Below are 243,793 nucleotides of genomic sequence, written 5' to 3'. Positions count from 1 at the left end.
TGTAAGGTCTACACCTGTTATATTTGGCGCATGTGACTAATAGATTTGATGAAACACTTAATTAGACAACTAACTACATGAGATGAGACTAGAGAGCACTAGTATATGCAAAATAACTTAAGATATTTGAATGGGGATGAATTACACTATAGACCACATAACTTGCTCTTATTTTATATATTTAAAGAATGTTGACTCTCTTTCACAGAGTGATTAGATTAATAAATATCTGCCCCACCTCACAGATGCAGAACAAGAACAAGAAACATCCATTTATCATGCTGTTTTATACTGGCTGGGGTAAAGAAACATGTTCAAAGGTGAGTTGAATGACTCAGGGATTTTCATGAATTGGAGGTTTCTGTCCAATTGCATCATGGCATTATAACATATAAATGTGTGTGAGTTTGTGTGTGTGTGTGAGCAAGCGAGAGAGAGATTTTCCAGTATCTGTATTAAAGGCTTTTTCAACAGACCTTTTGGTGGGCAGGGCCTCTTTAGTGTTTACTCAAAAAGGGAGGAGTGAGAGAGGCTTTGTAGACGAGGAAAATACGAGAGTAAAGCGAAAGGAGTAGCAACGAAGACCATAGGTAATTCAGGTCCAAGTGAAAAGTTGAGCAGAGTATTTGAGCAAATAAGAGATTCTTTCAAACACTTGACATCATGAGCTCTGAAACCCTTGAGAAAACAGTAACAGTGAAGGCAGAGGGAGCCACCCCATGGAAGAAGGTGAAACACGCACACACAATTCTCGGACATGATTAGTGAACTGTATGGTGTGGGTGACCTCCAATCTCTGACCTGTCTGGTGTGTCCCAGTGTCAACATGGAGATCGACACATCCACAGAGACGACGTGAGACAAATCTGGAAGGATTGCAAGGAAGAGAGCTTCTGGTATAGAGGTATTGACCAAGGGTGCTGAACTTTTTAATCCAAGCAATTACACATTCACTGCAAAAAGCTTGTTATTTCTCAAAGAAACTCCATTGATGCTAGACCCTCTGTGGCTTGCTCGCCATTTCCAGGTAGGTAGTGCGTATTTGTAAACAGCAAACCCATTAGTAGGAGTCATATAAGTTAGTGGCCCTTTAATCAGGCCCCTTTCCCTGGCTATGGCATGTTTTCAAATTCTACCGTCTGCCTCCAAATCCTGTCCCAGAGCTAAAAAATTGCCCCATCTGAGTATGCCGTTGGCGATTGATGATGGGCCTCTATTCAAAGCGTTACTTCGGAAGAGGACTTTAAACCTTTTTTTAATGCTTTGTTCTTTGACCATCGGTCACCAGAGGGGTTAATGAGCTCCATTACAGAAGCTCAGTGAAAAGGCATGATATAAATAAAGCTGAAAATGAAACCCACTACGTTAGAAAACAAGTGTTTCCGTGTCACACTACTGCACATTCTAACTAAGTGGTGTAAACAGGAAAAAACAGGACTCCCTTTGATTTTAACAATATCTTCGCACCACAGGAACAAGTTGATTTGTCCTCAGTGTGGGGTTATTGTAGTGCAGGTTTGATTGATTCCGGCTGCTGTAAATTGGTACAACTACTAACCTCTGTTCTCATGTTCCTCTCAGCTCTTCCCCTCTCTCTGGGAAGCATGGCTGTCACTGGGGGGCTCATCTACAAAGGTAAGACACTCACATAACATTAGTCATAGCTTAAATCAAGGTTCAGGTTTAACATCATAAACAAACATGCACTGAATAATTGTATAATATTTTGTTGCAGGAGTTTGGAGTGCATCAAAGAGACTTGGCCCATTCCCAAAACTAGCAGGTGAGCTGTGAGCCCATAAGTGAAAGTAGAGGGTTCTGTCCAGCAGGTTTTATTATGTGTGTTTCCCATACTTGTGTTTGGGGAAACCTGGTTTCTATGGTGACTTAGTTACACATCTGTCTCAGTACTGATGGGACTATTGGACTCAGTTGCTGCTCCCTACTCAGTGGCAAATGCGCAGCTGCTAGATAAACACTGATTCATAAAAAGGGGATAGACTCCTTTGGACATTCCAAAAGTGGCAACTAGACAACCTATATTACAGAGTTTTAACATGTTTATGACCAATGATCTTGTCCCTTCAGCGGCTGGTGTCCTTGGTTATGCAGTGGGGAAGGCTTCGTATGTTACAACCTGCAGAAATAAGTTCCAGAGATTTGGGCCCGTCTTTGGTCCAGAATCTGAATATGGTTTTGGACCCGGCCCATTTGGAGGGCGTGGTTCTGGCCCAGGACACAGGTGAGTAGAGCTGAGGACTTTGTCACTTCTGTTGCCCATGGTAGTCTTTTTTTCTGAAGGGATTATGTAACAGGGAGATATATACCAGCTATGTGGCTTAAACCTTATCATGCCAGTGGGTTATCTTTTAGGTTCAAGTTAAGGCACTAGCATAAGAATTGTATTTATTGCATGTTGGTGTGAGTGATACTAAAGCTTAATCTCTCGTGGACAGACACACGTAACATAGCATCTAATGTAATCACTTAAGATTTTAGTTATGGGTTTCCGAGATTATACTAAAGCGGTTGGCGAGTTAACATTAACAGGTTTCTCTGCCTCTTTTAGATACTGCCACCACGTGTGTGAAGAGTGTAAGCAACAGCAAGCCCCTGCTGCACCAATAGAGGGTGTGCAAAGCTAAAACACGCACACTGTCTACACCCAAAGTTTGTGTACTCAATTCTAATGATCCTTGTCTGTTCTCCCCCAAGTATGTTTTACAAACCTTGGAGTCCAATTCAGGCGATGCATTGCAAATGGACATGAACTAATGATTTTGTAAAAGTTCTACCAAAAATAAAGATTGCGTTTTTACCTGAGTTAAATACCTTGATGATTTGTGTTGTTGAGGTTTGTGTGTATTCAGGATGACAACATGTAGCAGTCACTGCCGAGGGACAGCCATCACAGCATTGTTCAAAAGATCTGAGATGGCTGTGCCATATTCTTTTTATTATGAAAGTTAACACCCCTCCAATTCATACTCCAGCAGAGACAGAACGATCAGAGGCCCTTGGGGCATGTTATTTAATGTATTGGTGCGCGGTTTGCATGAGACTCTGGGTCATAAGTAGTCTATGAGAGAAAATCACTTGGGCCAACTTCTACTTTGGCATGCATGTGGTTGTAAGTCAGTCAGTCAACCAAACAAAGCTAGCATACAGTATAAAGTCCCCCAACTGTAGACCCGTGGGTGATTTGACTTGGCCCCTCAAGTTTTTAGAGCAAAAAATACATATTTGATTATTATTTTGGGGGGCTTAAGACTAAAAACACCAGCAAATCAGCTCTAAGGGAATTACATTTTGGAAATCAGTTCCAAAGTATTCTCACGCATAGTGATACAGTAGTTGTGATTTTATACAAATGTAAGCTAGGTTTGCAATTAGTATGTTTTAGTCAGTTTGGGGTTCTTACAGTCTGCAAGCAAATTACTTGTGATTATGTTCCGGCCCCCTGACCATCATCTCAAGAAAAAATAATAATAATTGGCCCGGGGCTGAATCTAGTTGATGATCCCTGGTATAGAGCATAAATGAGAGATGACTACAGCCGGCACACCGAAACCAATTTGGCTATGATTTAATAATCAACACAGTTGTTTGACAAAACATAAACAGAAGGAAAGAGATACGTGTTACACAGTGCTATTTTTTTTATGTCTGCGCCACACCTTGCTGAAAAGTCAACAGACCAGAGAATCTGGGTAAGCTTGGTCCTGGAGGACATCTCAGTCAACGGAGCCTTTGTTTTATGTTACTTTTGACACCGCTGGGAAAAAACAAGGGGACCTATCCATTATTACTGAGACAACACCCTGCCAAACTAAACCTTCAGATGTCCACCTGTGCTAAGATGGTCTTCAAAGAGGCCCTCAACATTCTGCTTTTACATCATATAGCATTATAATCTGATCTGCCACCCTCAACGCAATAATCTGATGCCAGATACGGTCCAGATAACACCAAATGGACATATTCAATTATATTCATTTAGGACTTACAGATAAACCTTCAAAATAGTATGAGCTCACTGGTAATACTGAACATTCACATTTGAATAAGACCCAGTTACAATGCTAAAATGACAGGATGGAAACATAGCAGCGAAGGCTGCTGATAGGAGGATGGCTCATAATAATGGCTGGAAATGAAGTATAACGGCTGGAATGGAGACGTGTTTGATACCATTCGATTGACTCCATTCCAGCCATTATTATGAGCAGTCCTCCCCTCAGCAGCCTCCACTGATACACAAGCTATTGGTAAGCTTGTTGGCTGCATTCAACTGCATTGGACAATTCTAGAAAGCTCCTATTCATGTTAACCTTTTGACAATATATGATTTTGTATTTATCACTTCGGAAACATCAAACGTGTTTTTCAGATTTCTATAGCATGATTGCATAAAAAGCAGAGGTCTTGTGTATACTACATGTGCCCTCTTGCCTTCTCCTCCTGGTGCAGCAGCTGATCACTGGCTCCTGAAGCAGACTCTTCACTCGTCCCATGCATCTCCATATTGGTTCTTTTTCACTGTGGAGACAAAATAACCATACAGAGAATCAGACATACAGTCCCAGTCAAAACATTTGGACACCTACTCATTCCAGAGTTTCTTTATTTTTACTATTTTCTACATTGTATAATAGTGAAGACATCAAAACTACGAAATAACACATACGGAATCATGTAGTAACCAAAAAAAGTTACATCAAAATGTTATATTTGAGATTCTTCAAAGTAGCCACCCTTTGCCTTGATGACAGCTTTGCACGCACTCGGGATTTAAAAAAAATTGATTTATATATTTTTTGATTTAACTACACAAGTCAGTTAAGAACAAATTCTTATTTACAATGACGGCCTACACCGGCCAAACACGGACGATGCTGGGCCAATTGAGCACCACCCTATGGGACTCCCAATCACAGCCGGTTGTGATACAGCATGGAATCGAACCAGGGTGTCAGTAGTGATGCCTCAAGCACTGAGATGCAGTGCCTTAAACCGCTGCGCCACTAGGGAGCCATTATCTTAACCAGCTTCATGAGGTAGTCACCTGGAATGCATTTCAATGAACAGGTGTGCTTTGTTAAAAGTTAGTGTAATTTTTTTCCTTCATAATGTGTTTGAGGAAATCAGTTATGTTGTGACAAGGTAGGGGTAGAAACAGAAGATAACCCTATTTGGTAAAAGACCAAGTCCATATTATGGCAAGAACAGCTCAAACAAGCAAAGAGAAGTGACAGTCCATCATTACTTTAAAGACATGGTCAGTCAATGCAGAAAATGTCAAGAATTTTAAAAGTTCTTCAAGTGCAGTCGCAAAAACCATCAAGCGCTATGATGAAACTGGCTCATGAGGACCGCCACAGGAAAGGAAGAACCAGAGTTACCTCAGCTGCTGAGGATAAGTTCGTGAGAGTTACCAGCCTCAGAAATGGCAGCCCAAATAAATGCTTCACAGAGTTCAAGTAACAGACATCTCAACATCAACTGTTCAGAGGAGACTGCGTGAATCAGGCCTTCATGGTCAAATTGCTGCAAAGAAACCACTACTAAAGGACACCAATAAGGAGTGACTTGCTTGAACCAAGAAACACGAGCAATGGGCATTAGGCTGGTGGAAATCTGTCCTTCAGTCTGATGAGTCCAAATTTGAGATTTTTGGTTCCAACTGCAGTGTCTTTGTGAGACACAGAGTAGGTGAACCGATGATCTCCGCATGTGTGGTTCCCACCTTGAAGCATGGAGGAGGAGGTGTGATGGTGTGGGAGTGCTTTGCTGTTGACACTGTCTGGGATTTATTTAGAATTCAAGGCACACAACCAGCATGGCTACCACAGCATTCTGTAGCAATACGCCATCCCATCTGGTTTGCACTTTGTGTGACTATCATTTGTTTTTCAACAGGACAATGACCCAACACACCTCCAGGCTGTGTAAGGGCTATTTGACCAAGGAGGAGTGCTGCATCAGATGACCTGGCCTCCACAATCACCCGACCTCAACCCATCTGAGATGGTTTGGGATGAGTTGGACCGCAGAGTAAAGGCAAAGCAGCCAACAAGGGCTCAGCATATGTGGAAACTCCTTCAAGACTGTTGGAAAAGCATTCCAAGTGCAGCAAGTTGAGAGAACGCCAAGCGTGTGCAAAGCTGTCATCAAGGCAAAGGGTGGCTACTTTGAAGAATCTCAAATATAAAAATTATTTTTTATTTATTTAACACTGTTTGGTTTACTACATGATTCCATATGTGTTAGTTTTGATGTCTTCACTATTATTCTACAATGTAGAAAATAGTAAAAATAAAGAAAAACCCTGGAATGAGTAGGTGTGACAAAACTTTTGACTGGTACTGTATGTCTATGCAATGTAGTTCACTAATGAACCCGGAATATTGTGTTTGTTTAATTCAACAATTATAAAAGGCTACATTTAAAAAAACATTTATTTAACTAGGCAAGTCAGTTAAGAAAAAATCTTATTTACAATGACTACCCCGGCCAAACCTGGGCGACGCTGTGCCAATTGTGCGCCGCCCTATGGGACTCCCAATCACGGCTGGATGTGAGGCAGCCTGCATGGCTAATTATTGCTACAAACTAAAAAGCAAATGTTAGCGTATCTTAGCATGTTCCTTGATACAGACCCCCTGCTCTCGCCAAATACACTGATGTCCAAGTATGTGAGCACTGTTGTTGACACTGAATAATCATACCCCCATTGTAAGCACCATATGTAAATAGTCCCAATAACAACAGATCTCTGTGGGGCATGAATCACCATCTCTCTTCAGAACAGGTGTTTCAGCCGGGGACTTGAGCAGAATGTCTGCCTTTTGGGTCAGGGTAACCTCGTAGTTCTCACGGTTTCTGCTTCGTAGGTCCTCGTACAGGGTTGGTCTCTTTTTGGGAGTCTCATCATCCAAGTAAGGAGGGACTAAAAAGGCAGTGAGGGGAGGAAACCTTTCAGAGAAAACTGCTATTCAAGGCGTCCGGCCAGGGCCAATACAAAATCTGTAGAATTCCAACCACAGCTGATTCAAAAGTGAGATAATGTTCTCAAATGCTCTCTTTACTTCAACTAAATAACATTCATCTTGAAGACAATTCTGAGAATAAAACAAGGATGAGTGAGAGAGTATTATCCATGTCTGTAATAACAACATGCAAATCCTGATGTCCGTACCTGGTTGGTTGACATCAGCTGCAGCTCCTGTGGGGTCAGACTCACTGAGGGGAGGGCTCAACAGAGCACTCTGATCACTATAGGAGAAGTCACTAGGGTAGCTGAAGGAGTCTGCTTGGGTGCGAGGTTCCGCCACTGACTGGGAGGCTTGTTCAAAAAAAGCCTGGTTAGGATCTCCCAACTCTGATGGGTTCTGAGGAGCAAACCTGGTTCCAATGAAAATGTAACTTGGTAAGATGTCAAAACAATAACCAGTTACCACAATGGGGAAAGGAGATTAGATGCAATACTAACTGTTGAGGGATATGACGTTGTCCTTGTCTTAGGGCTTCACCCAATGGGGAATTCTCCAGATTTTTGAACTTCTCCTGACATATCTTTGTGTAGGAGATCTTCCCGCCAATGTATCCAAACAGACCAGCAACTGAAAATAGACACCACGCACACAAAAGTGAATATTCCCATAGACATGACACTGGTACATATACATACACATTTTGAATTCCAGCAGGACACTGAAAAGCCTCATATTAAGCCTTCACTTACTAGCTACTTTAGGCAGGGAACCAAATCGTGGTGAGGGTGCAAGGACTCCTGAAAGGGAGAGATTGACTTTACTTTCTAACCCAATGAAAGGCATTAGAGGCTGATATTTGAATTACAATCTCACTGGACTGAGCATTAAACGTACCTTTCATAACGAGTGCTTGAGCTACAGACACTGCCACAGCAGTTAATGGAAGGGCTGTGAATACATAATGTCATTAGTGCATACAGAATCTATACATCCTTATAACTCTTTATTTCAACAATGCATGCTCATAACACTTCAGTAGCTACAAACTTGAGTAAATGAGAAATCAGAGGGAAACAGAAGGGGTAAACCTGGGGTGTAATCAGTGGTTAAATTAGGATTTGGAAGGTCTGTAGTTGGTGGGCTCAGCTGAGGGGATGATATAATGTACTAGCCTAAATATATACTGACAAAAAGCACATCACAGTCTTCACTATTATTCTACAATGTTTAAAATAGTAAAAATAAAGAAAAACTCTTGAATAAATAGGTGTTCGAAAACATTTGACCAGTACAGTACACAGTGGCAAGAAAAGGTATGGGAACCATTTGGAAATACCTGGATTTCTGCATAAATTGGTCATCAAATTTGATCTGATCTTCATCTAGGTCACAACAATAGACAAACAGTCTGCTTAAACTAATAACACACAAACAATTCTATGTCTTCATGTCTTTATTGAACACACCGTGTAAACATTCACAATGCAGGGTGGAGAAAGTATGTGAACTCCTGGATTTAATAACTGGTTGACCCTCCTTTGGCAGCAATAACGTCAACCAAATGTTTTCTGTAGTTGCAGATCAGACCTGCACAACGGTCAGGAGGAATTTTGGACCGTTCCTCTTTACAAAACTGTTTCAGTTCAGCAATATTCTTGGGATGTCTGGTGTGAACTGCTTTCGAGGTCATGCCACAGCATCTCAATCGGGTCAGGACTCTGACTGGGCCCCTACAGAAGGCATATTTTCTTCTGTTGAAGCCATTCTGTTGTTGATTTACTTGTGTTTTGGCTCGTTGTCCTGTTGCATCACCCAACTTCTGTTTAGCTTCAATAGGTGGAGAGAAAGCATAACATTCTCCTGCAAAATGTCTTGATAAACTTAGTAATTAATTTTTCCGTCAATGATAGCAAGCTGAGGCTGATGCTCCCTCCACCATACTTTGGGATGAGGTTTTGATGTTGGTGTTCTGTGCCTTTTTTTCTCCACATAGTGGTGTGTGTTCCTTCCAAACAACTCAACTTACAAGCATTTCGCTACACTCGCATTAACATCTGCTAACCATGTGTATGTGACAAATAAAATTTGATTTGATTTGAACTGTAGTTTCATCTGTCCACAGAATATTTTGCCAGTAGCGCTGTGGAACATCCAGGTGCACTTTTGCAAACTTCAGACGTGGAGCAATGTTTTTTTTTGGACAGCAGTGGCTTCTTCCGTGTTGTCCTCCCATGAACATAGAACACCAAAAGAATTATGTATCGTAGACTCATCAACAGAGACGTCAGCATGTTTGAGATATTTCTGTAAGTCTAGGATTCTTTGCAGGATGGCCACTCCTAGGGAGAGTAGCAAGAGTGCTGAATTTTCTCCATTTATAGACAATTTGTCTTGCCGTGGACTGATGAACATCAAGGCTTTTATAGATACTTTTGTAACCCTTTCGAGCTTTATGCAAGTCAAAAATGCTTAATCTTGGGTCTGAGATCTCTTTTGTTCAAGGCATGGTTCACATCAGGCAATGCTTCTTGTGAAGATCAAACTCAAATTTTGTGAGTGTTTTTTATGGGGCAAAGCAGCTCTAACCAGTATCTCATCTCATTGATTGGACTCCAGGTTAGCTGGAGTCCAATTAGCTTTTGGAGACATCATTAGCCTAGGGGTTCACATACTTTTTCCAACCTACACTGTGAATGTTTAAATGTGGCATTCAACATAGACAAGAAAAATACAATCATGTGTGTGTTATTAGTTTAAGCACACTATGTTTGTCTATTTTTGTGACTTAGATAAAAATCTGATCAAATTTGATGACCAACTTATGCAGAAATCCAGGTAATTCCAAAGGGTTCACATACTTTTCTTGCCACTGTGTATGTGTGTGTATATATATATATATATATTAGGAGGTAGTTAGAGTAGTAGAATGAACAACATGCAATTTCAAAATCTGGTTGTGCAACAGCTGTTTTTCTCTTATGTCAGTCAATGACAGTCACTGAATTAGCCATTTCAGCTAACACTTTTTTATTGCTAGATTAGTATAAACTTGTAATCATGGCAGAATACATACAACATTCAATGTTCAGCCTTATTGTCCACAAACTTTACGTTCCCAGGGGCCCTGCCCTCCAGTGGGCCCCCATTGATTTTGTCATTCTCACTCTGATATCAGATTAACATGGCATAAATCATGACAAAATGTGTAGAATTGCAAGAAATGTTCTTTATAAACCAAGTCTCTCTCTCCTATCCGTCAAGAGGGGGACCACCAAAACGTTTTGCTCGCCAAAAGGCTAGGGCCAGCACTGTCCCTATGCACATAATGCCATTGGCACCCGGAAAGCGTATAAACCATGTTGCTGCTAAAAACTCCGGTTCTAAAACAGTGCATTTTACTCATTACTTGGATTTGAGAAAAAAGTGTAGCCTAGTAACACTAGAAAACTCAGTGATCCTCTTTTAACAGTGGCCATCAAGACTACTTTAAAAGGTGTTTCTCCCGCAACTGCAATAAGAATGTTGTAGGCTACAATGACTGGGCAGGCACATTTCTCTCCCTGTAAGGCACTTGTAATTTGAAAGCGCCTCAAGAGGAATATTATTTTCTCGCATAGAATGTGACATGCTGAACAATTAAACAGGTAAACTATTACGTTTATTTTTTTTTGCCATTGCTTACATGTGCTGTTGGCTGTGGAAAATTAAATCTGGACAAAAATGTTTCATTAGATAATTCAAATAACAAAAAGGTACCTGGTCTTAGCTCCACCTGGCTCTCATTTGGATCACAGGTGTTGTGTCGGACTCGGACCAATTTAACCCCTGGGTGTAATCATTAGCCCCCCAAAAATTGACACTAAAACAAGAGTTTCTATTGGAGAAATTCCGCTAAGTCCCTCCCCGTTCCTTTCTGTTTAAGAAATGTTTTGCAACATAATCAGCGTAATGAATACACCCCAGATATGCGTCACAAATGCGTGGTCTGGTAAACATGTCATACCGTGTCCACCAATTGCATATATGTTTTGTTTTGCCGGATGTCTAGCCAACATTTTCCATACTTGACGCACATGTGCTTCGCTTTTCAAATCGCTAAACGCTAGCTTGTTGGAGTCTGTGTGTACTTCCGTTTGCACCACCACACCGCACAAGTTGAAATATTGAACACACCTGTCTAGTGCTACACCCTTAACATTAGCGCTGAAAAATTGCATAATTTTCTAGTGATGACCTATATGCTGAGTGGTTTGAAAAACAAATTAAAATAACCATGGTTTTCTACATTTTTGTGTAGGCAACGGGCACAATGTAAAACTACAAAATAGCTTTCTCGTTTCAAACTTAGACTCATAACAGTATCTTGGTTCTGGTCTAATACTTCTAGAAAGTTGACCCGTTCACATCGTGACGCATTTCATTACGCCCTACTGTACGTCATCTTCACGTCTTGCCCAGCTACTGAACCGAGAAGTGTAGTGTTTGTAATGCAAGATGGAGAGCCTGTCTTGTCAGAGATCATTTATTTTGGGAGATTGCAAAATGACCTTTTCATTCAAGACAGGATAAATATATTGTCTCAGATGATAAATGTTTTCTTTAGTTACTTTTTCCTCAACTTGTTTATCTAATGAAGTCAAGCTAGCTTGCAGAGCAGATAGCTAAAAGCTAGGCTAGGTTGAACATAGCATTGTAGCTACCAACCTCTCCACCTAACATATCATAAATGTAATTACCATCAACCTTATAATGGAAGGCAACAGTCATAATATAATTAGCTTAACAGCAAATGTGTATTATTTAACATTACTATTCAAATAGTACTCACTTATTGTTATGGGTAACTGTTTACAAGTTACTAACTATACCATTAAGCCATCACCGAAAACCACATTTATCTTCTCTGTTTTAACTCCCTGCTCTTTGGCAGACTGGCTGAGCTGAAGACGAAGCAAAGTCAGAAAACAATTAAGTATGCAGTGTCTGTCTCGCGACGGAGCCTTCAACCGCAAGAGGGCGTTGCGCATTCATTCCGTTGTGGACGTCTCCATTGAAATGTATGACATCCGAGTATTTATGGGTAATTTGAACGAGTTGAGGCGTTAACGATTCTGCATGGTCAATACGACATCTGCAGTGGCTGTACAACATTTACTGCGAGGCTGCCTCCGCAGAAGTATGAGCATTCATACTTATTTTAGCCACACTCGCTACGTTCAGGCTCTGCCCTGCCCAACACAGGCCCGATTGCTTCTGCCAAATTTAAGGCTCGGCCCTGCCCAAAAGCCGAAATTATTATGGACTTCCTCCGTTAGTAAATCCATTAACTGTTCCTTCCTGTCACACGATCGCTGCGCTTAGCAACTTGTTACGGAGTCGATAGGTAAATTGACTAGCCGGACTGTTCCCCGGACTCCAGTCGTAGGGATTTGTACAATGCACAAACAAGGCTATTGAACCTGACATTGGTGTCTGTCTTTATTCCTTTATCCAACATATCGTACAGAAACATGGTATCAGAAGTGGCTCGGAAAACACACGTTTGTTATTTTTGTAGCTAAATACAGTATAGGCGCAGTTACGTTCCAAATGCGAACACACGCCGTTTCCTACTCACAACACGGATCAACTCGTTGTTAGCTGGCTAGCAAGCATCACTACCTACTTCGATGACTGAAGGCAAAGAAATCTCATATTCCATTGCTATGGCAGCGAACCAGAGATATTAGAGAAAGGAATCCCACTGGACCATGAATGGAAGAACGCATAACGCCCCACAGACTGTTGACCAATCACGTTCATGTTGTCATGCTGCGTCACACGGTCGCTAAACTAATCGTCATATAATCCCTTCTCAAAATCGGTATTAGTTGAGAAATGTCTATTTTCCTCGAAAGTACGTAATGTCACAATTCCAAAACTATACAATAAAACAGATCCCAGATGAATTATTTCACATCTTGCGAAAATGTGTAATGTTCTATTTCTTGTTTAAGAAATGCATGGTAGATGTTGGATTTTTGAGATAGCGCCTAATTGACTCCCATTCCCTCCTTGAAGGAGAGCTCTGTGTCACAGAATCACCCTGCGTGCACCGCGCGGTCCATTGACGTGCATGGACGACAAACACGATGGGCGTTAATACTATTAAAACAGAGATGACCATATCCTTAAAAAGTATATTCCAATGGAGATGACCATATCCTTAAAAAGTATATTCCAATGGAGATGACCATATCCTTAAAAAGTATCTCTGGCTCTGCTCAATGAACAAAGACAAGAGAGAGCCATTAGCTACTTTTGGTCACTCTAAACTCCGACAAAACTCAAGCAAATGTTTGGGGGAAATAATCTCTTCCGTTTTATATATACAGAAGCACCTTGTGCTCGGACCGATGAAAGGCCACTAAAATGTGCAGTTGTGTCACACACTACATTTTCTCAACATAAGGGAGCATGCAATTGGCATGCTGGCTACAGGAACTGTCCCCCAGAGCTTTTGCCAAAGATGTCATGTTCATTTCTGAATCAAATACAATTTTATTGGTCACATACACATGGTTAGCAGATGTTAATGTGAGTGTAGCGAAATGCTTGTGCTTCTAGTTCCGACAGGGAAGTAATATCTAACAAGTAATCTAACAATTCCACAACAACTACCGTATACACACAAATGTAAAAAGGATGGAATAAGAATACGTACATATAATTATATGGATGAGAGATGGCCGAGCGGCATAGGCAAGATGCAATAGATGGTATAAAATACAGTATATACATATGAGTAATGTAATATGTAAACATTAAAGTGCTATTATTTAAAGTGACTAGTGATCCATTTATTAAAGTGGCCAATGATTTCAAATCTGTATGTAGCCAGCAGCCTCTCTGTGCTAGTGATGGCTATTTAACAATCTGATGGTCTTGAGATAGAAGCTGTTTTTCAGTCTCTCTGTCCCAGCTTTGACGCACCTGTACGGACGTAGCCTTCTGGATGATAGCGGGGTGAACAGGCAGTGGCTCGGGTGGTTGATGTCCTTGATGATCTTTTTGTCCTTCCTGGGACATCGGGTGCTGTAGGTGTCCTGGAGGGCAGGTAGTTTGCCCCCGGTGATGCGTTGTGCAGACTGCACCAACCTTTAGAGAGCCCTGCGGTTGGGGGTGGTGCAGTTGCCGTGATACAGCCTGACAGGATTCTCTCAATTGTGCACCTGTAAAAGTTAGTGAGGGTTTTAGGTGATAAGCCAAATTTCTTCAGCTTCCTGAGGTTGAAGAGGTGCTGTTGCGCATTTTTCACCACACTGTCTGTGTGGGTGGACCATTTCAGTTTGTCCGTGATGTGTACGCTGAGGAACTTGAAGCTTTCCACCTTCTCCACTGTGGTCCTGTGGATGGGGAGGGTGCGCCCTCTACTGTTTCCTGAAGTCTATGATCATCTCCTTTGTTTTGTTGACGGTGAGTGAGAGGGGGTTTTCCTGACACCACACTCCGAGAGCCCTCACCTCCTCCCTGTAGGCTGTCTCGTTGTTGTTGGTAATCAAGCCCACTACTGTTGTGTCGTCTGCAAACTTCATGAGTGAGTTGGAGTCGTGCATGGCCACACAGTCATGGGTGAACAGGGAGTACAGGAGGGGGCTGAGCATGCACCAATGTTGAGGATCAGCGAAGTGGAGAGGTTGTTTCCAGTCAGTCAGGAAGTCAGGAAGTCTAGGACCCAATTGCACAGGGCGGGGTTGAGACCCAGGGCCTCAAGCTTAATGATGAGCTTGGAGGGTACTATGGTGTTGAATGCTGAGCTGTAGTTAATGAACAGCATTCTTACATAGGTATTCCTTTTGTCCAGTAGGGATAGGGCAGTGTGCAGGCGATTGCATTGTCTTTGGACATGTTGGGGCTGTTGGCAAACTGAAGTGGGTCTAGGGTGGCAGGTAAGGTGAAGGTGATATGATCCTTGACTAGTCTCTCAAAGCACTTCATGATGACAGAAGTGAGTGCTATGGGGTGATAGTCATTTAGTTCAGTTACCTTTGCCTTCTTGGGTACAGGAACAATGGTGGCCATCTTGAAGCATGTGGGGACAGCAGACTGAGATAGGGAGCGATTGTATATGTCCGTAAACACACCAGCCAGCTGGTCTGCACATGCTCTGAGGAAATGCAGTCTGAACCAGCAGCCTTGCAAGGGTTAACACGTTTAAATGTCTTACTCACATTGGCCACGGAGTAGTCCTTGGTAGCAGGCCGCGTCAGTGGGACTGTATTATCCTCAAAGCGGGCAAAGAATGTGTTTAGTTTGTCTGGAAGCAAGACGGTGTCCGTGACGTGGCTGGTTTTCTTTTTGTAGTCCGTAATTGTCTGTAGACCCTACCACATATGTCTTGTGACTGAGCCGTTGAATTATGACTCCACTTTGTTCCTAAACTGACATTTCGCTTGTTTGATTGCCTTGGAAGGAATAACTACACTGTTTATATTCTGCCATATCCCCAGACAACTTTCCATAGTTGAATGCAGTGGTTTGCGCTTTCAGTTTTGCGCAAATGCCGCCATCTATCCACGGTTTCTGGTTAGGGTAGGTTTTCATAGTCACAGTGGATACAACATTTCAATGCACTTCCTTATAAACTCACTCACCAAGTCAGCGTATAAATCAATGTTATTCTCAGAGGCTTCCCGGAACATTTTCCAGTCCGCATGATCAAAACAATCTTGAAGCATAGATTCCGATTGAGCAGACCAGTGTTTAATGGTTCTAGTTGCAGGTATATCCTGTTTGAGTTTCTGCCTATAGGACATTAGGAGCAAAATGGAGTCGTGGTCAGATTTGTCGAAGGGAGGTCCTTGTATGCATTGCGGAGGTCAGTGTATTGCTCGCACGAGTGCTACAGTTAATGTGCTGATAGAATTTAGGTAGCCTTGTTCTCAAATTAGCTTTGTTAAAATCCCCAGCTACAATACATGCAGCCTCAGGATATATGGTTTGCAGTTTACATAGATTCCAGCGAAGTTCCTTGAGGGCTGTGGAGACATCTGCTTGAGGGGGTGTAATACACGGCCGTAACTAACATTATTTTGGGAGATAATGTGGTCGGCATTTGATTGTAAGGAATTCTAGGTGAGGTGAACAAAAGGAGCTGAGTTCCTGTATGTTGTTCTGAGTCATTAATCATGAAGCACACCCCCGCCCTTCTTACCAGAGAGATGTTTCTGTCGGCGCGAGACATGAAGAAACCAGTTGGCTGTACCGACTCCGACAACATATCCCGAGAGAGTCATGGTTCCGTGAAACAAAGAATGTTACAATCTCTGATGTCTCTGGAAGGCAACCCTAGCCCTAATTACATCCACCATCTACCTCTCCTGCGGTGACATTGTTTTGGGTCAGCCTCCGGGATGAGATCCAATGTCCTGGGTGGTGGTCCGAACAAAGGATCCGCTTCGGGAAAGTCGTATTCCAGGACCTCTACATCCGCCACCCACTTGGGAGCCAGGTCCACCCATGGCTGTACCCATGCCCAGTCATGTGAAATTGATAGATTAGGGCCTAATTAATTCAATTGGCTGATTTCCTTATGTAGCCGATGTGAAATGGCTAGCTAGTTAGCGGTGGTGCGCGCTAGTGGCGTTTCAATCGGTGACGTCACTTGCTCTGAGACCTTGAAGTGGTGGTTCCCCTTGCTCTGCAAGGGCCGAGGCTTTTGTGGAGCGATGGGTAACGATGCTTCGAGAGTGACTGTTGACGTGTGCAGAGCGTCCCTGGTTCGCGACCAAGTCGGGGCGAGGGGACGGACGTAAAGTCAAAAAACGGTTACACTTATATGAACTGTAACTCAGCAAAACCTTAGAAATTGTGCCATGTTGCGTTTATATTTTTTATATTTGACGTTTTAAGCACTTCTGACACCATGTTATGATCTTAAAGCCAAAATAGGCTTGATCCAAGAATGTGGTAGGAGGCTGAGTATGGAGGGTGTGACACAATTGCGGAGCCTCCGGAGGCATACAGAGTCCATATTGAGTGCCGTACCACATCGCTGTGTGCCTCCAAAATTGTTTAAAAATGTCACGGGCTCTGTATAGCTCTGCATTTACATGATTGGTTGACGGTAAGTGGGGGTGCGAGTTACTGAATAAACAACAACTTTCTTCACAACAGCTCTGCGCTGCTCCGCGAAGCATGAATGCCTTGACTTCTGCAGAGGCCGTAAATGCAGCTCAGCTTCAGAACGTTAGTGATCAATTCAGTGATACCTAGCCTTAACCCCATTTATAATGTCGGGGACTGTCGAGTCAGGTAGCAGAACTCTATTACGGATCCCTCTGCATCGTTACAACATTTGTGACGCAATGCAGTACGCAGCTGATTTGGCCTCTACAAGCATCCGGAGGCACCGCGGTTGTGTCAAATGCTTGGTATGGACCTTCCATATCGCATTGCCAGAGCAAGCATAAATGGGCTTTCATGCTTCCAGAAACATATTGCAAGCAATGCGTGATAATTTTTAGACAGAGCGTCACGCTCTTAAAACTCCCTGTACAGAAGACGCCTTCGTCCAATGACTTACGTGTAATGAAACAGAGTCATGATTAGGGCTTGGGAATAGGGTGCTATTTGGAACACATCCTTATGTTGTAGCATGACTTACATCTGTACCAAAAGCTCTCTTGGTTGCATTCCCGAAACACTCTCTTCTCCTCCTCCGTGGGAATGTAGGGTGCCCCAACTTGACTCTGTTATAGAGGGTACAGAAATGTAGCAATTGTAATTAGCTAGATAACATATACATAACAGATTAAACTCAACTCTGTCGTGTTCTACTTTTCCACTGCACTACATACGCCAGTCGTCTACTGTAGTGAGTGGAGTGGTTGAAATGCTAACTAAATACTTTGCATCGCGTAGTAGCGTTATCGACGATAGTATTACTACAGTACTACTTGATTAACTTGCTAATTACTCATGTTTGAGTTAGCGACTAGAAAGTGCTGTTGTAGCTAGCTTGGGAAAACTGTTTGTTTGGTAAGCCATTTTACTTTAACTAGCAAGCTAATCCGCAGAAAGCTAACTAGCGGTTAGCTAGCTACTGTTAGCTTGTTACTGTACCTGAGCCCCTTGTTGTTGTTGATCAGTGAATCCCATTGACGTTTGTGACATGACTAGAAAAGAAATTGAGGTACGGAGAAAAATGTGCTACACCATTGTTTCGAGGTTATGTGCATGTGTAACAGGGGAAACTTCAAAAATGACCTCCAAGCTTTCTGCCTCAAAGCAGGGAAGCTGTTGAAATCAGAAGGCGATTGCCTTACGCAAAACCTGAGTGTAGACGTCACACGTAAAGAAGCGTGCCCAGTCTTCTTCTTTGAGGAGGTTTAACGGTGGTTGACATCCAATAAATGTTGCATTACTGCCACTTACTAGACTGGAGTATACTTCCCTTATGCATTGCTTGAAAATAAATAAATAAATAATTCAAATAAATAAACAAATACTCTACCATCTGACACTACTCACTCACCACCCAACTCCACTATTTAACTATATATAGTCCTATCTCAGGCCAACAGCCTGAAATGACTTGTTGGCCTATCCCTCTATACTGGTACAGATCTACTACTCACACCACTCCTCTCAGGATCCCTCCCCCTTGACCCATCTTCCTCTACTTTCTTCACTGCCTCACCATACTACAACATCTGTGCTACTCTAACCCTGGAAACCTCCACCTCCCTCTCTCACACTGGACATTTCTGATCCCCAGCCCCATGGGCACCCGTTTAATTAACACATACCACTACTTTCCCCAATGTTACACATTCCTTTGTCTCATGCCCTTCTGCACACTTCTAACACCTAGGAACCTCCTCCTACACACTGCTTCCACATGCCCATAAGCTTGACACCTGTAACAACGTAATGTATTCGGCACAAAAGTTCCTAGAGTATATAAGATATCCTGTAACATCACTTTGTCCAGCAACGGCTCAACATCAAAACACAAAAGAACACACAACAACTCTTACGCCATCCTGTCTAAGTCGCAACAAACGATGTGCATGACAAACACTGGGAATCTTCCCCTTTGGTTGGTCAACTTTCACATTTACCGCTACCATGTAATCACTCCTTTCAATGGTGCCCTTTTCTTGAGTGCAAAACAACTCGAATCTCTTGTCCCCATTTGTTTAATGTGCAGCGCCTGCACCCTCTGATCAGCAGAAACACAAACAATTATCACAAGACCACTTCTGGTTACCTTCACCGATTCCACAACACCCAACTCTGTTTTCAACCACCCTGAAACCACAAATAGATAAGCCAAAAGGCAAGGGCCCACTTTTTCCAAAAATGTCACTCCTACCATCACAGACTCATCTTTATCCTGACCCTCGGTGCAACCCCTCGGCTCTGACAACTAGCACGCCTGGTCCAGACACAACAAAGCCTCAAGACCAACACTTGCTCCAGATTGAAATAGTTGGGCTCGTTTGAGCAAATAATTTGTCAAGTCGGTGATCAAAGCTTTTAAAGAGTCTTGCATTTTGAAAAAAATCTGATTTTCACCTCGTGACCTTTACAAAAATCGTATGATTAAAGGTCCTAAAGGGTAAGGTCGGATGGGGTTGGGTGGGCTTGGGGGATGGGGGAGGGTCTTGATCACACCGATAGTGTTATTGCATTTTGGTACACCCGAAGTGCATTCATTTCCAATGGAAAGCTGCGTTTGCCTTGCGCAATTGCATTGCAGTTGCAGTGCCTTCTGTGTGTTGCATACATCATATTTATCAATCTTATGCATCAAACTGTATGCTTAGATGTCTAGACAGAAATGGTAGCAGAAGGTGAATGTTGAACTTCTATTGCACACATATCCAGATGATGCTGCATACCATTTTGCGTAATAACCCTGTTGGTGTGATTGAAGCCGGACACTGTATATGTGATCAACCTGTCAATGTGAAAAGCACCTTACCGCGTCCAGTCTATTCATCGGAACGCCATCCAATCAATGCAGAGGTGTAAGATTGCCAGAGCCTGAACAACAAATAAAATATTTTATACAATGTAGGTGTAAACAATTTGAACCAATCATATAATGCAAAGGGCGGGGCATATTGCCAACATTTTGACAGTGGTACGCTCATATCAGACAACACAAACCGCAAAATTGTTTACCAATCTGTCAACGGTGATAGTTGCTGTTAGACGAGTTTAGATCTTTAAAAAAATTAAAAGAAGAGCGTTCCAAAAAAAGAACGGATGGGAAAGGAAGGTGAGGACACATACTGAAATATCTCATTTGCGATCCCAGCGAAGTTTCACTGACACTGTTGGAAAAAGCTATAATTGTAGCATGCCAGAGGAGTTGGATTGCTAGCAAACAAGCTAAACGTACTTTAAAAAAGGTAAGCTCGGCCGAGATTTGAAATACAAGGTCCTACCAAATAGCTATTTTATTAAAGTTAGCAGACCTAGCTTTTCGTAGCGAGCAGTTTGCCCTTTCGGACAAATTGATAAGCTATGGAATTGCTTCGATACTAGCTAGCGTAGTTGGGTAACGTTAGATATGTCTTGCTAGCTATGTGTTATTAGCTAACCATGTCAGGATTTGGCAAACCCAGAAGTACTCAAATACTGGACAGGAAGGAAGTCAAATGAATGTTACCGTTGTTGTCAGTTAGCTAACATTAACCAGCTCTAGCTAGACAGCCAATTAATAAAGGAAACTAGGCTGGCTAGCTAGTTAGTTATCTAACGTGACCAACTCGCTTGCTAGCTACGATGTTGGCGATATCGAAGACACAGCACAATGGCAATCATAGCAAGCTAACTGTTGTTGGCTCATGTACAGTACCAATAATTTGATAAAAAACACCCTTGCGTCTTTTGTTTTGCCACTGTGTCTATCCGTTGATTTACGTCGTAGGTGTTCCTGTCCCCATGCTATTCGTTTTTGAGGAGGCAAGCTGCAGTCACACAGGCGAGGCAAGTTAGAGCATGGTCAAAGATCCTGCTTTGATTTGACTTTACATCTAACTTGGCAGGTAGTCTAATACTAGGATACAACTAACGTTACTGAGTGCGGTTAATCAGCAAATATCCATATACACTTGTATATTATACAGCTGTACCTTACTTACTCGGACATTAGTTGCCTTTGTCATGCCAATGTACCCCAAAGTTGTCTCCATTACCTATATAGCCCAACAACCAGGAAAGGAAATCTCCCCCAAAATATTGGATTCTCAAATATCATTGCTGGGTGTTTGCTCACTCTACCTCTGTTCTGTAGGCGTTATGTTTAAAGTTAATCAGCACTGTAATAGCTAACATTCTGTGATTGCTCCTGGGCACAATTTATTCTGTGTGTAATTACGGCAAAGGCCAAATTGCATTTGTCCTGTTTAGCAGCTGCTTTTGTCCACCTCTTAAATTAGGCCACATCCTTACAGCGTCTGTGAAAACGGTGGCAGTACACACACTGCTCAGTAAAGATCAATCACAATATATTGGCAATAGCCTGTCCATTGCCTCTCTCTTTTGGTGTGTTTGTACAGCAAAGGGAGAATAGACACACAATGAGGAGTTTGTTCTTGTTTTCTGTAGCTGTAAGATGGCAACACAGAGAGAAATCTGGTCAGTCTGCAATGAACCAGGAGGTGGAGGGAGCTGAACAATTTCAGACCCTGGGGCCTTTGCAATATACTTCTCATCTGGAGAAAAGTCTGTGTGTCACTCCCAAATGGGTCAGGGCTCTACAGTGTGACCATTTTACTCGCAATTAATTTAGGAGCACCAGTGCACCTAGAAAAAGGATTCTGTCTGTATTACCTCAAATCTTTTTCATTGTGCCCCTAAATTTCATTTTGCGCCTACATTTTTTCAATTTAGGTGAACACATGCTCTTGGGGTACATGCTCTGAATAATCAGTAACCACTTGATCCAAGGACTTTGGTGCTTTTTGCGTTGTTGCGTAAACATATTCAATTACATCAGAGGCCAGCAGGCAGATGCAAAGGGTGAATTTGAGTGTGACATTGTCATTCACCAGGCCAGCCAATGTTTACCATTCCACTGTTAACATGTAACATCCTAGTGTTCAATGTAAGGGTCAAAGTATTAAAGCAGCTTTAAAAAAAACATGTTTTGCTTATCATTGCAATATTTAGATGACTATGGTGCTGAGGCTACATCTTACATAATATTATGACGATAATGCTTACATATTATGTAAAATTGTTGAATAAAATGGGTTAGATCACTGTCATGGTCAGGACAGGAGGCTGGTTGGTTGTGGTCACATTTTAAGAAAGTGATGAACCCCCTCTCTGCCCCAACCCATACATGTCTCTCTGTGTGGTTGACTGATCCTCTCAACCTCCCCCTTCAGGGATAAGCCTCTGATTGCTGTACAGATGTGTTCGCATTGTGCACGCACCCACTGGGCCTCTGCATAGGAATGGCAGGGAATCCTTCTAAATTGCAAAGGGGCATCTATCTGCGATTGCCCAGGGCATAATTCTGGGGAATGTGTGTTTTTGGGTTAATCCTGGAAGACATTCATGTCATTGAGTGAAGGGATGGAGCTGGTCTCTTGAGTGGTTCCTCTGTCAAACCATGGATGTGTCTCTTCTCAGGATGAGCCAGAAGAGAGCCATTGGTCACTCTTATCACTGCATAGTGTGATGGTTAGATTTATATGAGCCAGATAAGAGCTGTGCAGTCAAGCATTTCTCTTAATGAGTCTGGTGCCTCACTGTTTCTCCTGTCCCATCAGACTGACACTGTTGTCCCTTTCCTCTCTTACTGCTTTGTCCCTGTACTGACCAACTGACTGACTCTTGCACCTCTGCCATCTGGTAAAACAAATGAGGCTTCCCAGTGTTTACCTTCATGGAGTTCAAGGCTGCACAAATATCGTTATCTTGCCTTGCTTGTTGTTGACTCTGTAACACCTGCATCGGGCTGATCTATGACCTCAACATTTCACCTACTGCCTTATCAAGAGCACTTACAGGAAACCCTGGATTTCCTGTGTGAACTATCCAGCTATATTCTTATTACCAACTGAATGACAGCCTTATTTTGCCTGCCTGGTGATGGTGAGACTGGATCTCTTGCCAAATTATCTGCTAAACCTAACTGAAAAGTTTGGTGGTGTGTCTGTTTGCTTGGTGCTAAATTATTAACCTGAACTGCTGCAGTCATTATCCGGTGGCAAAAATAAAGAACATGTTAAACTGCAAGCCATGCAAGTTACTCTGATTTTAAAGGTACTGATGCGAAGCAACTTTAAATAGCTGTTCATCAGACAAGCCCCCATCCTTTAGTTATAGTCATCCTAAAATGAGCAATCCTTTTGTCTTTGGATGCATTCAAAGTGTTCTGTAATACACAAATGTGAATTGAGTTCAGCTACAAATAGCCTATAATGGGGCCTTGCCGAGGCATATTATTTTTGGCTTTGGGTAGGGAGAACTGGTTTGGAGTAGGATAATTGATGTTTGGGACTGACTTCACCAAAGAAACCACCCGGTCTTCGGCCCAAGGAAAGCCAGCTCTGTTCCTCTCTCACCGCATACAGAGTGTGCCTGTGTGTTTGGACTGGAGCTTTCAGGGGCTGTGTACTAGGTTTCACATGAGCTCGCTTTAGAAAACGGGTTGTGAGGAAGAGCTTTCTAAAACATGCAAACAAGTGGTCCTGTTAGGGCAGTTGCATGAAGGCCTTATCTGTCAGGAGAATCTAGTGTTCTGCTCCATACGAAGGTTGTGATTACGCAGGAGAAAAGCCTTTCATTTAGTGCTGGTGAACAACATGTAGTTAGTTCTTATTTTGTCCTTTTTGTCCTATTCGTCCCAGTTTTGACTGTGCACCAATGCTGAGATCTAGTGTTGCACAAAACATTCGATACTAGAACATGAAAAACTGTTCGGTACTAGAATTTGTTTATTTCAGTACTTCTGTTGAATGTGTATCACGGATAAAATCTATCAACCAGTGTTAATTTCTTCATCAAAAATATTACTGAAACACCATTTTTTTTGTGGCAATCACTCACTGTTGACGTTGAGACGGGTGTTTTGCGAGTACTGTTTAATTAAGCTACCAGTTGAGGACTTGTGAGGCGTCCATTTCTCAAACTCGACACTCTATACTTGTCCTCTTGCTCAGTTGTGCACCTGGGCCTCCCATTATTTCTATTCTGGTTAGAGACAGTTTGCACTGTTCTCTGAAGGGAGTAGTACACAGCGTTATACGAGATCTTCAGTTTCTTGGCAAGAAACTGGAATTGCCTTCATTTCTCAGAACAAGAATAGACTGACGAGTTTCAGAAGAAAGGTCTTTTGTTTCTGGCCATTTTGAGCCTGTAATCGAACCCACAAATGCTGATGCTCCAGATACTCAACTAGTCTAAAGAAGGCCAGTTTTATTGCGTGTTTAATCAGAACAACAGTTTTCAGCTGTGGTAACATAATTGCAAAATGGTTTTCTAATGATCAGTTAGCCTTTTTTTAAATGATAAACTTGGATTAGCTAACACAGCGTGCCATTGGAACACAGGATTGATGGTTACTGATAATGGGCCTCTGTACGCCTATGTAGATATTCCATAAAAAAATCTGCTGTTTCCAGATACAATAGTAATTTATAACATTAACCAATGTCTACAATGTATTTCTGATCAATTTGATGTTATTTTAATGGACAAAAAATGTCCTTGTTTTTGAAAGAAAAGCACATTTCTAAGTGAACCCAAACTTTTGAACGGTAGTGTACAGTACATGTTTCAAGCAGACCACCATAGTCCCTGTGCCCATGAAAGCGAAGCTAACCTTTCCCTCAATGTGCACAAGACAAAGGAGCTGATCGTGGACTACATTAAAAGGTGGGCCGAACACGCCCCCATTCACATCGACAGGGCTGTAGTGGAGCAGGTCAAGAGTTTCAAGTTCCTTGGTGTCCACATCACCAACAAACTATTATGGTCCAAACACACCAAGTTAGTTGTGAAGAGGGCACGACAACATCTTTTCCCCCTCAGGAAACTGAAAATATTTGGCATCGGTCCCCAGAGCCTCAAAAAGTTCTACAGATGCAATATCGAGAGCATCCTGACCAGTTGCCTCACAGCCTGGTATGTCAACTGCTCGGCATCTGACCGTAAGGCACTACAGAGGGTAGTGCTTATGGCCCAGTACATCTTATGGCCAAGCTTCCTGCCAAAAAAATGGTCAAAGACTCCAGTCACCCAAGTCATAAACTGTTCTCGCTGCTACTGCTTTATTGTTAATTTGTTTTACTTTTTGATTTTATTTTTGCTTTATTTTTTAATAAGATTTTCTTAATCGACAATGCAGTTTAAGAAATAGAGTTAAGGGCTTGTAAGTAAGCATTTCACTGAAAGGTCTACTACACCTGTTGTATTTGGCGCATGTGACAAATAAACATTTATTTGCTTTGAATAGGGCTCCAACAGGCCGCCCCTCTCTTGCCTTGTGAATGACATCATTATTGGTTAAAGAGACGTCGTGCACTTTTATAAAATTAGCTTCTATGCAAATGTTGTTGATCAGTACAATAAAATAAGTTCCAAATGAGAAGGAAATGGATCGTTTGTCATCTGTAGCCCCAAGAAACCATCTAAAACAAGCTCAATAAATCAATGCATGCTCTAGAGATCTTCACGGGTCCAGAAAGTTGGCTCCACTCCAAAATGGACCTGGGCATTTCCCACCCTGACCCGAGCATAAATATTTGTTTCATACCCGTTCCGTATTGACCTGGTCGGTTCCAGGTCCGATCTGATGGAGGAAAGCAGCAGAAAATGTGTTTTTAAGCTACTTTATTAACCAGAGGTGATAAAGCGCGAGAGGGACAAATGTGCCGCTCTAGCAGGCTAGGGAGGGGCCGTACTGAGTGAGTGAGCTGCCATAGCTAGGATATTTATCATCAAATATGATTACGTAATATCTGTCTTGGACTGCATCAAACCTGTACGAAAAGTTTGGTAAGCTAGCGAACATTAGCTAGCTAGGCTAACTGAGGCTGCAGTGTATGCGGTTTGTGATACTACAATTACAAATAACTCCAGAATATATTTAGTAGGAGCCTACATGTTGGATGTTGGTCATTATAGCCTATCCTTTTAATTGTCAATTTAATTCCATCTTCCATTGATTATATATCGCCTAACTTTTGCCACACACGGAGCGAGGCTCTATGACTGTAGCCTATTGCCGCTTTGATGACTTATGATTGGCCAACAGCAAGCTAAACACGCCACGCTCTACTCTTGTGAAAACCAAGACCGCAGCAGCATAAATGATACAATTTCTCTCTTTCTCTACTGCAGTAATCGCGTTCGGAAATGCACGGGCTTCTGGACAAGACAGTTATGATTGTCATGGGTGTGTCTAATTTTATCAGATCCAACCCAGATCTGTGACATTATTTAGAATTCTGGATTCGGATTAGAGGTCGACCGATTTAATCGGAATGGCCGATTTCAAGTTTTCATAACAATCGGAAATCGCTATTTTTGGGCGCCGATTTTAATTAATTATTTTTTAAATTAATTTAACCTTTTTATTTAACTTGGCAAGTCAGTTAAGAACACATTCTTATTTTCAATGACGGCCTAGGAACAATGGGTTAACTGCCTCGTTCAGGGGCAGAACAACAGATTTTCACCTTGTCAGCTCGGGGGATCCAATCTTGCAACCTACAGTTAACTAGTGCAACGCAATAACGACCGGCCTCTCTCTCGTTGCACTCCACAAGGAGACTGCCTGTTACGCGAATGCAGTAAGCCAAGGTAAGTTGCTAGCTAGCATTAAACTTATCTTATTAAAAAACAATCAATCATAATCACTAGTTAACTACAAATGGTTGATGATATTACTAGATATTATATAGCGTGTCCTGCGTTGCATATAATCTGACTGAGCCGTTGTAGGCAGAAGCAGGCGCGTAAACGTTCATTCCAAACAGCACTTTCGTGCGTTTTGCCAGCAGCTCTTCGTTGTGGGTTAAGCATTGCGCTGTTTATGACTTCAAACCTATCAACTCCTGAGATGAGGCTGGTGTAACCGAAGTGAAATGGCTAGCTAGTTAGCGCGCGCTAATAGTGTTTCAAACGTCACTCGCTTTGAGCCTTCTAGTAGTGGTTCCCTTTGCTCTGCATGGCTAACGCTGATTCGATGGTGGCTGTCGTCGTTGTGTTGCTGGTTCGAGCCCAGGGAGGAGAGGGACGGAAGCTATACTGTTACACTGTCAATACTAAAGTGCCTATAAGAACATCCAATAGTCAAAGGTTAATGAAATACAAATAGTATAGAGGGAAATAGTCCTATAATTCCTATAATAACTACAACCTAAAACTTCTTACCTGGGAATATTGAAGACTCATGTTAAAAGGAACCACCAGCTTTCTCGTGTTCTGAGCAAGGAACTGAAATGTTAGCTTACTTACATGGCACATATTGCACTTTTACTTTCTTCAAACACTTTGTTTTTGCATTATTTAAACCAAATGGAACATGTTTCATTATTTATTTGAGGCTAAATTGATTTTATTGATGTATTATATTAAGTTAAAATAAGTGTTCATTCAGTTTTGTTGTAATTGTCATTATTACAAATACATTTTAAAAAATCGGCCGATTTTGAACCGGTATAGGCTTTTTTGGTCCTCCAATAATCGGTATCGGTGTTGAAAAATCATAATTGGTCGACCTCTAATTCGGACCCACTTGCTTGGGTGCTGGATTCGGTCTCGGCATTTGGGTCCAGGTGGATCCGTGAAGGCCACTAGCATGCACACACTCCTTTTACATATGCATTCACCTGTATTGTGAAGAAGCTTTGATTTACTCAGTTTATCAATGGATTTACCATTCAAATAAAGTATTACCCTTATGTTTATAAAGTTTGGTAATTGATTCATTAATGCATACATGGATGTCTCTGAAAAATGTCAAATGTAACACTTGAACAGGGCAGTAGATTCGCTTATCTATCTGGATCAAGTGCCATTCTGTGACTGGCTAATTTAATTCCTTTTTAATATTTTGTTTTTAACCTTTTGTACGGTTTTGGTATTGAGTATCGTGATACTAAACCTGGTATTTCTATCGAAGTAAATATTCTGGTATCTTGACATTAACTGAATTCGGGATGTTACAGTACCTTCTAACCACCTGCAGATGAGATCAGCATCCTGTCTGACCTAGAAAACCCTGTGGTGTTTGTGTTTCAGGTTGGTACAGCTGACTGTGTTGGGCTTTGTTCAGGCTTCTTACTCAACCCACGAAAGCGTGTTCACCATTTTAAGCATGTCTCACAACTAGTGTGTAGTTCCGTAAAGGTCCATGGTCATTATTTCCTTACCTGTGAAATGCATGACTAACTCGGTACTTACGCTGCTTGTGGGTCTATATATAGAGTGGGAGCTTAGTCTGTGGCTGGCTGGCTGTGTTGCTATACAGCCTCCAGTCTAGGAGGTCAAATGGGCCCTTGTGGGCTTGTTTTCTGCTCCACTTGTTTGTATGGTCACACATTTTGTTTCTGGAGTTTCTGTTGTAACAGGAAGTTAGATCTGTTATTCACAAGTATGTGTGTGAAGCAGTTATCTGTCAGAAAGGGCATCATTCCACTGCATGTGTAACTGTGTGTGTGCGCGGGCGTGTTTGTATTGCTGCCTGTCGAATACTGCTTAGGTTTTGTGGCGTAACGGGTGTTCCAACTGTTTCCATTGAACGTCTGTGCTGACCTGTTCTCACACTCTGTCCTCTGTTCTGCCGAGAGGAGAGTTTTCGCTCTCTCTTTCTGACTGGCTGGTATGCGTTTGGTCGGTGACTCATTGGTCTGCTCATCTTCTCATGATACTGTATATTTTACACTGAGATGGCTACTATGTCCAGCCCTTTTCTGCTATCCTGATTTGTCTGTGTCACGGTTTCCTGCTGTTATTCCAGTGGCTTATTCCATCTTTTTTGTCATTTTTTTTTATGACAGTTTGTATGATGGCCTTATGTATTCTGGTATTTGTAGTTTCACTTTACACTGCACAGAGTGTACAACTTACTTTTCACCCTGGGGTACATGACACAGGTGGCAACAGTGTGACTACAGAGGCAGCCTATATGAGGTGGGCTGGTGCTTTAATGTGAGCTCACTCACTTCAGCTTTTATGATTGCTGGATGGAAACTGTGTTAGTACTGTGTTGTGATGACTCTGATCACTTTTATGTAACTGCCTCTTGGATGGAGTGGGTAATCTTCAGATTACTGCTCTGCTCAATACTCAGGAGGAGGTTCTATTCCTGGCTCTGCCATTGACTGACCCAGCATAGCACCGCACTGGCTCGACCCGGGCACTGGCTGTATCCTGACCTGTGGAGCTTGACTGTTACTGGGAGGCCCTATGCCCTACTGTCCCTGAATGGTTACCCCACTCCCACTGGGATGGGGACTATGGTAGGGACTAGGCCCTGATAGGAGATGATGGGATGCTTCCTCTGTAAGTGCACGATTTGATTGACTGGTGTGGTAACTAATGGAATGATTTGTGTTTCAGATTCTTGTGCACTGAAGTCGTGGGACCTCTCCTTCTTGACTGCCCGAGTAGAGCCTCTGCTCTATGGCTTTAAGGTACGTAACGTCACACTGGCTTATGAGGAGCTGTTCGCACTGGTTTGGTTAAATAACTGTTACAGGAGCTCTGTGCTAAGCAGTGTGGGAACTAGGAAAGAATATTATGGCTGATTTTTAATCCTCTGGCATCTGTAATACTGTAGCCTGTATTGGGAACTGGCATAGAGGTCTATTTCAAATGTTTTTTTCGGGCTCTTTGTTTGGCAGCCATTTTGAGTTCTTCCTGAGAGTTCCTTGTCAACCTCACTGGGGTGGTCTAGACTATAGTCTGTGAGCTAGCTAGGTGTTGTCTGTCAGCTGTGTGAAATGAGAACGGTTTATTCTCAGTCTGACACGGATGCACTTCACCACATTAGATAGACCACACAAAGAAAGAAATTATGTTCTTTGTTTCTATCATTTTCCTTTGTTGTGTGGATTATGTTTCTCTGTTTGATAGATCAGTGAAACTTGTTGAAAGGGGCCTTTCAGGCTAAGTGTGCATTGTCTGTCTGATGGCAATGGAAACACACTGCAAGATATGCAAGGGCATGTTTCTGCAGGACAGAGAGGAACATTGGTTTCTGCAGCATATCAATAAAATAATTTTGACCTAGATTGCACTCTTTCAGTGGTTCTTGAGCAAGCAGCAACATAATGTAGCAGAGCTGAAATTGAGTAATTTTGTTCTTTTCATATGGATCTACCAGTTTTAGAGGGCTGTATACTCTGGCCTCTAGCTGGTAATTGAAGCCCTCTTGTCAGTTCTGAGTGGGGATTGGCCAAGACCGAACAGTGTGTGATTGGGACCCGGGGGTTAGTCAGGTCACGTTCTCACATTCCCCAGCCATGACAACAATGTTGCCTGTGGGTGGACCACACAACTGTCAATCAGGGGAGGCAGAGCTCTGTTTATCAATATGGCGACTGGAAGAGTTCAATGACCCCTTCTGTGTTCAGAGATATGAAAGATTTGGAGGCAATTATGGGTGAAAGGAAGCTCCATAGTCCTTTCAAACCTGTGAAAAACTGAAGGGGGTCTATGCTAGACAGGTGAAGGGCCAAGGGCATTGGAAAAATTCTGCAGTTGTGGGAGGGGATGCACTGCTGACACAGTCAAATACGGTGTGTCCTGTCCGATGTCAGACAATGTTTTCTGACTGCGCAACGCTCTAACATCCTTTCTAAACCCATGTAGTGTTTGTCCAGACCACGGGAGGGCGTACAGCCTCTGTCCTTATCCAGACCTACTCTGTCTGTTTGAGATGAGTTCAGGTGGACTAGCTGGCTGGGTTTCTGTCACGTGGGAGCACAGCTTCACTCACACACAACAGGAGGGTCCCCATCAGGACTCCACTCAGTGACTGACCTCGTGTCTGTCTGCAAGTGTAACTGTTTGGTCGCTGTTCAGTCTGAACGTTGCCTCTTTGTCCCAGCTCTGGCAGTTTTCCTTTTTTCTGGGGCGTGAGAACAGAACAGGGCCAGAGCAGCGTCGGGGCGGTACCCAGAGTGCATTGTTTCCTGAGCTTCCTCTTCCACATTCCTGGGCTGATTGGGATCTGGGCCTCCTGCGCTAGGCTGTTGTTCTAACGGGGCGGCACCAGTGACCTGGCCCCTTCCGGACCACAGCCGCCTCCACTGGCCATTGCACTGCCCTGGTCCAGTGATGACCATCTCACGGAGTATGTTTACATGCACACTAATAATTTGATGTTAAACTGATTATGGCATTAGTCATGTAAACACCTCACTCTACATATCTTAATCGGTGTAAGGTCATAATCGAAGTGAGCCTACGCTGATTGAAGCACCTGGTTCTCTAAGTAGTCTTTTAAATGAATAGGACATGTAAAGCGTTTAACCTGTGTTCCGGCGGTGTATTTGATCATCACATGTGCCAGCACTGGGAGCGCAAGCCTCACTTTCTTATGCGCGAGTGAAGTGAGTTCAGAAAAACTTATTTTTTGCAAACAAACTTTATACAGTTGGTCTGAACTCCGAATCAAAAAGTCTTTGCAAAAATAACATGGTCACTGTGGTAGATTTTGATTGCTGATTCTGCATTTATCAAAAGTCCCACCAGTAGCCTGATTTCAGATGTACCAATGTAAACCGGATTATCATGGAAATCGTTCTTCTTGAAAGCATGTAAATATTTCAAACAATTTATATTAACCTGACTATCCACAATAATCAAATATTTGTGTTTGTGTAACTGTGCTCACTGTTCACTCAGTGGTCTCTCTCTCTCTCTCTCTCTCTCCATAACATTATCTCTCTCTACATAACATTCTCTCTGTCTCTCTCTCTCTACATAACATTCTCTGTCTCGCTCTCTCTCTCCCTCCCACCATAACAATCGTTGTCTCGCTCTCTCTCTCCCACCATAACATTCTCTGTGTCTCTCTCCCACCATAACATTCTCTCTGTGTCTCTCTCCCACCATAACATTCTCTCTGTCTCTCTCCCACCATAACATTCTCTCTGTGTCTCTCTCCCTGTGTCTCTCTCCCACCAACATTCTCTGTGTCTCTCTCTCATCTACATAACATTCTCTGTGTCTCTCTCTTCTCTACATAACATTCTCTCTGTGTCTCTCTCTCTCTACATAACATTCTCTCTGTGTCTCTCTCTCTACATAACATTCTGTCTCTCTCTCGCTCTCTCCCACATAACATTCTCTCTGTGTCTCTCTCTCTCTACATAACATTCTCTCTCTCTCTCCCACCATAACATTCTCTCTGTCTCGCTCTCTCTCTCTCTCTCTCTCTCTCTCCCTCCATAACAATCTCTGTCTCGTCTCTCTCCCTCCATAACAATCTGTCTCTGCTCTCTCTCCCTCATAACATCTCTCTGTCTCTCTCTCCCTCCATAAACATCTCTCTGTCTCTCTCTCTCCCTCCATAACAATCTCTCTGTCTCTCTCTCTCTCTCCCTCCATAACATTCTCTCTCTCTCTCCTCCATAACATTCTCTCTCTCTCTCTCCTCCATAACATTCTCTCTCTCTCTCCCTCCATAACATTCTCTCTCTCTCTCCCTCCATAACATTCTCTGTCTCTTCTCTACTCTCTCCCTCCATAACATTCTCTCTGTCTCGCGCTCTCTCTCTCTCTCTCCCTCCATAACATTCTCTCTGTCTCACTCTCTCCCTCCATAACATTCTCTCTGTCTCGCTCTCTCTCTCTCCATAACATTCTCTCTCTCGCTCTCTCCATAACATTCTCTCTCTCTCCCTCCATAACATTCTCTCTGTCTCGCTCTCTCTCTCTCTCTCTCTCTCCTCCCTCCATAACAATCTCTCTTTCTCTAACATTCTCTCTCTCTCTCTCTCTCTCTCCCTCCATAACATTCTCTCTGTCTCCCTCCCTCCATAACAATCTCTGTCTCTCTCTCTCTCTCTCTCCCTCCATAACAATCTCTGTCTCTCTCTCTCTCTCTCCTCCATAACAATCTCTGTCTCTCTCTCTCTCTCTCCCTCCATAACAATCTCTGTCTCTCTCTCTCTCTCATCTCTCCTCCATAACAATCTCTCTGTCTCGCTCTCTCTCTCTCTCCCTCCATAACATTCTCTCTGTCTCACTCTCTCCTCCATAACATTCTCTCTGTCTCGCTCTCTCTCTCCATAACATTCTCTCTGTCTCGCTCTCTCCATAACATTCTCTCTCTCTCGCTCTCTCCATAACATTCTCTCTCTCTCTCCCTCCATAACATTCTCTCTCTCTCTCTCTCTCTCTCCCTCCATAACAATCTCTGTCTCTCTCTCTCTCTCATCCTCTCCTCCATAACAATCTCTGTCTCGCTCTCTCTCTCTCTCCTCCATAACAAGCTCTCTCTCTCTCCCTCCATAACAATCTCTCTCTCTCTCTCCCTCCATAACAATCTCTGTCTCTCTCTCTCTCTCTCTCCCTCCATAACAATCTCTGTCTCGCTCTCCATAACATTCTCTCCCTCCATAACAATCTCTCTCTCTCTCCCCTCCATAACAATCTCTCTCTCTCTCCCTCCATAACAATCTCTCTCTCTCTCTCTCTCTCTCTCTCCCTCCATAACAATCTCTGTCTCGCTCTCTCTCTCTCCCTCCATAACAATCTCTCTCTCGCTCTCTCTCTCTCTCCTCCATAACAATCTCTCTCTCTCTCGCTCCTCTCTCCTCTGTCTCTCCATAACAATCTCTCTCTCGCTCTCTCTCTCTCCCTCCATAACATTCTCTCTCTCTCTCTCTCTCTCTGTCTCTCTCTCCTCCATAACAATCTCTGTCTCGTCTCTCTCTCTCTCCCTCCATAACAATCTCTCTCTCGCTCTCTCTCTCTCCCTCCATAACAATCTCTCTGTCTCTCTCTCCCTCCATAACAATCTCTCTCTCTCTCCCTCCATAACATCTCTCTCGCTCTCTCCCTCCATAACAATCTCTCTGTCTCGCTCTCTCCCTCCATAACAATCTCTCTGTCTCTCTCTCTCCCTCCATAACAATCTCTCTGTCTCGCTCTCTCCCTCCATAACATTCTCTCTGTCTCGCTCTCTCCCTCCATAACATTCTCTCTGTCTCGCTCTCTCTCTCTCCCTCCATAACATCTCTCTGTCTCGCTCTCTCTCCTCCATAACATTCTCTCTGTCTCTCATAACATCTCCCTCTCTCTCTCTCTCCCTCCATAACAATCTCTCTGTCTCGCTCTCTCTCCTCCATAACAATCTCTCTGTCTCGCTCTCTCCTCCATAACATTCTCTCTGTCTCGCTCTCTCCCTCCATAACATTCTCTCTGTCTCGCTCTCTCTCTCTCTCCCTCCATAACATTCTCTCTGTCTCTCTCTCTCTCTCCATAACATTCTCTCTGTCTCTCTCTCTCCTCTCTCCATAACATTCTCTCTGTCTCTCTCTCTCTCCCTCCATAACATTCTCTCTGTCTCGCTCTCTCCCTCCATAACATTCTCTCTGTCTCTCTCTCTCCCTCCATAACATTCTCTCTGTCTCGCTCTCTCCCTCCATAACATTCTCTCTGTCTCTCTCTCTCTCCTCCATAACATTCTCTCTGTCTCGCTCTCTCCCTCCATAACATTCTCTCTGTCTCGCTCTCTCTCTCTCCATAACATTCTCTCTGTCTCTCTCTCTCTCCATAACATTCTCTCTCTCTCTCCCTCCATAACATTCTCTCTGTCTCGCTCTCTCTCTCTCTCTCTCTCTCTCCCTCCATAACAATCTCTGTCTCTCTCTCTCTCTCTCTCCTCTCCCATAACAATCTCTGTCTCTCTCTCTCTCTCCATAACAATCTCTGTCTCGCTCTCTCTCTCTCCCTCCATAACAATCTCTGTCTCGCTCTCTCTCTCTCCCTCCCATAACAATCTCTCTCTCTCTCCCTCCATAACAATCTCTCTCTCTCTCCCCTCCATAACAATCTCTCTCTCTCTCCCTCCATAACAATCTCTCTGTCTCGCTCTCTCCCTCCATAACAATCTCTCTGTCTCGCTCTCTCTCGCTCTCTCCCTCCATAACAATCTCTCTGTCTCGCTCTCTCTCTCTCTCTCCCTCCATAACAATCTCTCTGTCTCGCTCTCTCCCTCCATAACAATCTCTCTGTCTCGCTCTCTCTCGCTCTCTCCCTCCATAACAATCTCTCTGTCTCCATAACTCTCTCTCTCTCTCTCTCCCTCCATAACATTCTCTCTGTCTCTCTCTCTCCCTCCATAACATTCTCTCTGTCTCGCTCCCTCCATAACATTCTCTGTCTCACTCGCTCTCTCTCTCTCCCTCCATAACATTCTCTCTGTCTCGCTCTCTCTCCCTCCATAACAATCAAATCAAATCAAATTTATTTATATAGCCCTTCGTACATCAGCTGATATCTCAAAGTGCTGTACAGAAACCCAGCCTAAAACCCCAAACAGCAAGCAATGCAGGTGTAGAAGCACGGTGGCTAGGAAAAACTCCCTAGAAAGGCCAAAACCTAGGAAGAAACCTAGAGAGGAACCAGGCTATGTGGGGTGGCCAGTCCTCTTCTGGCTGTGCCGGGTGGAGATTATAACAGAACATGGCCAAGATGTTCAAATGTTCATAAATGACCAGCATGGTCGAATAATAATAAGGCAGAACAGTTGAAACTGGAGCAGCAGCACAGTCAGGTGGAAGTTGAAACTGGAGCAGCAGCATGGCCAGGTGGACTGGGGACAGCAAGGAGTCATCATGTCAGGTAGTCCTGGGGCATGGTCCTAGGTCTCAGGTCAGTTGAAACTGGAACAGCAGCATGGCCAGGTGGACTGGGGACAGCAAGGAGTCATAATGTCAGGTAGTCCTGGGGCATGGTCCTAGGGCTCAGGTCCTCCGAGAGAGAGAAAGAGAGGAGGAGAGACTTAGAGAACGCACACTTAGATTCACACAGGACACCGAATAGGACAGGAGAAGTACTCCAGATATAACAAACTGACCCCAGCCCCCCGACACATAAACTACTGCAGCATAAATACTGGAGGCTGAGACAGGAGGGGTCAGGAGACACTGTGGCCCCATCCGAGGACACCCCCGGACAGGGCCAAACAGGAAGGATATAACCCCACCCACTTTGCCAAAGCACAGCCCCCACCCCACAAGAGGGATATCTTCAACCACCAACTTACCATCCTGAGACAAGGCTGAGTATAGCCCACAAAGATCTCCGCCACGGCACAACCCAAGGGGGGGGGGCTCCAACCCAGACAGGATGACCACAACAGTGAATCAACCCACTCAGGTGACGCACCCCCTCCAGGGACGGCATGAGAGAGCCCCAGTAAGCCAGTGACTCAGCCCCTGTAATAGGGTTAGAGGCAGAGAATCCCAGTGGAAAGAGGGGAACCGGCCAGGCAGAGACAGCAAGGGCGGTTCGTTGCTCCAGAGCCTTTCCGTTCACCTTCCCACTCCTGGGCCAGACTACACTCAATCATATGACCCACTGAAGAGATGAGTCTTCAGTAAAGACTTAAAGGTTGAAACGGAGTTTGTGTCTCTGACATGGGTAGGCAGACCGTTCCATAAAAATGGAGCTCTATAGGAGAAAGCCCTGCCTCCAGCTGTTTGCTTAGAAATTCTAGGGACAATTAGGAGGCCTGCGTCTTGTGACCGTAGCGTACGTGTAGGTATGTACGGCAGGACCAAATCAGAGAGATAGGTAGGAGCAAGCCCATGTAATGCTTTGTAGGTTAGCAGTAAAACCTTGAAATCAGCCCTTGCTTTGACAGGAAGCCAGTGTAGAGAGGCTAGCACTGGAGTAATATGATCAAATTTTTTGGTTCTAGTCAGGATTCTAGCAGCCGTATTTAGCACTAACTGAAGTTTATTTAGTGCTTTATCCGGGTAGCCGGAAAATAGAGCATTGCAGTAGTCTAACCTAGAAGTGACAAAAGCATGGATAAATTTTTCTGCATCATTTTTGGACAGAAAGTTTCTGATTTTTGCAATGTTACGTAGATGGGAAAAAAGCTGTCCTCGAAATGGTCTTGATATGTTCTTCAAAAGAGAGATCAGGGTCCAGAGTAACGCCGAGGTCCTTCACAGTTTTATTTGAGACGACTGTACAACCATTAAGATTAATTGTCAGATTCAACAGAAGATCTCTTTGTTTCTTGGGACCTAGAACAAGCATCTCTGTTTTGTCCGAGTTTAATAGTAGAAAGTTTGCAGCCATCCACTTCCTTATGTCTGAAACACATGCTTCTAGCGAGGGCAATTTTGGGGCTTCACCATGTTTCATTGAAATGTACAGCTGTGTGTCATCCGCATAGCAGTGAAAGTTTACATTATGTTTTCGAATAACATCCCCAAGAGGTAAAATATATAGTGAAAACAATAGTGGTCCTAAAACGGAACCTTGAGGAACACCGAAATTTACAGTTAATTTGTCAGAGGACAAACCATTCACAGAGACAAACTGATATCTTTCCGACAGATAAGATCTAAACCAGGCCAGAACATGTCCGTGTAGACCAATTTGGGTTTCCAATCTCTCCAAAAGAATGTGGTGATCGATGGTATCAAAAGCAGCACTAAGGTCTAGGAGCACGAGGACAGATGCAGAGCCTCGGTCCGATGCCATTAAAATGTCATTTACCACCTTCACAAGTGCCGTCTCAGTGCTATGATGGGGTCTAAAACCAGACTGAAGCATTTCGTATACATTGTTTGTCTTCAGGAAGGCAGTGAGTTGCTGAGCAAACAGCCTTCTCTAAAATTTTTGAGAGGAATGGAAGATTCGATATAGGCCGATAGTTTTTTATATTTTCTGGGTCAAGGTTTGGCTTTTTCAAGAGAGGCTTTATTACTGCCACTTTTAGTGAGTTTGGTACACATACAGTGGATAGAGAGCCATTTATTATGTTCAACATAGGAGGGCCAAGCACAGGAAGCAGCTCTTTCAGTAGTTTAGTTGGAATAGGGTCCAGTATGCAGCTTGAAGGTTTAGAGGCCATGATTATTTTCATCATTGTGTCAAGAGATATAGTACTAAAACACTTGAGCGTCTCTCTTGATCCTAGGTCCTGGCAGAGTTGTGCAGACTCAGGACAACTGAGGTTTGGAGGAATACACAGGTTTAAAGAGGAGTCCGTAATTTGCTTTCTAATAATCATAATCTTTTCCTCAAAGAAGTTCATGAATTTATGAGATGACAATCTCTGTCTCGCTCTCTCTCTCTCTCTCTCCCTCCATAACAATCTCTCGCTCTCTCTCTCTCTCCCTCCATAACAATCTCTCGCTCTCTCTCTCTCTCTCTCTCCCTCCATAACAATCTCTCTCTCTCTCTCTCTCTCTCCATCAATCTCTCCTAACTCTCTCTCTCTCTCTCCTCCATAACAATCTCTGCTCTCTCTCTCTCCATAACAATCTCTCGCTCTCTCTCCTCTCCATAACAATCTCTCGCTCTCTCTCCCTCCATAACAATCTCTCTCTCTCTCTCCCCTCCATAACAATCTCTCTGTCTCGCTCTCTCTCTCTCTCCCCCTCCATAACAATCTCTCGCTCTCTCTCTCTCCCTCCATAACAATCTCTCTCTCTCTCTCTCCCTCCATAACAATCTCTCTGTCTCGCTCTCTCTCTCTCTCCCTTAACAATCTCTCTGTCTCTCTCTCCTCTCCTCCATAACAATCTCTCTGTCTCGCTCTCTCTCTCTCTCTCCTCCATAACAATCTCTGTCTGCTCTCTCTCTCTCTCTCTCTCTCTCTCTCCATAACAATCTCTCTGTCTCGCTCTCTCTCTCTCTCTCTCCCCCATAACAATCTCTCTGTCTCGCTCTCTCTCTCTCTCTCCCCTCCATAACAATCTCTCTGTCTCGCTCTCTCTCTCTCTCCCTCCATAACAATCTCTGTCTCGTCTCTCTCTCTCTCTCCCTCCATAACAATCTCTCTGTCTCTCTCTCTCCCTCCATAACAATCTCTCTGTCTCGCTCTCTCTCTCTCTCTCTCCCTCCATAACAATCTCTCTGTCTCTTCTCTCTCTCTCCCCTCCATAACAATCTCTCTGTCTCTCTCTCTCTCTCCCCTCCATAACAATCTCTCTGTCTCTCTCTCTCTCTCTCCCTCCATAACAATCTCTCTGTCTTGCTCTCTCTCTCTCTCTCCCTCCATAACAATCTCTCTGTCTCGCTCTCTCTCTCCCCTCCATAACAATCTCTCTGTCTCTCTCTCTCTCTCCCTCCATAACAATCTCTCTGTCTCTCTCTCTCTCCCTCCATAACAATCTCTCCATAACAATCTCTCTGTCTCGCTCTCTCTCTCTCCATAACAATCCATGTCTCTCTCTCTCTCTCTCTCTCTCCCATAACAATCTCTCTGTCTCGCTCTCTCTCTCTCTCTCTCTCCTCCATAACAATCTCTCTGTCTCGCTCTCTCTCTCTCTCTCTCCCTCCATAACAATCTCTCTGTCTCGCTCTCTCTCTCTCTCTCCCTCCATAACAATCTCTCTGTCTCGCTCTCTCTCTCTCTCTCCCTCCATAACACTCTCTCTGTCTCGCTCTCTCTCTCTCTCTCCCCTCCATAACACTCTCTCTGTCTCGCTCTCTCTCTCTCTCTCCTCCATAACATTCTCTCTGTCTCGCTCTCTCTCTCTCTCCCTCCATAACAATCTCTCTGTCTCGCTCTCTCTCTCTCTCCCTCCATAACAATCTCTCTGTCTCGCTCTCTCTCTCTCTCTCTCCTCCATAACAATCTCTCTGTCTCCATAACAATCTCTCTCTCGCTCTCCATAACAATCTCTCTCTCCTCTCTCTCCCTCCATAACAATCTCTGTCTTGCTCTCTCTCTCTCTCTCTCTCCCTCCATAACAATCTCTCTGTCTCGCTCTCTCTCCCTCCATAACAATCTCTCTCGCTCTCTCTCTCTCTCTCTCTCTCTCCCTCCATAACAATCTCTCTCTCGCTCTCTCTCTCTCTCTCTCTCTCTCCCTCCATAACAATCTCTCTGTCTCTCTCTCTCTCCATCTCTCTCTCTCCATAACAATCTCTCTGTCTCGCTCTCTCTCTCTCTCTCTCCCATAACAATCTCTCTGTCTCGCTCTCTCTCTCTCTCCTCCATAACAATCTCTCTGTCTCGCTCTCTCTCTCTCTCCCTCCATAACAATCTCTCTGTCTCGCTCTCTCTCTCTCTCTCCTCCATAACAATCTCTCTGTCTCGCTCTCTCTCTCTCTCTCTCTCCTCCATAACAATCTCTCTGTCTCGCTCTCTCTCTCTCTCTCTCTCTCCATAACAATCTCTCTGTCTCGCTCTCTCTCTCTCTCTCCCTCCATAACAATCTCTCTGTCTCGCTCTCTCTCTCTCTCTCTCTCTCTCCATAACAATCTCTGTCTCGCTCTCTCTCTCTCTCTCTCTCCCTCCATAACAATCTCTCTGTCTCGCTCTCTCTCTCTCCCTCCATAACAATCTCTGTCTCAATCTCTAACAATCTCTGTCTCGCTCTCTCTCTCTCTCTCTCCCTCCATAACAATCTCTCTGTCTCGCTCTCTCTCTCTCTCTCTCTCCCATAACAATCTCTCTGTCTCGCTCTCTCTCTCTCTCTCTCTCTCCCTCTCTCTCTCTCTCTCTCTCCCTCCATAACAATCTCTCTGTCTCGCTCTCTCTCTCCATCTCTCTCTCTCTCCCTCTCTCTCTCTCTCCCTCCAAACAATCTCTCTGTCTCGCTCTCTCTCTCTCTCTCTCTCCCTCCATAACAATCTCTCTGTCTCTCTCTCTCTCTCTCCCTCCATAACAATCTCTCTGTCTTGCTCTCTCTCTCTCTCTCCCCTCCATAACAATCTCTCTGTCTCGCTCTCTCTCTCCCTCCATAACAATCTCTCTCTCGCTCTCTCTCTCTCTCTCTCTCTCCCTCCATAACAATCTCTCTGTCTCTCTCTCTCTCCCTCCATAACAATCTCTCTGTCTCCATAACAATCTCTCTGTCTCGCTCTCTCTCTCTCTCTCCCATAACAATCTCTCTGTCTCAATCTCTCTCTCTCTCCATAACAATCTCTCTGTCTCTCTCTCTCTCTCCCTCCATAACAATCTCTCTCTCTCGCTCTCTCTCTCTCCTCCATAACAATCTCTCTGTCTCGCTCTCTCTCTCTCTCCCTCCATAACAATCTCTCTGTCTCGCTCTCTCTCTCTCTCTCCCTCCATAACAATCTCTCTGTCTCGCTCTCTCTCTCTCTCTCTCTCTCCCTCCATAACAATCTCTCTGTCTCGCTCTCTCTCTCTCTCTCTCTCTCTCTCCCTCCATAACAATCTCTCTGTCTCGCTCTCTCTCTCTCTCTCTCTCTCTCCCTCCATAACAATCTCTCTGTCTCGCTCTCTCTCTCTCTCTCTCTCCCTCCATAACAATCTCTCTGTCTCGCTCTCTCTCTCTCTCTCTCTCTCTCTCCATATAACAATCTCTCTGTCTCGCTCTCTCTCTCTCTCTCTCTCTCCATAACAATCTCTGTCTCGCTCTCTCTCGCTCTCTCTCTCTCCCTCCATAACAATCTCTCTGTCTCGCTCTCTCTCTCTCCCTCCCTCCATAACAATCTCTGTCTCGCTCTCTCTCTCTCCTCCATAACAATCTCTGTCTCGCTCTCTCTCTCTCTCTCCCCTCCATAACAATCTCTCTGTCTCGCTCTCTCTCTCTCTCTCTCTCTCCCTCTCTCTCTCTCTCTCTCTCCCTCCATAACAATCTCTCTGTCTCGCTCTCTCTCTCTCTCTCTCTCTCCCCTCCATAACAATCTCTCTGTCTCGCTCTCTCTCTCTCCTCCTCCATAACAATCTCTGTCTCGCTGTCTCTCTCTCTCTCTCTCTCTCCCTCCATAACAATCTCTCTGTCTCGCTCTCTATCTCTCTGTCTCGCTCTCTCTCTCTCTCTCTCTCCCTCCATAACAATCTCTCTGTCTCGCTCTCTCTCTCTCTCTCTCCCTCCATAACAATCTCTCTGTCTCGCTCTCTCTCTCTCTCTCTCTCTCTCCATAACAATCTCTCTGTCTCGCTCTCTCTCTCTCTCTCTCTCTCTCTCCATAACAATCTCTGTCTCGCTCTCTCTCGCTCTCTCTCTCTCTCCCTCCATAACAATCTCTCTGTCTCGCTCTCTCTCTCTCCTCCATAACAATCTCTGTCTCGCTCTCTCTCTCTCTCCCTCCATAACAATCTCTGTCTCGTCTCTCTCTCTCTCTCTCCCTCCATAACAATCTCTCTGTCTCGCTCTCTCTCTCTCTCTCTCTCCCCCCTCTCTCTCTCTCTCTCCCTCCATAACAATCTCTCTGTCTCGCTCTCTCTCTCTCTCTCTCTCTCCCTCCATAACAATCTCTCTGTCTCGCTCTCTCTCTCTCCCTCCATAACAATCTCTGTCTCGCTCTCTCTCTCTCTCTCCTCTCTCTCTCTCTCTCTCCTCCATAACAATCTCTCTGTCTCGCTCTCTCTCTCTCTCTCTCTCTCTCCCTCTCTCTCTCTCTCTCTCCCTCCATAACAATCTCTCTGTCTCGCTCTCTCTCTCTCTCTCTCTCTCTCCCTCCATAACAATCTCTCTGTCTCGCTCTCTCTCTCTCCCTCCATAACAATCTCTGTCTCGCTCTCTCTCTCTCTCTCTCTCTCTCCATAACAATCTCTCTGTCTCGCTCTCTCTCTCTCTCTCTCTCCCTCCATAACAATCTCTGTCTCGCTCTCGCTCTCTCTCTCTCCCTCCATAACAATCTCTGTCTCTCTCGCTCTCTCTCTCTCTCCCTCCATAACAATCTCTCTGTCTCGCTCTCTCTCTCTCTCTCTCTCCCTCCATAACAATCTCTCTGTCTCGCTCTCTCTCTCTCTCTCTCTCTCCCCCTCCATAACAATCTCTCTGTCTCGCTCTCTCTCTCTCCCTCCATAACAATCTCTGTCTCGCTCTCTCTCTCTCTCCCTCCATAACAATCTCTGTCTCGCTCTCTCTCTCTCTCTCCCCTCCATAACAATCTCTCTGTCTCGCTCTCTCTCTCTCTCTCTCTCTCCCTCTCTCTCTCTCTCTCTCCCTCCATAACAATCTCTCTGTCTCGCTCTCTCTCTCTCTCTCTCTCTCCCCTCCATAACAATCTCTCTGTCTCGCTCTCTCTCTCTCCCTCCATAACAATCTCTGTCTCGTCTCTCTCTCTCTCTCCCTCTCTCTCTCTCTCTCTCCCTCCATAACAATCTCTCTGTCTCGCTCTCTCTCTCTCTCTCTCTCTCTCCTCTCTCTCTCTCTCTCTCTCCCTCCATAACAATCTCTCTGTCTCGCTCTCTCTCTCTCTCTCTCTCTCCCCTCCATAACAATCTCTCTGTCTCGCTCTCTCTCTCTCCTCCATAACAATCTCTGTCTCGCTCTCTCTCTCTCTCTCTCTCTCCATAACAATCTCTCTGTCTCGCTCTCTCTCTCTCTCTCTCTCCCTCCATAACAATCTCTGTCTCGCTCTCGCTCTCTCTCTCCCTCCATAACAATCTCTGTCTGCTCTCGCTCCTCTCTCTCTCCCTCCATAACAATCTCTCTGTCTCGCTCTCTCTCTCTCTCTCTCCCTCCATAACAATCTCTCTGTCTCGCTCTCTCTCTCTCTCTCTCCATAACAATCTCTGTCTCGCTCTCTCTCTCTCTCCTCTCTCTCTCTCTCTCTCTCTCTCTCCCCCTCCATAACAATCTCTCTCTCTCCCTCTCTCTCTCTCTCTCTCCCTCCATAACAATCTCTCTGTCTCGCTCTCTCTCTCCCTCCATAACAATCTCTCTGTCTCGCTCTCTCTCTCCCTCCATAACAATCTCTCTGTCTCGCTCTCGCTCTCTCTCTCTCTCTCCCTCCATAACAATCTCTGTCTCGCTCTCGCTCTCTCTCTCTCTCCCTCCATAACAATCTCTCTGTCTCGCTCTCTCTCTCTCCCTCCATAACAATCTCTCTGTCTCGCTCTCTCTCTCTGTCTCTCTCTGTCTCTCTGTCTCTCTCTCTCCCTCATAGCATTCTCACTGGGCCACTGGGCCATAGCATTCTCACTGCTTTAGTGGCATTCTCTCCCTCCATAACAATCTCTCTGTCTCGCTCTCTCTCTCTCTCCCTCCATAACAATCTCTCTGTCTCTCTGTCTCGCTCTCTCTCTCTGTCTCTCTCTGTCTCTCTCTCTCTCCATAACAGTCTCTCTGTCTCTCTCCCTCTCTCTCTCCCTCATATCATTCTCACTGGGCCACTGGGCCATAGCATTCTCACTGCTTTAGTGGCATTCTCTCCCGCCATAACAATCTCTCTGTCTCTCTCCCTCATAACATTCTCACTGGGCCTCCCTGGCTGCTTTAGTGGCATTCTCTCTCTGACAGAGAGACAATCTGCCTCCTTTTTTACAAAATAATAAAAAATGAAAGCTGAAATGTCTTGAGTCAATAAGTATTCAACCTCTTTTGTTATGGCAAGCCAGGGTTTCCGTTGGGGAAATGTGGCGCCGTACATTTGACAGGCAACATTTTAATTTACCCGACATTTGAGAAATGTACCGGACCCATATGCATTGGCTGCGTAACCTGATTATCAAGTCATCAAGATGAGTAACGAACAGGAAACTCACTTGCCTATGTCAATTTACTAGTACAAAGTTTAGGCTACTTATTCTATTGGTCAGCTCGTCAAGAAATAAATAGCCTATTTCAAACACAATGGGACAGTTTTGGGATGATGGAGCCCGAATTCATACAACCAATAGGCCTAGGCTACATTAAAAAATAAAAATCGTAAAAAATCAGTGAGTCTGATGCAACACATCAGAACGTTTAGCTTAAAATGTTGAACTATTTCTTAAGAAGAACAGGAAGGCCCACACAGTTTACGCTCCTAATTCACTGCTTTTATTGACAACCTTTTAGATAAGAAATGGAGCTTCATCAGGTCAAACAGACTCAGTTGTCACATCCCCAAATATACATATTTCACCTCACATGACGGTTATGTACATGATGCAAGGTGGGTGTAGAAACCATTTAAATTCACTTTTGTGCATAGTCAGAGGTACATATGGTCATAAAGGGATTTATACATACTTTATACATATTTTATACATTGGTCCAAGTTAAAAACCTAGGCAACAGCAAAAAATTAAGATTACGTTGGAATACCTGCCCATATGACCATTATGTGCAGGATGTGTCTTTCTTCACATTTTAAGCGCAGTAATGCGCACAAGGCAGTAGGAATCTCGGGCCACTTTCTAGAGCTCAGACTGTCTGAGATGAAGATCACCGATGTCATGATTTGATCTGGTATTTTTCAGAGTTCACAGTTATCTTTAAAGCACCACAAGATGCTGCAGCAGAAGCTCATGCTCTGTCTTACAGAGCATTTGAGTGGAATCTCTGCTGTACTCGTGTGATAAATAAGATGCATACACAGTCACAGGAACTATGGGTGCTGCAGCATCCCTGAAAAAATCTAAATAAATCATCTCAAATAAATAATTATTAGTCATACTTTCATTGTTCTAGATTTATTTGTTTTCTTCTACATTTTACTAAGGAGCACATCATTTACTCCTTGTAAAAAAATCAAAAATCAGCATAGAGCCCTGAACCACAATATCTCACAGCCTTTTGGCAGGGTAGGTACTTTGTTCCACATATAAACATCAAGAATCAACTGTTTCAGTTTTTACTTATTGTACCTAAAGACGCAGGTCACAAACGTAAAATGAAATTTAAGCAATATACCCCATTTACTTAAAAGTAATACTTTTTTTGGCTTTAAAAACATTAAAGCATGCTCATTTTTATTTTTAGTGTAATTATGGCAAAAACGGTTTTGTCTGGTTAAAAGTTCTGAGTGGCTGGTTGTTTAAAAAAAATAAAAAATCTACTTGCCACAGTGGCTGTTGGACCAAAAAGTGAATTTCCACATGAAGCAGAAATTGATGATCCCTTTGAGCATGGTGAAGCTATTTATTACAATTTGCATGGTGTATCCCATTCACTACAGATACAGGCAACCTTCATAGTTGTCGGAGAGGAAGCGAACCGCCCAGGGATTTCACCATGAGGCCAATGTTTACTTTAAAACAGAGTTTAATGGCTGTGATAGAAAACAACTGAGGATGGATCAACATTGTAGTTATTCCACAATACTAACCTAAATTACAGTGAAAATAAGTAATCCTGTACAGGATAAAAAATACTCTAAAACATGAGTCCTGTTTTCAAGAAGGCACTAAAGTAAAACTGCAAAGACAACTTTACGTACGCAATACATAATGTTATGTTTTGGGCAAATCCAACACATCACGGAGTACCACTCTTCATATTTTCAAGCATGTTGGTGGCTTCATGTTATAGGTAGTATATGGCTGTCCCCGACAAAAATGGATCTTGGTCGATCCGAGAGTAGACTTCTTTCGACCAATCGATTGGTCAAATTTTTACATATATAGACACACCCTATGTTTTTTTTTTAATAAAATCAACTATATGTAGGCTGAGCTTGTCTGATGCTTTAAGCACTGCAATTAAAAATGAACACACAAATTACTAAAGAGGGAGCCAGAGATCAATTTTTTTTATTTCACCTTTATTTAACCAGGTAGGCCAGTTGAGAACAAGTTCTCATTTACAACTGCGACCTGGCCAAGATAAAGCAAAGCAGTGCGACAACCGGGTTACACAGCCTAACCAGGAAAAGAAACCCTATTTTAATTGGAGTACCAAGTTATCGTACCATATCTGCGTGCCAGCTATGATTTTCATGGAACAGTTTTTAATTTAATTTATAATAGTCTTCATATCTCAATGTAGTTGATCAAAATTCTATCTGAATGAAAATGATATATACAGTGGGGCAAAAATGTATTTAGTCAGCCACCAATTGTGCAAGTTCTCCCACTTAAAAAGATGAGGCCTGTAATTTTCATCATAGGTACACTTCAACTATGACAGAGAAGAAAAAATCCAGAAAATCACATTGTAGGATTTTTGACTGGCTGACTAAATACTTTTTTGCCCCACAAAGTAACTTCTATTGCCAATATGTAAAAATAGGCTACATAAACCAACAAATAAAAACATTGCAGGTAGAAAAGATCCTGATTTTAAAGAATATATAAAAAATATTTAAAAAAATGTAATCCTGTAAATCACATTGGCTATGCATGACCTGTCTGCAAGGAACTTGCATTGTATCAACTATTGACTTGGTCAAGCCCGGTCGTGCTAGTAAACTTGCAACATTCGTATGAAATATTCTTGGCCCTCAGTTTCCCACGCCAATGAGCTCCAGACAGACACACAGCTGTAGACTCTTTTTTTTTTCAGCCCCCTGGTTATGAAAATATTTTACAAATCGGTTACATTAAGAAGCTATTTTCAATCTCAATGGATGTAAAAACAGACTTAGTTTATGCTTCTTGAGGCGGGAAAAAAAATAAAAATGGCCTAGTTACAGTTTTGACTTGTATCTGCTTGGAAATCTATGGTAAGACTTAAAAATGGCTGTCTAGCAATGATTAACAATCAACTTGACCGAGCTTGAAGAATATTAAAAAGAATGTGCAAATATTGTACAATCCAGGTGTGCAAAGCTCTTAGAGATTTACCCATATTTAACTTGCGGTGCTGACAGAGATGGCTGCCTCGCTTTGCGTTCCTAGGAAACTATGCTGGTATTTTGTTATTTTATGTGTTATTTCTTACATTGTTACCCCAGGAAATTGAGGTTTTAATATATAAAGTCAGGAGTAACTATTAGATATAAGAGCAATGTCCAACTCACCAACATTATGACCAGGAATACGACTTTCCCAAAGTGGATCCTGTTTGGCCCACCACCCAGGACAATGGCTCGGATCCCAGCCGGCGACCCAAAACAACCACGCCGCAGAAGGGGCAGACGGAGCGGTCTTCTGGTCAGGCTCCGTAGACGGACGCACCGCTTCCGAGCATACTACTCGCCAATGTCCAGTCTCTTGACAACAAGGTAGACGAAATCTGAGCACGATTTGCCTTCCAGGGAGACATCAGAGACTGTAATGTTCTTTGTTTCACGGAAACATGGCTCACTCGAGACACTCTATCGGAGTCTGTACAGCCACCTGGTTTCTTCACACAACGCACCGACAGAAACAAGCATCTCTGGTAAGAAGGACGGGGGTGTATGCCTTATGATTAACGAGACGTGGTGTGATCATAACAACATACAGGAACTCAAGTCCTTCTGTTCACCTGACTTAGAATTCCTCACAATCAAATGTTGACCGCATTTTCTACCAAGAGTTCTTTTCGATCATAATCACAGTCGTGTATGTTTCCCCCCAAGCAGACACATCGACGTCCCTGAAAGAACTTTAATTTGACTCTGTAAACTGGAAACCACATCCTGAGGCTGCATTTATTGTAGCTGGGGATTATAATAAGGCTAATCTGAAAACAAGGCTAAATTCTATCAGCAAATCGATTGCTCAACCTGGGCTGGCAAAACCCTAGATCATTGATATTCTTATTTCCGCGACGCATTTAAGGTCCTCCCCCATCCCTCCTTTCGGAAAAGCTGACCACGACTCCATTTTGTTGCTTCCAGCCTATAGACAGGACCTAAAACAGGAAGCACCCGCGCTCAGGTCTGTTCAAGGCTGGTTTGCCCAATCGGATTCCACGCTTCAAGATTGTTTCGATCATATGGACTGGGATATGTTCCGCATAGCGTCGAACAACAACATTGATGAATACGCTGATTCGTTGAGCGAGTTTATTAGCAAGTGCATCGGTGATGTTGTACCCACAGTGTCTATTAAAACATTCCCCAACCAGAAACCGTGGATTGATGGCAACATTCAAGCAAAACTGAAAGCGCGAACCACTGCTGTTAACTTTTTATGGCTGCAGGGACAGTATTGAGTAGCTTGGATGAAAAGGTGCCTATTGTAAACGGCCAGGTCCTCAGTCTCAGTTGCTAATATATGCATATTATTATTAGTATTGGATAGAAAACTCTAAAGTTTCCAAAACTGTCAAATATTGTCTGTGAGTATAACAGAACTGATATTGCAGGCGAAACCCTGAGGAAAATCAAAACAGGAAGTGGCTTCTATTTTGAAAACTCCATGTTCCATAGCCTCCCTTTGCTGGATTTAAAGGGATATGAACCAGATTCCTTTTCCTATCGCTTCCTCAAGGTGTCAACAGTCTTCAGACAGGCTTTTATTTTGAAAAATGAGCCAGAACGAAAGCATCGCGTCAAGTGGTCACATGAGTTTTGCTCGCGCAACAGAATTTGGACAGCTATTGTTTTCCCCTCTCCTACTGTGAAAGACATTTGCGGTTGATATATTATCGATGCGTTATGTTCAGAAATCCACAGGCTCGAGCGGTCACGACCGGGGGAGGGAAGAAGGTGTCATTTAAATCCATTCTGAATTCCGGTTGTAACAACAATGTGGAGGAAGGCACTGTATCTGCTTTGGTGATATAGTATTGTCTAGATTAGTACAACAATAATAAAAACAATTATCCCTATAATCCATGACTCCCTTTGGCTGGGCCACCAGTTTTTGGTGGGGATTGAGAGTTAAATTATTCTGTGAACAAATCACTTGGTTGGACTGAAATCAAATGAACACAATTTTACATGACCCCTAGTCACACCAATGCAACATAGATATTGTGAAGTCCAGGTATTTGTGATTTCAGCATGTTTCCACTCACCATGCAGGGGTTGCTCTTCTTAAAGGGAATAGATGGGGCCTTGAGAGGGATACATTCCACAAAAAGGCTTCTTCATCACCTCTGATTAGTGCTCTTTGTGCTGGCAGTGCAGTCTGCAGGCTGGCCTCTAGAGGGCAGGGCTGCTGCAACAGACTGCAAACAAAGTACAGGCCACACCTGCCCTGTCTTTTATTTGTCTGTGTCCATGCCACACTGCTGATTTATGCTTACACGGCCAAATTAGTTATTTAATGTTGAATGTAATTGAAAACCAAAATGGAAGAAATATGCATGGTACAAAGTGTACAAAGGGTTTGTTTAGGTTTTTAGTCTCTTGCCTCTCTCACCATGTGCTGTACACTGGGGTGGCACTGAAACATTTCATCATCTCACTGACATCTCACTGACATCTCACTGACATGTTCACATGCTGCAGCAAAGGGTACGAGCACTTTCTCTAAGAGTGAGATTTCTGTTGGACACACACACACTGTGGCTAAACTGCAGTGTTTTTAAATTGGATATGGTTTGGTGGCATATATTTGTTTGCGTAATATCAGTCCCTGATCCAGTTCTGCTGGTGAAAGTAAGGGGAGTTGCAGGTCATCTTTACTTCCGACTGTGCCAGAACTCTAAACCAAAGGCTCCTCCCACCCAGAGCCTACTGTACACACATACAGCTGTCCTCGGTTAACCTCCACCAGTAGGCTCTGTACCGGTCTACTGCACAGCTCTCAGAACAGAGGAATTCTGATTCTATGATGAAGGTATCTTTGTTCCGTTAAAGTTGTTAGCTGTTCTCATCAGGTTTGTAGAGGGCGCTCAGAGGGAGTGGTTCCGTCATATCGATTCACACTGTTGGCTAAACTAAAGCACTCACCATATGTATGGTGATGATGAATCAGCAGAACATGGCTTTTCTTTGTAAATGCTCTCTAAATGGACTACATAACTCATGTTAAGGCCATTTTGTATTGAGTGCAAATATAGCTTTGTTTTTATGTTGGATGTATGTTCACATGCATATTTAGTAGCCTATACTGCCTACGTTGGTGTGTGTGTTCTCTCAGCTTGAGAGCGGAGGTTCTGTTTTTAGAGGAGGTTGTTCATTCAGGTACGAGCTGAGCAGCCAAGCAAAGCACAGTAATATCACCCTGTCTGGCACATCATTCACTCTACATCTCAGAGATTTACTACATCATACAAAATAACTCAGTGAAGGTGTTGAGGGAGGGAGGGAGGGAGGGAGGGGGTTTGACGGGTAATTGGAGTGCGAGAGTGTGTATCTGGTACCATATGACACAGTTCCCTGGGCGATAAGGTTTATCTTAATACACAGACGGGCCGGAGGTTAGAGTCACCCCTTAAACTTTCACCTTCGTTCACCTTCTCTCTCACTATGCTCATGCTCTTCTAAGAGAGGTAAACCCAGGCAGGGTGGGTCGGTGTCGTCTCGGTTTTAATTTGCTGGGGGCCCAGGCGTGCTTTTTCTCCTATGGAACATGTTCTGGTCCCGCCCCTGAAAGTGCCTGGCACCTGACCTGCCTGGCTTCGCCCACTCCGGATTACATCACTGCTGGGGAAGCGTGCAATGTCTTTACTTTCTCCCTCTGTGGGCAGACAGGTACTGCTTCTGACTGCGAAAGAAGATTCTCCCATTCTGAATATTCACTGTAGGTGGATACGACAGGCTGATATTACTTCTCTGTACTGAGTTTCAATAGGCCAGACAGGTCGTGTCTCTTCACTCTTCTCATGGGTTGTCTGAGGCCTGATTATTGCAATCAATGATATCACGGACTGTACAGCTCTGCGGCAGACAGAGTGGCTGACTGTACCCTGGCTGTCAGTGGAAGACAGCCAGGTAGCTGTTTTGTGTGGGAAAATGGCTCAGGGTGACCGTGACTGACACTGTGAACTTGGACTGGGGGCTTGACTGAGTTGGCTAGCGTTGATACTGACAGACATGGAGTTTCTGAAGAGTCTGGTCCCGGCTGTCATATCAGGAGATGTATGGGCGTTGGAGTCTGGGGGGGCGTTGCCCCGGGAGACCGGTCCCTGTCTGCTGCGGATGAAGCGCCTGCTGGCCATTGGCCAGATGACCGAGGAGGACCAGCCGGGTCTGGTGAATACCTCTACTACCAGACCTATCTGCTCCAACCACATCAAAGGTACTGACCTGACTGACTGACACTGGGCAGGAGGAGCCCACTCTCTTAAAATGACTCACCTATACTTATCTAGACTACAGAGAGATTTCCATTCATGTTTAACGAGTAGCTCTCTAGTGCAAGTACTTGCGGTGGTGTGCTGTTGAGTAGTCAACACTTAACACTCAATCAACTTGTTGAATTATTTGTTAACGTGTCAAATACTAAAGTGAAACGTTGAGCCCATAAAAGGTATGATGCTCTCCACTGGTAGTAACTAGTATTATCTTGGCCTTGTAGCAGGTAAACCTGAACGTCATCCATTACAATAACTTTTTAATGTGATACCAATGAGACATGATCACATGAAATAATCCCAGGAATATAGTGTGGGGGGTGTGTTGTACTGAAGTACGGCTACTTGTCTTGTGTGAGTTAACATTAGTGTGCTTGTAGTTAGGCATCAGGGACATGGAAATGACCAGACATAAGTGTCAAAGGACCCCACCATACATTATCATGATACTCCGGTGCCGGTACAATATGTATTGCGTTTCTCACGATTCTATATGTTTTGCGATTCAACACTGTGATTTATTATTTTTATTTATTTTTTACTGCGATTTGATGTTCCAAACATTGCTCAGCATATGTCCACTATAGAGGGACAAGAGAGAGCCATGAGAAAATGACTTTTGATCAGTCATAGAAATAAAAGTGCTGAAAACCAATTGGCTCCTTATTAAAAAATAAGATGGAGAACAAGCTGTGACTTTTGGTGCAGGTTCAGCTAATTGCCGCAAAAAAATAACATTGAGATTTTGTCAATACGATATATTGTCAAATAATATCCTAATATATATATATATATATATCTCACGTTAACTGTATAAAAAGAAGTCTCCCCCTCTTCACTAGAAACAATCCACATACGCAGCATGCTCACACATACTATGACCACATGGTATTACAGCCTGACAGCTCTGTTTTGAAAGACACTGTGAAAGTTAACAGGAGGGTTGAATATGCTTTCACAACGTTGCTGAGTGGTGTTGTTCATGCTGAAAGGGAACTTGAGTTGCTGGCTGGGAGTGTTTTTGCTTGAAGGTAGTACACGTTAGCAGTGATCTATGGTAGGGGAGTTGATGTTCCACTATGTCTTGGAATAGGCATTTTACTATGTTTTTGTTTCTCAAGGGCCATTAAATAAATGTTCACAAAAATACTTTACTATTGGATTCAAAATGGAGGGCCTGTCTAATCTCAGTTTCTAGTCAAGAGCTCAACAGGCCACTTGTTATGTGTGTGTGCCAGCCTGTTTCCATCGTCAGCAGGGTGATGACTCGTCAGTCTATCAGCATGGCTTTGTCCTCGGTCCTGCCTGTCAGAACAGGCTCGCTCTCTGTTTGCTAGTCCCTGAAACATGGCTGAACCAACTAACCAACCAATGGTCCCTCGGATAGAGTGTTACAACTAGTCCAGACTGACAGCCTGATACACCTTAATACAGTCCCACACTGCATTACCTTCAGACACACCACCTGTTTTCACCCTCGTGTTTAGAGATTGTTTACATGTCTATGAGACGACACACACATCTAATCACTGTAGCAGCAGTAGCAAGACGGGGTGAATGTATGAGTGTCTTCCTCTGACTGAACTCAACACTGTTAATACTGCCATCCCTAATGTAGTAGAATGAGGTGACTATTCAGGTTAGATTTGACAAAGTCACTGAGTTGCACAAACGTGGCCGTGCCAAGAGCACGGTGGAACATCATTCGGTAGCACTTTGCCTGGATGAAGGTTACCCACCTTCCCTTCTCTGGGGCTTTCCTGTGTGGGACGTGGGTGGCCCAGATGAACACCCCTCCCAAATTATGGCTCTGAGAAACCCTCTGAATAAAACATGTCATTCTATTCAACCAGGGCACTGCCTTCGGCAGTATTTGAAAATAACAGTCCTTTGATGTTGAGGAAGGCGTGAGTGATTTGTGGTGTATCTTAAAGAATGAAAGTGACATTGAAATGTTTTTTAAGCTGCAGTTTGGGACAGGTCCTGCCTCCCACCCTTTCCACATGATTCAGTGCCACGCCCTCAGGCTCTCATCTGGTCTGCCATGGCCTGCCCTGCTTGCGTTGGCTTTTTGATTTGGTGCTCTCTCTCGCTCTCTCTTTCTCATTTGTAATTCAAGCACACAATGACATCACCCCAGAGGCGGATGTGAGTGCAGCTGATTTCAGGACACGATTTGATTGAGACGTATTTGGTTAAAGGGCACTGCAGGTTTTCCTCTGAACTTGGGGTGTGTTCGTGAAACACTGGTGTGTGGGGTGGAGATGTATGTCATGTGAATAGTTACATATTGATATGATTATCTGACTTTTTATACACAGTTTGTAGCCTAACTTTGCTATCTGGACATTCCACAGTGACAGAATTATGCTTTGACTGTAATTTCTGTACTTTAATATGTGTGCAGAACAAAAACATTGATTTAGAAGTTTAACAACCATACAACTCTATGCACAATGACGACTTTAAACCATTTACACACGACACAAACACGTTTAGTAGTTTGGTAACAGAATTACGGTAAAATCTTACCTCTTAATAAACCTTTTAAGTATCTGCTCCAAATGAAGGTTGAGAGATCTCTGCAGAAAGTATGGGGTGTCAGCTATGACATGACACCTGCAGTTAGAACAATCTATTTTGTTGAGTGAACTACAGCAGGTGAAGTGAATTTACATCTAACAGAATTAAATCATGGCTCCTTGAGGTGTATTGTACACATGCATAATGATGGATATGAATGTTATTCTCTTAATGATTTGTCCCATGTAGGTACACAAAGGTAGAAGTATGCAATATCCCTTTTTTTGTTGCATATTTGGGTGTAATTCTACACACTGGCTATTATTGTAATGAGCTTCGCCCCCAAGGAACACATTTGGTTGGTTCGGACCAGACCTAAGCTGAAGAGATGATAGACATCTGTTTCACAAGTTTGGACAGTACAGTAGATATGTACATTATACTGTACTCTAGTGTGCTACTGAACTGTACACTTATTTACTTTACTGGGTGGGCAACCACCCTAGATGTATCAGGAGACCTAATGGGTGGGCAACCACCCTAGATGTATCAGGAGACCTAATGGGTGGTCAGGCTTTTATTCCAGTCCCCCTCTAACAAACCACATTTTAGAAATGAGCTGTTCAACCAGTCCTTGATCAACTGTCTCTGTGTTTGCGCAGGGCTCGATCAACTGGCTCTGTGGTTTGAGCAGGGCTTGATCAAAAGCCTGCACACACAGTAGCTCTCCAGACCACATGTGTTATATACAGTTACCTAACAGTTATTTTACTTTGGGGGGGTGAAGTGCCTTGCAGAACGACAGCAGAGGGTACATGGGATCAGAGAGCAGCCTCCCAGTTTCAATACCACATTACCATTACTTTTAAATACGTACATGGAGACGCTGCAATTTGTTGGTCATGGAGAAGCAATGGAAGTCATGAAATTCCATCTGTCAAAATGTGTCTAAACCCTGTAGATGGAAATGCCCATCTACTATCTGTGACTTCAGCATGACCGTACAGTCAACTACCATCAGGTTTGTTGTCTGACACGGATTGCTTCAGCCTGCTTGGATAGAGGGCAGTGCTGCAGGCACAGGCAGTGAAAAACAATTACCTGAGCCAGCAGAGCCTGATGCACAACTCTGCTATGATCCAGTTCTCCCATTAGAGGGCACAAATTGTTCTATGAATCACTTGGAACTCTTAGACTCCCAAATAACTCACCCATCAAATGCTTGACAATGGAAAACATCAAGCATATTGAAGCTAGTGCCTGTGAAAATGGGGCTATGATAAATGAAATTGCCTTAGTGAGGGGCTGTGTGTGTGAAGATGAGGTTTCATTCTTAATTGGCTGGCTGGCAGCAACTCTCTGCTAGTAATTGTAGGGAGGATCTTGCTGTGCTGTGGTGACCTTAGTGTCTCTCCCCTGACTCTGCTCTGTTCATCTGATAGTCAAAGCTGGGTAAGCTGGGTCCAGCCTGGTGGAGGGGAGACAGGATATGTTGAGGTGGTGTGAAGGAGCTGTCTGTCGGTGGTTGAAGTTTGTTCTGAAAGGTTATGGATGGGAGCTTCTAGTGAGCATTATTAGACATGTTATTGAAGACACTCCTCACAACAATATTGCATCGCTAGCTGGCTAACTGCTTAGCTAACAGAGTTCAAGCAAAATCAATGAGAACCTTGCCTCTTTTACCATGATGTATTGGGGATGAATGTTGTTCCTGCTGAACGGTGGTATTAATGGCATTGGTAGGATCCTGGCTCTAGGATGGTAGACCTGGACAGGACCTGGGCCGGGCTGCAGAGAGCTGCCTGATTTTCATCTGATGCATTGTCCTCTGCGGCCCGGGGAGGGGGTCAGGGATTAAATTACAGCTCCTATCGATTTTGGTTTTTTTCCCCCCCACTTTGTGCAGAACGCTATGGACAGGAAATGCATTCTTCATCCTCACTGTGGCCTCATTAGAGACAGTCAGGATGGCCAACTGTCAATCAGCTGCTGTCATGGTATCCCTCTGCCTACTGAACACTGAGCTTGCCTGTCAGGGCATCCCTCTGTCTACTGAACACTGAGCTTGCCTGTCAGGGCATCCCTCTGCCTACTGAACACTGAGCCTGCCTGTCAGGGCATCCCTCTGCCTACTGAACACTGAGCCTGCCTCTACCTGGACCAAGTGTTTTTTTAAATTGAGCCCTGAGCACTAGTACAGATCGGCCTGTATCAGTCCATTGCTATAATGTGATCATAGCTTAGTTACATTGTTGACATTCTTGCTCTGGGCCCAGTGCTCTTTGGTTATGTCCTGTTCTGCGTTGGACAGTTTGTACTGTTTGATCTAACCTGAGGGAGCTGATCCTGTTGTATGTTGTACTGCATTCCTGAAGCAATGAGCAGTGTTTACTCTAAACAGAGATTGTGTGTGTGAGAGAGTCTACATGATCGGGTGTGTTAGGAGTTTGGTGAAGGAACATTGCTTCTGAGAGAGAGACTGTGTTGCAGCAGAGCTTAGTATGTTGTGTTTTGGACCGAGGCCACACTATGGCACAGCCACATGCGGTTAATCATGCTCAGCAATACACAAAAACTATCCTTCCCACTGTAGGCCTATTTGTTTAAATGGCAAAGTCATTCAGTGCACTTTACTGCTCCTTCCATCATAAGGCTCACGAAGGCCTGGTAAGTGTACTGTAGGGCAGGCAGGGTGTGACGAAGCTGGCCTTCGTTTACGATACCGAGCCCTGGTTTGGTTTAGCAGAACTTGTCTTCTGTTGTGAGAGACAGAAGAGCTTCCACCTGAGATAAACAGATATTTTGTTGGTGATCATCTTATCTGTTTTTCTGGAATGTTTTGTGAACAAAAAGAATCCTGTCTATGACCACATCAGTTGATGTCATGTGGTTTGCTTTCAGTCTTCAAGCAGGGTTTAAAAGGAGACACAAACACACACTGGGTGTTTGTCGCCAGTAGTGTGTGTGTGTGTGTGTGTGTGTGTGTGTCTCTCTGATGGCTGTTGCTAGACAAAAACTGATGTAATCCTATGACCTCTATGGGTGTGTCAGTTTGTTGTTGACTCAAACAGATTTAAGTATCCTACTACCCATCATGCAGTGCTCTTTGTGGATGAGAGCTGCAGTGGGTGGCATGTTCTGTGCCCCAGGCCGGTGAAAGGTGACTGGATGGCAGTGTGCCATGATCTGTGCCCCAGGCTGGTGAAAGGTGACTGGGTGGCAGTGTGCCATGATCTGTGCCCCAGGCCGGTAAAAGGTGACTGCCCCAGTATTGAAGCCTCATGTCCAGCAGCATAGCTACTAGTGTTATATGGTATACCGGTGCAATGGTAATGTCACGGCACCAAAACCTCATACTTAATATACAAACATTTTAGAATCCTGTAGTACCTGGGGCTGGGAAGGGCCAGGGACCTCACCATATTATCACCATGCTTAGGTGCCGATATGCTATTGGGATACTACTCGCTGTCTTGACATCTTTCTATCTTATCGTTGGTTAATTAAATGTTGCTATCATGACAACACTAACTACTCTGTGTGTTCAAAATGCATTTTTATAGATGGAACTCTTTCTTTTTTGTGTGAAAAGTAATTTCCTGTTTTGTTGGAAAGCTGCTGAATGTAGTTTGAAGAGAAGTGTTTATTTTTGGTTTTATGCTGCTCTGGTGTATCATTCTTCCAGTTCCTCCCTCTCTTCTTCACTCTAGTTCTTCCTCTCCCTCATACTGCAGTCGGGGATGACGCATCAGTATTGCTGTGGAGAGAACAGGAAGTGTAGTTTCGATAGGCCAGCGGAGAGGGAGTGCGAACGCAGCTCTAATGACATGTTAGCCGCGCTGGACCATATCCAGGGAACACTCGCAGCATTTTGATGACATCACCTCCACCCCAGCCCCCCTCACCCAGCTATTGAAGAGAGGGCGTCAGCAAGCATCGGTCAGCGAACAGGAGCTAGTTACAGAAGGGAGGGGTTGTCCGCGAGCCAATGGGGAGAGGGCGACGGTGGGAGACGAGCCGACAGTGCTAGCAGTAGCAGGCTGGGAGAAGAGAAGAGGGAATATCACTGCTCTGCCGAAGAGAGTCCGCGTGCCGCTCCGCTGCCGTTCCTCCCTCACACTGAGAGGAAAGTTTTCCTGCACTGTACTCACCTCTGTGTTGTCTGCTGGGAGCAGGATGAGGGACTCAGTAGATTGGTTCGCCAGCGGGCGTTTGGATGGAATGCAGCTCTAGAGAGCCGTGAGGCTCCTTATCTGTGTGTCTGGGTGGTTTTACTCTGCACTGAAACATCTAACAGCCTGACACTTTCCCAAGGGCCTCTCTGCACACAGCGGCTGACCGGGGTGTTTTCTATAGTCCACCATGACTCCTATATCCAGCTCCTCTGGAGAGGAGACCTGGGCTTCTGGCTGAGGAGGAGAGGTGTGTGTTTTGGGAGAGAGGTGTGTGTTTTTGGGGTACCCTTTTTAACATCCCACAATCCTCAGTGGCATCATGCTGAGCCTGCAGGATTCACTGTTCTTTGAGATCAGCATCAAGTCTCTACTCAAGTCGTGGAGCGGCAGCTGTGAGTACCCTTGTGAAAGAGTCCCCACACCAGCACGTGATGTTTACATGCCACACCTGGGCAACAGCACGCTTATCTACCTCACTCTCCTGGATTTACACACCACAAGCATAAATACGTTAATGATAACCATATAAGACTGCTTGTTCTCTTGGATGGCCACCCAATGGTTTAATCAGAGCAGAAAGGGGGAAGTGGGGAAGGGTCTAGGTATAGTGGTAGACAGATTAGTTAGTCCAGGTGTGCCCATCTGGTCTAGTTTGATCTATGTGCAGGTAGGAGTGGAGTGAGCTGTCTTTCTCTCCTCTTTACTGGCTGTCTCTTTCTCTCCTCTTTACTGGCTGTCTCTTTCTCTCCTCTCTCCTCTTTACTGGCTCTCTTTCTCTCCTCTCTCCTCTTTACTGGCTCTCTTTCTCTCCTCTTTACTGGCTCTCTTTCTCTCCTCTTTACTGGCGCTCTCTTTCTCTTTACCGGCTGTCTCTTTCTCCTCTCTCCTCTTTACCGGCTGTCTCTTTCTCCTCTCTCCTCTTTACCGGCTGTCTCTTTCTCCTCTCCTCTTTACCGGCTGTCTTTACCGGCTGTCTCTTTCTCCTCTCTCCTCTTTACCGGCTGTCTCTTTCTCCTCTCTCCTCTTTACCGGCTGTCTCTTTCTCCCCTCTCCTCTTTACCGGCTGTCTCTTTCTCCCCTCTCCTCTTTACCGGCCTCTTTCTCTTTCTTCCCTGTCTCTTTCTTCCCTCTCCTCTTTACCGGCGCTCTCTTTCTCCCTCTCCTCTTTACCGGCGCTCTCTTTCTCTTTACCCTCCTCCCCTTTTTACCGGCGCTCTCTTTCTCCCCTCCTCTTTACCGGCGCTCTCTTCTCTCCCTCCTCTTTCTTTCTTCCCTCTCTTCTTTACCGGCGCTCTCTTTCTCCCTCTCTTTCTTCCCTCTCTCTTTACCGGCCTCTTTCTCCCCTTCCTCTTTACCGCCCTCTCTTTCTCCCCTCTCCTCTTTACCGGCGCTCTCTTTCTTCCCTCTCCTCTTTACCGCCTTTCTTCTCCTCTTTACTCTCCTCTTTACCGGCCCTCTCTTTCTTCCCTCTCCTCTTTACCGCGCTCTCTTTCTCCCCTCTCCTCTTTACCGGCGCTCTCTTTCTCCCTCTCCTCTTTACCGGCGCTCTCTTTCGCCCCCTCTCCTCTTTTTACCGGCGCTCTTTCTTTTTCGCCCCCTCTCCTCTTTACCGGCGCTCTCTTTCTCCCCCTCTCCTCTTTACCGGCGCTCTCCCCTCTTTCGCCCCTCTCCTCTTTACCGGCGCTCTCTTTCGCCCCCTCTCTTTACCTTTTTCTCCCCTCTCCTCTTTACCGGCGCTCTCTTTCGCCCCCTTCGCCCCCTCTCCTCTTTACCGCGCTCTCTTTCGCCCCCTCTCCTTTTACGCCCTTTTCTCTCCTCTTTACCGGCGCTCTTTCTCTTTTTTACGCCCCTTTCTCTCCTCTTTACCGGCGCTCTCTTTCGCCCCTCTCCTCTTTACCGCGCTCTCTTTCTCCCCCTTCCTCTTTACCGCGCTCCGCCCCCTCTCCTCTTTACCGGCGCTCTCTTTCGCCCCCTCTCCTCTTTACCGGCACTCTCTTTCGCCCCTCTCCTCTTTACCGGCGCTCTCTTTCGCCCCTAATCCTCTTTACCGGCTGTGTCTTTCGCCCCTCTCCTCTGTCTTTTTCTCTCTCAAATTCAATTTCATGCTTTATTGGCATGAAAAACATTGTCAATATTGCCAAAGCAACAATGTATAAACCATAACAAATAATAATTAAAAAAAGAATAACAATAAAATGGTAACAGTCAATTGTAGAATGTAATGTAATAAATATGAAAATATAACTATGAAAATGAAATTATAACTAAATAACAGTCATCTTCACCATTACATCAGTACTACAACTACTATCATCATTACCACTACTATCACCACCACTAAACTGCTATCATTACCACCCATACCACTACTACTACCACCACCATCACTAAACTGCTATCATTACCATTACCACCCATACTACTACCACCATCACTAAACTGCTATCATTACCATTACCACCCATACCACTACCACCACCATCACTAAACTGCTACTATTACCACTCATACCACTACTACTACCACCATCACTAAACTGCTATCATTACCATTACCACCCATACCACTACTACTACCACCATCACTAAACTGCTATCATTACCATTACCACCCATACCACCATCACTAAACTGCTATCATTACCATTACCACCCATACCACTACCACCATCACTAAACTGCTATCATTACCACCCATACTACTACCACCATCACTAAACTGCTATCATTACCACCCATACTACTACCACCATCACTAAACTGCTATCATTACCACCCATACTACTACCACCATCACTAAACTGCTATCATTACCTTTACCACCCATACTACTACCACCATCACTAAACTGCTACCATTACCACCCATACCACTACTACTACCACCATCACTAAACTGCTACCATTACCACCCATACCACTACTACTACCACCACCATCACTAAACTGCTACCATTACCACTACTACTACCACCATCACTAAACTGCTATCATTACCATTACCACCCATACCACCATCACTAAACTGCTATCATTACCATTACCACCCATACCACTACCACCATCACTAAACTGCTATCATTACCACCCATACTACTACCACCATCACTAAACTGCTTATCATTACCACCCATACTACTACCACCATCACTAAACTGCTACCATTACCACCCATACTACTACCACCATCACTAAACTGCTACCATTACCAAACTGCTAAACTCATTACCATTACCACCCATACCACTACCACCACCATCACTAAACTGCTATCATTACCATTACCACCCATACCACTACTACCACCACCATCACTAAACTGCTATCATTACCACTACTACTACCACCACCATTACTAAACTGCTACCATTACCACCCATTCCACTACTATTTGGAATCATAAACAACAATAATAATAGTAATAACAAGTATGTTACTGCTTACTATACAGATGTTATTATTCAGTGTCCCTCAGGCTATGGCAGACAAATACATATTTGGCTGCAAGAGGAGCCATTGCTCCTTCGCCCATGAGTATTTTTAGTTTTTCCTCTGGGTTTAATAAGTTCAAATTTGGAATAAATGTATTTCTGTGAATAATGAATCTCTTGGTGAGGAATATTTCTCAAAGTAAAGGAGAGAGTGCATCTGTGTAAGGGTTTTCTTCTGGTGAAAGAGAGGCGGACCAAAACGCAGCGTGGTGGTTATTCATGTTTTTAATAAAGACGACTATACATGAACAGACTAAACAAAACAAGAAAAGTGAAAACCTAAACAGTCCTATCTGGTGCAAACACAGAGACAGGAACAATCACCCACAAACCCAACACAAAACAGGCTATCATAAATATGGTTCCCAATCAGAGACAATGACTAACACCTGCCTCTGATTGAGAACCATATCAGGCCAAACATAGAATGCCCACCCAGCTCACGTCCTGACCAACACTAAAACAAGGAAAACACATACGAAAGATGGACAGAACCCCCAAGGTGCGGACTCCGAACGCACAACCTAAACCTATGGGGGAGGTAGCTCGGAATAATGAATCTCTTGAGGGGAATATTTCTCAAAGTAAAGGACCGAGGGGTAAGGGTTTTCTTCGGGACCGAGGGGGAAAAACGCTCGGGTTGTTATTCGAGGGGAAAGCTATACATGAACAGGGGAAGCAAAACGAAAAGGACCGAGGGGACAGTCTATCTGGACACAGAGGGAACAATCACCGAGGGGAAGCTCAACACAAAACAGGCTGGGACCGAGGGGAAGCTTCCCAATCAGGACAAGGGGAAGCCTCTGACCGAGGGGAAGCTATCAGGGACCGAGGGGAATGCCCGGGACCGAGGGGAAGCTCCTGACCGAGGGGAAGCTAAACCAAGGGGAAAACACATACGAACCGAGGGACAGAAGCCCCCAAGGTGGGACCGAGGGGAAGCTCGGGACCGAGGGGAAGCTCGGGCAGGTTGATGGATCTACCAGATCCTGGCTGACTGGCAGATCCTGGCTGACTGGCAGATCCTGGCTGACTGGCAGATCCTGGCTGACTGGCACTTCTGGCGGATCCTGGCTGACTGGTGGATCCTGGCAGACTGGCGGATCCTGGCTGAATGGCGGATCTAACTGATCCTGGCCGACTGGCAGATCCTGGCCGACTGGCGGATCCTGGCGGATCCTGGCCGACTGGCAGTTCTGGTGGATCCTGGCAGACTGGCGGATCCTGGCGGATCCTGGCCGACTGGCAGTTCTGGTGGATCCTGGCAGACTGGCGGATCCAGGCTGACTGGCAGTTCTGGCGGATCCTGGCACACTGGCGGATCCTGGCTGACTGGCGGATCCTGGCTGAATGGCGGATCTAACTGATCCTGGCCGACTGGCAGAGCCCTGGCCGACTGGCAGAGCCTGGCGACTGGCAGATCCTGGCCGACTGGCAGTTCTGGTGGATCCTGGCTGACTGGCAGTTAGGGCGGATCCTGGCGGATCCTGGCACACTGGCGGATCCTGGCTGACTGGTAGATCCTGGCAGACTGGCGGATCCTGGCTGAATGGCGGATCTAACTGATCCTGGCTGACTGGCTGATCCTGGCTGACTGGCGGATCCTGGCTGACTGGCGGATCCTGGCTGACTGGCGGATCCCTGGCTGACTGGCGGATCCTGGCTGACTGGCGGATCCTGGCTGACTGGCGGATCCTGGCTGACTGGCGGCGCTGGGCAGACTGGCGGCACTGGCGGTACTGGGCAGACTGGCGGCGCTGGGCAGACTGGTAGCTCAGACTGCGCTGGGCAGACTGGCGGCGCTGGGCAGACGGGTAGCTCAGACGGCGCTGGGCAGACGGGTAGCTCAGACGGCGCTGGGCAGGCTGGCGGCGCTGGGCAGGCTGGCGGCGCTGGGCAGGCTGGCGGCACGGGCGGCGCTGGGCAGACTGGCGGCACTGGTGGCGCTGGGCAGACTGGCGGCGCTGGGCAGACTGGCGGCACTGGCGGCGCTGGGCAGATGGGTAGCTCTGGCGGTGCTGGGCAGACGGGTAGCTCAGGCGCTGGGCAGGCTGGCGGCACTGGGCGGCGCTGGGCAGACTGGTGGCACTGGTGGCGCTGGGCAGACTGGCGGCGCTGGGCAGACTGGCGGCACTGGCGGTGCTGGGCAGATGGGTAGCTCTGGCGGTGCTGGGCAGACGGGTAGCTCAGACGGCGCTGGGCAGGCTGGCGGCACTGGACAGACTGGCGGCACTGGGCAGACTGGTGGCACTGGCGGTGCTGGGCAGACGGGTAGCTCAGACGGCGCTGGGCAGACGGGTAGCTCAGACGGCGCTGGGCAGGCTGGCGGCGCTGGGCAGGCTGGCGGCGCTGGTGGCGCGCTGGGCAGGCTGGCGTGGTGGCGCTGGGCAGACTGGCGGCGCTGGGCAGACTGGTGGCACTGGCGGTGCTGGGCAGACGGGTGGCACTGACGGTGCTGGGCAGACTGGCGGCACTGGCGGTGCTGGGCAGACGGGTAGCTCAGGCGGTGCTGGGCAGACGGGTAGCTCAGGCGGTGCTGGGCAGACGGGTAGCTCAGACGGCGCTGGGCAGGCTGGCGGCGCTGGACAGGCTGGCGGCGCTGGGCAGACTGGCGGCGCTGGGCAGACTGGAGAAAAGTCTCTGGCAGCGCTGGACTGAGGAGCACTGGTGCCTCTGGAATGAGGGGCTCTGGCGCCTCTGGCATGAGGGGCGGTAGCTCTGACAGTGCCGGACAGGCGGGAGACTCTGGCTGCGCTGGAGTGGAGGAAGGCTCCGGCAGCGCTGGACAGGCGGGACGCACTGTAGGCCTGATGCGTGGTGCTGGCACTGGTATGCCGTGCATACTATGCCAAACCAACAGCTTTCTTTCTACTCTGTCCAATACATCCTCCACACTCTCAGACTCAGCACTCTGCTTCGCCGACAGCTCCAATCCATGGCTCCGCCCAGGGTCCTTTTCCGTCAAGGATCTCCTCCCAAGTCCATTTATCCAAATAGTGCAGCCTCTCCCACTGCTGCTGCTGCCTCTGTTGCTTCTCCTGCTGCTGCCTTTGCTGCTGCTGCTGTTGCTCCTGCTGCACCTGTCGCTTCTCCTGCTGCTGTTGTTGCTGCCTCTGTTTACCACGCCGCTTGGTCCTTGGTTGGTGGGTGATTCTGTAAGGGTTTTCTTCTGGTGAAAGAGAGGCGGACCAAAACGCAGCGTGGTGGTTATTCATGTTTTTAATAAAGACGACTATACATGAACAGACTAAACAAAACAAGAAAAGTGAAAACCTAAACAGTCCTATCTGGTGCAAACACAGAGACAGGAACAATCACCCACAAAACCCAACACAAAACAGGCTACCTAAATATGGTTCCCAATCAGAGACAATGACTAACACCTGCCTCTGATTGAGAACCATATCAGGCCAAACATAGAAATAGACAAACCAGACACACAACATAGAATGCCCACCCAGCTCACGTCCTGACCAACACTAAAACAAGGAAAACGCATACGAACGATGGACAGAACGTGACAATCTGTCTTTCCCTCCCCTGTCGTGCAGTGACCACATACACGCTCCTCTTTTGGTAGCCATGTCTTATGTCTGCCAGTTTCTATTGCCAATCGGTGGTCACTCAGCCTGTACTTGGTAAGGATCGGCCTCTGCTTCGTATCTCTGACAGAGTAGAGATAATCAGCCAATTCATATTCTCTGTTTAGGGTCAGATAGCAATTTAGTAGGCTTTGGGATTTTGTTTTGTTTTTCCAATGTTGTATATATGAGTCCTTTGATTGGTTCATGATTTTGTTTATTTGAATTCTTTCTTTTGAAGCAGTGCTGGTGTCGGCTTGGTTGGTTAGATCCAACACCAGCTGACTGAGAGGGCTCGTTTCTGGACTCAGCTCTTGGGTTTGAAGTGCTTTAAATTCCAGACTTGAATTTGGACTTGAATTCAGATGTAGCCAAAATTTTTATTCTCTTTTCTGTATTTTCATTATTACTGGAAAACGGCCCAATTCTGCCCTATATGCATTAGTTAGTGTATTTCTGCTAATCCATTGATATAAATGTTGAAAAGATTTGGACTCAAACTGCAGCCTTGTCTCACACCTTGACATTGTGAAAAGAATTCTGTTCTTTGGTTTTTGATTTTTATTGCACACTTGTTTTCTAGGTAAAGCTCCGCCTTATGTTAGTTCACTGGTCACGATGGCAACACCCACCCGTAGCATGCGCTCCAGCATGTGTATCTCACTGATCATCCCTAAAGCCAACACCTCATTTGGCCGCCTTTCCTTCCAGTTCTCTGCTGCCTGTGACTGGAACGAATTGCAAAAATCGCTGAAGCTGGAGACTTTTATCTCCCTCACCAACTTCAAACATCTGCTATCTGAGCAGCTAACCGATCGCTGCAGCTGTACATAGTCCATCGGTAAATAGCCCACCCAATTTACCTACCTCATCCCCATACTGTTTATATTTATTTACTTTTCTGCTCTTTTGCACACCAGTATCTATCTGCACATGACCATCTGATCATTTATCACGCCGGTGTTAATCTGCAAAATTGTAATTATTCGCCTACCTCCTCATGCCTTTTGCACACAATGTATATACTCTTTATTTATTTATTTAAAAAAAAAATCTTTCTACTGTGTTATTGACTTGTTTATTGTATACACCATGTGTAACTTTGTTGTTGTCTGTTCACACTGCTATGCTTTATCTTGGCCAGGTCGCAGTTGTAAATGAGAACTTGTTCTCAACTAGCCTACCTGGTTAAATAAAGGTGAAAAAACAATGTTACTTGCTCACAAGTACGGCCCCTCCCCCGCCTGCTGGAGCAGCACCTCTTTCTCTGCTTTATCAGTTCCTGTTATTAAAGTAGCTCAAATGCCTTTTCTGCTGCTTTCCTCACTCGTATAGTACCGGGTCTGGAGCTGACCAGGTCTATATGGAACAGTGTTGGTTGTCATTGGCTCTGTTCAGATGAGTTCTCTATATTTGAATAAATAATTTATGCGTATCGGATCCGGGTGGGAAAGCCTCAGGTCCACTTTGGGAATGGGTCCAACTTTTTGGATCCGTTGAGACATTTAACCTCTTGTGTGCACTTCCGGTAGTACTGTATACCCCTGTATGGTACAGAGACGGTATGAAAATCTGGATACCGCCAAACCCTACTCTGGCTCTCGCTCTGTCTGTATCTTGGTAGCTCTCTGTCGGTATCTTGGTAGCTCTCTGTCGGTATCTTGGTAGCTCTCTGTCGGTATCTTGGTAGCTCTCTGTCGGTATCTTGGTAGCTCTCTGTCGGTATCTTGGTAGCTCTCTGTCGGTATCTTGGTAGCTCTCTGTCGGTATCTTGGTAGCTCTCTGTCGGTATCTTGGTAGCTCTCTGTCGGTATCTCTGGTTTCCACTCCGGTTATGGATGTGTCACAGCAACCTAAAAGGTCCTCAATGATATCGCCATTGCCCTTGATTCTAAGCAATATTGTGCTGATATTTTATTTACTTGGCCAAAGCTTTTGATACGGTAGACCATTCCTTTCTCGTGGGATGTATCGGTGTCTCTGAGGGGTCTTTGGGCTGGTTTACTAACTACCTCTCTGAGTGCAGTGTATAAAGTCAGAAAATCTGCTGTCTCAGCCACTATCTGTCACCAAGGGAGTACCCCAAGGCTCAATCCTAGGCTCCATGCTTATCTCAATTTTCTTCAACAACATAGCTCAGGCAGTAGGAAGCTCTCTCATCCATTTATATGCAAATGATAGTCTTATACTCAGCTGGCCCCTCCCTGGATTTTGTGTTAGATGCGCTACAACAAAGCTTTCTTAGTGTCCAACAAGCTTTCTCTACCCTTAACCTTGTTCTGAAAACTTGTTTTGTTCCTAAACAAATGTCATGTGGTTTGGTAAGAGGAATGCCCCTCTCCCCACTGGTGTGATTACTATTTTATTACTAATAAAATATATTGGTCGCTCTCTGTCATCCCATGGGATGGCTAATGTTTCTTCATTGATCGGTCTTCTCATTAACTCCCATTTATTAAGCACCGATCACATCAGTGTGCCTGTACTCCATCCTATTGACCTTACTCATCATCCAGACTACTGGAAGGTTACAGTGAGAGCCATTACTGAAGCGGTGTGTTTGCCTCAATACATCTGTTATTTTGATTATCAAGAAATAAACACATTGGAAATAGTCAGTTTTCTGGAACAGAAAATGACTAAACCTATTCTGCCTTAGTCTCATATTTATCTTAATACTTCATCAGGATCTGTGGTCCAGTGAATTTATAATTTTAGTAACCGATTTCTGATCGATTAATTTATGTTGTGTGTTATGTTCAAGCAAAGTTAGTGGTGCTTTATTTTCGTTTGCCACACTGCTACTAGCACCCTAATTGTAAACTAAACAGGGCACCTCTAACGGTCGGTAATTCAGTCTGCCTCAGTAGCTAGCTGCTGACTCCTTGTAAAATGATCAGTAGAAAAGCAAGCTGACCGTTGGGTAAACAGTTTTTTCCCCTTTGCCTCTCTTTCTCTAATGAATGCCCTCTCCCCTCTGTTCCCCCTCTCTGTGTTGGCTGCCAACTCTTCGTCATTGGACCTCAGTAAGAACAATGAGGAGTAAGGCCTAGTTTCAGCAACTGTCACTATGCTACTCTGCCAAAACTTTTATCTCCTGCGCTCTTTTCCTTTTTCTTTCTTTCTTTTTCCGCTATATTTGACGTTCCAGACTGTTCCAGCCCCCTGTGTACTCTGTCCTCCTCAGCTCCTCTACAGTCACAAGTGTTCAGCCAAAACACTCATTATAAGAAGCTGGCTCTGTGATCACCCTGCTAGGCACTGGCCTCAGTACAGATAACCCTGCCATCAGTCTACTTGTTACACCTGCCAGGATTATTCACGTCCCTTTTAAACACTGAATGCTTTTTAGTAATGTTACTTTGCTTGTGTGATAAGAGTGATTTACTGCAGTGTTGTATCTATTTGGAACTGAATGAGGGCAGTAGGCACAGATTGGAATCTGCACATGTTCAGACACATTGTTAGAAAAGTACTGTGAGTGTAAACATTTAGCTCTCATGCAGTCAAACACATTCCATTGTTCCTGGTTGTCCTGAGAGCGGAAGTGAGAGGCCTTAGGGAGGGCTCTATTTTTACTGTGACGAGGTGGAGTCACAGACTCTAATAGTTGTGTAATCCCACTGGGTGCTCTGTTTTAATTGCAGGCATGAGCTCTTCTCTCTGTCGCAGCGGGAGTTCTGGACCTTTGGCACGCTCGGCATTGGAGTACATGTGGTCTGGTTCATCTCCACTCACAGAACCGTAGTTACTAGAATCTCGCTGGAGGGCTTTCAGTAGGTACCTACAGAATCTTTAGCCCATTAATTTATCTGCTATTGAGACAGAAAATATTTTTGTGGCTTGATAATTTAACAAATGAATGAAAGCATAGATTTTGTGTGTTGCTAGAAGGTAGAGATCGATCTCGGTAAAAGGTTAGTGCCTGTGCAGGTGCATCACATTTATTAATCTTGCAGATACATACCACGGAGTCGTTTCTCTTTAGAACGTCCTCCTCTTAGCAAGATAACAAGGCAATCTGGGCAGGGAGTAGTTGTTTACTTGCCATCACAAGGTCATGTTTGCATTCAAATTTGAATGGGGTGTTGAGGGATTCAGTACAGTATTAAGTAGGTATAGTGACAGGCCAGGCAGTAAGTGGAAGCAGCTCTGGTGTTTGCAATGGGGTTAGTTGGGGAAATTCCTTAAATCAAATAATATCCTACATTTTGGGGGATGGTCGGGATTGTTTTTAACTTTGTTTATCCTGTGCGTCTCGGGAGATACGGTGCGCTCTGCAGCAGGGCAAGCGATGGGCAGGGGCTGGTGTGTGCAAAAGGGGAGAGAGAGGGAAAAAGTAGGCACTGACTCGCGCTAGTAAGACAAAGTTGTAAATGCCATAGGTTATCTATCATCCCACCTGGCAGTGCCTGTCTTGACTGCATCAAATCGATGTAATGAAGCTAGCCAGATGTTAGCTTGTCAGCTAGCCAGATGTTAGCTTGTCAGCTAGCCAGATGTTAGCTTGTCAGCTAGCCAGATGTTAGCTTGTCAGCTAGGCTAGTTGAGGCTATTTTTTTATGCGCTAGCCGTCCTTGCCTACAACATCCATTCATATTAAACAGCCTACCTGTTGGTTGCTTGCTGTAGCCTACTTCTCATTTAGCTAACTTAATTCCGTCATTTGAATTACATTTTGCTTTGATTAGACATCTCCCACTTCACCTTGCTCCACATGGAGCCCCCCGACTGTAGTGTCAACAACAAGCTCCACATGGAGACTCTGACTGTAGTGTCAACAACAAGCTCCACATGGAGACTCTGACTGGAGTGTCAACAACAAGCTCCACATGGAGCCCCCGACTGTAAGCTCCTGACTGTACATGGAGCCCCCCGACTGTAGTGTCAACAACAAGCTCCACATGGAGACTCTGACTGTAGTGTCAACAACAAGCTCCACATGGAGACTCTGACTGGAGTGTCAACAACAAGCTCCAGGCGTGGAACCTGTGGAGGCTATAGGGGGTGTGATTTTTATGGGGCACACGTCATAACTACATTCAGAACTTTGTTGTTATATTAAATTAATAATTTTAAATGTCATGGTATGCTTGTGTGTAGCAATGTCAGATAATTGTATTTGAGACAAAGCCTGTTCATTGTTAAAATAGGCCTATGTTTCCTCAAATGAATACTCTTGCAAGTATTCTAATACTAATGCCCGTTTGGATGTTCTAATTACCATGCCCATCCCTAGAAGGTAGAGATGTTGCACGTCACAAATGACTCCCCATTGAGAGAGGGGGAAGATGGGCAGAGACCTGGCCAGGGAAAGGATGCCTTGTATGTTTTTCTTCACCCTGTTGTTGAGTGGAAATGCACAAACAATGTTTCTAATTTCTGTATGCCAGGCAGTCAGCAGCCCAGCTGGCCCAAGGCGAGAGGGAGAGCGAGAAGGGGAGGGAGAGAATTCGAGTGAAGGGGGTAGAGAAGGAGGAAGAGCGAGTGAGGGAGTCTGAGGCCACAGGACAGTCATTGGCTGTAGGGAGTTGGCTATGTGACATCATCAGGGGAGGAAGGGGATGTTGGTGGAACACGGTAAACAAAGAGGGAATGTTTGAAAGGCTCTCTGTGCTGCAGAACAACATTTTTAAATACGCTCAACTGATGCGCCCCAAAATTATACCCCCATTCACCGTGCTGTCCCTGACTCTGAGTCCTTTTACATAAAGCACTGTGTCTGTGTTGGCTGCGGTGCCGCTGCGCTTGCTGAACCATTACAAATGTCCAATTATGTTTGTTCTGCTAATAAGGGTGCCACCTCTAGCTCTTTGTGGCTGTTACTGTACCAGTGGACTAACTTGTGTGGCTGCTAATTAAAATAGAAAGGGGTGTAATGCTCCCCAATACTACTGTATAGGCAAATACCACCCAACTCTGAAACGCCAACACTTTAGTTCGGGCCTATTACGCAACCATCTGAGTTAAGCCTAAACTGTGTGTGTCTCTGTTTGTTCAGTAGGGTTTAAATGGGTGCGTTGCTGGGTGTTAACTGGGTGTTAACATATTTCCTCCTCTTCTGACAAAACTCCTACATTTTTACTGTGTGCCATTTTACTCCTTGCTATTGTTTGAAGTTTTGGGAACACATTAGTGTTCCCATGGTAACAGGAAGAAACAGTAATATGTTTCCTGGGAGGAGGAAGGTGGTGGGTAGCTGACGAGTAGCTGTCCGTCCCAGTGTCCCCTCTTTCCTGACCGAGCAGACTGTGTCCTAGTCCAGCAGCAAACAGGCCGTCGGTCTGTTTATAAACTTCAGAATGGGAAGCTGTTTTCCCACCATCCTGTGTGTATTCTACCAGTTTGTGTGTTAAAGGTTGTCTGTGTTGGCACAAGCTGTCCTGGTATGTCAGTGAATGAATGTTCAGTGTAGCTCCATGTTTTATTGATGGACATAGGAGAGGATTCTGTTTTGAATTATGTGGTTGTTTGTTTTCACCTGTTTCTAGGGAAACCAACAACACAGATCAAATGAAGGCTTAACGAATGGACACCATGGCTATATTCACTATTTAAACGTGCGTGTACCAACCATCCCACAAGCTCCCACATGCACACACTCCTCTCTCTTGAGGTGAGTTCCTATGCTGACCCCTTTAGGTATGTGTTACAGGAAGCTTGTGTAAATATTGAGAGCTCCTGTGCACAGATTCACTTTTGTGCATCCAGCCGAGTGCGTTTTAACTAGAGGTCGACCGATTTTGATATTTCAGCGCCGATACCGATTTAAAAGCCGATGCCGATTAATCGGACGATATAAATGAAATAACAAAAATGTATTTCTAATAATGACAATTACAACAATACTGAATGAACACTTATTTTAACTTAATATAATACATCAATAAAAATCAATTTAGCCTCAAATAATAAATAAAACATGTTCAATTTGGTTTAAATAATACAAAAACAAAGTGTTGCAGAAGAAACTTAAAAGTGCAATATGTGCCATGTAAGAAAGCTAACGTTTAAGTTCCTTGCTCAGAACATGAGAACATGTTAAAAGGAACCACCAACTTTCATTTGAGACTTCAATATTCCAAGGTAAGAGGTTTTAGGTTGTAGTTAATATAGTATTTATAGGACTATTTCTCTCTCTACCATTTTGTATTTCATATACCTTTGACTATTGGATGTTCTTATAGGCACTTTAGTATTGCCAGTGTAACAGTATAGCTTCCGTCCCTCTCCTCGCTCCTACCTGGGCTCGAACCAGGAACACAATGACAACAGCCACCCTCAAAGCAGCGTTACCCATGCAGAGCAAGGGGAACAACCACACACACAGTCTCAGAGCGAGTGACTGTTGAAACGCTATTAGTGCGCACCCCGCTAACTACCTAGCCATTTCACATCGGTTACACCAGCCTAATCTCGGGAGTTGATAGGCTTGAAGTCAAAACAGCGCAATGCTTGAAGCATTGCGAAGAGCTGCTGGCAAAACGCACAAATGTACTGTTTGAAAGAATGCTTACGAGCCTGCTGCTGCCTACCATCGCTCAGTCAGACTGCTCTATCAAATCATAGACTTAATTATAGCATAATACCACACAGAAATACGAGCCTTTGGTCATTAATATGGTCAAATCTGGAAACTATCATTTTGAAAACAAAACGTTTATTTCAGTGAAATACGGAACCGTTCCGTATTTCATCTAACGGGTGGCATCCATCAGTCTAAATATTCCTGTACCATTGCACAACCTTCAATGTTATGTCATAATTACGTAAAATTCTGGCAACTTAGTTAACAATGAGCCAGGCTGCCCAAACTGTTACATATACCCTGACTCTGCACGCAATGAAAGCAAGAGAAGTGACACAATTTCACCTAGTTAATATTGCCTGCTAACCTGGATTTCTTTTAGCTAAATATGCAGGTTTAAAAATATATACTTCTGTGTATTGATTTTAAGAAAGGCATTGGTGTTTATGGTTAGGTACAGTCGTCCAACGATTGTGCTTTTTTCACAAATGCGCTTTTGTTAAATCATCCCCCAGCGTTGCATCGATTATATGCAACACAGGACACGCTAGATAAACTAGTAATATCATTAACCATGTGTAGTTAACTAGTGATTATGATTGATTGTTTTTTATAAGATAAGTTTAATGCTAGCTAGCAACTTACCTTGGCTTCTACTGCACTCTCGTAACAGGCAGGCTCCCCGTGGAGTGCAATGAGAGGCAGGTGGTTAGAGCGTTGGACTAGTTAACTGTAAGGTTGCAAGATTGAATCCCGGAGGTGACAAGGTAAAAATCTGTCATTCTGCCCCTGAACAAGGCAGTTAACCCACCGTTCCTAGGCCGTCATTGAAAATAAGAATGTGTTCTTAACTGACTTGCCTAGTCAAAAAAAGGTGCCTTTTTTTTTTTTAAATCGGCCAAATCGGTGTCCAAAAATACCGATTTTCGATTATGAAAACTTGAAATCGGCCCTAATTAATCAGCCATTCCGATTGAATCGGTCAACCTCTAGTTTGAACTGTATATCACTTCCTCATTCTGCTGTGGTGTGATCACCTGACCTTAATATTCATCTTTACATAACTGTGTGTGTCTGAGATTATATTATTGCTCTTAGTCTGTTCAGTAGGTTTTAGGGGTGTAGTCCAGTGAGGCCTATGCTACATCACTTTTATCCAACTCAGAATTTTCAAGATGCCCTCATGGCTTGCAGTTAGTTTTGCGATTGCTAATGAAATCGAGCTACGACGAGGCTAAAGGCTAGGCATATGTTAATTTTTTTCACTATGCACCAACTGACATACTAGCATAGCTCCTCTCTGAGATTGATTTTCTATCTGCTTGGATTATAGCTGACCCCTGACCTCGTGTCATGTGAGGGTTGGTCTCTGACTAGGGCTGTGACGGTCTCCGTTATAACTGTTCGAATAGCCAAAGTGTAACTGACCTAGCTAGGGCTGACCACATTTAGTTGACAGGTCGGTTGTTCAGTCGATAGGTTCTTGGTCGGCCAAGATTTATATTTTAGTCGAGCAGTGGCAAATATATGTAAAAAGAAATGATGGCACACAAGACACATGTCTGATTCACATCTGTCTAATTGGACTAGTCCATTGCCGAGGCCGCGTGGATGGCACACCAGTAGTACATTTACCATTTATTCCCATCATTATAATCTAAAAGGCTTGTTTGGTTACGGTAAAAGCGCTCCTGTCAATCTTGATTACACATACAGTGGGGAGAACAAGTATTTGATACACTGCTGATTTTGGAGGTTTTCCTACTTACAAAGCATGTAGAGGTCTGTCATTTTTTTATCATAGGTACACTTCAACTGTGAGAGACGGAATCTAAAACAAAAATCCAGAAAATCACATTGTATGATTTTTAAGTAATTAATTAGCATTTTATTGCATGACATAAGTATTTGATACATCAGAAAAGCATAACTTAATATTTGGTACAGAAAACTTTGTTTGCAATTACAGAGATCATACATTTCCTGTAGTTCTTGACCAGGTTTGCACACACTGCAGCATGGATTTTGGCCCACTCCTCCATACAGACCTTCTCCAGATCCTTCAGGTTTCGGGGCTGTCGCTGGGCAACACGGACTTTCAGCTCCCTCCAAAGATTTTCTATTGTGTTTAGGTCTGGAGACTGGCTAGGCCTGATTGTCTTAACTCACCATCACTGTAGAGCTTCTCAAATGTTTTCTTCGCCTCAAACTTGAAGTAAACAAAGTCTGTTTTCGCATCCACTGAGATGCTACATTGAGAAACTATTGTCAATTTGAAAAACCTTTCCAGCTCTCTCCCTTTCAATTTTCCACTCAGCATGAAAGGGGGAGAAATGTCATGCTCTGATCCGGTGGAAACGTCATAAAATAGGCCTGCCTGATTTACTTCTTATCCCTTGTGCAAAACAGCATACAGCTGTCTGTCTGTCTGCAGCTCAATGGTGAGGGGAAACTCTTGAGTACCCAGAATATGTTATTCAATGTTGCAGGTTTGCTCAGAGGAGCTTCAGGCTGGACCAAGTTAATACAATAGTTGATACAATCTTTCAAGTTCCTTGCAGACAGGCCATGCATAGCCAATGTGATTGACAGGATATTTATTGTCATCAAGATATTTCCTACTTGCAGGCTGCAATGTTTTTAATTGTTGGCTTTATGTAGGATATTTTTACATATTGGCAATTGCAATGAAAGTTGCTTTTAAATTTCATTTAGACATTGATTTTGAGATTTTTTTAACTAGGTAGGCTAGTAAATGAGAACTTGTTCTCAACAACTGCGACCTGGCCAAGATAAAGCAAAGCAGTGTGACACAAACAACACATGGAGTTACACATGGAATAAACAAGTGTACAGTCTAACACAATAGAAAAAAAAGGAAGTCTATATACAGTGTGTGCAAATGGCGTGAGGAGGTAAGGCAATAAATAGGCCATAGTAGTGTGCAAAAGAGCAGAAAAGTAAATAAAAACAATATGGGGATGAGGAAAGTAGATTGGGTGGGCTAATTATAGATGGGCTATTTACAGCTGCAGCGATCGGTTAGCTGCTCAGATAGCTGATGTTTAAAGTTAGTGAGGGAAATATAAATCTCCAGCTTCAGCGATTTCTGCAACTCGTTCAATCCATTGGCAGCAGAGAACTGGAAGGAAAGGCGACTCAAGGAGGTGTTGGCTTTGGGGATGACCAGTGAGATATACCTGCTGGAACGTGTGCTACCGGTCGGTGTTGTTATCGTGACCAGTGATGTGAGTTAAGGCAGAGCTTTCCATAGCATAGACTTTTAGATGACCTGGAGCCAGTGGGTCTGGCAATGATTATGTAGTGAGGACCAGCCTACTAGAGCATACAGGTTGCATTCGTGGGTGATGTAAGGGGCTTTGGTGACAAAACGGATGACACTGATAGGCTGCATCCAGTTTGCTGGGTAGAGTATTGGAAGCCATTTTGTAAATGACATCATCGAGGATCGGTAGGATAGTCAGTTTTACGAGGGTATGTTTGGCGGCGTGAATGAAGGAGGCTTTGTTGCGAAATAGGAAGCCGATTCTAGATTTGATTTTGTATTGGAGATGTTTAATATGATTCTGGAAGGAGAGTTTACAGTCTAGCCAGACACCTAGGTATTTGTAGTTGTCCACGTATTCTAGGCCAGAACCGTCCAGAGTAGTGATGCTAGTCGGGCGGGCAGGTGCGGGCAGCGAACTGTTGAAAAGCATGCATTTGGTTTTTGCTAGCGTTTAAGAGCAGTTGGAGGCCACGGAAGGTGTGTTGAAGCTTGTTTGGAGGTTCGCTAACACAGTGTCCAAGGAAGGGCCAGATGTATACAGAATGGTGTTGTCTGCATAGAGGTGGATCAGAGAATCACCCTGATCATATGAAGACTTTATTATAAATTAAATGAAACTGTTCCAGAAAAATGTGCATCTGAAAATCTTAACTGACACTCCGATCAGTAGAAATGGTTGAATAACTTGGCACTCCAAATGGAAAAGGTTGTCGACCTCTGGTGTAACCTATTACCGGTTAACATCAGGAGCATAACAGCAAAAAATGTGAAGGCCAGCAGCAGCAGGAAGGTCGGGAACAGGTTTGTTTCTTCCGGTTAGGCTATATTGATCTCTGGCTCCCTCTTTAGTAATTTGTGTGTTCATTTTTAATCGCATTTCTTAAAGCATCAGACATGCTCAGCCTACATATCGTTGATTTTATTTTGAAACATAGGGTGTGTCTATATATGGAAAAATAAATAAGTTTAAAAAATTGACCAATCGATTGGTCGAAAGAACAGACTACTTTCTGGTCAACCAAGATAAAAAAAACATTGTCGGGGACAGCCCTAATCTGACCTCTGTCTTCTCCCTCTCTCTCCCCCCCTGCAGCCTCAGCCCCTGTCAACAGCCTGAGTAGACGTCGCGCCCCCTCCGTGGCCCCCCTGACGTGGGAGAAGCGCAACGCCGCCGCCATGTCGAGCATCATCATCGACCCCGAGCTCAAGCCCGGGGAGTTTGTCATCAAGAGCCTGTTTGCTGAGTTTGCTGTGCTGGCTGAGAAGAAGATTGAGGTGGTGATGGCTGAACCGCTGGTGAGTTGCTGTGATCCGAGAGGCAGGGGGGACGCAAGTAAGACCAAATCAACCCCTAACTCTGAATTGACTGAAATAATTGATTAGGTGTAAGCAATATTCTGACTAATATTACCATGTGCTATTACCTTTCATATCTACATGAAGTGCCTCGTTGTTGGGGCTAGCCTAGCGGTTGATTTGGAATGAAACACTATTAGCTCATTAGCCCCGTCCTGAGTTCCTGGGTCCTGGTTGCAACATAGCATTACTTGGCTTGAAGGCTAAAGAGGTTACAGGTCAAATGTTTCTAGTGACTGCCTGTGTTAAGTCTGTAAACAGACTTCTCCTTAAACTTAGAGGTGTGTGTGTGTGCGCACAGGCCTGTGTGGGTGTGATAAATGAGACTCATGCATTCCAGTGATTTCCCAGAATGGGGAGGATGTTATTTTCTTGGAATACTGAGCTTTTTTTTTACTCATCAAGACTCCGTGGGAGGTATAATCCCTTGCCCTAGCTCGGGGCTGCTGGGAGGGTGTGTGTTTGGAAGGGGGAGTAAACATGTCATTAAACGCCACCCCTTCCCTCTGGACCACTCTCTCCCTCCATTCAGCTCTCCATTCATCTCTATTCATCTCCCCGAGTGCTCCTCTCTTGTGCTGCCACCTCCTCTGCCTCTCTCACCCCTTTGTTTCCTCTCCCTGGTTGGTGTTTGTCCAGTGGTCAGCTATCTCCTCTCCTGTTTCACCTGGCCCCACATCCACTGGTCTGCTGATATCAATGATCTAGGGGTCCTATTATATTTTTCTAATGAATTCTTACTTGACCGACAGCCCTGTTTCTGTCTTTCTTTCCCTCAGGAGAAACTCTTGTCCCGATCCCTCCAGAGAGGGGAAGACGCACAATTTGATCAGGTGAGTTCGAGTGTGTGTGTGCACATGCATTGTTATTATAGACTCTCTCCCTCACCTCCAGCCATAATTGTACCCCCCCACCTCCCATTCATACAATAGTTGAACTCCCCAGCTTCACCCAATCAATCCCCACTCAATGACCCATCCATCCATCCCTCATCTCTGACTGATGCCTGTGGAACTCTGAACAATGGAGCTGCTGCAGAGTGCTTTGTTCAGCACAGCACAACGCCAATGAGGATATGGTGCACTATAGATCCAGCTGCCTCCATTGTGACTGAGTGCGGTAGATCGAGCATACAGGGAGAGGGAGCAGAATCGCTGTGTCATCCTTAGCAGTGAATCAGTGTTGGGTGCTGGAGTCTGTCCGCCTGGTGCTGGGAGGGCACAGAGAGCAGTTGCATAACTCTCCCTCCCAGCATCCATCATCCAGCACCCTCAGCACACCGCACTGTCCTTCAACACACACACACACACACACCATTCATTGTGTAGAAGACTACTTACTTTACCCCACTGCAGATTGACTGACAGTAAAAACTATACACTTGACATGCATAGATTTACTTTTTGTTTGCTCTGGTGCATGTAGTTGAAGAAGAAACATATTTATTGCTAGCATTATGGCAATATACCCCTACCATTTGTAGTCTGCAAAGGGGATGTTAATAGATAATACATTCACAGTATGAGGTTGCAATTCTGATGATCAAAGTGCTGATGAGGTGTTTCTAACAGAGCCTGTTTGTTGGTCGGCCCACGTTCTGACTGTATAGCACTGCAGAGCCCTGTGCTATGGCGGCTTTAGAGCTAGCCGCTCAATAGCATAGGACCTCACTGTGCTCGACATATCATCAAACACTGCACTTACAATTCCAATCAATACATCCTGTTCTGTATTGTATGTCACCCAGTGATTCGGTCCCCGTCTTTCTCGATGTCCTTCCCTGCATCCTCTTCTCCTCATCTCCTTACAGTGGAGCCTTTTACGTCAAATATAGAACCTCAGTATCTGTGTCATATTGGTGATTAAGATGATTGTTCTGGTGAGGATTTCTTTGTATTCATGTTTTTGACCTTTATGTACATTCTGATGATGTTTTACCTGTAAGCTGTAATAACTAGCTATTGTAATGTGTGTGTTCTTCTCACAGTTAATAAGCTCTATGAGCTCCGTAGCGGAACACTGTTTGCCCTCCCTGCTGCGCACACTGTTTGACTGGTACCGGCGGCAGAGTGGCACTGAGGATGAGTCCTATGAGTACAGACCTCGCTCCAGCACCAAGTCCAAAGGGTACGATACTCCTCCTAATCTGCTCATCCCTCTCGCCTGTCCTCCCCTCACCTCACACAATCTGTCATAACGCTCTCTCTCTCTCTCTAGGGATGAACAGCATCGGGATAAAGACTACCTATTGGAGCGGAGGGACTTAGCCATAGATTTCATATTCTGTTTAGTTTCAGTTGAAGTTTTAAAACAGGTGAGTCCTGTTTAACGTTACTTCTGCCTGTTTGTCTGTCTGTGCCTGGGTCTGGTCTGGTCTGTGCCTGGTCTGTGTCTGGTCTGTTAGATGAGTCCCTTCCTCAGTGTGGTAGACAGCATGCACTGTCACTGCAATGCCAGCATACCAAGGCATAGCGAGCTGTCATCCTGAACCTACAGCATCTAGACCGACCCCAGACTATCCAGATCCAAACCACTCTCTCTTAGAACAAACCTTCACGGATCTCAGGGCTTCGTTGTCCTTGGCTCCAACAGGGAGGATAATGAATGGTAGTAAAGGAAGAGAGACCGCATGAAGGAAGTATTGATGTACCAAATATGATGTGATGTTTTCATGTTCACGTCACAGATTCCTCTTCACCCCGTGCCAGATACTTTAGTACATGAAGTTCTGAACCTGGCATTCAAGCACTTTAAACACAAAGAGGGGTGAGTGTAAACAAACAAGACACACACACCATTAATACACATACTATACTTTAGTCTAGCACACAATATTCCAGAGGGCTTTTGGCTCTGCAGTTGATTCACTCATTACTTTGTGTGTTTGGTCATAAAAAACAGTCTATTCAATGTGTGACTTTATGGTCTGTCCACATATTAATGTCACTTAAAGGAAACACAATCACCACTTGTCAGACAACTTGAGTAAACCTTCACTCAGCTGCTTCAACCCTACAGTATGCAGCTACATGCTTGTGGTTTTAGAGAGATGGATGTTTGATTGGCCATAACTTTTATCACACTGTTTGGGATGCTATTTCCTTTAATGGGTTTGTTTGTTCAGCTGCTCCTCAGCAGGTCTGATGTTTCATGGTCAGTGTCTTCATACCCCCTGTGTTAACAAATCATGAGAGCTGTTTCTCTGAGTGTGAGTGGACCATGGATGTGTTCTGATTGGCAGGTGCTCTGGCCCTAACACTGTCAATGTGCACATCATCGCAGACCTGTATGCTGAGGTCATCGGAGTGCTCACACAGTCAAAGTAAGTCATCTTAACACAGTCCAAATAACTCAACATGTCACTCCTTTTTACTCCTAAACTATATATTAAAAAGGAGCCCGCTCCTTATGGAAGACTTAGTCAAAATGTGTGTCTCCAGGTTCCAGGCGGTGCGTAAGAAGTTCATCACGGAGCTGAAGGAGCTGAGGCAGAAGGAGCAGAGCCCCTACGTGGTCCAGAGCATCATCAGCCTCATCATGGGCATGAAGTTCTTCAGGGTCAAGATGTACCCCGTGGAGGACTTTGAGGCCTCCTTCCAGTTCATGCAGGTCAGTTATCCTGGGTGGAGCACACCTTGGCAAACCGTAGCAAAACAATAAGCATTTCTTATTGGACAATTTCAGGTAGTCCCTCCCTGTTTCAAAACCTCATTTTTAGTGGATTTAACCCTGATGTGTCCATGAACAGGCGTGTATCTAGTCTATTTGATGCCCAGACTGTACAGGACTGTATATCTGATTGTCTGAGTGGCTGCGTATAGGGATTTAATGGCTCTCTGCTGAACTACACCCAGGATGGATGTTTTACTGCAGCCGTTTTGTTTGAGCTCAGCAGCTCTCTGTAGCAGAGCCTCATAAAGCCAGATGAGTAACGATCAGATAGCAGATCACGGTGCCAAGAGCACTGAACGGAGCAAGGCCTTTTCGTTAAGCTCAATACGGCAGTAAAAAGCTCACTCAATATGCTCCCCTCTTAACAAGCCCTGATTTCCCAGCATGCTGATGGAACATGTTGGGTAATCTGCCGTAGTTTATTTGTGCCACCACATTCCCTTTACGTCTGTTGCACGGTCTATTGTTTTTCCATTTGTCTATTTGGTTTGTTTATGTATGTGTCACTGTTGTCATCCATGTTGGTATGCGTCTGTGTGTTCCACAGGAGTGTGCCCAGTATTTCCTGGAGGTGAAGGATAAGGACATAAAGCATGCCTTGGCTGGCCTGTTTGTTGAGATCCTCATCCCTGTGGCTGCTGTGAGTACCACCCAGACGACAACACAAAACATGGGAAAAGCCCACATTGGTTATAGCTAGACAAGTTAATAGTAGGATAGAGCCTTTCTGTATAAGAGATTCCTCTGTGTTAGCAACCATAAAAAGCACCTTCGATTGGCTAATGTCATTGGACCTAATTCCCTATATATGGGCCCTGGTGAGAAGTAGTGCACTATTTAGGGAATAGGGTACCATTTCAGTCGCACGTATTGAATGTGCTCAGTGGTGACAGCTTCCTCCCTCCCTGCAGGCGGTGAAGAATGAAGTCAATGTGCCGTGCCTGAAGAACTTTGTGGAGATGCTCTACCAGACAACCTTTGACCTTAGCTCCAGAAAGAAGCACTCTTTGGTAACGTCTCTTTTCTCACACTATTATCTGGACATTCCCTCCACTTCTCTCTGCTATGTCTCATTTCCCTCTTTTTATGACATCAACTTGTTAACTATTAATCTCCTCACACCATCTCCCTCTTTCACACTTCTCTCTCTTTCTCATCTCGTTTCCTTCCTCTCTCTTCTGTGGTTGACGTGTGTTCTCTCTTTCAGGCTCTGTATCCTCTGGTGACGTGCCTGCTGTGTGTCAGTCAGAAGCTGTTCTTCCTCAATAACTGGCACATCTTCCTCACAAACTGCCTCTCTCACCTGAAGGTACACAGCACAATCACCTAAACCAGTTACCTAGTATACTGGCCTATGAAGGAAAATGCAGACTTCCATGCCAATTTCACAGGACACTTAGTTTTATATTTTAAAGACAGTGGATTCCCTAATGTTTAAAAGTGGGCCATGTAATTGAGTATAATCTTCTAAAGACTATGAAAATAGATGATCTACTAGATGATCTTAGGCAGTAGTAAGTGCTATGAGCCTCCTTTAAAAAAATATTCATGTTTGATGTTTATTGCATAACAAGTTCTATCATTTATCACTGTTACTATGACTGAAACCTTACTGCTCTAGCATAATGTTCTTTACCAGGTACGTTGTTAATTGTCATAGTGTGATGTTAGATATCCCCTGCACACCACAACTCCATGAGGTGTTTTTGGTTTAAAGGGTGTGCCTTAACGATCATATCTTCCTCCTCCCCTGTCCGACAACCCCCCGCAAACCAATCACAAACCGATCAATCGTGCTCCTCTCCTGTACCATCCTCAAGCTAGTTCTGCCGAGATGCTCTGTGTTGTGTGACTGTCGCCTCGCTCCTCAACTCTGAATTGATTCCATGGTGGACGTGCTATAATTCCCTTTGCTCTGTGGTGGTGATTCTATGGTGATTATTTTGTTGAACTGACTCTATAATCACAGTCCTGTGGTGATCCATTTGCTTTTGATTCCCTGTGAGAGATTAGATTCCCTTTGATTCCATAGTTTGTAATTAACCCCCTAAGCCTATTTGGTGCTAATGTCAGCTCCCTTGTTTTTGTGGTGGAACCATGATTCTGGTGGAGATTTGTTTGAGAATGTGTGATTTAGCTCTTATTGTCCATTGGGCCATTTGAACCTGTCCTTGTTTTGATGATCAGTTCAAATGCTAATTCAAATCCATTCAGTTGTGTGCCTTAAGGAGATGTGTGAGATACAGTGTATCAGACTAGTGATTGGATGGGTGGACCTGCTCAGATTTCTGAGCCTAGTAGATTGTGTGTGTGTCATAGTCGTAACATATATATTTTTTCCTAGCTGGTCTCCTTTCACTGTCCCTGTCCTCGCACGATCTACTTACTTTTTACTCGCTTCACCTTGGCCTGCTTTGTGTGTTTTCTCCCTTCCCTGTCAATTTCACTTGCCTTCTATTGCACATCTTTCATTTCTTCACTTTCAGAAAGTATGAAATATTAGAAAATAAAGGTACATGTTGAGATATATCCCAAATGAAATTGTTTACATTAGTCTTTATAGAACAGATGCATTTTTTGTGTGTCAATGTTACTTTTGCATTTCATACTTTGCATCTTACTTCTGTGTCTAATATGAGACTGATTCAAGTGGATCGAAGTCAGTTAGGAGTGAGTTAGTTTTTTTGTTGTCGCTCTGTTCTCTTTTTAACCTGCATGTCTACCTCCCCACATCCTCACACTCAGTGTCTCCTGTCGTTTTCTCACGTTTTTACTCGCTCCAGATGCCGTCTAACAACAGCATCCGAAAGCAGATTGAGACACTGCAGGTGAGTTTGTCTGGTGTCTGTAAGGTGGCATGACACCATCCAAGAGGTCATCTGACCTCGTCCTGGAGGACAGAGGGGATGCAGCTACTAAGCCAGGGGCAACGAGGCTCTGGAATCTGATAGTCCTCTTAAAGTGGAGCTCATTGAGTGAAGATTACAGAGAAAGTAGTGGTTGGACACTTGGCTATTAGCCACACAATTCTTTGAGATGCAATGTTGCCTTGTGCTTTGCTGCTTTGTCTTTTACTCGTGGTTTATGGCTTTGCTGTTTTGTGTGTGGTGTAGTAGTGGTTAGCGCATCGAGCTGGTGCATCAAGCGCACACATTCTCAGATACCCACCTTACTCCTTGAGGGGTTTGAAGCCAGTTACCTGGAATGGGTTGTTGGTAGATCTGAGGACTCGTTCCAAATGGATTTTGTAGTTTATTTTTGGAGACCCATAGAGTACTGCAGCATTTTGTGTGCTCTAATAGTCCTGAGTTACACCCAATTCTCTTATCATTGGTGTTGACATGCTGCTGTGTGTGGCACCCTCGCAGCTCCATGGCCCACTGATGGGTGGAAAGGTTATTGCAGTACCCTTGAAAGAATCCTTTGTATGGCTGTCAGCTGTGTTGATATTGGAGAGAATGTTGTGTGCATGGATTTGATGGGCAGCACTGTGTAATGGCACCTTTAGTCACAGATTTTTGGGAATGCTCAGCTGTACAAACATTCCCCGGAGGTTGGAACATCCCGAACTACAGCTCGTGTAACATGCATCACAAACTACAGCTCGCGTAACATACATCACAAACTACAGCTCGCGTAACATACATCACAAACTACAGCTCGCGTAACATGCATCACAAACTACAGCTCGCGTAACATACATCACAAACTACAGCTCGCGTAACATGCATCACAAACTACAGCTCGCGTAACATGCATCACAAACTACAGCTCGCGTAACATGCATCACAAACTACAGCTCGCGTAACATGCATCACAAACTACAGCTTGCTAACAGCTCACAAACATGCATCACAAACTACAGCTCGCGTAACATGCATCACAAACTACAGCTCGCGTAACATACATCACAAACTACAGCTCGCGTAACATGCATCACAAACTACAGCTCGCGTAACATACATCACAAACTACAGCTCGCGTAACATACATCACAAACTACAGCTCGCGTAACATGCATCACAAACTACAGCTCGCGTAACATGCATCACAAACTACAGCTCGCGTAACATGCATCACAAACTACAGCTCGCGTAACATGCATCACAAACTACAGCTCGCGTAACATACATCACAAACTACAGCTCGCGTAACATACATCACAAACTACAGCTCGCGTAACATACATCACAAACTACAGCTTGCGTAACATGCATCACAAACTACAGCTCGCGTAACATGCATCACAAACTACAGCTCGCGTAACATGCATCACAAACTACAGCTCGCGTAACATGCATCACAAACTACACCTACAGTTGAAGTGGAAGTTTACATACACCTTAACCAAATATATTTAAACTCAGTTTTTCACAATTGTTGACATTTAATCCTAGTAAAAATTCCCTGTTTTAGGTCAGTTGGGATCACCATTTTGAGAGAATGACTTATTTCAGCTTTTATTTTTTTCATCACATTCCCAGTGGGTCAGACGTTTACATACACTCAATTAGTATTTGGTAGCATTGCCTTTAAATTGTTTAACTTGGGTCAAACACTAAGTTGGGTGAATTTTGGCCCATTCCTCCTGACAGAGCTGGTGTAACAGGTTTGTTGGCCTCCTTGCTCGCACAAACAGTTCTATTTTTGTTTCATCAGACCAGAGGACATTTCTCCAAAAAGTACGATCTTTGTCCCCATGTGCAGTTGCAAACCGTAGTCTGGCTTTTTTATGGCGGTTTTGGAGCAGTGGCTTCTTCCTTGCTGAACGGCCTTTCAGGTTATGTCGATATAGGACTCATTATACTGTGGATATAGATACTTTTGTACCTGTTTCCTCCAGCATCTTCACAAGGTCCTTTGCTGCTGTTCTGGGATTGATTTGCACTTTTCGCACCCAAGTACGTTCATCTCTCGGAGACCGAATGCATCTCCTTCCTGAGCGGTATGATGGCTGCGTGGTCCCATGGTGTTTATACTTGCGTACTATTGTTTGTACAGATGAACGTGGTACCTTCAGGCGTTTGGAAATTACTCCCAAGGATGAACCAGACTTGTGGAGTTCTACAATTTTCTTCCTGAGGTCTTGGCTGATTCTTTTGATTTTCCCATGATGTCAAGCAAAGACGCACTGAGTTTGAAGGCAGGCCTTGAAATACATCCACAGGTACACCTCCAATTGACTCAAATTATGTCATTTAGCCTATCAGAAGCTTCTGAAGCCATTGCATCATTTTCTGGAATTTTCCAAGCTGATAAATGGCAGTCAACTTAGTGTATGTCAACTTCTGGAATTAAACCCACTGGAATTGTGATACAGTGAAAGATAAGTGAAATAATCTGTCTAAACAATTGTTAGAAAAATGACTTGTGTCATGCACAATGTAGATGTCCTAACCGACTTGCCAAAACTATAGTTTGTGAACAAGAAATGTGTGGAGTAGTTGAAAAACTAGTTTTACTGACTCCAACGTAAGTGTATGTAAACCTCCGACTTCAACTGTAGCATGACATGCGTCAAACTGCAGCCGGCACAACATGCGTCACAAACTGCAGCCAGCACAACATGCGTCACAAACTGCAGCCAGCACAACATGCGTCACAAACTGCAGCCAACACAACATGCGTCACAAACTGCAGCCAACACAACATGCGTCACAAACTGCAGCCAACACAACATGCGTCACAAACTGCAGCCAGCACAACATGCGTCACAAACTGCAGCCAACACAACATGCGTCACAAACTGCAGCCAACACAACATGCGTCACAAACTGCAGCCAACACAACATGCGTCACAAACTGCAGCCAGCACAACTGCAGCTGCAGCCAACACAACATGCGTCACAAACTGCAGCCAACACAACATGCGTCACAAACTGCAGCCAGCACAACATGCTGTACATTTATACATAGGCAGAGTCACTCTGGAACAAATGTATTTTTTGACAAGCTTAAGTCATTTCAACAATCTCATACATCAGTAGTTAAGTTTCGATCTGAAGCAGACTCGTCAAATCACAGCTGTGAGTCATCTATCATCACTGGGGCATCTCAAACATCTCTATAAATGAAACTGGCCGTATAAATTGCTTAATTCCGTACAGTAGGTCTAAGTGAATGGTTTGTGTGTCAGATCCCTGCTTTATGTGGCATGCCCCACACCAGACTTGAATCTGTCACAGTGAGAAGACAGGTGGGTGAAGAAAGTGTTCTGTCTCTGGCCCTTTAGAACAAAGATCCCAAAATGTCCCGTGTGGCACTGGAGTCACTCTACAGACTGCTGTGGGTCTACATCATCAGGATCAAGTGTGAGAGCAACACCGTCACCCAGAGGTCAGTACCAGCCCGGACAGAACAGGCTGTGGGCCCATTCCACACCATCTCTGTATGAACTGACACTGTGAAATGAAAGTCATCCAGACAGCACCTAAATCACCATATAGAACAAAGCAAGTGCCCACATCACTCCTTTAGCAGAACCAGAACTAGAATCCAATCTACACTCAGAACTGGTCTAGTCTACAGTCTCCTTGGTGAACATCCCAGTTTAAACCTTGAATCTTCTCCTGTTTCCTGCAGCCGGCTGCTTAGCATCGTTTCAGCGCTTTTCCCCAAAGGCTCCCGTAGCGTGGTGCCCCGCGACACGCCCCTCAATATATTCGTCAAGATCATCCAGTTTATAGCTCAGGTATGTCTAATGAGGCCATGCTGGAGTAGTGATTCCTGTATAATTCCTCTAAACAGCAGGTAGTGGCTTGTGTCTTATCTATGATTAGTGATTATTGGTTTGTTGTGGCTGATTTCACAGGAAAGGCTGGATTTTGCTATGAAGGAGATCATTTATGACCTCCTGTGTGTGGGCAAATCTCACAAGACATTCACCATCAATCCAGAAGTAAGAGATAGCCGAGAGACATTAATGATCAAATCATACTCTCACTGTGATCGCACTCTTCATTCATTCTCTGACCGTCCCTTCCTGCCTCTATCTCTCACTCTCCTCTCTCCCTCTGTCACATGTTCTCTTGCTGTCTCTCTTAGAGGATGAATATTGGCCTGAGGGCCTTCCTGGTGATAGCTGACAGTCTGCAGCAGAAGGACGGGGAGCCGCCCATGCCCACCACAGGGGCCATCATGCCCTCAGGAAACACCCTGCGGATCAAGAAGATATTCCTCGCCACCACCCTCACTGACGAGGAGGCCAAGGTCATCGGTAGGTCACCACCTCTGAGCTCCTTTCCCGTCACAACGGGCCATATCACTCCGATATGACTAGCTTTGTTGCTAACTCCGGCAATTTTACATTGATGTTGAAACTGAAATGTTGATTGTGCGCTCTCCCTGTCAAATTCATTTCTCAAATAAATAAATAAGCTTATGGCAGTGGGTCATTTTAGGGTCAAATGTGTAGTGTGAGAGTAATGTGTGTGTGTGTGTGTGTGTGTGTGTGTAGGCATGTCACTGTACTACCCAGCAGTGAGGAAGGCCCTGGACAACATGCTGCGTCACCTGGACAAGGAGGTGGGGCGCTCCATGAGCATGACCAACGTCCAGATGTCCAATAAGGAGCCTGAGGATATGATCACGCAAGTGCCTCTCTGACTTAACATATGTGACCCGTAACATGAGTGTCCTTTACACATTTGTTAACTGTGTTGTGTTGCAGGGGGGAAAGGAAGCCGAAGATCGATCTGTTCCGTACGTGTGTGGCGGCCATCCCCAGACTGATCCCAGATGGCATGAGCAGACAGGACCTGATAGAGCTGCTGGCCAAGTAAGGATCCCACTCCTTCACATGCACCACCTCTGTCTGGGACTAATTGATGAACAAAGCAATGGGGCTTATATTTTCAGCATCACTAGGAAGGACTTCAAAAGCTGTGTCTTTAAAAAGATCTGTGATTGTTTGACCACAGTGTCCTCTCCTCCCCAGGCTGACCATCCACATGGATGAGGAGCTGCGTGGCCTGGCCTTCACCACCCTGCAGGCCCTGATGCTGGACTTCCCAGAGTGGAGGGAGGACGTGCTCTCTGGCTTTGTCTACTTCATTGTGCGGGAGGTCACTGACATTCACCCCACGCTGCTGGACAACGCCATCAAGATGCTGCTGCAACTCATCAGCCAGTGGAGGCAGGCAGTCCAGACCAGCAACAAGGTGGGTGGAGAGTGGAAATCTATGGCATCTCTTTTTGTCCTGCTATATTTTGGTCTGCTCTGTGTGTTTTTAACTGTACAAGGAAAGGGTCTGGAACTCCTTGCTCTGTACTGTAGTAGTAGGGTTATTGTGTATTTTGACTTGGGTTTGTGTAAGAAAGTAACTCTGTGTGTGCTCCAGCAGGGCCCTGGCAGCGGGCCATCTCTGCCCCTGGAACGCTCTCCTCTGTGGGGGGTGCTGCATGTGGTGGAGGGCCTGGCACTGGTGGTGCTGTGCAGTTGCCGCCCTGCCACCCGGAGGCTGGCTGTTAATGTCCTCAAAGAGGTCCGAGCCCTGCACACCGCTCTGGGCATCGCCAAGGTAACTACCAACTCGCTGATAGACGGTGATCTAAAAGTGACAAAAAGAATGAGATGCAGCGTTTCTCAAGTAAGGTGCAAGAGACACATTGATGGTTACTGTCTGTTGTTCTCAGGGAGATGAGGAGTTGGCCATAGATGTGATGGACAGACAAAGTGCCTCTGTGCTGGAGAGCTTCATCCATCTCACAGGAGCTGACCAGGTAAGAATGGCAAAGCTGTTGTTTAATACAGCACACACACACACACACACACACACACATCCTGACCCTCCCCTCTCCCCTGCAGACCAACCTGCTATACTGCCCCAGTGGTATCGACCTGCAGACGCTGGCAGAATGGAGCTCGTCTCCCATCAGCCACCAATTTGACGTGGTCAGCCCGTCGCACATCTGGGTGTTTGCCCACGTTACACAGGGCCAGGACCCCTGGGTCATCAGCCTGTCCAGCTACCTGCGCCAGGAGCACCTGCCCAAGCACTGCCCTACCGCACTCAACTACGCCTGGATGTTCGCCTACACTCGCCTGCAGCTGCTCTCTCCACAAGTGGATATCAAGTATGTCTCTAGGCCTTTCTCTCTCTGTGTGTGTGTGTTACATTTGAGGTTGTTAAAAGGCACTTAGAATGGATGTGGTTGCAGTCTGCTCATTAGAGTGCTGGATGATGTCACCGGTTGGTCTATGGTGATGGTACGGTGAACATCATCAATGGAGACTCGGCGTGTGATTGTGGGTAACATCATCCTAATAGGTCTAGCTCTCAGCTGTTTATGGATATGAGCCCCGTGAAGACGACAGTTGCTGCCGGCCTTTTATAATGTGTGTATGTGGCACACATGGATATTATTTCAGTAACTTTCTAATACCACCTGCCTGTTATTGTTTGACCTGTGCCCCTGCAGCAGCCCTATAAATGCTAAGAAGCTGAACAGCCTGAGCAGCAGTGGTGACTCGTACGTGGGGCTGTGGAGGAACTACCTGATCCTCTGTTGTAGCTCCGCCACTTCCTCCCCCAACTCCTCCTCTTCCTCTACCTCTGGCTCCATCCGCTGCTCCCCGCCTGAGACGCTGGCGTCCACGCCAGACAGCGGCTACAGCTACGACTCAAAGGTCAGAGGGCATGACCCCACAGTGATCAACTATCCCCCCCCAAAATGTATACTTTTTGCAAGGTTTTACGTGGGTATGCCATGTTTATTTCCTTTAGTTCTAGATTTTAAAATTATTTGGGTTGTCATATCGATTTGTGGCCTTTGTATCCAGATTATTGGCACTCCGTCCCCCTCGTCCCTGTTCAAACACGTTGTCCCAATGATGCGCTCTGAGAGCATGGACATCACAGAGTCTCTTGTCCTGGGGCTTGGCAGGACCAACCCCTTGGCCTTCAGGTGAGGGAGCCACCCTGTGTGTATGTGGCTGGCAGTCAAGTTTTTTGTTGTTTGAGTTGCCTGGTTGAATTTGCAAATGTTTATATTGCCTAGTTTGGGGTTATTTGGTTAGTAGGTACAGTATGTAATGGGTAAGTGTGTGTGGGTATATAGTTTACCTTCTATTGTCTTTCAGAGAGTTGATAGAGGAACTGAACCCCATCATTAAGGAGGCTCTGGAGAGGAGACCTGAGGTGGGTGCAGCTCACTTACCCCTCGCATCTCAGTCATGTATCTAACATCAGAACACTATACTACCTACAACACTCGCCCTGCTCAGTAGTAACTCTTCTCCTCTGTTGCAGAACATGAAGCGACGCAGGCGTCGTGACATCCTGAGGGTCCAGCTGGTCCGGATCTTTGAGCTGCTGGCTGATGCTGGTGTCATCAGTCAGACGTCAGTGGAAACCAGGCCAGATGTCCTAATAGAGATAGAACTACATATGGTTATAGAGTATAGTATCCTAGTAAAGAATCATGGACCTTCCATCTTTGAATTTACTGACCCCTATCGTGTACCCCCTGTGTGTGCAGGGCGAGTGGAGGTCTGGACGGGGAGAGTCACTCTCTGAACTCAGTGCTGTTGGAGTATGTGGATCTGACGAGACAGCTACTGGAGGCTGAGAATGACAAAGACTCAGACACATTGAAGGACATCCGCTGCCACTTTAGTGCTCTGGTGGCCAACATCATTCAGAACGTCCCAGGTACTACACACACACACCTACTACAAATTGTAAAATTCTGTATATGTGTGTGTTGTCAGTATTTGTTGGACATCTCTGTCTGTGTGTGTGTGTGTATTCTCACCAGTGCACCAGAGGAGGACCATCTTCCCTCAGCAGTCTCTAAGACACAGTCTGTTCATGTTGTTCAGCCACTGGGCCGGGCCCTTCAGCATCATGTTCACCCCACTGGACCGGTACAGTGACCGCAACATGCAGATCAACCGACACCAGTACTGTGCTCTCAAGGTACAACCAGCTGTTCACACACACTCTAAACACTATACACACTTCTGAGTCCGAACGTGGTAAATGTTTGTCTACTGTGGGTGTGTTTACCTTGTAGGCCATGTCTGCAGTGTTGTGCTGTGGTCCAGTGGCTGATAACGTTGGCCTCTCCTCTGATGGTTATCTCTACAAGTGGCTGGACAACATCCTGGACTCTCAGGACAGGAAGGTAAGAGCCCTTCTACACTGCAGCCTCACTGCTGCGCTTAAACTATCCCTTTATTACCAGCTGCTGTCTTTCATCTGCACTGATTTGATTGTAAAACAGTAAGACTAAACTTTCACGGTTGAATTATTTAGTGGTGCCGATGAAAGAAAGGAAATGGCTCGACTCTTGAGGTGCCTCACTGAGTGCAGTGTATATTGAGGGCTTGTGCTGATGGTCCCTGATGGTGTCTTGGGCTCCCCCTGCAGGTGCACCAGTTGGGCTGTGAGGCGGTGATGCTGCTGTTGGAGCTGAACCCAGACCAGAGTAACTTGATGTTCTGGGCTGTGGACCGCTGCTACACTGGCTCACGGCGCGTGGCTGCTGGCTGCTTCAGGGCCATCGCCAACGTCTTTCACAACAGGCACGTCCAGATTAATTTCTCCGATTTTATAGTGCATGTTTGTTTTTCTGTGTATTAACTGAAATGCTGTAATCCATAATGTGATTTATTCTACAGGGATTACCAGTTTGACACCGTGGTGCTGCTGAATCTCATCCTGTTTAAGGCAGCTGATTCATCCAGAGATATCTATGAGGTGGCCATGCAGCTGCTGCAGGTTGGTGTGACACATTCCTGGACACCATGTTTATTTACTGCTCTGTGTCAGTTGGTTTTAGTCCAGTATGTACTTAATGTGATATTTCCCTGTGGTTATTCCCCAGATCTTGGAGCCCAAGCTCTTCCGTTACGCTCATAAACTGGAGATCCAGAGAACAGATGGGATCCTGAGCCCTCCCTCCCCGCTGCCACACCTCTACTCTGTCTCCTACTACCAACTGTCTGAGGAGCTGGCCAGGACATACCCAGAGCTCACCCTGCCCATCTTCTCAGGTCTGCACCGTTATACATCACACACTGCCACATAGTCATCTGTCTCATTAGGCTAATCTTAAATGCCTTCCTGGTTAAGTAGTCCTTTATAAGGGGAATGGTCTGTCAATTGAGATTCTGGTCTGTAGCCATATCTTTGGCATTTGTTACAGATGTGACTGTTATTGATGTGGTGACTGTGCTGTTTTCTACCCCAGAGGTGAGCCAGCGTATCCAGACAGCACACCCTGGTGGTCGCCAGGTGATGCTGCACTACCTCCTGCCCTGGATGAACAACGTGGAGCTGGTGGACTTCAAGCTGTCGCCACGGCGACATGAGGAGACCCCCATTTGTGAGGATGAGGAGGACGCCCACGAGCGCGATATGATGGTTAACAGCCGCCGTTGGCTCCGCGGGGAGGGCTGGGGCTCCCCGCACGCCACCACCATGGTGCTCAACAACCTCATGTTCATGACTGCCAAGGTACGACCGCAACCTACCACACACACGAAATGTACTCTGCTGCTGATAAATGGTCGAGTTTGAACTGTATTGCTCTTGTGCATGCAGCACGGGGATGAGTTTGAACTGTATTGCTCTTGTGTATACAGTACGGGATGAGTTTGAACTGTATTGCTCTTGTGTATACAGTACGGGGATGAGTTTGAACTGTATTGCTCTTGTGTATACAGTACGGGGATGAGTTTGAACTGTATTGCTCTTGTGTATACAGTACGGGGATGAGTTTGAACTGTATTGCTCTTGTGTATACAGTACGGGGATGAGTTTGAACTGTATTGCTCTTGTGCATGCAGCACGGGGATGAGTTTGAACTGTATTGCTCTTGTGTATACAGTACGGGGATGAGTTTGAACTGTATTGCTCTTGTGTATACAGTACGGGGATGAGTTTGAACTGTATTGCTCTTGTGTATACAGTACGGGGATGAGTTTGAACTGTATTGCTCTTGTGTATACAGTACGGGGATGAGTTTGAACTGTATTGCTCTTGTGTATACAGTACGGGGATGAGTTTGAACTGTATTGCTCTTGTGCATACAGTACGGGGATGAGTTTGAACTGTATTGCTCTTGTGTATACAGTACGGGGATGAGTTTGAACTGTATTGCTCTTGTGTATGCAGTACGGGGATGAGTTTGCGTGGTCAGAGATAGAGAACGTGTGGACCACCCTGGCAGACAGCTGGCCAAAGAACCTGAAGATCATCCTGCACTTCCTCATCAGCATGTCAGGGGTCAACAGTGAGCCCAGCTTCCTGCCCTATGTAAGTCCAGTTTACACACACTATCCTCTCTCCCTCACACACCTCGCATATCCAATAATTATTCAGTCATCTGAAATGTTTGTTAAAATGTGTGTGTGTCGTCAGGTGAAGCGGGTGGTGGTGTACCTGGGCAGGGATAAGACTATGCAGCTGCTGGAGGAGCTGATGTGTGAGCTGGACCTGACAGACCCAGTGAGCTCTGCTGTCACTCACATGGACAACCCTCCCTACTACCGCATTACCTCCAGCTATAAGATCCCCTCCGTCACCTCAGCAGGTATATATCACACTGTCCATTGTCTTCTGTACATGTACCTCCTCTATTTTATAGCCTACTGTCCTGTGATACAAAACACAGATGCTTGATGTTTCTAGGGTACTTATTCCCCCCATCTACTTCCTCGTGGACTTGTGGATTGTATGTATGATGTCATAACATTGTCATGTTCCTCCTAAACCTTGTTGCCATAGTTCCTAGATGCCTTTCCCCTTCTCTGTCCACAGGAACCACCTCCAGTAGTAACACCATGGTGCCAGGACCCGACGCTCACCATGACAGCAGCAAGAACAAAGACCCCAACATGGACGACAGGTATGAGATCACACACAGATACAGACCGACCCACCTGTGAGACTACAGCTGTCTCTCTCTGTTGTCTGCAGTTCCACCCATCTGGACATCTACAGTGGTCTGAACAGCAACCTGAACCGTCAGCACCACCGCCTGGAGTCTCGCTACAGCAGCAGCTCTGGAGGATCCTATGAGGAAGAGAAGGGTAAGAGACCCTCCACCCAGCCATACTACTCTACTTTCTGCTTTATACTTACACACATCCATGTTGCCACAGGTGTGATAATCCCCTGTTTTCTCCAGGTGACTCCATGCCGCTATATGCTAACTGGCGTCTGAAGGTGATGGACCACAACCGTCCCGAGCCCCTCCCCTTTCCTCCGACAGGGGGATGCTGGTCCCCTCTGGTGGACTACCTGCCAGAGACCAACACCCCTGGAGTACCCATTCACAGGTAACTCCTACCCCCCCCTCCACTTGACCTCTGACCTGTCTGTATGACCTCTTCCCTGACCCAGCTGACTCTCTGGTGTGGTGTATCTCAGGTGTAACATAGCTGTCATCCTACTGACTGACCTCATAGTAGACCATGGGGTCAAAGTGGAGTGGAGTGCCTACCTTCACCTCCTGCTGCACTCCATTTTCATAGGTAACTAACCTCTCACCTCTGTACAGCTGGCTGATTACAACTTGAGTGATGTATATTTGTCTTTAGACACTTCATTTGCAGGCAAAACAGACTCTTCATTTGCCAGTGTTAATGTTTATGAAATAGATTTTTCATATCAGTCCTTTGTTTTTCCTACCAGGGTTTGACCACCAGCACCCTGAGGTCTACGAGCACTGCAAACGCCTCCTGCTTCACCTGCTGGTCGTCCAGGGAACTAACGGCAGCGTTCAATCCTTGGCCTCTGTGTTGCTGCGCAACCGAGAGTTCAACGACCCCAAGGTGCTGACGGTGAAGCCACCGCCCCACGACTTCAACCTCACAGGTCAGTAGCGCTCTGCAACGATCTGAGTAGCTTAACTAAAGAACAGAAATCCCTTTGCCTTTATTCTGTATTGCCCAATAAGATCAGGAGGGGGCAGCAAAGATCCATGTCCTCATTTCCTCTCCTACCTTTACAGATCACTATGTGAAATCTCATAGACTTGTCTTTATTGAAGTTTATAGCGATTCCTCAGCCATGAATCGCTGTTCTCATGTGCTTGTGTGTGTGTGTGTTACTCATGCAGGAATGTGTGACGTTGTGCCAGACTATCAGCCGTCTCCTATGACCGACTCAGGCCTGAGTTCCAGCTCCACTTCGTCCAGCATCAGCTTGGGTACAGGAGGAACCCCCCTGCCTCACCTCACCCCCACCCTAATTAACGAGGTGGACGTCATCGCCGAGCAGGATGAGAAGGTCAAGGCCCTCATCGAGTTTGTCACCTCCAGGTGAGTATCTGAGACGGCATGTACTTGGAAATTGATGTATTCTGTTTATACTGTATGTGGACGTGTGTGTCTGTGTCATAGCTGTATATATCAGTTATTTGTCTCATGTGATGTACCCTCATGACTAACTTCATCTAATCCATGTATCTGATCTCACGCTTGCAGCCATGTCTGAAAGGATGGGGTATTTCTCAATTGCATGTGTTTGCGTGTGCCAATACAATTTATATTTTACATTTTGGGATCAGAATATCAGGGTTGGATGTGTTGTATGATGATAGGTCTGACTTCCCTCGTTTCCTGTCCTGATTCTGTCTTGTCCTGCAGGAAGCGGGGGCCCCTGTGGAACCATGAGGACGTGTCGCCCAAGAACCCCAACATAAAGAGTGCTGACCAGCTGTGTGTGTTCCTCAGACATGTAGTGACAGTCTTCAAACAGTCCCAGTCAGGTCAGTGTGTTTTAATGCTGTTCCTTATCTCCTTCTACTGTACGGTCCACATTTGTTAGCACTCCACAAAAATATATTTCTATTCACCGTTGTTGATTAGCATGAAATATCTCTATTCTTATGTGTCTGTAACACCTCTGCATTTTGATATTAAAATATATATGTGTGTGTTTGTTAATCAGGTTTCCAGCTGGAGCAGTTGCTGAGTGAGGTAGCGCTGCAGACTGCTCTGTCGTGCTCGTCTCGTCACTATGCAGGGCGCTCCTTCCAGATCTTCAGGGCTCTCAAACAACCCCTCACAGCCGCCACGCTCTCTGATGTCCTCTCACGTCTTGTAGAGACAGTGGGCGACCCTGGAGAGGAGGCGCAGGTGAGCTACACCCCCACCTGTATCAAGACAAACACCTTTAAATATGTCATTTGGGCTATCTGCTCTATTACTGTTATCAATTACTTATGATCTCAGATCAGTGTCGCAGTTTGAACAGGCGCTATGCTCCAGAGGGATCAGCCACTCTGACCTGGGATCAGTGTGGATCAGCAGCTCTGTTACCAAGCAGCAGCCACTGGGTACTGCAGTATCAGGGGTCCATCTGTCTGGGTGGTTGACCTCTGCTCTTCTGTCTCAGGGCTTTGTTATCGAGCTGTTGCTGACTCTGGAGTCAGGGATTGACACTCTCGCTGACACAGTAAAGAATTATGACCTCCTCACTGCCTTGGCAAAGTAAGCACTGACCAATTCAATATCTGATATATCCATGCCTGTCTTCAATGCTTTCTCTCAGTAAACACAATCGTGCATTCACACTTTCTCAACACACACATCTTTGAGACTGAGTATTTCACTAGTACTGGGTTTTAGACAGATTGTCATTTCTGATCCTGCAGGGCTTCTGCCCACGAGCACCTGGGGGCTAAGTTTGCAGCCAATAGGAAGAGCACGGGCCAGCTGAACCTGAGTAGTGGGGGTCTGTTCCACCACAGTCACTACCCCCACGGCCACGCCCGCAGCAACTCCCTCCGCGCTAGCCTCATGGGCGAACGCAAGGGCGACCGTCGCCGCAGCAACACCCTAGATATCGCTGATCGGCTGGGTGGCAGCCATGGCAACCTAGCCCGAACGCAGAGCTTGTCGTCATTGCGGGAGGGTGGAGGAGGGGGTCCTGGGGGGGAGGCCATCCCTCCTGTGGACCCCACCAACCTGATGGCCACTGTGTTCTGGATTGCAGCCTCCCTCCTGGAGTCGGACTATGAGTTTGAGTACCTGCTGGCCCTGCGGCTGCTCAACAAGCTACTGGGTCAGCTGCCCCTGGAGAACGCAGACAGCAGGGAGAGGCTGGAAACAGTACAGGCCAAGCTGAAATGGTACAGCTTCCCTGGTCTACTGCAGCTCTTCCTCAAGGGCTTCACCTCAGCCTCCACCCAGGAGCTCACCATCCACCTGCTCAACAAGCTCATCAGCGTCTCCCGCCACACACTAGTCGACCCCTCCCAGGTGGCAGGTAAGAGAGCAGGTATTGACCTTATTGCTTTTTATCTTAATTCCCAAGATGGCATAGCAGTCAGACGTCCTGTGTGTGTCCTGTGTGTGTCCTGTGTGTGTCCTGTGTGTGTCCTGTGTGTGTCCTGTGTGTGTCCTGTGTGTGTCCTGTGTGTGTCCTGTGTGTGTGTGTGTATGTATGTATGTATGTATATATATATATATATATATATATAGTTTGTGAGTTTGTGTTGCAGGAAGAAAATGTCTGCTTGAAAAAGCTAGCCTTGGCTTTTTCTATATCTATCTATATATGTGTGTGTGTGTGTTTTTATATATATATATATATATATATATATATATATATATATATATATATATATATATATATATATATACACACACATGTATAGATAGATATAGAAAAAGCCAAGGCTAGCTTTTTCAAGCAGACATTTTCTTCCTGCAACACAAACTCAAAAAAGTTCTGGGACACTGTAAAGTCCATGGAGAATAAGAACACCTCCTCCCAGCTGTCCACTGCACTGAAGATGGGAAACACTGTCACCACCGATAAATCCACTATAATTGAGAATTTCAATAAGCATCTTTCTACGGCTGGCCAGGCTTTCCACCTGGCTACCCCTACCCAGGTCAACAGCACTGCACCCCCAACAGGAACTCGACCAAGCCTTCCCCATTTCTCCTTCTCCCAAATCCAGTCAGCTGATGTTCTGAAAGAGCTGCAAAATCTGGACCCCGACAAATCAGCCAGGGCTAGACAATCTGGACCCTTTCTTTCTAAAATTATCTGCCGAAATTGTTGCCACCCCTATTACTAGCCTGTTCAACCTCTCTTTTGTGTCGTCTGAGATTCCCAAAGATTGGAAAGCAGCTGCGGTCATCCCCCTCTTCAAAGGGGGGACACACTCTTGACCCAAACTGCTACAGACCTATATCTATCCTACCCTGCCTTTCTAAGGTCTTCGAAAGCCAAGTCAACAACAAACAGATTACCGACCATTTCGAATCCCACCATACCTTCTCCTCTATGCAATCTGGTTTCAGAGCTGGTCATGGGTGCACCTCAGCCACGCTCAAGGTCCTAAACGATATCTTAACCGCCATCGATAAGAAACAATACTGTGCAGCCGTATTCATTGACCTGGCCAAGGCTTTCGACTTTGTCAATCACCACATCCTCATCTGCAGACCCGACAGCCTTGGTTTCTCAAATGATTGCCTCGCCTGGTTCACCAACTACTTCTCTGATAGAGTTCAGTGTGTAAAATCGGAGGGTCTGTTGTCCGGTCCTCTGGCAGTCTCTATGGGGGTGCCACAGGGTTCAATTCTTGGGCCGACTCTCTTCTCTGTATACATCAACGATGTCGCTGCTGGTGAGTCTGATCCACCTCTACGCAGACGACACCATTCTGTATACTTCTGGCCCTTCTTTGGACACTGTGTTAACAACCCTCCAGGTGAGCTTCAATGCCATACAACTCTCCTTCCGTGGCCTCCAATTGCTCTTGAATACAAGTAAAACTAAATGCATGCTCTTCAACTGATCGCTGCCTGCACCTGCCTGCCTGTCCAACATCACTACTCTGGACAGCTCTGACTTAGAATATGTGGACAACTACAAATACCTAGGTGTCTGGTTAGACTGTAAACTCTCCTTCCAGACTCACATCAAACATCTCCAATCCAAAGTTAAATCTAGAATTGGCTTCCTATTTCACAACAAAGCATCCTTGACTCATGCTGCCAAACATACCCTTGTAAAACTGACCCTCCTACCAATCCTCAACTTCGGCGATGTAATTTACAAAATCGTCTCCAATACCCTACTCAATAAATTGGATGCAGTCTATCACAGTGCCATCGGTTTTGTCACCAAAGCCCCATATACTACCCACCACTGTGACCTGTATGCTCTCGTTGGCTGGCCCTCGCTTCATACTCGTCGCCAAACCCACTGGCTCCAGGTCATCTACAAGACCCTGCTAGGTAAAGTCCCCCCTTACCTCAGCTCGCTGGTCACCATAGCAGCACCCACCTGTAGCACCCGCTCCAGCAGGTATATCTCTCTGGTCACTCCCAAAACCAATTCTTCCTTTGGCCGCCTCTCCTTCCAGTTCTCTGCTGCCAATGACTGGAACAAACTACAAAAATCTCTTCTCCCTCACTAGCTTTAGGCACCAGCTGTCAGAGCAGCTCACAGATTACTGCACCTGTACATAGCCCATCTATAATTTAGCCCAAACAACTACCTCTTTCCCTACTGTATTTATTTATTTTGCTCCTTTGCACCCCATTATTTCTCTCTACTTTCTCTGAACATTCTTCCACTGCAAATCAACCATTCCAGTGTTTTACTTGCTATATTGTATTTACTTCGCCACCATGGCCTTTTTTTGCCTTTACCTCCCTTCTCACCTCACTTGCTCACATTGTATATAGACTTGTTTATACTGTATTATTGACTGTATGTTTGTTTTACTTCATGTGTAACTCTGTGTTGTTGTATGTGTTGAACTGCTTTGCTTTATCTTGGCCAGGTCGCAATTGTAAATGAGAACTTGTTCTCAACTTGCCTACCTGGTGAAATAAATCTAAATAAATAAATCTAGCACAAGTTCCTGGCTTCATGCTTGGTAAATGCCGCTAATCCCCCCTAGGACTCGCTGGGGCTTGCTTATGGGTCTAGACCTGTTTCTCTACCTGTGTTAGCTCAGGAGATCGAGATTCACTTGATCCTGATGTCGTCTGTTGCCGTCTCCTTGTAGGTTTTCCTCTAAACATCCTGTGCCTGCTGCCTCACCTCATCCAGCACTTTGACAGCCCCACTCCGTTCTGCAAGGAGACGGCGGATAAGATAGCTAAGGTGTGTGCCGAGGAGAAGTCAGCCACCCTGTCTAACCTGGCCCACATGATGAGTCTGTACAGCACACACAGCTACTCCAGAGACTGCACCAACTGGATCAACGTGGTGTGTCGTTACCTACACGACGCCTTTGCTGAGATCACCTTCAATCTGGTCACATACCTGGCTGAGGTAAGCACTCGCAACATCAGCCTTCATAGAAGTAATGAGGAGAATCAAAGCTGCCAACTTACTTGCATAGTCAGTCCACGGTCTCTGTTTAATTTACATTTACAGTAGCTTGTTTTTGTTATTATGACAGGTCAGCAGTGTTAATTACTGATCATCTGATAAGCAGATGTCCAACATCCAACCCATGATGGCAGTTGAGAGCCTATTCTTAAACATTCCCCTCTCATCCTCAGTTGCTGGAGAAGGGCCTACCCAGCATGCAGCAGTCCCTGCTACAGATCATCTACAGCCTGCTGAGTCACATTGACCTGTCTGCTGCGCCCGTTAAACAGTTCAACCTGGAGATCATGAAGATCATCAGCAAATATGTCCAGGTGAGACCTGGTTTCTCTTTTTACAATTCAGCTCAGCACTCTGACGCTCTTAAGGCCTCTCATCGCAAAGAGGATTGAGAGAGAAAATAATAAATGGGAATTGGCCGTTACAGAAATAAAGCTGTATGACACAGTATGGGTGACATCGTGGCTCATTCATTTCAGCAGATGGAGCCTTTGGTGTGAATGTGTGAGGGAGAAACCCAGAATGACAGAATCAGATAGTTTAAGGTGAAAGACAATACATTTCTTAAGGTAGGAAACAACACCTCCACTTTGCTGATCCTCAACATAGAGCCTCCACAAGGGTGCATGCTCAGCCCCCTCCTGTGTGCCCTGTTCACCCATGACTGCGTGGCCACGCATGCCTCCAACTCAATCATCAAGTATGCAAACAACACAACAGTCATAGGCCAGAACACTAACAACAACAAGACAGCCTGCAGGGAGGTGGTGAGGGCCCTGGGAGAGTGGTGCCAGGAAATAACCTCTCACTCAACATCAACAAAACAAAGGAGTTGATCGTGGACTTCAGGAAACCGCAGAGGGTGCACGCCCCTATCCACATCGACGGGACCGCAGTGGAGAAGGTGGAAAGCTTCAAGTTCCTCGGCATACACATCACTGATGATCTGAAATGGTCCACCCACACAGACAGTGTGGTAAAGAAGGCGCAGTAGCGCGAAATTTGGCTGGTCACCTAAAACCCTAAAACTTTTACAGATGCACAATTGAGAGCATCCTGTTGGGCTGTATCACCGCCTGGTGCGGCAACTGCACTGCCCAAAACCACAGGGCTCTCCAGAGGGTGGTGCGTTCTACCTGCCCTCCAGGACACCTACAGCACCCGATGTCACAGGAAGGCCAAAAATATCATCAAGGACATCAACCACCCGAGCCAATACCTGTTCACCCCGCTATCATCCAGAAGGCGAGATCAGTACAGGTGCATCAAAGCTGGGACCGAGAAACTGCTTCCAACTCAAGGCCATCAGACCGTTAAACAGCCATCACTAGTCTGCTTCCACCCGGTTATGTAACCCTGCACCTTAGAGGCTGCTGCCCTAAATACTTAGACATGGAATCACTGGCCACTTTAATAATGGAACACTTTAATGTTTTAAATAATGTTTACATACTGCTTTACTCATCTCATATGTATATACTCTATTCTCTTCTGTATTTTAGTCAATGCCACTCTGACATTGCTCATCCTAATATTTATATATTTCTTAATTCCATTCTTTTACTTTTAGATGTGTATGTATTGTTGTGAATTGTTAGATATTACTGCACTGTTAGAGCTAGAAACACAAGCATTTCACTACACCTGCAATAACATCTGCTAAATATGTCTATGTGACCAATAAAATTAGATTTAACCTTCCCTAGAACGGAGGTGTGCTTTTACCCCTTTCTAAAAACATGAAATCCTGTCTTATTGACAATTTAACCAACGTCTCCTCGGTGTTTGGATCCTGTGTGTTCCCCAGAGCCCGTACTGGAAGGAGGCCCAGAACATCCTGAAGCTGGTGGTGTCTCGGTCGGCCAGCCTGGTGGTGCCAGACGAGGTGCAACGCTCCTACAGCACCGAGTCCTCTGGATCCCCAGAGATCGCCTTCACTCGCATCTTCAACAACTCCTCTAAGGAGCTGCCCGGCAAGACGCTGGACTTCCACTTTGACATCTCAGAGGTGAAGTCTTGCCTGCTCAATGTGTTTATAAACTGTAGTGCTTTGTTTTATGTTGTATGAAACTGTATGTGCTGCTAGTTTGGCCAGGTCTCCCTTGTAAAATGTTTTTATTTCAACTAAACCTACATGGTAAATGACATGTTATATACAATTTTTAAAAGCTCTGTCCCGACCTCTGTCCCGACCTCTGTCCCGACCTCTGTCCCGACCTCTGTCCCGACCTCTGTCCCGACCTCTGTCCCGACCTCTGTCCCGACCTCTGTCCCGACCTCTGTCCCGACCTCTGTCCCTCTGACCTCTGTCCCGACCTCTGTCCCGACCTCTGTCCCGACCTCTGTCCCGACCTCTGTCCCCTCTGTCCCGACCTCTGTCCCGACCTCTGTCCCGACCTCTGTCCCGACCTCTGTCCCGACCTCTGTCCTCTTGTCAGCTTTTTGTCCTTCTCCGATTCTTTCTTCTTCTATTTTTCACTCTTTCCATTTTTCTTTCAGTCACCTTTTACCTTTAGCCTTACTTTTTTAAACAAAATGATCACATCTGTACAATCTAGATTAACTGGTGTAACCTTTTAACCACCAGACGCCCATCATAGGGCATAAGTACGGGGACCAGCGCACAGCTGCAGGGCGGAATGGGAAGCCGCAGGTCATTGCTGTGACTCGGAGCACGTCCTCCACCTCTTCTGGATCCAACTCCAACGGCCTGGTGCCTGTCAGCTGGAAGAGGCCCCAACTCTCTCAGGTACTTACAGCCAATGGATATGTTACAGTGAGGTTTGATATGTTTACATGTCTTTTTGTTTGTTAATATTTAATTGTGTCTTATTTCAGAGGAGAACCAGAGAGAAGCTCATGAACGTTCTCTCTCTGTGTGGTCCCGAGTCTGGTATTCCCAAGAATCCTTCTGTAAGACACCTGGCATGTCAAACTGTGAGCGAGCATGACTAGTGATTAGTGATCTACTTCAACATAATATATCCCAGCCATCCCTCCATGTGTTTATTGAACCTATTTATCATAACTGTTATATCTTTCTCTGTGTGTGTGTTTTAGGTGGTGTTCTCGTCCAACGAGGACCTGGACTCAGGTGACCAGCAGACCAGTCTGATCCCCACGGTGGAGGAGGTGGTGAGGGAGGAGGACCTGCAGGGAGAAGATGCAGGAAGTGAGCAGCAGTTTGGAGTCTTCAAGGACTTTGATTTCCTGGATGTGGAGCTGGAGGATGCTGAGGTGAGGGGTGATTCACTGTACAGTAGGAGCAGCCATCTGTATACACACACACTTTTTAATGTCTTGTAGAGGATCATTTACAATAGTCTGCTATTATACCATTTCATATCATGTTGTTGATTGGTGACAATAAATAATTTCATTGTGTGTGTGTGTGTTGAAGTACGTCTGAGCTTGTGTCTTAACATCTGTGCGTTTGTACTGGTCTTGGTATGACTTTTCTTCCATGTTGTCCTGTACCTGTCCCTACTAGTCTTTCTAACCTACTTGTTACCTTTCCTCTTTTCCCGCCACAAGGAGTTCCAGGTACGTTTGGGCCAGAAAGAGCTTTTTAAAGCTGCCATCCTAAGTGCCCTGGTGTCCCTCTGTCAGTCATGTGATTGTTGTCACCCTGTAGAAGCACCTGTTTTGTCAGTCTAGAAACAGACAGCCAATGAAGCATGCCACAAATACTTTTTTGGGTTCATGATCAATATAGCTTGTACATGAAGTGATTAGGTCAAACAGCCTGAAAGAATAGGTGTCATCTCCTCCACTTCCCATTACTGCAGACACAGCTCTTTAGATGTCATGTGTTAGTGGCATACATTGTTGTTTTCTTGTGTTTGGTCTTGTGCTGTTGTGATTTATCCACATTTTCTCAGCTATCTCAAACTTCAGTTAGTTCTACTGGTATCTGACTGCTTTTTCCTTGGGTGTCCTACAGGGGGAGAGCATGGACAACTTCAACTGGGGTGTGCGTCGGCGCTCCCTGGACAGCATGGACAAGGGCGAGGGAGATGGGGACACGCCGTCCCTGCAGGAGTGTCAGTACACCGGGAGCACTCCCAGCCTCAACCTCACCAACCAGGAGGACACGGACGAGTCGTCTGAGGAGGAGGTACTGAGCGCTAGCCAGATTCTCACCCGCTCTGGCCTAGTAAGTTTCACCCAACACAAGGGTGACCCTGTCCCCCGCCCACCCGCCCGCCCGCCCCATGCTCCTCACACAGCCTGCTGGCATTGTGTGTGTGCGTGCGTGTGTGTCCGTGTCCGCCCGCTCACTGAGCAGCGCTACTGCAGATCTATTGTGCTTGGTATGGGCAGGGGCTAGACACTTGCTTCCACTGTTACCGGTCACTATTTCATTCCCTGCCCCCCTTCACCCCCAATCCTAGACGTGCTACCCTCATTTGATTCCTTACCCACATACCCCTTCCCCCATAAGTTTGTTTTTTAGGTAAGTAAAGTACAGACCAAAACTATACTACTGAAAATCAGTCCAGTTCAGGTTTCTGATATGTTTAGGTCAGACAACTCATTCACGTACACTATAACTGATATGTTTAGGTCAGACAACTCATTCACGTCCACTATAACTGAAATGTTTAGGTCAGACAACTCATTCACATACACTATAACTGAAATGTTTAGGTCAGACAACTCATTCACGTCCACTATAACTGAAATGTTTAGGTCAGACAACTCATTCACGTACACTATAACTGATATGTTTAGGTCAGACAACTTATTCACGTACACTATAACTGAAATGTTTAGGTCAGACAACTCATTCACGTCCACTATAACTGATATGTTTAGGTCAGACAACTCATTCACTACTATAACTGAAATGTTTAGGTCAGACAACTCATTCACACTATAACTGATATGTTTAGGTCAGACAACTCATTCAAATATAACTGATATGTTTAGGTCAGACAACTCATTCACGTACACTATAACTGATATGTTTAGGTCAGACAACTCATTCACGTACACTATAACTGATATGTTTAGGTCAGACAACTCATTCACGTACACTATAACTGATATGTTTAGGTCAGACAACTCATTCACATACACTATAACTGATATGTTTAGGTCAGACAACTCATTCACGTACACTATAACTGATATGTTTAGGTCAGACAACTCATTCACGTACACTATAACTGATATGTTTAGGTCAGACAACTCATTCACATACACTATAACTGAAATGTTTAGGTCAGACAACTCATTCACGTCCACTATAACTGAAATGTTTAGGTCAGACAACTCATTCACGTACACTATAACTGATATGTTTAGGTCAGACAACTCATTCACGTACACTATAACTGATATGTTTAGGTCAGACAACTCATTCACGTACACTATAACTGATATGTTTAGGTCAGACAACTCATTCACGTACACTATAACTGATATGTTTAGGTCAGACAACTCATTCACGTACACTATAACTGATATGTTTAGGTCAGACAACTCATTCACATACACTATAACTGATATGTTTAGGTCAGACAACTCATTCACGTACACTATAACTGATATGTTTAGGTCAGACAACTCATTCGCGTACACTATAACTGATATGTTTAGGTCAGACAACTCATTCACATCCACTATAACTGATATGTTTAGGTCAGACAACTCATTCACATCCACTATAACTGGGAGATTAGCTACATAAAGATGAAACTGAAAGGAGTCCATAGCGTGACCATGTCAGTGAAACGGATTTCGTCAAGTTCCAACTGGCATCAAATGAACAGCATGTTCCTTTGTGAGCATGATCCCAATAACCCAAACCTCTGGCTGCCTTTCTCAAACTCCTCTTTGCTCTAAATGGCTAGTCAGCCAGTCTTCCCAAGCTGTTCTTCTAGAGCTGCCTATGCTCTCTGCTCTCCTCTGATCTGGATTGCTCTGTGCGATGCTCTGTGCGATGCTCTGTGCGAGTGAGAATGCCTCTAGTGACCCAAAGACTTGAACATGTTTAACTTCAGAGACATATCTGTATTAACTGTTAAACAATGCTACTATGAGCATGCAGCATATCATTTGCAGACAGAATGATCAAATAACAGAGATATTGTAATAATGCCTGGAATATAGCATGTTTTTAGAACGTCTTATTCTAAATAAACTAAACAGCAGATATCCTGGAGATGCAGAGGACCAGATAACATGGATATGTTTAATTAGGGGGTTTCATTTTGTACTCACTATCTATGGTATCAGTCAAAGGTTTGGACACACCTACTCATTCCAGGGTTTTTCTTTATTTGTACTATTTTCTACCTTGTAGAATAATAGTGAAGACATCAAAACAATGAAATAACACATATGGAATCATGTAACCAAAAAAGTGTTAAACAAATCAAAATATATTTGAGGTTCTTCAAAGTAGCCAGCCTTTGCCTTGATGACAGCTTGGTCCAGTCCTGACTGATACTGTAGTTCTAAATGGAGAATTTGAACCATGTGTTTTATTCTCTCCCTCCCCTCACTCCAGATCAACTGTGACTCTGCTATGGATGATGCCACGTCCAATCATGTGGACTCTCTGCAGCAGTCCCAGGAGTCGTCCAGCAGTGCCCTGTCAGAGGAGACCACGGCCCTGCTGCCCCACCTGAACAGCCCTGCACTGGAGATGGCCTGCTCTGACTCCATCCAGCTGCCTGAGGTGTGACCAATCGGGACAACAAAATTGTGGTGCTCCGGCTCTTTCTAGCTCCTTATTCTCCTCTTTTTACCTCTGCTGCGCTCTCTGTCTCGCGCATGTTTCACACAGAGTTGGCGGTGGCCTCCTCGCTCTGTCTGCCTGTAGGGAGTGAGCTGTAGCTGGTGTGCAGTAGGGGGCACTCTCTGTTCACATCTCCCTCCATCTCTTTCTCTCCACTTGTTGTGCTGCTCTGGGTGTGTGGGCGCTGTGGTGGGCTAGCTTTTGCTCCTCTGATTGGCTGGTTTGTGGTGCTTAAATGTGTGATTGGGGGAGAGATTGTCAATGCTCACCTCGGGCCAGGTGAAACGTCACCTCTCAATTTGGAACCTGAACACTCAACTGAACTCACTGTTAAATTACTGAGCACTGGACACCAGTCTCCTACTCTGCGTGGCAGACCCATGTGTGAGTATGAGCTAGTTAAGTCCGCTCCATTAGAGAGCATTGTGAAGCAACACAGAGACATGTATTAGATTAAACCAGTGAGCACATGTAACCAGGTAAACCATACTAACATGCAGTCACTAACAGCTTCAATTATTATCCATTATCTACCACTACTAACCTGTGTAACCATGGTGAGGATGCACTCTTACTCAACAAGTCTTCCACACAATGTATAGTTCTGTCTAGGTTTTGTATTGATAGTTTATGCTGCTCATGTTTGTCCCCGGAGACCCCAATTTGAATTGATTGTCTCATACACAGTGACACAGGACCTACTCCTGGTGATTGTGTGAACGAAACTGAGATGGGGAATGTTCAATGGGGGCTGCTCTGTGAGAAATAACACCCCGTCTTTTCCCCAGTAATGTGAATGGAGCTTCCGTATGAGCTCATTCCTGTCCCTCCTTACACCTATCATCTCAATATCAGCCCAAGGACATCTCCCCATCACAGGCCCAGGTCTTAGTGTAATGATAAAACCAGGATAAAACCATTAATACTATTACTCATCCCTCCACGACGGCCCAGACGTCCACCCACTCCTAAAAGTGTTCTGTAATATAGCCACCGAGACGTACTGGCAGCCTGCCACACTCTCCTTAATGCATGAGACTCTTAAATAGAGGAAAGACAAGTCCTTTCAATTAGATGTTCTAGATCCCCCTGTATCCTCACTCCTCCCCTGCACTCCCCACTCCTTCCTCTGCACTCCCCACTCCTTCCTCTGCACTCCCCACTCCTCCCCTGCACTCCCCACTCCTTCCCCTGCACTCCCCACTCCTCCCCTGCACTCCCCACTCCTCCCTCTGCACTTCCCACTCCTCCCTCTGCACTCCCCACTCCTCCCTCTGCACTCCCCACTCCTCCCTCTGCACTCCCCACTCCTCCCTCTGCACTCCCCACTCCTCCCTCTGCACTCCCCACTCCTCCCTCTGCACTCCCCCCTCCTCCCTCTGCACTCCCCACTCCTCCCTCTGTCCCCACCACTCCTCCCCCTGTCCTCCCCTCCTCCCCTCTCCTCCCCTGTCCCCCCACTCCTGCACTCCCCACTCCTCCCCCTGTCCTCCCCACTCCTCCCCTCCTCCCCTCCTCCCCTCCCCCCCTGTCCTCCCCACTCCTCCCCCTGTCCTCCCCACTCCTCCCCCTGTGGACATGTCTTGCATGAACATTGTTGACTTGTTTCCTGTAATATGACTCACACTGTGGGCTAATGCAGATAACTGCCCTGTCACACAGCACAGCAGTCACTGATGTGGATTTATGTTCCACTGTTACATTTGACAGTGTTCAGTACTACTGTGCTTAGCAGCTGGCTGCTACGTTTCTTACAACTGTAATTTACAATTTAACAAAACCTAGTCAAATCCTTTATATTGACCATAATGATGATTTTTTTTTTTCTCACAAACTTAACCTTCTCATTTAGTCTTTTTCTTAACTACTCTAGTCATTCATCGTGATCCATAATTCAGTAGCTTGATCCATCCAAATGGCTTGGACTGCGTCAGAGTGCAACACATCTCATCTATCTTGAAGGCCTTTTAGCGCTCAGCCTGTCGTCTGGTCACGTCAGTGTGTTATTACCCTGAGGGTCTCTCTTAATGGCAGGCCAGCTCCATAGATTGATATTGGCCCTTCTGTTTATTGATTTGCCTTTCTCTAGAGACACACAAACTTAGAGTATGAACTGTGAGGTGAATATCCATCTTTTGAATTATGCTGACCAAGTCTCCCTCTTCTATAGTTAAGAATAGTGTATTCTTTAATGTTATATATTGTGGAAGCCAGTAATGTTTCTACTTCAGGCATAGATAAAGGTTAAGTAGTTATTCCCATAAGGGCTGTTGCTGTGGCAACCGTAAGGCCTCAAGAGATGGAGTGATTTTGTGTGATTAGTGCTATAGTACAGTGGTTCTCAAACCTCTCCTCGGGGAGGAGTACATTCATGTATTTAATCTATTCCCGAGCTAGCACACCTGATGTCAACTATATAGCAAGGCCTTGAATAGGTGAATCAGGTGACCTAATTCATGGCTACGACAAAATTGTGAAACACCTGGGTGTCCCTGAGGAGAGGTTTGAGAACCACTATAATATATGTTGAATCTGCTCCTGAACAACTCCTGCTGGTTGTGTTGAGCAGGATGTGGTCAGCATGACGGCGGCAGACGAGCTGAGCAGCAGTGTGAGCACAGACACAGGGTTTGGCAGCAGTGCCCCCGCACTGCCCCCGGACCCCCCTGAGCGGTTTGACCTCACAGACTCTCAGGACCCTCATGACAACCTGGACCCGGCCCCCCCTCGGCTGCCGGCCATAGACACCCCGCCAGGGTCTCTCTGTGAGGATGGGGACTCCCCTACGACCCTGCCCCTGCTGCCCCCCATCCCAGACAGCCCCTGTGGCTCTGTGTGTGAGGAGGATGTGACGCTGGCGCTGAAGGAGCTGGATGAACGCTGTGAGGAGGAGGAGGCCGACTTCTCTGATATGTCCAGGTAAGACTGCTTTACTCTGCTGACTTTACTCTCCAATATCAGAGGACCTGTACCAGTGGCCAAATGTGCAGTGGTTGTGGCCTCTAGTCAGATATCAGTTTGTATGTCTTCAGGTGTATAAATTAGCCATTACATATGTATAAATAGATCCTGTCTCTAGATTGAAATTCTGGTAACATTTGCATACCTGTTTTCAGTTCATACTTGCATGTGGACAACCATATTGACAAATGGAATCTGTGGGGAGTGAGCCAGCAACTGGAGTAAATATCTCAGGTGCCACCTACTTCCGATGTGCCCTTATGCAAGGCACTACCCCCAACCTGCTCCGAGGAATTGCTCTGCGGCTGACCTTGTGGTGCTCCCAACCTGTGTGTGTTGTGGATCTGGGTACTGTGACAGCAAATATTGTATGTACAGTGGGACACAAAAGTATTTAGTCAGCCACCAATTGTGCAAGTTCTCCCACTTAAGAAGATGAGTGAGGCCTGTAATTTTCATCATAGATACACTTCAACTATGACAGACAAAATGAGGAAGAAAAAAAACAGAAAATCACATTGTAGGATTTTTAAGGAATTGATTTGCAAATTATGGTGGAAAATAAGTATTTGGTCAATAAAAGTTTCTCAATACTTTGTTATATACCCTTTGTTGGCAATGACAGAGGTCAAACGTTTTCTGTAAGTCTTCACAAGGTTTTCACACACATGCTGGTATTTTTGCCCATTCCTCCATGCAGATCTCCTCTAGAGCAGTGATGTTTTGGGGCTGTTGCTGGGCAACACGGACTTTCAACTCCCTCCAAAACTTTCTATGGGGTTGAGATCTGGAGACTGGCTAGGCCACTCCAGGACCTTGAAATGCTTCTTACGAAGCCACTCCTTCGTTGCCTGGGCGGTGTGTTTGGGATCATTGTCATGCTGAAAGACCCAGCCACGTTTCATCTTCAATGCCCTTGCTGATGGAAAGAGGTTTTCACTCAAAATCTCACGATACATGGCCCCATTCATTCTTTCCTTTACACGGATCAGTCGTCCTGGTCCCTTTGCAGAAAAACAGCCCCAAAGCATGATGTTTCCACCCCCATGCTTCACAGTAGGTATGGTGTTCTTTGGATGCAACTCAGCATTCTTTGTCCTCCAAACACGACGAGTTGAGTTTTTACCAAAAAGTTATATTTTGGTTTCATCTGACCATATGACATTCTTCCAATCTTCTTCTGGATCATCCAAATGCTCTCTAGCAAACTTCAGACGGGCCTGGACATGTACTGGCTTAAGCAGGGGGACACGTCTGGCACTGCAGGATTTGAGTCCCTGGCGGCGTAGTGTGTTACTGATGGTAGGCTTTGTTACTTTGGTCCCAGCTCTCTGCAGGTCATTCACTAGGTCCCCCCGTGTGGTTCTAGCAGTTTTGCTCACCATTCTTGTGATAATTTTGACCCCACGGGGTGAGATCTTGCGTGGAGCCCCAGATCGAGGGAGATTATCAGTGGTCTTGTATGTCTTCCATTTCCTAATAATTGCTCCCACAGTTGATTTCTTCAAACCAAGCTGCTTACCTATTGCAGATTCAGTCTTCCCAGCCTGGTGCAGGTCTACAATTTTGTTTCTGGTGTCCTTTGACAGCTCTTTGGTCTTGGCCATAGTGGAGTTTGGAGTGTGACTGTTTGAAGTTGTGGACAGGTGTCTTTTATACTGATAACAAGTTCAAACAGGTGCCATTAATACAGGTAACGAGTGGAGGACAGAGGAGCCTCTTAAAGAAGAAGTTACAGGTCTGTGAGAGCCAGAAATCTTGCTTGTTTGTAGGTGACCAAATACTTATTTTCCACCATAATTTGCAAATAAATTCCTTAAAAATCCTACAATGTGATTTTCTGGATTTTTTTTTTCTCATTTTGTCTGTCATAGTTGAAGTGTACCTATGATGAAAATTACAGGCCTCTCTCATATTTTTAAGTGGGAGAACTTGCACAATTGGTGGCTGACTAAATACTTTTTTGCCCCACTGTATGTGCTAAAGACGCTATGTTGGAGTATCTGTGTGTGTCGGTCGGTGTTGGTGTATCTGTGCGTGTCGGTCGGTGTTGGTGTTTGTCGGTCGATGTTGGAGCTGCTGTAATGGGTGACCTCATCACTGGCTCGACTCCCATTTGGGCTGGGTGGGAGCTGAGGGCATCTCTCTGAAGGTGGGCCAGCTCAGGCTTCTCTTTGCCTTTTTATATACACACTCATCAAGGAGGACAAACTGGTTAGAGGACACTGGTCACAGTACAGCTACAAATCAACTCTATTCAACGAGAGATTTAGAAACCATGCACACACTTCTTGCTTGTTCATTCAGTACACACATGTGCTTAAGTGAATGTTCCCTCTCTCCAAAACCCAGGCAGTATGATAGAGCGCTAGAGGGAATGGCAGTGCTCCAAATGATCCTCCCCCGGAAAACAAAACGGCTTTGCGCGTGCATGATTTGCGTGCTTGGCAGAAAGCTTAAATCAGTAGAAGGCTGTACTTAGAGCTTCTTTCGGTGAGGTTGGGGCCTTGCTCTGTGTTGCTGCGTATGTGTGTGTCAGATTCTGGGCTCAGAGCTCTGCTCTGTAGTCATGTTTGGGATGGTACGGTAGGTAGTGCAGTGTTCTAGGCAGGCTGGCAGTGAGATGCAGTGTTACCGTGCTGCAGAGAGAGGGAGGGAGAGCGAAGCGCTAGTTAAGGTGAGGATGAGGACGAAGACTGTATCCTCCACAGCGCTCGGCAGCGCAGGTATCAGATACTTCTACTCTGTCTGCTTCATCAGGCTGTTTGGTCCCACAGGCCTGTGAGTATCAGTGTGTGTGTGTGTGTGTGTTAAGATGGTAAAGTGCCATGTGTCTGTGATCTGGCTCTGCAGTAGATCTCTGCTGAAACAACGCTGCAGCAAAAACATCTGCAGTGAGCGGATGAGAGCGATGTATAGAGAGAGTGATGTTGTTTTGGTTGTAGTCAGAGCTAGGGTGTGTGTGTGCGCGCTTGTGCATTCAGAATGAGGTGAATCCTGTTTGTGTTTGTTTTCAGTCAAGATGAGGGTGATCAGGATGGTTTCCCAGAGGTCCAGGCCTCTCCTCCCCCCTCGCCCTTCCTCTCTGCCATCCTGGCAGCTTTCCAGCCTGTTGCCTATGACGACGAGGAGGATGCCTGGCGTGTCCATGTCAACCAGATGTTGTCGGACACGGATGGGTCCTCTGCTGTGTACACCTTCCATGTGTTCTCCCGACTATTTAAGGTGAGAGAGGAGGAGTGGGATATATTTAGTTTGTTTTGTGTTTATGTTTTGTACTGTATATACACTGAGTGTACAAAACGTGAAGAACATCTTTCTATGACGGTCTTACCAGGTGAAAGCTATGATCATTTATTGATTTCACTTGTTAAATCCACTTCAATCAGTGTATATGAAGGGGAGGAGAAATGTTAAAGATTTTTAAGCCTTGAGACAATTGTCGACATGGATTGTGTATGTGTGCCATTCAGAAGGTGAATGGGCAAGACAAAAGATTGAAGTGCCTTTGAACAGGGTTTCAGGCTCAACAGTTTCCTGTGTGTATCAACAATGGTCCACCCAATGCATTGGAGCAACATGGGCCTGCATCCCCGTGGAACACCTTTTAGAGTCCATGCCCCGACAAATTGAGGGCAAATGGGGTGCAAGTCAATATTAGAAAAATGTTCTTAATGTTTTGTACACTCAGTGTATTTGCCATGTATGTGTTTGCTCTGTTGATTGTGTTATTGTCTATAGAGCATGCAGAGGAAGTTTGGCGCCATCACCCACTCGTCAGTGCGTTTTCTGGGAGAGAGGCTGCAGCGAATGGGGAACCAGTTCCTCAGCTCCCTAGAGGTCATGACCTCACGCTCCCAGTGCCCCACGGTGCTGCTGGACGCTGAGACGGTGAGTCTTCCCTGCCAACCCAAAGATTACAACTTCCTTAATAATCTAAAGATTATATTGCATCATCTCTCTGGTTTCAAAAGGGAAGGATGACAAAGCTAATTGTAGCATGCTTTTTAGCGATAGCAGTAGTTATATAGTTAGTCGTGCAAGTTATGCATGCGTTGCATATTGCATGATGGACAGTATAAGGGTCTTTCTATAAACTAGGGTAGTAGTGAGGATTTCCTACGGTGGACAACCTATTAATAACAGCTGTTGAAATGGCATTGATAATAATCTGCCAGTTTTTCTGCCGTTTATCTATGTGTACAGTATATGTTAAATGTTTAACCCCTTCTCGTGGTTCGTGTCTTGACTACTGTGTAAAATAAATCATTTGACTACTGAGTTATATTGTATGCTCAACATTTTTTTTAAATATTATTTATACTTATACAATTTCTTAGCAAAAAATTTTGTTTAACAAGTAATAAATAAAAACATCTCAAAGTTGGCAGTAAATATTATTGGATCCCCTGTTTTCAGCACCTTCCCCTTGCGAGGAGAACGGCACTAACCATGTTTCCATCCACAGTTAAGTAGTACCGTTAAAAACAAATTATAATCACAACTAGGGTTGCACATTTTGGGGAATATTCATAGGTGGAAACATTTTGTGGGAATTAACGGAAATATATGCTAAATAAATTAATACCATTTAAATGTAGATGTTTTATGCATTGAATATATTTGCCATATCATATGGAGACAGAAGAATAAACCTTTTAGCTTATCATAAGTAGACATAATTACAAATGATTAAATCCTTCCAATAGAAATGTTTAAAAAACTATTTAGTTATGAATTGAACTTTAATTAAATGAGTTGACTCTTCACTTGGGATGATTTCACTGGACAACAAAAGAAAATGAATATTGGATGATCCCCAATGATCCATCGCATCTCCCAAAACCATTTTCAACATACATCTGTAAAATGATAGTCTAGAAACTAAAGCTTTGGTTGTCTTCCTCTCAGGCTTCCATGTCTTCTCCCTGGACCTTCTCAATGTCCCCCTCTTGAACATCAGACTCTGAGGCCTTATCTTCACTGTCACTTTCCAACCTTGTTGAGGATGGCTCATTGTCAGGCTCAAAAAGCCTCAAAATTTGCCTGGATGGACACCAATTTTTCTACCCTTGTATTGATCAGCCTGTTGCATGCTTTGGTGTGTGTGTTCAAAAACAAGGACTAGTTACGCTCTGAGGCGGCTGATGTTGGTGTGATTTGGAGGATGAGGGAGGCAACGGGGGAAAGAGCCTCAGATCCACAAAGTCCCTTCCACCAGGTGGCTGATGAGATATGTTGGCACGACTGCCATATTCCATCCCAAAGCCCTTGCATGGAAGTGTACTTCGCCAAACTGCCAAGAACCTTGCCCTCATCCAGGCCAAGGTGGCGAGACACAGTGGTGATGACACCATAGGCCTTGTTGATCTCTGTGGGCAGGGCAGTACGGATTTCTTCTCTTACATCTGCAAGCAGATTCTGAACATCAGACAGGATGGCATTGTCTCCCTCAATCTGTGCAATGGCTAATGTTAAAGGTTTCAGACTGCTTACCACTCTCTCCCAAAATACATAATCTAGGAAGATCCTCTTGATGGGGCTGTCTATATCGGCAGACTGTGATATGGCCATTTCTTGGTGAGACTCCTTCCCCTCCAGGAGAAAGTCAAACATGATGGCAACATTGCCCCAACAGGTGTTGCTGGGCAGCTTCAATGTGGTGCTCTTATTCTTCTCACTTTGCTTGGTGAGGTAGATTGCTACTATAACTTCATGACCCTTCACATATCTAACCATTTCCTTGGCTCTCTTGTAGCGTATATCCATTGTTTTCAGTGCCACAATGTCCTTGAGGAGCAGATTCAATGCATGAGCAGCACAGCCAATGGGTGTGATGTGAGGGTAGGACTCCTCCACTTTAGGCCAAGCAGCCTTCATGTTCACAGCATTGTCTGTCACCAGTGCAAATACCTTCTGTTGTTCAGCTCATCTGCAATGTGGAGACCGGTGTGTCTGTTGTGGAGATGTAGTTAATTATTCCTTGCCTACGAGCATTCGACCACCCATCAGAGTTGATTGCAATACAGTCTGGCTTTTCTATGATTTGCTTGACCTTCACTTGAACTCTGCATCCAGCAAATTAGTTGATCAAGTCTGGTTGGAGGGGTGTATGCTGGGTGAAGAACATTCTGAAATCTCTTCCAATACACATTGCCTGTGAGCATCAGAGGTGAACCAGTTGCATACACAGCTTGAGCTAGACATTTATCAGCATTTCTCTGACTACATTCCTCTTGAGTCAAAACATTTCTGATTCCAGGACCATGAGCTGTTGCCATCGATAAGGTGTCTGATTCATCATTTTCACCTCAACAAGAAGTAGAGGGACTTTTGCCAGAGGCTGCTTGTTGTGAGAGCTGAGGGAACTTTTTGCACTTGGCCAGATGATTCTGCGTCTTTGTTGCATTCTTCACATGATTTGACACAGTATTTGCAAATGTACACAGCTTTTCCTTCTACATTCGCTACAGTGAAATGTCTCCACACATCAAATAGTGCCCGTGGCATTTTACTGTAAAGGTTAGGAAATAAATGTGTAAAGAATATATATATTAAATTGAATGTACAAATAAATAGTTAATCAGTTAGATTAAACAGCTCCTTTGCAAGATAAATGTTTGAAAATGAAACATGTACAGTTGAAGTTGGAAGTTCCTGACATTTAATCCTAGTAAAAATTCCCTGTCTTAGGTCAGTTAGGATCACCACTTTATTTTAAGAATGTGAGATGTCAGAATAATAGCGTGATTTATTTCAGCTTTTATTTCGTCACATTCCCAGTGGTTCAGAAGTTTACATACTCAATTACATTGTTTAACTTGGGTCAAACATTTCGGGTAGCCTTCCACATGCTTCCCACAATACGTTGGGTGAATTTTGGCCCATTCCTCCTGACAGAGCTGATGTAACTGAGTCAGGTTTGTAGGCCTCCTTGCTCTCACATGCTTTTTCAGTTCTGCCCACAAGTTTTCTATAGGATTGAGGTCAGGGCTTTGTGATGGCCACTCCAATACCTTGACTTTGTTGTCCTTAAGCCATTTTGACACAACTTTGGAAGTATGCTTGGGGTTATTGTCCATTTGGAAGACCCATTTGTGACCAAGCTTTAACTTCCTGACTGATGTCTTGAGATGTTGCTTCAATATATCCACATAATTTTCCTACCTCATAATGCCATCTACTTTGTGAAGTGCACAAGTCCCTCCTGCAGCAAAGCACCCCCACAACATGATGCTGCCACCCCTGTGCTTCACGGTTAGGATGGTGTTCTTCGGCTTGCAAGCATCACCCTTTTTCCTCCAAACATAACGATGGTCATTATGGCCAAGCAGTTGTTATATTTTTGTTTCATCAGACCAGAGGACATTTCTCCAAAAAGTACAATCTTTGTCCCCGTTTGCAGTTGCAAACCGTAGTCTGGCTTTTTTATGGCGGTTTTGGAGCAGTGGCTTCTTCCTTGCTGAGCTGCCTTTCAGGTCATGTTGATATAGGACTCATTTTACTGTGGATATAGATACTTTTGTACCTGTTTCCTCCAGCATATTCACAAGGTTCTTTGCTGCTGTTCTGGGATTGATTTGCACTTTTCGCACCCAACTACATTCATCTCTCGGAGACGGATCTCGTCTCCTTCCTGAGCGGTATGACAGCTGCGTGGTCTCATGGTGTTTATGCTTGCGAACTGTAGTTTGTACAGATGAACGTGGTACCTTCAGGCATTTCAGAAATTGCTGCCAAGGATGAACCAGACTTGTGGAGGTCTACAATTATTTTTCTGAGGTCTTGGCTGATTTCTTTTGATTTTCCCATGATGTCAAGCAAAGAGGCACTGAGTTTGAAGGTAGGCCTTGAAATACATCAACAGGTACACCTCCAATTGACTCAAATGATGTCAATTAGCCTATCAGAGCTTCTAAAGCCATGACATAATTTTCTGGAATTTTCCAAGCTGTTTAAAGACAGTCAACTTAGTGTATGTAAACTTCTGACCCAGTGGAATTGTAATACAGTGAGTTATAAGTGAAATAATCTGTCTAAACAATTGTTGGAAAAATTACTTGTGTCATGCATAAAGTAGATGTCCTAACCAACTTGCCAAAACTACAGTTTGTTAACAAGAAATTTGTGGAGTGGTTAAAAAACCATCTTTAATGACTCCAACCTAAGTCAAATCCCCGAGCTGACAAGGTACAAATCTGTTCACTATTCATTCACTAGTTAACAAAAAATCATGTATATCGTATAAAATATATTCACCCCACCCAGTATTGTAATCAAAACTTACCAGAAAGCATGTAGTCCTTGGCTCAGACAGTGTAGTAGTGTGAGCTCAATAACATCTCATTAGTGTGCAAGATCTTGAGAATCAGCTGTACATGTGATGGAAGAATGCACTGTGCATGCAGAGGGTTACAATTCCATTGAATTGGGGATAGTTTAACCAAAATATGCCACAAGACCTAGAATTGCGTATCCCACAAAAAAGATTCAAGCAAACTTTTTGTAATAAATTTAAGCAAAATTCCCCAAATTCCAAGGCTCAACTTCCCATGGAAAAGTTCTGGGAAAATTCTGGAAATTTACCTGAAAGTTTCCGATCCTTTGCAACCATAATCACAACAAGATTGAAACATTAAGTTTCTGTAACATTTTATATATGCTGACAGAATTTGTTCTTTCGACATTGTGATATTTTTTGGGGTCAAATGCATTATATGAGAAATGTTGATGGAACGCCATTATGCGCAAATATTGATATAATAACCATCATATCAAAGTAAATTTATTACGTGATGATATGCTGTGCGGTCCTCCCACTGTGACTCCGGAAACCATGTAGTTTATCAGGCTATAGTTGAAATAAGTTATAATGAACTTCACAGGGTGGTGAAAGTGCACAGTGATGAGCTTGATGCTCCATTCAAATAAATATTAAGGGTCTTATTCTGATGACTTGATCAATGCTTGACTGCTGTTTGACAAAAAGAATTGTGACAAATGTCGGTAGAGTTGAAAATGGATGGAAACTCATTGAACTTTTATTCGGTACATCAAAACTTAAGCGAGTTTGGTGGAAACAACACTGGTGGGTAAATGTGCATATTTTCTTTAAGCACAATTTTTAATATTGGCATGAAAATCAGTCTGCAATTGGATGGAAACCTAGCTATTGAACCTTTTTCTTAAATGCTTTAAAATATTTGAGAACACATTGGAAGGGATCTTGGACCATTCTTTCATGTAGAATCTTTCCAGATCCTTCTGTGCTTATGGACTGTGTTTTTCCATTTAACCAGAGATTGAGAAGACCATTGCTAAAAGTTGGTTTTGTGGTCAATTAAAGGTGCAAATGCAGAAATCGCTCCATTTCCTGGTTACTAAAATTGTAATAGTTAGCCTAATTTCAGTTTGTGACAAAACAAGCAAGTATAGTGTAGAGAATCATTGTACTACTGTGAAATATATTTTCAATAACCAAAAATATAAAAAAAAAAGAAAATAAAAGACAAACGCATAGAATTAACACACACAGAACAGATCTACCGCTTCTTCTTACACTTGCTTTTAATGAGAATGACAGATCTTTATCTCACAATTCTATGTGAAGTTTAAAATGGATGGAAACACATTGAACTTTCAATTGTATACAATACACTTGTGAAAAATGACATTGTGTGTGTGCTACGCAACAGATCAGTTTGGTGGAAGCACCACTGGAGTGAAAATGCACATTTTCTTTATGTAGAATTTAGAATATTCGCATGAAAATCTGACACCAATTGGATAGAAACCTAGCTAATGTTAAAAAAAAGTTTGGTCCAACTTGGAAGTTAGGTACTGTATTTATTGGATGTGTGTTGTCGGGTCTGTTTGTCATAGTTGGTCTCATGTGGACTGCTGGAGACTCTGAAGTTTAGTGTGCTGGAGTTGCAGGAACACCTGGACACCTACAACGGCAAGAGGGAGGCGGCCGAGGAGGTGAGCTCTCCATCTCATCCTCATTTACAGCTACACAGTACATACTCTCATCCCTAGCTACAGTACACTCTTACCAACTGTTTCCTGAATCCCTAGATCACACAATCCCACATCCTTATTCCATCCAATTATGGCTAATGATCATACCACATATCTGTACTCAGACCATCCCTGCACCAGACCACTGGTTGTACTTCAATAGCCTCTCATTCCTAGCGAGGAAGGCTCAATGAGGCTCTAGATTACACATCATTTCCCCTCCAGATCAGGGAGGAAGAGGCTGAGAGAACACAACAGTGACAATGAACTGAGTCATAAGGAGGTAAATGGGTTGTGTGTGTGTCTCATCGTTGGGTCAGCCATTGTATCACAGGGAGGAGTGGATTTAGCGTCCACATTGCTAGCGACATCCCCTGCTGACGGGCTAAAAATGTTCCCTGGCGCTCCTAAATCAGTTAGATGGGGGGGGGGTGTAAAGAGGACAGATGTGATTGCGAGAGAGAGAGGGATGCAGAGAGGGCTTGGGGATGCTGGGGTGCTAATTGAATGAGACTGGTGCGGTCCCTTGAGGATTGATCGCCGCCCCACTGCACTAGAACAGACCCTCTTTAATTCGCCAAGTACAGCGCTCTTATTAAATCTACCCCCCCAACCCCTACACACACACACACACACACAGTTAAAAGAAAAGTAGACTGGCATCAATCTCATGACGTATTCACACACTCCCTTCCTCCCTTATCCGATGCCCACAGTGGCTGGAAAACTGCAGGAAGACGTTTGGTGACAAAGATGGCAACCAACGACCCAACACTCAGGCACAGGTATGACTAACCCACACACATCTGAACACAGCATTGCTACATGCGTAGAAAAATGTGACTACAAAGTCTTTTTTTTTTTTTTTTTTTTTTCATGTGTGCCTTTTCTAATGCAATCAAACACTTGATAAGCATGGGAATGTGCCTATTGAAACATTTTATTTGAGAAAATAGATTTATATCCCCTCATCCTCAACAAAATGTTTTAATTTTCTACAAGCTCATTGACATAATTAGAGCCTCAAAGGAGACAGTCTCTTACACATCCTTTGGCGACTGAACCCTGGTCTGTCCACTTGTCCTAAAGCCAATATTACTTCAGCTCATCATAGTAGATGTACATTTTGTTACGTTACAGCCTTATTCTAAAATCTATTTAAAAAATGTTCCCTCATCAATCTACACACAATACCCCTAAGTGATGAAGCTAAAACAGGTTTTTAGAAATGTTTGTACTTTTTTTTTTTTATCAAACATAAATACATTATTTACATAAGTAATTCAGACTCTTTGCTATGAGACATGAAATTTAGCTCCGGTGCATCCATTGATCATCCTTGAGATGTTTCTACAACTTGATGGGAGTCCACCTGTGTTAAATTCAATTGATTAGACATGATTTGGAAAGGCACACACTTGTCAATATAAGGTCCCACAGTTGACAGTGCATGTCAGAGCAAAAACCAAGTCAGGAGGTTGAAGGAATTGTCCATAGAGCTCCGAGACAGGATTTTGTCGAGGTACAGATCTGGGGAAGGGTACCAAAACATTTCTGCAGCATTGAAGGTCCCCAAGAACACAGTGGCCTCCATCATTCTTAAATGGAAGTAGATTAGAACCACCAAGTCTCTTCCTAGAGCTGGCCACCCGGCCAAACTGAGCGATCGGGGGAGAAGGGCCTTGGTCAGGGAGGTGACCAAGAACGTGATGGTCACTCTGACAGAGCTCCAGAGTTCCTCTGTGGAGATGGGAGAACCTTTCAGAAGGATAACCATCTCTGCAGCACTCCACCAATCAGGCCTTTATGGTAGAGTGGCCAGACAGAAGCCACTCCTCAGTAAAAGGCACATGACAGCTCGCTTGGAGTTTGCCAAAAGGCACCTAAAGGACTCTCAGACCATGAGAAACAAGATTCTCTGGCCTGATTAAACCAAGATTGAAATCTTTGGCCTGAATGCCAAGCGTCACGTCTGGAGGAAACCTGGCACCATACCTATGGTGAAGCATGGTGGTGGCAGCATCATGCTGTGGGGATGTTTTTCAGGGACTGGGAGACTAGTCAGGATTGAGGGAAAGATGAATGGAGCAAAGTACAGAGATCCTTGAAGAAAACCTGCTCCAGAGCACTCAGGACCTCAGACTGGGGCAAAGGTTCACCTTCGAACAGGACAACGACCTGAATCACACAGCGAAGATGACAGAGGAGTGGCTTCAGGACAAGTCTTTGAATGTCCTTGAGTGGCCCAGCCAGAGCCCGGACTTGAACCCGTTCAAACATCTCTGAAGAGACCTGAAAATAGCTGTGCAGCAACGCTCCCCATGCAACCTGACAGAGCTTGAGAGGATCTGCAGAGAAGAATGGGAGAAAATCCCCAAATACAGGTGTGCCAAGCTTGTAGCGTCATACCCAAGAAGACTCTAGGCTATAATTGCTGCAACAAAGTACTGCGTAAAGGGTCTGAATACTTATGGAAATGAAATATTTATTTGCTAAAATATTTTGTCTTAGTTTTTGCTTTGTCGTTATGGGTTATTGTTTGTAGATTGAGGGGGGGGGGGTAAAACAATTTAATCAATTTTAGAATAAGGCTGTAACGTAACAAATTTTGAAAATGTCAAGCGGTCTGAATACTTTCCGAATGCACTGTAGCTGATCTGAGGTCAGCCGGGTGCCTCAACTGCGTGGTCTCCCCCTGTCCCCTGATATTGTTTAGTATTCTGACCACACTGCTGGAGGTTATAGATTTCTGCTTGCTCCCCTCCCTCTCCCCCTTTCTTTCAGGTCAGAGGACATACTTGGCTGTGAAAGAGGAGCTATTCCAGACTAAAGCTCTGTTGTACTGTGACAAGCAGAGGAGCACATACTCATTCACCGTTCTCTTCTACATCACCCCCTCCCACTTCTTCCCATTCTCTTCTCTTCAGATTCTGTCCCCCTTATCTCGCTCTTTCTACATCCTTTGTTTTCTGTCTCTGTATTTCTACACTGCTTTGAAAACACTGACCAGCTGATGTGAGCTGTGTTCTCTAAGAACCATTGTTGGGACTGAGCCCCCCTGCCCTGAGAACAGGTGTTAGGATGGAGTGGTTGTTAGAGTTGTGATGTGAAAGCTCACTAATTCTTGGTCTTTCTCTCTTCCTGTTTTTTGTTTTTTTTGTGACCTGCTCACCCTCTTGCTTAGCAAATGGAAAAACTAGCAGTAAGTGGTTCTCTAAGTATTCTAGACTCTAATATAATCATGATGTCCGGACAACACGCTTATCATCTCATCCCTCTCCATATGTACCTGCTGCCGTCGTCAACCAACAACGGCCTGGGCCCTCCCACTCTGACTCCACCCCTCTCTCATATAACTCTGCTACAGTCCCCATCTACCCAAATCATACTGTTTATCATCGTTATTTATGCATTACTTTTGGCTTCGCCTTTGACTGAATCATCTTATCAACTTCTTAACCACTCCCTCTTCACTTCTGATTTGACAGCAGATGTAAAATCTCTCAATCATTGTAGTAGTTGTGTACCTGATTTGAGAGGGGGATGTTGCCCTGGATTATGAGGAGGAGAGGACGGAGAGAGAGAGAGAGCTGTGAAGCCATGTTTAGTCTACCTTCATTTTGCATGCTTATTGCTCCATTCCCATATCTGTTCAAATTCCCATTTTTCCATCATATTTTCCTGGATTAAGAACAATATTTGATAATTCCACATATTTGGTCAGTATATCTCTGTGCTTGGACATACTATACCTTAACCATAGGGGGCCAGACAGACAGGTGGTGATGGTCGGTATATAACCCAGTCCTCCATGGCTAATGATGACAGCCTGTGGTTGGTTAATAGCTGGTTAATAGTGCTAGCTAGACCCTCACCTATGGCTCCGGGCCTCGTCAGGTCGTCCGGTCTCTGTAGGGACCATCGCTCCACTTCACACTGGGCCTCTTTAACCCTTTCATCTCCTCCCACTCTTGATAACCCAGGATATCCATCCGTCTGATCATTATGCCTGTGTGGGTGTGTGAGGTGTGTTGACCGTCTCTGGTCTCTCTGTAGGAGCTGGAGCTGTGTCGCAGGCTCTATAAGCTGCACTTCCAGCTGCTGCTGCTCTTCCAGGCTTACTGTAAGCTCATCAGTCGTGTGGACACCATTAAGAGAGAAGCAGAGGTGAGGCTGGGTATGGGTAGTGGAACATTAAAGGTGGTTGGTTTTAGAAGCAGCTCTGGTAATAGGAATCAGTTTAGGTCATTTATTTAGATGACAAGCCTAAAAGAAACATTGTTAAGTCACCCACTCAAGCATGCTTGGAGCCTTTCAGGTCATACCCATCATGCCGTGTGTGCGAGGTCAACACAGGGATGGAGATGGTGGGTTGTTATTTTACTTTCCCTTCCCCGAAGAGCTCTTTAATTGGGCTTCAGGTTGGTTCAGGAAAGCCTGAGAGACACGGAGGCCGCCTGCATTTCTCCCATCTTCCCTGACAGGGAAACCAGCAGTGACAATGCACACGCTAAATTAAACACATTTATTGTACATATCACACACATGCGTTTTGGAATTTAAGATACTGTAACAGCAATAGTTGTTCTGTAAAGTCGTGATCTGTTATTGTAAATGATTACTTACAAATGTGCCCTTAAAATAGAATGTTAACATTCTTAAAGATGCCTCTGGAAATGCTCTTTTTCTATCTCTCTCACACACAATTTTGCAGACCAGACAGACAAGCACTGACACAGTGCCTGGATGTTCTGCTGAGGGGTAGCCTTGCTGTCTAGCCCTGCTGTCTTATGGCTTTAATCTCATTAAATCCCTGAATGAGATTTGACTCTTTTCTCACATGCAGAGAGAGGGTCAGCTATTCCAGTTAATCACACGTCAATACTAACTGCATTGCTGCATAGACTTTGACGTACACAAACACACGTGAGATTATCTCTGCGGTTATCTGAACTTTGGGTGTGTGTGTGTGTCTCCAAGGTGACCAACATGTCAGAGGAGCTGGCCGTCCTGGAGAGCTGTTTGAAGCAGGCGGAGTCTAGGGTTGATGGACAGGAGGATGTGGGTGTGTCTGATGCCTCCCAGACCAGCACTGAGACAGCCATCCAATCACTGATCGAGACCCTGAGGGCCAGAGACTTCGGCTCCGCCCTCACACAGGTCAAAACCTTCAGGTAAAGAAACAACGTACCCCACAGCTATTCCTCAATGTATAGACTACACAGGCTTGTCATGTGTCTAGTTCACAGTCCTGCATCTACTCTTAAACGTCAGTGCTGATGCCCCTCTCCACTAGGTCTCTGTGGCCTAACGACATCTTTGGGAACGAGTCAGACGACGCAGTCCAGACTCTACTGCACATCTACTTCCGTCAGCAGACGCTGGGCCAGACTGGCTGCCTGGCCGTGGTGGGACCCAGCAGGGACCTGTCCCAGGCCAATGGGCGCCTCATGGAGCTCAACCTGCAGATCAGAGAGGCTCTGAGCCAGGCCCAGGCCTCCCAGACCACTGTGGTCAGCACTGGACTGTAAGGCTTCAGGCACAAAGCCTGGACTCGACTAGAGCAACCCCCCCCCTCACAGTTCCCATCTGCTCTGGAGGCTGGGAAGGTGTGTCGGGAGGACAGAACAGACTCCACCTATAAGGGCTAAAGGATGTGTGGGAATAACTGACTCATATTAATATATATTACATATATCAAATACTTAAAGCTAATATCTGTTTTCCCAGAATAAGCCAACTTGCAAAATTCAGCTGCAATAAGTCGTGGTATGATGTGACTGGTGACGACTGGCCCGGGAGTGAGAAGGAGGGGTGGTAAGGGGCATGATGATGCTAAACTGGAAGCGTTTTGGCGGAAATTACCTGATGGGCCTCCCATATTGGCCAGTGGCTGCGTCAGGCCCTTTCAGGAGACTGGATGGGGCCTGGGGTTCGGTCGGGGAGACGATGTGGTGGTGTGTTCTCATAGCAGTAGAGTTGGAGCATGAGAGACTAAGTCAGTCCGGAAGGATGTGTGTGTGGACAGGCTGTTCCTGTCAGAATTCAGAAACAGACACACAAAAAGTGTTCAAAAGCATGCTTGAAAGAGAAAAGCACTGCAAGAATATTTTTTTGACAAATGTACTATTTTTTATTAGAGCTAACATCCTAGGTTGTAAATGTAAGGATATTTAACATGTAATTGTAACCCTAGGGGAGCTGTTCCCCACAGGGACTGTAAAAAGATACATGTATCTGTTTTATTGACTTGCATTGGAGACGAGCATCAGCTTCAACAGGTCTTCTAATGAAACTCACTCTGTAACCAAATAAGTAGCTGCCTGTAGAGACTTTAGGCTGTGTGGTGTATATATTGGATACACTTGCACACACACATGCATATAATTGCACAGAAGTGGAGACTGGCTACAACTCATTATGGAAACATTAACTTATTTTACTCTGTATATATTTTAGAAAATGTATAGTGTAAAACCAGTATTATTATTTTTTCTTGTACCTTTGTGAAATGCACTGTTAATCTGAATTAGATGTATGAAGCTAATGCGAGAAGAGAGAATCCAGAGCAGATATTGAGAAACTAATGATCCGTGCCGCTATTATAATCCTGTCACACAAACTTTAAACATTTCCCAGACTGGCCTGCCTGGTGGGAGTCACTGTTCATGTGCTTAGGGGTCAGAGGAACTGGTTGAAGGCACGAGCTGGTGTAGATTCTGCTTCCTGTTGGACCAGCCCAGCCCATATGCATTCCTTCTCTCCACTGTGATCTCCATGTTGGCCCTGTACACCAGCACAGGTCACGCTAAAAAGCCTTATGAGGGGAAATTGAGGCCCGTGTTCATCCATATTAGCAGATCCCAGCGGTGCACTGGTGATGTGCCATGGCCCTGTGCTCTGAGGGGAAACTGCTGCCATTTAAAGCCGTGCTTTTGCTTCTGAAAAGGCACTGCTTGCTGCCTGCCGAATTGCAGGACATGAACTAGATGTCTGTAAGTGTTGCAGGAAACTTGTCATGGCACATTGTAAACGATCACTGTACTCATTCCTCACAGAGAACTTGTCTATTGCATTTGAATGGATATTATTTACCTGGAAAATAGTTGGAGGTGCATTACTGGATAAGTTTTTCCTTTCATCTCACATACCAGCCTTCTCTCTGGATAAATAAAAACCTGATCATATGAATGTTTTCAGACTTGTTAAGGGAAACAAGAGGGCTACACTATCCACACCAGCACACTGAGTAGTACCGTAAAAGGCTACATTCAGTACATTGGCAGCAGAGTTAAGATTGAACCATGCTTCTGAGCTCCAGTAACCTCCCACTCCTCAGCAATGGGTTTATAATGGCTGGTAAGTCAGGCAAAAAGAGCCTATACGCCTCTGACGTCACTAGTCACGTCTAGTTAGTTCTCTACAACCTCCGATGTTCTACAAGCGTGCACCACTGACAGTCACATACATAGTGATTAGCCATGAAATGCTTAAAGGCTGATCATGGCTCAACACAGACACCCTGGACAAGAGGAACACCCATGCTGACCCTCACAATGGTGCCAGGACCAACTCCCTCAACATCAAAGGAGCTGAGCGTCTTGACTGGCTATGCCCAATCGCTTGGTATGGCAACTGACCACGGTGCACAGTACATCGCCACCCATGATTTTAAAATGAGCAGGTGTCCACATTCATGTAGTGCTTCTTACTCAATTAACTTGCACATCGATGGGAAGGGCCTGTAAGCCTTTCACTGAGTATGTAGTCAATATTTCAAATCAGTTATCCTAGACACTGGTTGAGGAAGAAGGCCAGAGAAAGTAGACTGCTGGGTATTGCCATTTTATTTAACATCAAGTAGTGTTTTCCTGCAATCTCATTCAAAACGCAAATAAAGGCAACAAAATACAAATCTGAAAAGTATTAGTCCACATCCCAGAGCCTCATTACATGTGCATGAGAGCTTCTCTGCACCAAAGGACTTCCTGCAGGACCTGTGATGTGGGTGGGGGAGGGTGAAGGTTAATGTGCAAGTTCCTGCTAGATGATGTATTTGAAACTGAAGGTGAAGTCACAGGAGAGTCTCTTGCCCTTGCACCTGCCACACAGATCCTGTCTGTGAGGGCGTTTGGGGTCAACGTGGCGCGGGGTCACTTGGCACATGCAGCGTGCCTTGTTGCAAGTCTGTGGACACAGAGTGGACATATAAGTGGAGGACCCAAGTCTTTAGTGTCATGGTTTGTATGTCAGTTTAACAATGTATCGTACAGAAGCCTAGATTCTTACCTGACAGGTTATGTCCTCAACACGGTAGGGGTTGAAGGACTTCTGGCATGTTCTACAGAACTGCTTGAAGTAGACCTGAAAAAGACAAGACTTGATTAGAGGCACTACCAGATTAATAACATAGTACAGGGAGTGAATAGACCAGCGTAGTATACCTTGCTCGTTCCATGGACGCACCAAACATATGCACTCTCCCAACGCAGGTTACAGTCTCTGCAGTGATAGTACCCATACTTCTGCTCCAAAAACTGGGAATGGCATAGAGTACCACAGTAGGTGTCATAATACCCATGAAACCTAGCGGTCAAACAGGGAAATGGTTCCAATCGTTTTTCCCATAGGTGATTTTAGAAACACTTAAAAGGGCCGTGTAGACTTATCCTGGCATGACGTTTTGATAGGTGTAAATCTCTCTAGGACAACGTGACTAATATATTCACCCCCAAAATGAAACGCTAGTTAGCTGCTAATGTGGCCAGCAAAGAATGACACATGCCATGATCTGGACAAGACCGCTGAATTGAGGGAAAGGTAAGATTCTCTGGCTTAACTATCTAATGGTTGCCAAATGTAGTAATTAATAAATTGGCTAAACTGCTTTAGAAATGTACAATTCTGAACTTTCTTGTGCAAGTTTTAAATTGAGACTATACTTGTTAGCAAAGGTGTCAACTATAAATGACATGCAGGAGCTTGCAGAGATTTGTAGTTTTGCATGACGCCAACTTTTACGTGATTAGCATTTTCGAATTAGAAAAGAGCGACTATTGATAAATCACCTTGCCAATAGAGATTTACATGGTTATCTAAACGTCACGCCACGGTATGCTTACTTGAAACAGCATATATCTAAAATCACCTATGGGAAAGATGTATGGTGGAAAAAGTCCAGTTTCCATATTGTTCCATCTAAACGTTGACAACGACGTTCTACACAGCTTCCACCTTTAAAATGAGTCATGTCAATCTAAAAAGTGGGTGGGTCTGTTACAGCCAGGTTGACTATTCTAAATGAGTGAGTATGGAGCTAACCTGAAACCTCACGCGGGCCTTGACTTTCGAACCATCCTGATTGGCTTTGACGCCCTCGGTCATAACGGATTGGTCAGTATTACTAGCTTTAGTATGTGGCCAAGTATTTTCGTCTTTTGCCTTTTCTGTTTTGTCCTCAAACTTCTCACCTTCATCCTTTTTCCTAATCTTAACGGTTTCAGGTGGGTCACCGGTCTGTGCTGGTCTCGACTCAATTTTGGCATATTCTAGAAAGGATGCAAGTCTCCTAGACGCGATAGGGGAGTAGACTGCCAGAGTGCGAGGGTAACGCACCCCTCCAACAGAACTCCCTGGACTACCCGGTGTCTGGGTCTCTTGTCTTCTCTTGCGCAAAGTGTCTCGCTTTCTGGCTATCAGGGTCCGTGGGCCGAGGGAACACTGCACAAAAACATCCTTCTTCGGATTGACCTGCACCGCGACGTCTTTGGTGTTTGCTTTCCGTAGCCTCGGATTAAGATTGGGGTTTATTTGGGATAAAAGGAATTTAAATTGCGCGCGATGGTGGTTATCAATGTACGCCTCTGTGTCTGCATAGTTGGCAAAATAATTTTTGTTTCTCCAGCCCGCACATTTTGGTTTTTGATACCTGCCAGAGTATAAATAGTTGTCGATTGACTCATCTAAATATGTAGCCATTTTTGCTAAGCCAACTCGGGTTGTTTGGTTGACAAATTTAAATAGATTGACGACACACGATTTCATTAATTGTAATCAGGTGTGGCGGTCCTCCTAATTGGCCTCAAAAACCAATCACTCTGAAGCCGCAAATAACATGAAACGTCACAAGATGACAGAATGCAGAAGTGTCAGTTGATTTTTTTTGTTCCTATCTATTTTAATATACATTGATAAACATATACACAGTGGTACATTTTACAGACAGTTTGTCATCGTACATATGGTGATATGGAGTAGTTATATTAGGCTCTGTTGAAGGATTGTACTGCATTTGTCTCTTCTTGAACTGAAACCATAGGCACCAAAATAACCAAAAACAATTGGATTTGAACACTTGCTTTGAATGCAAAATAATAATTGACAATGTTTGGTCATGTAGATCAGATGATCATGTTAGACTTTACAATCAAGTGAGATGATGACACCTTTGTGAAACAATGTTGTACTGCATCTGTGATGTGAGAGGGGATGAATATAGAGATTATTTTTGATGATATCCATTTTCACAGCCATTTTCTTTCATAAACAATATGTTGAAGTAAGCTCAGATATACTAGCATTTTTTACTTCAATTAACCTTTTCATATTTTTTCATGGTCATATGGCTTATGCTTGCTTCAATTATATTTTGTAACTTTCACTCCCTCCATAATCTTGAGTGTTCTTTTCTGAGACGTACACACACAGGGTAGCTTCCCTGCAGTCAAAGATTGCTGACATGACAAGGATTTTTTTGTAGAGATGCCATAAGCAGACCTGAATGTCATTATGTATGCACGACATCACCTACGGTGGGCCATCATTGTATCATGCACACTAAACAGGAGTAGCATCCGGACAAGGCTCTAACATGATGAGATTTGGGTCACTTGTGGTCACCGCCCCGTAAGAAGTGTCAAAGCCCATATCTTCATCTTCAAACCTATTATATCCAATATCCCCATTGTCCCCCAGTGGGTTTGTGTCTGGTTTGTGTAAAACCTCTTTCCTGTACATCCGGTAGGCCAGGATGAAGATGCCAGCCTCGGCTGCCTGGAAGAGGGCGTAGAGCAGAGGGAACATATACATGCCCCCCATCAGCTGTGGTGGGAAGGCCATCTTCAGGATGGCTGTGCAGAGCTGCACGTTCTGGCACCCGGTCTCTAGTGACACGGTCCTGCGGATGTTGGGTGGGAGATCGAAGATGGTGGCCAGGCCGTAGCCTGCAGCATAGCCACAGGCAGGCATCAGGACAGCTACCACGTAGACAGATGGAGGAATGGTAGCCAGCAGCTCTGGCCCCAACATGACCCCCGTCATGATGAACAGCATCACCAGGGTCACCAGCAGAGACCACAGTGACACCTGGGGAAACATACCCCACGGGGTCAACACAAGTTTTATGACAGGCCTTCTCTATATCCAGATTGTTTTAGGAAGGTGGAAAGGGAAGGAACAATGGACTAATTTTCAGGATATTCAAACAGAACCAATATTATAAAGGACCAAGGGAAAGCCACAAGTAAGCATGGTCTACTTAAATCTATCTGATTTCATGTATCCCTTCCCCTCTGTGGATTTCTCATCCAGTTCTATGATTCTGTCACACATCTCATGCCTCTCCCTCTCCTGGTTGAGCTGCCTTTAGATGAGTTCATCTGAAGTGGAAGGGCTCTCCCTGACTGTACAGTGCATCTCTGCCTCTGATGTTACCTTTGTCTCAACAGAAAGCTAGAAATATTAAAAAAATACACAATATGCACAATGTCACACTCATGATGACACTCAGTCAAAAGGTACACAACTGACTATTATAAAAAATGTAATTTATTTTACTAGCCAAACTACCCCGTTTTATTAAAAAATATATATATACTATTTTTATCTTGTATTTTATCTTAAATTCTTAATAAGGTGAGAATTAGAATCAGTTATGTAATTCTAAATGGCCCTTTCCCTTTTTAGAGTTTAGTATTGAAATATGAAGTAACACTAAGTTCATCAATCATTTATATTAGGCAGGCCCTGCTATATAAAAAGTACTAAAGGAATGTAAAAAAAATTAAATACCACTTTGACCCAGTCACCCTGTATCCAAACCTTCTTCTATACCCCACCGTTATTTGAGACGGCCCCATAGTAACCTTTAAAACGATGTCGGCCGCCCGGTTGTAGCGGTATCGGAGCACGACCCCCAGGCCGATGGGTATGAGGGTGCTACAGAGGGTGAGGATGATCGCGCCGAACGGCATCAGGTTGACCACGGGGGTGTTGATCCAGGCGCGGCTGTATATCCACAGACACAGCGGCATCAGCACCAGTGCAAGGACCGTGGAGGAGATGGTCATGATAATGCTGGAGAGAGGAAGGTGAAAGACAACATCACATTAACTTCATTTGAGTCCCCAAACGTAAAAGCAGAGTAACCAGTAGCATACACGAATAGTATTTTAGAATGGTTGACGTTTAACGAATAGGCTAGTATAGGCATAAGTGGTGGCTCCTTATTTCCCCAAGCAATGGCACCATTTTCTGTATAATAAATAGCGATGTGTTTAAATCAATTCAAGATGTGCTGCTAAAACAATTTGGACCATAAGTCCCAACAGTATGCTGGAGATATGACCGTGCGTAAAATTCCCTTCTAATTCTCTTGCGTAAAATTCAACCAAAAGTCCTATGCAGAAGATCCAAGTAATAGCGTACTTATTGTGCCTAAACTTCGAGTTATAGGTATCTTGAATAAATCATTATAGATATTGTTTTTCATCTAAAAGTAGGCTATAAATTGCGATCGTTTTAGTTGAAATGCATTTTATCGTCCACGTCAAATGTGTGATAAATTCGTTTTGTTAGGTTGTGATTTCTTGAGTAACCTCAGATTCATCTCCCCGTTCACTAATAAGGACATGATGTTGGATAGGTTTCCTCCTGGACAGCAGCCACACAGTAGCACGGCCATAGCCGCCACGTCGTCGAGCGAGAATGCCAAAGCTAGCAGGAAGGCGACAAGGGGCATGATGACGAACTGACACACCAGCGCCAGCAGCACCCCGATGGGTCTGCGGATATGCTCCCCAAGCTGGCTAACGTCTACCGTACACCCTAGCCCCAGCATGGTGAAGCACAGGACAATCCCCACAAACACATTGATTCCGTGACTTAGCGGGGAATCCCAAAAGGCAACCACCAGGTGAGCGGGTTCCGTCGGCGGCAGCTTAGCCCGAAGCCCAGCAGAAAAGGCAGTACTGAGAGTGCTGGCTTTCAGAGATACCGGGTTGTTCGTTACGCGTAATCCTGCCATGGCGAGTTCCTCCGAGAAGCTTTCTGAGAGTCGGGAGAGGGTGTCATTTATGGTGAAGTTGAGGAATTCTGTTTGGCCAGCAGTTGGAACAACCGTGACCACCACGCTTGAGTTCTCCATCGCGTTACCAGTGGACAGAAGCTCTTCACAGTCGGTGTCCCACTGAAGGTGCCAGTGCGTAAACTGTGGTCCCCTAGCGGTGCATTGTCATCGCGCACTGTCACCAATGACAGAGAATTGATCTCGAGGCTCAAGTGGTTAGAGAATGCGTTGGCATCAGGGCATTGCGTTGTGTTTTAAACACAGACCCACCTAGTGACGGTCAGGGGCCACGGATTGGCTCCCATCAGCTGACAGATGGGAGTCTGCTCATCGTCTGTGGGGAATTGATATCAGGGTTGATGGACTCGTGCAGGCTTTTATCATGAGCTCGTGCAACGGAGAAACCACATCTATTTATATTATAGGTAACTGTAGCCTGCACATGCTAATCATATTACAAAATATTTTCTTTAATATATTTTAATTAACATTTATTTTATCTGGTTGAAAGTCCTCATTTATCGGGTTGAAAGTCCTCATAATTTTACTTTCAATAATAAATTCAGAATTTGAATAAGTGAGACTTGTAGTTTGCTGTGACAAGCGCATAGCAGAGTAACTGTTCAAACGTTGAGGTTGAGTAGGACAACATAAAGGGAAACTGTGACGCTCTTTATATTCGTTTGTTGACTGTAAGAATGCGCGGGCACGTTTCTGTTCTTCCCTGTGTGTGCTATTTCCAGTGGCGACCCTGTCATTAATTTTAGGAAAAAAATAAAATAATATAATATTCTTTTTTGAGGGGGGTTTGCCTGTTTTTCTTGTTATTTTTTTGGCATTAATACGTGTCACATATCAATGTGCAAACAACATAGAGTTATATTAGAAGTGCCCATCCAAGAAGGCTCAAGGTCATTGGCCACAGATAGAATGACATCAAATTTTATTCATTTTATTTTATTTTACCTTTATTTAACCAGGTAGGCAAGTTGAGAACAAGTTCTCATTTACAATTGCGACCTGGCCAAGATAAAGCAAAGCAGTTCGACAGATACAACGACACAGGGTTACACATGGAGTAAAACAAACATACAGTCAATAATACAGTATAAACAAGTCTATATACAATGTGAGCAAATGAGGTGAGAAGGGAGGTAAAGGCAAAAAAGGCCATGGTGGCAAAGTAAATACAATATAGCAAGTAAAACACTGGAATGGTAGTTTTGCAATGGAAGAATGTGCAAAGTAGAAATAAAAATAATGGGGTGCAAAGGAGCTAAATAAATTAATTAATTAAAATTAAATACAGATGGGAAAGAGATAGTTGTTTGGGCTAAATTATAGGTGGGCTATGTACAGGTGCAGTAATCTGTGAGCTGCTCTGACAGTTGGTGCTTAAAGCTAGTGAGGGAGATAAGTGTTTCCAGTTTCAGAGATTTTTGTAGTTCGTTCCAGTCATTGGCAGCAGAGAACTGGAAGGAGAGGCGGCCAAAGAAAGAATTGGTTTTGGGGGTGACTAGAGAGATATACCTGCTGGAGCATGTGCTACAGGTGGGAGATGCTATGCTGACCAGCGAGCTGAGATAAGGGGGACTTTACCTAGCAGGGTCTTGTAGATGACATGGAGCCAGTGGGTTTGGCAACGAGTATGAAGCGAGGGCCAGCCAACGAGAGCGTACAGGTCGCAATGGTGGGTAGTATATGGGGCTTTGGTGACAAAACGGATTGCACTGTGATAGACTGCATCCAATTTGTTGAGTAGGGTATTGGAGGCTATTTTGTAAATGACATCGCCAAAGTCGAGAATTGGTAGGATGGTCAGTTTTACAAGGGTATGTTTGGCAGCATGAGTGAAGGATGCTTTGTTGCGAAATAGGAAGCCAATTCTAGATTTAACTTTGGATTGGAGATGTTTGATATGGGTCTGGAAGGAGAGTTTACAGTCTAACCAGACACCTAAGTATTTGTAGTTGTCCACGTATTCTAAGTCAGAGCCGTCCAGAGTAGTGATGTTGGACAGGCGGGTAGGTGCAGGTAGCGATCGGTTGAAGAGCATGCATTTAGTTTTACTTGTATTTAAGAGCAATTGGAGGCCACGGAAGGAGAGTTGTATGTCATTGAAGCTTGCCTGGAGGGTTGTTAACACAGTGTCCAAAGATGGGCCGGAAGTATACAGAATGGTGTCGTCTGCGTAGAGGTGGATCAGAGACTCACCAGCAGCAAGAGCGACCTCATTGATGTATACAGAGAAGAGAGTCGGTCCAAGAATTGAACCCTGTGGCACCCCCATGAAGACTGCCAGAGGTCCGGACAGCAGACCCTCCGATTTGACACACTGAAATCTATCAGAGAAGTAGTTGGTGAACCAGGCGAGGCAATCATTTGAGAAACCAAGGCTGTCGAGTCTGCAGATGAGGATGTGGTGATTGACAGAGTCGAAAGCCTTGGCCAGATCAATGAATAAGGCTGCACAGTAATGTTTCTTATCGATGGCGGTTAAGATATCGTTTAGGACCTTGAGCGTGGCTGAGGTGCACCCATGACCAGCTCTGAAACCAGATTGCATAGCAGAGAAGGTATGGTGAGATTCGAAATGGTCGGTAATCTGTTTGTTGACTTGGCTTTCGAAGACCTTAAAAAGGCATGGTAGGATAGATATAGGTCTGTAGCAGTTTGGGTCAAGAGTGTCCCCCCCCTTTGAAGAGGGGGATGACCCGCAGCTGCTTTCCAATCTTTGGCAATCTCAGATGACACGAAAGAGAGGTTGAACAGGCTAGTAATAGGGGTGGCAACAATTTCGGCAGATAATTTTAGAAAGAAAGGGTCCAGATTGTCTAGCCCGGCTGATTTGTAGGGGTCCAGATTTTGCAGCTCTTTCAGAACATCAGCTGAATGGATTTGGGAGAAGGAGAAATGGGGAAGGCTTGGGCGAGTTGCTGTTGGGGGTGCAGTGCTGTTGACCGGGGTAGGAGTAGCCAGGTGGAAAGCATGGCCAGCCGTAGAAAAATGCTTATTGAAATTCTCAATTATGGTGGATTTATCAGTGGTGACAGTGTTTCCTATCTTCAGTGCAGTGGGCAGCTGGGAGGAGGTGTTCTTATTCTCCATGACCTTTACAGTGTCCCAGAACTTTTTTGAGTTAGTGTTGCAGAAAGCAAATTTCTGCTTGAAAAAGCTAGCCTTTGCTTTTCTAACTGCCTGTGTATAATGGTTTCTAGCTTCCCTGAACAGCTGCATATCACGGGGGCTGTTCGATGCTAATGCAGAACGCCATAGGATGTTTTTGTGTTGGTTAAGGGCAGTCAGGTCTGGGGAGAACCAAGGGCTATATCTGTTCCTGGTTCTAAATTTCTTGAATGGGGCATGTTTATTTAAGATGGTTAGGAAGGCATTTTTATAAAATATCCAGGCATCCTCTACTGACGGGATGAGATCAATATCCTTCCAGGATACCCCGGCCAGGTCGATTAGAAAGGCCTGCTCGCAGAAGTGTTTCAGGGAGCGTTTTACAGTGATGAGTGGAGGTCGTTTGACTGCTGACCCATTACGGATGCAGGCAATGAGGCAGTGATCGCTGAGATCTTGGTTGAAGACAGCAGAGGTGTATTTAGAGGGGAAGTTGGTTAGGATGATATCTATGAGGGTGCCCGTGTTTAAGGCTTTGGGGAGGTACCTGGTAGGTTCATTGATAATTTGTGTGAGATTGAGGGCATCAAGTTTAGATTGTAGGATGGCTGGGGTGTTAAGCATGTTCCAGTTTAGGTCGCCTAGCAGCACGAGCTCTGAAGATAGATGGGGGGCAATCAGTTCACATATGGTGTCCAGAGCACAGCTGGGGGCAGAGGGTGGTCTATAGCAGGCGGCAACGGTGAGAGACTTGTTTTTAGAGAGGTGGATTTTTAAAAGTTGAAGTTCAAATTGTTTGGGTACAGACCTGGATAGTAGGACAGAACTCTGCAGGCTATCTTTGCAGTAGATTGCAACACCGCCCCCTTTGGCAGTTCTATCTTGTCTGAAAATGTTGTAGTTTGGAATTAAAATTTCTGAATTTTTGGTGGTCTTCCTAAGCCAGGATTCAGACACAGCTAGAACATCCGGGTTGGCAGAGTGTGCTAAAGCAGTGAATAGAACAAACTTAGGGAGGAGGCTTCTAATGTTAACATGCATGAAACCAAGGCTATTACGGTTACAGAAGTTGTCAAAAGAGAGCGCCTGGGGAATAGGAGTGGAGCTAGGCACTGCAGGGCCTGGATTCACCTCTACATCGCCAGAGGAACATAGGAGGAGTAGAATAAGGGTACGGCTAAAAGCTATGAGAATTGGTCGTCTAGAACGTCTGGAACAGAGAGTAAAAGGAGGTTTCTGGGGGCGATAAAATAGCATCAAGGTATAATGTACAGACAAAGGTATAGTAGGATGTGAATACAGTGGAGGTAAACCTAGGTATTGAGTGATGAAGAGAGAGATATTGTCTCTAGAAACATAATTGAAACCAGGAGATGTCATTGCATGTGTGGGTGGTGGAACTAATAGGTTGGATAAGGTATAGTGAGCAGGACTAGAGGCTCTACAGTGAAATAAGCCAATAAACACTAACCAGAACAGCAATGGACAAGACATATTGACAGGAGAGGCATGCTTAGTCGAGTGATCAAAAGGGTCCAGTGAGTGGAGAGGTTGGTTGGGGGTCACGGCGATTTAGACAGCTAGCCAGGCCATCGGTAGCAAGCTAGCATAGGATGGAGGTCTGTTGTTAGCCACCTCTTGCGTTCCGTCAGTAGATTAGTGGGGTTCCGTGTGGTAGAGGGGATTAATCCAAATCGCACAACAACAACAAAAATAAAAACAATAGATATAGTTATAGAGGCCCAAGAAGAAAACATAATAATAATAAAAATAAATAAATTGTCTATTCAGATAGCAGCCGGTAAGACAGCTAACGGTTAGCAGGCCGCAGATGGGCGTTCAGGTAACATCGCGACGGAGGAGCCAGCCGGATCTCCTTCGGGTAGATAACGTCGGCAGTCCAGTTGTGAAGGCCCGGTGGGGCTCCGCGTAGGTAGTAAAACGGGTCCGGATAGGTGACTGCAGCCCAGGAGTGATTGATGGAACTCAGGAGTGATTGACGGAGCTGGCTAGTGTCATATATATATATATATGTATTCATACAAATAGCTCATATATTATACAGCGCCAAACTAAACCGCCTGACTCAAGTCATTTTACATACCCCTGCTAAAACAGGAACCAGCTCACACACCCAGCCCCCCCTCAGCTCTTTTGTCTCACGACCCCAGGAAACACAGACATTCCATCGCACGAACAAATACACCCAGCCATAAAACTGCCCCCTCTCTGTTGCCCTGCCTCTACCTTCTTGCATAAACACACACACCTCACCCCCCCTCTACTGGTCGGGTGCCCAGAGCAGAAGACTCTGCTGCGCACCAATGGGGCTCCTGCTCTGGCTAGAGCAGGTCCGCCTCCAACCCTTCGGGACCATTCAGAAGACCAACACGACAAGACTCCACCTACATATTCCATGTATAAAATCTGCTGTAACCAATGTCTAGGTCCCTTTTTCACCTAACTCCCTACTGAGTTATGCGAATAGGTCCGTGCACGGTAAAACGGCAGGACAAGATATCTTTGACCTTAATAAACTGCCTTTTGTTACAACTGAAATCCACTCTGTCCAGCATCCGTGATTTGGTCTCCACTCTCCAGTATTTGAACACTAACACTAGCTCCGGAATAATTGATGTTTGCTCCGGAATCGGCGAAAGCCGATAGTCACACGGATAGCAGCTAGCTAGCTGTGAGATCCGGGTATGAATGTCCAGAGAGCAGTCGAAATCCAGGGACATGGAGAGAAAAATTGGTCCGGTATGTTCCGTTCCGAGCCGCGCTGCGCCGTACAAAACTGGCGATAGATTTTCGAGCTAAAGGATAGCTGATGACCACAAACCGTGGTTAGCTGAATACTAACGATTTGCCAGTAAAGAAGCTAACTAGCTTCTGAACTAGCTTCTGATTAGCTTCTGGGCTAGCTTCTGGCTAGCTCCTGGCTAGCTTCTGGCTAGTTTCAGGCTAGCTTCTTGGAGTTTCTGGCTAGCTTCTTGGAGGATTACAGATTTGAGGTAAATAATACTTTTTTATAAATATAAATTGGTGAGGCGGGTTGCAGGAGAGTGTTTTGAAGATGAGTTGATGGAAAATAAAAATAAAATGTCTGTGAAAAAAGTTGTAAATATATATATATATATATATATATATATACAGGACACGACAAGACGAGGACAAAAGACGTCTGAACTGCTATGCCATCTTGGACAAATTGTTATATCACGTTATATCTACTGTAGCTTTGATTGGACTGATCATGTCAACATCATCCTTTCAAAATCTTAGCTAGCAAGCTAGCAGTAATCACCATGAATCAAGTTGACAATCTACTGGCAAATCATTTTCAATCTTTGTCATATGAAGAGAAATTAGAGATAACACATCTTGGTGCTCATCAGCCATTGGACAGAAACATTACACAACAAGTTCAAATCGCAAATTCAACAATGAGTAGTTTGGAATTCATCAGTGGCTAACTGTGAGATCAAGACAACTGGGAACTCGGGAAAAACGAGCTACGACTGGGAAAATAAGCTTTGAACTGTCATTCAGCTCGTCATTGGAAGTCCAGCATCCGGCTTTCTCTTTGATGACAAAATTTGCCCACGAAGGACGGCCGCGTCACTTTCCTGTCCAAGCACATTACAACAATGTGAGTCCAAAAATGTCTTATGCTGCTTCATAAATGATGTAGGATGCCAGAGAGATATGTATACTGTAGCTAAGAGAGTAATACTCAGTGTATGTTGTGTAGTAAGCTGTTTGTAGCCCATGTGTCTCACCCTAATCATTTGGTCTATTTTCAGGTGTGTGCTTGTTTGCATACTTTTTTTGTACAGCTTTGACAGTGCTACTGAAAGTAGTACACTGTAAGAACGGCCAATGTTCTGAATTCATCTTATCCGCTTGTCGTCCCCTTATGCCATAGTTTGTACATCTCAAATGTCAGTAGAAACCACAGTTATTTAAGCTAGTCAGCCATATCAGCTATGTTTTTTTACAAGGCAGTAAATGAGGCTGAATGAACTGTTTCGCTGTCAGACAAGGCTCCGCTGAAAGCCAGGTGTAGCAGTGGTAAGGTGTTGGGACATCTTTATGTAGACCCTAACAGTTTTATGTCATCGTTATAGTGCAATTCATGTATTGTGTTGTGTAGTGGCTTTGCTGGCATGCATCCCACTTTTTTTTTTTTGCCCCACCAAGATTTACATGCTAAAATCGCCACGGGCTATTTCTATCTTTCATGAATTTGGTTGCCCGCTTTAGAGTAATCACCATGAATCTCTGGACATGTTTTTGGCGTGTGAACCGATCACTATTTCTATGGCTTTACTTCACAGATCATTCTTAATCTGACCTGTATACATAATAGCCACTTCAACGCCGGGCAGCCGGAAAACGTGTGCCGAGGAAGCATTTGCCTCAGCACTTTTCATTCAAGTGTGGCAGCACCACAACACGTTTTTGTATGATTGTCAGAGATCCTTTGAACGCGTTGGGGGAGATGAAACAACGGAGCCTCATTCATTTTCAGTGGAGGGAAGCGAAGTGGCGTGGACCATTGGGCGACGTGAGCATGGACGAGGGAGCATGTACAGGGCAGGATCAAAGTTGGTGATAGCTGAACTTTTGCAATAGTGTGCAACTGCAGCCCGCAATTTGTGGCGTTCCTGCGGGAGAACAGTGCCCGACAGGCATGTGGAAAAAGACACTGCCAGTGTATAGTAGCTATAGCTAGCTACGGTTGTCGCTCTGCTATGGGGGGTGATATGTGCCAGAATTAAGCATGGGCAACCCTGTCAACGTGTGGCTGTCACCTACCATTGAATGTCTGAATGACATGACTTGATACCAACGCCTTAGCAACGTCTGCGTGTAACTAACATGTCATCATACCAACGCCCTACTAACGTCTGCATGACGCCTGCGTGTCAATGAAAGCCATAAGGGGCATAGTTTGTATTAATTAAATCTCAACCATAAATGTTAGAACTGAACAGTTTTTCCCATGCAAGCCAACATTCCAAAGTAGCCACCTTGAGCTATAGAGTAGCCTACGGCTTGTGTATTTCCTGTTATCACTATTTGCCAAGAAAATATTATGTCCAATCTATAGGTAATTTGTCTTTCCCTCAGCACCTCATGGCATGGTATGTTATCATATCTCGCTGTATACAGATCTAAATGTTGTTAGCCAATCACAGACTGTTCCCAGTAGCCTACATCAGACAACCAATAAATCAATTTTTATTGTCACATACACATGGTTAACAGATGTTAATGTGAGTGTAGCGAAATGCTTGTGCTTCTAGTTCCGACTATGCAGTAATATCTAACAGGTAATCTAAAAATTTCACAACTACCTTATACACACAAGTGTAAAGGAATGAATAAGAATATGTACATAAAAATATATGGATGAACAATGACCAAAACAGCATAGGCAAGATGCAGTAGATGGTCGGGTATATACATATGAGATGAGTAATGTAGGGTATGTAAACATTATATAAAGTGGCATTGTTTAAAGTGGCTAGTGATACATTTATTACATCCAATTTTTAATTATTAAAGTGGCTAGAGATTTGAGTCAGTATGTTGGCAGCAGCCACTCAATGTTAGTGATGGCTGTTTAACAGTCTGATGGCCTTGAGATAGAAGCTGTTTTTCAGTCTCTCGGTCCCAGCTTTGATGCACCTGTACTGACCTCGCCTTCTGGATGATAGCGGGGTGAACAGGCAGTGGCTCGGGTAGTTGTTGTCCTTGATTATCTTTTTGGCCTTCCTGTGACATCGGGTGGTGTAGGAGTCCTGGAGGGCAGGTAGTTTGCCCCCGGTGATGCATTGTGCAGACCTCACTACCCTCTGGAGAGCCTTATGGTTGTGGGCGGAGCAGTTGCCATACCAGGCGGTGATACAGCCCGACAGGATGCTCTCGATTGTGCATCTGTAAAGGTCTGTGAGTGTTTTTGGTGACAAGCTGAATTTCTTCAGCCTCCTGAGGTTGAAGAGGCGCTGCTGCACCTTCTTCACCACGCTGTCTGTGTGGGTGGACCATTTCAGTTTGTCTGTGATGTGTACGCTGAGGAGCTTCAAACTTTCCACCTTCACTACTGTTCCGTCGATGTGGATAGGGGCGTGCTCCCTCTGCTGTTTCCTGAAGTCCACAATCATCTCCTTTGTTTTGTTGACATTGAGTGTGAGGTTATTTTCCTGACACCACACTCCGAGGGCCCTCACCTCCTCCCTGTAGGCCGTCTTGTCGTTGTTGGTAATCAATCAAGGTAATCACTGTAGTGTCATCTGCAAACTTGATGATTGAGTTGGAAGCGTGCATGGCCACGCAGTCATGGGTGAACAGGGAGTACAGGAAAGGGCTGAGAACGCACCCTTGTGGGGCCCAGGTGTGTAGGATCAGCGGGGTGGAGATGTTGTTTCCTACCCTCACCACCTTGGGGCGGCCCGTCAGGAAGTCCAGGACCCAGTTGCACAGGGCGGGGTCGAGACCCAGGGTCTCGAGCTTAATGATGAGTTTGGAGGGTACTATGGTGTTAAATGCTGAGCTGTAGTCGATGAACAGCATTCTTACATAGGTATTCCTCTTTTCCAGATGGGTTAGGGCAGTGTGATTGTGATTGCATCGTCTGTGGACCTATTGGGGCGGTAAGCAAATTGGAGTGAGTCTAGGTTGTCAGGTAGGGTGGAGGTGATATGGTCCTTGACTAGTCTCTCAAAGCACTTCATGATGACGGAAGTGAGTGCTCCAGGGTGATAGTAATTTATCTCAGTTACCTTAGCTTTCTTGGGAACAGGAACAATGGCGTGTGGGACCAGCAGACTGGGATAAGGATTGATTGAATTTGTCCATAAACACACCAGCCAGCTCGTCTGCGCATGCTCTGAGGATGCGGCTGGGGATGCCGTCTGGGACGGCAGCCTTGCGAGGGTTAACACGTTTAAATGTTTTACTCACATTGGCTGCAGTGAAGGAGAGCCTGCATGTTTTGGTAGCGGGCCATGTCGGTGGCACTGTATTGTCCTCAAAGCGAGCAAAGAAGTTGTTTAGATTGTCTGGGAGCAAGACATTGTGGTCTGCAACGAGGCTGTTTTTCTTTTTGTGATTGACTGTAGACCCTGCCACATACCTCTCATGTCTGAGCCGTTGAATTGCGACTCTACTTTGTCTCTATACTGACGGTTAGCTTGTTTGATTGCCTTGCGGAGGGAATAGCTACACTGTTTGTATTCGGTCATGTTTCTGGTCACCTTGCACTGATTAAAAGCAGTGGTTCGCGCTTTCAGTTTCACGCGAATGCTGCCATCAATCCACGGTTTCTGGTTAGGGAATGTTTTAATCGTTGCTATGGGAACGACATCTTCAACGCACGTTCTAATGAACTCGCACACCGAATCAGCGTATTCGTCAATATTGTTATCTGACGCAATACGAAACATATCCCAGTCAACGTGATCGAAGCAATCTTGAAGCGTGGAATCTGATTGGTCGGACCAGCGTTGAACAGACCTGAGCACGAGCGTTTCCTGTTTTAGTTTCTGTCTATAGGCTGAGAGCAACTAAATGGAGTCGTGGTATAGATTTCAGTCAAATAGAGGAGTTCATAGGCTTTCTCAGAGGGTCCGTGCTATTTCAGGATCTTTGGGATGTCCGTTCCTCAATCAAGTATAAATGTAAAATGGTTAGGTTTAGTGTTAGTTTAGTGTTAGTTAAGGTTTAGGGTAGGGACGTCCCAAGGAATCCGGATAGCAATGACCGTTCATAGAGTGAGAGATGGGCACAGTATTTGAGAGCTCGGTGGTGACACAGATGTTGTTATTATTATTATTAATTTTTTTACAAGCAGCATACGTGATTTTCAAGTGTCTGCCCCAGATTGTCGCTAAGGAAACTATGAAAAGAATTACCAAGATGTCCTTGATCCAATTGAGTAGAAAGTAGGCTATATTTAAGTTGTGATATCGTTAGGAAATATTTAGGTCTACTGTGTTACGGCAAATTTTGTTAATTTTTTTAACTTTTTATTGATTACGAGTTGATAACGTATTGTCAAAAGCACATAGGCAATATTATTTACTGTGTCGATAGGGGAGTAGGCTAGTGTACAATAATAACGTAATTGTCACTAGGCCTACACATTCACTCTCAAACTGAATTGAATGGGGGATGTATACCTACTTTTAACTGAAGAAGGAATGAGGTATGACATACAACTTTGATCGAAGACCTTAAAATCATACCTGACAAGACCAATGAAATCATAATCGTATCCTAATATAGTGTGGATACAGGAATAGCCTATTCTACAATAATGTAACTGTATGTGCTTGTATTATTTATCTAATTGATAAATTAAATTGGAAATGTGTCTGGGTAGGCTACTTCATTCAGTGAATACTGAATGTCTTGCTACTTCATTCAATGATTACGGTATAGTACAAGGTAGATACAGGAGTAGCCTATAGTATACAATAATAATGTAATTGAATGTGCTATAGTATAATTTATTTCATTGATGAATTAAATTGTAAATGGGGATGGGTAGGCTACTTTATTCAGTGAATACTGAATGTGTTGCAATATCTGGGAGTATGTTAATAAAGGCTTTTCAGTTGTTGAACTATGGCAAGGTCGAACACATTTTTTAAATCTATATTTCTATTAGTCAAGAAGTGATGAGCCAGAGCAACCAATCAGTGTCACTGTAGCTGTTCTACCCACTACCCACATTGCTCTCCTTCCACAAGCAACCACATCCTCTTCTCCTATTCAATGAATTTGCCGCCACACTGAAAAGGACTGTACATACATACCTCTGTGCCCATCCCATTGCAACATTATCCATCAATGCCTAAAATGTGAGAAATTATGCTACAGTCGTGTGTGTGTGTGTGTGTGTGTGTGTGTGTGTGTGTGTGTGTGTGTGTGTGTGTGTGTGTGTGTGTGTGTGTGTGTGTGTGTGTGTGTGTGTGTGTGTGTGTGTGTGTGTGTGGGGGAGATGGAGTTCCATGAGAAGATGGCAAAGGAGATGTTTGAGAACATAATTAAATGGTGTAAACTTAACAGGCTAAACTTGTTGAGTACACTCTTTGAGAAAGGGGTTCCAACAGGGTTCTTTGGCTGTCACCAAAGGAGAACACTTTTTAGTTCCAAGTAGAAGTATTTTTGGATCCATGTAGAACCCTCTGTGGAATGGAGCTGTCTTGTCTTTACTTTCATTAGTCTAATGACTAACTATGTCTAATTGTTACCCGATTTAATGCGGCACCACGAGAGTGGTTGTTTAAAGAGTTACCCAAATTAAACTCTAAAGGTCTTTAACTATCACATCTATAAAACAGTCAACGTATTAATCATAACCTCATATCATCATTCTGAACAGTCATATCCTCCTGCATCTGCAAAAACCTCAGCCTTACTTATGAGTCAGTACTACACAAATTGTTTTACTCGCTAACTAAATGATAACACAGGATAAACATATACACTTAATACATTAGAAAAGGCAGTGGTGTAAAGTACTTAAGTAAAAATACTTTAAAGTACAACTTAACCCTTTCATGAGTGAGTTCCAAATATCTCTAACGGTCGCCCCCAGCGTGTGTTTTTTATGCACGTGATGTTACAATGTTCTCTCCATTCCAGAATGTGATTGTTACGCAACAGTACATTTAATCCGCGCTGCCCTCAAACCAAGGCAAGCAGCCTGTTTTTATTTATAGGCTGATTTCAATTTGTCAATTTCAAATTATTTTCTAACAAGTTTTTTATTTTCTAAGAACAGTTTGAATTGAGGTGTGTTCCGCCTCATTCATTCACATAAAAGTAGTCATTTTTACTTTTGCATTACTGACCCGGACAAAATTACCCAAAATCTTCCCAATTGTTAGTGCAGTTCAAGTCTGCAGACATTTGCTCATCTCCCTTCCTGCACACACATGTTCACATTTCCCATCTGTTGCCTGCATCGCAGTCATAGTTGTTTTCATTACCAATAATAACTTTGGAGATGTGTTTGTTTCTATCAAAGTAAGTGCCTTATTACGTTAGTTTCTGCTTGTCAGTTATGTCGTTTATCTCCTGTAGCATAATATTTGTGTATATTCCTTATAACCGCGGACAAGCAAGGTAACGTTACTCATTTCATAACCTTTATGGTGTTATACTCAATGCTTAGGTAGCTAGCTACATTCTTCTATTAGCTCTGGAAAACAATGCTAAATGCGTCAGAGAAGTATTAGCATATGTTGTATTTTGAAGCTACCCTGGCCTTATGACTCCCAAGTGGCGCAGCTGTAAGGAACAGCGTCTCAGTGCTAGAGGCGTCACTACAGACACCCATCTTCAAATCCAGACTGCTTTCTATCCAGGTAAGCCTTATTACGTTATAATAGTTTCTGTATGTCGTGTTATACCGTTTCTACTGTAGCTCACTGTGTATGGAGCATAATATATTTGTATATATTCCTCAACCACGGACACGCGAGGTAACGTTACCAATTTAATAACTTTTATTGTGTTATAGTCAATCGTGCTTATGTAGCTAGCTACATTCTTCTATTAGCTCTGTAAAACAATGTTTAATGCTAATCAGAGAAGTAATGGCTTGTTGTATTTTGAAACTACCCTGATTTAAAAAATATATACAGTGCCTTGCGAAAGTATTCGGCCCCCTTGAACTTTGCGAACTTTTGCCACATTTCAGGCTTCAAACATAAAGATATAAAACTGTATTTTTTTGTGAAGAATCAACAACAAGTGGGACACAATCATGAAGTGGAACGACATTTATTGGATATTTCAAACTTTTTTAACAAATCAAAAACTGAAAAATTGGGCGTGCAATATTATTCAGCCTCTTTACTTTCAGTGCAGCAAACTCTCTCCAGAAGTTCAGTGAGGATCTCTGAATGATCCAATGTTGACCTAAATGACTAATGATGATAAATACAATCCACCTGTGTGTAATCAAGTCTCCGTATAAATGCACCTGCACTGTGATAGTCTCAGAGGTCTGTTAAAAGTACAGAGAGCATCATGAAGAACAAGGAACACACCAGGCAGGTCCGAGATACTGTTGTGAAGAAGTTTAAAGCCGGATTTGGATACAAAAAGATTTCCCAAACTTTAAACATCCCAAGGAGCACTGTGCAAGCGATAATATTGAAATGGAAGGAGTATCAGACCACTGCAAATCTACCAAGACCTGGCCGTCCCTCTAAACTTTCAGCTCATACAAGGAGAAGACTGATCAGAGATGCAGCCAAGAGGCCCATGATCACTCTGGATGAACTGCAGAGATCTACAGCTGAGGTGGGAGACTCTGTCCATAGGACAACAATCAGTCGCATATTGCACAAATCTGGCCTTTATGGAAGAGTGGCAAGAAGAAAGCCATTTCTTAAAGATATCCATAAAAAGTGTTGTTTAAAGTTTGCCACAAGCCACCTGGGAGACACACTAAACATGTGGAAGAAGGTGCTCTGGTCAGATGAAACCAAAATTGAACTTTTTGGCAACAATGCAAAACGTTATGTTTGGCGTAAAAGCAACACAGCTCATCACCCTGAACACACCATCCCCACTGTCAAACATGGTGGTGGCAGCATCATGGTTTGGGCCTGCTTTTCTTCAGCAGGAACAGGGAAGATGGTTAAAATTGATGGGAAGATGGATGGAGCCAAATACAGGACCATTCTGGAAGAAAACCTGATGGAGTCTGCAAGACTGGGACGGAGATTTGTCTTCCAACAAGACAATGATCCAAAACATAAAGCAAAATCTACAATGGAATGGTTCAAAAATAAACATATCCAGGTGTTAGAATGGCCAAGTCAAAGTCCAGACCTGAATCCAATCGAGAATCTGTGGAAAGAACTGAAAACTGCTGTTCACAAATGCTCTCCATCCAACCTCACTGAGCTCGAGCTGTTTTGCAAGGAGGAATGGGAAAAATTTCAGTCTCTCGATGTGCAAAACTGATAGAGACATACCCCAAGCGACTTACAGCTGTAATCGCAGCAAAAGGTGGCGCTACAAAGTATTAACTTAAGGGGGCTGAATAATTTTACACGCCCAATTTTTCAGTTTTTGATTTGTTAAAAAAGTTTGAAATATCCAATAAATGTCGTTCCACTTCATGATTGTGTCCCACTTGTTGATTCTTCACAAAAAAATACAGTTTTATATCTTTATGTTTGAAGCCTGAAATGTGGCAAAAGGTCGCAAAGTTCAAGGGGGCCGAATACTTTCGCAAGGCACTGTATATATCTTCTTATACCACTTGGTCGTTTTCTGAGTGCATTCCACAAAGCTGTTTATCCTGTCTGCCTTATCCACTGCCCCCATTTTGAGGTTATAGTCAAACACACAGTCTGGTTTGATTTTTCTCTCTCCTGTTAGGTGGTCCACCTTCCCTTTGGCCGACATGGTTGCTGTATGGACAGTGGAAAGGACATGGATGTCTCGTTTGTCATGCCACTTTACTGCCAGCTGTTGACATTTCTTATTTTGTATAACGGGTCATTTAGGATGGCAGTAGCATTGTTGATGAAATTCTGTCTTGGGAAAATAGAGTGACAAAGAAGGGAGTTGCAAACATAGGATCTGTGCTCCAGTATTCTCTTAGGGAGTTCTTCTTTACTATCCCCGTGAGAAAGACTGTCACCAGGAAGGTATACATTTTACTAATTGTGGTTGTCCGCCCCACTCCTGACTCTCTCTTCTCTTGTCGCTCCAAGGCATAGCGATTGGTCTCTGCTATGTCTCCCACCAGCTCCTCTGTCAGAAAGAACTTGAAGCACTCTGCCTCAGATGGAAATGGCAAGGGGCTTTGCACTCCAGACTGGGACTCATCAAAGCAAACAGCAGGGCCAGGAGGGGTGAAATGGCTGGCGGCCATCCAGCTACCACAGAACTCCTGTACTTCATCCATTGTCGGTCTGCCTCCATCACCACCAGCATCTTCAAAGGGAACTGGGACTTTGTCAGTGGTCAAGGGGTCCTCAGATTCAGGGTTCTCAATGGCTGGGGGACAGCTCTTCACTGTCAGAATCTGATTCCAGATTTTCAGACTCATTGTCAGAATTTTTTTTAATCTCCAGAATTTCCGCATTTGAAAGACATTGCTAATGCTACAGTTTAGCTCACTAGCTAAATACATAAACAACAACACTGAATGGCTCAGAGTGGGAGTGAGAGGTTACGTGATTGACTGCCTGCACTCGCCATTTGTATCAAATCATTATCAGAAAATGTTTTGTGTGGTAATTATTAATATATTTACTGTATTATTCTCATGTTTTTCAATTACCTGTGGTAAATCATGCATTCCGATTCTTGCATAGATTGTAATGGGCACATAGTGTGTGTGTAAAATACTTTTTTGAAGGTTGTACTGATTATGATGAGCTAAGCTAATTCCAGCTATGTGTGTGGAGCCATGTTTGTTGACACAATGCATTCTGGGTTTCACGTAATCGTCTGTCGGACCAAAGATGCTATAACAAAATGAGGTGAGTAAGGGTTCACTCATTTTTTGAGAACTTCAGGAAGTGAATGGTGGGATGTGAAGGATGGTAGACAACACACCCCTTCAAAATGCATACTATAAACAGACCAAACTCTTCTTGTCTTCTCTTATTATCTTTGGTTTCTGTGAGGGGGAAAAGCATGGCTGCGTGCTGAAACTATAATCATCGTCAGATTACTTTCGATTTCTGGAAAGTGTTTTACTCAATTAATTTGATCAACGGTGAACTCACCTGTGATGTGATTAATTATACATAGTAATTGCTATTAGCTAATTCATATTGTAGTTTATGTCAGCCGAGAGTTAGAAAATATGACCAGTTAGTGCTAGGACAAATGTAGCCTACATTTTTCCAGTTAGGATGATTGTGTTATGCTATAGTTACTTCTGTGAATATCTGAACATTGCATCCAAAAATAAACTGATCACATTCTGGACATCCTTTCCTAAGGACTGTGTTTGTGTAAATAGTTTCTGAAAAACGTGTGGCCAGCTCAAATGCTGATTGTTGCATCATTCGAAACTGGCCGTTCTAAATAAGCGTTCCGGGACCAATGTAGAACGATCACACCCGTTTGATGGTACGTGTGAAAGGGTTAAGTAGTTTTTTTGGGGTACCTGTACTTTACTATTTATATTTTTGACACCTTTTACTTCGCTACATTTCCAAAGAAAATATTGTACTTTTTACTCCATAGATTTTCCCTGACAACCCAAAGTACTGGTTACATTTTAAATGCTTAGCAGGACAGGACCATTGTGAAATTCACTTAATTATTAAGAGATCACATGGTTATCTCTACTGCCTATGGTCTGGCGGACTCATTAAACACACATGCATCTTTTGTAAATAATGTCTGAGTGTTGGAGTGTGCCCCTGGCTAGCCGTAAAAATATTTAACAAGAAAATGGTGCAGTCTGCTTTGCTTAATATAAGAAATTTGAAATTATTTATACTTTTATTTTTGTTACTTAAGTATATTTTAGCGGTTACATTTACTTTCGAAACTTAAGTATATTTAAAACCAAATACTTTTAGTCTTTTACTCAAGTAGTATTTTACTGGGTGACTTTCACTTTTACTTGAGTTACCTTAATAGAAAGTATCTATATTTTTACTCAAGTATGACAATTGGGTACTTTTTCCACCACTGGAAACAGGTCCCTAGTGGACTGACACAATATGGCGGCTTTTTACCAAAAGAAAAAGAGAGGGACAGAGACATAATACTTTGGTACATTTAGAAACTACTCTCACAGTAATCATATACTTTGCACACAAACCGTTGCCTGTTAGGAATAAGAAACCATGAATGTATTTACGTGTAAATCCCTTGGTTCTTCGTGGATTTTTGTTAGAACCAGGCCTTCTTAGAAAGGGTGTTTGGGCCTTTCCGCGGCACGCTTGTAATGCTCTGATTGTCCAAAAGGGGTCCCCACCTGTCTCTTCTACTGTTGCTCTCCTCTGCCGTCGCCCGGCATCCGACGACCCGTCGTGTAGTCCTGGACAGAACTACAGAGCTCACTCTGCTTCCACTCGCTCTGGAAGTTTGATTCTTTGAAGATAGGCAAGCCAGCCGTGTCGATGATTCCCATTGTATTCCAGGTGACTACCTCACAAAGCTAGTTGAGAGAATGCCAAGAGTGTGCAAAGCTGTCATCAAGGGAAAGGGTGGCTACTTTGAAGAATCTCAAATATAAAATATGTTTTGATTTGTTTAACACTTTTTTGGTTACTACATGATTCCATATGTGTTATTTCATAGTTTTAACGTCTTCACTATTCTACAATGTAGAAAATAGTACAAATAAAGAAAAACCCTTGAATGAGTAGGTGTTCTCAATCTTTTGACCGGTATTGTAGATACTTTAGATTGGACAGCTAATCAGCCGTACCAGTGATCGTCTGGGAGGTGACTTCATCGTCTCTACCTTGTATTGAGATTTCAGAGTTCAAACCACTTTAGACGTGATTTGGAAATTAGCTGACTTTGTGATCTGTAAGGTAAGTAACATTAATGTTATATTTTACCCTGATGCATGTTTATTCATAAAAAGCAGAATAAATAAATAACATTCATCGCAATGGTTAGCTTATGCAAATGAATATGAAAACAAAAGCTTATTAATAGGACTACATTTAGCCTAATTGGTAACAAATATAATGTGGGGAAAAGTCAGGATATTGTTTGTCAAATCCAGATTAAATATAGGTCTTCATGTGTATCAAATCTGTAGGCGATTGTGGGCTAAATCAATGACAAACAGCTGAGATGTTCAGGCTTCATCATGATCTGTGATCAAAACAGGCTGGGTGTTTTCAGTTCCATTTAGGCTAAAATTATGTGTAAGAATGCAACTGAAATGAATAGCCTGATTCAATTGAATTCTCCTGAATTAAAAACGTTTTTATCTGTTAAATTGTTTGGTCTGCAGATGGTAAATCTAAGGGTGGTGGTGTTGCTGTTGCTGTGTACGTAAAACACAAGTTCTAGGTGGTCGTTCTGACTTCTGTTACTAAACCTAAGCAATTTGAATATCTGTCTTTGAACCTTGGCTCATCTTTAAATATTGTTGAATCTTGTTGTTATACCTAGATCTGTTACTGCTGGCTCTCTGGCTTGAATTTTCGAATTGTTATCACAGCATGTCAACTCTTGAGTTTGTCTTGATGGGTGATCTGAATCAGGATGGATTAACATCTAGTTCTGATCAACTCAAAATTCTATGCAATACCTATAATCTCACTCAGATTGACAACAGTGTAACTAGGTTAAATATAAAGTATACTCTGGAATCCTCTTTGGTTTGATCTTAACCCATACATCTCATCATTTTAATGCTTCTGGTATTTTTGCAAATTACATAAGTGATCACTGTGCTATTGCCTGTGTGAGAGATGGTGTGTTCTGCCTTTCAACCGGGACAACAGAATGGATCCTATGCGGCGACCCAAAAAAACGACTCCGAAAAAGAGGGAAACGAGGCGGTCTTCTGGTCAGACTCCGGAGACGGGCACATCGTGCACCACTCCCTAGCATTCTTCTCGCCAATGTCCAGTCTCTTGACAACAAGGTTGATGAAATCCGAGCAAGGGTAGCATTCCAGAGGGACATCAGAGACTGTAACGTTCTTTGCTTCACGGAAACATGGCTCACTGGAGAGACGCTATCTGAGGCGGTGCAGCCAGCGGGTTTCTCCACGCATCGTGCCGACAGAAACAAACATCTTTCTGGTAAGAAGAGGGGCGGGGGCGTATGCCTTATGGCTAACGAGACATGGTGTGACGAAAGAAACATACAGGAACTCAAATCCTTCTGTTCACCTGATTTAGAATTCCTCACAATCAAATGTAGACCGCATTATCTACCAAGAGAATTCTCTTCGATTATAATCACAGCCGTATATATCCCCCCAAGCAGACACATCGATGGCTCTGAACAAACTTTATTTGACTCTTTGCAAACTGGAATCCATTTATCCGGAGGCTGCATTCATTGTAGCTGGGGATTTTAACAAGGCTAATCTGAAAACAAGACTCCCTAAATTTTATCAGCATATCGATAGCGCAACCAGGGGTGGAAAAACCTTGGATCATTGTTACTCTAACTTCCGCGACGCATATAAGGCCTTGCCCCGTCCTCCTTTCGGAAAAGCTCCCTGCCTATCCCTGCCTACAGACAGAAACTAAAACAAGAGGCTCCCACGCTGAGGTCTGTCCAACGCTGGTCCGACCAAGCTGACTCCACACTCCAAGACTGCTTCCATCACGTGGACTGGGATATGTTTCGTATTGCGTCAGATAACAATATTGACGAATACGCTGATTTGGTGTGCGAGTTCATTAGAACGTGCGTTGAAGATGTCGTTCCCATAGCAACGATTAAAACATTCCCTAACCAGAAACCGTGGATTGATGGCAGCATTCGCGTGAAACTGAAAGCGCAAACCACTGCTTTTAATCAGGGCAAGGTGACTGGTAACATGACCGAATACAAACAGTGCAGCTATTCCCTCCGCAAGGCTATCAAACAAGCTAAGCGTCAGTACAGAGACAAAGTAGAATCTCAATTCAACGGCTCAGACACAAGAGGCATGTGGCAGGGTCTACAGTCAATCACGGACTACAAGAAGAAATCCAGCCCAGTCACGGACCAGGATGTCTTGCTCCCAGGCAGACTAAATAACTTTTTGCCCGCTTTGAGGACAATACAGTGCCACTGACACGGCCTGCAACGAAAACATGCGGACTCTCCTTCACTGCAGCCGAGGTGAGTAAGACATTTAAACGTGTTAACCCTCGCAAGGCTGCAGGCCCAGACGGCATCCCCAGCCGCGCCCTCAGAGCATGCGCAGACCAGCTGGCCGGTGTGTTTACGGACATATTCAATCAATCCCTATACCAGTCTGCTGTTCCCACATGCTTCAAGAGGGCCACCATTGTTCCTGTTCCCAAGAAAGCTAAGGTAACTGAGCTAAACGACTACCGCCCGTAGCACTCACTTCCGTCATCATGAAGTGCTTTGAGAGACTAGTCAAGGACCATATCACCTCCACCCTACCTGACACCCTAGACCCACTCCAATTTGCTTACCGCCAAAATAGGTCCACAGACGAAGCAATCTCAACCACACTGCACACTGCCCTAACCCATCTGGACAAGAGGAATACCTATGTGAGAATGCTGTTCATCGACTACAGCTCGGCATTCAACACCATAGTACCCTCCAAGCTCGTCATCAAGCTCGAGACCCTGGGTCTCGACCCCGCCCTGTGCAACTGGGTACTGGACTTCCTGACGGGCCGCCCCCAGGTGGTGAGGGTAGGCAACAACATCTCCACCCCGCTGATCCTCAACACTGGGGCCCCACAAGGGTGCATTCTGAGCCCTCTCCTGTACTCCCTGTTCACCCACGACTGCGTGGCCACGCACGCCTCCAACTCAATCATCAAGTTTGCGGACGACACAACAGTGGTAGGCTTGATTACCAACAACGACGAGACGGCCTACAGGGAGGAGGTGAGGGCCCTCGGAGTGTGGTGTCAGGAAAATAACCTCACACTCAACGTCAACAAAACTAAGGAGATGATTGTGGACTTCAGGAAACAGCAGAGGGAACACCCCCTATCCACATCGATGGAAAAGTAGTGGAGAGAGTAGCAAGTTTTAAGTTCCTCGGCATACACATCACAGACAAACTGAATTGGTCCACTCACACAGACAGCATCGTGAAGAAGGCGCAGCAGCGCCTCTTCAACCTCAGGAGGCTGAAGAAATTTGGCTTGTCACCAAAAGCACTCACAAACTTCTACAGATGCACAATCGAGAGCATCCTGGCGGGCTGTATCACCGCCTGGTACGGCAACTGCTCCGCCCACAACCGTAAGGCTCTCCAGAGGGTAGTGAGGTCTGCACAACGCATCACCGGGGGCAAACTACCTGCCCTCCAGGACACCTACACCACCCGATGTTACAGGAAGGCCATAAAGATCATCAAGGACATCAACCACCCGAGCCACTGCCTGTTCACCCCGCTATCATCCAGAAGGCGAGGTCAGTACAGGTGCATCAAAGCTGGGACCGAGAGACTGAAAAACAGCTTCTATCTCAAGGCCATCAGACTGTTAAACAGCCACCACTAACATTGAGTGGCTGCTGCCAACACACTGACACTGACACTGACTCAACTCCAGCCACTTTAATAATGGGAATTGATGGGAAATGTAAATATATCACTAGCCACTTTAAACAATGCTACCTTATATAATGTTACTTACCCTACATTATTCATCTCATATGCATACGTATATACTGTACTCTAAATCATCGACTGCATCCTTATGTAATACATGTTTCACTTGCCACTTTAACTATGCCACTTTGTTTACATACTCATCTCATATGTATATACTGTACTCGATACCATCTACTGTATCTTGCCTATGCTCCTCTGTACCATCACTCATTCATATATCCTTATGTACATATTCTTTATCCCCTTACACTGTGTATAAGACAGTAGTTTTGGAATTGTTAGTTAGATTACTTGTTGGTTATTACTGCATTGTCGGAACTAGAAGCACAAGCATTTCGCTACACTCGCATTAACATCTGCTAACCATGTGTATGTGACAAATAACATTTGATTTGATTTGATTTGGTACAATTCCTAAGCGATCTCCATGTGTCATTACAAAAAGAAACTGGAAGTTGAATGATCCTTTTCTTATTTCCACAACGCATTCCAGGATTTATGCAATAGGCATGCACCTTTCAAAAGGTTTAGGATTAAGTGTAGAGAGAACCCTTGGTTTACAGATGAGTTTACTAAAATCATAAGAGAACGAAATGCTATGTGGGCTAAAGCAAGAAGGTCTGGTTCGGAGGATGATTGGATGGCTTTTAAACGTCTTTGAAATCTGGGCGTGGCTATGAACCGAAAACTAAAAGCAGACCACTACCGTAAATCTACTTCGGATAATTATAATTATAATAATCCATCCAAATTTTGGCAAGTAGTGAAAGGTTTGGAGTGCATAAAAGATACACAGTTTCCCAAACAATTGTTGGTAGACACAGATTGTAACTGAGAGAACCTCTAATCTGAAAGTCTTAAATCAGCATTTTCTAGATGCAGACAGTTGATTTGAAGTTTGTTTATGCATATATATATATCTCTCAATGAGAAAAACCTGTATAAATAAATGTTGAATAAAAATATTAAATAATATGCTCCGGACAACAAACACAATTGCGTTTTATCAATGGCAATTTGAATACACAGATCGACATGCATGACAGCATGTTCCAGTTCCCGCCAATATCCAGCAACTTCGCACAGCCATTGAAGAGGAGTGGGAGAACATTCCACTGCATGAGGCAAATTGTGGTCACACCAGATACTGACTGTTTTTCTGATCCACGCCCATACCTTTTTTAAAGATATCTGTGACCAACAGATGCATATCTGTATTCCCAGTCATGTGAAATCGATATATTAGAGGCTAAGGAATGTATTTTAATGGACTGATTTCCATATATGAAATGCAACTCAGTAAAACCTTAGAAAAATGCTGCATGTTGCATTTATATTTTTGTTCAGTGTATAGTGATGTATACCTGGAGGTAATCAGACCTCTTTGAAATGAAAATGGATATAAATTCTTATTTACAATGACGGCCTACCCCGGACAAACCCTAACCCGGACAACGCTGGGCCAATTGTGCGCCGCCCTATGGGACTCCCAATCACGGCCGGTTGTGATACAGCCTGGAATCAAACCAGGGTCTGTAGTGACACCTCTAGCACTGAGATTCAGTGCCTTAGACCTCTGCGCCAATCGTGATGTATTTCATTGCGCCATACGTCATCTTCACGGAGTCTTGCCCAGCTACTGAACCGACAAGTGTAGTGTTTGTAATGCAAGATGGAGAGCCAGTCTCTTGTCAGACATCACATTTATTTTGGGAGATTGCAAAATGACCTTTTCAATCGAGACAGGATAAAATATATTGTTTCAGGTGATAATAAAACATGTTTGTTTAGTTACTTTTTCCTCCACTTGTTTCTCTAACTTTATTGCAAGTCTAGCTAGCTTGCACTGCAGAGCAGCTATCTAGCTAAAAGTTAGACTAGGTTGAAGATACCTTTTGTAGCTAGCGACCTCCACCTAACAACTATCATCAAAAACATATGTCATTACCATCACAATAAATTTAAAACGGGAGGCCGCAGTCATATATAATGTGCATTATTTAACATTACTATTAAAATAGTACTCAATTATAGAAATGGGTAATTGTTTACAAGTTGCTAGTTATCCCATAAAGCCATCACCATAAACCAGATTTTCATCTTCTCTGTTTTGGTAACCTCCTGTTCTTTGATGGACTCTGGATGGTCCCAAAGATATTTTGAACAAACCCAAGATAGTTCATCTGTTTCCTTTACAATGGGTGCAAATGAAGCATAGTGGGCAGAACAAGCAAGGAGGTGGGCAAAGCCAAGCACGAGCTAGCGAGATTCTATTGGTGCGTTGTAGTGTGTATTTGCATATTTCCTCTAGCGAACACCTCCTCTAGGAAGTACGCGTGTGCGCAAACTCAATTTGACCTTGCATTCCTTAACAATACAAAAACACTTTGGAAAAGCATCAAGTCTATAAAACCTAGTGCATTTTATTTGATTAATTTAACTAGGCAAGTCAGTGAAGAACAAATTATTATTTACAATGACGGCCAGACCCGGACGAGGCTGTGCGCCGCCCTTTGGGACTCCCAATCACGGCCGGATGTGACGCAGCCTGGACTAAAACCAGGGTCTGTAATGACACCTCTAGCACTGAGATGCAGTGCCTTAGACCGCTGCTCCACGAGGGAGCCCTGTGTTCGTAACAATCTAGATTTGGGAACATAAACATTTATTGAGATCAATGTTTCATCGATGAGAAAATTGGCAGAATGTTGGTCCAGTTTCACCTAGTTCCACCCTCTCACTACCATATTTGGAGGTCAGAACGTTCTAATGGATGCTTCAGCTTTATAGCCCATGTGACATGACTGGGTTATCCCTTCTGTCTGTGATTGTCCTCTCCAACCGGGAAAGCTGTCATTTAGGGCCCGATTCAGACTTAGGTAATGTATGTGTTTCTTATGCACTTCTCAGTACTTGGTATTCAGACATACCTTATGCAAGGTGTGTAACAAGCTTTGTACGCTAAAAAAATGGAATAGAGTGGTGAGGAGGAAAATTAGCATAGTCCAGCTTGCCAGCTAGTTTAGCCAGGGAAAAAGCTTGAGCCTAGTGCGCATGCTCGCCCAGCTAGGCTATTTCAGGAGATGGATTGTAGTTTTTATGCCCTGGCAGTGAAAAGTTTGATTAAACAATTCAGAGACTGAAATAAATCACATCTTTAAGGAGAGCAAATTGAGATACAATCCTGAAATCAGCTGTAACTGTCAATAGTAAAACAACGCTTAAAATGTTTGAACTCCAAATACAGAAAATGGTGAATTCATTTCCGGACATGGTAAACTCCAAGGGAACCACACCTGCAAAGCACATGCATAAGCTAAGTCTGAATACCAACTACTGAGACGTGCTTAAGAAAAGCGTACATCTGAATCGGGCCCTAAATGACAGCTTTCCAGGTTGGAGAAGACCATCTTTCCTGGCCAAATCAATCCCTAAAACCCAGACAGGAGCACTTTCTCCCCAAGCCTAATGGATTGGTAAAGCAACAAGATGCCTTATGAGTGGGGATAATGGATTATTTGTTGCCACAACAGCTGATAAATCACATCAATGAGAAAGCAGCATCTTTTACGCATATATTGATATGGTACATCAATGCAGGACCCGCCAGGAGCAGGAAATGAACTGAAACACTATGGATGACCTGGAACGTTGCCAGTAAAGCTCCAGTCTTTCTTTTTATGGATTGCATTTCAATGAATGCCCTGAATTGACAAGAGTTTGAATGAAATGGCCCTATTCGTCATGACACAAGACAAGAACAGTTCAACTTTTTTTTACTTGAAATGTGAGTTTACACAGGGAAACTGAATGTCATGTAGGTGGATTTTTAAAAAATCATTATGAAAAAACGAATCACACAATGGTGTGGGATGTATTCGCAAAAATAGCCCAAGCGTTCCACTAAATCCAAACCTTGACATACAGAGGCACCTCGCTCTTAAATAGTTTCATTTAAAGAATGAGAGTAATTAGTTATAAATATCAAGGCGCATATACTTTTTCCAAAAGCAAGTATAAATGTATTGTTGATACAATTACAAAATTAAAAGTATATTAACCCAAACAAAATCAAGCAGAAATACAAAGACAAATAATATTGGCAAACCATGACACTGGCACGTGAGGATAAATGAACAGATAAAAAGCACATTCAAAATAAAATTCGACTTGAAAGTAATAGGCACTAGTTCATTCATTTCTGGCACACTAATACCATCCCTATGAATCTCAGCACTCCTGATTTATTTTAAAGCACAAGTGGCAATGGCCACTAACCTATTGAACTTTTCCATTATAATTTTAAGATATTAGGATAATTTATTCCGTCTTGACATAACATACACTGACAATATTGTTGCAGGTTTTAAATGAACTACATCAAGCCTTTGCTGCATGCTCAGGTCTCATGGCTACAAGGGTTGGATTTGATATATTTGACTGGGATTACATATCTCTGACTATATTGTCTGGATGTTGCAATGGCATATTAATCTAATGGTGGAAAGCAATAGAATTAACTAACCAAACCAGAAGTAGATCTGGATTGAGGTTGTGACTACTGCCATTGACTGGCGCAGCTCAACATCACTAGCCAGCCCTGAAACAGATGTGATAGTCGATACAGGTTAAAACCAGTTATGATTAGGTCTGGGATGGGGCTTTGGCCTGTTTCTACCAATCACCTGTGTTATCAACATAAAAACATCAACACTCAAATGTCCTGTTATGAAACCATCTAAAAAAATACTTTGGAGAATTAGCTTTGCAGTAGAGGTTTTGATTTTTTAAAAATATATTCAAATCAATAGAAAACAAATACTGAATATGGATATTTGGAAAATGAACTCTTTAAATAATGATTTGAATAAATAATGTCAAACATTTCAATACATTCTAGTTCATCCACAAGAGGAAAAAACTATGATTTGACAAAACTTTGTAAAATGTTCACAATTCTTTAACATTAAGGGAACATTTTACCTGCACAGCATCATCATAGAGATCTCTAACAAAGGCATCTGTTGAGAACAGACTGCAAAAAGAGAAATTTGTACAAACACTTCAACCTGAGGGAGGTGAAAAAATAGACGGAGAGAAGCATTTTGTGAAGACTTATTGACTGATTGCTGAACAGACACACTGAGGCAGATGAGAGTGCCCTCTGGTGGCACCGGGATGCTGGAGCTCAGCTGGTTTCTTTGGCATTCTCTCTAGGCTTCCGCCCCCCAGCCCTGCCTGGCCCCTTCAGATCCTCTCCACACAGACACACACCATGCTGCTTCAGCTGTTCAGATCATGTTCCTCATGATAGTAAGACGAAAGACGAATTTTACTTTGTCTTTGTTATAGTTTATTCCTTAATTCATGGTAAAAGTAATCTTGGTTGATAAAGTGCCGCATTGTAATGTTGGTCTGCCTCTGTGCTGATCAGGGGGCCACACAGTGCCTCTGTGCTGATCAGGGGGCCACACAGTGCCCCCTGCTGACCAGGCCAGCCTCAGTAGCAACCCTCCCTCCAGTTATCTCCTTCCCGTCCACCATTGTAGGTCCGAGGGGCAGGTAGAGACCTGAGGAAGAGAAGAACCAGAGAAACAGATTAGTTCTGTGAGGCATTAGGCAAGACTAAAAAGGTCTGATACACCTGCAATCAACTGACAACTATACTTGCCTTGAAGCTGTTTGTAATGTGTGTACCTACCTGCGTACTGGCTGGGCCAGTTTGCTGCGAGGCACGGGGATGCCGCCCCCCCCCCCTCCTGCACTGGGCCGGGGCAGGCCGCTGCGTGCTGGGCCCAGGGAGCGTGTGGGGGTGGAGGCTCCAGAGCCAGGGGTAGACGTGGCCTTCACAGGTTGCCTCAGGGCCAGGGGAGACGGAGTGGCCGGGGTTCGCAGCTTACTGGGAGAAGGGACTGGACAAGCAAGAGACGGGTCAGTACAGTACACTATATTATGAACAGATGGAATAGAGGATGACACTTCACTATACACACAACAGAGATCTACATCATTCTCAGTGTTTCACCACTAAGCAATTAACAACAATGATCAGAGGCACGTATGAGAAATAACGTGTAGACTTTTACCTAATATGTATTCAGAATAATTCTTTCAATAATTTGATAATGGAATTTTGCATTAAATTACAAGACCCATGAAACCAAGGAAAAGGAAACAATGAATGAAGATAAGAGGCCTTCTATTAAGTATTTACACAGACTACAAAGAACCACTATAATAGTTGATGTGTAGGATGGATGAGGCACACATGCCCTCCAGCGATAGGGAGGGCACAGATAATACCACAGCATTAACACACCATGAAACCACAAACACAATATATAAAAGTTGGGAGCATGATCAGTGAATACTCACTGAAATCACCTTCTTCTCCAAAGCAACAGGAAAGATGGACTAAACAAAGATGAAGATAGGAGAGATTTGACTTCATTCAGAACAGCAGGAGAAAGTGCAATAGATGACATGGATGGAAAAAGATCTCTGGACTAAGAAGTCTTCTAGAGCCTATACTTTCCAATAACAGTACATCACATACTAACTAGCTACTAATACAAACCAATCTGCAACCATTACCACAAAGAGTTCAGGAGGAGTGACTGCAGTGTGGTCAGAAACTGATATTATCTGAAACAGCCTTGAGGTCTGTGAGCACAAAGCCATTCCAGAACCACAGGGTTTCTCAGCAGGTTCTCCCCATCACCAGTAGGGGAGATAAGAGTTCTGTTCCAGACAAGACCCAGCAACACCATGGAGACACTCAAACTTTCAAGACCACACTCCCAACCAGAGGCTGCCTACCCTGACCATCCTAGAAAACAATTACTTGGCTGGCAAATTTTCTGGCACTTTTTATTTGGTTGAGTGCATGCAGGTACGTCACACAGGTAGGCACACAGCCAACCAGTCACAGTAAAACACAAAATGCTTTACGTTTGGTAAAGAATGTGGTCGTGTGTATTACTGAGGATGTGTGAGTATGTAGGAACTTTAACTCGTAAGGTGAATGATCCCAGGCACTGGCAGGCTTTTACCTCGCAGAGAAGAAGGGCTTTGGAGGTGCTGTTTGGGTTTCGGGGACTGTAAGGATCGAGGGGGAATTCCTGTTTGGGAGGAGCGAGGGGGAGTCGAGTACCGGGAGTGGAGTGGAGTGGAGGAGTGCTGGGCTACTGGGAGAAATGGAGATGACAATTGGGGAGAGAGAGTCAGCCCTTACTCTGACTTGCTGTACTGTTATGGTTACTGGACCAGGGAAAGGAGATTATAGAGTTGAGCCAGGCAGCCGAAGAGGAAGGAGGGGTGTGTCAGTGAGGCAGGTCAGCCATTGTAAAAATCAGCCAAGCCTGGCTTAGTGAGTATCATTCTCAGGCAAAGGTATAATAGCAGCCTGAAACACTAGGGGGTGCTGCAGCCAGACATTCACAGTCCAGAGAGATTGCCAGGGGTAAAGTACTGAAGTCAAGCTGGGCCAACACTAGGCCAAACCACAGCCAGTGCCTCGGCAGAAAGAGAGGGGTGGGTGAAAGGCAGCACATGCTCTGCAGTCAGATAGAGAGAGGCAGGGATAGTGATGTCAATGCACACCACAACCAGAAGAAGCTCTGAAAGGTAAAGGAGATGACCCCTATTATCAGCCAGTGTCAAGAGCGAAACAATACAACAGTGATATAGTACAGGATAGTACAGAACATATGTATATTGCACATATAGTACAAGTCAAAAGTTTGGACACACCCACTCATTCAAGAGTTTTTCTTTATTTTTTACCATTTTCTACATTGTAGAATAATAGTGAAGACAAACTATGAAATGACACAAATGGAATCATGTAGTAACCAAAAAAGTGTTAAACAAATCAAAATATATTTTATATTTGAGATTCTTCAAATAGCCACCCTTTGCCTTGATGACAGCTTTGCACACTCTTGGCATTCTCTCAACCAGCATCATGAGGTAGTCACCTGGAATGCATTTCAATTAACATGTGTGCCTTATTAAAAGTTAATTGGTGGAATTTCTTTCCTTCTTAATGCATTTGAGCCAATCAGTTGTGTTGTGACAAGGTAGGGGTGGTATACAGAAGATAGCCCTATTTGGTAAAAGATCTAGTCCATATTATGGCAAGAACAGCTCAAATAAGCAAAGAGAAATGACAGTCCATCATTACTTTAAGACATGAAGGTCAGTCAATCCAGAAAATTTCAAGAACTTTGAACGTTTCTTCAAGTGCAGTCGCAAAAAAAACATCAAGCTCTATGATCAAACTGGCTCTTATGAGGACCGCCATAGGAAAGGAAGACCCAGAGTTACCTCTGCTGCAGAGGATAAGTTCATTAGAGTTACCATCCTCAGAAATTACACAGACTTCAAGTAACAGACATCTCAACATCAACTGTTCAGAGGAGACTGTGAATCAGGCCTTCATGGTCAAATTCCTGCAAAGAAACAACTACTAAAGGACACCAATAATAAGAAGAAACTTGCTTGGGCCAAGAAACATGAGCAATGGACATTAGAACAGTGACAATCTGTCCTTTGGTTTGATGAGTCCAAATGTGAGATTTTTGATTCCAACCTCCGTGTCTTTGTTAGACGCAGAGTAGGTGAATGGATTATCTCCGCATGTGTGGTTCCCACCGTGAAGCATGGAGGAGGAGATGGTGTGATGGTGCTTTGCAGTGATTTATTTAGAATTCAAGCCACACTTAACCAGCATGGCTACCACAGCATTCTGCAGCGATACGCCAACCATCTAGTTAGCGCTTAGTGGGAATATCATTTGTTTTTCAACAGGACAATGACCCAACACACCTCCAGGCTGTGTAAGGGCTATTTGACCAAGAAGGAGAGTGATGAGTGCTGCATCAGATGACCTGGCCTCCACAATCACCCGACCTCAACCCACTTGAGATGGTTTGGGATGAGTTGGAACGCAGAGTGAAGTAAAAGCAGCCAACAAGGGCTCAGCATATGTGGGAACTCCTTCAAGACTGTTGGAAAAGCATTCCAGGTGAAGCTGGTTGAGAGAATGCCAAGAGTGTGCCAAGCTGTCATCAAAGCAAAGGGTGGCTGCTTTGAAGAATCTCAAATATAAAATATATTTTGATTTGTTTAACACTTTTGGTTACTACATGAATCCATATGTTATTTAATAGTTTTGATGTCTTCACTATTATTCTACAATGTAGAAAACATTCCAAATAAAGAAAAACCCTTGAATGAGTAGGTGTGATTAGACAGTAAGAGATTAACTTTGAGAATTCAGTTGGTGGCGATATCAAAATAACATTCAGTCTTTTACTCAGTTCTCTCTGCATTCTAAATCCTCACAATAATCTACTTTTCAATCTGGATTATAATTGATTTGGATAAAAAGGAGAAGAATGCACAGAAGGAGAAATTATTCAAATAGTGAAATTAATCAAAAGGAGAGAGAATCCCAAACCATCAAAGCAAAGACAGTACAAAGCAATAGAGGTTTAATAAGGGGGAGCCTGAGAGGGATGTATGGTATACCCACTCACACACTGACTAGCTACATCACAAAACTATAACACTACGCATTATTCCTTTCATAACATTTGTGATGTTGAATATGCTTGAGAAACAAAAATGTTATGTCAATATACAAGAGAGAATAATATGAAAATGACAGAATGTCTCAGATTGCTATTACTGAGTGAACAAGCGATATGATAAACATTGTGTATGTAGTACTCACTGGCAGACTGACTGACTGCCTGGTGTCTGGGTGAGCCTCCGTTTGGCACTTGCAGGTTGGACTCAAAGCTCCTGCTGTTCTTGACGGGCTCTGGACCCTGCTGTGCCACGTTGGAGCGGGTCAGGTTAGGAAGACTCCGCCTCAGCTTTTCTACAAACAACACAACAAAGGAAAACTGAAAACAGGACTGAACAAATACACATTGGCCCAGAATTACACATGACCTTTGACCAGCAGTGGGCGTAATTTGAATCAGACTATATAATTGAATCATATAATTTGTCCTTCAGATAACTATGAACAAAACCATTTCCCATCTAGTCTCTCAATCCTCAAGAGGTAGTCCTGAGGTGTAGTGAGCCAGCCTCTCCTTACCTTCGTTCTTCACCACGTTGGTCTGCAGGTCTTGGGGGGTGTGGCTTTGCAGGGAGTGACGTGGTGCCTGCAGCCGGCTGATGATTGGCTGCGGGGAGCCTCGGCTGTGGGGGTGGCTGTACTCCAGGGAGCGTGCGGGGGAACGGGAGCGGGGAGAGTTTCTGGGGGAGGCGTGAGGGGAGTGTCTGGGGGAGGGGGAAAAGCGGTTTGAGGGGATGTGGAAGGCGGGGTGTACAGCCTCCTCATCGTCCTCTAGACTGTGGGCGTCCAGTTCCTGGTCACTGAAGGTGCTGCGTCTCAGAGAGTGGCAGGACGAACCAGAGCTCCGTCTGGACGCTGTGGCAGCATAGTCCTGCCGAAGACCTGGAAACACACACACAGACGGTTAGACATACACCGCTTGTAGTGTGTACTGAGAAAGACAGTATAAACACACCGCATCACTGACTGGTGGGTAAATGTTTTTCCCAGACAGACAGAGTTAGAAGATGGTACGTACTCTCCTCCTGCATGCGAGCCAGGATTTGTACATCAGTGACGTCGTTGAGCTTGTATGTGGTGGAGGATCCTACAGAGTCCTCGTCCATCTCTGAGGTGCTCAGCTCACTGTCTATTGAAGACTGAGGGCTGACCGCTGGGGGGTTCCTTTCTCTCTCTACTGAGCCACCACGCTGCTGCTGGTGAGCTGCTGGGACACACACATTAGGTGTTCATACTGGTCCAACACACACACACACACCTGTAGGTCTAAACCAAGCTGTCAACTAAAGCTTATGTTTTAACATAAAGAACAAGAGAGAAGGCCACGGAAGGAGAGTTAAAGACAGGCTTTATATGGTAGTGTACAGTACCCTGGTTGACGGGGAGCATCAGCTGCTGTCTGACGATGGGCACCCTACTGGGTGTGGATGATGGGGAGTTGAAGCCACTGCTGTAGGGGCTGTTAGCGGTGTTTGTGCAGTATGGGCTTCCGTAGTTCACCTGGGGACTGTAGGGACATCCATACAGGCTCCTACGCTTGTTTGCTGTGGAGAGAATTCAAGTCAAAGTTTATTGGTCATGTACACCTACTTTCAGGTGTTATGGCTGGTGCAACAAAATGCTTATGTTACTAGCACCAGCAGTGCATTAGAATGTCTCACAAATACAATACAAATAATACATAAATAAGAATTGCCATAAACATACTGTGATAAAGCCTATATCTTCATCACATAAGGGACAGTTGTACAGCCATCAAGCTACATCGTAATAACCAGTCATTCACTGAGATAATATGGGAAGCCCCCTCACAAGCTGCATTATACCAACCACTGACACAAACACTAAATGTGCACAGTACATAGTACACAGTCACACACAAGTTCTCTCTGAGTCCTCTCCTCTGTAGTGTGTTGACAGTGGTGCGCATTTTAGAGTCACTTAAAACACATGGCAGGCGTGGGTGTCTTTATGACGGACTGGAGAAAGAGTTAACAATACGGTCTATTCACTCAGTAGTACACAGTGAGAGCAGCACTGTGATATCTATCCAGCTCTCCACAGAGACTCTATACAACCAGTCAGTTAGTCAGTCCCATGGAGGCAGGCTCACCATGGACCCTCCCTTAGCTGAGTCATTAGACCAGGCCTGGCTGGCTGGCTGCTCTGACAGAGATACAACGCATTAGCCAATAGCCATTACTGTTGACTGTTGTACTGCAGCCCCACTCGGCTCAGCCAGCAGTGCTGCATACACTCCAATCTCCAGGGCCACTCGTTTGCTCATCACTCTCTCTCCCTTTTTCCCCTGTCTAGATGCGTTTACACAGCTGGGTGGTGACTGGAAAGTAGCCTTTAATTATCAACTCGCTCTCCTTTCTGTTTGAGTTTATTGTTACAGGGACAGTGCACATTAATCAACGTTTCAGTAAAAGTGCCGGTTTTAGCCAGCCGGCTGATTTTCAATCACAGTCCCTGGGCAGGTTATTAAAAACACTTACAATACAGACAAACAATAAGCAGTGAGCACATGCAGCGCAACATAGAACAAACAACACATTCTCTCCCTCTCTCTCCTACCCCCTCTCAAAATAACATGTCCACTCAACTCACTCACTTCCTTAGAGATCAGCCACTGAGGAATACTAGGATCACAACATGACACTACCACAGAACCACCTGCACACTTAGGCCTTAACCAGGGACACAAGTACTCTTCTTGATCACTTCTTGATCACTTTGTCCTCTGTGGATTCGCAGATAAGCTCATGATAAGTGTCTAACATATCTAAAACAGTGACCTATAGGCCTACAGGATATAGGTCCTCACACTCCGAGAGAGCAGACAGGGATCCAACACAGTGAGCTACCAGCCTCTGAGTTGCACCTCCATGGGTCTGTGTCATCTGTGACCCAGAAAACAACCCCTGGCAACACATTGTTGAGGTCAACCTCTGGTGGTCCCAATGGGGAGATTACTGCAGTTAAAAACCACAAGGAAGGGACAGAGTTTCAGAGGGTGCATTCAGAGCTGTTCCCCATGTATCCAATGGTGCCAGGCTAGCCAGGGGTGAATGAGTTAAGGGCTAGGAGGTGATTAGATGGAACAGTAAATCAGTAGGAGTAACAGACAGTCAGACTGCTGGCTCCCTCTCAGCAGGGATCTGCAGCACTGGGACAAAATAAAATAGTGTTGTCCTAAAACACTGTACTAAAACAAACCATGCTAAAAATAAAAATCCCAGAAACCTAAATAATGGTTAACATTTATATACCTATCATACAGAGGTACTTACTCAACATTTAACACTTGCTCCCTCCATGATAAAACCATCCCGTAACACTACGAAGTTGAGGAAATGCAGGAAAGCTATTCAGGAGTAGGGTTGCAAAGGGTCAAACTTTCCCGGTAAATTTCCAGAATTTTGAAATTCTCTTGAAACTATGGGGGCGCTATTTCATTATTGGATAAAAAAACGTGCCCGTTTTAAGCGCAATATTTTGTCACGAAAAGATGCTCGACTATGCATATAATTGACAGCTTTGGAAAGAAAACACTCTGACGTTTCCGAATCTGCAAAGATATTGTCTGTGAGTGCCACAGAACTGTTGCTACAGGCAAAACCAAGATGAAACTTCAAACCGGAAGTGAGCAACATTTTTGAGGCGCTGTTTTCCATTGTCTCCTTATATGGCTGTGAATGCGCCAGGAACGAGCCTACACTTTCTGCCGTTTCCCCAAGGTCTCTGCAGCATTGTGACGTATTTGTAGGCATATCATTGGAAGATTGGCCATAAGAGACTACATTTACCAGGTGTCCGCCCGGTGTCCTTTGTTGAAATTGGTGCGTAATCTTCAGCTGCAAGCATTTTTCCATGGGATTCAGAGGAGAAAGCAGACTTCCACGAACGATATATCATCGAAGAGATATGTGAAAAACACCTTGAGGATTGATTCTAAACGACGTTTGCCATGTTTCAGTCGATATTATGGAGTTAATTTGGAAAAAAGTTTGGCGTTTTGATGACTGAATTTTCGTTTTTTCTTTTTGGTAGCCAAACGTGATGTACAAAACGGAGCGATTTCTCCTACACAAAGAATCTTTTTGGAAAAACTGAACATTTGCTATCCAACTGAGAGTCTACTCATTGAAAACATCCGAAGTTCTTCAAAGGTAAATTATTTTATTTGAATGCTTTTCTTGTTTTTGTGAAAATGTTGCCCGCTCAATGCTACGCTAAATGCTACGCTAGCTATCAATACTGTTACACAAATGCTTGTTTTGCTATGGTTGAAAAGCATATTTTGAAAATCTGAGATGACAGTGTTGTTAACAAAAGGCTAAGCTTGAGAGCTAGCATATTTATTTCATTTCATTTGCGATTTTAATGAATAGTTAACGTTGCGTTATGGTAATGAGCTAGATGCTGTATTCACGATCCCGGATCCGGGATGGCTAGTATCAAGAGGGTATTTTGCTTAAATTAATCAAAAAAAGTTAGCTTTTTTTGTGGGATACACGTAAGGCAATTCTAGGTCTTGTGGCATATTTTGGTTAAACTATCCCCAATTCAATGGAATTTACAACCCTCTGCATGCACAGTGCACTCTTCCATCACATGTACAGCTGATTCTCAAGATCTTGCACACTAATGAGATGCTTTTGAGCCCACACTACTACACTGTCTGAGCCAAGGACTACATGCTTTCTGGTAAGTTTTGATTACAATACTGGGCGGGGTGAATACATTTTATATGACATTTGTTAACTAGTAAATAGTAGCCTACACCGAAGTGTGTTTAAATCATTTCTAACTTGTTAACGATCATAGAGAAGGCAGACTGTATTGCAATGATCTCTGATGGGTGGTCGAATGTTTATGGGCAAGGAATAATTAACTACATCGCCACCCCTCAACCAGTATTCTACAAGAGCACAGACACAAGGGACAACAGACACACCGGTCTCCACATTACAGATGAGCTGAAGACAGTCATCAATGTCCTTGGACCACAGAAGGTATTTGCACTGGTGACAAACAATGCTGTGAACATGAAGGCTGCTTGGTCTAAAGTGGAGGAGTCCTACCCTCACATCACACCCATTGGCGATGCTGCTCATGCATTGAATCTGCTCCTCAGGGACATCATGGCACTGAAAACAATGGATATACGCTACAAGAGAGCCAAGGAAATGATTAGGTATGTGAAGGGTCATCAAGTTATAGCAGCAATCTACCTCACCAAGCAAAGTGAGACGAATATCACCACTGTGTCTCGCCACCTTGGCCTTGATGAGGGCAAGGTTCTTGGCAGTTTGGCGAAGTACACTTCCATGCAAGGGCTTTGGGATGGAGATGCAATATGGCAGTCGTGCCAACATATCTCATCAGCCACCTGGTGGAAGGGACTTTGTGGATCTGAGGCTCTTTCCCCTGTTGCCTCCATCATACTCTAAATCCCACCAACATCAGCTGCCTCAGAGCGCAACTGGTCCTTGTTTTTGGAACACACACACCAAAGCACACAACAGGCTGACCAATACAAGGGTTGAAAAATTGGTGGCCATCTGGGCAAATCTGAGGCTTTTTCTCATCCTCAACAAGGTTGGAAAGTGACAGTGAAGATGAGGCCTCAGAGTCTGATGATCAAGAAGAGGATATTGAGAAGGTCCAGGGAGAAGACATGGAAGCCTGAGAGGAAGACAACCAAAGCTTTAGTTTCTTAATTAAAGTTCATTTTACATTTCTATTGGAAGGATTTAATCCTTTGTAATTATGTCTACTTATGATAAGGTTAAAGGTTTATGTTTCTGTCTCCATATGATAAATATATCCAATGCAAAAAACATCTACATTTAAATGGTATTAATATTAATTCCCATATATTCCTGTTAATTCTCACAGAAGGTTTCCATCTCTGAATATTCCCCAAAATGTGCAAGGGGTATAACTAGTGATTGGGGGGGAAATCGCTAGTTACATATCGGGATATTATTTTTAACGATATCATATAGTTTTGACAATATTATTTTTGCGCTAGTTGGCTGTACTTGCCCCAAAACTCTATTTTTTTCTTCCTAGATTGTTCTTCATCTTTTTAAATTGGGAGCCTATTTGTTTTCAGCACTTTCATATTTCCCTGACTGATCAAAACACATTTGTTTATGGCTCTCTCTTGTCCCTCTGTAATAGACACATGGTGGGTAACATGTTTGGAACATTGAATAGCAATTGGTACCTAAGTATGGTGAGGTCCCAGCCCTAATAACCACTATTTCCATTCATCTTTGCCAAGAGACTAGCAGTAATAAAAGCTCTTTCCCAGCTGATGGTTTGACTGCAGAACCTCCAGTTTCCAGTGGAATTAGCTTAGACAGCATAAAGTCTGTAACCAACAGAAAAAGGGATTGTTTGGTCTAATTAAACAGCTAAGCTAGACAAAGGAAATGTAAACAATACTTTGCATTGAAGCCTCCTTAAAGTGAAAAAGAAAAGGTTCTTGAGACGGACTGGGATAGCTACACTACATGGCTAAAAGTAGGTGGACAACCATTCAAATTAGTGGATTTGGCTATTTCAGCCACACCTGTTGCTGATGAAATCGAGCACACAGCCATGCAATCTCCATAGAGAAACATTGTCGGTAGAATGACCCGTACTGAATAGCTCAGTGACTTTCAATGTGTCATCATAGTGATGCCACCTTTCCAACAAGTCAGTTCGTCACGGTCAACTGTTATTGTGAAGTGGAAACATATAGGAGCAACAACGGCTCAGCCGCAAAGTGGTAGGACACACATGGTCACAGGACTGCCGAGAGCTGAAGTGCGCAGTGCAAATCGTCTGTCCTCAGTTGCAACACTCAACACGCAATGCCAAGCGTCGGTTGGAGTGGTGTAAAGCTCGCCGCCTTTGGACGCTCGAGCAGTGGAAACACGTTCTCTGCAGTGATGAAGCATGCTTTACCATCTGACCGTCCAAAGGACTAATCTGGGTTTGGCGGATGCCAAACCGCTACCTGCCTGAAAGCAGTGCCCACTGTAAAGTTTGGTGGAGGAGGGGCTGTTTTTCATGGTTCAGGCTAGGTCCCTTAGTTCCAGTGAAGGGAAATCTTAACACTACAGCATATAATGACATTATAGACGATTCGGTGCTTCCAACACTTTGTGGCAACAGTTTGGGGAAGGCCCTCCTGTTTCAGCATGACAATGCTCCTGTGCACAAAGCAAGGTTCATACAGAAATGGTTTGTCGAGATTGGTGTGGAAGAACTTGACCGGCCTGCACAGAGCCCCCACCTCATCCCCATCGAACACCTTTGGGATGAATTGGAAAGGCAACTGCGAGCGAGGCCTAATCGCCCAACATCATTGACCGACCTCATTAATGCTCTTGTGGCTGAATGGAAGCAAGTCCCCGCAGCAATGATCCAACACCTAGAGGAAAGCCTTCCTAGAAGAGTGGAGGCTGTTACAGCAGCAATGTGGGGAATCAACTCAAAATTAAATCTAATTTATTTGTCACATACACATGGTTAGCAGATGTTAATGCGAGTGTAGCGAAATGCTTGTGCTTCTAGTTCCGACAATGCAGCAATAACCAACGAGTAATCTAACCTAACAATTCCAAAACGAATACCTTATACACACACACAAGTGTAAATGGATAAAGAATATGTACATAAAGATATATGAATGAGTGATGGTACAGAACGGCATAGGCAAGATGGAGTAGATGGTATAGAGTACAGTATATACATATGAGATGAGTAATGTAGGGTATGTAAACAAAGTGGCATAGTTTAAAGTGGCTAGTGATATATTTTTTACTCCATATTAATGCCCATGATTTTGGAATGTTCGAAGAGCAGGTGTCCACATAGTGTAGCTCTTAGCATTTCACATGAGGAGCAGGCAACATAATTGTGTGGCTCAGGGAGAGAAAGAAAAACAAAAATCAGGGGAGAGAGATTAACAAGTGAACTCTAGGTCATGAAAGAACATGACCTAGAGAAGGCGGGGATATCCAATCCATTATAATTTAAGTACTGAAATTGTAACTACATGTTAGGGCGAGCATGGCTGGATAGGCCAGCTATCAGCCTGGGGTTAGGGACTGACTTTCTGCTGTTGAGAAGAACTGGATGGAATCTGTGGACAGTTTTCAAAGCACAGTTCTACATGGGCTACATTCTGAATATAGTCCAGCATTACAGGTCTGGTACTGACAGTATAGTCCCTTTCTGGGCCATGCTTCCAGTTGTATAATGTTATAACAATGACCAGAATCTAGTTTTGCAGAATTTCACAGGGACATTGAAGGCTCAAACCTCTGAAAGGATTTTCCAGAAAGCATTGAATATAATCTTATGATGTGGTCCAAATCTACGACCAACCTGTGTATTACATTAGTCATGAGCCAGACGCGATGCCCTGCTCGGTAAAATTCCTTCACCAGAACAAACACAATCCTCACACGACGCCATGGTAAAGAGAGAGGGGTGTGGTAGAAAGGAGCCAGCAGCCATAAAGGGTGTCACTGAGGAGCCCACACACAGTACAACCACACAAGATGCATAGTACACGCCTAGGCCCGCTCGGCTTGTCATGTGGTTGACGTGCAGCCATGTCTGACAGCTGTCTACCTCTTCTTCCCTCAGGTATAGGCAGATAGAACCCAGTCACCAGGTGGGTGAACCCTTGTTAAAGGTAAAAAAAACATTGCGACGAGCAGCACTGCAGAGGTTGAGATGAGTTTGGTGCAAGACTTGGCTCTCACACAAAATCTGCGCATGTGCACGGGTTTGCTTCACGCTGTTTGCAGCATGGTAGCCAGGGCACCAAAACAGCGGAGAAGTTGAGCCTTGAGGCACATCATGTTCTCGCTAACAGATCATGTGACTTGTATCTGCTCTGTGATTGGACAACAAAGACCGCAAGACACATGGTTAGTGTAGGTTGTGGTGCTCTTTGAAACAGAAACTGACGGTAAAAACACGATTTCTCAACACAGAGGTTGAAACATACATAACTAATGGAAACTACTTCAACGTACAAATAGTTTTGCAATCTCAGCAGTAATATCACCATGAGTTACAAGGATTGAGAATCCACTTCCGGAACCCCTAGGTGCAGCCCTATAGCCTGCACTACTGTTTTCTGCTGGTTAACGCACACCTAAATAATAATATATCAACCAGTTGATCTGTAGAACTTCCCTTTGTCCTTAGAGTGAGGTAGAGATGGGGGGCACGGCAGTGACTGAAGCATTAGGTTATGTCCATATTTTAAGGATGACATAATCCTCTCCTAACCTAGTATGATGATATCACCACCACCGATTCTCCCCCTTCTGCCATTACTTCTGTGAATAGTAATACCCATTTAGTATGTTGTCACCCACCAGAGCCCCAGAGTCTCTTCTGATATAGTCTGAATTTAACTTCAGTGTACGATGCACATAAATCCACAGGAAGGGATGTGATTGGAACTGGTCGGGTGTTGACTCTGGATGACAGGACAGATACCCCATGAGGATGCTATCTGTCCATCCGCCTAGGGGTATGTGACTGGAGTGTTGCTAGGGCTGTAGCGATTATGGAATTGAGAGTAATGATTATTTGTCATAACTGTAATTTTAGTTAAAGATTTTTTTTTAGCTTGTAATGCATCTTTGTAAATTAACTAGGACATAATGAATACAATACAGTTTTGGTGACCCCTGTGACCCCCCCCCCCCCCCCCGTGACTGCTGACAACTTTTGGAAATTAAGCTTCTCCTCCCGACAGTGCTGTTCTGCTCATACAATGATTACCAACTTTACCCACATCATGTAAAATTGAAAAACTGCTATTGGGTAAACTATATCTACTTGAATATGAAGTTGAATACAATATTTGTGCCAGCCTTAGGTGTTGCGTAACTACTATTGCCACCTGATCAGTGATCATTACTCAGAACACACAGGTTTAGGGATAGTGATCTTCAGCAAAATGTTGCTCAATACAATATGGGTGTTACATGAGCATACCTCCAAAAATGTAACCCATCTCACTTTAGCCGGGAGGATTTGGCATCCTGGTTGAAGGGATTGTCTATTATTATCCCACAGGGCGGCGCACAATTGGCCAAGGGTCGTCCGTTTAAGGGTTTGGCCGGGGTACGCCGTCATCGTAAATAAAAAGGTGTTATTAACTGACTTGCCTAGTTAAATAAAAGGTTAAATAAATAATCTCATAATACGCAAAGGGAAACCAGAAAGACATACTCATACAGGCCATGATAATGCAGAAAACACTTTCATACAGCACATATGCCTACGACAAAACAAACGCATATTTGTCCTAGATGTGTGTACAATTGTGTGGAAAAGACGAGATAGAGAGAGAAGAAGAAGAGAGGGGAGAGGAAGGAGAAGAGAGTAGAGAAGCCTGGTGACAGTACCTGACATGGTGACGTCCAGTCTGTGGATGAGGGAGCGCTTGGCTGACTCCATGTCAGGACTGGGATTGTCCAGAGCCTGACGACACCACACAATGGGACTCAAGGCTTTCTGCAGTGGGCTGTTGAGCTTCGCCTCATACAGCCTGAAGGAACACAACACATTAATTTAACACACACATCAATGGACATCGCACACAAAATACAAGACATCCTCTTATCTAATACATGATGGTTGATGATACAGGTTTGGTGAGTGTTATAACCTGCTTAGACCTATATCGCATAACAGCTGCTATGGCTGATACTTAGGCCTTATACTTTGACAGAGAAAGTGCTTCTACCAGGAAGAGGAATCTGAGTCAGCAACTGTGAACTTGGTCTCAGCCACAGAGAAAAGCACTCAGATAACTACTGGACACAAACACCAAGGCCTACTATTAGAAAGATGTAGGCCTAGTCAACATATTTTGTACATTCTTTAGGCAACTAAAAGTATGCCACAGAGGTTTTCACCATAACATTTAAAGAATCAAAGTTCAACCAGATTTATAGACCTATTGGGCCTACTCTAGTCATTAGGCCTAAATAATGCTGTGGATCCACATGGCTATGCTTTTACATAGTGCGTATAAGCCTAATTATCCTGTAAACGTGCATGGATGGATCATCCGAACTGTATTTTAGAATTAAACCCTAAAAGCAGGATGGTGCTGTGCAGTTGTTAAACCGTTGCAAATCCAGTCTGATGCTAATTCCGGGATTATGGGAGTCAGTCTATGACCAGGACTGGCAAGCCCTCAGTTAGTAGTATTATGGGTAATCCTGTGTTTGTGTTAATCACCAGCCAGAGGAGAGGTGTGTGTGTGGGGATTGGGTTAGTGGGGCAATAGGGAACTGGTACAGAGAGGCTATAGTAAACTTCTAGGTCCTTCTTCCTCATCCAAATATAGAAAATATAGTTTCTTGAACTGTAGTAGAAGATGTTTCTGTATCCAATGCATTCATATAGCATTCACTGATCATGTGTTTAGGGGTTACCAGGGTCCATTCACGATTACTATCCGGACCAGTGGAGGCTGCTGAGGGTTGGAATGAATGGCTCATAATAATGGCTGGAAAGGAATAAATGGAATGGTATTAAAAACATTGTTTTCATGTGTTTGATACCATTCCATTCCCTCCATTCCAGACATTATTATGAGCCATCCTCGCCTCAGCAGTCTCTACTGATCCAGACAGTCTGGCCATCATTAGTGACTATCCTTTTTATATCTGGACTCCTCTGATCCTTGACCTAAAGCACAACCCATTTCCATCAAGATGCCCATTATATGCCAATAAATAACATTCCTGAAACCGTACCATGGCAGACAAGGGCCTATCTCTCAGAGAATGAGAAGAGGAGAGAGCTGGGCACTGACTGTCCTCATTATAGGCTAAAGCTTACTATGGCTCTAATAACAAAACTCAAACTCGAACAAAACAAATCTCATTTATAAACTGGGCTTATTTCACATCAGCTCTACAGTGAGGTCTCATGTCCCTGTAACTCTCTAAAACCATTTGAGGGAATTCCTCGAGTTGGGATCAGCAGTGAGATTTGTGCAGCCTCACAAATCCAATCAAACATCTCGAATTTCAAGGATTAGGCTACACATCTAAAAGTGAATCTGTGTAAGGCCCTTACCCTATAACCCACAAATGCACAACAAACAATACATGATCCTGACATTCAGTGTGGTGGTTGAAACTGTGGCTGGGCCTGGCTCTCAAAACAATTTGGATACTATAACATTGTCATAATCACATAGGGGCAATTACTTTCTCTCAACCTCTTTTCATACAATTATGGCTGGTGTGGAAATTGGAAATCCTTCTAACAAAGGAGGTAACCATGGTTGTGGCTCTTGCACTTTCCCCATAGGCTTTGGCTGGGTAAACAACTTTCAATTTCACTGTGCACACTGCTCTCTTCCCACTACCATGACAGTTGTCTAACATGTCAGCAAAATAGTGCAACTGGCCAACATATGAACTGAACTTCCCATATGCTGAAGACACTATATACTGTCGACTTAACGGATGACTACTAGTTTTTGTGGGTGATAATTTGACAATAAATAAGACAGCTAAAATGAAATGTTATGATTAAGGCCTAATAAAGGGCTGTGATTAATTAAAGCACATGAGCAACAACCACAGAACAATGAATGCCAAGTTCCACTAATATATCATTGACGAATATGTAACGTGACAAGTGCAGGGGGGTTGACAGTTCACACGTGATCCCCTTTCCATTTGGTTTTCATTCCAACCACCACCCCTCACTCACTCACTAATCAACAATGAACGACAGACAATCTGTCTGCAGTGTGTTATGACCTCAGTGTCTATTATTGTATTTAGAACATGGCCATGCGGTACATTCCTATGCAGTAATTTCAGCGAGAATGATTTACCTCCCAGGCTGTTGTCATCGTAGACAGCTAATGTCTGGAACAGCTGCGCTCGGCTTTTGAGGTGTCACATATATGGGCGCACAGGTACTGGTTGCCAAATGCATTAGGGCGTGCTGTTGTGTTCTGGCACAGCCCTTAAACTACTTGAATTACAGATGGTGTAATCATGTTGTATCACTCACCAGCTGTCTTGATCTTCGTTAAGACAATCCATGTCTTCGAGATCGAGGATTTCTACTTCATCCAATATAGAAGTTTCCCCTTCATCCATAAAACCCAGTGTTTCCCCTGCGTCAGTAAAATAGGAATTGGTGCCAGTGAAAGAGGTGGCAGCCGATGCCCCCTCGCCCTCATATGCTCTCCTGAAACTGATGCCATCATATGACAGTCTGGGACTCAAACAACGGGAGTTTTCCAAAAGCCCTCCATAGCCAGTTCCGCCGGACCCCACCCCAGGGAAGCCGGCCAGCCCCGCCGCTGAGGCGGCTGATAAGCGAGAGTCGTATCCTGCACTATGGGGTCTATGGTTCCCTGACACTGCTCCAGACGAAGACCGACTACGGAGCTGCTCGTTTTGTTGTTCGAGTTTCTTTACCAAGTCCTGTAGTTTCCGCACCTCTAAGTCCGCGTTGATGTTTGAGTTGATATCCTCCATAGCTAACGTTGGTTAGCGCCACTACCAGCAACACAAAATAAAAATGCCGCTGCTGTGTGGTCTTTTGTTTCCTCTTTTTCACTGGTGGTCACGATATGTTAGTCACTCTAAGCAATATTTAGGTGTTTACTGAAGACACTTTGGTGTTCAAATAAGTTATTGGGCTCATCGTCGTCATCTTCTCCAAATATTCATACACACAGGCAGGGTTGAGGCCATTTTCGCTGTTCCCGTCGCCAACTATGAAAGACCAACAGGCAAGGCTCGGCTACGTCATCACGTGAAACATCGGTAACGAGCACGTAACCAAGCTCGGGTTTACAGTATCGATAATGCCACACACTGTACTGAATGGAAGGTATTGTGTGAGCTAAAATACAGTACAAGGAAAGTATGGTGGTTTCAGCTAACTGCTGCTAAGTATCAGCTCATTTCTGCTAACACGTTGCTTATCAATTATCAAAGGTCTAGATTTCAGTTTTACTTTGCTCTCCAGAACCCAAGGCATTAAGGCATTCTGCCTTATCCCAATGATTCTCACCTGGAAGCACTGCTTACGGGTGGGACCATGTGAACTCCAATCCCCGACGCTCGTTTCAATAATCATTGCTTGCTATATGGTTTTCGAAAACATATGGTACTTCTTTTCATAACAGTGAGAATTAAAATGTAAAAAATATACTTACTGTATGTAGCAGGTTTGCACAGCTATGTCTCCAGCCGAACAACAACACTACATTAGTCCCCTCCTCTACTCCCTGTTTACCCACGACTGCGTGGCCAAGCACGACTCCAACACCATCATTAAGTTTGCTGACGACATGTAGGCCTGATCATCGACAATGATGAGACTATAGGGAGGAGGTCAGAGACCTGGCAGTATGGTGCCAGGACAACAACCTCTCCCTCAACGTGAGCAAGACAAAGGAGATGATCATGGACTACAGGAAAAGGAGCACGGAACGAGACTTTCAAGTTCCTTGGTGTCCACATCACAAACAAACTACCATGGTCCAAACATACCAAAAAAGTTGTTGGAGTGCACTCTTCACGCCTTTACCCCCCAGGAGACTGAAAAGACTTGGCATGGGTCCCCAGATCCTGAAAAAGCTCTGCAGATGCACCATCGCTCGGCACCCGACCGACCGTAAGGAGCTACAGAGGGTAGTGCTTACAGCCCAGTACATCACTGGGACCAAACTTCCTGCCATCCAGGACCTAAATACTAGGTGGTGTCAGGCCCAAAATATTGTCAAAAACTCCAGTCACCCAAGTCATAGACTGTTCTCTCTGCTACTGTATGGCAAGCAGTACCGGAGCACCAAGTCTAAGTCCAAAAGCCTCCTTAACACCTTCTAACCCCAAGTCATAAGACTGCTGAACAATTAATCAAATGGCTACCCGGACTATTTGCATTGACAAACCCCCACTTCCCTTGTTTATACACTGCTGCTACTCGCTGTGTATTATCTATGCATAGTCACTATACCCTTAACGACATGTACAAATTACCTCAACTAACCTGTACCCCTTTGGTTCCCAAGTGGTGCAGAGGTCTAAGGCACTGCATCTCAGTGCAAGAGGCAGTCCCTGGTTCGATTCCAGGCTGTATCACATCCGACTGTGATTGGGAGTCCCGCAGGGCACTGAAATACTGAAGTACAATTACAAGCATTTCATAAGTGTCAAAGGCTTTTATTGACAATTACATGAAGTTGATGCAAAGAGTCAATATTTGCAGTGTTGGCCCTTCTTTTTCAAGACCTCTGCAATCCGCCCTGGCATGCTGCCAATTAACTTCTGGGCCACACCCTGACTGATGGCAGCCCATTGTTACATAACCAATGCTTGGAGTTTGTCAGAATTTGTGGGTGTTTGTTTGTCCACCCGCCTCTCAAGGATTGACCACAAGTTCTCAATGGGATTAAGGTCTGGGGAGTTTCCTGGCCATGGACCCAAAATATTGATGTTTTGTTCCCCGAGCCACTTAGTTATCACTTTTGCCTTATGGCAATGTGCTCCTTCATAACATTCTGGAGTATATGCAAATTGCCATCATACAAACTGAGGCAGCAACTTGGTGGAAATTAATGTGTCATTTAAAAAAAACTTTTGGCCCCGACTGTAGTACCTCCCAATGCAGTCTGTACTGCATTCTAGGAATGTGTGTTAATCTCTAATCTTAAAATACTACAGTTATAACTGAAGCATTGGTTGATTAAAACAGAATTATTGACTTATTATTATTGTCAGATTCATGTTACATTATCTATCTACACTTGCCTTACAGACATAGGGAACAACCACATGAAAACATAAACCAGAAGTCTGTTTTCTTATCAAAACATTTATTTCTTACTTTGTCAGGGATAAAAGTGCTGGGAGGGGGACGTCGGTTTTGCAATGGTGGCAGTAATTATGATTACTGCAAAAGTACAGGGTGGGGGTGTTAAATTGTTATTCTGGCCTAGATAAGGTGCACGTTCAGCAGGACGCAACTTTTTAGAACGTTCAGATAGAAATAGCCTATGTAGAAGAAACATAGGCTACATATGTAGAATAAGGAATCATAGGCTACACATGTAGAATAAGGAATCATATCAGCTCTATTCATGGAATTTCTATCTGCAACGTTCAAGAACATTTGTCAACTGAACGTGGCCAAGGTGTTGCTATGAGAGCTCCAGTGCTTCCCCAGACTCTAGTTGCTCCTTAGCCCTTTGTCCCCCTCCCTCAGTCTCTCCTCCCTCCGCCTCCCCCCGGATGGCCGGCGTCTCCTCCAGGCCATCCTGGTCTGAGCTGGCGTTCTGCGACTCAGGCCGCTCTTCATCCTCCTCATCTTCCACGTCCATCTCATACACACGGACGTGCCGCAGGTTGGAGCTCAGCTGAGGGAGTAAAGACAGAGGGACATCAGACAGAGATTCTGAACCATTTCTCAACCAGTTAGACCAAACTGTGTTGGTGTTCAATACATGGTCATTGAAGTGCATAGCTGCTTAGTGAAGCCAGATAAAACCTTAGTAAGGGAATCCCCTTTCCATTGTCTTACCACACATGCCACTTTCCGGATCCCATTCACAGCCACAAACTGGGCCTTCATGTTCTCCAAGTCTCTCCACTGGTTCTCTAGCACCAGCCCCTTGACAGGGATGGCGCCGCTCTGCTGGTCCAACCTGAGAATACAGATACCACAGGTGACCCATGGTGACTACTACAGTGGAGATAATTAAAGTAGACACATAGCAAATACCTACAGTAAATCTCTAGCTTAGAACAGGTGAATTACAGGTTAGGGTTATAGTTGATATTTACTTGCACTGGAGGTGCAAGTCTTGAGTTGCAGCTTGTAATCAGGTAGATCATAATTGAGGGTTTAAGGTGAGTTGTAGGTTATAGTTACAAGTAGATCACTATCTGGGTTTAGGAATATAGGACTAGGTTTGCATGTTGGGGAGACAGGTGTTTCAATCACACACACCTAAGACTGGGGTCCCAGTTGAACTCCTCCTCACAGCTGAGGGCAGAGCCAAGAGGGAGCTGGGCAAGGACACGCCCCCTGTTCTCCTCTTCTGATGCTCGCAGCACCACTGTCAATGTCTCGTCATCATAGAAACGAGCATCCTGGCAACTGTACACACAGTCAGAACTGAAACAGACATGCAACAAAAAAATGGTTCTATAACAATTATTATCACTAATAGAAACGCACAGGGAATCCATTGCAGATCCTCATAAGAGCAAAGTAATATGCAATGCATGAGCCCATCATTTGCCTGTATAGTAGAGGTTGAGGTAATTGAGTGGATTCTAGGAAAGAGAGGAAGACAAGAGGCACTCACCTGGCCCCCGCAGCATCATCATCAATACTGTGACTGAGAACATTACTCAGATCTATCGCCATGAGACCATTGGGAACAGGCCTGTGACAGACATAAAAAAATAAACAATCAGACAAACAAAAAAAGCACATGCTCAGTCATAAACATTGGGCTATTTGGGGATCAACGACAAAGCAAATCTGGATTGAACCAGATTAAAATAGGGCGCAGTGTTGTATTGTACCTGAATGGGTCAGTAAACTTCCGCAGTAGATAAAGCTTGCAGGGTGAAATCTCTGGCATGCAGAACACTCCATAGTGCATATTGGTCTTCTTATCATTGTACCTGGTCATCAATAAAAAATGTGCATCAATGTTAACACAATAACAACCTTGGGAATATACATTACCTACATTACCATTATGAACAGAGTGTTTGTGTTTTTTATTACTTACAATGATGGAAGTTCAAAAAGCCTTGGAGTGTTTTCTGAGCTGCAAAGACAAACAATAAAATGAAACAAATAAACATAACTATTTTATTTAATCATTTGTGGTATTGTGAAGAGTAGATGAATATGTCCTTACCTCTCTGGCACAGTGTAGAGGGGCAGACAAACAGCCTGTTTCACAGACTTTCCAATGACCTCCTACAGAGAACAAATCAGTATCACCACAACTAGTGTCACGACTCGACTCAAATTCATATGCCTTCGTTTGGATTCATGTAATCTCTCAACTCTGCTGTCTAGTCATGAAAAAATGATTCAATTAGAAAGATAAGCGTTTCATGAACCTGCAACATGCAAACAGTGTTCCTTGGGTATGTGGCGATCCCAGGAGGCGCTGAGGAACGGATCATAATAATGGGTATGTGGCGATCCCAGGAGGCGCTGAGGGGAGAACGGATCATAATAATGGGTATGTGGCGATCCCAGGAGGCGCTGAGGGGGAGAACGGATCATAATAATGGGTATGTGGCGATCCCAGGAGCGGAGGAACGGATCATAATAATGCTGAGGGGAGAACGGATCATAATAATGGCTATGTGGCGATCCCAGGAGGCGCTGAGGGGAGAACGGATCATAATAATGGGTATGTGGCGATCCCAGGAGGCGCGGAGGGGAGAACGGATCATAATAATGGCTATGTGGCGATCCCAGGAGGCGCGGAGGGGAGAACGGATCATAATAATGGGTATGTGGCGTGGCGATCCCAGGAGGCGCTGAGGGGAGAACGGATCATAATAATAGGTATGTGGCGATCCCAGGAGGCGCTGAGGGGAGAACGGATCATAATAATGGCTGGAACAGAGCAAATAGAACGGCATCAAAACACCTGGAAACTATGAGTTTAATGTACAGTTGTTGAAGTCATTAAAACTCGTTTTTCAACCACTCCACAAATTTCTTGTTAACAAACTATAGTTTTGGCAAGTCAGTTCGGACATCTACTTTGTGCATGACACAAGTAAATTTTCCAACAATTGTTTACAGACAGATTATTTCACTTATGATTCACTGTATCACAATTCCAGTGGGTCAGAAGTTTACATTTAAAAAAACAATTTTTAAACCTTTATTTAACCAGGCAAGTCAGTTGAGAACAAATTCTTATTTTCAATGACGGCCTAGGAACAGTGGGTTAACTGCCTGTTCAGGGGCAGACGAGGATTTGTACCTCGGGGGTTTGAACTTGCAACCTCCCGGTTACTAGTCCAACGCTCTAACCACTAGGCTACGCTGTCGCCCCATACACGAAGTTGACTGAGCCTTTAAACAGCTTGGAAAATTCCAGAAAATTATGTCATAGTTTTAGAAGCTTCTAATAGGCTAATTGACATCATTTGAGTCAATTGGAGGTGTGCCTATGGATGTATTTCAAGGCCTCCCTTCAAACTCAGTGCCTCTTTGCTTGACATCATGGGAAAATCTAAATAAATCAGCCGTGACCTCCACAAGTCTGGTTCATCCTTGGGAGCAATTTCCAAACACCTGAAGGTACCACGTTCATCTGTACAAACAATAGTATACAAGTATCAACACCATGGGACCACGCAGCCATCATACCGCTCAGGAAGTAGACGCGTTCTGTCTCCTAGAGATGAATATACTTCGTTGCGAAAAGTGCAAATCAACCCCAGAACAGCAGCAAAGGACCTTGTGAAGATGCTGGAGGAAACATGTACAAAAGTATCTATATCCACAGTAAAACAAGTCCTATATCAACATAACTTGAAAGGATGCTCAGCAAGGAAGATGCCACTGCTCCAAAACCGCCATAAAAAGCCAGAATACGGTTTGCAACTGCACATGGGGACAAAGATCATACTTTTTGGAGAAATGTCCTCTGGTCTGATGAAACAAAAATATAACTGTTTGACCATAATGACCATCATTATGTTTGGAGGAAAAAGGGGGAGTCTTGCAAGCCGAAGAACACCATCCCAACTGTGAAGCACGGAGTGTCAGCATCATGTTGTGGGGGTGCTTTGCTGCAGGAGGGACTGGTGCACTTCACAAAATAGATGGCATCATGAGGTAGGAAAATGATGTGGATATATTGAATCAGTCAGGAAGTTAAAGCTTGGCCGCAAATGGGTCTTCCAAATGGACAATGACCCCAAGCATACTTCCAAAGTTGTGGCAAAATGGCTTAAGGACAACAAAGTAAAGGAATTGGAGTGGCCATCACAAAGCCCTGACCTCAATCCTATAGAACATTTGTGGGCAGAACTGAAAGTGTGTGCGAGCAAGGAGGCCTACAAACCTGACTCAGTTACACCAGCCCTGTCATGAGAAATGCCAAAATGTACCAAACTTATTGTGGGAAGGTTGTGAAAGGCTACTCAAAACGTTTGACCCAAGTTAACAATTTAAAGGCAATGCGACCAAATACTAATTGAGTGTATGTAAACTTCCGACCAAATGGGAATGTGATGAAAGAAATTAAAGCTGAAATAAATCACTCTACTATTATTCTGACATTATCACCATCATTATCACATTATTAAAATAAAGTGGTGATCCTAACTGACCTAAGACAGGGAATTTTTACTAGGATTAAATGTCAGGAATTGTGAAAAACTGAGTTTAAATGTATTTGGCTAAGGTGTATGTAAACCTCCGACTTCAACTAGTACCATTGCACTTATTCTGCTTCAGTCATTACCACGAGCAGGTCCTCCCCAATTAAGGTGCCACCAACCTTCTGTGGTGGCGATGTATAGCTTGTTACTGCAGTGAAATCCTATTACCACCGGAAAACAAAACAAAAGTTGGGAAGGAGGATAGAGAAGTGATGGACAAGGTAACTAAAAGTGTGGGAGACAGAGGTGGGAGAGAGGGATAGAATGCAATATGAAAACTCTGTTGCGGAGAGTTAGTCAGATTTATATCTGCCTGGAAATCCTGGCAGAAGGCTTATGACTGCATGACTCAGCAGATTCTGAGCCGAATTTCACACGGGCAGTGTGGGCCAAATTACTTTCTTATTTTCATAAAAACTTTGGCAATGTACTTCTTATGCCAGGGACAAAATTAAGTAGTGTACACTTCAGTACTAAAGGCAAATGAAATTGTGTTTCACTGTGTATGTGTTTTAGACTTACAGCAGGTTTCTGTAGACACAACTCAATCACCCCCTCCATCATCCTCTTCACAAAGTGTAGGGACTTCTGAGAGTAGGAAGGGAAGAGCAGCGGGCTCTCTGGATAAACCAATCAATTAGGTACAATGTCAGTTCAGTAAGGCAGTCAGTCACAACAATAGAGAAATACAATGGCAAACCAATCTTCCGCCATCTAATTGCAACATGATGGATAACCACACACGTTATTAAAAAATATATATATTTGACCTTTATTTAACTAGGCACTTCCTGCATAGTTGTCTCTTCTGAGATAAAGGTTATAGTTCACCTTTCAAGTGTGTGCTCTCCTGCAGAAACTTCAGCCATTGGTTCCCCTTGGTGTTGGGCGGAGACACTAGATCCTCATCCTCATCCTTCAGGTACTGCAACAACAAAAAAGGACAAAAAGTGTGTCATTGTACACTGATCACACACACACATACTAAAATATACACACAGACAGACTACGCTTGTCCCTCACCTGACCGACCCGCTCCACATTAAAGTACTTCCCTTTCCGGTCAAACAGCTCTTCGTTCTGTCCGAGCAAAGGAGAGGGCATGTAATTGGCTAGTTTGTGAAAAGCTGTGGAAATGAAGTGCTATTCTATTTATCCAACATATATCTTACCTCACTGAAGTGCTCAGACAGGAAGTCCGCCACAAAGGCAATGTCCTTCTGGGTCATCTGAGGTCAATGGGATAGATTGGCATTATACCAATGGATGAGAAAATAATACACATGGAAGCATTTATGACACTACTTTGATCAACACTTCCTGTCTCACATTCACAACCTGAATCTCACCTTATTGAGTTCTGGAGGGACGTGTTCCTCTGACATTCTTAGCATAGCTGCAGGAAAGAGAATATGTATTAAAACACTTGCATTTAATAATCAATGATATTTTAAATATACTCAAATGTTCCATCAGTCGCTAAAAGGTGGTATATATCTCAAGCTCCCAAAAAAGGTGAGGTCTTACCTACATACAGCCACCGGAAAAAGGCTTTGAAGTTCTTCATGCTCTTGTCAATCACTCTGAGTAAGAGACAGACAGTGAGGAATGAGATGAGGGGGAGAGGTTTAACAAACACCAGGGTTAAAGTCAACTCCATTTCAAATGAGTGATAATGTGTTATTAAAAGAACAAAATACTAATCTAATAGCATATCAATAAGCATAAAAACTCACTGTAGAAGTTCGTTGGCTTTCAAAGTGAATGAACCCACAGCTGTAATGGCATCTATAACAAAACAGAAATATTCACATAACTTTAATTTGATAAAATCCCGCGAGCAGCTAAGAAAACTCATTTTGAACAAATGTTCCAGTCATGCAAATTACTAATGCGTGTCAGCCCTGATCTCATCACAGACAAATTAATTGCACAATTACATCCACTTTAATCTGGCATTTATCACTCAAGATATCACAGTCATGGTTTATGCAGGATCTAAGCACTGTACCTTCTATAGCTGCTGAGTCCAGGCCTAGAGGCTGGAACTTCTGTTTCCATAGAGACATCCCCTTCACCTCACTGAGGTGGTACAACAGAGCCTCTGAACCACTGGAGAGAGGAGAGGAAAAGAAGGGATGAGGATTGGTACTAAAGATTGTGATACCAATCATGATGCAATTTCTTGAAATTTGCATTGTATGGTCCCGAAAAAGGGCATTATGGGTCACGATAAGTGAAGAGATAATTATTCATGTCAGTTGAGTTGCTACCTCTGCAGGTGGCTGATCACCAGCTTCTGAATGCTGGAGTAAGAGGTTTCTATAGACTGGCCCAGCTTCTTCAGCCCCTATGAAACACAAACAAATTACATCAATCTTACAAAGTTACAAAATGACCACACACAATCAATCTTTGAACAACTTTATTATTCAGCTCACCTTGACGGTCAGCTGATTCATTAGGAGAGCCTGTAGTTCAGGGCTGGTCAAAAATAGAGAATTCGGTTAAATAAATAAAAACTTAACATCTCTAAATCATTATTTTCCATGTCAGATGAGGTTTATGATGTCCTGTAGTGCCACCTACAGGACACTTTGAAGTACTACATCTCAAATGAAAGGCCTGTTGAACATGTTTTTGCATTAGTGCTCACAACTACATGCACTATTACTTATTAGAAAGCATGTTGTGGAGGACGTGGTAGCGTACAAGGGTCATTGGATCACAGTAACGGTTCTCACCTCGACTGTCCCCATAGTAGAAGCTCCAGAAACTCATCCTGGACTTGTGTGCTGGTGTTCTTCTCCTAAAAATAGGAATTGGTTCAGATCATGTCTTTTAGGTGTGATGTCATTATTGGAAAACGGGCTGGAGGCAGACTGAACGGGGCCCGGTTTCCTGATAGAACTTAGGCTTACGAGTGTTTTACATGATGCATCTTTCCTACAACGGCCGAAGATGTCTTTCGGGAAACGCATTACCACGCAGAGAGATCCTCCGCTAAGTGCGTCATTGAGGCATGTGTCGATACTGATATGATCTAAAGAAAGGCAGCGCTGCTCTGGGATCAGCGTTCCCCCTTTCAAATATTTCCTTAACATTAAAATGATTCCACAATACTGACGACGGTTCAGCTCCTATGAGATATTATGACCTATGGCTACAAATATTGGGGAGGCTTATTCTAAAGTTTACCCTATAATAATAATGCACTAAATCTTTGGCACACGTTACACATTATGAAATATATTGAGGCAAAAATGACAGACAGTAGCCTACAATTAGCAAAATAGAACGATTGAATGAAATGTATTTCTATATCATTGACATACAGTTGAGGTCGTAAGTTTACATACACTTAGGTTGGAGTCATTCAAAAATAAATAAAAAATAAAAATCAGTTTTCAACCACTCCACAAATTTCTTGTTAACAACTATAGTTTTAGCAAGTCGGTTAGGACATCTACTTTGTGCATGACACAAGTAATTTTTCCAACAATTGTTTACAGTTGTTTACAGACAGATTATTTCACTGTACCCAGTGGATCAGAAGTTCAGAAGTTTACATACAGTAAGTTGACAGTGCCTTTAAACAGCTTGGAAAATTCTAGAAAACTATGTCATGGCTTTAAAAGCTTCTGATAGGCTAATTGACATAATTTGAAAGAAATCAGCCAAAACCTCCACAAGTCTGCTTCATCCTTGGGAGCAATTTCCAAACGCCTGAATGTAACACGTTCATCTGTACAAACAATAGTACGCAAGTATAAACACCATGGGACCACGTAGCAGTCATGCCGCTCAGGAAGGATACGCGTTCTGTCTCCTAGAGATGAATGTACATTGTTGCGAAAAGTGCAAATCAATCCCAGAACAACAGCAAAGGACATTGTGAAGATGCTGGAGGAAACAGGTACAAAAGAATCTATATCCACAGTAAAACGAGTCCTATATCGACATAACCTGAAAGGCCACTCAGCAAGGAAGAAACCACTGCTCCAAAACCGCCATAAAAAAGCCAGACTACGGTTTGCAACTGCACATGGGGACAAAGATCGTACCTTTTGAAGAAATGTAACAATTTTTTTTTACTGTTTGGCCATAATGACCATCATTACGTTTGAAGGAAAAAGGGGAGTCTTGCAAGCCAAAGAACACCATCCCAACCGTGAAGCACGGGGGTGGCAGCATCATGTTGTGGGGGTGCTTTGCTGCAGAAGGGACTGGTGCACTTCACAAAATAGATGGCATCATGAGGTAGGAAAATTTGGAGGATATGTTGAAGCAACATCTCAAGTTAAAGCTTGATCACAAATGGGTCTTCCAAATGGACAATGACCCCAAGCATACTTCCAAAGTTGTGGCAAAATGGCTTAAGGACAACAAAGTCAAGGTATTAGAGTGGCCATCACAAAGCCCTGACCTCAATCCTATAGAAAATGTGTGGGCAGAACTGAACAAGTGTGTGCGAGCAAGGAGGCCTACAAATCTGACTCAGTTACACCAGCTCTGTCAGAATGGGCCAAAATTCACCCAACTTATTGTGGGAGGCTTGTGGAAGGCTACCCAAAACTTTTGTCCCAAGTTAAACAATTTAAAGGCAATGCTACCAAATACTAATTGAATGTATGTAAACTTCTGACCCACTGGGAATGTGATGAAAGAAATAAAAGCTGAAATATATCACTCTACACTATTATTCTGACATTTCACATTCTTAAAATAAAGTGGTGATCCTAACTGACCTAAGACAGGGAATTTCTACTAGAATTAAATGTTTGAAATTGTGAAAAACTGAGTTAAAATGTATTTGGCTAAGGTGTATGTAAACACCCGACTTCAACTGTATATAGGGCTATAGCCTATGCTATACCTCTTTTAATTCAGTCATCTCGGTTTTCATTTGAAACATCTTTATATGCTTCACTTCTTTATAACAATTTAGCAATTTTGCAAATATTGGCAACTTTTTATTTGTGTTCACATTCATTCTAAAGGTACTGCCGATAAACAGAACCGACGGCTAAACATCTTGATTTTGTATTTGGTGGAGATCTTCTCTGTATAAAGTTACGCAGAAAAAGCTAAAAATATATATTTAAAAAATCTAATGATGCACTTAGCTGTTCCCACAAGTGGTCTGAGGCAGCCGTTAATTAACAAGCCTTTTCAAGTGCAACTTTAGTAAGGATTGTATTGGGGAACGGCTCGGAGATTCTAACGATGCTCCTACAAAGATTCTAACAATGAACTAAGCCTTAAGATGCTTTTGGGAAACCGGGCCCTAAACAGTGACCACTGACCTGAACGAACTTAGTCAGCCGAAGGTCCATCTGCATGAGGATATCCTCCCAAGCCTCACACATACAGGTGAGAGAGAGACGCAGGTACTGAAGGAACGAGACAGAATAAGTTGGAGAGAGAAAGACCAATGGCCAGACTGGTCTGATGAATGCCCTCAAATATCACCATGGAAATATGAACTATGGGGAGACTTCTAGTCATATTAGTTACATAAAGGAGGACACTGACCTGCAGTAGAGTGGAGATGTGGGTGAACTTGCGTGCCATCCTGGTGACCTCAGGGAGACAGTCGGACAGCAGCCCTGTGTCGAGCTGGATGAGACAACAATACACAGTGAAAGACCTCAAATAAACAAAGAATATAGAAGATGACGGTCAAGATGGATAAGAAACATGCTTAATTTCACTTAAATGTGAGCATAACAGATTACCTGGATGTAGCAGATCTCTGGGTCATTGTCAGCTGACCTGATCTCTGTGATGATAGACAGGGACTTCAGGTCACTGGACAGACACAGGCTGCTACACGTCCCAGGAACCTGACAAAAAGAATCTGCTGGTTACATCATAGTCACTGCAGAGAGTGGGTGACTGAACCCATGCATTAGTGTGTGAGTGCAATCTTACCCCCGGTAAAGTGGCAATCTTATACATCCCATAGGCATACAGCTCCACAAAGCCGGAACCTCCACCAAGAACCAGGATGTTTAGTCTGTAGACAATTGACGATGTGGAAGTATTTGTATGTGTACATGAGATTGTGCGTTAACAAAATGTTCAGTAATAAAGCATGTGAAACCTTCAGCACACACCTCACTTCTCCTAACAGGTTCAGGATCTCGTCTGACTTCTCCTCACTACAAGACAGAGAGTTGGTTATGAAAAAAACATGTATTCTAATGCAGACAGATTGTCTGAAATATCATTTAAATGAATCATTGTTGCTGAAGATATATAAACATACCTGAATATCTTTGAAGTAGTACTGTAGCTAAGAATAAACAAAATATTCCTTTAGAGGGTGGTTGGGGGGGCAGATGACGCAAAACAAGCAAAATGCTGTACTGTTTAACACAAGAACCAAGAGTTTTCCTAAATGTATTTTACTTGAATAAATGTCTGATGTGTTGTCAGTGACCTTATACAGAAATGTTTACCTCTTGGGAAGAGTTGGCAACTTGGGAAGAAAAAGGTTTGACTCATCTTCAGAGGTGTAGAATGAGTTGAGGACGCTGAAAGACAGGCGGTTTATATTTGACTATGCAGTTCACACACACATTCAAATAGAAGTCTAGTGTAGCCACACATCCCCTCTACAGACCTGCTCTCCTCTAGCACCTCCATCCAGTGCATGCAGGACACAGGGTTCTCCAATGGAAACAAGTGAAGGATCTCTGCCTTCTCTGCATCACACAGCACCACCAGTTTAGTGTCCCCAAGGCTAAAGGCCAGGACTGAACACAGCACAGAGGACATACATTAGATAGGCAGTGAAACAAATGCAGAGGCTGACACACTGTGTTGTAGTAAATATGTTGTGTTCAGTGTACGAAGGTTTGTTGTTGTAACAGTGGCAAAGTAACGTAACTATGCAATACTTCCAATGTGATTAGTAATTTAAGACAATCAGGTCCATCTCTTGCCATCTCTTACTTTTGCCATCAGGTCTCCAAGCAAGCGCAGTGATCTCCTTTCCCGTATTCTCATTGGGTGGCAAGCTCCAAACACGCTGGAAATTGGCAAGGCGATGCAGTAGCAGCTACAACACAAACATCAATTGGCACAGAGATGAATGAAATTACTCCCAATATAAGCAAATGTGATCTGGCATTAATCTGGGTATGAAACATATGGGGGTGTGTTTCTTTCCCTACCTCGCCAGCAGTGTTAGCGAGGGCAATAAGATCCCTCTTTGGAGACCATGCCATACACAGAACAGGGTTGGGGAGCTGCTTCTCCCCCACTTGACGAAATGCAGGCATTTTTGTGGGCTGAAAATAGAACACAGAAGCATTAACAAGGGAATAAGTGGCAGTCAGTTTTGCTATACTTGTCAGTGAAGAAGTAGCTAAATTGACAGTGGCTGAGTGAGTTTGGGAATAATCTATAATAGCCCAGACCAGGCAGGCAGTGACACCTATCCAATAACCTTGTACCCAGACTAATTGCAAATATTATGATAACTCATCCATTTCATCTGTGCTAATTGTGCATATGCGGAAGTCTTTGGTGAGAAAGATTACCTGTGGTGTATTCATTATTCGTGTTTCCGTAACAAAACGTTTCGTCTGTTGAAAACGTTTAACGTTTACTATAGGAACCAAAACGATAACAAACAGAGCAAACGGAACGAAACGGTGATGGGACCTAGCTGCAGCTGTCCAATAAACTCGCGTTTTCGTTGAAAATGTTTTTCGTTTGGAGTAAACTGTTTCCGTTGAAACTAAATGAATACACCACAGGTAATCTCGTTCACCAAACACTTTCGCATATGCGCAATTAGCACAAATGAAATGGGTTAGTTATCATAATGAATACACCCCTGTCCTATCCCGATGCAAAATAAAAATACAAGACACATTTCAGTTAGCTAGCTAGCTAGCTAGCTTGCATGCTATACTATCTAACGTTAGTGCAAACGTGGTATCTTACTGTACTGGGATGTCTGAGGACCAACTATGTTACTGTTACTTTGAAACTAGAAATAAAAAATACGCTTATGTTTACTTCTTTGCAGGATGCTGTTAGTGTGATCTAACTAGCTAACTCCATATTCGCCACCGCCAGCGCCACTGAATAAAGTCTTACGCAATCATGTTCAAGTCTGAATAGCCAATGAAATTGACGCAACGGGGACCCTGAAAGGACAAACTGAACTACTGTGCTGTTGCAGTGCAAAGATCGCTTCTCCCTATCTGGCTCACTGATCAGGCTACTACATAGAGAGAGATAGAGGACAATCTCTAAAAAGGTTCCCCTGATATGGATGAAAATACCCTAAAATGTATGCTGACAGTCTGCAATTTAACATCATAGTCATCGCATAATTTCAAAACCAAACGTTCTGAGACAAAACAACAAAAAATGTGTCACCGTTCCAATACTTTGGAGCTTACTGTATCTCACAAATGTCTGGCCATTTTGTGGATGGGGATTGTGGCCTCTTGGATGATTGGGACACCAACCCACCTAGAGTTTAGTACAGGGGTGGCAAATAATTTTGGCTTGAGTGTCACATCGGGATAAAAAAATTGAGTGGAGGGCCGCACAGACCAATTTGTTCGTAAAAAGCTATTTGCGGGCCAGAAAAAGGGCAGTTATTTAAAACGTGTAGGTCAATTATAACTTCAACATACTTTATATCTAGTTTAACACATTGTAAAGTGGCCATTAGTGTTTTTTAACTCAAAATATAAAATAGTTTTACTCAACCTGCGGGGGCCCGATTTAATGGGCTCACATATTCGGAAGGTTGTATGTGGGTTTTTTCACCCCTGGTCTAGAAGTTAATCATTTAATGGGTGAGGTAAAAAAAATATGTATATATAAAAATAAGAAGAAATCTGAAATAAGTGATAAATGGCAATAAGTGTTAACTGACAGGATGTAAGGTCTGTCAACTCTAGCTGAAAGGATGATCAGATTTGAAAAGCTCAGTTTCTATTCTTTTCAGAACATGAGCGAGGCTATTCAAAGTCACCACCAATTAATGCAGTTATTTTTAAATGATACCCTCAACAAGGCACACTTGAGCTATTTCCATATATGAGTTGGATAGTGTGAGTGCATTGGGCTTTGGGAAGATGAGTGGGGGGTTGGTTCTGGGGCAGTGAATGAAGGGTCAGTGCTGAAGGATAGTCAATGGTAAAGTGTTGTTGGGGTCAGTTGCTTGGCAGTGTGTGTGTGTGTGTGTGTGTGTGTGTGTGTGTGTGTGTGTGTGTGTGTGTGTGAGGGGGGTTGATGGTTTGAGAGAGCAGTCCAATGGACATTCCTCCCTGCCCTGTCACTAGCACTTAACTGTAATCAGTAGACAGTTGGAGAACCGGAATAGCTCTGCGCTGTTAGGATCAACCGTCTGCGACATCGGCCCACAAATAGACCAAGTGAGGCTGCAGAGTCAGAATGTGTCTGTGCCCTTTTAACCCAACCATGAGATGCGTCAGCCATCAACTTTTCCAAGCGAAGTGGATAAATCGAGCTCAAGCAGAGAACTGGGTTACTACCAGTCACTCAGGGTATACAATTCCGAGGTATCATTGAGACACAGCCTGCGAGAGAGGCCAGAGAGTATTTCAAGGCTGCTGGAGAGGATGGGGGCTCAGAGAAGGCAATGAACTTTGACCGTAAGTTACCCTGGTCCCCAACCTCCATTGTGCAAAAAACGCTCATACATGGAAGAGACTATACTAATAACACTGAAGAGACTATACTAATAACACTGAAGAGTCTATACTAATAACACTGAAGTGTCTATACTAATAACACTGAAGAGTCTATACTAATAACACTGAAGTGTCTATACTAATAACACTGAAGTGTCTATACTAATAACACTGAAGTGTCTATACTAATAACACTGAAGAGTCTATACTAATAACACTGAAGAGTCTATACTAATAACACTGAAGAGTCTATACTAATAACACTGAAGTGTCTATACTAATAACACTGAAGAGTCTATACTAATAACACTGACAAGTCTATACTAATAACACTGAAGTGTCTATACTGATAACACTGAAGAGTCTATACTAATAACACTGAAGAGCCTCTACTAATAACACTGAAGAGGCTATAATAATAACACTGAAGAGTCTATACTAATAACACTGAAGTGTCCATACTAATAACACTGAAGAGACTATACTAATAACACTGAAGTGTCTATACTAATAACACTGAAGAGTCTATACTAATAACACTGAAGAGTCTATACTAATAACACTGAAGAGACTATACTAATAACACTGAAGTGTCTATACTAATAACACTGAAGAGTCTATACTAATAACACTGAAGAGTCTATACTAATAACACTGACAAGTCTATACTAATAACACTGAAGTGTCTATACTGATAACACTGAAGAGTCTATACTAATAACACTGAAGAGTCTATACTAATAACACTGAAGAGTCTATACTAATAACACTGAAGTGTCTATACTAATAACACTGAAGAGTCTATGTTAATAACACTGAAGAGTCTATACTAATAACACTGAAGAGTCTATACTAATAACACTGAAGAGTCTATACTAATAACACTGAAGAGTCTAGTATACTAATAATAGCTTGTTCAGAGGCTCAGCAGCAGATCTCGGGTCGAGGACTGAACTCAACTGGCCACAATAAAGCAGAGTTACAGTTCAGAGAGAAGGGTGATGTCAAGCTTTGAGCTAAGATCAGCATCAGTTCCTAATCCAGCCTGTGACTGAGAGATCCTGAACTTCCTCCTCCACCATATTTATCCCACTGGGCATATACTGGTTGAATCAACATTGTTTCCAAGTAATTTCAATTAAATTACATTGAACCAATGTGGAATAGACATTGAATTGACACCTGTGCCCAGTGGGATGGTACTGACAGATGCATGTACTCTGTAGGTAGCAGAGTACACACATTTTTCATGACCACCAGCTGTGTGGGTTTGACAGTTCAACATGGTAAGGTACAAAGAGAAAAGCCCCTCAGTTCCATGTGTCAGATGTTATGTGTGTATGTGTGAGTATTTTGTTCTGCGTATTGAGGTACTGTATTTATTGTCATCAGTAGAAAACATTGCACCCCTGTGATTTTCTCAAATACCCCACACCTCTCTCTCTCGCTCTCTCTCTCTCTCTCTCTCTCTCTCTCTCTCTCTCTCTCTCTCTCTCTCTTCTTCTTCTCTCTCTCACCAGCATTCTGGCTGTGAAATCTGAGCCCGGGGCCAAATATAGCCAGACACAGTGAGCGGTCAGATGCTGGGACAGATGGGACAGCAGGCCACACTGGAGGAACCACTCAAGTAGACCTCGACCTGCTCACAGTGCTCGCACTCACTGCCCGACCAAAAAAGCTACTCTGCTGGGAAAATACGCTTCTGTCTATTCTCACAGACATATAATCTTAACAGCAAACTGGAACTACTAGACTGGGACAATACCTTTGGACAAAAACTTAAAGGTAAGGCTGTCCTTTCTCATTTCTTGTTGACATTATCAGTGGAATGTCCTGGAGGCGCTGTTGTTCCTTTGTTTTATATTGAAATGCTACTTATGGCTTATCAGCAATCAAGAGATCCTTTGAATTTTGGATATTAGAAAAACGCTTAGAAAAATCTGTTGATATCAATTTACTGTCAGTGTATGTGAGGATACTCACTTTTGCATTTGAGATCAGGTTAGTGCCAGGGCTGCTCGTAAAATATGGTTATTTTCACAAGATATTAAAGTTATATTAAAGTACATTAAAATGGATGTTCTAAGTACATAGTTATTGAACACTGATAGCAGAAATTACGTACTCTGTTATATTCTGTAATTGACGGCATTGATGACAATGACCATTGACAGTAGTCATTGACCTTTTGTCAATTAGTTTTAATATTTTTTAATATTCCCCATTCATATTTAATCAATGTAGTATAGTTAATGCATCTTTTCACATGGAAAATAACAGCCTCTGTAGAGAATATTATCCCTTGTGCTTGACTGTGTATACATATGTTTGTATGCATGTGTGTGTCTTGTGTGAGCTCGTGTATTGGTTATACTGCAGTGTGTTTAAAGGGCCCTTATTGAGGGTGGGGTTGTGCTGCTGCTGTGAAACATAGCCCAAGGGGATTCAAAATAACAACACCTGGTCTCCTGGACGCCATAGAAGGCAGAATGTCACACTCGTATATGTACAGTATACGATACTGACACACAAACACACTCACTTCTATACAGAGTGACTATTGCAAGTACGGTTTCATTCACACGCTCCATCCTCTACATTATAGTAGATTCCCCTCTACATTATAGTCATGGAGCTCACATGCCTACTGTACACACCTATGTTCCCAAGCACATTCTACATATGCATATAGATGCTTCGACTTTCATCTGATGTGTGTTCCAGACCACCTGTTTAGGAAGTGACAGAGCTATGCTTGAGCTATTGACCACTGTCAGTGGAGAGTTTCATAAATGTGTGGTATGACCAAAACAAAACAATCCCACTGTGAAGGTGTGCACACGTGGGTGTGTGTGTTTGTGTGGCTGCCGCTGTAGTTTATCTAGTCTTTTGAAGTGTATGGACAGTACAACTCTAATTATCATGGTTAAAACTTTAAATATTTTATACTTGTAGTGAATTGTTGCAGAGACAGAGAAAGAGGGAGAGAGAGAGAGAAGAATAAGGAAGCGAGAGGAGAGTGAGGGAAATAGACAATTAGGGAGAGGGAGGGATGGTGACAAATGCCAGCCATGCACACTTTGACCTCCCAAAAGCCTTTGTTAATACCAACCAGCTGAGCCCAAAGAATGCCAGCCTAAATCATCCTCAACTGTAGGTTGATGAGGGAGGGTGTGTTGCTGTTCACTGTGAGGTCTGTTTTTATTTATTCAGATGACTATGTGTATGTTGTTTATAATTAGTGTCTGGCTATATCTACTGTGTTAACTGAATGTCATGTTTGTGTGTGTGTGTTTCAGGATGCAGGACGGGAGATTGAATCAGTCCCTCCCCCTCTCTCTGCTTATGAAGGATGGGGGCAGGGTTCTAGAGGGAGACGGAGGGGTGTTCTCAGAGACGTCGTCTGATGGGGATCTATACCTGGACTCTATGGCGGATATGGACGCCGGAGTTGGGGACTTTTCAGATCTTACCGCCTTCCTCAGCCAAGACGAGATCAACCGCAGCCTGGACCTGGCTCGGGAGGCCTTCAGTGATGCAGAAGACCGGGGGGTCACTGTCTCTCCTATTCCCAGAACCCAGGAGCCGGCTCTCTACTTCCCCTCCCCCACCCCCTTCAACACCACAGAATACCTGACCAAAAGCCCCAGCTTCCCCCACCAAACCAAAGCCCACTCCCCAGATGACAGTCACTCAGTCAAAGTCACCTCCAGCCAGAGTTTCCACCTCAGCAGGCCCATACAGACCACATGCGAAGCCATGGCCTTGCCTGAGAAGTTTGTCTGCCACAAGAACATCACCCCAGTCTACAAGCAGGACAAGCCCCGACTGGTCCACGAGGGCTTAGAGCTGAATGAACGGGCTGCCTCCGCCACTGAGTTCTGTAGCCGTGCTGCCACCTTCATCGAGGAGCTGTCCTCCATCTTTAAAGGCTCCGCCCGGCCGGAGCAAATGGGGGAGGAAGACTCCTCCTCTCCCGACAGCGGGTATCTGTCTCCTAAGAGCCACTGGCTGGCCCCCCATGGCTCTGCCTCTGTCCCCCCACAGCCTCTCATCCAACAGGGGGCACCACAGCAGTGTGAGCCAGGCTTGGGTATCCAGCCAGCAAGCATGATGGGTGGAATGGGTGTGACGGGTGTCCCTTCTCTGAGTGTGACGGGGGTTCCAATTGTCTCCAATCTGATGAGTGTGAATGAGTTGATGGGGAAGCAGCAGCACAGTGGAGCACAGTTGATGGGGGAGCAGCAGCACAGTGGAGCCCAGTTGATGGGGGAGCAGCACAGTGGAGCCAAGTTGATGGGGAGCAGCAGCACAGTGGAGCCAAGTTGATGGGGAGCAGCAGCACAGTGGAGCCAAGTTGATGGGGAGCAGCAGCACAGTGGAGCCCAGTTGATGGGGGAGCAGCAGCACAGTGGAGCCACGTTGATGGGGAGCAGCAGCACAGTGGAGCCAAGTTGATGGGGAAGCAGCAGCACAGTGGAGCCATGTTGATGGGGAGCAGCACAGTGGAGCCAAGTTGATGGGGAGCAGCAGCACAGTGGAGCCCAGTTGATGGGGAAGCAGCAGCACAGTGGAGCCCAGTTGATGGGGGAGCAGCACAGTGGAGCACAGTTGATGGGGGAGCAGCAGCACAGTGGAGCCCAGTTGATGGGGAAGCAGCAGCACAGTGGAGCCCATTTGATGGGGGAGAAGCTCAGTGGAGCACAGAGTGTAGATGGAGACCTGTCACTGCCACACTTTACCCAGAAGCTGAAGAGCCAGGAGGTGGCAGAGGGACACCCCATCCGACTGGAGTGCAGGGTGGCAGGAAACCCTCAGCCGCTGGTCAGGTAAGGAGAATGGTGCTAGGTGGAAGTCTGATTTGGTTGTGATCATATTGGTCATCAGTAGAATGAGACGGTTAACACCAGTGGTAGAAAACAAGAGATTCATTGTGTGCATTAACAGTATAGTAAATATGACTGCTGCATGTTCCTCAACATAAACTTAAGTTTATTTATACACTACTGTATATCTGTTTATCATTTTATTAAGATCTCCAATGGTGTGTGTTACCCATTTGATGTAGTGGGTAAAGATCAGAACTCTGTCATCATACTACATTTAATGCTATCGTTGCAAGGCAGTTGATCCTCTTGTTGGTCTTACACCAACTTCCTTCACCTCTAAGGGAAGTGGATCTCCATGATGGAGACTTTTGAAATGATCCCCCTCGGTAAGGGAGTCAAATCAAACACACTGACTCCAGTGGAGGCTGATGAGGGGAGGACGGCTCATAATAATGGATGGAACGAAGCAAATTAAATGGTATCAAACCATGTTTGATGTATTTGATACCATTCCACTGATTCCTCTCCAGCCATTACCACGAGCCCATCTTCCCTAGTTAAGTTGCTACCAACTTAATGTGACTGACTCCCCATTTGGACATGTGGTAACTTTGGAGTTTTGTTGTGAGAGGATTTGGATATATGGCGAAAAAGATCCAACTTAAACATTTGGGCACATACTCATATAGAGTGGTGTCTGTGGTAGGAAGCAGAGCCTTCAGTCAGAGATAGGGTTGCTCAATGGGTGTGGGAGTGGGATGTTGAGGGAGCGGGAGGAGGTAGGAGGTGAGAGCTGTAGGGTGTCGACAAGGCCTCCACAGAACACCTGCTGTGGGGTTGGGACAGTTACACTGTGTGTAACCACAGTAACTGATAAGCCTTGCGACCAGGTGCTAGTGGAGACATTGTCAGGTCATGGAGTTTCTGCCTGGTCAGTCATTCTGCTCTTTCAATTTTTTTAATTTTTATATAGCACCCCCTGGCTGTAGGGATTTGGACCAGTCCAACAGGAAACTAAGCTGAGACACTTTTCAAACATAAATTAATTTCCTGTGCCCAATGGACTCAGGCTGTACAAGCCTTTATTTGTTATTGTCTAGTTGAGGGGTTCATTTCGAAGAGAAGGCCTTCATCCTGCCTGGTTGAGGTTGACTAACAGAGTACAGAGGGTGAGAGGCCTGGGGCCGTGGTTCTGATATAGTTCTCTCCTGTCCTGGTGAGCTATAAGGGGCCTCTTCCTCTGCTGTATAAATAGTCTCCAGGCCAACAGGAGCTAGGCCCTGAAACGTAAGCAATGTCATGACACAGCGTTTTATGCCACTCTCCACCTCTTCACCTCTCCACACCTTGTTGGGAAATATGAAGGTTGTAGTGTAGTGTTTTATTTGACCAATAGGAGACAGTGGCCATGCCCGAATACCCATACTAGTGTACTGTACCACATACTTAAACTGCATACTCATTTCGGCGTTTGATGTAATAGAATTCACTAGTCCTTTCCGAGTCCATAAATTTACGCGCTGTACCAAAATGAAGCAATGGTGGGAGTCAATGCAATCGCGCATTAGATTAAGCATTCAGAGTACTATTTTCACATTTTCACATACTATTTAGTATGCTAGTGTGATTATTCAGACACGGCCAGTGTAGCAATGCAGTCATGGAGAGGGGGAGAGTGAAAAGGAGAGGAAGAGGGGGAGAGGTTAATATGGGCTGAGACTGGAATATTGTTTTTGTTTTGTGTTTTCCCTAACCTATATACACACTGAACAAAAATATAAACGCAACATGCAACAATTTCAAAGATATTACTGGGTTACAGTTCAGATAAGGAAATCAGTCAATTGAATAAATTCATTAGGCCCTAATCTGTGGATTTCACATGACTGGGAATACAGATATGCATCTGTTGGTCACAGATCCCTTAACAAAAAAGGTATGGGTGTGGATCAGAAAACCAGTCAGTATCTGGTGTGACCACCATTTGCCTCATGCAGCGCAACATCACCTTCAAATAGAGTTGATCAGGCTGTTGATTGTGACCTGTAGAATGTTTTTCCACTCCTCTTCAATGGCTGTGTGAAGTTGCTGGATATTGGTGGGAACTGGAACACGCTTACGTACAATCCAGAGCATCCCAAACACGCTCAATGGGTGACATGACTGGTATATGCAGGCCATGGAAGAAATGGAAGAAATGGGAAATGTTCAGCTTCCAGGAATTGTGTACAGATCCTTACAACATGGGGCCGAGCATTATCATGCTGAAACAAAAGGTGATGGCGGTGGATGAATGGCACGACAATGAACCTCAGGATCTCTTCACGGTATCTCTGTGCATTCAAATTGCCATCGATCAAATGCAATTGTGTTCAAGGTCTGAAGCTTATGCCATGGCCATTCTATAACCCTCTGATGTCAACGTTCACAGCGTTGACATCAGCAAACCCCTCACCCACACAACGCTATCTGCCATCGGCCATCTGCCAGTACAGTTGAAACCGGGATTCATCCGTGAAGAGCACACTTCTCCAGAGTGCCAGTGGCCATCGAAGGTGAGCATTTGCCCCCTGAAGTCGGTTATGACACCAAACTACAGTCAGGTCACGATTATGCAAATTAGCTTCCCTGAGACGGTTTCTGACAGTTTGTGCAGAAATGCATTGGTTGTGCAAACTCACAGTTTCTTCAGCTGTCCGGGTGGCTGGTCTCAGACGATCCCGCAGGTGAAGAAGACGGATGTGGAGATGCTGGGCTGGCATGGTCACACGTGGTCTGCAGTTGTGAGGCCGGTTGGACGTACTGCCAAATTCGCTAAAATGACGGCTTATGGTAGAGAAATGAATATTAAAATCTCTGGCAACAGCTCTGGTGGACATTCATGCAGTCAGCATGCCAATTGCACGCGCCCTCAAAACTTGAGACGTCTGTGGCATTGTGTATGTGACAAAACTGTACATTTTAGTGTGGCTTTTAATTGTAACCTGCACAGGGTAAACCTGTGTAATGATCATGCTGTTTAATCTGCTTCTTGATATGCTACACCTGTCAGGTGGATGGATTATCTTGGCAAAGGAGAAATGCTCACTAAACAAATTTGAGAAAAATAAGCTTTTTGTGTGTTTGGAACATTTCTGGGATCTTTTATTTCAGCTCATGAAACATGGGACCAACACTTTACATGTTGTGTTTATATTTTTGTTCAGCATAGTTGATTTATGTGTGAATGTTGCTGGTAAAATCAGTCTGGGATTGTGATTTGGATGTTTAGAAGTCTTGAATTATATATGCATTGTTCATGTGGAACTGAGGTCTTGTTTACTTCAAGTCATAGGGATCTGGATAGAACGTCACACAGATGTTTTGTCACTTATTTTATCCTGCAGATACCCACTTTTAAGCCTTGACTTGTTTTCTGTCTATTGACACTAGGTGGCACTATGGTGTTTATAATTCATAAAGATGTTGCATAATGACTTCACAGTCCCCAATGGAATTTGCAATGTCTAGGAAGTTCAAATGACATCCCAGTATTAAATGAATATGTTGACAACATGTTGAAACAGATATGTAAGAACATCTACTGGTGTTGGTTTCACTGGTATGAACAAATGTCAGGGGTTTTCCACCTCAACATCCAGACAACTGCTTCAGTTGTGTATATTTAGTGTGTTCTCCAGGTAAATGGATGATGTATCAGGGTAAATACAGTGGGGTTAAAAGACTGAGCTAAGGCGTTTCATAAACACACTGTTCCTCTGCTCTTCATCCATCTCACTCACTAGGACAGACACATAATAACATTCAGAATTCCTCTGGGACTGGTGTGTGGTACAAAGAGAACAGGCCTCGTATCCTGGTGAAGACTAATCAAATCAAACTTTATTTGTCACATGCGCCGAATACAACAAGTGTAGACCTTACCGTGAAATGCTTACTTACTTACCCTTAACCAACAGCGCAGTGCAAGAATAGTTTAGAAAATATTTACCAAATAAACTAAAGTAAAAAATTGTAAAAGTAAGACAATAAAATAACAATAACGAGGCTATATACAGGGGGTACCAGTACCGAGTCAGTGTGCGGGTTACAGGTTATAATAAACAGTGAGTAGCAGCAGTGTACAAAACAAATGGGGGGGTAATCGTAAATAGTCCGGTTGCCATTAGATAAATTGTTCAGCAGTCTTATGGCTTGGGGGTAGAAGCTGTTAAGGAGATTTTGGTCCTAGACGTGGCGCTCCGGTACCGCTTGTCGTGCGGCAGCAGAGAAAACAGTCCATGACCTGGGTGACTGGAATCTTTGACAATTGTATAGGCTTTCCTCTGACACTTCCTGGATGGCAGGAAGCTTGGCCCCAGGGTACTGGGCCGTACGCACTACCCTCTGTAGCGCCTTACGGTCAGATGCCGAGCAGTTGCCATACCAGGCGGTGATGCAACTGGTCAGGATGCTCTCGATGGTGCAGCTGTCGAACTTTTTGAGGATCTGGGGACCCATGTCAAATCTTTTCAGTCTCCTGAGGGGAAAAAAGTTTTGTCGTGCTCTCTTCACGACTGTCTTGGTGTGTTTGGACCATGATAGTTCGTTGGTGATGTGGACACCAAGGAACTAGAAACTGTCAACCCGCTCCACTACAACCCCGTCAATGTTAATGGGGGCCTGTTCGTCCCGTCTTTTTCTGTTGTCCACGATCTGCTCCTTTGTCTTGCTCACATTGACGGAGTTGCTGCTGTCTTGCCACCACACTGACAGTTCTCTGACCTCCCCCATATAGGCTGTCTCTTCATTGTGATCAGGCCTACCACTTGTGTCGTCAGCAAACTTAATGATGGTGTTGGAGACATGTTTGGCCACGCAGTCGTGGGTGAACAGGGAGTACAGGAGGGGACTAAGTACACACTCCTGAGGGGCCCCTGTGTTGAGGATCAGTGTGGCAGACGTGTTGTTGCCTACCCTTACCACCTGGGGCAGCCCATCAGGAAGTCCAGGATCCAGTTGCAGAGCGAAAAAAGGTGTTTAGTCTCAGGGTCCTCAGCTTATTGATGAGCTTCGTGGGCACTATGACCTCTATATCATGCGGTGTCAGAGGAAGGCCCTAAAAATTATCAAAGACGCCAGCCACCCTAGTCATAGACTGTTCTCTCTGCTACCGCACGGCAAGTGGTATCAGAGTGCCAAGTCGAGGTCCTAAAGGCTTCTTAACAGATTCCACCCCAAGCCATAAGACTCCTCTTATATGCTGCTGCTACTCACTGTTTATAATCTATGCATAGTCACTTTACCTCTACCTGTACATATGTATATTACCTCAATTACCTCGACTAACCGGTGCCCCCGCACATTGACTCTGTACCGGAACCCCCTGTATATAGCCTTGCTTGTTATTTTACTGCTGCTGTTACATTTTTGTTACCTTTGTTATCTATTTTCTATATTTTACTTATCTATTTTTTACATAACACATTTAGTTTTTTCTTAACTTCTTAAAGCATTGTTGCTTAAGGGCTTGTAAGTAAGCATTTCACTGTAAGGTCTACACCGGTTGTATTCGGCGCATGTGGCAAGTAAAATTTGATTTGATTTGAGAGGTCATATTGCAGACAAGGAATAAGTAACATCTTCATTCGAGCTGTACAGGGATCTTATACCTCTACAATACACCCAATCAGTTCCAGGTGTGGAGAGGCATGCCAGTATGTAAACATTGGGTTTGGCATAGCAGACAGTGTAATTTGCACAAAGGCCTTGTAGGCGCTGTATGGATTTATGCATGCAGGGTTTGTTTACAGAGGCCAAGTGGGGTCTGCATGTGTGTGAGGATTTTAAGGATGAATATACCTCCCTGTGTGTGTGTGTCACAGTCACATCTGTTCCCTGCGGTTGTACCCCAGGAGTTGCAGAGGGGATGTGTTTTGGGAAATACCCTGTAATCTGATATCAGGGGTGATATGCTAAGGAAAAGTATCACATTGATGCAGAGAACAACGGCTATCTCACTGCCTAGCAGCTAAAGGTGATGATGGTTCATCAAAATGTACAGAATGTTTAGCATTTAGTCTGCATATTCCTTACTATTTAATTATAATATTTTAAGAAAGACATACCAATAAACCAAACACACACAACCACAGAGGAAACTTGAGGAAGATGAGAAGCTAGAGAGGAATTTTGCGATGAAATCCAAACAAGGCAACTTTTCCATCACCAGGAGCACACGGCATTCCCTACGCTGAGGTTGGAATTTGTCATCAAATATAGGGTTCTTGTTTAAATTAATAGCTCATATTTGCACAGCCAATGTTTACTTTTTTCCCTCCTAGTGTGACAGATACCTCAGCTATAGCTGTAATCCATATCAGCTACATCATATGGTACCATAGGGCTTCGGTCCTCATTCTCATATATTGAGACAACTGGACAGACATGGGTAGATGTGAGATTCAAATGAGAAAAGAGAGAGTGAGAGTGATAGGGGAGGGGGGATAAAGGAGATGTTGGCAGAGGGTGATGTTGCTAGTAGTAAAGAGATATCTGTCCATAGATACCTGGCTGTGGAGATAGCCTTGGTAATATGGACAATGTTTATTATCTGTCACAGCAACTTCTTAGGAAGGTCATGATATTTTATTTCACCTTTATTTAACCAGGTAGGCCAGTTGAGAAGAAGTTCTCATTTACAACTGCGACCTGGCCAAGATAAAGCAAAGCAGTGACAAAAACAACAACACAGAGTTACACATGGAATAAACAAACGTACAGTCAATAATACAATAGAAAAATCTATGTACAGTGTGTGCAAATGTAGTAAGATTAGGGAGGTAAGGCAATAAATAGGCCATAGTGGCGAAATAATTACAATGTAGCATTAGCACTGGAGTGATAGATCTGCAGATGATGATGTGCAGGTACAGATACTGGGGTGCAAAAGAGCAAAAAAATAAATAACAATATGGGGATGAGGTAGTTGGGTGTGCTATTTACAGATAGGCTGTGTACAGGTACAGTGATCAGTAAGCTGCTCTGACAGCTGATGCTTAAAGTTAGTGAGGGAGATATGTCTCCAGCTTCAGTGATTTTTGCAAGTCGTTCCAGTCATTGGCAGCAGAGAACTGGAAGGAAAGGTGGCCAAAGGGGGTGTTGACTTTGGGGACGACCAGTGAAATATACCTGCTGGAGCGCGTGCTACGGGTGGGTGTTGCTATGGTGACCAGTGAGCTGGGATAAGGTGGGGCTTTACCTAGCAAGGACTTATAGATGACCTGGAGCCAGTGGGTTTAGCGATGAATATGAAGCGAGGGCCAGCCAACGAGAGCATACAGGTCGCAGTGGTGGTTAGTATATGGGGCTTTGGTGACAAAATGGATGGCACTGTGATAGACTACATACAATTTGCTGAGTAGAGTGTTGGAGGCTATTTTGTAAATGCCAAAGTCAAGGATCGGTAGGATGGTCAGTTTTACGAGGGTATGTTTGCCAGCATGAGTGAAGGAGGCTTTGTTGCGAAATAGGAAGCCGATTCTAGATTGGAGATGCTTAATGTGAGTCTGGAAGGAGAGTTTACAGTCTAACCAGACACCTAGGTATTTGTAGTTGTCCACATATTCTAAGTAAGAACCGTCCAGAGTAGTGATGCTAGGCGGGCGGGCGGGTACGGGCAGCAATCGGTTGAAGAGCATGCATTTAGTTTTACTAGCATTTAAGAGCAGTTGGAGGCCAAGAAAGGAGTGTTACAAGGCATTGAAGCTCGTTTGGAGGTTAGTTAACACAGTGTCCAAAGAAGGGCCAGATGTATACAGAATGGTGTCGTCTGCATAGAGGTGGATCAGAGAATCACCAGCAGCTAGAGCGACATCATTGATATATACAGAGAAGAGAGTCGGCCCGAGAACTGAACCCTGTGGCACCCCCATAGAGACTGACAGAGGTCCGGACAACAGGCCCTCCGATTTGACACACTGAACTCTATCAGAGAAGTAGTTGGTGAACCAGGCGAGGCAGTCATTAGAGAAACCAAGGCTGTTGAGTCTGCTGATAAGATTGATTATAACAAGCACATCAACTGCTAATCTTATCAAATGAGATACCAGCACAGATACTAAATAGATAGCTTTTCCTTCCTGCCCCCCCCAACCGTTTGCATATTACCCTATGGCATGCTTGTCTCAAAAGGCATTCTCACGCACCCACATTTTCTATGTGCTATTTTCCCTACCCTTTGTTCCTCATTACACTAATGTCATTATATAATTTACTCTCTAGTGTGAGTGTGTTCTCAGGTGTGTACATGATTGTGTGTGTGTGTGTGTGTGTGTGTGTGTGTGTGAGTGTGTGTGTGTGTGTGTGTGTGTGTGTGTGTGTGTGTGTGTGTGTGTGTGTGTGTGTGTGTGTGTGTGTGTGTGTGTGTGTGTGTGTTTGCATAGGTGTGGTGTGTTTGTATGTCCCTCATTTTAAAGATAATTTCCCATGATGGGGTTGCCAGGTCTTGGCAAGAGATCCCCAGTCTTCACCTCTAAAAAGGCCTTTTGTACATTCACTCTCAGGGTAATGAATTGGTGATGAGCTAGTAGTGTCAACATTTTACATTCCCACTGGGAGAGGCATTCCTGTTGGCTGGGCGCAGTCTCCCGTGGTCATGGGCGACTGCAGCTGTCTGTGGTCTTGGTGCGAGAGTCCTACGGTCCCTGAGCGCCTGGTATTCAGTGTACACTCCAGCACCTCAACCTTTTTTACATTTTTAAATGAGATTTTTTAAAATATAACCTTTATTTTAACTAGGCAAGTAAGTTAAGAAAAAAAATATTATTTACAATGACGGCCTACACCGGCCAAACCCGGATGACGCTGGGCCAATTGTGTGCCGCCCCATGGGACTCCCAATCATGGCCAGTTGTGAAACAGCCTGTGATACACTAGTTTATACTGAGAGAGAAGCCTGTTTGACATCAGGACGGTGTGTGTGTGTTTCTGTGTGTGTGTGTGTGCATATGTGTGTCAGGGACACCTCCTCTAAAGTTATGGTTATATTCACAGCGGGGTTGTTTTTTTTATGTGAAATTTTGTGCCTTCTTCCCTTGATTTCCTGAATAAAGTGCAGCCAGTACAGCATTACAGAGAGAGTGAGGGGGAGAGGGCAAACTCCATTGAACTAGTTTCAGTGTATTGAATCACTTGTGAGTTTCTGGATTTTGGGTGAACTTCTCTTTTAATGATTCCAGCTTTAATTGTTTTGTGTTTGATGTGTTATTTAAAGGCTTTCTGTTTAATGTTCTTTCTTGTCATCACCATAACTGCTTGTCGTGCAAACAAAGCATTTTCTAAACTGGTCTTGGAGTAGAGAGTCGGTAGTGAGACGTAGAAGGAGACAGCTGTGGGGAAACAGCCTTGGCTGCACGGGATAAACCAAACACACAACCACAGAGGAAACTTGAGGAAGATGAGAAGCTAGAGAGGAATTTTGCGATGAAATCCAAACAAGACAGCTTTTCCATCACCAGGAGCACACAACATTCCCTACGCTGAGGTTGGAATTTGCCATCAAATATAGGATTTCTGTTTAAATTAAAAGCTCATATTTGCACAATCAATGTTTACTCTTTTTCCCTCCTAGTGTGACAGATACCTCAGCTGTAGCTGTAATCCATATCAGCTACGTCACATGGTACCATAGGGCTTCGGTCCTCGTCCTCATATATTGAGACAACTGGACAGACATGGGGGGGTGGGGGGTTAAAAGAGATGTTTGCTGAGTGTGATGTTGCTGTAGTAGTAAAGAGATACATTAGCCCCTCCTCTTTCTTTCCGTTTAACAACAGCTATAGTATGAGGTTATAGCAGCCAGCCGACCAGCCCACTACCAACCTATGACGTAGTGGGACTGTAATGCTGCTGCTGCTGACTGTTTGGCCCATTTTAGGATGGCTGTCATTTTTACATCTGCCTCAGGGTCCCGATTCATCTCCCATGTTGGAGCGCTAGCTGCCATTTTCATACCTTTTGTCAGCAGTGCATGAGAATGATGTCAAATCTTAGTTCTCAATAGTAACAAAGGTTAGGATAGTGATAATCAATAGATTCAGCCGCGGTCCGGAATATAATTACAAATGATTTGTAGACTGCAAATTGGCCTCAAGTAGCCCAAGCGTGGCAATGCTTTGGAACAGATTTCCAGAATGAAAATAACTTGGAGCTGATTCGCTGGTGTTTGTGCAGTCTTTTTATTGTTTGCAGGCATATGTGAAAGTTATTATTACTCACAGGTAGTTGTCACTATGCTGTGGGTTGAAGGATGTGTGTATATATGTGAATATGTTTGTGTAAATACATGAGTAGATGTGTTCTGGTAGTTAACACCATGCTGTTTGCGAATGTAGTGAGGTAACAGTGTAAGAGCAATCGTCAGTCAATCCATATGCTCGTACAGTGCATCATTACTGCCACTTTCATACAGTATGTTTGATGTGCAGAGCTGTGGTGTAGTGGTAATACTCCCTGGCACCAATCACATGTAGACTCCTCACTGGAGACCGGGGTCTGAGCTTCCCACTGTTGATCCCATCTACCTGTATCCCCCTCTGAATTCCAAAGTGTGTCAATAAAAGTGTGAAATACCATTAAAAAACATTGAACAGAGGGGTGCACACATAAGTACAGTAAACTAGCATGTCAGCAGTAAATCCTTCAGATGGACACGTGTCACTGCTGTTCGTCAGTGTGTGTTAACAGCAGGCATGACCATGCGAGCTGTTGGTTCCCAGCCTTACTTCTGGCCCTGGGCTGGAGATAGGGTGTGAAGTTTGGAGGTGAGACTTTTCCAGTTCCGCTGTCTGGCAGCCTGGAGCATCAAGGACAAGGAGGGTCCTCCTGTGCTCGGTCACTTATCACCACATACAAACAGCTTCTCTAATACTATTTACACATTTTGTTTTGTGTGTATGAGGGAAGTAACAGCATTGCCTGTAATTCTATGACCATGTCTATTTGTGCTAACATTATAACTGATATTGAGGGTAATCTTGATGTCTGTGGTATATGGTCAACTCAGGGTCTGTATACAAAATGACTAACTTACCAAACCAGAGAGAGATAAAGGAGGATTGAGGAGAGAGAGGGTAAAGAGAGAATGCAAAGGGAGATAGATAGGGAGAGGAGGAGAGACAGGGTAAAGAGAGAATGCAAAGGGAGGTAGATAGGGAGAGGAGGAGAGACAGGGTAAAGAGAGAATGCAAAGGGAGGTAGATAGGGAGAGGAGGAGAGACAGGGTAAAGAGAGAATGCAAAGGGAGGTAGATAGGGAGAGGAGGAGAGACAGGGTAAAGAGAGAATGCAAAGGGAGGTAGATAGGGAGAGGACGAGAGACAGGGTAAAGAGAGAATGCAAAGAGAGATAGATAGGGAGAGGAGAAGAGACAGGGTAAAGAGAGAATGCAAAGGGAGGTAGATAGGGAGAGGAGGAGAGACAGGGTAAAGAGAGAATGCAAAGGGAGATAGATAGGAGAGGAGGAGAGACAGGGTAAAGAGAGAATGCAAAGGGAGGTAGATAGGGAGAGGAGGAGAGACAGGGTAAAGAGAGAATGCAAAGGGAGGTAGATAGGGAGGGGAGGAGAGACAGGGTAAAGAGAGAATGCAAAGGGAGGTAGATAGGGAGAGGAGAAGAGACAGGGTAAAGAGAGAATGCAAAGGGAGGTAGATAGGGAGAGGAGGAGAGACAGGGTAAAGAGAGAATGCAAAGGGAGGTAGATAGGGAGAGGAGGAGAGACAGGGTAAAGAGAGAATGCAAAGGGAGATAGATAGGGAGAGGAGAAGAGACAGGGTAAAGAGAGAATGCAAAGGGAGGTAGATAGGGAGAGGAGGAGAGACAGGGTAAAGAGAGAATGCAAAGGGAGGTAGATAGGGAGAGGAGGAGAGACAGGGTAAAGAGAGAATACAAAGGGAGGTAGATAGGGAGAGGAGGAGAGACAGGGTAAAGAGAGAATGAAAAGGGAGGTAGATAGGGAGAGGAGGAGAGACAGGGTAAAGAGAGAATGCAAAGGGAGGTAGATAGGGAGAGGAGGAGAGACAGGGTAAAGAGAGAATGAAAAGGGAGGTAGATAGGGAGGGAGGAGAGACAGGGTAAAGAGAGAATGCAAAGGGAGGTAGATAGGGAGAGGAGGAGAGACAGGGTAAAGAGAGAATGAAAAGGGAGGTAGATAGGGAGGGAGGAGAGACAGGGTAAAGAGAGAATGCAAAGGGAGGTAGATAGGGAGAGGAGGAGAGACAGGGTAAAGAGAGAATGCAAAGGGAGGTAGATAGGGAGAGGAGGAGAGACAGGGTAAAGAGAGAATGCAAAGGGAGGTAGATAGGGAGAGGAGGAGAGACAGGGTAAAGAGAGAATGCAAAGGGAGGTAGATAGGGAGAGGAGGAGAGACAGGGTAAAGAGAGAATGCAAAGGGAGGTAGATAGGGAGAGGAGGAGAGACAGGGTAAAGAGAGAATGCAAAGGGAGGTAGATAGGGAGAGGAGGAGAGACAGGGTAAAGAGAGAATGCAAAGGGAGGTAGATAGGGAGAGGAGGAGAGACAGGGTGAAGAGAGAATGCAAAGGGAGGTAGATAGGGAGAGGAGGAGAGACAGGGTAAAGAGAGAATGCAAAGGGAGGTAGATAGGGAGAGGAGGAGAGACAGGGTAAAGATAGAATGCAAAGAGAGGTAGATCAGGAGAGGAGGAGAGACATGGTAAAGAGAGAATGCAAAGGGAGATAAATAGGGAGAGGAGAAGAGACAGGGTAAAGAGAGAATGCAAAGGGAGGTAGATAGGGAGAGGAGAAGAGACAGGGTAAAGAGAGAATGCAAAGGAGATAGATAGGGAGGAGGAGAGACAGTGTAAAGAGAGAATGCAAAGGGAGGTAGATAGGGAGAGGAGGAGAGACAGGGTAAAGAGAGAATACAAAGGGAGATAGATAGGGAGGGGAGGAGAGACAGTGTAAAGAGAGAATGCAAAGGGAGGTAGATAGGGAGAGGAGGAGAGACAGGGTAAAGAGAGAATGCAAAGGGAGGTAGATAGGGAGAGGAGAAGAGACAGGGTAAAGAGAGAATACAAAGGGAGATAGATAGGGAGAGGAGGAGAGACAGGGTAAAGAGAGAATACAAAGGGAGGTAGATAGGGAGAGGAGGAGAGACATGGTAAAGAGAGAATGCAAAGGGAGGTAGATAGGGAGAGGAGGAGAGACAGTGTAAAGAGAGAATGCAAAGGGAGGTAGATAGGGAGAGGAGAAGAGACAGGGTAAAGAGAGAATACAAAGGGAGATAGATAGGGAGGGGAGGAGAGACAGTGTAAAGAGAGAATGCAAAGGGAGGTAGATAGGGAGAGGAGGAGAGACAGGGTAAAGAGAGAATACAAAGGGAGATAGATAGGGAGAGGAGGAGAGACAGGGTAAAGAGAGAATACAAAGGGAGGTAGATCAGGAGAGGAGGAGAGACATGGTAAAGAGAGAATGCAAAGGGAGATAGATAGGGAGAGGAGAAGAGACAGGGTAAAGAGAGAATGCAAAGGGAGGTAGATAGGGAGAGGAGGAGAGACAGGGTAAAGAGAGAATGCAAAGGGAGATAGATAGGGAGAGGAGGAGAGACAGGGTAAAGAGAGAATGCAAAGGGAGATAGATAGGGAGGGGAGGAGAGACATGGTAAAGAGAGAATGCAAAGGGAGGTAGATAGGGAGAGGAGGAGAGACAGGGTAAAGAGAGAATACAAAGGGAGATAGATAGGGAGGGGAGGAGAGACAGTGTAAAGAGAGAATGCAAAGGGAGGTAGATAGGGAGAGGAGGAGAGACAGGGTAAAGAGAGAATGCAAAGGGAGGTAGATAGGGAGAGGAGAAGAGACAGGGTAAAGAGAGAATACAAAGGGAGATAGATAGGGAGAGGAGGAGAGACAGGGTAAAGAGAGAATACAAAGGGAGGTAGATAGGGAGAGGAGGAGAGACAGTGTAAAGAGAGAATGCAAAGGGAGGTAGATAGGGAGAGGAGAAGAGACAGGGTAAAGAGAGAATACAAAGGGAGATAGATAGGGAGGGGAGGAGAGACAGTGTAAAGAGAGAATGCAAAGGGAGGTAGATAGGGAGAGGAGGAGAGACAGGGTAAAGAGAGAATACAAAGCGAGGTAGATAGGGAGAGGAGGAGAGACAGGGTAAAGAGAGAATGCAAAGGGAGGTAGATAGGGAGAGGAGGAGAGACAGGGTAAAGAGAGAATGCAAAGGGAGGTAGATAGGGAGAGGAGGAGAGACAGGGTAAAGAGAGAATGCAAATGGAGGTAGATAGGGAGAGGAGAAGAGACAGGGTAAAGAGAGAATGCAAAGGGAGGTAGATAGGGAGAGGAGGAGAGACAGGGTAAAGAGAGAATGCAAAGGGAGGTAGATAGGGAGAGGAGGAGAGACAGGGTAAAGAGAGAATGCAAAGGGAGGTAGATAGGGAGAGGAGGAGAGACAGGGTAAAGAGAGAATGCAAAGGGAGGTAGATAGGGAGAGGAGGAGAGACAGGGTAAAGATAGAATGCAAAGAGAGGTAGATCAGGAGAGGAGGAGAGACATGGTAAAGAGAGAATGCAAAGGGAGATAAATAGGGAGAGGAGAAGAGACAGGGTAAAGAGAGAATGCAAAGGGAGGTAGATAGGGAGAGGAGAAGAGACAGGGTAAAGAGAGAATGCAAAGGAGATAGATAGGGAGGGGAGGAGAGACAGTGTAAAGAGAGAATGCAAAGGGAGGTAGATAGGGAGAGGAGGAGAGACAGGGTAAAGAGAGAATACAAAGGGAGATAGATAGGGAGGGGAGGAGAGACAGTGTAAAGAGAGAATGCAAAGGGAGGTAGATAGGGAGAGGAGGAGAGACAGGGTAAAGAGAGAATGCAAAGGGAGGTAGATAGGGAGAGGAGAAGAGACAGGGTAAAGAGAGAATACAAAGGAGATAGATAGGGAGAGGAGGAGAGACAGGGTAAAGAGAGAATACAAAGGGAGGTAGATAGGGAGAGGAGGAGAGACATGGTAAAGAGAGAATGCAAAGGGAGGTAGATAGGGAGAGGAGGAGAGACAGTGTAAAGAGAGAATGCAAAGGGAGGTAGATAGGGAGAGGAGAAGAGACAGGGTAAAGAGAGAATACAAAGGGAGATAGATAGGGAGGGAGGAGAGACAGTGTAAAGAGAGAATGCAAAGGGAGGTAGATAGGGAGAGGAGGAGAGACAGGGTAAAGAGAGAATACAAAGGGAGATAGATAGGGAGAGGAGGAGAGACAGGGTAAAGAGAGAATACAAAGGGAGGTAGATCAGGAGAGGAGGAGAGACATGGTAAAGAGAGAATGCAAAGGGAGATAGATAGGGAGAGGAGAAGAGACAGGGTAAAGAGAGAATGCAAAGGGAGGTAGATAGGGAGAGGAGGAGAGACAGGGTAAAGAGAGAATGCAAAGGGAGATAGATAGGGAGAGGAGGAGAGACAGGGTAAAGAGAGAATGCAAAGGGAGATAGATAGGGAGGGAGGAGAGACAGGGTAAAGAGAGAATGCAAAGGGAGGTAGATAGGGAGAGGAGGAGAGACAGGGTAAAGAGAGAATACAAAGGGAGATAGATAGGGAGGGGAGGAGAGACAGTGTAAAGAGAGAATGCAAAGGGAGGTAGATAGGGAGAGGAGGAGAGACAGGGTAAAGAGAGAATGCAAAGGGAGGTAGATAGGGAGAGGAGAAGAGACAGGGTAAAGAGAGAATACAAAGGGAGATAGATAGGGAGAGGAGGAGAGACAGGGTAAAGAGAGAATACAAAGGGAGGTAGATAGGGAGAGGAGGAGAGACAGTGTAAAGAGAGAATGCAAAGGGAGGTAGATAGGGAGAGGAGAAGAGACAGGGTAAAGAGAGAATACAAAGGAGATAGATAGGGAGGGGAGGAGAGACAGTGTAAAGAGAGAATGCAAAGGGAGGTAGATAGGGAGAGGAGGAGAGACAGGGTAAAGAGAGAATACAAAGGGAGATAGATAGGGAGAGGAGGAGAGACAGGGTAAAGAGAGAATACAAAGGGAGGTAGATCAGGAGAGGAGGAGAGACATGGTAAAGAGAGAATGCAAAGGGAGATAGATAGGGAGAGGAGAAGAGACAGGGTAAAGAGAGAATGCAAAGGGAGGTAGATAGGGAGAGGAGGAGAGACAGGGTAAAGAGAGAATGCAAAGGGAGATAGATAGGGAGAGGAGGAGAGACAGGGTAAAGAGAGAATGCAAAGGGAGGTAGATAGGGAGGGGAGGAGAGACAGGGTAAAGAGAGAATGCAAAGGGAGGTAGATAGGGAGAGGAGGAGAGACAGGGTAAAGAGAGAATGCAAAGGGAGGTAGATAGGGAGAGGAGGAGAGACAGGGTAAAGAGAGAATGCAAAGGGAGGTAGATAGGGAGGGGAGGAGAGACAGGGTAAAGAGAGAATGCAAAGGGAGGTAGATAGGGAGAGGAGTAGAGACAGGGTAAAGAGAGAATGCAAAGGGAGATTGATAGGGAGAGGAGAAGAGAGAGGGGGATTAAGCGTTAGATTTATATAAGTGCATTAGTGAGAGGCGGTTTGGAGAGTTGAAAGTAAAATACCAGACTTGACATAAAGTGTGTCGGAGCCAGACAAAGGCAGCAGACGTCGGAGGCGGGTAATGCTATAGACTAGCTACAGACAGTACAGAAGGACAGGGGACAGGACCATACATCTCCCACAGCTTCTTCAGATACTCTGTGTGTCCTCCGTTCCAGTTCAGCTCTCAGGGTAAACACTTAGAAATGCACTTACCTCCCATCATCTGGAAACACTGATCGCATCTCATCACATACTCACTGACATACACACTAGCGTAGCGCAACATTCATCAGCTAACGTACAGTACGTCCAAAGTACCCCTAAAGCACACAGATAATACCTCAAGCACATACAAACTACACCTCAAACACAAAGTTACAAGCACGTTTCTGCAACACACTTGGTTATAGAACCATGATAGATCTTATGAACCTGGACGAAAGGAGATTGGGATATACTTGAATACGTCACATCTCCTAATCTTGATCCGAACAGAAGAGTTACAGTTCTGAGATCAGTTCACTGTGTGTTGTGAGTCAGAGGTGAGGGCCTGTTCTCCAGCTAGGCCTGATACAGTACAGCACAGAGCTACATTCCTGGGCTCACCTGCATAATGACTCCCTCCAGCCACTCATCATGCTTGATAAGACACGACCATTAGATTCAGCTTACAGTAAGATGCCTTTTGATGTGTGATATTTTGGGCTGTTTGTCTTGGGTTGGATTCCTGTGCGGCTCCCAGGACCCAGTGTTTGAAGGCTTGTAAGGCTTGATTCAATTATCTGTCTGATATTTAAAAAGGAGGAATTCTTCATGGAATTACTGTGTGTAGACTGTGTGACTGCCAGTGTGAGTAACTGGTGGTTTGTAAAACAGTGTGTGTGTGTATCAAATTTAACATACCGTGTGTTTTTATGTGTTTGACTATGTGTTCATTTGAATGTGAATGTGCAAGCTTGTGTCAGTCTGTGTGAGTGTACAAGCCTGTTTTATGACCAGACGAGGGTCATATGGGACTCATAAAACCAAGGTTGGGTTTTTCCTCCCAGAACCATGTCCATGTGACAGGATTACAGCTGTACACGTTAAACTGTCTCACTCAGACTCAGGAGAGGTATCTCCATCTCTATCTCTCTTTTCTCATTTTCTCTTCTCTCCACCATTGTCATGATCTCCATTCCTCGTTTTCTCCTCCTCCAGCTCTCTGTCCCTGTTTCCCATTCCCACGTCTCCTCCCTCTCTGTATGCACAACCACAGTTTTTCTGTGACCCAGACCCACAGGTCAGCGATAAGGCACTATGTTTGGGGATGATGTCATATAGAGAGTAGTATTTGGGGGGTCCGTGTGGGGGTATTCATTTTCATGTAAAGGGTAGAATGAGACGTCTCATGTGTCTGTGCATTAAGAGATGAGTTTGGAAGTTGGGGAGGTTACAGAGTAATATGTCTCCTGCTGCTCCCTGTCATCTCTCTCAACCAAGAGATAACAACAACATACAGGATCACTTCATAGCTATCTATAGAGGGCACATTCATTTTTTCCAGCATTTTATCAGTGTTCATCCTTTTTTAAGCATCTACTGTATATCAAGCTTTTTTTGGCAGCAGATAGACAGTAGATAACTGTCTTCAGTTTTAAACAAGGACTTCTGATGACTCAGAGTTATAGCTGTTTAGATGTAGGCTATAGCTCCTCTTAGTCAACATGTTTCTCAGTTCAGAGTGAGGAACACGTTTTACATGGCGCCTGATTTCTGAGACAGTCTGTCATTGAAGGTGGTTTTCTTAAAGGAGCAGTGCGGTCAAAAACGTGATTTCCCTGTTTTTTTCATATATTTCCACACTATGTTGTAGAAGATTCTGTGAAAGATGTAACTTTTTTTTTTTTAAGTTCATTTTAGTGTAAGAGCTGTTTGAAAAGACTGCCTGAAATGTATGCTTGCTTTGCATGGGTGGGGTTTTGGACTGCATGGCGACATCATCAGGCGGTAAAAGTTTGTTGATCATACTTATTCTACAGTTATAAGTAAGTAGTTATAGTAAGTAGTTTATAATCTGATTGTTATTATATTTAGAAAGCATTTCAGTCATTTCAAGGCATATTCCTCCACTTTTGTTGAATGGAAAAAAACATATATATGATTTTTAGTATTTGAATATTTTAATAATATTTGTACTATGCACTTGAGCTTGTGTCCTCAAAAGTCAGTACATCTCAGCAATTTATAACAATTTTTTTTACCAGAAAGGTGAGGTCCAGAACTTTCTAGAACTATGGGGCATTACTAGTTATTGTTTATTGCCATCCCATGAATGTTTCATTTTTTGGGGTATGTCTATTTATCTACACATTTATAGAAATCTACATTTTGCCATAACGTTCATTAATAAATAGACCAAATAAGAAAGAGAGTTTGCCCTCTTCTCTGCCATTAACAGCTAGTTTTTAGGTTACATATCCCTCCCATTAGGCTCATCCAATTAGGCCCCTCAGACTACTCCCAGACAGTCCTAGCAAAATTCTTCTTCTTGCTAAGCAGCTATTTTTGTTTCTGTTTAACATAATATTTGAAAACAATCTCAGTAAGATACATTATTGTTACCCTGAAATTATTTGATGTTGAGATAAAAACTGCTTTGGACCTTTAATTTGTGGGGAACATCTGAGAGAAAGATAAAGAGAAAGATAAAAAATAGTTAGACATTTGCATCATGCTGAAGCCAGGGATCAATGCAGACACAGAGTGCTCATTTTTCTGTATTTTCCTGAATAGTCACCTGTTGAAGTGTCCTGGTATTAAGGAATGCTTTTCCCTAATTTGAGCTCATGATTCCTTTTTTTGTTCAAGCTGGGCTGACATTTGGGTATGCTTTTTAGGACTCACCATTACTGCTCCAATCACTGGGTGTTTTAAACTTGTGTTTCAAATGTGTTCAGGAAGTTTCAATGGTTTTTAACCCCATTCTCCTGGATTCCTGTGTTTCCTCCTTACAGAGGAGGGGTGCCACAGGGTTAAATTCTCGGGCCAACTCGCTTCTCTGTATACATCAATGATGTCGATTTTGCTGCTGGTGATTCTCTGATCCGCCTCTATGCAGACGACACCATTTTGTATACTTCTTCCCCCCCTTTGGACACTGTGTTAACAAGCTTCCAGACGAGCTTCAATGCCATACAACTCTCCTTCCGTGGCCTCCAACTGCTCTTCAACCGATTGCTGCCCGCACCTGCCTGCCCGTCCAGCATCACTAATCTGGACGGTTCTGACGTAGAATACGTGGACAACTACAAATACCTAGGTGTCTGGTTAGACTGTAAACTCTCCTTTCAGACTCACATTAAGCATCTCCAATTAAAAATTAAATCTAGAATCGGCTTCCTATTTCGCAACAAAGCATCCTTCACTCATGCTGCCAAACATACCCTCGTAAAACTGACCATCCTACCGATCCTCGACTTCAGCGATGTCATTTATAAAATAGCCTCCAACACTCTACTCAACAAATTGGATGCAGTCCATCACAGTGCCATCCATTTTGTCACCAAAGCCCCATATACTTCCCACCACTGCGACCTGTATGCTCTTGTTGGCTGGCCCTCGCTTCATACTCGTCGCTAAACCCACTGGCTCCAGGTCACCCACTGGCTCCAGGGTAAAGCCCCCGCTTATCTCAGCTTACTGGACACCATGGCAGCACCCACTCGTAGCACGCGCTCCAGCAGGTATATCTCACTGGTCACCCCCAAAGCCAATTCCTCCTTTGGCCGCCTTTCCTTCCAGTTCTCTACTGCCAATGACTGGAACGAACTGCAAAAATCACTGAAGCTGGATACTCATATCTCCCTCACTAGCTTTAAGCACCAGCTGTCAGAGCAGCGCACAGATCCCTGCACCTGTACATAGCCAATCTGTAAATAGCCCATCCAACTACCTCATCCCCATACTGTATTTATTTATTTATCTTTCTCCTTTGCACCCCAGGATCTCTACTTGCACATTCATCTTCTGCACATCTACCATTCCAGTGTTTAATTGCTATATTGTAATTACTTCACCACCATGGCCTATTTATTGCCTTAAAACCCTTATCTTACCTTATTTGCACTCACTGTATATAGACTTTTTGTTTTCTTTTTTTCTACTGTATTATTGACTGTATGTTTAGTTTATTCCATGTGTAACTCTGTGTTGTCGAACTGCTATGCTTTATCTTGGCCAGGTTGCAGTTATAAATGAGAACTTGTTCTCAACTAGCCTACCTGGTTAAATAAAGGTGAAATAAAAAATAAAAAAAGTAAATAAAATAAAAGAGGTGATCTATCAAACACTATATACCACCACCATCAGGAAGCAGAGGAGGTTGGGCTATGGGTGCAGATGTGTGCATGTGTGTGTGCGTGTGTGTGTGTGCGTGTAAGTATTTGTGCATGCATGTGTTTGTGTGTGTGTGTGTGTTTGGGAAGGTTTTTGCTGTCATGGGCTCCAGATGGCCCTAAGTGTCTGTCACTTCCTCCTTGTTAAAAGTCTACCCCACTCTTCACAAACAGGCAAGAGTCAAATTAGATGTTTGATTAAGCCAGAAACATCTAAGGGTGTTGGAGGAATAAGACATTGAATGGAAGGACAGATGACAGAGGTCAGGGGTCACATTCATTGGTCTAAGGATAGTTCTACAGGAGACCCAGAGCCTATAGCATGTGACCTGGTCATGGATCAGGCTACTCTTTGTTGCTGTGTTCCATGTACTGTATGTCAGCAGAGCTGAAGTTGCTGCGACGGCAGAAACCATAGTTAAGTCCACCTTATGGTCTGAAAGCCTGCTACGAACTTTCCCTTTCTCTTATCCTTCGCTGACCTGGTAGATGGAAACATAAGATTGTTCTTGAAATCGCTCTACATTTGAAATTCTCACATCAGGCATTTTTACGACATCCACTTGTTTGTTTCAACTTAGCTGAAAACGTGGCATCCTCTCCTATCCATGTTGAGATCATAAGTCAGTTTAGAGGTTAGAAAATGTTTAAACGTGTTTTCCTAGATGTCTGTTTTGTTGTGTTACATTTGCAATTCATTGCATATTTGTTGTAATTTATGCTCCCATCAAAGTGGACTTCATGAGTGGTCCAACTTATTTTTGTTTGTGTCAGTTGGTTTCCTTGGGGAATGTGAAGTTTGTCATGATGATGCATACCTTGTATGATATCTTGCTACACTCACTTGACCCTTTTAAAAAGCTAAATAGCCTATTCTGTGTAAATGGGTTTGCCTACGTGTAAGCAAGAGTGTACATGTTTGTTTATGGGTGTTTCCATATGAAGTGGGTGTGTAATGTGATAGTGCTTGTGTTGGGCAATGTGGATACTGTATTGTACGTGTGTTTTCCACAAGGCAATGGCTGTTCATAGGGAGGAGGCTCTTCATGCTCAGTCAGTTGACTAACATCTTGCAAAGTCCTGATGCTCTCAGCCAGAACCATCTCTTCCAGTTCTAAAGGATTTCTCTCTTCCTGAACCAAGCCTCCCTGAACACTGTGTTATAGCCCTAATGATTACAGAGGGGGCAGGCCAGGTTCTATACAGACCACAGAGCACTCAGCAACAGCAGGTCTGAGGTTGAACTACTGTGGGCCAGCCTATTATTAGTAATGGGAACATCCAGAAACAGTCAAACTCATTGTCTCATTTACCTGTGTTTTATGTTCACTTAAGCCGGAGGATACACACACAGTTATGTTCATGTCTTTATCACAGTAGCGTAGCTCCAATGGAATGGATATGAAACCAAACCCTTTCTTGAGAAACAATTTGGTTTCTCAAGAAAGAACTAGATACTCTAATGTACTTGTCCTCTTGCACAGTTGTGCACCGGGGCCTCCCACTCCTCTTTCTATCCTGGTTAGAGCCAGTTTAAGCTGTTCTGTGAAGGGAGTAGTACACAGCGTTGTACGAGATCTTCAGTTTCTTGGCAATATCTCGCATGGAATAGCCTTCATTACTTTTTAAACTTTTGTTTATTTATAAATATTTTCTTAACTCTATTTTCTTAAAACTGGATTGTTGGTTAAGTGCTTGTAAGTAAGCATTTCACAGTAAGGTATACTATACAATATACCTGTGGTATTCGGCACGTGACAAAAAAACAATGTGACTACATTTCCCAGAATGCACCAGTAACCCTCAAGTTGACCCTGACGCCTTCAAAAGGAAGCCAAACAAATGAATTGACTGGTGGAAATACACAGTAACTAGCTATTCTATCCACAAAGGTTACAAGAGTATATGAACATTGTTTACAGAGAAAAGTTATATATTTTGGTCGTGTGATCTGTCAGATTGAATGGCACTTATGTTCTGAGTGGAATTTCTTTGAATTGCACTGAATTTAAATCTACTTCCTGTCACTCAAACTCAAATTCTAATTCTACAACATGTGAGGTGTGGCGAATTCAATTAGAATTCAATTAGAATCAACTCATGAGTTCAACAGGAGTCAAATCTAAAATTGTGAATTGAGCACAACCCTGACCCACACACACACACACACACACACACACACACACACACACACACACACACACACACACACACACACACACACACACACACACACACACACACACACACACACACACACTGTCTATAGTATCAACCCCTCCTAGCAACAAGTACCATAAATAATTCCACCTGCTGCTTCGTCCCAGTGGCAGCCACTCAGACGGCGCCTCCATTGACACACACAGACCAAAATATCACTGGGCAATTCACCCAATGCTGTAAACCCCAAAACCTGAACCCCTGCTGAGCATTTCATTGAGTGAAAAACTACACCCTTTCATTCTGCATTTGATGTTAGCTCTTGTATCAGGCCTTGCCCCAGTGCACTAGAGAAACCTCAACCACTTTACTGTATGTTAACTGTACAGTCAGGATGGGCAAAAAATACTAAATACAATTACAAAATACCATAAAGATCAATGTATCAAAAATAAACTTCCAAATACTTATATTTAATACAGTGACTGTGATATGTTGTTGTTTATCTACCTTAGTTGAATGCACTGACTTGTAAGTCAGTCTTGATAAGTGTGTCTGTTAATGACCTAAATGTAAATGTATATGTGAAAATGAACATACCAAAATGAACTGCAAAGCACACTGGGTATTATTATTAGGGCTGAGTTCATTAGAATAATACTGAGTATGCTTTCTAATTGTTAATTTCTACATATACATTTACATTTAGATCATTTAGCTCTTATTACACCATAGTGCCATCAGACATCTGATACCATGTGGGGTGAAAGGGGGCCACAAAATGGTGAACCGCTATAAAAAATGGTATAGAAAATGTTTATGTATTTTGAAAATACAAATTACAGCCCTTGAAAGTATCTTGTTACAAAATACATTAGAGTGTAGTTTGGCCCAGTGTAATGCAAAATACTCAGGAGTAAATGAAATATTTATTTTGAATTTTTAATACATTTGCAAAAAGTTCTTAAAACCTATTTTCATTTGGTCATTATGGGGTATTGTGTGTAGATTGATGAGGAAAACAATTAATTTAATACATTTTAGAATAAGGCTGTAATGTAACAAAAGTTGGAAAAAGTCAAGGGGTCTGAATACTTTCCGAATGCACTGTACATGTTTCACATACATGTAACAGAAATACTGCCCATCTCTGTGTACAGTAAGCGTTTGGAGTGTGAGGGCTGTAGCCAGTCTCAGGGCTGGGTGTGTGTGTTGTACAGGACATGATCGGGCAGGGTTCACAGCCATCTGTCCCTTACTGACTAGGTGATATGCGCTCTAAATGGGTCTAGTTCCATCATAACTAATCAAATCAAATGTATTTATAAAGCCCTTCTTACATTAGCTGATATCTCAAAGTGATGTACAGAACCCCAGCCTAAAACCCCAAACAGCAAGCAATGCAGGTGTATAAGCATGGTGGCCAGGAAAAACTCCCTAGAAAGGCCAGAACCTAGGAAGAAACCTAGAGAGGAACCATGCTATGAGGTGTGGCCAGTCCTCTTCTGGCTGTGCCGGGTGGAAATTATAACAGAACATGGCCAAAATGTTCAAATGTTCATAGAGGACCAGCATGGTCAAATAATAATAATCACAGTGGTTGTCGAGGGTGCAACAGGCCAGCACCTCAGGAGTAAATGTCAGTTGGCTTTTCATAGCCGATCATTGAGAGTATCTCTTCCGCTCCTGCTGTCTCTAGAGAGTTGAAAACAGCAGGTCTGGGACAGGTAGCACGTCCGGTGAACAGGTCAGGGTTCCATAGACGCAGGCAGAACAGTTGAAACTGGAACAGCAGCACAGCCAAGAGGACATGGGACAGCAAGGAGTCATCAGGCCAGGTAGTCCTGAGGCATGGTCCTAGGGCTCAGGTCCTCAGAGAGATAGAAAGAGAGAGAGAGAGAGAGAGAGAGAGAGAGAGAGAGAGAGAGAGAGAGAGAGAGAGAGAGAGAGAGAAAAGAGAAGAGAGAGAGAAAGAAGGAAAGAAAGAAAGAAAGAAAACAAGAGACAGAGAGATAAGAGAGAGAATAAGAGAGAGTATACTTATATTCACACAGGACACTGGATAAGACAGGAGAAATACTCCAGATATAACAAACTGACCCTAGCCCCCCGACACATAAACCACTGCAGCATAAATACTAGGGGCTGAGAAAGTAGGGGTCAGGAGACACTGTGGCACCATCTGACGATACCCCCAGACAGGGCCAAACAGGCAGGATATAACCCCACCTACAAAGCACAGCCCCCACACCGCTATAGGGATATCTTCAACCACCAACTTTCCATCCTGAGACAAGGCCGAGTATAGCCCACAAAGATCTCCGCCACGGCACAACCCAAGGGGGGACGCCAACCCAACTAGGCTTTTTTAGAACAGGCCAAAGTGGGCTATATAAGTGGCCTATTTAGATTTGGCACGCAAAACAAAATATCTGATGTCACATAGAACTGTAATTTTTCATTTCTCATCATTCTACCACAAACAGAATTAAGCCCCAATGGCCTCCTTTTCCTCAAGTCATCTGGCCCTGTGTCAGTCCTAGAACTGAGGGGTATTGTGGGGCTTTTAGATGACCAGTAGACTGTGACCCAGCCTGCTAAACTTGTCAGCAGGATAAAAGCAGACAGAATACAGTATAGGAAACAAACTTGACAAAGAAGCCGCTAGGATAACATTTGGCCTCTGCTGCTCATTAAACTTGTGCCACCCACAAATACAATCATCTGAGGTAAACATATTGCTGCCACCATTGTTTCAACCCTCCTGGATATCATTTTTTAAAGGATGCACCAGTACCATCCTGTTTCAGAATGTTTTTTTTATATTCACCAGTGTTATTGACCCAGAGAGAGTAATTGGAATGGATGGTGTGGAGTTGGGGTGTGTAACCCCCGTTGTGTCCCAGCCTGGGAGGCTCTGGACAGTCATGGCTAGAAGAGAGCCGGCTTTTGTCAAATTAATGTCAGACTTGACTTTTCATAGTAGGTTAGGAGAAGTTACGCAGCAGGTTAGAATAATTCATGTGGAAGGTTAGAATAATTAGATTAAGGTCAGGAAAAGGTTTAGGGCAAAAAGTTTTAACAAGTAAACGTTTGATGTTCATTTGAAAAAGCTGGATCTCTTCTAACCATGACCACTCTGGACAAGGTGTCAGCGTCTCTCCTTCCTGCTTCCTCATTGGGTCCCTGGTCCAGCCACAGTGGGCTCTAATGGGGATGGATGTGTTATTTACTGATACTGACAGCAAGAGAGCAGGAGAACAAACGAGACAGTGATCAAAAGAGAGTTCAACTGGAGTCATTCCAAGAGATCAGAGTCCGACTCACGTGTCTCACAAGAATCTTTGTTGATTCAAAAAATCATACTGTCTCTCTCTTGCTCTGTCTCTCTCCATTTGTGTGGAATTTGGCAGCTCTTTCCCCTGCTCCCTCCCACTCTTCTCTCTCTGTGCCTCGTGTGTGTCTCAGTATTACTCGCGGTGGCAGAGTTGGCGAGTGTGTCAGTGTTTCTGGCAGTGGCTTAGTGAGGGTCTCTCTCTCAGAAGTTGAAACTTTCTATCAATCTTCAATCACTTAACTTGGAGATAAAGGAAATCAGAAGTGACATCATTCTGATATTCAATAACTCGGCAAGTACCTCAGCACAGGTAAGGAACTCTGAGCTTTGAACCTTGCTGTTGTTGTTGATGTAGCCTACTGTGGTTCTCAGTTTTAAGTAACATTAACCTGTTAATGTATTTGCTTGGTTTAAATAGCTGTTTAATTTGGTGCTGGGGTGAGTGACTATCCCAGGGCTGGACTTTATTAATCAGATCAAATCAAGTTGTGGCTCCAGTGCCGATATGAGTGTGGGTCTCAAATTAAGCGATGTTGCAACCTGACGGTTATAATGTTGATTTGTGGTGTTTGATAGAGAGCTTTACTGGGTCATGGTATAAGTTATAGTGGCTTGAGAAATTATTCACCCCCCTTGGCATTTTTCCTATTTTGTTGCCTTACAACCTGGAGTTGAGATTTTGGGGGGGTTTGTATCATTTGATTTACACAACATGCCTACCACTTTGAAGATACAAAATATTTGTTATTGTGAAACAAACAAGAAATAAGACAAAAAAATCACAAAACTGGAGTGTGCATAACTATTCACCCCCCCAAAGTCAACTCTTTTTTAGAGCCACCTTTTGCAGCAATTACAGCTGCAAGTCTCTTGGACTATGTCTCTATAAGATTGGCACATCTAGCCACTGGGATTTTGCCCATTCTTCAAGACAAAACTACTCCAGCTCCTTCAAATTGGATGGGTTCCACTGGTGTACAGCAATCTTTATGTCATACCATAGATTCTCAATTGGATTGAGGTCTGGGCTTTGACTAGGCCATTCCAATACATTTCAATGTTTCCCCTTAAACCACTCGAGTGTTGCTCTAGCAGTATGCTTAGAGTCATTGTCCTGCTGGAAGGTGAATCTCCTTCCCAGTCTCAAATCTCTGGAAGACTGAAACAGGTTTCCCTCAAGAATTTCCCTGTATTTAGCGCCATCCATCATTCCTTCAAATCTGACCAGTTTCCCAGTCCCTGCCGATGAAAATCATCCGGGTGCATTCTTGGGGTGATGAGAGGTGTTGGGTTTGCGCCAGACATAGCACTTTCCTTGATTGCCAAAAGCTCAATTCTAGTCTCATCTGACCAGAGTACCTTCTTCCATATGTTTGGGGAGTCTCCCACATGCCTTTTGGCAAACACCAAATGTGTTTGCTTATTTTTTTCTTTAAGCAATGGCTTTTTTCTGGCCACTTCCGTAAAGTCCAGCTCTATGGAGTGTATGGCTTAACGTGGTCCTATGGACAGATACTCCAATCTCCACTGTGGAGCTTTGCATCTCCTTCAGGGTTATCTTTGGTCTCTATATTGCCTGTCTGGTTAATGCTCTCCTTGCCTGGTCTGAGAGTTTTGGTGGTTGGCCCTTTCTTGGCAGGTTAGTTGTGGTGCCATATTCTTTCCATTTTTAAATAATGGATATAATGGTGCTCCGTGGGATGTTCAAAGTTTCTGATATGTTTTTATAACCCAACCCTGATCTGTACTTCTCCACAACTTTGTCCCTGACCTGTTTGGAGAGCTCCTTGGTCTTCATGGTGCCGCTTGCTTGGTGGTGCCCCTTGCTTAGTGAAGTTGCAGACTCTGGGGCCTTTCAGAACAGGTGTTTATATACTGAGATCATGTGACACTTAGAGTGCACACTGGTGGACGTTATTTAACTAATTATGTGACTTCTGAAGGTATTTGGTTGCACATGATCTTATTTAAGGCTTCGTAGCAAAGGGGGTGAATACATATGCACGCACCATTTTTCCGTTGTTGATTTATTTTATTTTAAAAAATAAAATAAAAATTTTCATTTCACTTCACCAATTTGGACTATTTTGTGAATGTCCATTACATGAAATCCAAATAAAAATCCATTGAAATTACAGGTTGTAACGCAACAAAATATGAAAAACACCAAGAGGGATGAATACTTTTGCAAGGCACTATATTTTGATGCTGAACATGGTTTCCTTCAGTGTTGGGCCACTCATTAACAAAAAAGCTAAGTTTGTTTGTATTTCACCACCTCAGGGCAACCCTGGCCCCTTGCCTTTCACACTATTTCCCTACCCTTATCACACTATTTTCCTACCGTTATCACACTATTTTCCTATCCTTTTACATGGCTCTATATCAGTTTATTTTATATCAGCTTATTTTATTATGTGTGTATGTGTGTGTGTGTCTGTGCGTGTACTCATGCTCATTCATCATTTACAGCTCAGCTGCTGCAAATGCGTCTGTCACTGTCTCCATGGAGCTTCGTTCCCTTTCTCTCTCACTCTACAGTATCTTTTCCGGCTGTCCTCTGTTCAGAATACTCCCTCTGAACCCTGGCCCATGACCCCTAACCCTGCCTCATTGAAATGGCGACTCCAGTATCAAATAGCATTTACCATTATTTCCCTCCCTTTTAGTGTACACACACACACACACACACACACACACACACACACACACACACACACACACACACACACACACACACACACACACACACCACACACACACCCCCTAACTTCAGATATCTGATGCCATGCAAGACTTTCCATATTTCCTGTTGACACTATTCCTCCCCCAGAGAGAGAAAACAGATTGAGAAATAGGATCTAAGACAGGACCTTCCTTTGCTGCTGTCAGCACGTCTGCCAGTTTGGTTTCCCAGATTATCAACATACAGTACATTTGAAAAGTGTTCAGACCCTGTCACGTCCTGACCTTAGTTCCTTTTTATGTCTCTATTTTTGTTTGAGTTGGAGTGGGCATTCTATGTTTTTCATTCTATGTTTTTCATTTCTATGTTTTGTTCTGTGTGTTATATTTCTATGTGTTTGGCCTGGTATGGTTCCCAATCAGAGGCAGCTGTCAATCGTTGTCTCTCATTGAGAACCATACCTAGGTAGCCTGTTCCCACCTGTGTTTGTGGGTAGTTGCTTTCTGTTTTGTGTCGTTCACTCTCTTTGTTGGTTTTTGTCATTCAGTGTTCAGTTTATTTAATTAAATTTACTGTGAACACTTACCACGCTGCGTGTTGGTCCGATGATTCCTATTCCTCATCATCAGACGAAGAGGAGAGCCATTACAGACGCCTTGACTTTTTCCACATTTTATTACAGCCTTATTCTAAAATGTATATATTTTTTCTCATCAATCTACACACAATACCTTTAATTACAAAGTAAAAACACATTGGTTTTTTTGCAAATTTATTAACAATACAAAAAATAAATAACTTATTTAAATACAGTTGAAGTCAGAAGTTTGCATACTCCTTAGCCAAATACATTTAAACTCAGTTTTCACAATTCCTGACATTTGTTCCTAGTAAAAATTCCCTGTCTTAGGTCAGCTAGGATCAGCACTTTATTTTAAGAATGTGAAATGTCGAAATAGTAGTAGAGAGAATTATTTATTTCAGCTTTTATTTCTTTCATCACATTCCCAGTGAGTCAGAAAAACCATTTTTAATGACTTCAACCTAAGTGTATGTAAACTTCTGACTTCAACTGTAAGTGTTCAGACCTTTTGCTATGAGACTAGAAATTGAGCTCACTTGTATCCTGTTTCCATTGATCATCCTTGATATGTCTCTACAACTTGATTGGAGTCCACCTGTGGTACATTCAATTGACTGGACATGATTTGGAAAGGCACACCTGTCTATATAAGGTCCCACAGTTGAAAGTGCATTTCAGAGCAAAAACCTAGCCATGAGGTTGAAGGAATTGTCCATAGAGCTCTGAGACAGGATTGTGTTGAGGCACAGATGAAGAAGAAGGGTACCAAAACATTTCTGCAGCATTGAAGGTCCCCAGGAACACAGTGGCTTCCATCATTCTTAAATGGAAGAACTTTGAAACCACCAAGACCCTTCCTAGAGCTGGCCAGCCAAATCCTAGAGCTGCCCAGCCAAATTGAGCAATCAGGGGAGAAGGGCCTTGGTCAGGGAGGTTTCCAAGAACCCATGGTCACTCTGACAGAGATCTAGAGGTCCTCTGTGGAGATGTGAGAACCTTACAGAAGGACAACCATCTCTGAATCAATTCCCTAATCAGGCCTTTATGGTAGAGTGGCCAGACGGAAGCCACTCCTCAGTAAAAGGCACATGACACTCCTCTTGGAATTTGCCAAAAGGCACCATAAGGACTCTCAGACCATGAGAAACAAGATTTTCTGGTCTGATGAAACCAAAATTGAACTCTTTGGCCTGAATGCCAAACGTCACATCTGGACGAAACCTGGCACCATCCCTACGGGGAAGCATGGTGGTGGCAGCATCATGCTGTGGGGATGTTTTTCAGCGGAAGGGACTGGGAGACTAGTCAGGATTGAGGGAAAGATGAATGGAGCAAAGGACAGCGAGATTCTTGATGAACACCTGCTCCAGAGAGCTCAGTTCCTCAGACTGGGGCGAAGGTTAACCTTCCAAGAGGATAACAACCCTAAGCACATAGCCAAGACAACGCCGGAGTGGCTTCGGGTCAAGTCTTTGAATGTCCTTGAGTGGCCCAGCCAGAGCCCAGCCTTGAACCCGATCGAACATCTCTGGAGAGACCTGAAAATAGCTGTGCAGCAACGCCCTCCATCCAACCTGTCAGAGCTTGAGAGGATCTGCAGAGAACAATGGGAGAAACTTCCAAAATACAGGTGTGCCAAGCTTGTAGCGTCATACCCAAGAAGACTTAAGACTGTAAATGCTGCCAAAGGTGCGTCAATATAGTACTGAGTAATGGGTCTGAATACTTACACTACTGTTCAAAAGTTTGGGGTCACATGTCCTTGTTATTGAAAGAAAAGCACATTTTCTGTCCATTAAAATAATATCAAATTGATCAGAAATACAGTGTAGACATTGTTAATGTAAATGACTACTGTAGCTCGAAACGGCTGATTTTTTAGGCGTACAGAGGAGTACAGGGGCCCATTATCGGCAACCATTATTCCTGTGTTCCAATGGCACGTTGTGTTAGCTAATCCAAGTTTATCATTTTAAAAGGCTAATTGATGATTAGAAAACCCTTTTGCAATTATGTTAGCACAGCTGAAAACTGTTGTCCTGATTAAAGAAGCAATGAAACTGGCCTTCTTTAGACTAGTTGAGTATCTGGAGCATCAGCATTTGTGGGTTCCATTGCAGCCTCAAAATGGCCAGAAACAACGAACTTCCATCTGAAACTCGTCAGTCTATTCTTGTTCTGAGAAATGAAGGCTAGTCCATGCGAGAAATTGCCAAGAAACTGAAGATCTCGTACAACGCTGTGTTCTACCTTCACCAGAATAGAAAGAGGAGTGGGAGGCCGCTGTGTACAACTGAGCAAGAGGACAAGTACATTAGAGTGTCTAGTTTGAGAAACAGACGCCTCACAAGTCCTCAACTGGCAGCTTCATTAAATAGTACCCGCAAAACACCAGTCTCAACGTCAACAGTGAAGAGGCGACTCCGGGATGCTGACCTTCTAGGCAGAGTTGCAAAGAAAAAGCCATATCTCAGACTGGCCAATAAAAAGAAAATATTTGGAGGGGCAAAAGAACTGGACAACGGATGATTGGAAAAAAGTGCTATGTGCAGACTAATCTAAGTTTGATGTGTTCGGATCACGGAGAAGAACATTCATGAGACATAGAAAAAAATGAAAAGATGGAGGAGTGCTTGACGCCATCTGTCAAGCATAGAGGAGGCAATGTGATGGTCTGGGGGTGCTTTGGTGGTGGTAAAGTGGGAGATTTGTACAGGATAATAGGGATCTTGAAGAAGGAAGGCTATAACTTCATTTTGCAACGCCATGCCATACCCTGTGAACGGCGCGTAATTGGAGCCAATTTCCTCCTACAACAGGACAATGACCCAAAGCACAGCTCCAAACTATGCAAGAACTATTTAGGGAAGAAGCAGTCAGCTGGTATTCTGTTTATAATGGAGTGGCCAGCACAGTCACCGGATCTCAACCCTATTGAGCTGTTGTGGGAGCAGCTTGACCATATGGTACGTAAGAAGTCCCCATCAAGCCAATCCAACTTGTGGGAGGTGCTTCAGGCAGCATGGGGTGAAATCTCTTCAGATTACCCCAGCAAATTGACAACCAGAATGCCAAAGGTCTGCAAGGCTGTAATTGCTGCAAATGGATTATTCTTTGACGAAAGCAAAGTTTGAAGGACACAATTATTATTTAAATTAAAAAGCATTATTTATAACCATGTCAACTTCACTATATTTCCTATTAATTTTGCAACTTATTTAATTTATGTTTTCATTGAAAACAAGGACATTTCTAAGTGACCCCAAACTTTTGAATGGTGGTCTATGTAAATATGATATTTCCGTTTTATTTTTTATACATTTGCAAACATTTCTAAAAACATGTTTTTGGTTTGTCATTATGGGGTATTGTGTGTAGATTGATGAGGTAATTAAAAAACTTTTTTTTTAGAATAAGGCTGTAATGTAGCAAAATGTGGAAAAGGTCAAGTGGTCTGAATGCTTTCCGAATGCACTGTATGGGCGAGATTAGTCTGTAGACCATTAGTGCCCCTTTTTCTAATCAGTTTTCAGATAAACTTGTTATGTTTCTGAGTGTCTGCATATTTTGTGTATATAAAAAATATATATATATATTTCACCTGTATTTTGACAGGGAGTCAATGCTAAGACCAGTCGAGCCCTGTTTAGCACAAACTGACACATCACAATGAAATAAACACATTAAACTACACATTCATATACACATGAAAATACATGTAATTATACACAACAATACACAGAAAGCAAAACACAATCATAAAAAACAGACATATTCTTCAGTAAAAAGGTCCCAAACAACAATAATGGAATAATGCTACCTGTTTCATTTCCAACAATGAATGTGTTGAATCATTATGTTGTCGTTACTTTAACAGGTGTGTAGGTAACTGCAGTAGGAGGAGCTCATTTGTGTTTAGTGTTGAGACCCGACCATATGTGTACCCACTGTTCCAAAGCCTTTAAGTGTCATTGTGCTTTCAGATCTATTTACAGTGATGTTTGCACAGGTTCTATAAAGTTCCTAAAGCCCAAGAGCCCTAGATTTTGCATTGCATTTCACAGTCGGGTGACTGTGTATTGGTTTTTAATGAGGAGATTGATATACTGCTCCCCAACTGGTGTGTCTGTATTAGTGAAATAGTTTCCTTATGTCTGTGAGTGTAGGTGGGTCTGTGAGTGTAGGTGGGTCTGTGAGTGTAGGTGGGTCTGCGAGTGTAGGTGGGTCTGCGAGTGTAGGTGGGTCTGCGAGTGTAGGTGGGTCTGCGAGTGTCTGTGGGTCTGCGAGTGTAGGTGGGTCTGCGAGTGCAGGTGGGTCTGCGAGTGTAGGTGGGTCTGCGAGTGTAGGTGGGTCTGCGAGTGTAGGTGGGTCTGCAAGTGTAGGTGGGTCTGCGAGTGCAGGTGGGTCTGCGAATGTAGGTGGGTCTGCGAGTGCAGGTGGGTCTGCGAGTGTAGGTGGGTCTGCAAGTGTAGGTGGGTCTGCGAGTGTCTGTGGGTCTGCGAGTGTAGGTGGGTCTGCGAGTGCAGGTGGGTCTGCGAGTGTAGGTGGGTCTGCGAGTGTAGGTGGGTCTGCGAGTGTAGGTGGGTCTGCGAGTGTAGGTGGGTCTGCGAGTGCAGGTGGGTCTGCGAATGTAGGTGGGTCTGCGAGTGCAGGTGGGTCTGCGAGTGTAGGTGGGTCTGCAAGTGTAGGTGGGTCTGCAAGTGTAGGTGGGTCTGCGAGTGCAGGTGGGTCTGCGAGTGTAGGTGGGTCTGCGAGTGCAGGTGGGTCTGCAAGTGTAGGTGGGTCTGCGAGTGCAGGTGGGTCTGCGAGTGTAGGTGGGTCTGTGAGTGTAGGTGGGTCTGTGAGTGTAGGTGGGTCTGCGAGTGCAGGTGGGTCTGCGAGTGTAGGTGGGTCTGCGAGTGTAGGTGGGTCTGCGAGTGTAGGTGGGTCTGCGAGTGCAGGTGGGTCTGCGAGGTGGGTCTGCGAGTGTAGGTGGGTCTGCGAGTGCAGGTGGGTCTGCGTGTGCAGGTGGGTCTGCGAGTGCAGGTGGGTCTGCGAGTGCAGGTGGGTCTGCGAGTGCAGGTGGGTCTGCGAGTGTAGTGTAGGTGGGTCTGCGAGTGTAGGTGGGTCTGCGAGTGCAGGTGGGTCTGCGAGTGTAGGTGGGTCTGCGAGTGTAGGTGGGTCTGCGAGTGCAGGTGGGTCTGTGAGTGTAGGTGGGTCTGTGAGTGTAGGTGGGTCTGTGAGTGTAGGTGGGTCTGCGAGTGTAGGTGGGTCTGTGAGTGCAGGTGGGTCTGTGAGTGTAGGTGGGTCTGTGAGTGTGCATGCATACTGTACTGTATGTGTGTGTTTGGAGAGTTTTTTAAACAAAAAACAAGCTAACTTGAGAACTTTACAGACTGTGGTCTTGGCCTGTCTTTGAAACTCTTCCAAGGGCATTACTGAATACTTTTTTTAATAAAAAAAAAATGTTGGCTGTTCACTGTTGGCTGGTTTTATTTCAACTTCATGGTGCAGTTTGTAATTATGAATAAAGACGTAAGTGTTGCTCCTTAACTCTAGTCCAGTTTTTTTCTTTGCTTGATTCCTGTGGTCACCATTTGAAGAGAGACTGAGCATTATGCATGCCGTACATACTCTATCCTCATATACACTTTTGGGTGGTGGGTGTGTGTTCTGGTCTCTAACCCTCTGTTCCGCTGTCCTGATGGAATCCATTCAAGGGCATCTCCATCCCTCTCCCTCTCCCCAAATTACTTTGTATTGTTCTGTGATTTCAAGTCTGAATCAGCCATTTACGAAACCTAACACACTCTCTCTCTCTGCTCTTATGGCTCTTTGGTCTTGTGGTGAAACTGAGCTTCGCTCTGTAAATCTTTCCATCAACAGCAGCGATTAACGACCGGGTCAGATGAGGTGACTGTGGCCCTCGGCACGCACCAGAGAGGACCAAGGATAGTTTTGTGGATGGTTTTTATCTCATCCTTCACAATTCAACTTTTTGTCATGGCTTGCAATTTTTAGCATTTTTGGTGGTTCAGCCTTTGTGTTTACATCGATGTGTTGTGTAACAGATACTCAGAGGACCAGATAGCCCAAAATCCCTATTTTACACCTTAATGAGGCGCATTCACAATAACCAGCTCTCCTACTCCCCACTCTGATAAATCCAACTGTAGGATACTGTACAGAACTCAGCTCACCTCAGGTTTATTTGTAAAGCTGGTAGGAGCAGCTGTTCTGATGGACAGAGGGGTGTAGTCAAGGTTCTGATAAAGTAGGGTTAGTGCATGTGTGTGGGGGGGAGGGTTGTGGGGGATGTCTGGAAGTTGTCTGGCTTGGGGCCTAGGGGTGGGAGAGGAAAGGAGAGGCCAGGATAAAACACTCAGGTAATTTCTCCTAGCTTACACACCCAGCCATTGTGTGTATGTGTGTGTGTGTGTGTGTGTGTGTGTATGTCTGGACCAGAGTGTGTTTCCTAATGTTATTGTACTACAGGGTGTGTGATAGGAATATGATGGTGAAGGTGAAGGGTGTGTTAATGAAGGGCTATCGTTCAGATCATTAAAAGTCATTTTTGCACGGTGGCTGCGTCCTGCTCTCACACCCACAGTACCCACAGTACCCACAGTACCCACAGTACCCACAGCTGCTAGGCCACATCTGGACTAGTCATCCCAGCCCAGTGCTGCTCCATCGGAACAGTAAGAAAGAACAAGGAGAAGGAACAGTGAGAAGGAACAGTGAGAAGGAACAGTGAGAACAGTAAGGAACAGTGAGAAGGAACAGTGAGAAGGAACAGTGAGAACAGTAAGAAGGAACAAACAGTGAGAAGGAGCAGTAAGAAGGAACAGTGAGAACAGCAAGAAGGAACAGCAAGAGGGAACAGTGAGAACAGTAAGAAGGAACAAACAGTAAGAAGGAACAGTGAGAACAGTAATAAGGAACAGTGAGAACAGTAATAAAAAACAGTGAGAACAGTAAGAAGGAACAAACCGTGAGAAGGAACAGTAAGAAGGAACAAACCGTGAGAAGGAACAGTAAGAAGGAACAGTAAGAAGGAACAGTATGAAGGAACAAACCGTGAGAAGGAACAGTAAGAAGGAACAAACAGTGAGAAGGAACAGTAAGAAGGAACAGTGAGAAAAGTGAGAAGGAACAGTAAGAAGGAACAGTGAGAAAAGTGAGAAGGAACAGTGAGAAGGAACAAACAGTGAGAAGGAACAGTAAGAAGGAATAGTAGGAAGGAAAAGTCAGAAGGAAAAGTGAGAATATCGAGGAGGAACAGTGAGAACAGTAAGAAGGAAACGTGAGAAGGAACAAACAGTGAGAAGGAACAGTAAGAAGGAACAGTAAGAAGGAACAGTGAGAATAGCGAGGAGGAACAGTGAGAACAGTAAGAAGGAACAAACAGTGAGAAGGAACAGTAAGAAGGACCAGTAAGAAGGAAAAAACAGCGAGAAGGAACAGTGAGAAGGAACAGTAAGAAGGAACAGTGAGAACAGTAAGAAGGAACAAACAATGAGAAGGAACAGTAAGAAGGAACAAACAGTGAGAAGGAACAGTGAGAAGGAACAGTGAGAGCAGTAAGAAGGAACAGTAAGAAGGAACAGTGAGAAGGAACAAACAATGAGAAGGAACAGTAAGAAGGAACAGTGAGAACAGTAAGAAGGAACAGTAAGAAGGAACAGTGAGAACAGTAAGAAGGAACAAACAGTAAGAAGGAACAGTGAGAACAGTAAGAATGAACAGTGAGAACAGTAATAAAAAACAGTGAGAACAGTAAGAAGGAACAAACTGTGAGAAGGAACAGTAAGAAGGAACAGTAAGAAGGAACAGTAAGAACAGTAAGAAGGAACAAACAGGGAGAAGGAACAGTAAGAAGAAACAGTGAGAACAGTAAGAAGGAACAAACAGTGAGAAGGAACAGTAAGAAGGAACAGTGAGTCGGAACAGCAAGAAGGAACAGTGAGAACAGTAAGAAGGAACAGTGAGAAGGAACAGTGAGAACAGTGAGAAGGAACAGTGAGAACAGTAAGAAGGAACAGTGAGAACAGTAAGAAGGAACAAACTGTGAGAAGGAACAGTAAGAAGGAACAGTAAGAAGGAACAGTGAGAACAGCAAGAAGGAACAGTGAGAACAGTAAGAAGGAACAGCGAGAACAGCGAAAAGGAACAGTGAGAACGGTAAGAAGGAACAGTGAGAACAGTGAGAAGGAACAGCGAGAACAGTGAGAAGGAACAGTGAGAACAGTAAGAAGGAACAGTGAGAACAGTAAGAAGGAACAGTGAGAACAGTGAGAAGGAACAGTGAGAAGGAACAGTGCGAAGGAACATTGAGAAGGAACAGTAAGAAGGAACAATGAGAACAGCAAGAAGGAGCAGTGAGAACAGTAAGAAGGAACAGCGAGAAGGAACAGTGAGAACAGTAAGAAGGAACAGTGAGAAGGAACAGTGAGAACAGCGAGAAGGAACAGTGAGAACAGTAAGAAGGAACAGTGAGAACAGTGAAAAGGAACCGTGAGAACAGTAAGAAGGAACAGTGAGAACAGTGAGAAGGAACAGCAAGAACAGTGAGAAGGAACAGTGAGAACAGTAAGAAGGAACAGTGAGAACAGTGAGAAGGAACTGCGAGAACAGTAAGAAGGAACAGTGAGAACAGTAAGAAGGAACAGTGAGAACAGTGAGAAGGAACTGTGAGAAAAAACAGTGAGAACAGTGTGAAGGAACATTGAGAAGGAACAGCAAGAAGGAACAGCGAGAACAGTGAGAAGGAACAGTGAGAACAGTAAGAAGGAACAGTGAGAACAGTAAGAAGGAACAGTGAGAACAGTGAGAAGGAACTGCGAGAAGGAACAGTGAGAACAGTGTGAAGGAACATTGAGAAGGAACAGCAAGAAGGAACAGTGAGAACAGTAAGAAGGAACAGTAAGAAGGAACATTGAGAAGGAACAGTGAGAAGGAACAGTAAGAAGGAACAGTGAGAACAGCAAGAAGGAGCAGTGAGAACAGTAAGAAGGAACAGTGAGAACAGTAAGAAGGAACAGTGAGAACAGTAAGAAGGAACAGTGAGAACAGTGAGAAGGAACTGCGAGAAGGAACAGTGAGAACAGTGTGAAGGAACATTGAGAAGGAACAGCAAGAAGGAACAGTGAGAACAGTAAGAAGGAACAGTGAGAAGGAACAGTGAGAACAGTAAGAAGGAACAGTGAGAAGGAACAGTATGAACAGTAAGAACGAACAGTGAGAACAGTAAGAAGGAACAGTGAGAATGAACAGTAAGAAGGAACAACCTGAAGGAACAGTAAGAACAGCGAAAAGGAACAGTGAGAGGGAACAGTGAGAACAATAAGAAGGAACAGTAAGAACAGTGAGAAGGAACAGTGAGAAGGAACAGTGAGAAGGAACAGTGAGAAGGAACAGTGAGAGGGAACAGCGAGAAGGAACAGCGAGAAGGAACAGTAAGAACAGTGAGAAGGAACAGTGAGAAGGAACAGTAAGAACAGTGAGAAGGAACAGTGAGAGGGAACAGCGAGAAGGAACAGTGAGATCAGTAAGAAGGAACAGTGAGAAGGAACAGTGAGAACAGTGAGAAGGAACAGTGACAACAGTAGGAAGGAACAGTAAGAACAGTGAGAAGGAACAGTGAGAAGGAACAGTGAGAGGGAACAGCGAGAAGGAACAGTGAGATCAGTAAGAAGGAACAGTGAGAAGGAACAGTGAGAACAGTAAGAAAAGTGAGTTATGTTCAGCACATTCCACAGTGCCTGGCTAAACGAAGTTACATGGAGTGGGGTTTAAACAAGGAACATTGCAGATAGTCTGTTTCTAACTGAGTTTACTCAGTAATTATACATAATAGCAGGTCATTAGGGTTAGATTAATATGAGGTTTTATTGTGGTGCTCACTGGGAGTGGGTTAAGTTTACTCTGCAGTTCTGGCTGCCTGTTAGGTTGAACATCGGCTCCTGGATGCCTACTCTGCTCTCCTCTCTTTACCTCTATATTAACTGTATCCTCTAGTGAATGTATAGTCCAAATTATTCTGTTACAGCTAAATGGTGGTGTATGCAGTGTGGGATACTTCAAACTGGGAGCATGTGGCACTGAGAATCTGAGGGAGACTACAAGTCATTGTGATTATCGTAGAGAAATGGGGACTCAACAGAAACAGTTTGGCATGAGAGCAAAAAAAAAAACACAAATCCCCTTGATTTTTAATTCAGAGCTAATTCCCAGAAGATGGATTTTAACCAACCAAGTTATTTAGTTTTTTCTTCCCTGTTGTCATAATGTGAGAAATGGATCCTGAACCACGCAGACATATTGCTTTGCTCAAGCAATCAAGACTTTCAATTTCCTTCTGCTGTCAGCTCAGTGCACTGTATCCATGGAACTGTTTCAGCTCCTCAACACAAGCCTTTGATATTACTGAGAATTATAAATCAGATCAAACAGCAAACCCATGCTCTTGGATAGAAGGAAAAGCACTGTACAAAGACTTGGCATGTTTGTCACAGTCTGCCTCATCAGTACAGTGGAGATAGCTGTGGATGTTTGGAGCGTGGCTGACTCTTGGCCTCCAGCTGCCTGTGTGGATGACATGCTGCTGCTGCTGGATAACACAAGGCCTCCCTGCCTCTCTGCTCAAGGCCTCGTGTCACTAACAGACCTGATCTGTGTCCTATAATTTAACACATAACTAACTGTCTTCCTGGACGATAGGCTGTGGCTAACTTTCCTTCATTTCACTTAATCAGGAAATAAGGAAGAGAACTCAGTTACGAGAGGTTAATATTAGAGCTGTAGCAGTAGGAGCAGTTCAGTGCCGTCACAATATAGGGTTATGACTAGCCTCGCTAACCATGCTAAGACACACGACTGGTATCGAGACTAGGTCATTACTAAGGGGAAAGCAGGGGTTGTAGCAACAGTTCAGAGCAGTCCCAGTTACAGCACACTCTTAGAAAAAAAGGGTTCTAAGGGTTCTTCGCCTGTCCCCATAGTAGAACCCTTTGATGAAGCCTTTTTGGTTCCAGGTAGAACACTTTTGGGTTACATATAGGACCCTTTCCACAGGGGTTTAACATGCAACCTAAAAGGGTTTGACGTGGAACCAAAAAGTCTCCTCCCTGGAACCAAAAAACGTTCTCCTATGGGAGAACAGCTGAATGTCCCCAAGTGTAGGCTTATGACTAGCCTTGCTTACCATGCTAAGACATACAGTTGAAGTCGAAAGTTTACATACATTTAGGTTGTTGTCATTAAAACTCATTTTTCAACCACTCCACAAATTTCTTGTTATTAACAAACTATAGTTTTGGCAAGACGGTTAGGACATCTACTTTGTGCATGACACAAGTAATTTTTCCAACAATTGTTTACAGACAGATTATTTCACTTATAATTCACTGTATCACAATTCCAGTGGGTAAGAAGTTTACATACACTAAGTTGACTGTGCCTTTAAACAGCTTGGAAAATTCCATAAAATTATGTCATGGCTTTAGAAGCTTCTGATAGGCTAATTTACATAATTTGAGTCAACTGGAGGTGTATCTGTGGATGTATTTCAAGCCTACCTTCAAACTCAGTGCCTCTCTGCTTAACATCATAGGAGAATCAAAAGAAATCAGCCATGACCTCAGAAAAAATATTTTAGACTTCCAAAAGTCTGGTTCATCCTTGGGAGCAATTTCCAAATGCCTGAAGGTACCGTTCATCTGCACAAACAATCGTACGCAAGTATAAACACCATGGGACCACGCAGCCGTCATACCGCTCAGTAAGGAGAAGCGTTCTGTCTCCTAGAGATGAATATACTTTGGTGCGAAAAGTGCAAATCAATCCCAGAACAACAGCAAAGGTCCTTGTCAAGATGCTGGAGGAAACAGGTACAAAAGTATCAATATCTACAGTAAAATGAGTCCTATATTGACATAACCTGAAAAGCCGCTCAGAAAGAAGATGCCACTGCTCCAAAACCGCCATAAAAAAGCCAGACTACGGTTTGCAACTGCACATGGGGACAAAGATCGGACTTTTTTGAGAAATGTCCTCTGATCTGATAAAACAAAAATAGAACTGTTTTGCCATAACGACCATCGCTATGTTTGGAGGAAAAGGGGGGAGTCTTGCAAGCCGAAGAACAC

At 44.2% G+C, this 243,793-nt stretch overlaps 9 protein-coding genes across 38 annotated transcripts in view; 4 read left to right on the top strand and 5 right to left on the bottom strand.

Annotated features, from left to right (window-relative positions):
* Positions 1-513: 513 nt before the first annotated feature.
* On the top strand, positions 514-2,823 carry ociad2 (OCIA domain containing 2). The gene is made up of 6 exons (XM_024421872.2): positions 514-729; positions 820-904; positions 1,582-1,635; positions 1,736-1,783; positions 2,089-2,242; positions 2,570-2,823. Exons 1-6 carry the CDS (start codon positions 664-666, stop codon positions 2,643-2,645), a joined length of 483 nt encoding a protein of 160 aa, XP_024277640.1. The 5' UTR covers positions 514-663; the 3' UTR covers positions 2,646-2,823.
* Positions 2,824-3,570: 747 nt separating this feature from the next.
* Positions 3,571-18,307, bottom strand: ociad1 (OCIA domain containing 1). The gene is made up of 8 exons (XM_024421871.2): positions 18,099-18,307; positions 17,641-17,725; positions 7,890-7,943; positions 7,745-7,792; positions 7,493-7,622; positions 7,199-7,404; positions 6,794-6,949; positions 3,571-4,539 (listed from the first exon to the last, which is right to left on the bottom strand). The coding sequence occupies exons 1-8, from the start codon at positions 18,147-18,149 to the stop codon at positions 4,502-4,504; spliced, it is 768 nt and encodes a 255-aa protein (XP_024277639.1). The 5' UTR covers positions 18,150-18,307; the 3' UTR covers positions 3,571-4,501.
* Positions 18,308-20,116: 1,809 nt separating this feature from the next.
* Positions 20,117-128,812, top strand: fryl (furry homolog, like). 20 transcript variants are annotated; one of them, XM_042322245.1, is made up of 66 exons: positions 20,120-20,398; positions 29,574-29,647; positions 69,377-69,509; positions 72,221-72,345; positions 77,640-77,842; positions 78,682-78,735; positions 79,890-80,029; positions 80,120-80,216; positions 80,589-80,668; positions 81,144-81,224; positions 81,343-81,511; positions 82,122-82,214; positions 82,486-82,584; positions 82,782-82,883; positions 84,358-84,402; positions 87,807-87,910; positions 88,157-88,265; positions 88,386-88,472; positions 88,619-88,790; positions 89,031-89,163; positions 89,244-89,351; positions 89,511-89,733; positions 89,914-90,093; positions 90,209-90,295; positions 90,381-90,649; positions 90,995-91,202; positions 91,356-91,480; positions 91,656-91,713; positions 91,825-91,916; positions 92,054-92,226; positions 92,333-92,493; positions 92,591-92,701; positions 92,947-93,101; positions 93,198-93,297; positions 93,404-93,572; positions 93,770-94,035; positions 94,696-94,836; positions 94,942-95,113; positions 95,341-95,428; positions 95,500-95,612; positions 95,711-95,861; positions 95,953-96,056; positions 96,217-96,399; positions 96,644-96,845; positions 97,173-97,294; positions 97,477-97,664; positions 97,924-98,018; positions 98,183-98,808; positions 101,564-101,832; positions 102,066-102,206; positions 103,700-103,900; positions 104,480-104,641; positions 104,731-104,829; positions 104,953-105,129; positions 105,427-105,435; positions 105,836-106,048; positions 108,410-108,580; positions 111,210-111,559; positions 114,619-114,826; positions 115,343-115,492; positions 121,484-121,582; positions 122,338-122,406; positions 124,806-124,823; positions 125,678-125,788; positions 126,602-126,795; positions 126,918-128,812. In XM_042322245.1, the coding sequence occupies exons 5-66, from the start codon at positions 77,723-77,725 to the stop codon at positions 127,150-127,152; spliced, it is 9,231 nt and encodes a 3,076-aa protein (XP_042178179.1). In that variant the 5' UTR covers positions 20,120-20,398; positions 29,574-29,647; positions 69,377-69,509; positions 72,221-72,345; positions 77,640-77,722; the 3' UTR covers positions 127,153-128,812. The 20 variants fall into 20 exon arrangements, with proteins under 20 accessions (XP_024277627.1, XP_042178179.1, XP_024277626.1 ...); XM_024421858.2 differs by lacking the exon at positions 69,377-69,509; XM_042322248.1 differs by lacking the exon at positions 72,221-72,345 and having other exon boundaries at positions 69,377-69,505.
* A 638-nt stretch (positions 128,813-129,450) lies between these two features.
* On the bottom strand, positions 129,451-131,627 carry zar1 (zygote arrest 1). Its single transcript, XM_024421866.2, has 4 exons — positions 130,943-131,627; positions 130,066-130,158; positions 129,911-129,985; positions 129,451-129,808 (listed from the first exon to the last, which is right to left on the bottom strand). Exons 1-4 carry the CDS (start codon positions 131,597-131,599, stop codon positions 129,665-129,667), a joined length of 969 nt encoding a protein of 322 aa, XP_024277634.2. The 5' UTR covers positions 131,600-131,627; the 3' UTR covers positions 129,451-129,664.
* Positions 131,628-131,781: 154 nt separating this feature from the next.
* slc10a4 (solute carrier family 10 member 4) lies at positions 131,782-135,299 on the bottom strand. The gene is made up of 3 exons (XM_024421870.2): positions 134,497-135,299; positions 133,765-133,975; positions 131,782-132,985 (listed from the first exon to the last, which is right to left on the bottom strand). Exons 1-3 carry the CDS (start codon positions 135,042-135,044, stop codon positions 132,458-132,460), a joined length of 1,287 nt encoding a protein of 428 aa, XP_024277638.1. The 5' UTR covers positions 135,045-135,299; the 3' UTR covers positions 131,782-132,457.
* Positions 135,300-161,153: 25,854 nt separating this feature from the next.
* slain2 (SLAIN motif family, member 2) lies at positions 161,154-180,808 on the bottom strand. 7 transcript variants are annotated; one of them, XR_002953616.2, is made up of 11 exons: positions 180,076-180,808; positions 177,435-177,577; positions 168,360-168,533; positions 168,008-168,193; positions 167,509-167,871; positions 167,134-167,283; positions 164,447-164,581; positions 163,770-163,808; positions 163,096-163,306; positions 162,844-162,964; positions 161,154-162,813 (listed from the first exon to the last, which is right to left on the bottom strand). XR_002953616.2 is itself a non-coding variant. In XM_042322242.1 (11 exons), exons 1-10 carry the CDS (start codon positions 180,546-180,548, stop codon positions 162,895-162,897), a joined length of 1,944 nt encoding a protein of 647 aa, XP_042178176.1. In that variant the 5' UTR covers positions 180,549-180,808; the 3' UTR covers positions 161,154-162,843; positions 162,874-162,894. The 7 variants fall into 7 exon arrangements, 6 of the variants coding, with proteins under 6 accessions (XP_042178176.1, XP_024277607.1, XP_024277608.1 ...); XM_042322242.1 differs by having other exon boundaries at positions 161,154-162,843; positions 162,874-162,964; XM_024421839.2 differs by having other exon boundaries at positions 161,154-162,964.
* Positions 180,809-182,879: 2,071 nt separating this feature from the next.
* Positions 182,880-195,596, bottom strand: anapc4 (anaphase promoting complex subunit 4). Of its 5 annotated transcripts, none has more exons than XM_024421837.2 (29): positions 195,492-195,596; positions 194,639-194,755; positions 194,418-194,523; positions 194,086-194,218; positions 193,922-193,996; positions 193,729-193,755; positions 193,577-193,621; positions 193,392-193,476; positions 193,196-193,303; positions 192,993-193,076; positions 192,764-192,850; positions 190,202-190,266; positions 189,899-189,941; positions 189,731-189,807; positions 189,469-189,569; positions 189,194-189,245; positions 188,985-189,040; positions 188,807-188,853; positions 188,630-188,686; positions 188,481-188,537; positions 188,289-188,382; positions 187,980-188,077; positions 184,958-185,019; positions 184,826-184,864; positions 184,614-184,715; positions 184,391-184,471; positions 184,030-184,197; positions 183,601-183,724; positions 182,880-183,436 (listed from the first exon to the last, which is right to left on the bottom strand). In XM_024421837.2, the coding sequence occupies exons 2-29, from the start codon at positions 194,744-194,746 to the stop codon at positions 183,221-183,223; spliced, it is 2,397 nt and encodes a 798-aa protein (XP_024277605.1). In that variant the 5' UTR covers positions 194,747-194,755; positions 195,492-195,596; the 3' UTR covers positions 182,880-183,220. The 5 variants fall into 5 exon arrangements, with proteins under 5 accessions (XP_024277605.1, XP_024277604.1, XP_024277603.1 ...); XM_024421836.2 differs by having other exon boundaries at positions 195,417-195,574; XM_024421835.2 differs by lacking the exon at positions 195,492-195,596 and adding an exon at positions 195,008-195,367 and having other exon boundaries at positions 184,030-184,179.
* Positions 195,597-198,704: 3,108 nt separating this feature from the next.
* On the top strand, positions 198,705-201,691 carry LOC112251114 (palladin). The gene is made up of 2 exons (XM_024421831.2): positions 198,705-198,931; positions 200,446-201,691. Exon 2 carries the CDS (start codon positions 200,447-200,449, stop codon positions 201,473-201,475), a length of 1,029 nt encoding a protein of 342 aa, XP_024277599.2. The 5' UTR covers positions 198,705-198,931; position 200,446; the 3' UTR covers positions 201,476-201,691.
* A 26,830-nt stretch (positions 201,692-228,521) lies between these two features.
* Positions 228,522-243,793, top strand: part of LOC112251592 (palladin) — a 69,718-nt gene continuing 54,446 nt past the window's right edge. The window contains 1 exon segment of the mRNA XM_042322240.1: positions 228,522-228,706. The gene's annotated coding sequence lies outside the window, so the exon portion shown is untranslated.

The sequence above is a fragment of the Oncorhynchus tshawytscha genome, linkage group LG05 (genome assembly GCF_018296145.1).
Source record: "Oncorhynchus tshawytscha isolate Ot180627B linkage group LG05, Otsh_v2.0, whole genome shotgun sequence".
Taxonomy (NCBI): Eukaryota; Metazoa; Chordata; class Actinopteri; order Salmoniformes; family Salmonidae; genus Oncorhynchus; species Oncorhynchus tshawytscha.
The sequence above is the reverse complement of the archived record's forward strand: the minus strand, read 5'-3'. Positions and strand labels throughout refer to the sequence as shown.

Bases quoted from the DNA above. Each gene is read 5' to 3' on its own strand.
- LOC112251114 (XM_024421831.2), top strand. From the start codon at position 200,447: ATGCAGGACGGGAGATTGAATCAGTCCCTCCCCCTCTCTCTGCTTATG.
- slain2 (XM_024421839.2), bottom strand. From the start codon at position 180,548: ATGGAGGATATCAACTCAAACATCAACGCGGACTTAGAGGTGCGGAAA. The intron at 177,578-180,075 runs GTGAGTGATACA...GTGTTCCTTCAG, and splicing joins AACGAAGATCAAGACAGCTG to GCTGTATGAGGCGAAGCTCA. The intron at 168,534-177,434 runs GTACTGTCACCA...TTCTCTCCACAG, and splicing joins ACTGGACGTCACCATGTCAG to CAAACAAGCGTAGGAGCCTG.
- ociad1 (XM_024421871.2), bottom strand. From the start codon at position 18,149: ATGTCACAAACGTCAATGGGATTCACTGATCAACAACAACAAGGGGCT. The intron at 17,726-18,098 runs GTACAGTAACAA...CCTCTATAACAG, and splicing joins AACAACAACAAGGGGCTCAG to AGTCAAGTTGGGGCACCCTA. The intron at 6,950-7,198 runs GTACGGACATCA...CTGCCTTTTTAG, and splicing joins AGCTGATGTCAACCAACCAG to TCCCTCCTTACTTGGATGAT.
- anapc4 (XM_024421833.2), bottom strand. The intron at 188,687-188,806 runs GTGAGATTCAGG...CATTGACCTCAG, and splicing joins TCCCTCCAGAACTCAATAAG to ATGACCCAGAAGGACATTGC. The intron at 188,538-188,629 runs GTAAGATATATG...TTGCTCGGACAG, and splicing joins TGTCTGAGCACTTCAGTGAG to AACGAAGAGCTGTTTGACCG.
- ociad2 (XM_024421872.2), top strand. From the start codon at position 664: ATGAGCTCTGAAACCCTTGAGAAAACAGTAACAGTGAAGGCAGAGGGA. The intron at 730-819 runs GTGAAACACGCA...GGTGTGTCCCAG, and splicing joins GAGCCACCCCATGGAAGAAG to TGTCAACATGGAGATCGACA. The intron at 905-1,581 runs GTATTGACCAAG...TGTTCCTCTCAG, and splicing joins AGAGAGCTTCTGGTATAGAG to CTCTTCCCCTCTCTCTGGGA.
- slc10a4 (XM_024421870.2), bottom strand. From the start codon at position 135,044: ATGGAGAACTCAAGCGTGGTGGTCACGGTTGTTCCAACTGCTGGCCAA. The intron at 133,976-134,496 runs GTTACTCAAGAA...TCCTCTCTCCAG, and splicing joins AACGGGGAGATGAATCTGAG to CATTATCATGACCATCTCCT. The intron at 132,986-133,764 runs GTTACTATGGGG...ATGTTTCCCCAG, and splicing joins CGGCCGACATCGTTTTAAAG to GTGTCACTGTGGTCTCTGCT.
- fryl (XM_024421852.2), top strand. From the start codon at position 51,702: ATGGAGTTTCTGAAGAGTCTGGTCCCGGCTGTCATATCAGGAGATGTA. The intron at 84,403-87,806 runs GTGAGTTTGTCT...CTGGCCCTTTAG, and splicing joins AGCAGATTGAGACACTGCAG to AACAAAGATCCCAAAATGTC. The intron at 95,613-95,710 runs GTAAGAGACCCT...TGTTTTCTCCAG, and splicing joins ATCCTATGAGGAAGAGAAGG to GTGACTCCATGCCGCTATAT.
- zar1 (XM_024421866.2), bottom strand. From the start codon at position 131,599: ATGGCTACATATTTAGATGAGTCAATCGACAACTATTTATACTCTGGC. The intron at 129,986-130,065 runs GTATACTACGCT...TGTCTTTTTCAG, and splicing joins GCGTCCATGGAACGAGCAAG to GTCTACTTCAAGCAGTTCTG. The intron at 129,809-129,910 runs GTAAGAATCTAG...CTGTGTCCACAG, and splicing joins TTGAGGACATAACCTGTCAG to ACTTGCAACAAGGCACGCTG.